General features: G+C 39.6%; 2 protein-coding genes across 12 annotated transcripts; both read left to right on the top strand.

The window, feature by feature from the left end:
- The first annotated feature begins 7,447 nt into the window (after positions 1-7,447).
- On the top strand, positions 7,448-133,183 carry MAP3K20 (mitogen-activated protein kinase kinase kinase 20). Of its 10 annotated transcripts, XM_081314633.1 has the most exons (20): positions 7,448-7,679; positions 21,733-21,922; positions 48,417-48,504; positions 51,888-51,989; positions 52,507-52,572; positions 53,853-53,881; positions 53,981-54,118; positions 58,303-58,389; positions 64,562-64,636; positions 71,875-71,981; positions 77,962-78,097; positions 93,690-93,734; positions 96,284-96,314; positions 97,180-97,319; positions 98,701-98,763; positions 99,910-100,002; positions 110,106-110,222; positions 121,492-121,566; positions 123,281-123,431; positions 131,482-133,183. In XM_081314633.1, the coding sequence occupies exons 2-20, from the start codon at positions 21,764-21,766 to the stop codon at positions 132,171-132,173; spliced, it is 2,394 nt and encodes a 797-aa protein (XP_081170759.1). In that variant the 5' UTR covers positions 7,448-7,679; positions 21,733-21,763; the 3' UTR covers positions 132,174-133,183. The 10 variants fall into 10 exon arrangements, 8 of the variants coding, with proteins under 8 accessions (XP_081170759.1, XP_081170761.1, XP_081170765.1 ...); XM_081314635.1 differs by lacking the exons at positions 110,106-110,222; positions 121,492-121,566; positions 123,281-123,431; positions 131,482-133,183 and adding an exon at positions 102,086-103,284; XR_014024716.1 differs by lacking the exons at positions 99,910-100,002; positions 110,106-110,222; positions 121,492-121,566; positions 123,281-123,431; positions 131,482-133,183 and adding an exon at positions 96,837-96,885 and having other exon boundaries at positions 98,701-98,717.
- Positions 133,184-144,482: 11,299 nt separating this feature from the next.
- On the top strand, positions 144,483-160,620 carry CDCA7 (cell division cycle associated 7). Of its 2 annotated transcripts, none has more exons than XM_081314456.1 (10): positions 144,483-144,969; positions 149,096-149,218; positions 149,633-149,743; positions 151,460-151,702; positions 152,175-152,252; positions 153,388-153,576; positions 154,519-154,659; positions 157,423-157,572; positions 158,416-158,552; positions 158,686-160,620. In XM_081314456.1, the coding sequence occupies exons 1-10, from the start codon at positions 144,949-144,951 to the stop codon at positions 158,714-158,716; spliced, it is 1,224 nt and encodes a 407-aa protein (XP_081170582.1). In that variant the 5' UTR covers positions 144,483-144,948; the 3' UTR covers positions 158,717-160,620. The 2 variants fall into 2 exon arrangements, with proteins under 2 accessions (XP_081170582.1, XP_081170583.1); XM_081314457.1 differs by lacking the exon at positions 144,483-144,969 and adding an exon at positions 145,179-145,218 and having other exon boundaries at positions 149,075-149,218.
- Positions 160,621-227,825: the final 67,205 nt, after the last annotated feature.

Below are 227,825 nucleotides of genomic sequence, written 5' to 3' on the forward strand. Positions count from 1 at the left end.
GGGTGTAAACGGTCCAGCTTGGTGATGAGACGCTGTCCCCATCGAAGTTCTGCTGGGCTCTTGCATGGTGTAGTGTGTTGGGCAAGTAGAACTTTCGCCAGTCTGTGATGCCAGTCCCCGCTGATGATGCACCGGAGTGCGTCCTTGGTCGTCCTTACCATCCGTTCAGCTTGCCCGTTAGTCGATGGATGAAAGGGTGCGGAGGTGGCGTGCCTAATACAATTCGCCTTCAAGAACGCCTGGAAATCAGTAGTGGTAAACTGAGGCCCGTTATCAGACACAATTACGTCGGGGAGACCGTGTGTGGCAAAGAGGGCTCTGAGCACCTGGATTGTCCTTGCTGAGGTCATGTTGGGGACAGGGACTACCTCCAACCAATTTGAGTGGCTGTCCACTACCACTAAGAACAGTTGGCCCTGGAATGGCCCCGCATAGTCGATGTGAATGCGGGACCCGGGTGTGTGTGTGGCTTCCCACCTGTACACTGGGGCGTGAGGCATCTCTGGCCTGGATCTCTGGCATGTATAACAGGCCTTGACCCATTCCTCAATGTCCTTGTCCAGCCCTGGCCACCAGAGGTAGCTTCTGGCCAGTGCCTTCATCCTGACCACTCCCGGATGTCCCTCGTGTAAGGATTCCAATACCCTGCCCCTGACTGCGGTGGGAATGATGACCCTGCTTCCCCAAAGGAGACAACCCCGGTGCATGAAGAGCTCGTGTCGCCTGGTGAAATAGGCCTGGAAATCAGGCCCCAGAGACTTGTCCTGCCACCCCGTGCAAACCCATGAGAGTACCCTGCTCATGATGTTGTCAGCAGCTGTGCTGGTTGCAATGTCCTTGACATGTACTGGGCATTCTGATAGTTCCTGCAGGGCTAGGATTTGTGTTGCTGGTGCTGGGTCTGGCTCAGTGGTGTCTATGGGTAGCCTACTTAGGCCGTCTGCGTGGCCCATCTCCTTCCCTGGCTTGTGCACCAGCTTGCAATTGTAAGCTGCAAGGAAGATGGACCACCGGAGCATTCTGGGAGACAGTATTTGGGGGGTCTGCTTGTCCGTGGTGAATAGGCCTAGCAGGGGCTTGTGGTCTGTGTAGACAGTGAACTCCCTGCCATACAGATAATCGTGGAACTTCTTGATTCCGGCCACGATTGCCAGGGCTTCCCTGTCAATTTGGGCGTAGTTCCTCTCTGCTCCAGACAGCGTCCTGGAATAGTAGGCTATGGGGATTTGAGCCCCATTAGGCTCGAGGTGGCTGAGTACTGCGCCCACACCATAAGGGGATGCATCACATGCGACGCAAATGGGCTTTGTCTCGATGAAGTGGGTTACTGTGGACTTATCCGACAGTAGTGCTTTTAAAGCCCTGAAGCTTTGGTCATGGACGGAAGTCCAGACCCATGCTGCCTGCTTGTCCAGTAACCTGTGAAGTGGCTCTGCAATGGCTGCCTTGTGTGGAAGGAATGTGTGATAGAAGTTAAGCAGGCCCAGGAATGCCTGTAGCTCCGCCTTGTTCTTGGGTGTGGGTGCCAGTTTGATTGCCCTCACCTTGGACTCTGTGGGGTGGATTCCCTTGGCATCTACCCTCAATCCCAGAAATTCTGTGGACTGGACCCCTATGCTGCACTTCTCCCTCTTCAATTTGAGCCCAGCAGTGCGCAGCCTGGTTAGTACCTTCCTCAGCCTACCTGCCAGTTCCTCCATTGATGCTCCTGTGATCAGGACGTCATCAAAATAGGGACAAATCCCCGGGATGCCCCTGAGCGTCTTCTCCACGATCTCCTGGAAAATGCCAGGAGCTACGCTGATCCCAAACTGCAGCCTATTCACCCTGAACGCTCCCCTGTGAGTCACTATCGTCTGGGCATCAGCCATTGCCTGGGTAACCGTGAGTTGCTGGTACGCCTGCGCAAGATCGAGCCTTGCAAATATGGCACCGCCTTGGAGAGAAGCGAGAACGTGGCTGACCGTGGGGACCGGTTAAGCGTGCGGGTGTAGGGCACGGTTCACCGAGCATTTGTAGTCGGCGCAGATCCTTACCTCCCTGTTGGGTTTGAGTGGGGTGACTATCGGGGTCTCCCATTCCCCCCCTCTATGGGCTCTAAGATTCCCTGGGCCACCAGCTTATCCAGTTCGCACTCAATCTTGTGCTTGAGTGCGAAGGGAACTCGCCGTGGCCTGACCCTAATGGGGGGAATGTTTGGGTTTAGTTTGAATGAGATGGGGGCCCTGTGTACCTGCCCAGCGTCCCATCAAAGACGTCTGCGAACTCTTTGCAGACGGCCTCGATGGATTCTCCCTGGATCCAGTGGATCCCGGAGACGGCGATTCTCAGGGCCTTAAACCAGTCTAGGCCGACTAGGCTGGCTCTCCGGCCGTCTACCACTACTACCTCCAGGTGCTCTTCGCGACTCTTAAACCCCACGGAAACGATGGCCTCCCCCTTTACCTTGACCGGTGAGTTCTGGAAGTCGGTCAGGGCTAAATTTGAAGGCTGTAATTTAATCTGCTGCTTGCTCCGGCCATTAATGTAGTTAAGGGTCTCGTCCAAAATGATGGAGACCGTGGATCCGGAGTCAAGATCCATACTGCAAGGAACGCCTTGCAAGCGGATTGTTAATCTAATTTTGGGTTTGAGCAGCCGGCGGCTACCTGTGTGGTAGATGGCCAGCTGGCTCTCAACATAGCCAATTCGCGTTTTGGTCGGGGCCCCAGTACCTCCGGTTGCAGCTCGTGGATCTCCTCTCGGGGGTGGCGGCTACGACAGACCGTGGCTATGTGGCCTGTTTTCTTGCAGGCCTGACACATGGCCGACCGGAACTTGCAGAGGCTGCACACGTGGTTTCCACCACACCCTGCACACTTCTGCAGGTTGGTAGCGTTGCTAGAGGGCCTGGGCTTGTCTGGGTGTCCGCCTCGATGGTCGGGGGTCGACTTCCGCTGGAGGAGGTCGATGCTCTGTCCGCCCTCGTCTGAGGTGACCTGCTGGTGGATGCTGGCTGCCAGGCTGCTGGGGTTGGCTTCCTGGACGGCCTGGATGGCCCCACAGGCTGCCTTGTGGGCCAGGATGGCGTCCTGGGCTTCCTGGAGCGAATCCTCCTCCCTCTCGAACAGGCGCTCCTGCAGCCTCGTGTCGTGTAGGCCACAAACCAGCCTGTCTCGTAGACGCTCCTCCAAATTTGAGAACTTGCAGGCGATGGTGGCTTCTCGTAAGGCGGCGATGAAATTGGCCCTGGACTCGTCGGGCCACTGGTTCCTCCTCTCGAACTGGGCTCGGGCAGCCAGCTTGGATCTGCGGGGCCAGAAATTGGCATTCAGCTTAGCTACAAGGTCCCGGTACGAGACGGTATCGATGGCCTCTGGAGCGAACACGTTTGCGGCGACCTCGAGGAATGGTGGTAAGCCTAGGCAGAGCAGGGCTGCCGTTTTCGAGCCGTCTTCCGAGATTTGGTTAAATCTCATGTACAGCTCGACTTGCGACAGGTACCGGGCCCATTTCTCTGGGTGGCGGGTGTCGAACTTGCAGGGTTGCCCAGCTCGTGCCATTGTCCCGTCGGTCGTTGTGGTGTGTGGGTGGCCGGTGGTGGTGGCTGGTGGTCGCGTTGGGAGGAAGGGAAGATTCCTCCTTCCTTCAGTGTGCGGTGCGCTCCCCAAGTGACTTCAGCTCCTTGTCGGCAGCAAATCCCATCCTCGTCGCCACTGTAATGTTGTGGGTCCGACGCAAGGAAGAGACGCCAGCCGGAGTACGTGTTCAGCTCTTTATTGGGGGGGGTAGCGTACTGGCAGAACAAGGGCTACCTGGCCTCCTTAAATACCCAGCCAGGTAGGCGACCAGCCAATGGGGTTGGCCCTAGGTTTCCCACCGAAACTAGGTTTTCCGCCAAAACCGTCCAGGCCAACGCCCCCTGGTGGCTGTTGCTATGCAGATGACTTGGATACATAACAGTGACTTATGACCATTTTTCATAGTTACGACCTTTGCTGCATCCCCATGCTCATGAGATCAACATTCAGATGCTTGGGAACTGATTCATATTTATGACCTTTGCTGTGTCCCACGGTCATGTGATCATCTTTTATGACCTTTTGACCAGCAAAGTCAATTGGGAAGCCAGATTCACTTAACAACTGTGTGGCTAACTTATCAACTGCAGTGATTCGCTTAATAACTGTGGCAAGAAAAGTCATAAAATGGGGCAAAACTCACTTAACAAATGTCTCACTTAACAGCAGAAATTTGGGGCTCCGTAAGTCGAGGACTACTTATGTAAAATGAGGTTTACATGCAAAAAAATGAACTTGTATCACCATATCCTGATATGGTTTCAAATCCTGTGATTCATATCCTGCAGTATACACATTTTCATCTTTCAATGGGACACAGGTAGAAAGAATGGGGATTGTGTTGTGATGCTCCCACATGCCTTGCCATTTCTTCATCATCACAGTTGACAGCAGACGACAACAATGCTACATTTTGATGTTCACAGGATACTATTGGATGGACCTGATTAAGGAATTCTGCCCGGTCTTGGAAAGACAATTATATTATAAAGGAACACTGAAAGCGAGAGTTAGTTAGAAGTTAGAGTGTTCTATTTAAATATCTCCTCAAGTAATTTGAATAATTCATACTCAGGGACGAGACAATCTAATTAGTCATTGATAATCACATAGCATCTCCCATCTGCAAGAATATGCATACTATGTGACATGCACAGGTGAGTCAAAGGGATACAGCTCGTAATAAAATTAGCACCACTCAAAAATAACTAACAGTGGGATGGGGGTGGGGGGAGATACATATATAATGGAAAGTCTCTGAATGCTACATTAGCTTATCTTGCCATGTTCTCTCAATGTAAGGATCTGGTCTTTTACCTTTCTCAAAATCCAAGCACGAGTCCTCAGTGGTATCCCTCACGCCACAGAAAGACACCTGATGGCATTCCAGATGTTCAGCCTTCATCTCAAAAAAATTCCCCAGTTAAAATGACCACTGTTGAGGACTGAAAAAATGGAAGACCACTAACTTGGAGGGCACTGACATTAGAAAGGTCCGCTTTAAAGAGTACAGCCAACTCCATCAAAGGAGACGATGCAAACAAGAAGATATTTATCTCATGTGCTCCTGTTTCCTGAGATTCCTTTGGATAATATTTTGCTGGAAGAGATTGCTGTGTGAGATAACTACCACTGCCCTCCAAATAACGCAATCCTCCAAATTTGGAGAAATCGAAAGGGTTTTAAAGAGGCCACCCTGGGATGTTTTTGCAATTCTCCAGTCTAGTGTGTAACCTTGAGATTTCTGGTAGTCTCTTTTCCAAGTACCAAACAGATTTGACTTGCTTGACTATCTAGGTTAGCTAAGCTTAGTTGAAAGGGCTTTCCTCAACACTAAAAATATATTAAAATACACACTGTATACTATCTGTTTGTAGATGCCGAACATCTTTTCATGGAATCTCATGAAGAGGGATTGAGGTAGCAGTTTTGAGAGTTTAACTCTTTATATGCTCCAGCCATGAAGAACCTTAAAAATCAAACCATCATTCTAGCAATAGCCTTGGAACCAATAAAAATGATAAAGTCTGTTCATAAAACCCAGTTAATAATGTTTTCATCATAAACTGGTCCAGTTTCCAGAGAAGTATGAGACTGACCCACTTACAAGGCAGAGCAGGAATCTGAGTGTGTGAATGTGTCCTGGAAACAAGACTTGCCTGTTCAGATAGGTAAGCTTGCAACTAGCAGTCAGGATGCATCAATTAGCACACAAGAGTCTTATCTTTAGGATGAACATCTAGTAAAACAATGAGTTTACTTTGGTGAGGATTAAAAATTTTTTGGGAGGGGGGAACCAGAGATTGTTTGTAACTTCTGGGATGTTCTACCAGGTTGTGATTCAGGTTTTGTGGGTTACACCCCAACCTACATAATGATTATATGGTGTGGAAGAAGACAGAAGCAGCAGCTGCCTTTTTGCTTCTCAGAGCAGGAGGCCAGCAGAGGAAACTCTGGGTCCCGATTGTGCCTCTGAGGATATATTTTCTTCCAACTAAAAATCACCAATGGTAATGCTCCTAAAAAAAAATTAGACATTAGGGGTGGTTTTTTTGTTGTTGTCAAAATGCTAAGTTTATTAACAAGCTAAGAAAAATATTGTGTGGTTGTATGTTTTTTTAAAAAAATTGTATATATATGTTTCTTGTATTTTGCTTGGTTTTTATATAGTTTTAATTGCTGTGACTGACCCTGAGTCAAACATCTGAGATGTAAAGTTCTTTTTTTTATTTCAATTATATATTGAAATAAAAAAAAGAATAAAGCCTTTTAAAAATCAAATCCCTACTAACACAACTAAAATGACATTGTTAGGTATCGGGAATTGCTCTTGTTGAAAAAGTTATTGATAAAATAGTTTACAGTGGGGTGCATCACATTTTTATCAGGAAGGTAGACAGAAGATACACAATACATATACATAAATGTATGTACACATACACATACAAACATACAGATACACACATATACACATACAGAATTTTGGAACTAAGAATTTAAATTATATACAATTTAAGATTAAATATATAGTATATAATAAAAACAGCACAATCTTGTGATTATGTATGAATTTGGATGGATGTTGTTGTTGGATGTAAAAGTATCTTAAAAAAATTAAAAACAAGACACCCGGTAGTTCTATAAATTAATATGAACAGAATTTTAGCTGTGGCGTAATGTGCATTTACAATAAATCCTGCTGCCTTCTGATGCTTGAGTCTTGTAAATGTGTCTCGAATGGAAGCTTTACAAACTTTCTTAGGTCGATTTTGAACTCAACCCCCCTTTCTCATTAACAAAAGTAATGTTATATATATTTTATATATACATATATATATATATACATATATACATACATACATACATATATGTGTGTGTGTGTGTGTGTGTGTGTGTGTGTAAATTTTAATTTTATATTAAATTTTAATATATATTAATATGTGCCCGTGGGTTCACAGAAAAAAGGTGCCAATAAACCGTACAGAAAACCCAAAATCCAAAGACTTGGCCAGCGTCAACCAAGTTTGCTATTTATTTGGGAACCCAATCTGACCGTTTCGGGTGGTGTTAAAAAAAACAACCCATCAAAAGTGACGGTGATGTACATCCAAAGTCCCTAAAAAAACACTCTTGGCTTCGAGCCCGATTGCCGATCGCCAGATCTTTGCGGGAGGGAGAAGGAAGCAAAGGGTCGGCCGGGGTCAGCCACCGCCAGGCCCTTCCAAAGCGACCGGGGGAGTTTCCGAAGAGGCAGCCGAGCGGGGCTCTCTCGGCGAGGCGAGGCGAAGCGCCGGGTCGCCCTGGGGGAAATCTCTCTCCCACAACCGCCTGACAGCCGGCCAAGTGGGCGGGTCAGGACTTGCCCCTCTGTTCCCGGCTGGGCTATGCGCGGGGTGGTGCTCTTTTTTCCCAGCTCCGGAGGCACCGAGAGGCTGCTGGCTCGGCTCCTTTTGACGTTCGCCCGAAACGAGGGAGAAGCCGGCCGCCCGGACAACCGCGCCTGCCCCCGCCAGTCGGCCAGCAAAAGCCTCGCTCTTCCAAAGCGCCTCGGGGCAAGCGGTTTTGAGGGCACCGGCGGCGGGTGGGGGGGCGCCGCCAATTGGGTGTCCCCATAGGAAGGTAAGGAGGCTGGCTGGCTGGCTGTGGAAAGCGGAGGGCGCGCTTTTAGGGGTGGAGATTAGCCGGGTACTCTTGGCGGGAATGGGCGGCGGGGGTGGGGGTGCGGGTAGGGAGCGACGTGCAGAGGAGACCCGAGGGACTCTTTGCTTTCCCGGCATGGCGGGCGGGCGAGCGCGCGCGCGCGCGCTCTCCCTCCCTCCCTTGCTTTGGTCGGCTGGGTGAGGGAGGAGATGGCGTATTCGGCTCTTCCCTTCTTGACCCGGTCGAGCGGCAAATGGCCGGAAACTCGTTAAGCCTAGTAGTTAAAAAAATAAAATAAATCTTAATAAATAAATAAATAAATTGCGCGAGAGAAAGCACTTTGCGCAAACCGGGTGACCGGTTTGTGGGGGGGCTTCGGCGATGGGAAAGCAAGCTTCTGTGGAGCTCCTTGAAACGGGGACGTTGAAATTCGCCGCCCCTGTGCTCGTTCGGTGCATGGGATATAAGCTGTATTTTTTTTTCTCCCCCAGCGTTGAAAGAATAATTTTCTCTCTTGCTTTCGGCGCACTTTTTGCACCTCACCACCTTCCGTCCGTCCCTCCCTCGCTGTCTCCCTATAAACATAACAGTCAGCCATAATGCGCTGCTGCTATGTTTTGCAAAATTGGACTTAAAGTGTACTTGAATAACCTCACCGCTGTAGTGAACCTCGGGGTGACTAAGTGCATCTGTCATATCCTGTGGTTTAGGCATTTCCTATCCTCCTGACAGTTTCACTGAAAGTCCTTTGAAGTGCTACTGTTTTATCACTCCCCCCCTTTCCCCCTGGGAAATCCAGCCAAGTTTCTTTTTTTAAAAAAACTTAATAAAACTTTTGCTTTCAGTTTGAAGAGGAAAAAAAAATCCAGTGCTTTCTTCATTTCCCCCTCCCCTTTACTTAACGTTGTAAAAGGATGTCAGGTGCTCTTTTATGCAACGTTTTGGAATGTCTTTATTAGACTAAGTGGGGGAGTAGCGTAAATCTGGCAGTCAGGTGTTTGATGTGTTTACTCAGAAGTAAGGTTGGTTGAATTTAAGCTGTGGCATGAGGACTAGTGACATTAGTTGGTAACATTAAAATGCAAACATTCCAACGAAGAGAACCATGCTTTGATGTGGAAAATTAAAAGAGCTGCTTGCTGCTACTGCCCTTAAGTGTAGGGGGGAGCTAGGGGCTATTCCTGCCAGGGTGACTTTAAATGCCTTGTTTCTGGATCACAGTTTATAGCCTTGTGCAACGTGATGTCTCTGTATAGGATAAATGGCATTTCCTGGCATAGTCATATTGACTAGAAATTTATCTATCTATTTTTAGAGCTCATGTGAAAAGGCTGCAATAAGGCACAAACTGAATGGTGTCATTGTGACCTTATATTGAAATGCATAATCAGTGTAATTGTACTTTGGAGTACTTCATTAAAAAGCATGAACCGTTTTAATTATAGGTATTGTTTTTAGAGGACAATATCATTTTATGGGGATAACGATAAATATTGGCCTATAATATGTCTGTTCTTTATCTTTGAGTTATAGGATAGACCATACAGTTATCTTGAAATGCAAGTGCTTGTAATCTTTCTTCAATGTTCACTTTGGGGCTGGATGTTCATGTAGAGGTTCAGAAGCTAAACAAGGCGAGCCTATTTAGTACTTGGGTTGGAGGCAGAATTATAATTATAATTAATTATAATTTTATTTGTATACCGCCCTTCTCCCGAAGGACTCAGGGCGGTGAACAGGGCAAACATAAAAGTACAAAAATACAAAAATTAAGAAAGAATTGTAGACTTAGACTGGAAAATTGAAAAAACATCCCTGATGAAGACAGTAACACATGTTTTCCATACTGCTCTGAAGAAAACAACATGTTACATTCCTAAAGTCATCCCAAATCAAACTTGACTAGAACAAGACTTCACTTTTTAAAGCAATTCTTAGGGTGCAGTCAAGCATAGGGGTGCTATAAATAGTGCAATTGGATGATACTATATGTGTTAAATTTCTGTTTTAGTGCCTTTTTACTTTTTCTTTCTTTGAAGGAGGGAGGCCAAAATGCCATAATTCTTTTTTTCTAATGCCTATCCAATGAAGTAGATTATGGAGAGAAATAGTGAATTTCTTAACATCACACAGTGAACTTACTACAATCTCTATGGTCAAAGTCTAGTATTCCGATAACATAATTACTACGCGAGGCCGTACAGAGGTTATTCTAAGACTGTTGGAGATTATCTGGTCTTCCACCAATTCCCCCGGTACAAACTACCGACAGTTTATTTTGTACACAAATATCTTGAACCAAAGAAAAGAGACTTCTACACATTTATTTATTGATTGATTGATTGATTGATTGATTGATTGATTGATTGAATTTATATACCGCACTATTCCCGAAGGACTCAGGGCAGTTCACAGGGCAAGTTAAAAACAATACAAAAAGAGAGAATAAAATACAATTAAATTAATACAAACCCACAAAATTAAGATAACATTAAAATTGAAATTTAAAATTAATTTAATTTAGTTTAATTTAATTTAATTTAAAATCCCTCAGTCGAGGCCAGACAATTCAAACAACCAAGTTTGAATTGTTGGCAGCATTAGATACAGCAGTTATAGCAACACCTCTAGGGATTAACTTTTTTTTTATATTATGTAACAACCGTGTAAAATGCAGTAATATGCAGTGACAAAAGGGAAGACCTCTGATTTCCTCTTCTTTCCTGCACTTTCTCCTCCTCTATACAATGCTGGGCCTGACAGGCTTCCCAGCAGCCTTTTGCTCTTGTCAAGTGATTGCATAAAAATCATGTGGCAGATCTAGAAACTTTGGTGTTAGGGAGGCTATCGTAGCATTACAGATTTCTCTTCAAGAGAGTGTGGAAAAATATGGTCCGATTGCTCCATATAAGTAGTCCTCGACTTACGACCACATCTGAGCCCAACATTTCTGTTGCTAAGTGAGACATTTGTTAAGTGAGCTTTGCCCCATTTTACAACCTTCCTTGCCACAGTTGTTAAATGAATCACTGCAGTCGTTAAGTTAGTAACCCTGTTGTTAAGTGAATCTGGCTTCCCCATTGACTTTGCTTGTCAGAAGGTCACAAAAGATGATCACATGAGCCTGGGACACTGCAACAGTCGTAAATATGAGTCAGTTGCCAAGCCTCTGAATGTAAATCATGTGACCACGGGGATGCTGCAACGGTCATAAGTGTGAAAAGGATCATATGTCACTTTTTTCAGTAACGTCGTAACTTCAAAACGGTAACTAAATGAATTGTAAGCCGAGGACTACCTGCATTAACAGAGTGCCTTTAAAACTTTTGAGCATTGCTTTAGGGAGATTATCCAAAGGTGCAGGGCTGGATATGCTGCAGTACTTTGGAAGAATAAGCTGATGAGAGATCCAGCGATTATGAGATCATGTCCTTCTCCTGTACGTGCAGAGCTTCTTTCTTCCTCTTCCTGAATATCCTTGTCTATAAGCCTCTTCTGGACTAGAATTTCCCCTGCCTGATCATAACCCGTTCCTATCAGCCTTTGGGGAGCAAGCTTTTGAAGTATTTTTTTGTTGTTGTTGCATATCCAGCTTCCATCATATATCAAAGAGATCGTCAGCATAAAAGGGGTGAAAAATTCAATTTTCTCCCAAAGTTAAGTATCCTATCCGTGCTCTAATCTGCCTCTACTGTAAATAAAATGGAGAGTAGGGATTGCAACACATCACTTGAAAGCTTGGTTTGAAATAAGAGGTTTCTCCTTTCTAAAGCCAAATTCCTCTCCGTAGAGCAGACATGTCAAACACAAGGCCAGGGGGCCAGATCAGGCCCGTGAAGTGGTTTCATGTGGCCCACGAAGCCACCCTGGAAACAGTGAGGGAACGGCCCCCACTGCCTTGGCCCTGGCCCAGAGACCCTCCTTCTGTCAGAGACCCTCAGATCTGTCCCACTCCTGCCCCAGCCCCCATAGGCACCCTTGATGCGAACGATGTAGAGCTGGCCATGCCCACCCAGTAGGCCATACACACTCTAGCCACGCCCACCCAGTAGGCCATGCCCACCCTGGCCATACCCACCTGGCCCCCTGAGGGCAACCGCAATGCTGATGCGGCCCTCAGTGAAATTGAGTTTGACACCCCTGCCGTAGAGGAATTGCACGCTGGGTGATAGCCACAAAAGGATGATAGCAATTACATTCACCTTATGTAGGAGAGAAGAAAAAAAAAGACTACCCTACAGTGCTTGTTTGTGTCTTCTGGATGTCACAGATGCTAGAATCCGTATGTAGTGCCAAAAGATTCTCTCTCTTCCTTCTCTGAAAGCTTTCAGGAGCTTTTGTAAGCTAATTCAGTGGCTAAATATGAAAGATGCCTGAATCTCAAAATGGAGAATAAATACCCTGTGAGTCAGGGGTGGATCATGATGCATTGCTTTATTGCAAAATCAGTTTTCATTGCTGAAACCCTGTTCTGTGAAATTTAAGTCTTCATAAAGCAAAACATCAAAGTAAAGAATTCCCTAACCAGTTTCCAGTTGAAGAGATTATTTCTCTTGATTAGGACTCGGCATGATAGGGTGTCTTAGGTGACTCATAGTGGCTTGGTTTTAGATTCTGGATTTAAAGTAAGTTGGGAAATTAAAAGGGATTTTTTTTTTTGGTCTCCATCTCTCTCTTTGAAGAGTTGGAGCTGCTAATTCTTGTCCCGGGTACCTCTGTGAAGAAAATTGGTGGAGTTTTCTGGCATAGACTTAGGGAAGGGAAAACTTTGATTCTTTCTATTGTTCAGCAACTACTGAAGAGACTGGAGGAAAAGGAGAGGAAATATGGCACTAAAAAGGTAAAGGTAAAGGTTCCCCCGCACATGCGTGCTAGTCGTTTCCGACTCTAGGGGCCGGTGCTCATCTCCGTTTCAAAGCCGAAGAGCCAGTGCTTGTCCAAGGACGTCTCCGTGGTCATGTGGCTGGCACGACTAGACGCCAAAGGCACACGGAACGCTGTTACCTTCCCACCATAGTGGTCCCTATTTTTCTACTTGCATTTTTACGTGCTTTCGAACTGCTAGGTTGGCAGAAGCTGGGACGAGTAACAGGCGCTCACTCTGTTACGCAGCACTCGGGATTCGACCCGCCAAACTGCCGACCATCTGATCGACAAGCTTAGCGTCCTAACCCACTGAGCCACCACGTCCCTATATGGCGCTACTACAATACTAATGCTTACATCTGCATTCATTTGGTTTCAGGTTATTTGAAAGAGGATGATCTAGAAGCCAAGTGCAATATGTATACATAGTTGCCACTCTAAAAATGGTTGGTCAAAGTCCTTGAAAGTCACAGAACTGTATTTTTTCCCCAAATAAGGAAACTTGGCACATCCTGCTGTGTTTTAAGCTAGTAGAAATGTAGTGCTTGCTTTATTGGCAATACATTGGCCTGCTGCTTTTCCATAGAAGTGCTGAAAGCTATTTTATCTCTTCTATTTTATTTTTATTTATTTTAAATTCCAAGTTGAAAGAGAGATAGTGAAGAATGATTGAGTTCTAGGATATGTTGCAAATTTAGTGGCTAACAGTTGCAAATAACAATATTATGTTATAGGTGTGTGAGTGTGCTGCTCTGTATAGTTACATGACTTGTTCAATTTTTGGAAACAGATGCTTTGCTCATTTTAGGCTAAATCCTTTTACCTATTTTAAGCAATAAAAACTCTTAACAGGTTTTTCATACTAGAAGGAATTAAGGCTCAGTTTGCGGTCACACTGAATCTAGAAATATTAAAATTACTGATAATACATAACAAATGGCAAATTCTGTACAGTCTAAGATTTGAGCAGCATAACAAAAAGTAAGCAAGTGCTTAGGATAACTTAAAATGTAGGAGGGATAGGCTAAAGTTCTCAGTGATGGACATTCATTTATGATTGGTTGATTTCTAACCTCTCTTTTCTCAGAAAAAGAGCAAAGATGATTTGCTGGAATCCTTCATTAGACAATCAGTGTTGGAATTATTAGTATTTAAAAGTGACACTGAGTTTTGCTCATAACCTGAAGCCATATTTAAAAGCATCAATCTAGTTTTAAAACATGTTGGAATCAATAAGTCTGTTAAAAAATGGATGAGATCTTTATGTACATCCCTTTGTATGCTGCCTGTTCTTATGATTCTAGACAGCTTACAGTTTATTAAACTAAAAAAACCCACACAATACTGAGAAAAGCAAGAAACAATTATTGTTCATGGGAGAATGATTTTATCAGCCTCAGAATAAACCTTGTGGGGTTTTTTTGAATGACTGTTTTAATAGAACAAAAGAAGAGGATTGGGAAGAAATACTCCTTTGGATAGGAATTAAGATCGATGTATGGGGGATTCTTGAATCCTTAACTTTGATCCTTAACTTTATTGGGAGAGAAAAAAAGGCAAACATCTTCAAGAGCCTTGGTGGAGCAGTGGGCTAATGCCTCCTTAAGTAACACCAGCTGCCTGCAATTAGTGCAGGTTCGAGTCCCACCAGGCTCAAGGTTGACTCAGCCTTCCATCCTTCCAAGGTAGGTAAAATGAGGACCTAGATTGTTGGGGGCAATAAGCTGACTTTGTAAAAATGCCACTGGGGGGGCGAAAGCCCTAATAAGCAGGCATATACATAGAACAGACATGTCAAACACAAGGCCTGGGGTGCAGATCCGGCCCGCGAAGTGGTTTCATGTGGCCCCCGAAGCCATCCTGGAAACAGTGAGGGAACGGCTCCCACTGCCTTGTCCCTGGCCCAGAGACCCTTCTTCTGCCAGAGACCCCCAGATCTGTCCCACTCCTGCCCAGGTCCTCATTGGTACCCTTGATGCGAACGATGTAGAGCTGGCCATGCCCACCCGGTAGGCCATATGCACTCTAGCCACGCCCACCCAGTAGGCCACGCCCACCCTGGCCATACCCCCCCCAGGGCAACCACAATGCTGATGTGGCCCTCAATGAAGTTGAGTTTGACACCCCTGACATAGAATGAAGGCTATTGCTAAGCACATTGATTTGTGCTTCTTAGATTGTAAGCCTCCCTGAGTCTTCGGAGAAGGGCGGGATATAAATGGGATTTTAAAAAAAAAGTTAGAAGCCCAGCTTTGCAAACAAACTCAGTGTTTTTTTGGTTTATGACCATATGTTTCTTAATTAATTAAAGTCCTCAAAGTTAGCTAGCTAACCGTCCTTGTTTAAAATATAATTTTTACTAAAGTTTTTTTTTACAAAGTTAAAAGATAAACCCTAACAGTGAGAAAGAAAGCTTTAAAAAGGTGGCAAAGGTAATAAAGAGCATAGAGAAGGAAAAAGAAAATGAGAAATTCCCAATGTTCTTCATAGCTGTTATAGACATACTTGAAAACTTTTCCTCCTTCAAAATTACAAAACACCGTTTCCTTTCTGCCCATATTAACTGATACATCCAGATAACAATATTTTATTTTTATCCATTTTCAGCACAAGCCCAGTCTTTTATAAAAATATTGTTCCCTCCTAATCAAACACATTTCTAAAAACCCTTTCTTGTGAGCAAACTTTAAGCTATTTGTAGCCCGTGCCTAATCTCAAAGTGAAGAGAGAACCACTCCTCTTAGTATTAGCTTTCCTAAATAGCTTATCTAATGACAATTACTGCTTTCTAAAGGATTTAATCTAATCCAGGCCCGTCCATGCAAATCTATAGAGCCAGGAGTTAAACTGTAATTTTTCTACAGGAGGAAGAAGAGGAAACCCATAAGCTGCTTTAGCACACCTGACAGTCATGTGCAAAAGGCTATTTCTTTTCCCTAAGTTGCCTTAATGCTCACTTTGGAACAAGCAAAGTCTGTTGCTAATGATGAGCAAAAAGGCAAGCTGCCAAATAACAGGGACTCAGCGAGGATCTATTTAACTATATTGAACTGAACACACTGCTGTTAAAAAGGTAGATATCCAAAGCACGAGCCACAATAGACAGAACTACAAAATACAACAAAGCGTCTCTTAGATTTTGTTCTCCTTGGTGTAGAAGATGACTCTTTCGAAGCTATAAAAATAATTGCCAGCCAGTGAAGAGCTCCTTTTCCAACCTCAACGAATCTACAGAATATAAGTCACTTCTTTTTTGTTGTTGGGTTTTTCTTTCTTTTGGTAAACTCTCAAGGCACATTAACTTATTTAGATCAAAACCGAAGTTCAGTCCATCTTATAGATCTATTTCTAAAGTTACTTTCACCTTATGGAAACAAAGTGCTTCCTTTTCGTAAGGTGAGTGTTACTTTAGAATCGTCTCTGTTTGATGGATAATGACCAAATGATTCCTTCACAGGCACATCATGTGTTACTAATATGCTTGCACACCACAAAGCCAATCCTCCTAACCTTCCCCATGGCTATCCTACAGTAGTAGCTAGGAGCTCCTGATGGTGTTTCTGCAAATGGTACGACCAGGGGGTTGAGCTAATACTTCTCTCGTTCCCTTGAAGCAGCAGTTTATATCTAATGAAACTTAAATATTCAGTTCTTAGGAAAGGATGAGAGAAATTCTTGGCTTGTAAAGATACAGCAGAACTTTTAGTTTGACCTTTCTTGAAAACAACTTTCCTTGATTACATAGTTTAGAATCACAAAGATTAATCTTGTGTGACATTACATGGGATATGTAATATTAAATATATATGTAGTTGTGCATATAATGTATTAAATTTATCAATCTAATGGATGTGTCAATATAATCCTATATCTATCTATCTATCTATCTATCTATCTATCTATCTATCTATCTATCTATCTATCTATCATCTATCTGTCTGTACCTACTTACGGTGCCTATCTATGCATTTACATATAATTTATATTCTGGATCTTGAAAAGATTTGCTAATGGATGATAATGTAGTTACAATATTTTGTAGATTGTTAGCACTAATGCAATGTAGTTGCCATGTTGAAGCAGCCTCTAGCAGTTTCATTTCAAACTGCTTGAGTTATGTAGATTACATGACCTCCATCCAGGATGCCTGTTGATTTAGGCAGATTATGTTTTAAATCATTTACTGTATGTGTCTGCTTTTTAAGAATTGCCTTCTTGGGAGCTAATCCAATACAAGTGAGTGATTCAGAATGTTGAATCAGTTTGGGGTTTTTCTTCCCCGCTATATAAACAGCAAAGAAATAAGAAAGTAAAAGTTAAAAGTTATATAATTTATATTCTGGATCTTGAAAAGATTTGCTAATGGATGATAATGTAGTTACAATATTTTGTAGATTGTTAGCACTAATGCAATGTAGTTGCCATGTTGAAGCAGCCTCTAGCAGTTTCATTTCAAACTGCTTGAGTTATATAGATTGCATGACCTCCATCCAGGATGCCTGTTGATTTAGGCAGATTATGTTTTAAATCATTTACTGTATGTCTCTGCTTATAAGAATTGCCTTCTTGGGAGCTAATCCAATACAAGTGAGTGATTCAGAATGTTGAATCAGTTTGGGGTTTTTCTTCCCCGCTATATAAACAGCAAAGAAATAAAGTAAAAGTTAAAAGTTGCAGCCATTTTTTGTTATAGCCACCTGTAGAAAGTTTAGGGTTTTTTTGTAATGGGCAGAAAGGTTCAGTGTTAGAGAACACTGAAGAAGGAAAGAGTAATTTTTTCCAGTTATATCTAAGTTTCCAGTAAAGATATTGGAAAAGAGGATTGGAGATCCAGGTTGAAATTTGCCTTTAGCTGTGGAAACTCAGTAACTTTTGGTCAGTCAATTCCCAGTCTGACCTACCCTATTGGACTGTTAAAAGAAAGTTGAAAGACACTGTGCTGGGTATATTTTGATATTTTGGAGAAGAGCAGAGTTTAAGTCTAATCAGTCAATCATTCCAACTTATCCTTACCTCTTTCTCATCTGCATATAGGTAATCCTTGTCCTATGACCATTCTTTTAACAACTATTTGAAGTGACAGAATGGAGGAGCTGAGGCTATGAGACATGATATCTGTGGAGATTCTCAATCATCCAGGGCATGGTTGTCTCAAAGGAGTTTTTTTTCAAAAGGCAACTGGACTTTGTTTTTTCTTGAAGACTTTTTGCTTCTCATCCAAGAAGCTGAACTGAATAAGCTTCTTGGATGAGAAGCAAAATGTCTTCAAGGAGAACCAAAGCCCAGTTGCCTTATGAGACATGATGTTGAGACTGAAAGAGAAGGAAACTATATACTTCCCTTACAAGCAAGGGCAGACATGTCAAAACACAAGGCCCGGGGGCCAGATCCGGCCCACGAAGTGGTTTCATGCGGCCCGCAAAGCCATCCTGGAAACAGTGTGGGAATGGCCCCCACTGTCCTGGCCCTGGCCCAGAGACCCTCCTTCTGCCAGAGACCCTCAGAACCGTCCCACTCTTGCCCAGGCCCCCATAGGCCCCCTTGATGAGAAGATGTAGAGCTGGCCATGCCCACCCAGTAGGCCATATGCACTCTAGCCAGGCCCACCCAGTAGGCCACACCCACCCAGGCCACACCCAACCAGCCCCCTGAGGGCAACCACAATGCTGATGAGGCCCTCAATGAAATTGAGTTTGACACCCCTGAGCAAGAGCATTTGTATATAAGAGTACCGGTATTTTTAGATAAAAGTAACCAGCAAATATGAACAGTTGTTGTATAGGCCATTCAGAGAAGCATGTTCTTAGACAGCCTTGCAAAAAGCATGGGAAAAAGAAATTAAACAACTCTAAAGAGACCCCATCTTCATGAACTCACTAATATAGGTTGTTCTCGACTTACAACACTTCATTTAGTGTCTGTTCAAAGTTACAATGGCCCTGAAAAAATTGACTTATGACCATTTTTCACACAACTGTTGCAGCATCGCTGTGGTCATGGGATCAAAATTTGGATGCTGGGCAACTGGTTCATATTTATGACCGTTGCAGTGTCCCGGGGTGATGTGAACAGCTTTTGCGACCTTCTGACAAGCAAAGTCAATGCGGAAGCCAGATTCACTTAACCCACCATGTTACTAACTTAAGAATTGCAATCATTCACTTAACAATTGTGCCCAGAAAGGTCCTAAAATGGGGCAAAACTCACTTAACAAATGCCTAACTTAACATCATAAATTTTGGGCTGAATTGTGGTAGTTGAGGACTACCTGTAAAACAAGGCTAGAGTATTCCAGTCTCAGTTCTCATGATTTTGTACTCTGCTCCCATATTTTTGGCAGTCATTAAAATAGATACTCTGAATTTAGGCAGTTTGGCTGCCGAAAATCTCCAGGTTCCGGAAACTGAAGAACTCTGAGGTGATGGGAGGATCACCAAACATGGAGGATGGTCGTGTTTTAATGGAACTTTTGTACCTAATCAGAGAAGATCCAAAAAAGATCTAAGAAGATCATTGTTTTGCTAGTTGTGTAAGATTGATAACCAAGCATAATTAAAGCCCTAAATTAACCGGGGAAGGAGTTAGTAATACATAACTAACTGTAAACATTTTGATACAGTATATATTAAAAGGTAAAGGTTCCCCCGCACATGCGTGCTAGTCCTTTCCAACTCTAGGGGCCGGTGCTCATCTCCGTTTCAAAGCCAAAGAGCCAGTGCTTGTCCGAGGACGTCTCCATGGTCATGACTAGACGCCAAAGGCGCATGGAATGCTGTTACCTTCCCACCGTAGTGGTCCCTATTTTTCTACTTGCATTTTTACGTGCTTTCGAACTGCTAGGTTGGCAGAAGCTGGGACGAGTAACAGGTGCTCACTCTGTTACGCGGCACTCGGGATTCGACCCACCAAACTGCCGACCTTCTGATCGACAAGTTCAGCGTCCTAACCCACTGAGCCACCACGTCCCTACAGTATATATTAGGCACACACTAATAGAGCAGCAGTAGTGCTACTTTATATGGAGCAAATTAATCATTGGAGGAAAGAAGGAAGTAAATCATAACTCCTTTACTGCATACCAAATTTCTTTGAAAGCAAATATAGGAAGAGACGGAGGGAATATTATCTGTTTCTCTGTTTAAATTAAATGTGGTTTAATGATTTATCTTTAGATCTGAAAGAGAAACTATGACTTTACTATCTCTTGAATTATGCCACAAAGACAAATTTTGTTTACAAGAATCTCTTTTTCATACTGGAATTTTTATGGTTGGATCCTGAGGGCCTAACTGTCCCACCCCCCCGCCCACCCCCCAGACAAATTATAATGGCTTAAATATTCATATGACAAAATGAGCCAAGGGTTATGAATAAGTGCAACAAAATGTGTTACAGAGCCTTACAAATGATGTTACTTTTCATTTTGTGAATGAATGTGGAATCAGCTCTTTTTTTCAGTAGAGCAGTTAGTTCTGCATTAGTATATTAGATAAGGCCAAACAAAGGTGCATAGAACTTAATCTGATTATTTGCTCCTGCCTCTTTCCTGTAGCACAGCTCTTGGTGGTTTCCCAAAAATGAGGGAATTGAGGGATTTCACAGGGTATGTTTGCAAGTGAATTGGGTGGGATCAGGCAACAAAGAATTAAAAAGAATTTGCCAGAACAATCTTATCAATGTGCTTTTCTACTTAAGCAAGACATTTGTAGATCCAGCCCACTATGGATTGCTTCAAAGCATCATAGCCTCTATTAAGACAGTAGGAGTGCGAGGGATACAATATTTATGTATTTGCTTATGGATAAATGCCACTTGCATTGCACCATTTATAAAAATTACAAGGCAACGTAAAGCAATCATTAATAAACCTTAATTAAAAAGCCATGAAAAGCACCCCTCAAGTATACCATGCATTTCATAGAAGCTACAGATAATTTACAAATTCTTGGCAGAACACTAGGTTCTAGATGGGATAAAAAAAAAAATAAAGGTGCATGTCTTCGGGTTACCAATTCCATATTTAGAATTACCTATCACCATCTCATATAGTTTCTACGATGGGTCTTTGTCCTCCAGAATTAAAAACCCAGATGTATTATTAGAACTGACCCAGGCATGACCTTTGCATTATTTATTTTAACCATCTTCATCCTGGCTGGTGAGAATTTTCTGCTTAAATTCAGCACTCAGTTCTGTGCACAACTGTGCAGAAATACATTTAGAAAACGATCTAAGGTACTTTATTATATATATCATTGTAATGCAGATTGTGAATCGGTTTTTAAATCTTATTTTAAGGAATGGTCACATTTACTCAGTGATCCAGTCTCAAACTATGTCAGAATTATTATTATTATTATTTTAAAAAGGGGGGGGGGAGCTGATCTTGTAATTTATGATTTTAATGAGTAATTAAGACCTATTGGTGAACAAGACGATATGATCCAGCTTAAGTATAAAACAAAACTCAGGGGTATACACACACACACACACACACACACACACACACACACAAGAGAGAGAGAGAGAGAGAGAGAGAGAGAGAGAGAGAGAGAGAGAGAGACTGTACACTAAATTATTGCTCCCTTTTTTCTGGAAGTACAATTAAGCCATGAATGAAGGGAAAAAATGTATTTTGACCAGATACACTTAAAACTCCAAATCAAGTATTTATTATTTAGCAAAGATTTGCAGACAGGGTTCTGGGTCTGGAAAAGATGAGTGTTGTGCCAGATTGTTCAGGGACTTAGGTTGTGTATATTTCTTCAAGTGATTCAACAAAGATTCATGGCATAGCCTAGATTCCAAAACTCCTAGGCAAGCTGACGGTTGCAAATATCCTTTCCTTTTGACAGCATATGTCGCTGTAAGGGAACTGGTCTCTCTTTCGATATGTGCAGGCACACATATACGGTAAGAACCTTTTCCAGTAGTTCTCTAGGATCTGAACATAGGAGGAAATGTGCTCTACGTTCTAGTTGTTCCTTTACAAAAAACAGTTTCGGGACTTTGGACTGAAGGTATGCAAAGTGAGTGTCATTTAGCTTTTTGTGTCAATAAGAACTTATTTGCCTTCTCGTGTAAAGGAAAGTTAAGAATTCAGTGACTTGTGATATCAGAAATCTAATTGATTGATTTATTTTTTTGCCATCTTTTTCTTAAACAGATTTTTTGGTGGTATATATTGTCATTATGAGATGTCGTCTCTCGGCGCTTCACTTGTGCAAATTAAATTCGATGATCTGCAGTTCTTTGAAAACTGCGGTGGCGGAAGTTTTGGGAGTGTATATCGAGCCCGATGGGTATCTCAGGACAAGGAGGTGGCTGTGAAGAAGCTGCTTAAAATAGAAAAAGAGGTAAGGCCCTGAGCATTACATTTACATTTTGAACTGGAAGTTATAGCCCCAGCTCTTTGTTTTTCATGTTTCTGAATTCTGTGATGTTTGTTTCCTTCAATTGTCAAAGCACATAATACTGGAAAACTCTACTATTAACAAAAATCAGAAAACCATTTTACAACTGGACAGCCAAATACGGTACTTTTGATAGAATAAATTAATTAAACGTCAAATAATATAGTGAGCGTGTAATAAACTGTAAACAATATGTTAATGAGTCAAATTGTTTTTACTTCCTGATTTTTTTAAGCAAATGTGCCATGTAAACAAGATGCTCTATCTTTTGCTAAAATAGTGCTGTTCCGGGATTGGATTTTTGTACTTGGATATAAAGTTACTTGTCATGTATTAATATTGCTTGTAGTTATCTTATATGAGCTAGAGGGCGATAGAATTAATAGTTTATTGTTGTTAGCATATGGATGTTTATGATTGTTCTTTGTTTTTATACCTTGTACTTAGCTCTGGGAAGTCGGGGGGGGGGGAGGGGGGAATGGGGGGAGGGACAGGGAGGGCTAGGTAGGGGTGGGGGGAGGGGGGATTGTTAAAGATAAAATGTACTGTAAAACTTTTCAATAAAAAAAAAGTTACTTGTCATGTTGGTTTTCCTGGGAATCACATGCTTTTTTAAGATTGAAGACTTGGTGTGCAACATCGTATTTCAGTCAGACTTGTATTTTTGGAAATGTGTTGTAATACTAATAGGCATTTCCAATAAGAATCTGTCCTTCCATTCTAAAGCAAGGCAGTGCTGTTCACGCTCGTGAAGCACCTGTCCAAGGAAATTGTAGTAATGAATATTTTTTGAGTTGGATGAGGGTGGTGATGGGGCTCTGTGCATAAAGGGGTATCAAAGTTCCTCCTTAGCAATAATATATGTAGGGCTAATTCCTGATATAGAGATAATACTTCCACACTATAAAGAAAGTGGGTTTAGTAGGAAGAATATAAACGTTACAGTACTTTTAACATCTTGGTCTTTCTATATTTATTTCATTGCAGGGAAATAGGAGTAATAGTAATAGTCTTGACAGAAAACAGTTGCATGTTATGGGCAGTATTAAATTCACATTACCAATGATTAGCCAGAGTAGTAGGCCCCAACTCTATATGGATTAACTACTAGACAGTAAACCAAATTGATTAGTTCAAAGAGAGTAAACCTTTTGTTTAGTTCTAAGTTACAACAGCACTGGAAAAAGTGACTTAGGACTGTTTTTCACACTCATGACTGTTGCAGCATCCCCACAGTCACGTGATTAAAATTTAGGTGCCTGGCAACTGGCAAGTTTTTATGACAGTTGCACGGTTCCAGGGTCATGTGTTCACCATTTGTAACCTTCCCAGCCAGCTTCCAACAAGCAAAGTAAATGGGGGAACAATCACATGATTCCCTTAACAACTGTGGCAAAAAGGCTGTAAAATGGGGCAAAAGTCAGTTAACAACTGTTGCTTAGCAACAGAAATTTTGGGCTTGATTGTGGTCATAAATTGAGCACTACTTGCAGCAAACCAGATTAAAGAGTTCTTACTAAATGTTCTCATTAAACCAACATTCCCTTGATTGTCTTGGAGAATTGTTTTTAAAAAATCAACGAAGTAGTAAACACAGTAAAACAGATAAAATACAACACAACCAAGTTTTAAGTAGTCTTAATATCTGTTTTGCAACATGTGTAGCAGCCAGTACAAGACTCATCTTCTTAATATCATTTATTTGTTATTAAAAAATTGATATGTTTGAAACTGAGAACTGAACAAATATTTGAAATGTGAACTGTTATGCTGAAGAAAATTCATTTAAAGTTTATATCAGCAAACTACTTCAGTTTTTATGAAACAGTTGTTATACTATAATATAAAATAGTTATAAAAATCATAATAATAGTTATGATTATTTGTATTTCTTAGGATCAAAGGACCACTTTGCTTGATATTTTGTTTTTATTATTCATTATAAATTTATCTCCTGACTTTCTATCTATATGGCATTTTAAGTCAGCTTAAACAATTAAAAATGCAAATTCCAAGCATTAAGAACAAAAACAGTACAGTTAAATTTAAAGTGGCATTGGTAAATCCAATTTAATTGTCTACTGTCAAAAATTGCTTCTGTAGAGGTCTACTCCAAAGTAGGTTTACTTGAGTTCAGTGGAGCTTCCTGAGTGGAATAGAAATGCACCCCCCAAAATTAAAGGAGCTTATCTGATATTTCAGATTTTTTTTTTAACGACCCTGCAGTCCCTTGCATTGGAGGGAGAGTTGAGGGAGCTGAGTGTTTACTGGCTGGATGCCCTCCCTGACGCCTATGCAGAGTTTGTAGCAGATATTTTCTCTTTGTGCCCAGATAGAGAAATATCTGCCGCTACTTAGGATCAAACTCATAGCCTCCTGATTGTGAGGTGAGAGCTTTACCTCTCGGCCACCACACCGCTCACCTGATATTCCTAAATTAATTAAACCAAAATTTTTGTGCTCTATTGCAGCAGTCTCCAACCTTGCCAGCTTGGTGACCCAGCCTAGCCCAGCCCGGCGCAGTGTGGGTGTGTATGAGTGTTAGGCACACGTGCGCTCACAGCTTCATTTGTCCAAGAGGTGCGTGTGCGTGCCCTCCACTCATGCGAATGGAGCTTCGGACGCAAGCTTGCACTGGCCTGCGAAGCTCCCCTCACACAAGTGGCAGGCAGTTGCACTTGTGGGAGTGGAGCTTTGCGCATGAGCACATGTGCCCTTCGCTCACGTGAGTGGAGCTTCACACGCACTTGCTTACTTCTCCCGCAGCCTGGTTTCAAACAGGTTGCGGCCTGGGGTTGGGGACCCCTGCTGTATTCGGTTATGCAAGTAGACATCTGTTTGCACATTGTGGCTTCTTTTTACTTTGCTTTCTCCTCTCCTTCCAAAATCTGCTTTAAGGTGGTCCCACACTCAATTGAAGGAGTCATGCTGCCTAGCACAAAGACAGCTATTCTTCACTTTGAAGCATGTTTCTAAAAATATCTCTAAATGAAGCAGAACTATAATTTTCATTGCTTAGAGTAGGCAATTCAGTCATGTCACCTGTGTTCCTCTCTAATTCATAAATTAAAGGGCTCCACCTAGCTTCTTCTTCCTAATCTCAACAAAGCTGAACAGAGTCCTATTTGAATAGAAGACCACCAGGAAATTTGAAGATTGTAAGTTAGATAGGGAAGCTGAAAAATAAATAAATAAAAAGAAGTACTAACAAACTGTGGCTATGTTGCTGCTAAGAAATGTACACGAATATGCTCATTAGGTGTCAAGACCAACCCAAGGAAATTCTTAGCGTTCCCTTTTTAATTTAATTCAGATTGCAAATCTCTATGCCCCTTGCAGACCTAAAAATCCTCAAATTACTTGTGAAATTCAGCCTTAATATTATTAGCTGAAGGTTAACAATTTCGTTTATGATTGGTTGTGACTTTTTACTTTAAAATCATTGAGAAGCAACTGCAGTTTCTTTCCATAAATACACTTTTGGCAGTCAGTTTGGAGCCTGTTTCATTCTTGGAAAAATTTAATTAAAATGCTCTGCTTGTTGTTGTTTGTTACCAGCAAATATAAGACTATATGGGTCATGGGAATTTCATGAGCTAATAGAAAAAATATATATTTTTAGGTAAATTGAGCAGTTTTGTAATCTGAGAGTAGGGTGGTTGTATATATTGTCTGGGTTCATGGAAGTGTTAGAATTATGTGTATCTGGCATGTTTAATTTAATTTATAGCACATTGTCAAGAGATCCACACTAGCAGCTTATCCTGTTTATACAGTAGATTTACAACAAGAAATTACAGCCTCGGTATCCCACTGTAGGAGGGATGTCTTGGTCTATGGTGGCCAAAAAAAAGGAATCTGGCAGTACTTTTTCCAAATAATTAATTAAAATGTATAAGCTTTTGTGAGTTGCAGCTAACTTCATCACATACACAGAGTGACTAGATTGATGAGGGCAAGAAAAAAATAAGAGGAAAAATGTGTGGAGGAAAGATCAGGGAAGAGAGGTTGGTTATATAGAAACATGCTATATGTATCACATATTACAATTACGCTGTCAGTTAACAATTTGAATATGTTTAATATGTTAAAAACTCACTGTATATAACAATGGCTTGCTTGATGGTGCTGTTAAAGTCCAGCTTTCTCTAAACAGTAACTTTTAAGTTACTTTTCTGTAACTTTTAAGTGTTCTGGGGGGTTCAACTGCTTTGATATTACTTCATTGTCGCTTGATTACTGATGTCAGACTTGTGTCCTGTCTATGCAAAGTTTGTCTATTTTTCCCGTATAGAATCCATATGGGCATTGCTGCAGACAATGACTTACATCACTGTGGAGGAAAAGCTAATCGTGTGGGTCCATTAATTGTGGTTTGTCATGGGGCTGTTGGTGGGAGCACAGTAGACATGTACGTTTGTGGGAGAGGGAGAGTGGATCTTATGGTTGGAAATATCTGAGGTAACTTTCAACTACATACACTAAGAGATGGAAAGAGCGATGGCAAGTACTAATGATAGCTGAATGAATACAGGATGAAACGTATGAGTAAAAATGCAGAATTGTAAGGACACAGTTGGAAAGCCATTGGGTTCCCAAGTGCTCCTCCTATTTCTTCTTCCTTGATTATGTCTTCTCTGTTGGGTTGTGTCAGGTCAAGAATACTGTATCTCATTCTCTTAAACCCTTTTCCACTCACCAAAGGAGGAAATTACTGGAAAGGCAACGGAGGAATTTTTTAGAGGCACAATGCTTGCCAATGTTTGCCTCCCACCAAATGCTGGAATAATTGAAGTCCCCACCAATACTATATCATGTCTTGGTCAAAGATTTACAAGTTTATTTTTGGAAGCATTTTCTCCATAGTTTTGTGGAAATAAGTAAATAGCAACAATAGCAGTGTTTCTGCATCCTTCCATTCATTTAATCCACAATTTTTAGCACAGTGAAGTTAATTCATTCGCAAGTAACGTAGACTTCCTTCTTTTATTACTTCTGGGTTGTTGTGTTTTTGTGTGTGTGTGTGTGTGTGTGTGTGTTTTGAACAAATCTGCTTTATTCCATTTTGGGGTGTCATTCCACCAAGTCTCCATAATACCTTTTAATATTTGCTTTTCTATATTGAAAAGTCATTTTCATCTTCTTTATTTTCTATATTCTGGGCACTGGTACTATATATAGATAGTGAAGCAATGAAGCTTATGAGCTAAAGTTTCTTCCTTACTGATTTTTCTTTTGTTTTACTAAACCCCATTACCACAATATTCCACTTTTCTTTTGTAGTTCACAAAGAATTTCTAAAGAATTTAGTTTAAATCCCTCCTATTCAAGTTTTCCCATATTTCAGTGAAATATGTGTTTGCGATTCTTGTGAGCTGAGGAAGTCCATTACTGTACAGGTAGTTCTCAAGTTACAACCATTTTCATTTCGCTTGCCTCCAGAAATCGTGGGCACTCCATCACTGGAGATTTTTAAGAAGAGACTAGACAGTCACTTGTTTGAAATGGTATAGGTTCTCCTGCTCGAGCAGGGGGGGCTGGACTAGAAGATCTCCAAGGTCCCTTCCAGCTCTATTCTATTCAAATCATAATGCTTGTAAAACAGGTAAGTTAGATGACCAGCCCGATTTTATGATGTTTTTGGCGGCAGTTGGTAAGCCAATGTGGCAGTTGTAAGTATGAACCCATTGTTTCTTATCAGCATGGTTTTGCTGAAAACTAGAAGTAAGTGCCAGTTTTCTGCAAAACCATTGTAAATGCAGCCATGTTGTTCAGTGCTTGAAGTTTGGACATCAGGCTGGGGGCTCTTGCCCATTGGAACTTCAGATCTTGGTCATAAGTCCTCTTTCTCAGGTAATTTGTAACTTTGAACAGTTGCTAAATGACCAGTCATAAGTTGAGGACTATATCTGAAGGAAATAAGAGAGGAGGAAGACAGCAGTCAGAAGACAGCCTGGCCCAAGAAATTAATTTGACTAAATGTCTTGGACATGCCCCTGCAGAGTTCCCAAAAGATAACATGAGGGGTGGGGGAGGCAAATTCAGGCTTGCAACCTGAATAGGTTGCATATACTTAAGTTTATACTTAAGTTTCTTAGTCTTGACTTCCTTGTTGGGCTGACAGTCATTCAGATCCAGAAACCAAACCTATGGATACCTCTGATTCATATAATACAAGTTGTGTTCCTACAGTCCAAAAGGAATATATTTTAAAAGCAAGTATAAGCTGGAACAATTTGACTCAATAAAAAATTAGACGAAGATCCTATACTTTCAAAGGTGGATGCTGGTTATAGAAAGAGATAAGGTCTTGAAATACAGGTAGTCCTCCACTTACAGCAGTTCACTTAGTGACCGTTCAAAGTTACAACATCACTGAAAAAAAGTGACTTAGGACCTAATTTCAGACTTATGACCGTTGCAGCATCCCCATGGTCACGTGATTAACATTCACATGCTTGACAAACCGACTCACATTTATGACGGTTGCAGTGTCCCGGGGTCATGTGACCATCTTTTGCCACATTCTGACAAGCAAAGTCAATGGGGAAGCCAGATACACTTAACAACCAGTTTACTAATTTAACAACTGAAGCGATTCACTTAACAAATGTGGCAAGAAAAGTTGTAAAAGGGGGCAAAACTCACTTAACAAATTTCTCACTTAGCAATATAAATTTTGGGCTCCATTGTGGTCATAAGTTGAGGACTACCTGTAATGGATAGCTAGTAAGATTTTTTTTTTAAAAGAGAAGGTAAAAAAGAGTTTGCAGCTTAGGCTGATCCTTGGAGAACACTTCACAACAGCAGAGGTTCTGGTGATGCCTCGTACAAGTAGAGACTTCTGAGCTATTGGTGGGTCGTAGAGCATTCAGGCTTGGCTAAACTCCAGAGGATTTTAGGATTTAAGTGGCTAAGAAATAAGTGCTTATAACCATTAGTATGAATGGAGCAATCTGTGTTAGCCAGAGAAGATTGCTGGGTCTGAGTGACATGCAGCCTAATAGGCCTTTGGGGGAGAAGAGAAATTATGTCAAATGTACCCAATTCCCTTCCCGCCTCCCCCGCTTACTTTGTCTTTTTCATAAAGACAGTAAGCTGCCAGATAAATTGACGCAGTCACAAAACATCTGTTTACAGCGTTTGAGGTTGAGAAATATAGCTACGTGAGTAAATGGCTGAAGTTGCTGAAGCTTCTCCCCCAAAAGTTTAAGTTTAAGTTTAAGTTTTATTTAATTTGTATACCGCCCTTCTCCTTGGTAGGGACTCAGGGCGGTTCACAGGGCATATATAAAAAAGACAATACAAAAATTAAAAAAGATTAAACCCATGCCCGATTAAAACAGTAATACAAATCTAAAACAACAAATTAAAACCCATAATCCCCCGTCAGGCCAGACCAGCCATTTCAAATAGGTGGGTCTTCAGGCCACGACGGAAAGTTCGGAGGTCTGATGCCGTCCGGAGCTCTACCGGCAGTTGGTTCCATAATGCCGGAGCGCCCACAGAGAAGGCCCTCCCCCTGGGGGCCACCAGTCGGCATTCCTTGACTGGCGGCACCCTGAGGAGGCCCTCTCTGTGGGAACGCACAGGGCGGAGGGGAGTTGATGCCGGCAGCAGGTGGTCCCTGAGGTATCCCGGACCCATGCCAAAATTATTCCAGGCTAGAGCAATAAAGGATATTCGAATGGTCAGTCTTTGTAAATGTTTAAGTAAAGGTAAAGGTTCCCCCGCACATGCATGCTAGTCGTTTCCGACTCTAGGGGCCGGTGCTCATCTCCGTTTCAAAGCTGAAGAGCCAGCGCTTGTCCGAGGACGTCTCCGTGGTCATGTGGCCGGCATGACTAGATGCCAAAGGCGCACGGAACGCTGTTACCTTCCCACCGCAGTGGTCCCTATTTTTCTACTTGCATTTTTACGTGCTTTCGAACTGCTAGGTTGGCAGAAGCTGGGACGAGTAACAGGCGCTCACTCTGCTACACGGCACTCGGGATTCGACCCGCCAAACTGCCGACCTTCCGATCGACAAGCTCAGCATCCTAACCCACTGAGCCACCGCGTCCCTTATTGTAAATGTTTAGAAAGTGATTATTCTTTTCTAATAAGAGCTAGGAACTAGACAAAATATTTGTTGTCTTGAGCAAAATGTGTAGGGAAAAATTAAATGGAATAATAACGTAATGCAGTTGCGCACTCATAAAGTCCCTCTGTGCTTACACTTTCTGTCATGTAAGATGTGTCTGAAGAAAGTTACCTTTTTAAGAGGGCAGCATAAACAGTTGTAAGGAAACATTGCGCACCTGTTTACATTAACTGGGCGGTGAACAGATACAGAAAAGGCTACCACTCCGCCCACTCTTGTACAAATATATAATCACAGGAACTGCTTCATAGGAACACGAATCTGTAGGAACGCTATAATGCCGTTCTATGTATGATTACTGAAGTGAGATTATTATATGTATAGAGATGCAAAAATTTGATGATACCACTATGAAGGAATGGTTGTTGAAAATGACAGATAAAATAACACATATTGTTAGGGGGGGGGGAAACAATATTTACATTGATTGGTGACTGGAAAATTCTTATGGACATTTTGCGTAAAGATGAAAAAAAATGAACTTGTGTCATAGCTTTGATGATTACTTAGGATAGATTATAGTAAGATTATAGTAAGGAGAGTATTATAGACAAACAGGTGAAAATATAATTTTTATAACTTCTGTGAAGAATATTGGGAGCCATTTTTTCATATCTTTTTGTATCTTATTTTTCTTTAACTTTTTTCTTTTTTTGCATTTTATGCTTTCTATTTGACTTATTTCTTTTCCTTTTTTTCCTCTTACTCTACATTAGTTTGCCCTAGTTTTTATTGTCTCTTTTTTGAAAGTTTTAATAGGAATGATATAGAATAAATTAAAGAAGGAATGATCTAATGCAGGAATAGCCACACACTAGTGTAGATTAGTGTAAATATGATGCTAATTGTTTTTGAAGAAACGTTATAAAACTTGGGTAGGATAATTACACTGATAGAGGCAGATTCTCTGCCAACTTTTCAGTTTATTCTACTTTCTGTGGATTCATTTCTGCCATTCCTTCATAGTTGCTGTTCTTACAGTGAAAATGTTGTATCATCCATTTCTTTAAGAATTTAGATTAATTCAAGATTAATTCAAAAATTTAGATTAATTAATTCAGACACTCCAGATACAATTATTCTAAAGAGAGTAGTGGAACTCAACTTGAGATGGATGCTGGAGCAGCAAGACTTTAGTTTCAGCCAAACATATTGCCAAATAACTATGATGAATGTGTATGTTAACATAATAGTGCATATTCAACATCAAAGAAAGGAAGAGCAATGGACAGGAAAATGAGAAGCATAAGACTGCCTCAGGAATTAGTAAAGTCCATTTATTTTCATATAGTACATGCATTTTCATTAAAAAAATCAAAGCAGTGTACTGTACAGCAACAGAATATGAATTATAGTACAGATTTTGCTACCATCTTGAATTAAGTTCAGCAGCGTATGAACAAAATACCGAAACATGAATAACTGCATTTCCTACATCAGATAAGATATGACATTAAATTGTTACTTTTTTATTAATGTGATTGACAATCTAATAATCTAAATTATTTAAACGTACACATCCAATTTTTGTCATTACAATACTGCCATTATATTAATTTTTATCTTTAATGACCTTATATATTATCAAACTGCTGCATCATTTTATAACCACATTTGCACCCATCTTTCGGAGTGAGATAATGTGCGAAGGCTATAAAAATATGTATTCGTATATCAGATTATGTTGAGAACTTAATGTTTCACTATGTACAGGTGTCCCTCATTTAACAACCACTCTTTCAGCAACTATTCAAACTTACAATGACACTGAATGAGTGTAGTTACAACCAGCCTTCACACTTACAGCCATTGCAATGTCCCCGTGATCATTTGTTAGCAATTTGCGATTTTTCTCGTCAGCTCTGGCAAGAAAAGTCAATGGGGAAGCTGGCAGGAAGTTGCAAGTCCCAATCGTATGAGGTCCTTACTTAATGACCCGTGAAGTTCGCACTTAACAAAATCAGTCAGGAGCGCCAGAACTGCTGTGAGTAAGCAGCTCACACGCCCCCTTGGTTTTGACTCCTGCTCCTGCCCGTGCCTTGCCTTTGCCTTGTGGACCTGCCTTTTGCCTCATGGGCTTGCTTTGCCTTGTGGATTTGCCTTTGGCCTTGTGAACTTGCCTAACCCTGTGGACTTGCCTTGCCCTTTGTACCTAGACTCTGGACCTCTCCCTGTGAGCTTCCACCTTCTCTTCGGACTTTCTTTGTTGTTTGCTGGCTTTTGTTTGGGGCACTGAGGATGGCTGCCTTCAGGCTAGTGTGGAGTGGAGCCTTACGAGCCGAGCCGTTGTAGGGGCATTTGTTGTGCCTTTTAATCAGAGCAATAAAGGACTCTTTATCAATGCCTGCCTCTGTCTAGGTCAGCATAGCCGGCTCAGGAATTCTGGGAGTTGAAGTCCACGAGTCATAAAAGAGCCAAGGTTGCCTACCCCTGGCCTAGGTGACCTAACTGATCTGGTGAAATTGTTTGTTGATTATAACCTAGGACCTTACATTCCTGCCTATGCAAGGTTTTTCTGGCTTTCGGGTTGGTGTCCAAAGATATTGATGAGGAAAATCGCAGTTTCCTTCATTTTCCTTCCTTCTCTGTGGATCTATACAGTTGCACATTCTAGGCCTTGCAGATCTCTTATTCTTCACTATGGGATAAATTTAATTAATACGGTAAGAACAAAAACCTGATTTTGGACATAATGCAGGTCAGGAAAGGTTACTTAGAAACTTGTCCCATGTATTGCTTACTTTCTATGCATCCCAGTGAGAAGGAGGGACAGAGGAGAAACTTAATAGCAATACATTGCCTGTACCAGGCTTAACTGATGGTAAAAAAATAGTTGTTCAATGTTCTAGTTGTTTTAAATTTAGGATGATAAAATTCAAAAGGAAAGGTTGAAATATGATGTTCAAAAATTGGTTCCTTGTAATCCAATGAACCCCTTCATGGATTACTGCCTTGTCGTGGCGAAGGGGCTTGCGTATTTCAATGAAGCTATGAGCTATACCGTGCAGGGCCACCCAAGACGGAAAGGTCATAGCAGAGAGTTCTGACAAAACGTGATCCACTGGAGAAGGAAATGGCAACCCACTCCAGTATCTTTGCCATGAAAACCCCATGGACAGTACCAAAAGGCAAAATGATATGACGCTGGAAGATGAGCCCCTCAGGTCGGAAGGCGTCCAATATGCTACTGGGGAAGAGCAGAGGGCTAGTACTAGTAGCGCCAGAAAGAATGAAGCAACTGGGCCAAAGCCGAAAGGACGCTCAGCTGTGGATGTGTCTGGTGGTGAAAGGAAAGTCCGATGCTGTAAAGATTTTTTCTCCATAGGAACCTGGAATGTTTAAGTTTATTGAATTCATATACCACCCTTTTCCCGTAGGAAGATCCATGAATCAAGGAAAGCTGGACGTGGTCAAACAAGAGATGACAAGACTGAACATCGACATCTTAGGTATTAGCGAATTAAAATGGACAGGAATGGGTGAATATTCAGATGACCATCAGGTATACTACTGTGGGCAAGAATCCCTCAGAAGAATCCCTCAGAAGAAATAGTCAATAAAAGAGTAGGAAAAGCAATACTGGGATACAATCCTCAAAATGACAGAATGATCTCAGTTCGAATCCAAGGCAAACCATTCAATATCACAGTAGTCCAAGTCTATGCCCCAACCACCAGCGCTGAAGAGGATGAAATTGACCGGTTCTATGAAGCCCTACAGCACCTTATAGAACTAACACCAAAAAATGATGTCCTTATCATCATGGGGGATTGGAATGCTAAAGTAGGAAGCCAAAAGATAACCGGAGTAAAAGGCTTGTTTGGCCTTGGAGTACAAAATGAAGCAGGGCACAGGCTGATAGAATTTTGTCAAGAGAATACGATGGTCATAGCAAACACTCTTTTCCAACAACCCAAGAGACGGCTCTACACATGGACATCACCAGACGGTCAACACAGAAATCAGATTGACTATATGCTCTGCAGCCAAAGATGGAGAAGCTCTATACAGTCAGTAAAAAGACCAGGAGCTGACTGTGGCTCAGACCATGAGCTTCTCATTGCAAAGTTTAGGCTTAAACTGAAGAAAGTAGGGAAAAGCACTAGGCCACTCAGGTATGAATTAAATCATATCCCTGTTGAATATACAGTAGAGGTGACAAATAGATTTAAGGAATTAGATCTGATAGACAGAGTGCCTGAAGAACTATGGACAGAGGTTCGCAACATTGTACAAGAGGTAGCAACTAAAACCATCCCAAAGAAAAAGACATGCAAGAAAGCAAAATGGCTGTCTGAGGAAGCTTTGCAAATAGCTGAGGAAAGGAGGGAAGCAAAAGGCAAGGGAGAAAAAGAAAGATACGCCCAATTAAATGCAGAATTCCAGAGAATAGCTAGAAGAGATAAGAATGCCTTCTTAAATGAACAGTGCAAAGAAATAGAAGAAAACAATAGAATAGGGAGGACCAGAGATCTTTTCAAGAAAATTGGAGAGATGAAGGGAACGTTTCATACAAAAATGGGCATGATAAAGGACCAAAATGGCAGGGACCTAACAGAGGCAGAAGAGATTAAGAAGAGATGGCAAAATTACACAGAAGAACTATACAAGAATGAGCTTAACGTCCCTGATAATCACGATGAGGTGGTCACTGACCTCGAGCCAGACATCCTAGAACGTGAAGTGAAGTTGGCCTTAGAAAAACTGAGTAACAACAAAGCTAGTGGAGGTGACAGTATTCCAGCTGAGCTATTCAAAATCTTAAAAGACGATGCAGTAAAAGTGCTACACTCAATTTGCCAGCAAATTTGGAAAACTCAACAGTGGCCACAGGATTGGAAAAGATCAGTTTACATTCCAATTCCAAAGAAAGGCAGTGCCAAAGAATGTTCAAAGTATTGCACCATTGCACTCATTTCACATGCTAGTAAAGTTATGCTTAAAATCCTACAAGCTAGACTCCAGCAGTATGTGGATCGAGAACTATCAGAAGTGCAGGCAGGATTTCGAAGAGGCAGAGGAACTAGAGATCAAATTGCCAACATACGCTGGATCATGGAGAAAGCTAGAGAGTTCCAGAAAAACATCTACTTCTGCTTCATTGACTATGCTAAAGCATTTGATTGTGTGGATCATAACAAACTCTGGCAAGTTCTTAAAGAGATGGGCGTACCAGACCATCTTATTTGTCTCTTGAGAAACCTATATGTGGGCCAAGAAGCAACAGTGAGAACTGGACACGGAACCACTGATTGGTTCAAAATTGGGAAAGGAGTCTGGCAAGGCTGTATACTGTCACCCTGCCTATTTAACTTATATGCAGAGCACATCATGAGAAAGGCAGGGCTAGATGAATCAAAAGTTGGAATTAAGATTGCCGGAAGAAATATCAACAACCTAAGATACGCAGATGATACCACTCTAATGGCAAAAAGTGAAGAAGAACTAAAGAGCCTCGTGTTGCGGGTGAAGAAGGAGAGTGCAAAACTTGGGTTGAAACTTAACATTAAGAAAACCAAGATCATGGCATCCGGCCCTCTCAATTCCTGGCAAATAGATGGGGAAGAAATGGAGGTAGTGACAGATTTTATTTTCCTGGGCTCCAAGATCACTGCAGATGGGGACTGTAGCCAAGAAATTAAAAGACGCTTGCTCCTATGGAGGAAAACTATGGCAAATCTAGACAGCACACTAAAAAGCAGAGACATCACCCTGTCAACAAAAGTGCGTATAGTCATGGCTATGGTCTTCCCAGTTGCAATGTATGGCAGTGAAAGCTGGACCATAAGAAAGGCTGAGCGCCAAAGAATTGAGGCCTTTGAACTATGGTGCTGGAGAAGACTCCTGCGAGTCCCTTGGACTGCAAGGCGATCAAACCGGTCAGTCCTAGAGGAGATCAACCCTGACTGCTCTTTAGAAGGCCAGATCCTGAAGCTAAAACTCAAATACTTTGGCCACCTAATGAGAAGGAAAGACTCACTGGAGAAGAGCCTAATGCTGGGAAAGATTGAGGGCAAGAGAAGAAGACAGAGAATGTGGTGGCTGGCTGGAGTCACTGAAGCAGTAGGCGTGAGCTTAAATGGACTCCAGTAGATGGTAGAGGACAGGAAGGCCTGGAGGAACGTTGTCCATAGGGTCGCGATGGGTCGGACACGACTTCGCAGCTAACAACAACAAGAACAACAACAAATCCAAGGAATTTTACAGTACAAGTAGGCAAACTGTATTCTTTAGTACAATTACTCTTTGGCTTGATCATCTGATTCAGGATTAACCCTGGGTATTCTACACATCATTTCAAGAAAAAAAAGTTTATATTCTTTCGGGTGGCAAAAAGGAATTTGCATATAATAAAAATGTACATCATAGGATTGCCCAGTAGTCCCAGGGCTATATTTTGCACTGCCTTGGTTTATGTATGAAGGAAATACAGCAACAGTTCTCAAAAGTATTTGTTCCCGTATTTGTGCTAAAATGACAGAATCCAAGAAAAAGTTTAAGTCAGTTTCAGGATAGTCACTTGCTTCACCAGGTGTCTCCATAATTCCCTACAACCTGGAAAGAGTTTGCAGTCTCTTGGCAGAGGTGATGGGCTGGGGAAGGCTGAAGTATGGTGAGTTTACCTTGGATGATAGCCAAGGAGGAGGAAAGATGCCTGAGAGCTTAAATTGTTTTACACATTACGTGGATGGTCTGTGCAATCATTTTTATTTTTAATTGTAAGAGAGATGCTATGGAAAGAGGATCTGCTCTGCAAATAAGAGAGGCTGGTTGGAGGGAGAAAGCCTTTTGGAATAAAAGCCACTTCACCTGATCACACCTTTAACATTCATTTTTAAACACAGTGACTCCCACCCCCCCAGTTAATTAATCCCCCTTTAAAAAGAGAGAGAGAGAGAGTTACTGGAGGCAAGGCTAATATTATCCTTTATCATCTTTTACAGATCTGGATTCCCCCCCCCCTTTTTTTGGCTCAATCAGTGTTTAGAACTGATTGACATCAGGGTAGAGAGGGCAACACATTGCCGTTTCTTCCCCTTTTCAATTATACATTCATCCCCAAAAGTACAAAGCAAAAATACAATTCCATTCTTTATGAATCATAAACTAGGTTTCTTTTGCCCTTAAACTGGCATTTTAAGCTATGTTCATTCATGGTGCAAAAGAGACCTTGAGGGTAAAGGAAGGAACCAAAGGACGGGGGGGGGGGGGGGAGGGAAGGTAGCTCTCAAACAAGTAATCTTCTGAATAGCCCAAATTTAATCCTAAAACAAAAACTGTTGTATATGTGTGTGTATGTGTGTGTGCGCGCACACACACACACAGACACACTAATGTCCTCCACAGCCACCTCTTAGCCTGGAAAACTTGAAAGAGGAAGTAAAAGAGGTGATCCAAATCGCAGTTCTTTTGACAGAAGAAATTCAGCTGTTTTGAACACTTACAATCAAAGGAAGTGGTTTCCCTAATTATATGAACTATGGGAAAGCTCTCAGAATAGCTTTTCCGCCCCAGGATTCCTTGCACTTTAGAAGTTTGCATAAAAGCTCACGTGGAGACTTGGATGCAAAGTGTTTGATTCAATTTTGTTAGGCAGAAGTGTACCTACCTTCGGCTTAACAGTTGGTTAAATTTGGACCACAATCAGATTTAGATGATATATTTCTGTCCCTTTTAAACATTTCAGCACTTTGCTTTATTTCCAAATAACTCTTTGAAATGAGCTGTGGAGAAAGGGCCTTAAGCGCTTTTTGTCAGCTTTTCAGTGAAGTTTCCATCCTTTTGGGTTGATTTGATAATAGGGAATTCTGTGAAATAAAATTTGTTATTTCCACTGCTCTTAAGAGAAGAAGAAAAATGATTTTTTTTTCAGGGTGAAAAAGAAGCAACAACTTGTGATAATTATACATTGTAAATTTATAGGATTTGAACATGGCAATTTATTTGTTTGAAAATGCTGAAAATCTTGAGCCTTTTCACAAAGACACGACTAATTTATTTGTTCTCTTTTTTTATTCATAGACATTCTTTTTTCTGTACATGAAAAATACTTTGGGAAAGAACACCAAAGGATCAGAACATTTTTGAAAATCACACCCTAACATAAAATAACAAAAGCTATCATCCTGATTAAAACTGATGTATTCATTCTATCCTTATGTATTTATTTGCTCCATTTTTATTCTACGTTCTTTTCAAATTTCACTGTAGCTGATTACACTGTCAGCTACTTTATTTAAAGGTTCTGGAAGAGTGATCAGTAAAAATATTTTTTCCTCTTAAAACTATACTGATAATGAGACTGTATGAATCTTACTTACTCTGCAATCCTCTTTCCATTTACCTGAGTATAAACAGGACCTTCCTTCTTTTTTTGGCTGTAAAGCAGTAGTGGGATTCAAATATGTGAACAACCGGTTCTCTGTGTGGATGCCGCTTCCGGAAGTCCATTCTGGGCCTGGGCAACAAAAAAATTAGCTACCGCTTCTGCCGAACTGGGCCGAACTGGCTAAATCCCACCACTGCTTTAAAGCGAATTGAGACTTGCATGATATGAGATAGACCGGACAGGGAATGCAAACAGATGAACTAATTCTACTTTATTGTAAGGTTACATTAATAAAATCTCACACATCTGATAGTATTATCTCCAGTAAGCCTTGTGATCATAAACCATAGCACGTAACTATAAACAGATCTTGATTTACCTTAGAATATTTTGAGCACTTTATACAATATAAACCCCCGCTACTTAAGCTACCCGTGCTTCTTAAAATTCCTTGCTAGTGAGATTTTATCAGTGTCAGGAATGATTGATTGACCCTTTATGAATGGATTGTCAAAAATAATTTTTGCACCTGGTTTGCAGCCATGTTGCCGTTTGACAACAACAACAACAAAAAGACTTTTGAGTTACTTTGTGATACATACTTCAAGACATATTTACATTTTCCCATATTTTACACAGTTTTTTTATACTTTTAATTCAAAGGTGATTGTTAATATTATATTACATTAAATATGTATTTAATAATTATATCTCCCATTGTTATATTGCTATAAGTATTTCAATGAAATAGAAATATCAGATATAAAAATGGAATGAATTGTTTTGTACCTTGCTAATGAAGCCTACAGATATTTTGCACACGTACTAAGGGCCTTAAGTCATGAATACATTGCATTGTGTCAAAGAATGAGAGGAAGCCACACTCACAGAATTAAGATACCTAAATTATATGTGAACCAATAGTTCATGTTATTGGTAAAAGGTTTACCAGTAAGGTAGCCCTTATGGAGGAGAAAATCTGAAAGAAGCCCAAATGATGTCCATAGTATTTTACTAATAGAGAGAATTTTGACCGAAACTATTGCTAATAACCACAGGATCTATAAACCTCTACCAAAAATATAAATCTCAGACCAAGATGAGCAGAATGGATCTAAAACATTGCACTGTCTGTTTTCCACATATCAAGTGAAAACTGTAGTAAGCTGAATCAGTTGCATAATCAAACTCTGATTTTTGAACATCTTAATCCCCTTTTCGTAATCCTTCTGGGTAATACATTTCATACACATGCAAGATCCCAGTGTGTGCACTGGCTGTACAATATGGAAAAATATGTATATACTTAATCACCCTTCCCCCCCAATAGAATGTATTAGTGGTCTATGTATTTTTTTTGAAACAATATAATAAATTCCAAACTGCCCCCCAACCTTTAAACATTGACAAATTACTTTCACATTACTGCCCAATAAGTTCTGTGGCCATGTCTGCAAAATCATTTTGCAAAATTACTTGGCTTCGGCAGATAGCTGATCTGGTTGACCGCCTCTGAACTAACATGGGATGGGCCTGTTTGATACTTGAGTGGGAGACCATCTGAACATACCAGGGCTGTAGTTTAGTCTGGGTACATGAAAACATCATGGAAGCCTTTTCATTAACTGTTGTCAGAAAACAACATGGATTTGTCCATTAAGTCACTTTAAAGCATAACTTGAAGGAAATATCTTTTTATATACAATTGGGGTGGTGGCGGCGGCTGAGTGATAGGATGTGGGTATTGGACTTAAGCTAACAATTAGTGTATAGGAATTACATGTTTCTTTGTTAGCATATGTCTGGTTGATTGTATTATGCAATTAAAAAAACTAAAGGAAGAAGCACTTTTTGTAAAACATTGCAGGAGAACAACTGTTGTGTTACAACTTTCCCAGGATTTTACTTCAGTAGAATTTTAAAATACTGTAGAACACTTGGGTGATTTTTCTTCATCTGTCTGCAGTCATTTCTAAACAATACTGCTATTCTTGAGGAGTCCTTGGTGCTCTCTGAGCTTGGTTGCTTGCTGGTGCTCCATTACCCGATTAGGTAAGATCTTCAGTGCTGGTGGGTGTGGGATTTTCTCCCTGTTTATACTGTATACAATAGCTTGCCCTGTTAGTATTAGTGAAGTGTGGTTTTCTCTTTGCTAATCCTTGAAGGGTATTGTTTTCTGTTTGACTGTTTGTCAGCTTGATTATGTGTTTCCTTCGTAGTTCTTTGATTAGGATATTGTTTTCTCCTTCGTTGTTTGTCTGCTGTTAATCCCTGCTTCTCTGGGTATATAGGCTTTGAAGAAGATGTGTTCTGGGGTGTTTTTTTGTTTCCTTCTTAATTTTTTTATTGTCTCTTTTGAATGGTGTGTAAGTGTGGTTTATCTCTACATGTCTATTGATGGCTGATGTGTCTGAGTGCCAGATTTCCAGGAATTCTCTAGTGTTTTTGGATTTAGCTTGGTCTAGGATGCTCACAGTTGCCCAGTTTAAACTATGTTTAAGTCTGTCCGTGTGCTGTAAGATTAAGGTGCTTTCATTGTGCCTTCTTACTGTATTCATGGATGTGCTCTGCTAGGTTTCTGCTTGATGATGCTACATAGTAGCTGTTGCAGTCCTTATATTGTATGTTTAGATGACTGCTGTTTTTTCTTCTTAGGTATTTTGGTTTACTTAGAAAGTTTTGAAGGATTTTAGTTGGTTTGCACACTATAATGATATCATGTGGTTGTAATAGTCTGTTGGTTGTTTCTGCGAGGTTTCTGATGCCTGGTAGTATTATCATTTTCATAGTTTGTGTTGGCTGTGCTGTAGTGTGTTGAATGGGCAGCCACTTTTTGATAAAGTTGAGAGGGTATCCATTTTGTTGGAAGACGTTGTATAGGCAATCTGTTTCCTTTTTTAATGTTCTGGGTTGCTACAGTGCATTTCTGCTTGTCTTAGTAATGTTCCTACACAGCTCCTCTTGTGGGAGGTTGGGTTATTACTTTGGTAATGGAGCACTTGATTAATGTGGCTTTTATTAATCCTATAATAAGACATGGTAAATATTCTTGCCATAATAACACTAATGAACTCTCGTGAAATGGTGATAAATATTAGTAATCATTTAGTGATGTTCTGCAACTCAGAATGCTACAGTAGTTAAGCACATCTAACCCTGTAATTTTGTCTCATGAAAGAGTATCTCATGCTGGGAAATATCTTAAATATGGTGTGAATTAGTTGCTCTAATAGCAAATGGAATTTATTTTCTAGATGTGATCTTGAGAATTAATCTCAACTTGGAAAAAATGCACCCTACCTATGTTGTAAAAAACAGATGAGCAAACTTTTAAAATAAATTGTTAACACGTTGATCTTTAAGAAAAATTCATAACTGGTCTTATCTTTATTTGGGCCAACCAGTGAAGCTTTTATTCGGTGGTTGGTCCCAATGAAACTTTTATTCAGCTATGGATTTGGGATTTAAATTAATTTTTTTTTCTTGGGATGTTCTTGAAATGGGGTTAGAACAAACTAGGGTTTGTTTGTTTGTTTGCCTTTGGATGGATTTGTGACATTCATAACCTGCTGGGTTTGATAGAAAAAAAAAGGATTTGCATCAAGGTAAGATTTTGAAGTAGTGACAAATGTTTTTTCTCAATGAATAAATTTCTTAAAAATCAATACATAAATAAAAACTAGACATTCCAATATACTCAGTTCCTGACTCATTCAATTTTCTTTTTTGGAAACTACTCAAAAATTCGTTACTTGCTACAGGCACAGTACAGGCATAGATAAATATTTAACAAAGTTTTCTCCAAAGTATTCTTGTTGTTGTTGTTGTTGTTAGCTGCGAAGTCGTGTCCGACCCATCGCGACCCTATGGACAACATTCCTCCAGGCCTTCCTGTCCTCTACCATCTTCTGGAGTCCATTTAAGCTCACGCCTACTGCTTCAGTGACTCCATCCAGCCACCTCATTCTCTGTCGTCCCCTTCTTCTATTGCCCTCGATCTTTCCCAGCATTAGGCTTTTCTCCAGTGAGTCCTTCCTTCTCATTAGGTGGCCAAAGTATTTGAGTTTTAGCTTCAGGATCTGGCCTTCTAAAGAGCAGTCAGGATTGATCTCCTCTAGGACTGACCGGTTTGATCGCCTTGCAGTCCAAGGGACTCGCAGGAGTCTTCTCCAGCACCATAGTTCAAAGGCCTCAATTCTTTGGCGCTCAGCCTTTCTTATGGTCCAACTTTCACTGCCATACATTGCAACTGGGAAGACCATAGCCTTGACTATACGCACTTTTGTTGACAGGGTGATGTCTCTGCTTTTTAGTGTGCTGTCTAGATTTGCCATGGCTTTCCTCCCCAGGAGCAAGCGTCTTTTAATTTCTTGGCTACAGTCCCCATCTGCAGTGATCTTGGAGCCCAGGAAAATAAAATCTGTCACTACCTCCATTTCTTCCCCATCTATTTGCCAGGAATTGAGAGGGCCAGATGCCATGATCTTGGTTTTCTTAATGTTAAGTTTCAACCCAAGTTTTGCACTCTCCTTCTTCACCCGTAACAAGAGGCTCTTTAGTTCTTCTTCACTTTCTGCCATTAGAGTGGTATCATCTGCGTATCTTAGGTTGTTGATATTTCTTCCGGCAATCTTAATTCCAACTTTTGATTCATCTAGCCCTGCCTTTCTCATGATGTGCTCTGCATATAAGTTAAATAGGCAGGGCGACAGTATACAGCCTTGCCGGACTCCTTTCCCAATTTTGAACCAATCAGTGGTTCCGTGTCCAGTTCTCACTGTTGCTTCTTGACCCGCATATAGGTTTCTCAAGAGACAAATAAGATGGTCTGGTACTCCCATCTCTTTAAGAACTTGCCACAGTTTGTTATGATCCACACAATCAAAGGCTTTAGCATAGTCAATGAAGCAGAAGTAGATGTTTTTCTGGAACTCCCTAGCTTTCTCCATGATCCAGCGTATGTTGGCAATTTGATCTCTAGTTCCTCTGCCTCTTCGAAATCCTGCCTGTACTTCTGGTAGTTCTCGATCCACATACTGCTGAAGTCTAGCTTGTAGGATTTTAAGCATGACTTTACTAGCATGAGAAATGAGTGCAATGGTGCGATAGTTTGAACATTCTTTGGCACTGCCTTTCTTTGGAATTGGAATGTAAACTGATCTTTTCCAATCCTGTGGCCACTGTTGAGTTTTCCAAATTTGCTGGCAAATTGAGTGTAGCACTTTTACTGCACTGTCTTTTAAGATTTTGAATAGCTCAGCTGGAATACTGTCACCTCCACTAGCTTTGTTGTTGCTCAGCTTTTCTAAGGCCCACTTCACTTCACATTCTAGGATGTCTGGCTCGAGGTCAGTGACCACCTCATTGTGATTATCAGGGACATTAAGCTCATTCTTGTATAGTTCTTCTGTGTAATTTTGCCACCTCTTCTTAATCTCTTCTGCCTCTGTTAGGTCCCTGCCATTTTGGTCCTTTATCATGCCCATTTTTGCATTAAACGTTCCCTTCATCTCTCCAATTTTCTTGAAAAGATCTCTGGTCCTCCCTATTCTATTGTTTTCTTCTATTTCTTTGCACTGTTCATTTAAGAAGGCATTCTTATCTCTTCTAGCTATTCTCTGGAATTCTGCATTCAATTGGGCATATCTATGTTTTTCTCCCTTGCCTTTCGCTTCCCTCCTTTCCTTAGCTATTTGCAAAGCTTCCTCAGACAGCCATTTTGCTTTCTTGCATTTCTTTTTCTTTGGGATGGTTTTGGTTGCTACCTGTTGTACAATGTCGCGAACCTCTGTCCATAGTTCTTCAGGCACTCTGTCTATCAGATCTAATTCCTTAAATCTATTTGTCACCTCTACTGTATATTCAACAGGGATATGATTTAATTCATACCTGAGTGGCCTAGTGCTTTTCCCTACTTTCTTCAGTTTAAGCTTAAACTTTGCAAGGAGAAGCTCATGGTCTGAGCCACAGTCAGCTCCTGGTCTTGTTTTTACTGACTGTATAGAGCTTCTCCATCTTTGGCTGCAGAGCATATAGTCAATCTGATTTCTGTGATGACCGTCTGGTGATGTCCATGTGTAGAGCCGTCTCTTGGGTTGTTGGAAAAGAGTGTTTGCTATGACCATCGTATTCTCTTGACAAAATTCTATCAGCCTGTGCCCTGCTTCATTTTGTACTCCAAGGCCAAACTTGCCTGTTATTCCAGTTATCTTTTGGCTTCCTACTTTAGCATTCCAATCCCCCATGATGATAAGGACATCATTTTTGGGTGTTAGTTCTATAAGGTGCTGTAGGGCTTCATAGAACCGGTCAATTTCATCCTCTTCAGCACTGGTGGTTGGGGCATAGACTTGGACTACTGTGATATTGAATGGTTTGCCTTGGATTCGAACTGAGATCATTCTGTCATTTTGAGGATTGTATCCCAGTATTGCTTTTCCTACTCTTTTATTGACTATGAAGGCTACTCCATTTCTTCTGAGGGATTCTTGCCCGCAGTAGTATACCTGATGGTCATCTGAATTAAATTCACCCATTCCTGTCCATTTTAGTTCGCTGATACCTAAGATGTCGATGTTCAGTCTTGTCATCTCTTGTTTGACCACGGCCAGCTTTCCTTGATTCATGGATCTTACATTCCAGGTTCCTATGGAGAAAAAATCTTTACAGCATCGGACTTTCCTTTCACCACCAGACACATCCACAGCTGAGCGTCCTTTCGGCTTTGGCCCAGTCGCTTCATTCTTTCTGGCGCTACTAGTACTAGCCCTCTGCTCTTCCCCAGTAGCATATTGGACGCCTTCCGACCTAATAAAGTACCTAATAAAGTATTCTAGGATTAGCCATTTCCTGTAAATCTCTCCTTAATCATATCACTCTTCCTTTTTTCCTCCTGTCCTCAGGCTTTACTTCAGGTTAAAGCCATTCCGTCTGCTGTAGATTCCTCTAGCTTTATTGACAGTGATAATGAGTGACAAAAGATAAACGTTTCTATGTCTTTAGAGAACCAGAAAGCTGTAGCAAAACATGAGGCAGCAAAGTAGTTAAATGTAAATAGCCTGTCCTGTCCTTGTTTGATTGTGGCCAGTGATGGAAGTTAAATTTATGATTAATGTTAGGAATTAAAGTCCTAACCTGGTTTGGGTGAAATACATATAATATGGTTGTGTACCTTTAAGAAGAGAAATGGCCTAAGGGTGTAATTAACTAATTAACTAATTCTATTCAGCATAAATGAATTTCAGATGTTAGACTTACTCTGGCTCTCTCTAGTGTTTTTTTCTCTGACTGACTTGTTACTGTGTGTATTGATATTTGACTTTTAACTGGTAAGGATTTTTGACTTTGAGTTTGTTTATTCCTGAACTGTTATTCAACCGTGATTCTTCGTTACTGACCTTGGATTGAAAACTGGACTATATGTAATTGTGTTTTTTTTGTTTTGTGTTATGTTGTCTGAGTAAAAATATTGTTATGATACAACTCAAGTTAGTTTGCCTTTTACTGTTTGCTTCTTAAAGGTCCCAGTACACTTTCTTTTGTGCATTGCAAGCCTTGTATAAGGCATTCTGCACATTCTAATTTTGTTTCTTATTAACAATTAACATAAGGGTAAAAGAGTTATCCCGATCCTGAAGTTGAAACTCAAATACTTTGGCCACCTAATGAGAAGGAAGGACTCACTGGAGAAGAGCCTAATGCTGGGAAAGGTTGAGGGCAAGAGAAGAAGGGGACTACACAGAACGAGGTGGCTGGATGGAGTCACTGAAGCAGTAGGCGTGAGCTTAAATGGACTCCAGAAGATGGTAGAGGACAGGAAGGCCTGGAGGAATGTTGTCCATAGGGTCGCGATGGGTCAGACACGACTTCGCAGCTAACAACAACAAAAGACTTATCTGTTCATAATTTATGGGAAATAGGAAAAGGTTAAAGTGACCGCGTGTTCTGTGAATGAACTTTCTGGTTGTTGTTGTTGTTGTTGTTTCCTTTTTAAAAAGACATGTGAGAACATCCATTGGAAGAAAAACAGAGAAGTCTTAGGAACCCAAAAATGTGATAAGCCTTATTTTTTCATTTGGCTACAATTCCAGGCTTTTCAGTTAATCGTCTTAACTGTTCTGGGATGAATGAGGAATCCATTCTTTCCCTTTGTTCCTTCAACCATAATTACAAAAGACAGAAGAATGCAATCAAACTTATATCAGTCATTTAATGGGCTCCTCACTTCCATGGGATCTCCAGATACGATGAGAAAATCAAGTTTTGAGGGCCTTCCAGAAGACCAGCAGGGTTGGGGCCAAACTCACCGTTGATGCTTAATTGATAAAATAAAGCCTATGCCTCTGATAGTTCTAATGTTAACATTTTCTAAATTTTGGGTGCAATTGTTCTAGAATTGCTAAATTAGAAAGCCATTGATTTGTGCCATTCCTATCCTTTCTCAAAGATACCTTTGAAAGATTGAAGACAATTGCTAACATGTAGAAGCTTCTGCCTTGTCTTCATAGTATGGACTGGTGAACTTGCAGTGTACTGTAGCTTCATTTTCAGTGGTTGCGATCTTTTTAAAAAAATGTTATCATAAGCTAGAAGCATTGCATTTATCATTGCATTTATTTATCTGATTTCTTTGCCTGAACATACTTCAGGATTAAAGCTGTTTTGTGAGCAAGCCTCCGCTTTCCTCAATTGGCTGTCTTTGTCAACATTTTATTGGTGGCCAGGAGCACATTTGGAAATATCATATCTAATCATATATCTTCATTATTTATTACCTTTTTAAGATTTATATCCTAGCATTCGTCTAGGAAATCTGTGGCTTATATCGGAATCTCCCTCTTGGTATTATTAGATTGCTGCTCAGTGGTTAAAGACACTGAGTTTGTCAGCTGGAAAGCTGACAGCCTGAGTTTGAAACCCGAACACTGCACAACAGGGTGAGCTCCTGTTCCTGCCTCAGTTCTTGCAGATACAAGTAAATTAATAGGTACCACTTTGGTGGGAAGGTAACAGCATTCTGTGCACCTTTGGCATATAGCCATGGCGGCCACATGACCACAGAAAATGTCTTTGGACAAGGATTGTTCCCTTGGCCAAGAAATGGAGATGAGCACCTTGCCCTAGAGTTGACATGAATGGACAGGGGAAATCTTTACCTTTATCATATATGGTAATGCCTTAGGAGGAACCAGATTTCTGTAGTTAAGGATAGATGTGAATCTAGTTCAGGACATTTATTAGTACATCACCCAGGTCTCCATTCCAACTTTTGATTAATACCATATACTTAGCCAGTGTTTGAAGTATGTTCAGAAACTTCAGGTAATCTAAGATGCCCCAGGAAAAGTTTCAGAGAGCATATGTCCTCCATTTTGAACAACCTAATGTAGTGTGTCTCTAAACTTGTATAGGATTTCAAACTAGGCTATATAAAAAAAAATCTCTTTCTCCCATACAAATCTTCCCAAACTTTGAGATAACTTCAGGAATTGCTCTTCTTTTGAACCCACCATTACTGGAAACAACTTTTTAGTAGCTGCTTTTCCAATGTTCAAAGGAGTGTTGTGTACCTTCCAAATAATAATAGTTACCATTGTGTCAGCAAATATAAACATGTTTATTTTAGCAGGGTTTTGATAAGGAAGCTCTAAACCGGTTTGTCTGTCAAGGTGAGTTTTTGAGGAATTGTTTGATGTTATTTGTTTCACTGTCTTTAACATTTGTTTTTAAGCCATTAGCTGTTTTTTATAAATATTTGTTTTTAAATATGCTTTAATTGCTTTAATTAGACAAAGGTTAGCCTGTATAATCTGTAGGTTTAATGGTGATTTTTGAATTTCTGTTCTTGCTAGCTACCTTGAGCACAACTATTGATACAGATAATGATTCAAAGAGGGTTTTGTGTTAATTATAGAATTATGAACGTTTTGTATTCACATCTGGTGCTTTTGTTGCATTTTGAACAGGCAGAAATACTCAGCGTGTTGAGCCACAGAAATATCATTCAGTTTTATGGCGCCGTTATTGAACCCCCAAACTATGGCATAGTTACAGGTAAGCTACAGATGCTCCTCCTTTTGTGATGTGTGGGGGATGTTTCTGAAACACTGAATTTTTTTCAGTAGTTGGCTATATACTTGTGGTTTTGTTTTTGTTTTTTTTTTAAAATAACCTTTCTTTCTTTTCATATTGAACTATATGTTAATGTAATTTGGAAAAAACCAAATTCCTTTACTCCTGCAAATATTATTTAATTGTAGGGTTTGGAGTGTTTTCTGTGAAACCAAATTTGGCACATTGCAGGGACGGTATTTGCTTTAATTAAATGGTGCCAATGGACAGAGAACAATATATAGATTATTCTTATGTAGTCTGCTGTCAATGTGGAGAAAATAAAAGTGATATAAGAAACAGCTATTTTGCCATTATATTCTACTGACAGAAAGACAACTTGGGGGCAAATCCTACAGTTTAGTTTTCAATTGGCTGTAAGGCATACTTATAGAGCCAAGACAGATCTGCTATACCAGCACCCCTTTTCTGAGGGAGCGGGGATATGCCTCTATACGAATCTTGAGCCAATATTACAGAAATCTAGGCCTATTACAGATATAGGCAAGTGAGCTATTTTCATGAACTGAGAACATACTGCAATCTCAATTCTTCTATCAATAGACTAGACCAGGTGTAGGCAACCTCGGCTCTTTTATGACTCATGGACTTCAACTCCCAGAATTCCTGAGCCAGGTTGGTTCAGGAATTCTGGGAGTTGAAGTCTATGAGTCATAAAAGAGCCGAGGTTGCCTACCCCTGGACTAGACTTACAAATTGACCTGAGCCTAGTAGGGTCTATAAACTTTCCCACTGTGGGAACCACTAAAAAACTGAGCTTTCCCCCCCCCTCCATATTCTTTAGCCTTTATGAAGCAGCTGGAAATTCTTTTTTTGTTTAATTGAACAGTAATGCTGGTGGAGGCAAAAATATTTAAGTCTTCTTTTTTTTCTTCTGGCATGCATCCTCCCATTCCTGATTCTACTAGTCTTCTCTTATTAGAAAGTACAGTGATTGGTATTGTTTGGTTACAACAATGCAACAAATACGGTATATTCTATATAAGATTCTGTTTCAGATCACGTGTCTCTGTGTTGAGGTATTAACTTGAACATATTTCACATTTTTAAATGTGCTTATTGTTGTGTTCTGAATGCTTGCCTTTCTATTTCCAAGTGAGCTATGGTATGTAGCTTAAGAGGGAGCTTGGTGTGGTGGCTAAGGCACCAGGATACTAGAAACCAGGAAAATGGGAGTTCTTAGGCATGAAGTTAGCTTGGAGACCTTGCCAGTCCCCCTCTCTCAGACCTAGGAAAAAGGTTATGGTAAGCCACTTTGAAAATTTTGCTAAGGCAGTTGCCAAGAGTCAAGATTTACTTGAAGTCTGTCTGTCTATCTTGAAGAAGCATAGTATTTTCAAGGCCTCCCTCTTATTTGATAACTTGAAGGATTTGCTAAATTTAGTAAATTTAAAGCAGATGCAAATTTCTTCTAGCAAAGGATTCCCCCCCCCACAAACACACACACCAAATAGGTGAGTTTTGGATAAAGTGTGAATGAAATTACACTTTCATAAAATGAAATGCCTTGGTGGAGCAGTGGGCTAATGCCTCCTTAAGTAACACCAGCTGCCTGCAATTAGTGCAGGTTCGAGTCCCACCAGGCTCAAGGTTGACTCAGCCTTCCATCCTTCTGAGGTAGGTAAAATGAGGACCCAGATTGTTGGGGGCAATTAAGCTGACTTTGTAATAATGCCGCTTGGGGTGTGTGTGAAAGCCCTAATAAGCAGGCATATACATAGAATGAAGGCTACTGCTAAGCTTGTAAGCCGCCCTGAGTCTTCGGAGAAGGGCGGGATATAAATGGAATTAAAATTAATTAAATTAAAAAAATGAAATTAATGGTAGTTAATATGGGTTAATGCTCAGGGATGTGCTTTATGCCATACTTTTGTCACACTGAAAAAAGTTTTTGTTTTGTGTTTGTTCACTTGAATACATTTTAGTTGTATTAGATTTAATTAATATATTGGTTAACGGACTCCAGAAGATGGTAGAGGACAGGAAGGCCTGGAGGAACGTTGTCCATGGGGTCGCGATGGGTTGGACACGACTTCACAGCTAAGAACAACAACAACATCAACAATTGGTTAATGCAAGATATTTTTGCTAATACCATGTTGTTCTACTAAAAGCTTTTTTTTTCTATGCTACGCTTTTAAGTTTATGTCTCCACGTGAAAAAAACGTATCATTTTTATTTTTATTATTTTATTTATTTGTATCCTACCTTTATTATTTTTATAAATAACTCAAGGCAGCAAACATGCGTAATACTCCTTCCTTCTCCTATTTTCCCCAGAAAAGTCACCCAGCTGGCTTTCATGGCTAAGGTGGGGCTTGAACTCACAGTCTCCCCTTTTCTAGCCTGGTGCCTTAACCAGTAGACAAAACTGGTACATGCATGCAAATGAGAATGATGAGGGTGATGTAATTTCTAGTTGTTGTTCCCAGAGGTATTAAGAATAGTGTTTATGTGTATGAATTCGTGAAACCCATCTTTTAATAATATGCAGGGCAAAACTATAGGCTGCATAATTATGATTTAGATTAGTTTCATCAAATTTATTTATGAATTTCTTTACATTTAATGGGATTAGTATTATTTTCATGGTACACACAATCTGACCCCAGAATGTCAAGACTGATTATTTAACCCAAGAGTAGTCATCTTTACATCCATTTCATAATGTTATGCAGTCTCTTAATTTTTGCTGGCTAGTTCTTTTGCTGTTTAATGAGACATATGTATCAATGTGTTTATTTAATATATATTTAAATGTTATTTCATTTAAGTGTTTATTTAAATTTATTATTTTAAAACTCCTTATATCAATCCCATCAGATCTTACTAATATTTTGTATCTATGTTTTATTCCCAAATTAATACAATTTGCCTAATATTTGAGAACCAGCATGTTATAATGGTTAAGGTGCTGGATTGGGAGTGGATAGACCCAGGTTCTAGTCTACTTTAGGCACTGAAGCCAGCTGGGTGACTTTGAGTCTGTCACTTTCTCTAAGGCTAAACTGGAAAGAAAAAAAACAACAACCTAGAAGTTGTCATTGACCAATGAAATTGACACACCCAGAGACAATATTGACACAAAAACACAAAACAATTCTCACAAACTTTTATTCATAAATCATAGTGTACCTTTTTAAAGTTAATGAATTTGAATGATACCTTGTTCAAACTATTTGCTATTGCAACATGGTAGGTAATATCAAATTTGCTAATTTTTAAAATCAAAGATGGCTAATTATTGTGCCTCCATGTGTTATTAAATGTGCCAATTTAAGCATATTTTTGCTCTTTTGTAACAGAATATGCTTCTGCTGGGTCATTGTATGACTATATTAATAGCAACAGAAGTGAAGAAATGGATATGGATCATATAATGACCTGGGCAATGGATATAGCTAAAGGTAAGTGAGTTCAATAAGGTCAATAATTCATAAAAGATTAGAACTCCTTGCTACTTCCATTTCCTATTCAGTCAAGATCTATTCTTACTCATTAATCTAAATGACTCAGAGTGCCTAAAGATAGTGCCTTAATTATCTGTCCTAAGAAATCTTCAAAAACCTATTTGACTTACTAAATAGTTAGCATGAGCTTTCCAAAGGTGCTTTCTTTCAAAAGGCAAGTGGACTTTCTTGTTTTGCTTGAAGAGGTTTTGCTTCTCATCCAAGAAGCTTCTTCAGTTCAGTTCAGTGAATACGAACTGACCACACCTGAAGCCTTTATTAACAGAACACTGACATCTCCTAAACTCCGCTGAAGATGTCACCTACCCTGGTAACAAAATGTTTGAAAATCAACCCACAAGCTAGGAGAACGAACCTTCACCCTCACCATCTTACTTGTTTTGGGAACAAGCTACTGCTGGTCCTGATGTAGCAAAATAATTTTAAAAACTTTTTTTTTCATTTTTACTTTTAGGAATGCATTATTTGCATATGGAAGCTCCAGTCAAAGTAATCCATAGAGATCTGAAGTCCCGGAATGGTAATTCAGCATAAATTTACAATTTTGTTTATTTTTCCTGCAAATATAACATTTTAGGGCTGATACTGAAAAGAGCAGAATTCAATGCGCAAGCCACTTTGATATATGGATATGGATATATGGGAATATAAAAGTGCTGCACAGGATTTTAAAGAATATATCTTGCCCACAATATCAAGGACAGGGTACATGATATTACAGTAGCTGCTGTATCAAATTAGTATGTGATGAATATTGCTGATTGAGAGTTGAATCCAATATTTTCCTTTCGGCATTGTCATTTTTTTTTAAATCTACTCGTTTGAGGTTTTACTTGCAGGATGATATTCCAATTGCTTGATTACTTCTGATTAAGTTCAGCTATTCCTCTTGTAACCTTGCGATTAGAGATGGGATTAGAAAGCTCAAATAAAAATGATACCTTTCTTTATTTCCCTTTTCCTATTAGAAAAATAAAAAAGAATTTTGAAATATTTTCTAATAGTTTTACTTTTTAAATGGCACCTAAAATGGTTAACAGTGAAAGAAATTGGCCCAAATTTGGAAGTATACAGAATCAAAAAATAACTTAAGTAATAAAAGAATTTCAATATCTGTTTGAAATGTTGGTGGGCAGAGTCTAGAATACAATTTGAAATGTTCCTTCTCTTTTCAGGTTCATGTTTGACCTGCCTGCTTAATCTAGTTAGGAAAAAAAAATGAAGAGATGCACTGGGAAATTAGGAAATAATATCATATCATATATCATCATATCATATCATCTTTATACTGACTAAATGTGCTAAAAATAACTTGCATAAATTTCAGTTTTTCCTAAACTATGTATTTTCCTATTTATTTATTACATTTATATGCCTCCATTCTCACTGATAAGGGAATTTCCTTTGGGTTTTTTTTATTATTCCTTTGGTTTCAAAAAAATTGGGAAATTTTACAATTGTCTGTGATATTTTTTGCATATTTTAAAGATATATGCGGCTGCATTATAAAGCGTGACAACTTTAGTTTTAAATTATTTCCCAGTAACTGTTAATAATACATTTTTCAGCGGCATTGCTGTAACTCGTTAACTTGACGTTAATGGTGATTTATCTTCCATGATCCTGCAATCGAGTCAATAATAAAGTCATCTGGTTTTAGATTAATATCAGCCAGAGAATTTAAATGGTCTTGCCAATATACTGTCTATAAGCCTATAAGGAGTGATTTTTTTTTCTAAAGAAATGCCTATGGTTTCCTCATAGTATTAATATAATTTTCTCTTTTTAAAAAAATTTCAGTGGTTATAGCTGGTGATGGAGTATTGAAGGTAAGAATATTTCAGTCTTTTTATAAAAATATTTGTTGTGCTGAATTGGGCAACTTATTTTTTTATTTTAAAAAAATCTCTATTCCCCCCCACCCCTAGATTTGTGATTTTGGGGCTTCAAGGTTTCATTCCCATACAACACACATGTCTCTCGTTGGTACTTTTCCTTGGATGGCTCCAGAAGTAATACAAAGTCTCCCAATATCGGAAACATGTGATACATATTCATACGGTGTGGTGAGTAAACCTATTTCTGTCCACGCTTCTGAATGCGTTATATAAATCTATCTTTAGACAACTGGATATAATTCATGATCATGTACCATACACATGTGAAGGCACAAAAACAAAGTTCTATTTCTGAGGCACTCACTGTGGCTTGTATATCTCCCACCCACCCACAGTATTTTGGATTTCATCGTTCTCTAATTTTATGGTAAAATTTTTCGCCCCAAAAAAGCTATCCATGCCAACAGGCTTATAATCAGCAAACAGCTGGAGAACATCTGATTATCTGTTACTTCCAAGATCCACAGTTCTGCCACAGAAGTCATACTTTAGATTGTTTCTTTAAAAAAAAACATTTTTTACTCTTGCTCATGAAACTTATATTAATTAAAAATCAATGTTTAAAGCAGCTAAGAATGACTTGAATCTTCCTGATTTCAAGGAGAACTAGTTATTGCCTACTTACAGCCAAACCTGTAAGCATCCATTCAGGAGAAAACTAAAGGAAGTTTAATGGGACTGACTGCCAGACAAGCATATCTAGTATTGCAGCTTGAATCCAGCTCAGGTTTTTTGGAAAAAGTTAACTTCAGTAAAAGGAAGCAGTTCAGGAATCAGCTTCTGAATAAAAAATTGATCACTGGTGAAAGCAGATATGTCCAATCTTTAGACTTGCCTGGAATGCATTGAGTGAAGAGGAATTGTCTTGGGCCACATGTAAAACGTGGTTAATGTACCGGTATATCTATATGTAAATAATGTTAAAAGTTTACTCTCTCGGGGGTGGCATTACTAGCTGTCCAGGACCACGTATGCCGCAGGTTAGACACACCTGGGTTAAAGTAAAGGAGTTGAATAATAGTTATATTTTTCAGGCACATACAGACAGTTTCAAACCCTGTAAAATCCTTTTTTCCCCTCAGCTTAGTGTTCTGCATCTTAAATAGTGAAAAGAGCTTGAAACATTTAGAGAGAGAATGAAATTCAGAAATAATTGCAGTTTGGCTCAGAGTTAAATGTTTATAGATAAATAATAATTAATTAAGTTGTTCCCTTGCTACTGTCAATGGGGCAGAAAAGAGTGAATTCCCAGGCTTTTGTGCAATCTCAAAATCTGTTCCTTCTAAAGCCCAATTTTTAGAAGGGGAGGGTAGATCCAGAGGGAATTTAGGAGGAGAAAGTGCTGTCAGACGTGGTTTTAATTCTGTACATTTTAAATTCTACTCTAGAAATTGGTTCAAGTAAACCTATTAGTATTGATTCTCCTCACTGTTGATTTCTATCAGAATTTTTTTCCCCTGTAGGCTTTCAACTTCTAATCAAGCAGACTAACAATGTGCTCCAGAGATAATGAATCCATGAAAAATGTGGCAGTTTTTGATTTAAAACAATCTCATCCGTGAATAAAAGTTTTGTATGGTCAAGTAACACAATCTAGAGCACTAACAAATGGCTTTTGTAGTGCACAGACATCTGCTTTTCATCATTTGAAGCACAGCTGAAATTGTGATAACAAAGAGCAGAATCCTTTTCAAATGTAAACTACTACTATGTTGAGAAATACTGTTCTATTGGCAGAATCTGTAGCATTTCTTTTATTTATTATTTTCTCTGCCAGAATGGATTGTATTCATTAAACTATTACACTGCTTACAATGTACAGTGAAGCATTTTTCCACTTTAGTATGCTGCCCACCTAAAGGTCCAGGTTTTCTTGGTCAGGCTGAATTTGTCTTTTGCAAATAAGTCACAAGAACACGAGGAAAGGTGATTGTTGTACCCATTTATAGTTTTCTGACTTTTACAAATTATTTCATGAAGCTGGAATAGAGGGTCTCAAGTTCGGTATCTCTTTATTTGGAAGTAAGCCACAATCTCCTGAAATAAATTGTGTTTTAAAAAGTAAACATGCTTTTAGTCGGAATCTTCTGTTATATGAAAATGACCCAAAGCTGAATTCAGATTTAAGATTTATAATCTATCCAGTTATAAATATCTGTTGCCTGCCAAATAATGTTTAATATCATCTAACTTACTGTTTTATTGTCCTAGACATGGAACTTTGTAGTAGAAGAAAGGTAACGTGGTCTTTTACCTGATATGAGAGTTATACAATTCAAATATAACCCCAGTAAAATTTCCACCAGCACATATATCTGTTCCAGAGTCCATTGGAGTTCGGTGACCAATAAATTTAAATAAATAAATATAATGTGTACAGTATATGTTTAATATAGCAGACTTCAAGTTTGGAAATAACAATCAACTGAAAATGTGTCATGACACTGAGTAATAATGTACATATGTCACCTTTGGTGTGATGAAAACGTCTTTAACATCTTCCTTTAAACCCAAGTGTCAGGTTTGTTGTTTAGTTTTGCAAAGTGCCTATATTTCTTAATGAATTATAGTTAGCAGCTGTGATTGAGAGCGACAGTAAGGTTTAGGAAACTCCAGCTATGCTGACCAAAAATTTTGAGAAACATATTTTTGTGAACGTACAGTATCTGTCTGTCTGCCTGTCTGTTTATCTATCAACTATCTATCTATACACACGTGTGTATTTATGTGTGCGTGCGTGTGTGTGTCAGCAACTTACTCTACATATTTCTGGGCTCTTGTTGGCTTCAACCACTTTGTATGTCATCACAGATTTTTTAAATGACTTTTTACTGTGCCTGAATTTGAAGCAGGTGCACACTTGTAGTTTTCTTTATTCGATTTGTCATAGCTGACCTTTTAGGAAAGATGTCATCATCCTACCGCAATTGCATTCCCATATTATTATTTATGTAATTGTAAAACTGCTCCCTCCGTCCCATAACAACAAAATATGCAGCTGTGAGTTAGCCGTATAAAATCAAGACAGGATATACATTTAAACCTAACAAATAAATAATAGCTACTTGGTCAATCTGGATATTTTTATATGTGAGTGACAGAAGAAAAAGGATAAAGCTAAATGAAGAGGAAGGCCTGGCCAGATAATCCCCACAGAGAAAAATGTTTTTGTTTCCTTTCACCACCCATAATTCCTTAAAACAGGATACAGTAGTCCCTGTCTCCATTGTTATGTCCTCAGCACAGTGGTTTTTCAGTAATAAACTTTTATAGTTTTATAACTATTTAATCTCTAAGATGCTGTGGGAAATCCTGTGATTGAAAGCCTGGCTGAATGTCAAGGATTTTTTCTCTCATAGAAATGGGCAACATCTGGCAATAAGTTATTAATTACCTTTTTTTAAAAGGTAGTTGGCCCAACTAAACCCAAATTTGAACCATAAATTAAGAATTTTAAATACTTAATGGAGAATATTGATCTCTGGAATTCTTAGCCAGGTCATTACCTTGTTAGAAAATATCATTAGGATATCAATCAATATCAATAGCAAATAGAAAATATCGATATTTACTTTAGCTAAATAACATATTTTCCAACTCAGATCAACAGAAATATGTCTGCTTTGTGAAGTGAAGAGAGGCAGTTACTTCTGTAAATATAACTGCTTCCCTGGAAAAAAGAGATTATTGCTCTCTTTGACATAACCAGTTATATTACCCTTTTAGTATAATGGTGGAATATCATCCAAATAAAATCAGCTGAGGTCATATTGTACTGTAAAGTAAATTTATATGTCTGTTATTTGGCTAAGTATGAAATATAATTAAGTATAAAATATTTCTGTAAAGTTGGTATTAACACCGAAATATGTGAAAGATAGAAGTTATTTCATTGCTTACAAATCTCTTGTGCTATAGTAACTATTTTTAAAATTTTAGACATAACTCTAGAAAGAACTATCCCAAATGGATAGAGAAAGTCTCTGGTTTAAAATACAAGAAGGAATAGGTTCCGGAAACATTTTTCTAGTTTTTCTAGCTGAAAACAAAAAATCTGTTTCTTGACTATCCCAACTATTGAACAGTGGAGGTACAACAGGGTATTCACAAAATCTAGTGCCCAGCTCTCTCTCAGTAATTGGGAGAGAGGGTTCTTATTAAAAATAAGAAATATTCAACATTGACGTGGTGTAACTGCCTTAAGCACAAACATATATCCAGGTTTTTGCCAATAGACTTTGAGTGCCTGGTAATTGGATACAGACCACAATGTATCACGGTTTAATAATATATTTAAAATACAAAGTACAGTAATAAAAAAAATCCTTTGTCTTTTCTTTTTTCCATTCCAGGTTCTCTGGGAGATGCTAACAAGGGAAGTCCCCTTTAAAGGCTTGGAAGGATTACAAGTAGCTTGGCTTGTAGTGGAAAAAAATGAGGTAAGACTACGTTTCTACATTCAGGTACATAGATCAGAAAACAGTGTTGGGTTTTGCAAAAGACTTTTTCATCTTCCTCAAATTGAAAGTAAGTTCACGCGTATGGAAAGATTAGCAGTAGGAGCTAACACAAAGGGTCAAAGTGATGTTATTCCTCATGAATGGACCCTTTACATCTAATTGTTGCAGCTTCACGTCGTGATGCTGTAGATCAAAAATTATACAAGTACTGTACTAGCTTCTCAGTCTCAATTGTAAAACCTGGGGGTTTGTTCTTAGGGATGAAAGAAGCCATTGCGTCCAAGGTAGGAGAACAGTTTAACTCCATCTCCTGCATTTAGGACATCTTTATACTGGCCGGGAGTTGATCTATCTGTAAGAGACCTTCAGCTACTTCAACTTAACTCTCCCAGCAGGAGTCACTATAATACAAGAAACTGCCACTTAGATGAGGATTTCAAAAATAAAAGAAGATAAAAATAGTTTAAAAAGAAGACAATTACAGTTTTGCCACCCACGTTCCTCAGTCCATTGAAGATGAGCTCCTCACTGCAACTGGTAAGGCTATGCCATAGTTGCAAGCCTCCTCATGCCGTGTCTTTCCACTTCAAAAGGACTTCAGTGGCGTAAACACCCTTTGTACGTGTCCCCAGTGTTGCTTTTCTTCTGGCTACAAATTGAGGCTTTCAGGTAGTTGAACATGTGAGTGCATATTTGAACACATGATCTCTTTAGTATCAAAGATAGGAAGTGTCGTTTTAAAGAAGAAATGTAGCTTGGCGGCTTTATTGCATGCAGATAAGATGTGGGATTCCTCCTCTGTCTAAGTTGGCTGGAAGGTTGGGTACCATTAAAGAACAACTTAGGCAATTTCTGTAGTATGACTTCTTGGTTTCTTTGTTTTATTGCTGGCTCTGTAAATTATTGTTAACGTCTTTACATATAATAAATTTATTTATCATGTTTAAAAAAACAGGAAGGAATTCATGTAAAACATGACATTCTCACTTTTAAATGTTCTTTCTGAACTATAGGAGGCCTGTGATATCTGTGAATCATTGTGGAATAACCAATTTAGTTGGGATGTTCTGTCACTCGCTATAAATTTATATCTGTGATTCTTACAAATTTAATCTTGAAATAATAAGATGTAGCAAATGTCATTCTTATTTTTTAAGCATGACGAAAGTTTTATTTGATCTCATCAAAGTAGCCTCATCCCATCCTATAGACAAACATTAAGCAAGAAACTTCTCCATCTAGATCAATGCTCTGATCTTATAGTTGGATACAAGATTTTGGTAGGAATAGTAGTGGCTACAATTGAAGTGCTCATAGGTTCAATAGACTAATACAATAAATATATAAATAATACCCATAACAAAAAGTTATACTTTTTTAAAAAAACATGATTTCAGGTTCTTCCTAATGCAAAAAACCTGAAATATCTACAGTATATATTCTTTGTGACATTAAAATAACCCCTAATAAAGTGGCTGAATATCTGAGACACTAGCCTCCCAGTGAATTGTCACTCTGCATAGTGTTTGTTCAATTCAAAATAAGTTAGTCCTGCTTTAGTCCCATTGAGATCAATGGGACCTAAATTAACTATAATTAACCTGTCACACTGATTTTAATGGGCCTAAAACATGACTTATAACATGACATATTGACTCTAGCACCTTATAATTATTGCGCTGAGTTTACACTGTCAGGAAAAACAATGAATCTCATATTTGGTCCTTGGGAGAATTCTATTCTTTGGAAAGTTAGAGCAGATGGTAACCCAAAAGACACCTAAAGACAATGGAAGTCCACCCTTATTCCAAAAAAGTGCAGAAGAATTTGAAAGATACATAGCACTGCTTGCATAGGTTTCTGTTCTGTTGAACACTTATTTAGAGTCCAGATGAAACTCATAGTCAAGAGATTTGAACAAAGAGTTCTGGTTCAGTATGTGTCCATTAAAATTAAAAGAGTGGTCAGTGAGAGATTCTTTAAGTCTGCAGGTGCTACTCATATATACAGTCATGGCCGAAATTGTTGGCACCCCAGAAATTTTTCCAGAAAATCAAGTATTTCTCGCAGAAAAGTATTGCAGGAACACATGTTTTGCTATACACAGGTTTATTCCCTTTGTGTGTATTGGAACACAACAAAAAAGGGAGGAAAAAAAGCAAATTGGACATAATGTCAAACAAAACTCCAAAAATGGGCCGGACAAAATTATTGGCACCCTTAATATTTGGTTGCACACCCTTTGGAAAAAATAACTGAAATCAGTCGCTTCCTATAACCATCAATAAGCTTCTTACACCTCTCACCCGGAATTTTGCACCACTCTTCCTTTGCAAACTGCTCCAGGTCTCTCTTATTGGAAGGGCACCTTTTCCCAACAACAATTTTAAGATCTCTCCACAGGTGTTCAATGGGATTTAGATCTGGACTCATTGCTGGCCACTTCAGAACTCTCCAGCGCTTTCTTGCCATCCATTTCTGGGTGCTTTTTGACGTATGTTTGGGGTCATTGTCCTGCTTGAAGACCCAAGATCTCAGACGCAAACCCAGCTTTCTGACACTGGGCTCTACAGTGCGACCCAAAATCCTTTGGTAATCCTCAGATTTCATGATGCCTTGCACACATTCAAGGCACCCAGTGCCAGAGGCAGCAAAACAACCCCAAAACATCATTGAACCTCCACCATATTTCACTGTAGGTACTGTGTTCTTTTCTTTGTAGGCCTCATTTCATTTTCGGTAAACAGTAGAATGATGTGCTTTCCCAAAAAGCTCTATCTTGGTCTCATCTGTCCACAAGACGTTTTCCCAGAAGGATTTTGGCTTACTCAAGTACATTTTAGCAAACTGTAATCTTGCTTTTTTATGTCTCTGTGTCAGCAGTGGGGTCCTCCTGGGTCTCCTGCCATAGCGTTTCATTTCATTTAAATGTCGACGGATAGTTTGCGCCGACACTGATGCTCCCTGAGCCTGCAGGACAGCTTGCATTCCTTTGGAACTTGTTTGGGGCTGCTTATCCACCATCCGGACTATCCTGCGTTGCAACCTTTCATCAATTTTTCTCTTCTGTCCACGACCAGGGAGATTCGCTACAGTGCCATGGGTTGCAAACTTCTTGATAATGTTGCACACTGTGGACAAAGGCAAATCTAGATTTCTGGAGATGGACTTGTAACCTTGAGATTGTTGATATTTGTCCACAATTTTGGTTCTCAAGTCCTCAGACAGTTCTCTTCTCCTCTTTCTGTTGTCCATGCTTAGCGTGGCACACACAGACACACAATGCAAAGACTAAGTGAACTTCTCTCCTTTTTATCTGCTTTCAGGTGTGATTTTTATATTGCCCACACCTGTTACTTGCCCCAGGTGAGTTTAAAGGAGCATCACATGGTTGAAACAATCTTGTTTACCCACAATTTTGAAAGGGTGCCAATAATTTTGTCCGGCCCATTTTTGGAGTTTTGTTTGACATTATGTCCAATTTGCTTTTTCCCCTCCCTTTTTTTGTTGTGTTCCAATACACACAAAGGGAATAAACCTGTGTATAGCAAAACATGTGTTCCTGCAATACTTTTCTGTGAGAAATACTTGATTTTCTGGAAAAATTTCTGGGGTGCCAACAATTTTGGCCATGACTGTAAGTCACATGGTGTATATAGTACTCAGTAAGAGGTATACCTGAGTAGAGAATTACATCTTCTATACCATGTCCATATCTTTTATTATTGTTTCCTTGATAATTTGCATGCTCTTTATTAGAGGTGTAAATTCTGTTAAAGGAGATTTTAATATCAAATGAAATTAATATAGTATTAAGACATGTCACTTTTATTGGAATATAACTTCTTTGAGAATAGACTAACCTTCTATTTCAGCGAGATATTTGTAAGTAATCATTTTCCATCCCTGGAACTGTGAGGGTGAGACAAATGCCATGGCTAGATTGTCAGATGTATTTTTAGGGAAATGACCTACTTGAATATCAAGTGTCAATGCTACTTTGTTTATGCCAAAAGATTTCTTGGATTGACTTCTGATATCACTTTTTTTTGCATTTATAATATTCATGATTTAAGGATTTCCAATTGGGTTACATGACTACTGTGTACATTTCTTCTTTCCTGTTTTCCATTTTCTTAACGTATCTTCTTGGTTTTGGTTTTGTAAAATAACACCTGTTTGGAGCATAACAGCTATAAGATTTTGCAAGTCCTAGTACACTCATACAGTGACCTATTTTATTTAACTTTCTCTATATGCCTCTTTGAAAACTGTCGTTTTAAACACTAAGCAGAGTTGTGAGAAACTCAGCTATAACTACTTTTTATAATTATATCCTTCTGTTAATCTACAGAATTTTCTCTAATTTTTTCTGTCTTGCTATGAGGATGAGGATATTAACAGTTATTTCTTTCTATCAGCAACAGTGATACCGGTTTTTTTTTACTATCAGTAGCATAGTAACAAACTATATGCAGACATTCTAGTTATCAGAAAACTGTAATTAACACACTAATATATTCTTGTTAAGGTTTAGTTTTAAATAACAAGTTGCATCTCTCCTTACTCTAATAGAAATTGAGTAGATAATTACTATTAAATATTTTAGATTTAGATTTTTATTTTTAATAGAATGTCTAGCATCTTCAATATATTAAAAGTTTGTCTGAATATTTTTGAAGTATGAATGATAAAATATGTCACTTGTAAATACCTTTTTGCAGCAGGCTGGATAGGGTTCTGTTAGTGACTTGGGAGTTATTATCCCCAAGAAACAGATTCTGTTATTTTGTTATTTACCATTCATTTTTGCTTACTACTTGCCTTTTTTCATCACAGTCTTTCTTAACCTTATATTCTAGTGTCCAATATAAACTGGATTTTTATTACATTTACTCATCATTATAATGCTAGACTGCTTTATGGTTAACTTGACGTGATAATAACTACATATTTAAATTTGAATGATTATTTTAAGAACGATGTAGATCACAAGACCTTTTAACATTATTTAACACTTATTTTAAATAACTAATAGGGCTATGCATTCTTTGAAAATGATTCAGAGAAGCTCTTTATAACATATGTGAACATGGCATCTTACTAGTCTTCATTAAAGCAGGCTGCTGCTTTCAGTCTTCTGTGGAAACCAGAAAAAAGATGCTGCTACTTTAAGGAGCTGGCTCATTGTACTCTCAAAGCATCTGCATCTTTTTTCAGGCTTGTGTGGAGGCATGACAAACTGTAGGCTGCTTTTTTTGAATAGCAGAGACACACTCTGGCTTTGTATTGTATAGTCCAAAGCACACCATCTCATTCATTTTCAAAGCAGTGTAGAAAATAACCAATGAAGAAGTGCATTTAATGTATATTTAATGTGTCCAACAAAACAAAGATGGATTTAATGTGAATGAAAGTAAACAACATTTCAGGAGGGATTCAGAAATTTAGATTCTTTAAAACCTTGGGAAAAAATACCTATACATACTTCATGCTATATTGGGTATGAAAGCAAGAGAAATGTAATATAATTTTAAAAGATTTGTAGATATTACAGGAATATAATTCTAAAAACTTTTCCCTCCAAAAAAGTTACACAGTATTATTTTTCCCACAATGGTAATTTAGGAAAGTTTTTTCCCCATAATATAGCTGTAGGACCAAGTTTTTTGGAATGCATCCATGTTTTCAACATTTCAAAATTGAGTCTTACAAAGACCGAAATTGCTGTTTATTTATTCATTCAATTTATATCCCCCTTCTCATAACTAGAAAAAATACTTTGCATTAACGGTGCGGTTAAACTTGGCTATGTACATATGTCATTTCATAAAACCCAAAGTGTATCATTCAGCACGTGCAGCATTTGTCTCAGCAGCAGTAATCTTTTGCATCTGGCTACTGAAGCTTCATTATTGCTTCTCAACTTCTTGGGAAAATAATAGTTTAGTTTACTGTCACCATCTCCTTCCAGGCATAGGCATTTTGGTGTGATGTCCTCTGCTCTGTTCTGTTTTTATGGCAAGCTCTGATCTATTTTTAGCTCTGTTGCACACCGAAGATCTTCACATTTTAGATCTAAAATTTGAAAGGCTATGGGTTGGTGTTAGGTTCTTTCTTTATGTTCACTACTTTCCTCCTTCTATTTCAGAGACTGACCATTCCAAGCAGCTGCCCTGGAAGCTTTGCAGAATTGATGCTCCAATGTTGGGAAGCAGACCCAAAGGTATTTTTTTAGACTGATATACCATTGTATTAACTTTATCATTGTTTATTTTTTTAAAGGCACTGTCAGGAAATAGGTTGATGCTGAACATTGGAGAGTTAGAGACCCTTAGCTTGCATATGATTTAAACATGCTGATTGTTGGCTTGTCTGATACAGAATTATTTAAGAAAGGAAGCAGGTCAAAGAATGTAATAATCCTGCCTTCTACTAATGAACGGAACTTCTTGAATATAATTTATATTTTGTTACAAAATTATTTTGATTGTATTTATTTATTTATTTATTTATTTATTTATTTATTTATTTATTTATTTATTTATTACCTCGGCTTAAGGACTACTCCATTTCTAAATATTTTGTACAATACAGTGAATTAACAGCTAACCAACATTAATGAAAATTAATGTTCATTACTCTTGATAATCCCCAGTTGCCTATTTTTTGTTTTACCATGATGTATATGAAGTACTCACAAGGAAGTGGTTGGATGTATTATAGCACAACACAATTGGAGGGCAACAGACTGAAAAAAGCTGTGGGCTGAAAAATCCAGTTGTGACATTCATTCTTCATGTGCACAATATTGCACAAGAGTTGTGTGTATATCATGAGCACAACAATCCTCTTCAGTCCTTGAAGTGAAGACTGTGACATCATAGAATCATATGATATAAACATCAGACAGAATCTTGGTGATCACTATATATATAATAAAAGTGCAGATAAAAGAAAGGGGATCAAATTAGGTCCTTTTGCAAGCTCAGAAATTAGTGGGCAATAGTTTGTGTTTCCTCCTGGATTAGTGTATGTACAAGTAAACTCAGCACCCTTAACAGAATCAGTGATAGGCCAAGGAAAACTGAGAGTTGGATTTTTGCATTCCACTTTTTTTTTTGCATTTTTTAAAAAAAACTTTACATTATTCAGTATTTATGAGTGTTAAAACACATTATTAGTATCTGGCAAGTTTGAATTTAGGATAATCCAGAGTGTAATGAACACCAATGAAATATATTCTATTGTGGCATTTCTTGTGTCTGTTACTGTGATGGTTTAGTTCAGATGTGTGAGTGGTGTCAAACGTTACTAGGCAAAGACATTTTTGCGGAGGAAATTTTGAGAGCTATTTAGCTGCTATAAATTTTTTTTATTAAATTTATATAAACCCCACCCCTAACCTGGCCCAAAGTCTGAAAATTTGTTCTCTGCCAAATACTGCTAGTTGTTCTGAACTCTTACACTCCTGCTACATCCAGTCCTTACCCATGTCCGATTTGAAGGAATATATGATGCATAATGAAGAAGCACACTCACCGCTGTGTATCTGCATCTAGATTATGCTTCTACTGTTCCTAAAAGCATTAAACACTAAAGTAGTCTTCCCCAATCTGTGTTCTCCCGTGCAACTTGACTGGCAAAAACCAGGTTGCTTCATTTAGGTCCTACTGCAAAGATTTGGGTAAAATATTGTGTGTGAACCTGTCATGTGGGGTGAAATGAACAGAACAGCCACTGTTTAGCTTTAAAAACAGCTGGGTTATAATCCATGCAGATTGACCAAAAATGACAAGACAGAACAGAAAAACAGAAAAAGAAATACCTTCACTTAAACATTGAATAGGCAGTTCTTACAGAGAAGAACACTTGTCTCTTTTTGTTACACACACACACACACACACACACACACACACACACACACACATATATATATATATATATATATATATATATATATATATATATATATATATATATATGAATAATGTTGTTTGACATTTGAAATAAAGAAATTGTCTCTCTTTTATAATGTGAAAATCACTTGGAGAGACACCTCAGCATTGTTCCTAATTGTTTTTGTGCACCCAAATTAAAATGCACGTTTTAATTGCCGCATCTGTAATTTTAGCAGAAATGGTATAATTACAGGCATGATGCAGAGAGAGTGTGCATCATCCCTTTATTATGTCTCCACATTTTGGTTTCCACCTTTTGTCTTAACCTTGTCTGGGGTCTGTCAAACAGACTACTGGAGGCAATGCACTCTTGAGAAGCATTTTACTAAGACTTTTTCAGTTTTCAACAATTATCCCACTTTTTGCACTATAACAAAAGAAGCTTTAAATTCAGAAGAGAATGCGGGGAAATTTATGACTGCTTTGTCTGAGTCCATTCAGATAGGCTTGGGCTGTGCATAGCCCCATCTTCCTCTGCTTTGTCACTGGACTTCAGGATGATTTGACTTCCCAGGTTACAAAATGCTAAAATTGGTACCCTCTCTCCTACTGAAAAAGTATAAAAAATTAATATATTAGCACTGTTATTTAATTCTTATGATTACACCAGGTTCTCCCAGATTTTTAAAGAATTTGATGTAAAGGTACATTTTACTATCAAAGTATAATTGGAAATTTCACACACTTTTGGAAAATGTCTGTATAGATCAGTATGTTGTGCCTGGTGTAGACTAAAAATCTCACATTGCAGAAATAAAACATGGGCATTGATATCATGTTCAAAATATCATGATTCTGCTAACTCTTCCCAAATTTTAACATTTAATTGGTTATGATCTTTAAGTCCTTACATGGCATGGGTCCGGGATACCTCGAGGACCACCTGCTGCCGGCGTCAACTCCCCTCCGCCCTGTGCGTGCCCACAGAGAGGGCCTCCTCAGGGTGCCTCCGGTCAGGGAATGTCGACTGGTGGCCCCCAGGGGAAGGGCCTTCTCTGTGGGTGCTCCGGCATTATGGAACCAACTGCCGGTTGAGCTCCGGATGGCATCGGACCTTCGATCCTTCCGTCGCGGGTTGAAGACCCACCTATTTGATTTAGCTGGTCTGGCCTGATGGGGGAATATGGGTTTTTTAATTGGTTTTTTATCATTCTATTGTTATTGTATTTTAATTGGGCATTGGTTTAATTTCTTTTTAATTTTTGTACTGCTATTTATATATGCCCTGTGAACCGCCCTGAGTCCCTCGGGAGAAGGGCGGTATAGAAATCAAATAAACTTAAACTTAAACTTAATTGGGTTAGACTCAGACTTTAGGAAAATTATCTTCCTTCCTTCCTTCCTTCCTTCCTTCCTTCCTTCCTTCCTTCCTTCCTTCCTTCCTTCCTTCCTTCCTTCCTTCCTCCCTCCCTCCCTCCCTCCCTCTTTCTTTCTTTCTTTCTTTCTTTCTTTCTTTCTTTCTTTCTTTCTTTCTTTCTTTCTTTCTTTCTTTCTAATTGCAGGTTTCAGTCACTTTTATACTTTCTCCTTTAATGATATTTTTTAGGAAAAAAGAGTTTCACTTTTCCAAGTTGATCCAGGATTTTCATTCTGGCCTCTGTATTAGAAAAATAGAGGAGTAATTACTAACAGAAGAGGCATATAAGCCTCCAGTTGTGTGAATGCCTACAGTGAATCAAAATTGCATTAAGGCAAAACAAGCTCAGAAGCCTCATAAAAGTTATCAGGAGTCAAATGTTTTTGACTTATAGGTAATTTTATGTTTTACTATGACACTCTTCCTGCTAAACCCAATCAGAACAGTTTGTAACAAACATCAAATCATATGTCATTATAAAAGGTGCAGTACCATTAACTATCAGTTTATAAAACACTAACAAAGGGTTTCTAATATTTTAAACCAATACTAACTCCAAAGCCAGAATGGCCAAAAACAGTTTGTTAAAAATTGAAGCATTAAAACTAGGGACTATATATGAAAAATTGCCAAAATAGTAATTTCTGGTAAAAGTTTTTCTGGTAAAAATGGAAATTACAAGAATGTTTCATCAACTTTTCCACATGGGAAATTCCTACTAGTCAGTAATTGCTGTTTTTTCCATTATAAGCTGCAGATGGAATTATAATGTACTTTTTGGGGTATATATTCTGTGAAGCTCTATCCATCTTCCTGAATCGATGTAGCTGTGTAGTCAGAGCCTTATTCTTTCTCCTCCTTGTTCCCCAAAATTGGAATTACCATTATTAGCTGCTTTAATGAATTGCTTTGTGTTTTAGTTTCTTTCCACCACACAATCAATGCCTTCACCAACAGCCAGAGCTTTTTTTGTCATAGAACGCTCAGAATGGAGTTCCGGCACCTTTTTTGGATGGAACCTTGTAGGGTAGGCAAGGCGGGCTGTATGACATGTGTGAGTTCCGGCACCTTTTTCTTTTACAAAAAAAGCACTGCCAACAGCCATTTAATTTTGCAATTTATGTTGCAGGTTTAAACATTTTTTTTTAAAAAAACACACACAAACAAAATAATAGCAGATTTCTAATAAAAATATAGAAAAATTGTAAGAAAATGTGAAAACATTCGTTTATTGCTTATTTTAACAGATAAGGAGAATTCTCCTCATAACCTGCCTTCCACTTCACAAAATTCAGTAGATTGAGATGCTGATATGGATTGAATAGAGCAGGGGTGTCAAACTCAATTTCATTGAGGGCCGCATCAGCATTGCGGTTGCCCTCAGGGGGGCGGGTGGGTGTGGCCAGGGTGGGCGTGGCCTACTGGGTGGGCGTGGCCAGCTCTACATCGTTCACATCAAGGGTGCCTATGGGGGCCTGGGCAGGCGTGGGACAGATCTGGGGGTCTCTGGCAGGAGGAGGGTCTCTGGGCCAGGGCCAAGGCAGTGGGGGCCATTCCCTCACTGTTTCCAGGATGGCTTCGTGGGCCGCATGAAACCACTTTGCGGGCCGGATCCGGTCCCCGGGCCTTGTGTTTGACATGTCTGGAATAGAGAGTGCTCACTTCTGAGCCTGTTCTTGCTGTGGGGAATGAACTTCTTAATTTATTTTGCAGGATAGTTCTTTTATTTACCTGCTGACTCCAACATCAAAGTGAACTTGATTTTAAGAAAACTGTAATTTAAAGGAGCCACAAAGTCAAGGAGATTTAGGAGTTTATTGCTGCTGCCGTTTCAGGAGAGGCTTCAGTCTTTTCTGATGCTTCCAATAATATACCTTAATACAGCTGAAAATGGTTTCCCCTCTCTTAAAATAAGATGTTTCGTGCTTTGAGTTGATAGTGAAAAGAAACCTGAGCCCTCTATGCTTTTTCATTTTGTACAGTTCTTGCATAATTTCGCTTTATCAGAGTTACGCTCCTAAAAGTCTACCAGAAAATAAACACGACAGCAAAACAAGAGTTAAGTTCAGTGGCTGAACATTGATGGAGGAGGATGCATTCCAGTAGCGAACTAGTAAGGGAAGTAATTGAGTTGCTTGTAACATCATTTCAGCGACTTAGGAGGAAACCTTATCTACGGAGTGTGTGTTAAAAAGATTAAGGTACTAAGATTAAAAGCAAAGGGTACAGAACAAAAAATCAAGAAGTGCTAGCAACACAGAACTTGACATTACCTTCAACCTTCCATCTTCATTCCCCTAAGGCAGTACTTCCTAAACCTGGGTTAATTACCCCAAATTTGGTAAAAGTGTTTTTTCTTTGGGTATCGATACCCAATTATAACAGGAACATTTAAATTGACTTAAAGTGTTTTGCCTAGATTGGGTAAAAAAGGACTTTCTGATAAGCAGTTTGGGGTAACGAAGGGAAACGTTTGGAAAGCCCTGCTATATGATATCCTCTGCACTGCAACTCCCTTCTCTGTTTTCTGTAATACTCCAGAGCAATGTTTCTCAACCTGGGCAACTTTAAGATGGGTGGAATTCAAGCCCCAGAATTTCCCAGTCCAGCATGATGGCTGGAGAATTCGAGGAGTTGAAGTCCATCCATTTTAAAGTTGTCCAGGCTGAGAAACATACCTTCAGAAAGATTGTGCTGGCATTTTTCTCCTTAATAGATTTTCTGGGTCAAGAAAAAGAGCAGGATAATCACTGGAAAAACATGAGATGATAACCACGTAATAACTAACATTATGTGGACCTCCAATAAAAGGGGAACCTTTTCAGTTAACAATCTGGAAACTAGCAGTGTCAAGGACTGATCAAGTCGTTCAGGCTTCCTTACAAATATCCTCAGATAGCAACAGCTGCAAAGCCAGCCTATAGGGGGAAGCAACTCCTAAAGCCAACTACCTATAGCTAGACTAGAACTAGCATTTGGAGTTGAGCATGAAGCCAATACCGAACCCTGGAACGGACATAAATACTAACCTATGTATACCAGGGAGGCAAAAAATATTTAGATAATCACCTTTATGGGATATAGGAAACTACAGCTCATAAAATTAAATGTCTTTCCCCCCCTCTCTTTAAATTATGGGGTTCTCTGGTTCACCTTGATTTAGGAACGTTGTTTCCCATAACAGGGTTGCATAATTTTCATTGAGGGCTACAGATCCAACTTATAACTTGTGGAATGTTGATTACGGACCCTGGGCCAGCTGCTGGCATGATCAAGCCTGGATAGTAGTCAAGTAATCTTTGTTCCAGATGTTCCACCACACCCATACAGTTGAATTGATGGACAAGGAAAGATCATACTGCTTGATGTGGAAACTATGGGAAAAGGTGTCATAAATGAAAAACAGGGTACAGTTTTCTACCATACACCTATCCAAAGTGCAAGAGATCCTAGAGGAGACAACAGAGGACAGAGAAATCTGGCATGGTCCAAGGGGTTGTGAAGAATCAGACACAACTTAGTGACTGAACAACAACAATCTTAGACAAACTGAACCAAGATATCCTTCTGTTTACATTTGTGTTGCACCCCTGGCAAGGAAAACAGAATATTGTCTACAGATCCATTTCCTGCATGTGCGGTACAGCCATACTAAGATCAATAAGTTCAGGCAGATATGCAGCGTATTTCTACTGCATATCTGGTGGAAAGATTACAACCTTTCCAGGGAGATCACTGAGAACAGAAAACGAGCATAGAGTTTTGGTTCTATCCAGTTGATAAAAATTACAAAGTAGATTAAGGATACCGTAACTCTTTTATTGTATTATTTTACATGAGTAATCTGGAAGGTCCATTCAGGTCAGCGTCTTGTTATATTACAAATTTTAAGATACCATTTTTGTATTGAAATTTAAAAGCAGCAAGTTCTGCATTTATAGCTATAATAATTTACAGCTCTGTGTTGTTTACCTAATAATTATCTAGTCAGAGTCCCAGTATGAGTTCCATTGCAGTTTTAGACTTGCTGCTTTCATTGGAAAATGTTATTAATTCTGCAAATAGTGTAATATTAAAATGTAGGTTTACAGAATGTAAATGTCACAATGGACATAATGATGTACATCTTGCTTTGTGTGTCTTCAGAAGAGACCCTCTTTCAAGCAGATCATTTCGATTTTGGACTCCATGTCAAATGATAGCAACCTTCCAGACCAATGCAATTCATTCCTGCATAACAAGGCAGAATGGCGGTGAGTCCTTTTAGTTCCCACCAATAATTATGACATTATCTGTGGGGAGAAATTAAGTATTTTCCAGAAAAAAATACATGGCTAAAATTAAATATCAAGTGTTTGAATTTTCAAAATGTTAAGTGCAGGCCCCAGCGATCATTGTTTTGCTATCAGATGGGAAAAATTGTGTTTCCCACTACGTGTTCACATTGGTACTTTTTCTGCATAATGATGATCAGAAACAAGTTTGTGTTTGGTATATTTAGAAGCAATGAGTTGGTTTCAATCAGATATACATCAAAATGGCCAAATCAGACCACAAAATTAAATTTGTAAGCATTAAGAATGATAGAGATACAAACAAACAGCTATGAATCAAGGGACCAGAACTAAATTGTAAAATTTGGGATGAAAATATTCTTGTCCATAATTTATTTCGTCATCCAGGGCTAGAAAAGCAGGATAATCAGCACGGAGTAAGCAGATGTAATATTTGCCATCTCAAAAATTTGCAGTCATTATTTGGTCATTTTCATATATATGTTATTGCAAGACTCTTCTGCTTTTCACTGATCCTTCAAAAGTTCCCCAGCAAATTGTCTAGGCTGGATTTATGAAGCGGTATCAGCGATGGGATTCAGCCAGTTCGCACCACTTTGGCAGAACCGGTAGCTAATTTTTTGTTGCCCAGGCCCGGAATGGATTTCCGGAAGCAGCATCCACAGAGAACCAGTTGTTCACATATTTGAATCCCACCACTGAGCAGTATGTATCCTGACTACCTGTTTATGGTATCTCTTGTTCTTGTTATTTCCCAGGTTACACAGCTATAAGATTATGTGTATAAGTAGTTACTAAATTGAACGAGATTGGGTGAGATTCAACTTTAGTCATTTGTACTTAAATTAGTCTTGACTTTATTGTTTCCATTGATCTAGGTGAGTCTTCCCTAACTATGTCAGACTTTCCATCCACTATTAATATCCTTCATTTGTGGTACCTTCTGTGCTAAAAGTCTTTCTTTACTGGGTAGATTTGAGCATGCTTTTTCAGACATAAACCCTATGGTATTTACCTGGACTTATTCCAGAGAAATATTTTTATGTCCAATTTTTACAGTATTTGTAAAGCACTCTAATCAGATGTGTGCATAAAATAGAAATAAAATATATGGATACATTTAAAACAGCTCTGCTTAGCGTACTGTGGAGGCCGATGAAAAGGGATCTATCTGTACAAGAAGAGGATAATACAACGAATCTTGCTGTAATCTAAATTAAGAAACCTTGGCCATTCTCCAGGTATTGCAGAGCACAATTTAGTAATCCACTTGATGGTTATATGCCTGCTTCCTTTGGAGACTGGCAAAGAAAACCATGCAAGAAAGATTAGAGAGTTCTTAGCATGTAAATAATATTTAAAATCCCAGGATGAATTGAAAATGGATTTGTCAACACAAAACATCCTAAACTTAAGGGGGGAAATAATGGTGAACTGATAACAAGCAAGAGAATTTTACTGCAGGGATGGAAAATGTGAGCAGATGGGAGGTTTGAGCCAAGTCACATGATGCAAGTATAAATAGCTTGTTTTAGAACTGACATTCTTCTTGCACTGACTCAGCAGTGTGTGGCAATAATCGACTCTAGCACAGCCCTCTGAAGACCAGGATGCATTGTGCCATCTACTGGTGCAAACTGCAAACTGCACCGGAGATAAAGCTTCAAGCTTTCTATAATTCTATGGGTCGTGATGAATCCTTCCCATAGAGCAGGGTTGTCAAACTGCTGGCCCGTGGGCCGGTTGCATCATACGGAGGCTGCACCCATCCCAGCTCCAGCAATGCAAAAAAAGTCACGATATGTCGCGACACATCATGTGACGCAGCGAATTTGACACCCGTGCCATAGAGTATTAAACGTGTACTCGAGAGCAAGTCCCACTTATTTTCTACAATGTGTGTTTAAGATTACAGAATTTCCAGATATGTTTAGGTTATCCAGTTGAAGCCAGGCAACCAGTATGGCTTTTTACAGGTTGCTAAAGTGGGAAATGGTTGCTAATGTTATTAAGAACTTGAAGTAGCTAGGATCTGCCTTTTGTTTATAAAAAAGGATGATTATTTAGATTTCTGAGGGAACAATATAATATAAAGCTATTGCATAGATCAATGCAAGTATATAAGTATATTTTTAAAACTACAGATTTGATAACAATTTTTGAGATCTCTAGGAATCATACCCAAGTATTTCTGGAGGATATATGTACCCCTGGATCTCAACGTATGCATATCTGTTCTAGAGAGAATTAAATCGTATTGTATTTATAAACTTAGGTGAAAATAATGAAGGGGACGAGACATAAAATAAAACTTGGGCAAAATAGGAACTGTGCCATATTCTATTAGTTATGTTTGGGCTGCCTGTCCTGTTTCATAAAACAATTCAGCTGTCAAAAATTAGTACATTGTAATGAGCTTCCTAATCTTGGAAGTAACACGTTAAAAACCAAGGCCCAAGTCACTTTCATGGACATTGTTAAAAACAGTATTGACCATAGGTACAATATATTTAGGAAACTAGAATTTTCGCCTAGTTTATTTTTGATTAAAAATGTTACCAAAATGGAGAAATTGGCTCCAGTAATTATAGGAAGCCTCCTGAACATTATAAAATGTAGCACAGGGATAATTGGTGAAAATCCCTCCACCCTTCTCAGCATGGCTGCCTGAGGAATTCTGGGAGTTGAAGTCCACACTTCTTAAAGTTCCAAAGATGGACACCCCTGGTTTAAATCAACTGGCTCCTTCTGTTTGCAGAAGGGCACAGATAGTTACTATCAATTTTTGAATTGTTAATTGAATTTAAAATAATTTTCCTGAAATTATCGATGAAACTATTACTGCACTTTATTTGTTTTTTATTTCATGTAACACTAAGACAGCAGGCAATGTTAATTTGTAAAAGTACTAAAATAAATGGAACATACATGATCACCAATGCTCAGCATAAATTAATAAATTTGTAGAATAAGATATATTAATTAAGCAATATAAAGAAGCGTTCTGTTTAATTACACTGTTTTATTATATATTTTAAAGAATGCAGCCTTTTAGAGAATCATTGTAACCTTTCTCTATAAAGTGCTTTCTGTCTAATGAAGAGAGATAATTATAGCACATATACAGTGTAATTTTGGCATTTAGAAAGTGTTGTTATTAAGGACAAAGACTTTAAAAGTTGGATAGCAGTTTGTTACATGTTTAAAATAGATGTAGTGCACATGAAGATAACTCAGTATTTTTATTTAAGATTCTCTCTTTGTCAGTGCATCTGGTGGCCTTCAGGTTTGAATCAAAACAAATATGGTTTAATGTGATATCTGAAGCAATCAATCAGTAAGATACATCCTTAGATTATACAGATTTTCATTGGCATAGTGGCTTGAGGAGTTTTCCATATATTGTCAAAACAAGTGACAAAGAAATGCAAAATATCAATTTTATGTTTCTCATTATGGCTGGCTAAATTTGAATAACTGGATTTGGATCAAGGCTGCACCACCAATTATTAAATTAATGATTTTATTTGGCAAAACTGGGTCTTGTTCCTAGGGCCCTGTTGTATTTGAAGCATCTGTGACAATTCTTTGCCTTAGGCCACACTAGTTGACAGTTAGGGGTCATTTTGGGGTCAGGCATGCAATTTAGGCAAAAGAATTAGTGATAAGTTTCACAGGGACCCTTGGCTCACAGTTCCAAAGATCTTTTCTAACCAGACAATAGCAAGCATGGCAAAAAAAAATTCTGGTGTCTTGAACCCTGAAGGGTTTTAAGAGAGAGGAAAACCATGCTTAAAATCAGAAATAGAAACCTTTTTGATTAATTTAAGGAAAACCTAGTAAAAGAGCTTAGCTACCAAACAGTAAATCTGAATGATAGAAATAATATAAAACAAAATAGGATAGAATATTCTATATTGGCCAAGTGTTATTGGATACACAAGGAATTTGTCTCTGGTGCATAAGCTCTCAGTATACATACAAGCAACAAAATGATAAATCATAAGATACAACCATAAGTAAGATACAACCAACAAAGTGATAGTCATAAGATACTAATAGGAGTAGGTAATAGGAAAATTGAGAAAAATAATAGTAATACAATCCTGCTGCGTGGTTAGATATCCTTAGGCACATAGACAGTGCTGTAGGAATTAGGTGATGGCATGAGGAGAAAAATTGTTCCTGTGTCTAGTTGTTTTGGCATGCGTATGCCCTAGAGTGGTGTCCTGAGGGGAGGAGTTCAAACAGTTTATGTCCAGGATGTAAGGGGTCTGTAAATAAAATATGAAGCTTACACTCCATCCTTCATATTTTAGAAGAGATCAATGATTCCCCAAATAGAATTTTCTTTTGTACCTTCAGGTTTATTCCTCTCAATAAAACAATTCTAAAGTGCGACTCTACATTTATTTAGTTAGTTTTTAAAATCACCCAATCAAAAGCCACTCTGGGCAACCTTGAAAAATAACACCATGATCCATAAGACTCACTTTTACTGAAGTGAGTCGATATGTTTGGGACTGACTTCTAAATATACTTGTGTACCATTCTACTGTAAAACTTCCTCAGTTCATCTTAAAAGTTACCTTGATCATCATGCATGCACTTTTCTGGGATGTTAACATTTTATGGCTAATTAAAACGTTAATTACTACCGTTTCAAGTACAGTAGGAATTCTGGTTTTTTTAAACCGAAATTTTAATAGATGATCTAAACTAGGTTTAATAGATCTATTAGTGGATATTATTAATAGATTAATACTGTTAATAGATCTAGGATCTATTATTCGGTTATTCTGTGTTCTGCTATCGAAAGTAATTTAAGTCATCTTATACATCGTAGGCTTGGAAAAATTTTGCCATTCTTGCAGCAAAATGCAGTGGGACTGAGATGTATACATTTGTAAGCTCGGCAAATGGATCATCACGCTTCCAACTTCTGGGGTGGAGCAGTGCTTTTCCTAATGGAAAAAAGAAAAGAAAAGTACCCAATAGGAAAACAGCCAGGGATGAACCATTTTTCTCTGATATGCTATTAATTTTATATAGAGGCAAAAAATATTGTGTTAGTGGTAACCACCGGCAAGTGTACTTCAAAGCAGTGGAAAAGTCTAGCATTCACTTTCAGCTCATCTTCACATCCTGCTGACTGACACGGGGTTGCATCACCAATTATTTTTAAAGGGCATTTCTACGTGATTCATAAGTACACGTAAATAAGTTGCACAATAAAAAAAATCAACCTTGGTCCAAGCCTATAGGGAAGTATCTTAAATCCATATTTTCTTGCTTCGGTTTTAAAGTAGAATTTCCTGTTTTCCTTTTTTCAACAAAAAGTCTTGCTGTGGACATGGTCTGTGACACTTTATTGGATTGCATGAAGATTTCTAAAATACTGGGGCATTTCCAAATGTTATTCTCAAATGACACACTTAATTGTATTTATACGTGGACTCAATTTTCTTATTTCGTAGCAAAATTATGAAGAGGGGAAAAAAGGACAAATTCAAGGACTTACTTGTTCAGAATGAAGTTCCTCTGTGTTTGAAGAAGGGGGTCCTCCATGCTTGGTTCACTTTCAGAAACACCAGTGTTTGACTCTTTCCCTTTCCCCTTCCTTGATGGGTCGATGACTGGGATATAGTGGGTGGAAAAGGGGGCTTGGGAAGGTCTCCGAGCTGGATGATTGAGGTAGCGAAGGGTTCAGGAAGCAAGACATGCAGCCTGGCAAGCCTCAGCTTGCATCAGGCTTCAAAAAGAGGGCCTCTTATTTTTGTTTAGGGTTCAAACAAATCTGTACTCCGCTAATTAAGAGTCCTACTTGAAACAGCACTATACTTTTCACTCTTTCATTAACTTTCGAATGGAAAATATTTGTGAGCAATTCGTTCCTGCCAAGGGAAGGCACAAATTTAACAAATTTCTTTCTGTTTAGATGTGAAATCGAGGCCACCTTAGAAAGACTGAAGAGATTGGAACGCGATCTGAGCTTTAAAGAACAGGAACTAAAAGAAAGGGAAAAACGCTTGAGAATGTGGGAGCAGAAGCTAACTGAACAATCCAACACACCGGTAAGTACTGTGACAGATGTTGTTTCAGTGTTCATCGCAGTGGAATTAGAAAATCCAACGAAAACTTGAATCTGAGAAATGTCTTGAGCTACACTTGGATTCCTATGGTTGAACTCTCATTATTTTCCTGCTTTGAATTGCAAGTGGCCATGTTTTGTTAGACATGTCTTTTGAAATTGACTTCATTTCAAACTGTTGGGAAGTATAGGTGAAGACTTAGAGAAATGAAGCAACCTTAGTTGCTTTATTATAATGATTTATTAAAGCCCAAGTAAATTATTCTTAAATTTGCATGAAAATAAGGTATCATCCATCTAAATTAATTGGTATATGGTTAATTTCAACACAATAATCTGGAGTTTATTCTCAGATAAGACGATGTTGGATTGCAATCTACAGTAAATGCCATTATACTCTGGGCCTTGTCTTGCAGCTAGCTGTATATATTTTTAGGGCTACACAGAGACCCATTTATAAAATTATGTGGAACTATTCACAAAGAAATACAGGCAAGAGCAACAGGAATGCCCACATAACTCCAAAGATATTTCCCCTTTTGAATTTGTATTGCTATACATATTGATGGAATTTTAGCATAATTGTTTATCTCTTAGCTAACCGATTGGGGAAAAAAAGACTTAAGTGAATCATAGATAAAATCTACAAAATTCAGTGGACTTAATCTAATAGGTCTTAGATCCAATCTAATTTCCGATTCCCTGTGTCAAAATACAATTGAAGTTCTTGCCAAAGTTAAAAAGCAGAAATCCCCTGCAATCCTGTGGGGAAAAAAATGACATGATCTAGTCAGTTTCATCTCCATTGATACCTCTGTTATGGAGGCATATTGGATCTCTTAACCCTGTAGATTAATTCTGAATCACTGTATTGTGAAACTGTCATAATATTAAGAATTTGGGTCAGTTGAGATGTTTTTTAAAAATAGTTATTACACTGATGTTCCACTTTTCCTTCGAGAAGTACAGAGCATCTGATTGGGGGAGAATCTGGGATCTCCATGTAAGAAACTGAACAGAGTGTGACCTGCTTTGCTTTAACAATATGTGCCATCAGGCTGCTTCGTGAAAATGGATATGTTTCAGGCATTGGATTCTGTTATGGAAATGACAAGTTTTGTTCTTGTAAGATATATTGGGACTAGAGCATGGCCATATAATTAGTGCAACACAGGAAGGAGGTTCAGATTCTCCCCCCCAAAAAATTAATGTAATGTAATCCATAAAAGTAGTGATTTTAGAAGGAATCAGGTGGGAGAGGTATAGAAATTGCACTGGGAATCATTTGTATTCAGGTCTCATTGCCTGTTTTCCTGTATAAAGGGCAAAACATAAGTAACATTTTCTATCTAAATCTGAATCTTGTTTCCTAAAGGAGTCATCAACGCTTAATTCCATATGCAGTGAAATGATATATATGCCCAAGAATATATATATAAAAGTAGCTTTCAAGCAAAACACGATTACCTTAACATCTTTTGACATCTGTTGGTAGTAACAGCCAAGCTTCTGTTTGCATTATTTAATTACTGTATGTTGCATTTTACTTCTGCCCAAACTGATGAGCTAATAGTCTTCATCCATCATTGCCTCTTGATCCAGCATTCATTTGCAATGTTTATCAAACCTGCAGATGTTGCAGAGCGCTGTCCTTCTGTGCTTTACTTTGCAGAGTGCATTGTACTTACTATTTAATCTGAGTTGGGATTTTGGCCTGTTCACTCTTCCTGCACCTTCTTTCTAAGGCACAGCTTAATGGCATCTGTATGAATGACACCGCATGTGTATTCCAGCTGTGAACACGGAGTAGCCTATAATGATGAAGCATGAGTGTTTCCTAGAAGCAAGGCGTTCTCTGTTCTCTCTAGGTAGCCTGTAGGCTTCCTTTAATGTCTGCCAAGATTGAGTAGCTAAGATATAGGCCATCACCTATGTGGTTCACAGCATGAAACATAGCCATAATGAGCTGATCTTTCCATGAGTGAGGCTAAGGGATTTTTATCCTGCACCGTTGCTTTTTGCTGCGACTTTTTTACTGGCTGGCTTTGCTGAGGGAAAGTGTTGTGCTCACGTCTATTGTGCTCAGTGTAAACTTCTTTTCTATAGGATATTAATACAAGCCTTCTATGGCAAGCAAAATGCCATTCCTGGAAAGGGAATGCTAAAATGATATTGAAAGTGAAGTACTTTTAAGCCTCAGGACCTATAGCTGAAAGGGCTTCTGTCAGATTTTTGAATAATAAAAAATCTTGCTGTTTCCAAACCTCCTTTTCCCTCCCCATTTTCCTTCACCTCTTAAGAAATTAACCTCAGAATTCATCTACATATAAAAACAAATTGCAGATGTTTTTGCCAGTCTTGTCAGGTAGTGGCCTATATTGGAGAGAGTGGAAGCAGGAGCAAATACATATCTGGATAAAAGAGGAATAAAGAACTGAACTGATGTGCATATTTTTCTTCTTTTTCGGAGAATTCAAATCCCAGTGAATAAAGGCTCATGATTTGGTTCCATAAAGGACGGTTTGAAATGAGAGCTGTATAGATTTGAAAAGGATATTATATTGCTGGCCCTTCATGTCTTTAAAATGTTTCTGTTAAAAAAAGAAGAAGAAGAAGAGCTGACCTGTGGGAGTCATTAGCATTTGTAAACCATTTCAAGCCTTTGGCCTCTTCAAGGAGGCTTGAAGGAGCAGAAATGGGACATTGGCCCCATAGTTACACACTGAGGCAATAGATGCCATTAAAGGCTGCACCTCCGTAGGCTGTCAGCAAAGGCTCATATGACTGGAAGCTCATCTTTGCAGCTTTTAAAAATACATTTCTCACATGTAAAGTGGCATGCCTAATAAAAGGCCAGTGGTAGGATTAGGTGCACTGAATCACCTTAGATTAGCCCCCAGTTAAGCACCTTGTCAAAGAGACCTTGCTCTCCCTTGATCAAGAAACAGAGCTCTGGACCGTTAAAAATCGAAAGCTACAGATTTGTGCGGTGAGTTGTATAAGCCAGAACAAAATCATCTGTGGTCCAAGATAGATGGGTAATGAAAAATTGAAACTCTGTTTTACAAGGTGAAAAACAAAGAGTAGCGTGTTTTGTTTTGTTTTGTTTTAAAAAATTACAATAGGGCCGTATTGTTCGGGCTTGTTTCACCTCATTGATTTGAAATGGTTTCTCCTGCAGGAATTTTATGTAAAGTAAACCGTAGCATTCAAGAAACAGTGAGAAAACCTCCAACCCATTGCTAGGGAAACTAACCGAAAGACACAGTGACAGTATGGGTTGTGATATTGTAGAGTTATTTCAAAGCATGCTCCAGCTTTATAGCAGAGTTATGCTATGATCAAGGTCAAAAACGGGCAAGAGGTTAGCTCCTTCAATCTAGTTAATGCGCCCATTTTGTTATGTAGATAGCTGCTTGACTCTTTCTTTCCCCTTGCTAGCTCCTGACAAGAGGTGCCCTTTCAGAAGCTGCTATTTTCATCTCAAGGCGAGCTTCAAGCTCAGCAGAGTGAAGGGTTGTCTCGATATACAAATAACAACTTGCAACAGGCAGGGCAAGCAAGTCCTCTTCTCTGCCCTCCGTAGTCTAAAGGCAGCTCAGGGTTTACATAATCGAAATGTAATCCCCTTCGTGCGTTTCGGGTTGCACCACTTCTTTATTTATTTATTGCCTCAAAGGCAAAATTGTAATCTGGGATTACTGCTTTTGAAAAATTTGACTTCAAATGGGGCAATAGGTGAATCAATCCTGACCTACAGTTCCTTTAATGCCGAGTACCCTTCTTTAATGCCGAGTACCCTTGGCCCTATTGCTGCAAGGAATTAGGAAAAATCAGGGAGGAGCTTAAAGGCAAGGTTTAAGTTGCATGCCTTTTTTCTTTTGTTAAAGTAAACATTCTTTGTTCATGTCAAGGCTGCATTTCTAATAGCTCAAGTTTAACATGAGATGGTAAAAAAAAACAACATATACCGGTAAAAAGGCAAGTTGTGAACTTGTTGTTCCCCCCCCCACACACACTGTTCCAGTAAAAACAGGAACTACTTACAGTCCTTCACCAGGGACATCCTTGACTGCCAAAGCGATTCAATCTTTTTAGCTGGGAAGCTCAGCTCATTGTCAGTTTGGGGAAAGAAATTCTCGGTTTTATTTATTTATTTATTTATTTAAAAAAGAAAAGCTTAATTAATATGCAAGAATTAGCGTATAGAACTTATGTCAGGAATTGGAAGCAGATGGAGACACATGCTAAGCGGAGAGTTTTCAAGTTTAGGGACTAAGCAGCAGCTGCTCAGCACCTGCTCTGTCATTGTCAAACATCGTGGTGACATTGACATGGAATTGAAAGGAGGACAAATTGAGCAGTTTTGTGGATATATTATGGAAACTCATCCCTCTTAGTCCTGATTTACACATCCAAATACTGGCTACTTGTAATGTAACTCAAGAGTGTTCAGCGTAGCAAGCCATCAGTATGAAACAGCCTTATTATTTATTTGGGGGTATTTTTTTTAACGCACTGATGAAAATACACACCAATCTTTCCCCCCCCCCACAATATGCAATTTGGAGCCGTAGAGGCAAGTGATAATAACTTGAATGAAATAGGAAGGTGTTTCAAACAAACGGCTAGTTGTAGGGCTCAAGTTGCATCTGCTGCAGCGTAAGGCGATTTTCTGCTGCTCTTTGTAAAAATCAACTAGGATTAGGATTCTACTCTTCATTCAAGAACATTTATACTAAAATCAGTACAGTAGGGTTATTCCGGGTTTAGTGTGTTTAGCTTTCCAGGTTCTTAAAGCTCCATAATATACTAAGCTCTCCATTTTCCACATGACATGAACAAACCATAGTTTGCCCTCCACTGAGCTTTGCTTCTTGATCCCATCTCTTTTGGAAAACACAGCAAAGACTGTGTCAAATTTTCAAAATGTACTTGTAGGAGAATCAGAACATCTATAGTAGATTTTCCAGGTGATCTTGGCTGCTTTTGGAATCTCTAGAGCAAGGGTAGGCAACATTGGCTGTTTTATGACTCGTGGACTTCAACTCCCAGAATTCCTGAGCCAGAATTCTGGGATTTGAAGTCCACGAGTCATAAAAGAGCCAACGTTGCCTACCCTTGCTCTAGACAAAAGACCCAACATATCAACTTTGTCTCATTTTGGACTTTTCTAAAGAACTTCTTTACTTAGAAATAGTTTGTATACTTTTACAGGCTAGACAGGGATGTTGAAAAAATATCCCAAGAGAAGATAGTGGCAAGCATTTTCATATTTCCTTAGAAAACTACATGGAGGTGTCTGCAAAGCAGAGGTGGGGAACTATGGCCCCTTTATGACTAGTGGATTTTAACTTCCAGAATTCCTGAGCCAGCATGGAATTCTGGGAGTTGAAGTCCACGAGTCATAAAAGGGCCATGGTTCCCCACCCCTGCTGTAAAAGAATCAGGCACCGAGCTAAAATTGAAATAGATTATTATTTTATTTATCTAAAAGGAGTTGTGTGTGACAAATGCTTTAAATAAGCATTCTTCCATGGGAAACCTTTTATTCATTCAAAGGTATGTCCTGTTTGCATAGCTCACTTAATTCTTTTCCTTATCCCAAATGGATTGGAATGTACTTGCATTGATTCTCCACTTAACCAATATGTTGTTGTTTGGGTTTTTTTTGCAACAAATTAATAGGATACATAATAATGAGCCAGAATGATTAATTCAAGAATACTACAGCTGGTGTTTTGAGATTTGGATCCTGTGATTCTACTCCAGCTTCTTACAGCTCTATCATGCTAGCCTTCAAAACTACAAAGTATATTAAAGCATTCTCCTGGCCAGAGTTTGAACATGCATTTCTTTGTATGATTAGGCCGAGAAGAAAGAAATTATATGAAGAAAGAAACAGCTTAGCCCAATCACTGAGAATGGCTGCAATTTTAAGCTTCACATCAAATACATTATCAGGAACCTTAAAAAGCCAGAAAGCTCTATCAGAATGGTCATGTAATATCTGCCCTATTAGTTGTTGCAAAAACACAGCTGGTGGGTGCAGTATCCATGCATTAATGCAGAGTGTTTCACTTTTTTCCCCCCCGGAACTAGGTTGTCAAGGGGACAGCCAAAAAGTCTTATTCAGGCAGTAGCTAATAGTTTGTATAGACAAAAGAAATGTCCAGCAATTGCCAATGAAGTGGAAAGGAATAAAATATAACAGAATACATTTTTTTACCCCCACAGATGCCTCTGCTTGGTTAGATAACAACTTGCACATTTTCCTCTATGCATAGCCATATAGCAGAATAGATATACAGGTTGTCCTTACGTATGACCACAACTGACCCCAGAATTTATGTTGCTAAGTGAGAAATTTGCTAAGTGAGTTTTGCCTCATTTTACGGCTTTTTTTTGCCACATTTGTTAAGTGAACCATTGCGGTTGTAACATTAGCAACACGGTTGTTAAGTGAATCTGGCTTCCCCATTGACTTTGCTTGTCAGAAGGTCGCAAAAGATGATCACCTGACCCTGGGACACTGCAAGCGTCATAAATATGAAGCATCCAAATGTAAATCATATGACTATGGGAATGCTCTGATGGCCATAAGTGTGAAAAATGGTCGTAAGTCACTTTCAGTGCTGTTGTAACTTCAAACGATCACTAAATGAACTGTTGTAAGTCGAGGACTTCCTGTAGACTTCTGTTCGCCTTGATAGAAAGTCCCTCCTTATCTCCAGGCAGATCCCCAAAACATTTGAACAAGCAAGCATAAGAAGGTAGCAGAGAGTAGGAATAAAATCATTCCCTGACAGAAAGGGCTCCATCAGCAAAAGGGATCAAATGAATGAAGCTTTTGAGTTCCTTAGGATTCTCTCAGTATAAGTATTTGTCTTGTCTTCTGAAATCTTTTCAAGTAGTGTAACCTACAGGTGGGGATTTATGTGTCATACAGCTGTGACGTACAGACTGGTTTATTTATTTATTTTTAAATCTCTGTGTGGCAACAAGCCACTTCTACTTATTCTTGGCAGCAACTGACCAGGAGATGGAGACTCTGTGTCCATCTTAATTTGTGGCATGAAATATTATCTTATAGGAAATAATGGGAAATTATTTTTATATTAAGGAGCTGAAATCCTGTATCTATTACTTGCTAATTTCCAGCAAAAAAAAGTGTGAATTGCTTATTAATAGAGTCAGGATTCGTTTCTGCTTTCTCCAGAATTAATTTGATTGTCAACCAGTGGTGGCTTTTGATTACAAAGCAAACATAAGCCATATACAGTTCTGCAGAGGCATACTTTTTGTCAGTCCTGTATGAGACACTGAAATATTTAAATATATATGCATATAAAAAATCAAATTAATTTAGAAAACAAAATTTATTTTGATTTTTTCCCCTTTTTGCTTTGTTAAAATTATTCTCAGACTGGACTGCACTACCAAAAAGAAACAACCCCCCCACACACACACAATCTTCTAACGATACACAAAATGTATATGTTATGATGCCTTATATATGCTTTAGGTTTCTGATATTTTTATGGAGTTACAATAACCAAGTCTTTAAAAAAATAAAAAAAATGCTGACTTGGCACTTTGTATTAAAGGTCACTAATCATTTTACTTTCTGTTTACTGCTAACTAATCTGGTGGTTGGTGTCTTTTGCTGGGATTTTAATTGGTTTCTAATTTTCCTTTCCCCTCCCCCTCTGTCTTTCCTTTCCCTTTTTCATTAGTTTTGCTTCCCTTTTGCTGCCAGAATGTCTGAGGCATCTTACTTTGAATCTAAAACAGAGGAATCAAACAGTGCAGAGATGTCATGTCAGATTACTGCCACGAGTAATGGGGAGGTAGCTGGCATGAACCAGAGTCTGAAGGCCTTGATGATGCAAGGTTTTGGGGATGTCTTCTCTGTGAAGGAGGCAGGATCCGGCCTGCATTCTGGAATGCAGATCAATATGCAAGCCAAAAAGAATTCTTCCAAAACCACTTCTATGAGAAAAGGGAAGAAGGTCGACCTGGTGCTGGGGTTCCATGAATTCGACTTATCTGATGATGATGATGATGATGATACCGATGATGAGGCCAATTTTAAGGATGACAGTGATTAGCAGTAAAGGAAAAGCTGTGAGAACTCTAGTCTTGGCATCTATAACAAAAGGGAGAAGAACACTGAGGAAAAAGTATCCTATTTTTTTTCATTTTTGAGTAAGAACAGAGCACCATTTTGTTGCACAGAACCATTTTGTTTTCTTATTCATGTTCCTTATGTTTATACCCTCTATGTGGTTTCTTTTTTTTTCTTTCAATTTTAAAATTAAATTAAACAATTTTGGGTTGTTTGTTTATTTAAGTTTTTTGTTGTTGTTTATGTTGACCTATTGTCGACACAGTTATGGCTCAATACTACGCTAATGCTGAAACTGCTGGAGTTTTCTTTTAAGTATACATCTATTATTGTTCCTCCTGTAGGTCTCTTGAGCAGGTTAACGGATAAAAATGTGTAATTCCATTTGGGGTTTTCCTGCATATTTTATAGTTGTAATTCCAAAGATTCATGCATACAGCAGTGGGCTGTATACTAGAATCAGTTTGGTATAGTGTAGGCCCTAGGGGTAGGCAACCTTGGCTCTTTCATGACTCATGGACTTCAACTCCCAGAATTCCTGAGCCAGTATGGCTCAGTTTGGAAACTTTCCCTTTCCCCTCAGCATGGCTGGCTCAGGAGTTCTGGGAGTTGAAGTCCACGAGTCATAAAAGAGCCAAGGTTGCCTATCCCTGGTATAGTGATTAAGGCATCAGGCTAGAAACCAGAACATTATGAGTTCTAGTCCCATCTTGGCTACAAAGCTGGGTGAGTGACCTTGGCCCAGTCACTTTCCCTCAGCCCTAAGGAAGAGGAAGAGCAAAATCACTTCTGAAAAACCTGGCCAAGAAAAATGCAGGGATTAGTCCAGATGGTCACCAGGAATCAACACTGACTAGAAGGCACACACAGACAAACATACCATATATTAAGATTGATAGGAAGCAAACATTTTCAAATGCTCACTTTTATCTGGCAGTACAGTTCACCTACTTGGGCATGGTGAGAGAATGGAATCAGTTTTACCGATTCTAATATAGATTTCCTGCCATACAGGTAACATGCCGTTAGCATTATTGTAAAATAACTAAGGAAAATCCAATCTGGACAAAGACTTCTCGAATAGCTGGATTGTTCTTGTGCGATAAATATGTCTTTTTCACATTGTTACTTACTTATTGCCATTTCTGTCTTTTTTCGGTTGATAAAAATCTTAGTAAAAACGAAAAAAGGAACACAATGCAATGATATTTAAATCCATCAACTTCTTGAGTCAAAGCAAACATAAAATTCATATTTCCACAAAGTATGGTTATATGTCAAACATAACTGCATAGAAACAACCAAGGATCCAGGTTAGGGCTCCACATCTAACTAATTGCTTTGATTAATTTAAACAGAAAATTTGACTGAATAGGACTTTCCACTTAATCAGGCAACATATTTCTAAGAATGTTCATTTTTTAAGAATTTAGGAATCTATAAAAGAACTTTATTTCTTGCACATTTTTTTTCTTTCCTGGAGCTACTTTTTATTTTACATGTTTTATCATTCTGAAATAATTGAAAGGGAATTCATTGTGTTGATTCTCAAACCCTTCTAGCACACCCCTTCCCTAGTCTGCTTGGAAGACATCAAGTTCAAATCATTCTATCCTTAAAAATGATAGTTTGATTAATTCTATAGCCTCTAGGATATTCCTAGGGATTATAGTCTGTGGTGGGATTCAAATATGTGAACAACCGGTTCTCTGTGTGGATGCTGCTTCCGAAAGTCCATTCTGAGCCTGGGCAACAAAAAAATTAGCTACTGCTTCTGCTGAAGTGGTGCAAACCAGCTGAATCCCACCACTGCTTCTAGTCTTAAATTGCAATCCTTTACTGATGGTAAAAGCCAATCTCATGAAGCTTCTTTTTTAGCAAATAATTTTGCCTTGTAAATTATCTTGAATGATAGTTTTCTATGTCCATTGGGCTACAGACACACAGATCTGAGGAAGATATTGATTGCTTGTAGAAACAGGCTTTGAAAGTAGCTCCTTCACACATATTTCCAACTGATTTAACTTCCAAAGTTTTACTGTAGTGCTGAATATTCTGGATTAACTATTAGGACATTACTAAAGCTTCATTTTGGATGCTGCGTTACAGAGTACAATTGTGCTGCTGCATATTGCAGTCAGAACTTAAGATTTCTAAATTTGGGTATATGAGCAGTTTTATTTTGATAACACTAAAAGCCCTAATCTAGTGTATGGAGTACAATAGTTTATTGTTGTCTGAGAAAGCATGGCAGTCACACTTTAAAATAGTTAAACAGAACTTAGTGAGTTTTAGAGAACTATGAAAAGCCTATTAGATCTGAAATATCTTTCCTCACTCTGGATGTATTGGCATTATTATCTTCAGCATTCCCGGGCAACATAGCCAATGTGAATTTTGGAAGCAAAAGTCACAATACATCCGGAGAGAAACAGTGTGTAAATTGTGTCATATAGAAGTTCCATGGATACATTCTAAGGAAAATCTGAACCTGATATGAGTACTGAGTACATAGTAAAAGCTACCTAGTGAAGAGAGGAGCCTATCTCATGTGAAAAGTAGCCACTTGGGCAAGTATTCTCCTTTCCACCAAATCAAAATATGGATTTTGCAGAAGACTAAGGATGAGCCCAAGTAGTCCAGTGGGGGCCCACAGTGTTTTTAAAGGGGTCAATGAAGGCTTGAAGAATTGTTATGATTTAAATCTTGAGTTAAGTCTTGGTGGTCTGTGGCTCTGGTCCATGTTCACAAAAGGTATTTGAAAAGGGTCCGTGATGAAGAAAAGGTTGAGAACCATTGAAGTAGACTATAATCTACTTTGGCATAATGCATTTAGTAGTTTCTTTGGAGCTATTCTATTTTTCCCTTTTTCATAGATTTTTTTTTACCTAAAAGAAAAGATCAATAGTGTCATATAAAATAAAGGTTAATAATAGAATACAGTGTCATTTTCACTTTATGTAATATCCATTGATCACCTAGGGTTATCAAATGCTCTCCCCTGGTGTATTAAGTTGTGACATATTAGTAGAATAATGCATTAATAGGGACAGTGAAATCTGCTGTTTTAGTGTCACAATGTCTTATGTACAGTTTAATAAAATCTGTTGCTTGAGCCACATTTGGTTTGGTAATTCCCCTGAAATCATTGCATTTGTTTCCATTTTTGTTTTAATAAAATAGCATGAAAAGCAGTAACAGCTTACAGTCCTGAATATCTGCTCTACTTTTAGCAACTAGTAAAAAGGCCATCCTTATTTTCTTTTCAAAACTTGAATTTTAAAACTATTTTTATGGAAAAGCCTGCCTAAAGCTTACTTGATAGGTAAAGGATAATTCCAGAAACATTACAGAGGGAAACTAGGTTATTTCAGAAATTTGTAATTTGTAAATCTGTTGAAATCTGATTGAGCATATTACCATTTGGGGGTGGGGTGGGGTTGGTTTTTTGCTTTTTACACTTTTGAAATGTTTTATATTGATTAATAAGGAGATAATGTTATTTGTATTCAGATTTGTATGAAAATGTAAATGGAAAGTATTTCAACCATGTTTAGAAAAGTTGAGACTTGTTTTCTGCTGTGCTGTGATAACTCTGTGCCAAAACTACTACAATGTGTGAACGGAATATAAAATTTGTATGGAATGTGAAATGTTCCACTTCTGCATGGCAAGACTTTTTTTTTGTAGTTACTTTTTTCATTATAGTATTTAATTATGTGTTGTCTTGCTTCATTCATTTAATGGTTTGCATTTTTAATTATTCACAGGACACCAAAATGTAATCAGCTTTTTTTTTTTACAAATTGGTGTCATAAATCCTAATTTGTTGTGAGCTGTTTTTCTTTGCTTCTCTTTGTTTCATTTTTGACTTTACAATAAACGTGATGACACTGAAAAAAGTATACATAAAAAGCCTGTAGTCCTGATTAAAAACGTGATGTTTACATGGGGTACCTAATGATACATCTGTACCAACTTTTAATCTGAGCTTTGTCACCAAATGCATCACAAATGTCCCTTATTAGTGTTATTTCCCTTCAGTGTCAATTCATGCATAAGAAGGGTGTCATAATCATTCCTACATTAAAACAATTTAGAAACAATTCAAATACATATATACAGACATATGCATTGCACAAAAAGCTGAAGAAGCTAAAACAATATCAATGCATTAGGCGGAGATGCCATGGTTATATAGGTAATTCATTTATGACCGTTCAAAGTTACAATGAACTTCACTTAATTACTGTGTGATTTGCATAACAACCACATAATTTGCTTAATGACTACAGTGACTTGTTTTATGACTGTAATAAAAATAGATGTAAAATCAAGTCCATTCACATGGTGCCTTGACTTATGACAACAACTTTTAATTAAAATTCCCATCCAAATTGTGATCTTAAGATCTATCTATTTTATTTATTTTATTTTTTTATTTTATTAAATTTATATACCGCCCTATTCCCGTAGGACTCAGGGCGGTTTACAGGGAGAGTTAAAAACAAACATACAAAAGTTAAAATCAGATTAAAATTAATTAAATCAAGTCCCCAATTTAAACTAAAACCCAATAAAATTAAAACCCCTCAGCCTGGGCCAGACAGCTCAAAGAGCCAAGTTTTCAGGTCCCGGCGAAATGAGCGAAGGTCGGAGGCAGTCCTAAGTTCCATTGGGAGTTGGTTCCATAGGGCCGGTGCGCCCACAGAGAACGCTCTTCCTCTGGGAATAACCTGTCGGCATTCCTTAACCGGCGGTATCCTGAGAAGGCCCTCCCTGTGGGAGCGCACAGGACGAAGGGAGCTTGATGCTGGCAGCAGGTGTTCCCTCAGATAACCCGGACCCAAGCCATTTAGGGCTTTATAGGTCATCACCAGCACCTTGAATCTCACCCAAAGGGCAACCGGAAGCCAATGCAGCTCGCGGAGTAGAGGTGTTACATGGGAGTATTGGGAAACCCCCATCACAACTCGCGCGGCCGCATTCTGCACCAGTTGAAGCCTCCGAGTGGGCCTCAAGAGCAGCCCCATGTAGAGAGCGTTGCAGTAGTCTAAACGGGAGGTCATGAGCGCATGAGTGACTGTGCGTAGGGCATCTCGGTCCAGATAGGGTTGCAACTGGCGCACCAGGCAAACCTGGGCAACCCCCCCCGGTCACGGCTCCTATGTGGTCTTCAAAATTGAGCCGTGAATCCAGGAGGACGCCCAGGTTGCGAGCCCTATCAACAGGGGGTAACACCTCACCCATCGTTAAAGATGGAATAGTCTGGTTGACCCGAGATGCCGGTATGCACAGCCACTCAGTCTTGGCAGGATTGAGACGAAGCCTGTTTCTCCCCATCCAAACCCGGACCGCCTCCAGGCAATGGGACATCACGGTGAGGGCATCACTGGGTTGGTTCGGGGTGGTTCCCAGGCATCCACCAAGGCGTCGACCGGGCTGTGAGTGAGGGGGGTAGGTATAGACCCAAGCGCCGTCTGGAACCGTTCCGGGTCCATTAGGCGCCTGGGGCGGAACCACCTGGTCGGTTCCGCAGCCCAGCAGCAGGGGGTGGCATAGCGGAAGACCAACCGCAGGAGGTGATGATCGGACCATGACAGGGGGACAATAGTTGGCGAGCCCCCTCCCAGATCATCAAGCCACTGCCCAGATAAGAAAACTAGGTCGAGAGTGTGTCCCCCCCCCATAGGTCGGACCCTGAATTACTTGGGTCAGGTCCATGGCCGTCATGGAGGCCAAGAACTCCAGGGCTAACTTTATTTTCTATATTGAAAATAATTCTCAACAGTTTCATCCAGTATGGCCAATAGTAAAAGATGCCAGGAATTGCAGTTCTGCAATATGTACAGGGTTATAGGTGTCTTATCCCTGAATACTCTGAGGTAACCACTGAATTTGTACGAAATAGATATAGGGCAATGTATTTTTGTAACCATGTTACACTGCTCATCTAGTCTCTAATCAGTCAACTAATGTCTATAATTGAGATGGAAAGGCATACAAATCATGATTTGGGCCTACTGCTTCTGACAGGCAACCATTTGCTACATATAGACTGGAAGACATCTTCTAAACATGTTATAGATTTTTTACACACATAAGAGGTTTATTGTCACTTCAACAATATACAGTACAGTACACAGTGAAACGAAACAACCATATGATATAGTGGTTAAGATACTGAAGCTGTTTAAATCACCATTCGATTCTAACTTGACTATGAAAATGATTTGATAATTTTGGATCAATCATGAACCCTTTTCTCAATTTTTAAATCTTTGCATACCTTACTAATTATACTTCTAAATACCAAATCCACTAACAATGAAGAAATCACTACATTAATAGTAATCCCATTTGATTCAAGCTAATAAGCAGCACCCCCGGTTGGGAACCCCTGGTATAGGGTCTCCTGCTTGAGCGGAGGGCTGGACTAGAAGACCTCCAAGATCCTTTCCAGTTCTACTCTGATTCAAGATTCAAGACTGTTTCCCCCATGCCCCAGGTAGTGCTGGTTTGCCTATCAAATTCACTATGGGATACATACTGTACTCTATATGTGCACATTTGTATACCACGCTAAACTATAATTTCTGGACATTTATATTATTACATTTACCATGGATTAGTTTATATCCAGGAAACCAGTGTAAAATCAGTAAAAGCCAAAGGTCTTACTCATAATCTTACATCGTACTCACAATCCTACTCAGATGATCTTAACTCAATTTTTCCCTGTGGATTCAGTCTCACCTTACCTAATAACCTGTTGTAATCTGCCCAGAGTCACTTAGGTGAGATGGGCAGGGTAGACATTTAATAAATAAAAATAAGTTAATAACTCAGTGACACATTCTTTCTGTTCCCCGCCATATCACTAGTGTGCAGTAGTCTTCAGAACCGAGTCTCAACTCTTAAGTGTTCATTTCTTTTGAATGACATTCTCCATCATTGCAGGATGTTTAACAGGCAATCAACTAACCATTCATTACAATTTACATAACTCACACAAAATTGAAAAGCGAATCTCAAACAGCCTCCTCAATACTAAGTTTGTAAACCTAAATTAGAATTTGACTTAAGTTTAAAGTTCAAATTAGAACTTGACATATTAATTAAAAGCTAACTTAGGATAATTTGGTTTACTCTACTCTGAGGTTCTTGTACACATAGAATAGCATACACTGAAGTTCTGATCTGGCAAATAAATGTAAAAAAATAAAACAAACAAAAGCACAGTCTTGTTAATATCGTAAATCATCCAATATGAGTTAGAATACAAATAACTTGACTGAATGGGAAAGAAAAGGGGACATGTCGTCTTTTTATCAGTAACATATTTCAATCTTCAAAATTTGCAAAGAAAAAAACATATGCTAAGAGAAGATGAAGAAATAGAGACAAAAAAAGAAACTGCACTTTTAAATTCATATTTCTTACACAGTTGCTGCCATCATTTGATATCGGTGCATGGACTGAAGAAGATGTGGTAAGCAGCCTTTATTAATTAAATCAATATTTTTCAATTTAGCTAAGACATCTTTCGTTAAGCAAAGGCCACCCTAAGCCATGATGGGAAATCTGTCACTCCCTTAATACTGATTTTTTTTTATTTTTTTATTTTAATTCCATTTATATCCCGCCCTTCTCCGAAGACTCAGAGCGGCTTACAAGCTTAGCAGTAGCCTTCATTCTATGTACCATATATGCCTGCTTATTAGGGCTTTCACACACACACCCCAAGTGGCATTATTACAAAGTCAGCTTAATTGCCCCCAACAATCTGGGTCCTCATTTTACCTACCTTGGAAGGATGGAAGGCTGAGTCAACCTTGAGCCTGGTGGGATGCGAACCTGCACTAATTGCAGGCAGCTGGTGTTACTTAAGGAGGCATTAGCCCACTGCTCCACCAAGGCTCTACAAGTCTGCTTTTTTCTTATCAAGAGTGTTGGCTATGAATAACAGGGTTTGCAGTCTAACCACATATGACCACAGACTCCCCCCATCCTTGGGCTAAAACTTTACTTTTGTTTTTTGAAACATTGGTTTGTGGCACCTTCTTTCCTGCAGTTTAATCTTAAGATGAACAATGAGGAATGGACTGTGAACTTATTTTTTCTATAAATGTCCTCCATCAGGTTCACAATGATAGATGTTCAAGTCTATGAGATACATGGAGGTTCAGGCTACTGGCAAGGAGAAAACAATGTAAAGGGAGTCTTAGAAGAAAAGAAGATGGCCCAGAAAAACTGTTTTCATGGCATCACTGGAAAAGAGATGTTGAGAAAGTCAGATGCAAAGTCCTATCTAATTTAATTGATATTACTTATTATGTAACCTTATTTGATATCTATGGACTCTAGACAGCTTGCAATCTATAAAATAAAGTACAAATTATGATAGAATATTAGTAGTTCAGAGTTGAACTGTGGGCTCCTTGTTGTTCTCTGAGCTTGGTTGTGCTTTTGCAGATCTTTCATTACCAAGTTAGGTAACATCATCAGTGCTAGAAGGGGCTGGTCTTGTAGGTTCCTTGATTGGTCTGGTGTTTACTGTCAGCTGTTATCAACTCAGACAAACACACTAACAGTAAATAGCCAATCAAGGAACCATCGAGACTGTTCCCACCAACTTTGACAGGGCAAGCCACTAACATATAAAATAAGAGTAAACCCCACTCCCTATTAGCACTGGTGGTGTTATCTAGTTTGGTAATGAAACATCTGCAATAAAATAACCAAGCGTGCAGAGCACCAAGGACCCTGCAAAGTGCAAACTAAAAATGTATAATAAATATCATTTCAACTCTGGACAATCAGCTCCTTCGGGTTAGGTGACATGCCCTGCATCAAAATTCTTTGCAATGGCACAGCTATAACACATTCCCATAATGAAAATTGGAAGGAACCAACGTGAACTTAGGGACACGCTATTCCAGAGCAATGGGACTACAATCAAGGAGGCCTGCTTTCATGTCCATGTTATATTCTGAAAAGGGATGATCTACATCCTGGCATCTCACATGGAATATACATAGTAGATGGGAAGAGTTTAGCTTGAACACGTAGTCCTGAAGTTAACAAAGGTCCAAGCAGTGAAGTAGGCCATAACAGCACCTTGGATAAGATCTAGAAGGCTACAGGCAGGTTCTGCAGCTCCAGTAGTAATGGTGCTACCCTGGTAAATTGGTTCTTCCCCATCAGCATTTAGGATGCGGCATTTGGTGTTGGCTGAAGCTTCTGAATATGGACAGCCTTGTGTACAGCAAATTGCATTAATCTAAATTATCCTCTGCAGTCTAACTAAGGATCTTAGTAATATGTCCATTGGTAGTAATTTAGAAGTTAGCATTTTAGTTTTTCTTATATTTATGATCCTACATGGTGGGACTGTTTTGCCTTCAGGCCTACCATTAATACCTTGATGGAAGTTTAAACGTATACTTCATAAACACATCTCTGCACAGGAAACATTCTTAAATTACAAATGACTGTGCATAAACATATTTATTTCAAAGAAGAAATATATGTTTGGTAATTTCTACCTTACATTATAATTCTAGAGCTTTTTGTTGATTTTTTTTTTAAAAAAATGATAATGAGGGCTGAAAACCTCAAGCATATTAAAATGGAGATGTTCTATGGAGAGTGTAAGAAGTAATTGTCTTACGGTGGGTGCCCTGGCCAACAAATAGGTTTACTCAAGGATCATCTTGGAGGCAGAATGTGGACTCATGGGCAGAATCTGATCCATCTCTCATGTTAGATTGCCAATTCATCTTTCTGCTTTAGTCACCATCAGTCTACATCTTCCTTTGAATTGGCAACTGATGAGAGGAGCTGGATTTGGCCCTGGTTGCAAATTTTTAATCTCAGATGTAAGATTAAAGTATGTTATTGTGTTTTTTTACACAATCCCTATTCATTTAAACAGCTTTCAGGACCACGTTTTTTCCCTCTCAACATGTTTTCTGATTAGATGTGCCGTACAAAGCTTTTCATGCCTCAGATCATAAAATCAATGTCCTTTCTTCACAGTATTTTTGGATGCAACAGCTCGTTAGACAAGGTAAGGCTCTATATATGTCTAGCTCACAAGAGCTAAATGAATAAATGTATTGTGGTGATAGACTAAGCAAGGTTAAAAGCTCTAATACAACTAGGAAAAGCATAAAAAAAAACCTTTGAGTTGTCTTAAGATTCAAAGGAACTTAGCTAACTTTCTCAGTAAAGCGAAAAGAACAAATCCCTCAACAAGAATATGGGAATATTAAGAAATCTTTCACTGATAGATATTACTCAATTTACATCCTCATTGAGTTGACAGCATGAAATAAATGAAGCCAATAAACGTTTCCGTTAATATTTTCAGCATAAATTTTGAGAGAAACAAGGATTCCAACGGAAATTCTGTATAAAATGAATTCTGCTTCCCTGAATCTGCTTCCCTGAATTCTGCTTCCCTTGTTCATTTAATGGGATTTTGTTCAAGCAGCACACTGGCAAAGCAGGGGGCAAAAAATTAAAGCAAGAATAAATTTGTATACTAGTTTTCTAAATAATTGGTGTTTATAATTTTTTTAATTTAAAGGATTACTGAAGGCTGGAACAGAACAAGGCTTGCCTGTTGCTGTAGTCAGGTTGGAAATCTAAGGCACTAGCTCACAGAGAATGGAGTCTTCTTTAGGGTACAGCAAGACCCAAACCCAATAAAGGAGAATATTTGTAGTTTACAAATATTTATGTTTGTAAATGAGGGGTCCTTCTTGGTGCTCTCTGGGCTTGGCTGTTTTTTGCAGATGTTTCATTACCCAAATTAGGTAATATCATCAGTGCTAGTAGAAACAAAAAAAAAACGCCTTGAAAGAGAACTGCACTCACAAAACTTGATCCTTCTATGTCTAGATTTCTGAACAATGTCTTATGATCTTAAGGTGATACATCTGGCGACATGAGTATGTATGCTAGCTTGTTTAAAGAGCATCACATCACAGGAAAACGTCTACTTCTTCTGGAAGAAGAAGATTTGAAGGACATGGGAATTTTTTCCAAAGGACACATCATTCATTTGAAGGTATCTAAATTGCAAACTTTGGGTGATCATCAAGCTATTAAATTCTAAAGCTGACAATCTATGACAAAAATAACTCCAGATTTACTAAAATAAAAATGATTACATACAGTACATATTATTTCATGAGATGCTGAGATTTCAGGTGTGTATTCATGACCATTAATAAATATATCCATAAATCTTTTTCTTATATTGTTTTGCACAACACATGTGCAACTTGTCACGAACTTCTGGTTATGGACATTGATGTGCTTAGTATAGATATGAATAGGTAAGGATGAGATAGAATGGGAGGTAAGTGCAGCTCTTTACTCTTGCAAAAAAAAGAGGGGAGGAGGAATCAAAAAAATTGCTCTCACACTCCTATAGATAAGGAAAGAATTGCAAATATATGCAAAAAAAGTGTGTGTGCAAACAGTATTCTTGATCAGAAACGTTTTAAAAGCTGAGGGGAAGCAAAGTGATGGTAAATCAGAGCTTAGACGCCAACCAATGTGGGCAGTGCTATAAAATATCTGTAGACACTGTCCAACAAAGCTGGAATTGGGTATGTCTACTTTAATGAAAAGACTAGGGGCACCATGATAGCAGTGTTCCAATATCTCAGGGGCTGCCACAAAGAAGAGGGAGTCAAGCTATTCTCCAAAGCGCCCCAAGGCAGGACAAGAAGCAACGGATGGAAATTAATCAAGGAGAGAAGCAACCTAGCACTAAGGAGAAACTTCCTGACAGTTAGAACAATTAACCAGTGGAACAACCTGTCTCCAGAAGTGGTGAATGCTCCAACACTGGAAGTTTTTAAGAAGAGACCAGACAGCCATTTGTCTGAAATGGTATAGGGTTTCCTGCCTGAACAGGGGGTTGGACTAGATGACCTCCAAGGTCCCTTCCAACTACTACTACTACATTATTATTATTATTATTATTATTATTATTATTATTATTATTATTATTAATTATTATGCCATAGCTTAGTAGATAATGCCCATCATCAGCATCAGCCATTTTATTTAACCAGGAGACTTGCCATTTTATAGTCTCCGTATAAAACTGCTTTCACTCAGAATCGGTACCACTCTGGTCCAGTCGGGCCATTTCTAAGATATTTGCATTTTGAGAAGACCCAATCAGGTTTGGATGCTTGACTGACAGGTAGTTTGCATTTCAGTCACCACTCCAATACTTCACCCACCACTTAAGGCTGATCATGCATCTGCTCTCCAGCAGATTGGTGAGCAACAGAAAGAAGAAAACGGTGCTCTATGACTGACCAAAAAGTGCCTTCTTGCCCCACAGAGTTGAATATTTTATGAGATCGCTACATGAAAAATTGTTTGCAGTCATGTCCTGTGTTTAACTTTCTATGTTCTTTCCTTCTCAGACTGCCATTGAGAAGCTATATCAGGATTTCTTCAATATGTTTCATTTTCCACCTCTGATTAAGGTAAGTATGGTGTGTCCTTGTTGCATTCTATTTGATTAAACAAGAGAGATATGTGAAAAAATTGTACTAATATTTGCTATTACTATCAGCCAAATCTAAAAGCATATCCAGGCTTAACTATCTTGAGAAGAGTCTATATTTGGTTGCAGCTATTGAAGAACTCTAAATAATCTATGCTCTTGTTTTATTGGAAAGAAAATTTCAATACTGGCAGAAAAATGAACAATTGATCCAGCTAGGTCAGAGAGTGCCAAGCTATTACCCATCAATTAGACTGGGACCCGATATCAGAGCAATTTATTATTAAATTTTCTTATAACTTTCAGCAATGCTGTATCATTTACCAATTAAACAATCAGCATTCATGCCCAAAATTCTGCATGGCTCTCTATCACCTACAGTTCCTCCAGGATTTGCTAGGTTCTTGTATAACACTAAGCCATAATACAGTCAATTTGATTCTGGCTGAATGCAGTGTGCGAACCCATCCATTCCACTTTAGCATTCACTGTGAACCATGTAATTTGCCTTGTTGAATAAACATAAAAATCCAAAACCAGTATTGTGAATTTTGATGACCACTATTGTTGCGTGATAGAAAAGCAAAATCACGCAACAGGTCTCCTTCTTTCTTGCCATATGACTGGAAGTTTGGAGTCAATTGCAGTACTTTATGAATTCTAACACGTTGACTTTAGAGAGGAATTGCTTGAATCAAATGAGGGAATCTTGCATTGCTAGCTTATAGTTCCAGGTTTGAACAATTTGGTTCAACTGCTACCCACCTGATAAGGGTGCAGGTGCAGTACCCAATGTTTTGCAGAACTTCTCAATTTCTTAAGGTTCTTTTATGGGATGCATAAAAAATTCCCCGAGAGGAAAAAGGGGAAGACCAAGACCTGATCCCTTTTGGCCCTGCTGCATAGGAAATATCTGACGCCTCCCTTAGAGGTTTACAGATTTGCTTTTAAAGCCTGAATAACACAATGTTCTTTCTTACATTCAAGATTTAAATTGAGCCAGACTGCTTCAGTCATGTGCAAAATGGTGAAATACTCAACTCAAATGATAGCATTGTCTTGAACTTAAAACAATAACAGAAGTCTGAGGTGAACCAAAGTGACTAATTGTTCTTTTTTGTGGCAGGATTCTGCCAGTGAAAATGAGGCCAGTGAGGTGAAAGTGCTGAATCTGGAACTTGTTTTTGGCTACCATTTAAAACCTGGAAAGGGTCCTCAGGTAAATAAATGAAGATTTCCTTTTATTTGCTTCTGAAGCAGAATTAATCTGTCCTTAAAATCTTCACAAGATACTTCTTCGCTGTAACACGGAAAGCAGCCATAGTTTCACTTAGCAATTGCCTCGCTTAGCAACCACAATTGTTGGTCCCAATTGGGGTTGTTAAATTAGGACTGCCTGTTCTGGTATTCTGAACTGCAAAAATGTATTTTGGCATGTTTGCTCATTGAGCTTGAAATTTTGTGTTTGGTTACATAATTAGTCCTGATGATGCCAGTTTTACTATTTCTGATTGTCTGGTGATGAGCAATTTGAGATCAAATTTATCAAGATAGATAGACCTCACCAGATATTTGCATCAGGAGGCCTGGGATACGTTCAATATATGCCGATCTATGACTAAAATTCTAAACAGATGGATGTTGAAAACTTAATCCAGGTACAGGCACTTTAAGCTAAAGCAAAACTCTTAACTTGAGTTAATTTTGAAGTCTCAGATTTGCTGTTTGGATTATTCCTGGAATAAGCCTTAAATCTGAATATTTAAGTTACAGTGGCGATAAGAAGAATGTCTGCAAAGGGAAGAGTATCATACAAGCTCTATCCGTTCCTGAATATGTCAGATTTGACCCTGGTGATGAAGCTCTTAATATATTTTATGTAAGACTAACTTGTTTCAGGAAAGCTCAGTTCATCCACTTAATGAACAAAGAAGGTTTTATGAGGCTGGTGTATGTTATTCCCTTTTTAGTGCATTTCCACTGATGGCTGTTTGTATTTCTGGGCAAAATTCAAGGTATGAAAGTGAATTTGGTGTAGTGATTAAGGTGTTGGCCTTGAATTCGGGAAAATGTGAAGTCTACTGCTCCTTTAGGCATGAAAGCTGATGGGTCACTTTGTGGCAGTCACTGTCTCACAGTTCAAGATTTGTCGTAGGAGGGGAAAGAGAGGGCAGGAACCTTGTACACACTATCCTGAATTGTTCAATATTAGGGTGAATATGGATCTATAAATCAATGAATAAATCAATGATGAAACACAGATAGTAACTAAGTCTGCTTGAGCCCAATCTGTTTGAAAGACTGTGCAAGACTGAAGATTTAGTTCCAAAAAAAGTAGGCAGGGGCAGAAACACAGCAACTGTTTGCAACTTTTTAAACAAGTTGCATCTTTTTCCAGCATCACATAGATTCACGTGGCTTCTTTAAAGTGTCACAGACAATGTTTAAAATGTTTGCTATGTTTTCACGTGGTCTAAAGAATCGTTTTGGAATTGAATTCAAAGAATTGCACAGTCCTATCTTTTACGATAGATTTTTCATTATTCCACGTTTAATTTATGATTTTGTAGGTTATATTTACTTGTATGATTGTTAGGCTCATTTTATACTGCTTTGAAGAGAGATTCACGAAATAAATCCAATAAACTGTTCCTGGATTTATTCCCCTGGCTTCCCTTCAATTCTGCGTTCTGCTGTACAAGCAATATAGAAAATAACATAACTTTGGAACTAGGTTCTTTAAATAATTTCTGAGCAGTTGCATGATTTATTGCTTTAGTTCCTAGATTTATGGAGAGAGAAAGAGGGAGGGAGAGGGAGGGAGGGAAAGAGAACGAGAACTTATGTTTCAGCTTCCTTCCTGTACAATCAGGCCATCTTCTTCTACATGAGGGGATATAATGATGTAGAATGGTACTAGCTTAAACATTATTCAAGTTCAAGTTCCTGTTTATTCACTACTGTCTCAAACCCTGATTGGAAAACATTTTGGGAAAACACCTCTGCTAGTAACTTTAGTCTAATTCCCAATAAAATAAGAAGATTCAGATTGAGAACTAAAACACGTTTACCTAGAGCTAGAGCAAAAAAAATATTATTCATTGAATCTACTGAAAGAGCAATAATTGTTCATTTCAGCCAATTATTGGGAATTCTGCGATAGGAGTCCAGTTTTGTTCACCAGAATCTTTTCATTTGTAGGGGGAACTAAGATTCAAGAGAGGCTGTCTTCTTTGGGGTGGATGGGAGTGGGGCTTGAGACAACAATTGGCATACATTCTTCCCACTCTTTGCAACTTTAGGGTTGGTTCCCTTGATCAACAGTAGAGACTCTTCAAGGCAGAGAAAGGAGGAGGAATCAATGAAAATTTCTGTTGCATGACCTTCTACCAGCTCCACTGGAAGTCCCTTGAGAATAATGGAGAATACTGGATCCCACTCAAGTCATTCTAACTGTAAAATCTACTCTAATGTAGAAGAACCTGCCTAGAGAAACTTTATGAAAATGTCTACCATGACAACTTTACAAAGGAAAAAAGAATAATTTTTTAGAAGAGCACAGACCACTCTATTCTCCAGCAAATAGTTGAAACTATATTATTTCTGGATTGTTCACATTAGATAATTTTAGGAGGAAGGCTAAAAAAAAATAATGAAGAAAAATAAAGAGATTTTTTTTAAAAAAAGTAAGTATTTAGAACATTCTACATGATGAATTTATAGAGATCTCTGCAAAGACAAATCTTTGGCAAGTTGAAAAATGCATCCTTTAAAGCCTTGAGATGGTATCTCAAATATCTTTAAAAAAATAAAACGGGTCGATCATCTTAAATTAAGCACTCAGATTGACAGCATCCCTATACAGAATAGCATCGTCCTAACCTTCTGACCTTTGCTATCCTTCACAGAAGCTGCATCCGTGCAAGCATTAAGATGCTATAGAAGCAGCCTGTGAGATTTTTAAATATATCTTCTTGCAGTCACTTAGGCGATGAAAAATCCTGAAACTCATGGGTGTTTCTTTTTAAACAATAATTTTCCTTCCTAGAATTTCTCCATCTAACCCACTGAAACCTGCTGTTTTAAAAGGGCTAGAGACACACAGCTATTCCTAGCACCTAAACAAAGTCATTATTATGCATAAATTCCACCTTACAATACTCAAAATAAAGAGAACAGCAAGCAAAGCATTTTTCTTTTATTTTTTTTAAAAATACAGCCTGTTTTAATTACATTCAAGGACCTAATTCTGCCATTCTCAGCCAAAATTGCATTAGAATTGGGATGCTTTCCCACATCTGGTGAAACTGCCTGTAGTACAGAAACCCCACAACTTAAACATACTGATGCCTCACTCTTATTTGCTTATTACCTTTAATGAAAATCTTTCCCCTAATACTATTTAAAAAATGGGAATCAATAACAACAACAACCTGCTGTTTAGCAACCTTTTCCTGCAGTGGTGCCTGCTTGGCAGCAGTCTCCCTCGACCCAAGACAGAGGCCATTGTTAAGGCTATAACACATTTACATATTTTGCAATAAAACATCAGTTATTTGCATTACTGTGTCAAGTTTTATTTGATTCTTTCACCTAAAAATGACTCATTTTCCTTTCTTGTGTTTTTTTTTTAAAAAAAGCCAAACTACTCTAAGCTTGTTTGAGAATAATCAAAAATTGCCCATTTAGCTAGAAGTCATTTTCTTTTCAAAAGGCAAATGTTATTTAATCTTTCAGCTGCTCATTGTGCCATCATAAATACTTTCTTTTCAGCACAGTTGTGGGGACTGAAATGAGCCCACTAATTGCCTCCCATTTCGACTGACATGTGGTGGTTTAGTGGAAAGGGAACACAGCAGGGAGAAGGAAATAGGAGCCTGAGAAAATGAGAGCTAATTATTTTCCCTGCCTCGTGTCAGGCTCTGTGTCAGCCTTGTTTTTACAAACTGGAAGGTTTAGCACTAAATAAAACAAACTGGCGTCATGTTTTTATGTACTGGCAGTGTCATGGAAGCAGCTGCACATCTCAAAAGACAATATAATGCCTGCGTGTTCGCATGGACACCATCTGACAGCCACCGTGAGCCACGGCTAATGAGGATATCGCAGTGGTGCCAAGTGAAAGGTGCTGAATTATGTATGATTCTTCATCAGGACGGCAAGCGTCCTGTACATCATTACGAGACATTGTTTTGCTGAAAGAGATTAAAACATTCTTAGTGCCAGACCCTGCAACCTAAACAGGCGCTGAGAGGTTATTAATGGAATTTTGAGGGAGAGTTTCTTACAGATTTCTTTTGAGTTGTGGTGGGTTTTTTTTTTTGTTTTTGTTTTTAATCTCTTCTCTCTTCTCTCTCTCTCCCTCTATTCCCCCCCCCCCTCTCGTGGGACAAAGCAGTGGTGGGTCATGACACTATATATAAAGAAGAGAAGCAAATTAAGCATACTTGTGTTCTCCCTTTTTTTTTTTGAATCTGGCATATAAAATGTAGCGTAGCAGCGTTCGCTTTAATGATAAATAACCCAGGTGCTAAGACTATAGATGCTCCTGTTCTTATTGCCTTTAAAACAGCAGCCTTCGGCAACTGAGGTAGCTCATCACAAAGAATGCAAGGAATAACTGGGGGCCCAAATTATTAACGTGCTAATACCATGACCGGGCCTCCTTTTTTTTAAGGCTGTACACTTCTGAGGTTGTATTTTGCAATGCCCATTTGCCAACAGTTCAATTCCTGGCCCCGTGTATTTTTTTTTTTAGTTTACCATAATATAAATCTGAATTATGCTATCATACTTTCTCAGTAAAAGCTCCTGAAAGAACTCATTCCTCTTTCAAGTTATAAATGTGCTGAAACACAAACTAATTCGGTGACCCTCGACCACATTCATACCGTAGAGTTCAGCGTCTAGGTGACCGCCTTGTTAAAAAACAACAACCCAGCTTTTTTTTAAAAAAAGGTTGTCACTATTTGATAAAGGCAAGGTTAGTACAGAGGCTACTCATAATCACCTGAGGAACAATGGAAAATCCATAGGCTCCACTCAAAAGGTCATTTCTGGGAACCTGAAAGAGAACTCCTCTCAAAAAAGTTTCTTCCCCTGGCAATGAAAATAAGATATTGCGGTAAGGATAATAATAATCCAAATAAGTAATAATTTGCTGGCCTTTCTTGCCTCTACAATTAGCTGCTGGAGTTGGGCATCTCGCTCTGCTTATAGATCAGGTTTGTTTTGCCTTGCCGTGAAGCTTTGTTTCCTCCTTGCCTCCAAGAGCCATTTGCAAAGGATTGGATTCGCTTCATGTGATTCAAAGCTTTGTGGTGCTTTTCAGTGGGAGTACACTTGTCTCACTTCTATAGGGTCTATCCAGTTCCTTTGTATTTTAAAGAGCATCCTTCTTACCCCCAGTGCTGTGAGCTGCTCTTCAGAGCACTAAATCACAGGATCAGGATTGGCGATTGCAATTAGAGCTGTGCACCCCTCCAAAATGATTCAGAAGTACCTCCAATCGTGCATGAGCTATTCATTAAAGCAGCTTTGTCTTCTGAGTGAGCCCAATAATAGATGCCACTGCTTTAAGTACTCCTCAAATGAGTTGATTCCCACCAGAGAGGTTCGTGCTCATGTAAGGTCCAAGGCCCTTCTTCCCAATATTTGCAAAGCATGTACAGTTCTACTTCCACTAAATTCCTGAAATACAATTTACAGTGAATTCCTAAATATTAATGCATTTTCTCAGTAATGTTTAAATATATGATATCACTATCATCTTCATCGGGGTTACTTTGCCTTTTCTATTTTGTGACTTATGGGGAAAGTCATGATGGATGAAAGATTGTTTAAAATGGGAAGATGGAACAGTCTCGGGCCAGTAGACAATTTCTGTATTTCCAGAAGAAAAGCGTACTTCTTCCAGGGCAGTATTAATAGGATGTGATTGACATCAGTGACCATAATGACCAGAGTCACCAGATTCAGTGAATTATGGAAGACTGGAACTCCCTGAAATGCAATTTAGTTATCAACATGCTAGTAATGAAATGTTATTTGTAGTTATTTTTGTTAACCTAAATTAGCAAACCGAGGGGGGAGGGGGAGGAGAAAGAGAGGGAGGAAGAGAGTTTGGTCTAGTGATTAAGGCACCAGGCTAGAAAGCAAGACACTCTAGAGCAGGGGTGTCAAACTCAATTTCATTGAGGGCCGCATCAGCATTGCGGTTGCCCTCAGGGGGCCGGGTGGGTATGGCCTGGGTGGGCGTGGCCTACTGGGTAGGCGTGGCTAGAGTGCGTATGGCCTACTGGGTGGGCGTGGCCAGCTCTACATCATTTGCATCAAGGGTGCCTATGGGGGCCTGGGCAGGAGTGGGACAGATCTGAGGGTCTCTGGCAGAAGGAGGGTCTCTGGGCCAGGGCCAAGGCAGTGGGGGCCGTTCCCTCACTGTTTCCAGGATGGCTTCGCGGGCCACATGAAACCACTTCACGGGCCGGATCTGGCCCCCGGGCCTTGTGTTTGACATGTCTGCTCTAGAGACTATGAGTTCAAGTCCTGCCTTAGCTAAGAAAGCCAGCTGGCTGACTTTGGGCCATTAACTCTCTCAACCCAACCCGCTTCACAGGGTTGTTGTTGAGGAAAAATAGGAAGAGGAAAGTGTGTTGGATATGTTCACCTCCTTGAGTTATTTGTAAAAATAATAAAGGCAGGATACAAGTAAACAAATAAATAAAAAAATATATAAATTAGGGATGGGTAATCTTTATAAGCTACTCTCCCTTTACGTAAAGTAGCAGTGTTTCCCATGGGCTCATTATGTTTCAACTGCCAGAAGCTATTGCTGGATTTAAAAAAAAAATCTGGACTTATCCACATTTATCATTTCTGTGTTTGCATTTTTTTAAATCTCTGACAATATGCAGAAATGAGTACATGGAAGTTGATGTTCTTTGGCCTATTAGAACTAGAATTACGGACCAGCATAATTAGAAAATCAAGAGAGCTCATTGAAATCCAATCTTACACATTCTTAAATAGGAGTAAATTTCAGTGAAATTGGAAGACTTGGCTTTTGAGATTGTATTGCAGTACCTCCACAGTCCATTTCTGTGCTTTGACTTATGAGGACTTGCCAATTTCTCTTGTCACATATTCAAGAAATCTACATTCATCCCCCATATTTTAACTTATCTTCAGTAGTTCCATGCAAAAGATACCCTTTCTTCCTATCCAAGAAGTTTGTCATGGTGATGCCATTTGATCCCACAACAAAACATCAGCTGTAGTGTCGGTACAACATCCATCACCTGTTAGCAATAGCATGTAGCGTAAAGGTACATTTACTATTTAAAATGTGCTTTTTTCTCCACTGTATTCTACAGACCACTTTTTAAGTTTATACCACCGAGTCAGACAGCCATAACCTTTCATTTTTATACCTGAGGAAAACGAACAGAGAAACATTTCTGTATTCGTAAGTTAAAAATAGGCAAGTCTAAAATGCATATAGTTAAATCGAATACCTGTATTATACAGTTGGTCCTATCAGGCAACATACTGAAAAGCCATGAACACTGAAAAGGCCTGCTTTACACTGGCAGGATATTTTCATTTCATATCCTTGGAATATTTGTCCTTGGACTGACTCCATAAGAGGTAATGGGGCATTGCTAACTGGGGTCTAAGAGCTTTCTTTTGAGGGGAAATGGAATACCAAATCCCTTGGGTTGGGAGTTTTTTTTTCCCAAGCAGGTCTGCAGCAATGCCTGAATAATTAACCTGACTATAGCAATCCATGTTAAGATGGAATGCAGGCTGGAAGACAGGCATTAAGACGAACAAAAAATGGTGGTGGGGGGGGGAAGAAGAGGCTGTATGTATATATTTGTGAAATTTTACATGATTAGCCTAGTTCAGTTGCGAACAAAAAATGTGAATCTGTGGAAGCAGAGTAGTTGACTTGCACATGGAATGTCCACTCTAGAAGCTCGGGGGAATTACATCCAAATTAACTGAATAACAAAATGGGATTACAGGTAATCTTCACTGAACAAACGATACCTGTGCCCAGTCCCCAAGGTTACAGCCACTTGGTTGCTAGGCAGGCTGGTTACAGTTATGACCACGATGTTCTCATAATGCTTTGGAAGGCCTCAAATTTGATTTATAAGGGTTTACTGTATAAAGGCTTTCCAAAGGTTTTCCAAAGCACTGCGAGAATGGCACGGTCATAAGTGCCTAGAATGGCATAAGCAATCTAGAGAATGACCCAAATGGCCTCGTGAAGGCCTGGTTAGCCAGCCGTTGCCTTGCATAGGGGTAAGACTGGGCACACCTCATCAGCAGGGGAGGAGAATAGTGAAAGGCAGCTGGGGACAGCAGAATTGGGAGAAAGGAGGGTGGTGAAAGCGACTGGGGCTTTGAGCTGTGGCACTGGGGTGGCTGGCTGTGGCACGGGGCTTGAGGCATAACTCTTTGGTGACAGTGGCAACACGAGGAGAAAGCAGAGCTTGGGGATGGTGGCAGCTGGCTGAGACTGCTGAAGGCCCCAGGCCTCTTCCTCAGCCCCAGTACTGCCCCCCCCCACACTGCTGGCAAGGAGCGCTGTGATGTAGCACGGGCAAAAGGGCAAAGAGACAGATTGAGACAGGGATTTAAATTGAGAATTCATTAGCAAATGTTAGCTAGAATAGACTAGAGGTCTCCAAGCTTTTGGACACCAGGGACTGGTTCCACGGAGAGAGGTTTTCTGCAGACTGTAGGGGGCGTGGTTTCATGTACTGCCTGCATCCCGTGGATGGGGCTTTGCTTGTTTGTGCGGCCTGGTTTCTGACATGCTGTGACCCAATGCCGGTCCACGGACTGGGGGTTGGGGACCCCTGAGCTAGAATATATAATGCAAGAAGGAGTATACATCTGAAATTTAATACATCAAAGACCAGATAGTGTTTGAGACTGAAAGTAACGTGAATAACTGTTAGTCATACATAAATGCAAACTCCACCCCCCAAAAGCAAGTACCTGTTTTGTGACCTTGATGGAACCTTACTAAAGATGGGGAAATGGATGAGAAGATTTAAGAGATGCATATTCTGGTAGAAAAATGGTGAGCAGGGTGCAACTGTTAGCAGAGATAGAATGTGTCAAAACAAATCAGAAATGGTTATGTATAGTATAATACCATGCCTCTAGTCACATTCTTACATGGAACTGGGTGCGAGAAGAAACATAAAGGTATCTTGAATGCAGTGGGAATGGAGTACTTTCAAGATGTGGGGAACAAAGAAGAAATAACATGGTGATTTGTTTAACAATTGTGAATAATTTAAAACCTAGAAAAACAGATCTCATCATATAGGTGCCTCAACTTACAACCACAATGACTTACAACTGGGTTTTCAGTCCCAACTCTGGTCAATATATTCTTTTTGGGCACTTTGTATAACATAATAGCATGAAGATGTATATATGTTTGTAAAAAAACAACACCTATTATTTCAGAAATGCCAAAATATAGATTGTTCTCAATCTCTAGGGAAGTGCATTTCCAATATAAAGATTTGGTGCTTAAAACTTGTTTTTCGGAGAATTGCTTCTTCCATTTTTCTTCCTGCCTCACAGCACCGGGATTTTAGAAGGGAATCTAAATTCCATCCCTCAGTTATTTATAAATCAAATTTGTATAGCGTTCCATCCCACAAAAAGTGACTCTGGGTGGCATGGAACAAGTAACAAAATAAAAAATAATCATTATTAAATTATTAAAAAGAAGAGAGTGGATGTTAACTACAATACTTGCCTTCAGAAGTTGTGGGTGCTCCAACACTGGAGGTTTTTAAGAGAGTGGACAACCATTTGTCTGAAATGCTATTGGGTTTCCTATTTGAGCAGGAGGTTGGACTAGAAAATCTCCAAGGTCCTTTCCAATTCTGTTATTCTGCTAATAATGGAGATATTTTGTAATGTTACCAGCCCTCTGGGACCCCCCAGATCTGATGACATTGCTGCATTTTGGGTTTTGTACCTTTCACTGGAAGAGAAACGCACTTGGGAAATGGTGATGTAGCCACTTATGCTATTCCAGAGACCAGCCAATGGTGGTTTAGCTTAAACAATTCTTAAGCCTCTTCTCATGTGACAGAAACTCAAATAACTTTTGCTTTTCAGGCTACTTTTTATTGTTTCATCATCAAAGTTCAGTTCTATATACTTATTCATAAAAACATGTGTAATTACTAATGTGGAGGTGATGGCTGGAAAGAAGGGAGAAGCTTTCTATTCATAGCAGAGCCCATTGCAATTTAATATTTTGTATTTTCTTTCCAAAACTAGGATTGCAAATGGAAAATGTATATGGAGATGGATGGGGACGAAATTGCAATAACTTATATAAAAGATGTGACATTTAACACTAATCTACCTGATGTCGAGATTTTAAAAATGACAAAGGTAAGTTTGTAGTTATGGTGATGTTTTTATGATTGTCTTTGGGTCCACCAAAAGTATTAAAATACCAGAGCAGCAGACTCTCTTTATCCATAGCCCTTGTTTCCTCATCCAGCCCTATCCTTGCACCTCCTGAGAGTCTTGGAACAAATTAGCCATTGTTTGAAATTCTTTCTGAGCTTCCAGGCCCATCTTCCCTGAGCTTGCTGACATACTCACTGAATTGGGAGGATAAAGTTGCTCTTTCTGCTTCTAGGTTCCACTACCTCCAGGAAAGTTTCCCCTGGACTATTACTGTTTTTTCCCCAAAGTAAGACCTACCCCCAAAATAAGCCATAGCTTGATTTTTGAGGGTGGACCTAATATAAGCCCTACCCCAAAATAAGCCCTACTTTTCAGGCAAGGAACACATTTAAAAATGAAGCTAGGGTGGGGGTGGGGGTGGATCTGCCCCATTCGCCTTGCACCCATTTACCTTGCAGCCATGTCTCTCCTCGCCGGCCTACTTCTTCTGCGGCGTCTTCTGCCGCCAGGCCTGCATTTCTCAGTCACAGGCCTTTCCAGAAAGCCTCTGCAGCCAAGGACTGAGCTATGGATTCACTCCATAGCTTGGTATTCAACTGCACAGGCCTTCCGGAAAGGCCTGACTGCGAAATGCAGGCTGGAATGCAGCTGCAGAATGAAGCTGCTCCTTCGGCCCCAGAAGAAGTGGACCAGCTGGGCAGTGCTGGAGGTGCCAGAGGTGAGTATAAAAGACGCACCCTGAAAATAAGACCTGGTGCCTCTTTTGGAGGCCAAAAAAAAAATAAAATCAGACCCGGTCTTATTTTCGGGGAAACATGGTATCTGTTTAGATTTAGAAGAAATACAAAATCTAAGCTATAAACACCAAACTAAGTTAAGAAACACAGTTAAATGGAACACTGCTTAAATGTTTTTTTAAAAAAAAAGAAAAAGAAAAAAGGGAAAAACCCAAACCCCCAAATAGAAATAAAAATTAAAAATTTACCTTATATATTAAGCTGATCAATTATCATTTGTTTAGTAATCAATAGTATAATATAAACAAATGAAAATGTAGTGTAAAATATAAAATTTCTGACAAAGTAATACATATTGCGTCATCCATTGATGCCTTTTCCAAGATGGATAAAATATACATTTTCAAAAGCAATTCCTTAACATCTGGAATAATATCATTTCCCCAATTTCTCAGTATAATTTTGTTAGCCATCTCCTTAGGCCTGATACAGCCATGTGTCCTAATAAGCAGATTCCCACATTTTATTTTATTTTATTTATTTATTTATTTATTTATTGATGGGATTTATATCCCGCCCTATCTCCCGAAGGACTCAGGGCGGCTAACAACAAAACATATAATAAGTACAGAAATCAAGATAAAAATAAAATTGAGAACATCTGTGCAATAAATTAAAATTAGAGAATTTAAAAAATAAATTAAAAATACTAAATATAAATTAATTAAAATGCCTGTCAGTCTAGGTCAGCCTGGTGGAACAGGAGTGTTTTGAGGCCGCGGCGAAAGGATTGGAGGTTTTGGGCCATCCGAAGCTCAGGGGGGAGCTGATTCCATAGGGCTGGCGCTCCCACAGAGAAGGCCCTCCCCCTGGGGGTCGCCAGCCGACATTGCCTAGCTGACGGTACCCTGAGGAGGCCTTCTCTGTGTGAGCGTACTGGACGATGGGAATTTGTTCCCGGCAGCAGATGGTCCTGCAAGTATCCCGGACCTAAGCCATGTAGGGCTTTAAAGGTAAGTACCAGCACCTTAAATCTCACCCGGAGGGCAACTGGTAGCCAATGCAGCTCACGCAGGAGGGGTGTAATATGGGAGTATCGGGGAGCTCCCATCACAACCCGTGCAGCTGCATTCTGCACCAGCTGAAGCCTCCGGGTGGTCTTCAAGGGCAGCCCCATGTACAGAGCATTACAGTAATCAATATGGGAGGTAACGAGTGCGTGGGTGACTGTACGTAGGGCATCTCGGTCCAAAAAGGGGCGCAATTGGTATATTAGACGAATCTGTGCAAATGCCCCCCTAGCCACGGCTCCAATATGATCTTCAAAACTGAGTCGTGAATCTAGGAGGACGCCCAGATTGCGTGCTCTATCAATGGGAGGTAACATCTCTCCTCCAATAGTCAGAGATGGAACCTCTTGGACTAAACGAGATGACGGTATGTACAGCCACTCAGTCTTGGCCGGGTTGAGTCGAAGCCTGTTTTCTCCCATCCAAATCTGTACCGCTTCCAGGCAACGGGACATCACATCGAGGGCATCACTGGGTTGGTTCGGGGTGGAGATGAATAGCTGGGTATCATCAGCATATTGATGATATTTCACCCCGAAGCTACGGATGATCTCTCCCAGCGGCTTCATATAGATGTTGAACAGGAGGGGCGAGAGCACCGAACCCTGAGGCACTCCACAATTAAGAGGCCTAGGGCTTGACCTCTGCCCTCCTGCCAACACCGTCTGCAAACGGTCCGAGAGGTAGGAGGAGAACCACCGCAGAACGGTGCCTCCCACTCCCAGCCCCTCAAGACGACGCAGTAAGATACCATGGTCGATGGTATCAAAAGCCGCTGATAGATCTAATAGGACCAGGACAGAGGAATAACCTCTATCTCGGGCCCGCCAGAGATCATTCACCAGCGCGACCAATGCCATCTCTGTGCTGTGCCCGGGTCTGAAACCCGATTGGTACGGATCTAGATATTCAGCTTCCTCCAGGTTCAAAGGGAGCTGTCGTGCCACCACGGTCTCAACGACCTTCGCAAGGAAGCGAAGGTTGGAGACAGGACGGAAGTTGTTTAAAACAGCTGGGTCCAGTGCCGGTTTCTTGAGGAGGGGCCTTACCACCGCCTCTTTCAAGGCAGCAGGGAAGTACCCTTCACTCAGTGAGGCATTGATAACTGCTAGGAGCCAGCCTCGTGTAACCTCCCGAGATGCATAGACTAGCCAGGAGGGACACGGGTCCAACAAACATGTGGCGGCACTTAGTTTCCCCATGATCTTGTCCACTTCATCCGGAGTCACAGGATCAAACTCTTCCCAAATGTACTCGGCCAACTTCATCGTTTTCCATTTTGGTATCATGTAAACATATTTAATATTTGCACATTTCCTCATCAATCTAGCTATATACATTAAAATCCCAGTCTAAAAAAGTATCAAATGACAACAGGATCATATCATATGGGTCAGTGCATTCTCATTTTTTTTTGTATTTCCAACAAAGAAAATCTGAAGCACATCCTTTGAAGTACATTCTTCAGGGAGTTCAATACACTGAAAATACAATGTTTTATGAAGCAATTTTAATATCAAATCTGAGGTTGATCAGCTGATACATTTTAATGTTTTAAAATGTTGGTCCCCTGGACCAACCTGTACACCTATGTGATGTTTAGTGCTTTGTCCTTGGTCCTCAGTGACAAAACCACTGAAAATGACTTGGAGGGCTTTGAATCTGAGACCAGCGATAGATGTTCCTGTTGTGAATTAGATTGTGGATTTCACTTTACTGTGTGATCCCAACAGTTCCTAACACTCTCCTTGTTTAGCAACTGCATTCTGTTCCAATAACTTGGTCATTAAATGAAATGGTCACTAAGTGAATACATGTTAGAGAGAGGGAGAGAGAGAGAGAAAATCACTGGCTGATGCTATCTTATAAAGTTTTCTTGCAGTGTCTGGCATCCAGCCAATTTTTTCCCCTTTTGTTGCCCCCTCACAGAGCTGAGAGATTGCTCAAACAAGCTATCTTTTCCGGAGTTGCGCTGTGCATCCCTAAAAAGTGCTAACTACAAGCTCAGCTCTGTGACCTTAATTAGTTCATTAGAACCCTCTGGCCAGCTGGTGCTGCTGCCTGACTAGACCTTAATCAGTTTCACACTGAGAACTTTTGTCGTCAGGTGCATGAAATTTGGTCATAAATGCACTCACTGGTCAGAAAAAGAAATACCATTTATTACTGTCATATTTGGGAATGGTTACTAACCAAGGTGGTCTCTGAAAGAAAAGTAGCTGAATTGTGTCACTGCAGGGATGTTCTGGAAGCTGGTGACCACAGAGGTACATGTCTGCCAAGCCTGTGGAGTAGGAGGGTGGAATTTGGCTATGTATTCCCTGGTGATGGTTGATGTGACTGAAGAAATTAATTCTCCATTTGTGACCTGATGGGACAATTTATTTATTTTTTAAAATTAAAATCATTCAGCTTTTAAAAAGACAGCCACAGCCATAATTTTGCCATGAATAACATTATAAAAACAGTTTGAAGCTTTTTAAAAATAAAGTTAGAGAATGTTAATGCTAAATGTCCCTTTAAATAATCACAAATAATCACAAGCTTTTGCTACCTTCTGACTCAGATTAAAATTCTAGTTACTGAAAGAAACTGTGGCTTCAGAAACATTCCACCAGTTATTAGCTGTAAATGATAACAAGGGAAAATATCTTATTAAAAATTGCCCCAGAAAAAAGTGTATAAATTACAAGGGACAAATACATACACATACACAGTAACCAATTTGATGAAGCTAGCTAAGAAGGTATTTCACATTCTACTCCAATATTTTGTGTTTAAGAGGTAAGAAGAATGTGGTATGGTTGCAGCTGGAGTAGTATTTAATTATTTAGTTATTCAGTTATTTGCCTAAAGCTAAGGCCTAAGGCTTTCTTCAAAATGGCAGAAGAAATTTGTATACAAGATATGTGGAGAGAAATAAATCTTAAGATATCCCAATACACATTTTATTCAAGCCACAAATAATGATCTAGAATTGATATGATGTGGATATCCCCTTAATTAAGAAGGGATATACAAGAAATCGAGATAGAAACTAACATATGGACGGACCATAATCCGATAAAGATAACCTGGAGAGGAACAAAGAAAAAAGCATGATGGACCTTAAACCAATTCTTATTGAAAGAGAAAGAATTTATACAAAAAGCTGTAAGGGAAATGGATTTTTTCTTCAAATAAAATAAGAAAGAAGATATATCAATCCAAAATGTCTGGCTTACAGCTAAAGCATATTTTAGAGGAGTAGCCATAACCTATATGGCAAAAAAGATGAAAGACAACAACAAATTAAGCTTAAAGAAGAACTTACAAAACTAGAATTAGAACTACAAAGAGACCCACAAAAGAAAACCTAAAAAACAAATGGAGATAATAAAACACAAATTAAATCTAATAGAAGCTGAAGAAATGGCTCAACAAATTAAAAAAGTAAAACAAAACTTTTTTGAAAATGCCAATAAGCAGGGAGATGGTTGGCTTATAAACCGAAAAAAGAAAGAGAGAAGAAATTAATAAACTACAAGATGTAAGAGGCTATGTCAAAATGATGCAGTAAAAATAATTAAACAATTTTATGAAACACTTTATAATACAGAAGAAATTCCTCAGGAAAAAAATAAGGTAATATTTAGAAAATGCTGTTACCAAAAAATCTCAGAGAATTTCAAAAATATGCTATATGGAAAAATAACAGTGATGGAGTTGACAGAAGCTATAAAAAGATAAAACAATTATAAGACACCAGGCCCAGATGGGCTACCGGCAGAATTTTACAAATGTTTACAACATACATTAATTTTACCAATGCAAGAAGTGTGCAATTAGGTATTACTAAAAGCCAAATTACCAAATACATGGATAGATGCCAATATTACGCTAATACCCAAAGAAGATACAGACTTGACCCTGATAAAGAACTACAGACCCAGTGGTGGGATTCAGCCAGTTTGCACCACTTCGGCAGAACCGGTAGCTAATTTTTTGTTGACCAGGCCCAGACCGGAAGCGGCATCCACACAGAGAACTGGTTGCTCACATATTTGAATCACACCACTGTAGAGACCAATATCTCTACTAAATGTGGATTATAAAATCTTTGCTTCAATAATAGAAAGACTAAAGAGATTTTTGATTGAATTTATACATTCAGACCAAAATGGATTTTTACCAAAGAGACAAATAAAGAACAATTTAAGAATAATTCTAGACACAATGGAATATTATGAAATGCACCCAGGGAAACCAATGGCTTTCATTTTTTTAGATACATAGAAAGCCTTTGATAATGTCAATTGGCAATTTATGGTTCAACAACTAAACCATATGGACTTTAGAGAAAATTTTACGAATATAATTCAAACAATTTATCATAGACAAACAGCTAAAATAATTGTGAATGGAGATTGCACGGAGAGTTTCAATATCAAAAAAGGCACAAGACAAGGATGTTCATTATCCCCACTATTATTTATCTTAACTTTGGAAGAGTTGAACAGGAATGTTAAACAGGATCCAGAAATCAAAGGAATGGAGATAAAAGATGAAAAGTACAAACTACAAGCATTCGCAGATGACCTGGTATTTATATTGGAGGATCTGTTAGAGCAGGGGTGTCAAATTGCTGGTCCATGGGCCGCATTCATCATAGCAAAACTGCGCCCACCCCATTGCCAGCAATGGCAAAAAAGTCACAATACGTCGCAACATGTCACGTGACATTGCAAGTTTGACACCCCTGCGTTAAAGACAAGTCCTAAATTATTAACAAAGATTGAAGAATTTGGAGAAGTAGCCGGACTGAAAATTAATAGAGAAAAGACTAAAGTTATAGCTAAAAATCTCAGAGATAAACAAAAAAACCAACTATCAGTAAAAACAGACCTTTAAGTAGTTAAGAAAGTTAAATACTTGGGGATATATTTAACAGCAATATGTGCAACATAAAATAAGGTAATTATGTAAAATTATTAAAACAAATAAAACTAGACTTGGAAAAATGGAAAAATCTACAACTATCAATCCTGGGAAGAATAGCGACAGTGAAGATGAATATTTTACCAAAACTACTCTTTTTATTTCAAACAATACTGATAAAAATTGACAATTTTCCCCCCGATGAATTAAATATATCGATATTGAAATTTATCTGGCAAGGGAAAAAAGTTAGAATCAGACTGAAAATGTTACAAGAAGCAAAAGAAAAAGGAGGCTTTCGCCTACCAGACTGGGTCTTGTACTATCAAGCAGCCGCACTAACATGGTTAAAAGAATGCACTAACATGGTTAAAAGAATGGATAACTCTTAGAAATAAAAGCCTATTATACCTAGAAGGGCATGACCTACAACTTGGATGGCATGCTTTCCTATGGTATGGGAAGAACAAAATTCATAAATACTTTCAAAACCACTATGTAAGAAATGCACTGCTTTTGACATGGGAAAAGGTAAAATCAAGAAGTTACATGAAAATACCAGGATGGATTTCGACAATGGAGGCGTTTGTACACCCAAACTTAATCAACTATGAGAAACGTGTGACTTATAAAGATATTTTGAATACTGATGGGAAACTACAAACCAAACAAGAACTGGAAGAACAAGGCATTGAGCTATCATGGTGGCCACAGCTGCAAATGCAAATGAGATATGAGAAAGATGCAAAAATATATTTATTTATTTATTTATTTATTTATTTATTTATTTATTTATTTATTTATTAATTAATTAATTAAATTTGTATACCGCCCTTCTCCCGAAGGACTCAGGGCGGTGAACAGGGCAATACATATCAAAAACAAGATACAAAAATTAAAAACGATTAAACAAAATGCCCACGAATAAGTTAAAACACATTAAAAGTAGGTTAAAACACATTAATAAAACTCAACCCCATCCCATATGGCTTTAAGATGCTATTTTCATTAGATGATAAATTGATTAAGAAACTGTATAGCTTTCTGTTATATTTTTAAATATGTAAGATGAACAAGTTAAAGAAACAATGATAACTTGGGCAAAAAACTGGGCACAATGTAGAGCTAGAAAAATGACAAAACCTATGGGAAACAAACTACAAAATAACAAGGGCAGCTACTTACAAAGAAAATTTATATAAAATGTTCTGTAGATGGCACTTACCACGTGCAAGATTAGCAAAATATTTTAAAATGTGTCTATCAATTTTTGGAAATGCAGACAAAATCCAGGCACGTATTATCATCTTTAGTGGACATACCCTAAAGCAGGGGTGTCAAACTCAATTTCATTGAGGGCCACATCAGCATTGTGGTTGCCCTCGGGGGGCTGGGTGGGTATGGCCAGGGTGGGCGTGGCCAGAGTGCGTATGGCCTACTGGGTGGGCATGGCCAGCTCTACATCATTGGCATCAAGGGTGCCTATGGGGGCCTGGGCAGGAGTGGGACAGATCTGGGGGTCTCTGGCAGAAGGAGGGTCTCTGGGCCAGGGCCAGGGCCAAGGCAGCGGGGACTGTTCCCTCACTGTTTCCAGGATGGCTTCGCAGGCCACATGAAACCACTTCGCGAGCCGGATCTGGCCCCCGGGCCTTGTGTTTGACATGTCTGCTCTAAAGCACAGGTGTCAAACTCGTCACGTCACGTGATGTGTCATGACGTATCATGACTTTTTTTGCATTGCCGGAGCTGGGGTGGGCATGGCCTCTGTATGATGCAACCAGCTCATGGGCCAGCAATTTGACACCCCTGCCCTAAAGCAAAGAACTATTGGTCAAAAATACATAGGTGGCTAGAAAAGATGATAGAAGCACACGTAAACTATAAACTAGAATTATTTCTTTTAGGCATGATTTCAGAAAATTATGATAAGAAATGTGTATACTTAATATTACATATATTAACAGCAGTGAGAATTATATTTGCTCAGTTCTGCAAAAATGAACAAATATCATCTGAAGAAGACATAATTAAGAAAATTTTGGACTGTGCAGAAATGGATAGGCTTACATTGAAAATGAAGGGGAAGTAAGATTCAGAATACTTTCAAACATGGGAATTTTTTTATAAATGGTTAGAAAAATGGAATAAAGGATAGGAATGGAAATTGTACTACTATTAATGTTAAACACAGAAACTCAGACGTGTTGCTTATTAAATACTAAAGATTGTTATCATAAAAAATTAATAAAATATACATAAAAAAGAAACATTCCACCAGTTATTAGCTGTAAACAGGGCTTTTTTTCTCATAGAACGCTCAGAACGGAGTTCCGGCACCTTTTTTGGATGGAACCTTGTAGAGTAGGCAAGGTGGGTTGTATGACATGTGTGAGTTCCGGCACCTTTTTCTTTTACAAAAAAAGCACTGGCTGTAAATAATAACAAGGAAAAATAACTGATTAAAAAACTGCCCCCCCAAAAAAGTGTACAAATTACAAAGGACAAACACACACACACACATACAGTAACCAATTTGGTGAAGCTAACTAAGAAGGTATTTCACATTCTACTCCAATATTTTGTCTTTAAGATGTAAGAAGAATGTGGTATGGTTGCAGGTGGAGTAATATTTATTCAATTAATCATGATAGTTTTTCCCAATAAACCCCAGATGGAATCTAGAGATGAGATAAATTGTATTCATGCACTGGGTCTTTCCTGATTCTTCATTCACAACCCCTCTACAGCTAGCTACCTATGTCTCCCCTAAAAGCTGCATCTGAAAATCCAAAGATTCCCCGTGAATGGCACAGGCTGCCTTACATGCAAGTCATACCTGACTCAAGCCTTTGTATTATCTGGAAACATCTGAAAGTGTCATGACTTTTATGACACCAGATATATATGGATTCAAAACTTGTCACAATCTTCCTGTCAGATCTGGCCTTCAAAGGAGATCATGGGATCTGTCAATCAGCGATATTAAAGTCAAGGGGAAAGTCTTATGGAAGAACAACATCAGCTTAAGGCACAGTAACAGCTACAAAGCTAACCAGCAAAACCGTTTCATGACAAATAATTTTGGAGGAGCTACTTAATTCTGTTGCTACAATTTAAACATCATTACATAAAATGCCTGTGCATTGCTGTTATCTTAACTTAGACTATCTGCAGAATTGAGCAGACGAGTGATTGAATTGAAAATGAGCCCTAAATTTAAGAAACCCTTTTTTTTTGCTTCCAGACAAGGGTGTAGATGCACATTCATGTAAATTCAGGACTGTGAATGTGTGTGTGAGAGACTATGTACTTGTCACAAGTGTCTCCAGGATTAGGGGTGAACAACTAAGCCATTATTTCAAAATTGTCTTTAGAGCTTGCTGTCTCCCAGTCATGCAGAGAAAAGAGATGGTGGAAAAAAAAAGATCTTCCTATTGACTTTAAGTTCTGACCCCATAGATTGCTTGCTTCAGGTCTGGGCATCATTTGACTCCAACAGGGTACTTTTATGGCTATCCATTCCTCTAGAGTTAAAAGGCTCCCCATCTCAGCTCTGTCTGATCCTGCTCAGAGGTTTTTTTTTCTGGCTCATGCAGTGATGCTGAGCAGGCAGGAGTCTGAGAGAAAGATCCATGATCTAAAGCCAAAGCAGGAGCAACAGCCTAATTAATAGGATGGGACATGGCTCAAAAATGAATTGCAAGAGGTGTTTCAGAGCATACAGGGATATCAGTACAGCATCTCTTTAAAGCAGCTACATCTGTCTTTGGATTTCTGTAGGATGTGGCTAGAGTTGATTTCTCTTTCTTTTAAAGACATGGCCGTTTTAAAGAGGTGATATGCTTGTTCTCTGGCATGTTTGGAACCTTCTCTTTCAAATCATGTTTGAAGCATTCAAAGCTGTACTAATTAATAGAAATTGCCTTCTGAATATTCATAACCCTTCAGAATGAGAAATTGGAAGGAGATTCTCCTTGGCCAAATTTAGATTCAAACATTTCTTTTATATACTGAAATTACAGGCCAACAGCAATGGTAGATTAGATCAGAGTTCCCCAACCTTTCTGACTTGGCGGCCCGGAATGAAAGGGAACAGCAGGGAAATGTGAGTGCGCATAGCCCCACGCATGGATGCACAAACAGGCACGCGCACGACGGCAGTGCTAGCGTGCATATGCATGTGCAAGTGGGCTATGCGCCCCCGTGGCATACGTGCTGGTGCTCGCGCTCATGGGCAAATGGGCAGCGCACACTCTTGTGACACTGGCAGTGGTGCATGAGCAAATGGGGCCACTAGTGCCCGGACGATGGTGCTATCACGAGTGGGGCGGGGCTTACCAGCTATTCCTGGCGCCCAGTAGATTAGATCACAACCTTTGTAGACATTTTCCACTTTTTAAATGTATATTTTTTTAAACAGAGGTCAGACATGGAAAAGTCCTCAGGTAAATAAAACAACAGCCCCTCCGAAGTGGGAGGAGCAAGGCAAAGGATACCAGTAAATGATGTTTTTTTTTCTTGCAGCCTCCATTTGTGATGGAGAAGTGGATTGTGGGGATAGGAAAAGATCAGAATGTCGAGTGCATAGTGACTTACGAGGTTAGTGTTTGAAGAAAAATAAAAGTGAGTCATTCTGCCAGCATTATTGCACAACGAGGAACCTGCCTTTCTAAATTTTAGGGCTCACTTTTGTAAAGGTCTGTAATTAGCTTTAAATGACCAATCACCTACAAATCTGAATGCTATAAACCACACTGAGGCTGCTCACTTGGAAAACTTGATCGCGTAAATTTTAAAAAGTTCCTTCTCTCTCTTTTTTCTTTGAGTATCAGTTGGGTAGGTAACATTTGCTGATGGGATCATCTTTCTCATCTTTCTGACACATTGCTAATTAGCAGACTAGAGATACAACAGGTGAAAGGAAGGGGCAAGAAGGAAAATATAAAATAAAAAATGGGACCAATTTAGCAACATATAATAGGATGGGAACTGGTCTTTGTACGAGTAGAGTTTTGGATATTTACAAAAAAAAAATGTGTTTCATAAAGACCAATGGGATAATTCACGCTGAGGCTAATAATTGAAATCCCAGCTCTATCTGTCACAAGGATTCAAGCAGTGAGAGAGGCTGACAGTGAAATTCTGGCCTTGTGTGCCTCAGAAGTGGAGGAGAGCCGCTCTCGGGGAACTGGGAAAACAAAACACACACACACACACACACACACACACACACAGGCTCCTTTCAGACTGCAGCTCCTTACAAGTATTAGAGACTGGCAGCAAGTTTAAAGGGACCTTTCCACAAGCAGATCCCAGCAACCAGAAATCCTGGGACACATCCTTAGTGACTTCTTCCTCACCATAACTACAAAATGATTCTATTAAAACTCAATAGTTAAAAGAGTGTCCATCACTGTTGACGTGGGAAGGCACAAAAAAACAACAACTTTAATTTGCTATTGGATTCCTTGCATAAAGAAACAATTTTTTTCTAGATGGGGGGGTTGATATTACAGGTAGTCCTCAACTTGTAACTTCATTTAGTGACCATTCAAAGATACAACGGCACTGAAAAAGTGACCTTTGGCCATTTTTCACACTTACAACCTTTGTGGCATCATCGTGATTGTTATGTATTGAATATATATAAAGTTGTGTTAAGCCCTGCTAAAGTGAAACTAACTTAACTCCAACTGCTTGTGAAGCTAAAATGAAACTAACCTTTAGATGACCCTGGCTGTTAACTCCAACTGTTTTGGAGGGAAACTTTGAACATTCATATTTGGGTGTACTTTTTCCAGTATTATGATTGGTTAAGGCCCTGTGGGCTCAGAGTATAAATTACAGGCAATTGCCTGCAGTTCTCCAGTTCTAGTTTGAGTCAATAAATGATGTTGTAACTATGCTGGTCTGCTCCTTGCCTACTGAATAATAATGATCATGTGATCAAAATTCAGTGCTTGGCAACTGGTTCATACTTATGACCGTTGCTGTGTCCCAAGATCATGTGATCACCATTTGTGAACTTTTGGCAAACAAAGTCAATGGGGAAGCCAGATTCACTTAACAACCGTCTTAGTAACTTATCAACTGCAATGATTCACTTAACAACTGTGGCAAGAAAAGTCGTAAAATGGGCCAAAACTCACTTAACAAATATCTCACTTAACAACAGAAATTTTGGACTTAATTGTGGTTGTAAGTTGAGGACTACCTGTACTATCTGTTTCAGAATAAGAAATTAAAACTTGGGACAAATTGGGCTTGTTCTTGTGGGGTTTTGAAGAAAGACCTTGTTCTCTCTCTTGGATAGGCTGATGTCCACACTCCCAAATCTACTAAACACATCCAGCAAGTGCAATGGAGTCAGATGAAACAGCAGGATGAAGTGAAATCAGTACAGCTGAAAATACAGACGTCTCTCCCAAATGTGGAAGGCAACCCTCGGAGCAGATCCAATTCCAGTAAGTCAACTGAGGCAAGGTTTAAGAAAGAGCATATGCCAGAGAAACAAAACCTTTTCAAAAATCGGCACGTTCCACAAAGCCAGACTTGCAAAGAGGGAAAATGTCTCCCTAAAGCAGCATTTCTCAACCTAGGCAATGTTAAGATGCTGGCTGTGGAATTCTGGGAGAAGTCCACATTTCTTAAAGTTGCTGAGGTTGAGAAAACAGTGATCTCTCAAGTAACTCAATGGCCTCTAGGTGGGGACTGGGAGGTCTAAGGAAAGCCTAGGACTTCACTCTAATGTTGAAGACTGCTTTAAATCAGAAAAGCTACATTTCTGAACGTAAAAGGTTGGCCTGAAATCTCCATCCATTTTGTAGCCTCAAACTGTGGAAGCAAAATTTGGGGGTCTCTGTTTCGTCGTAAGGAGATGGGAATTTTTTAAAGGAACGAATAGGGTGTAGATGAGGGGCAGTGGTGGGATTCAGCCAGTTTGCACCACTTCGGCAGAACCAGTAGCTAATTTTTTGTTGTCCAGGCACACTGGCTGAGGAATTTCCTTACCTGCCCCACTTGTTCCAAGGCTGCTTTCTGCTCAGATGCTTTGCTCTTGCCAATGGCCTGACCATCTACTTCAGTGCCCTCCCTCCTTGAGCTTCGGGCGCTCCACCTGCTGCTTTGGTTGGCCTGCTGGCTTCCGCCTCGACACCCTGCCCATCGCCGCCCAGCACGGCCGCCCCGGGGCTGCACGGGCTGGCCTGGCATGGGAAGGGCACGCATCCCATCCTCCCGCCACTACGCAGGGTAAGGTTGCCACGCCCACCCGACCAGATGCCCTCACCTCCCCCAAGCATTTTTTTTTTACTAACCTGCCTTTCAGCTGCATTCCGTTTCTCCGTTTGCTTCAGAGCCTTTGCCGCATATTTGTGGGACTATTGGTAAAAAAAAGAAAATTCCATCAGACTTTCTAACTTCCTGAGATCTCGTGAGGTTAGAAAGTCTGATGGAACTTTTTTTTTTTACCGATAGTCCCACAAACACACGGCAAAGGCTGAGAAGCAAATGGAGAAACGGAATGCAGCTGAAAGGCAGGTTAGTAAAAAAAACCGCTTGGGGGGACAAGCGCGGGAACTGTTGTGATTCAGGGTCAGCCTGTGGGTTCGGCAGTTGGGTCGGATGACTCAGAGGAGGAGGAGGAGGGGGGTGTTGAAGAGCTTGATGAGAGTCCTCAGCCAGGCCCCTCTCATTTTGTCATGACGCAGGCCCAGCTGTGTGAGCCTGACAGCGTGGATGAAGATGACCCACAGCTGGAGCTTTTAAGCGCATTCCAAGTCATGCTAGATTGCCTAAATCTTTTTTTGAAATGAAGGATGACCTGGAATTGAGAGATATTTGGCGTGAGAGGCATTTGCAGGAGAAGGATTATACTTTTTATTCTGACAGACACCAATCTTTTTCGAGGATTGATTTTATTTTGTTGACTAATGATTTTTTTTGAGAACTAAAAAGGTGAAGATTTGTGCAAGAACTATTTCTGACCACAGTCCAGTTTGGTTGGAGATTGATAAGGAGAAAAGAGACAGGCGCTCATGGCGTGTAAATGAGAATTTGTTTAGAAATCAGAGAAATGTGGAAGAATGCAAACAGCGGATGAAGGATTTTTTTGAGATTAATATGAATAAGGGTACCTCTATGGATATGGTTTGGGATGCTAGCAAGGCCTATATGAGAGGGGTGTTGATATATATGAATAATAGATATAGACGTGCAGTGGAAACTAGAAGGAAAGAACTGGAGAATGAAATAAAGGAAAAAGAAAAGGCTTTGATTCTGAATCCAGAGGATGTGAAGGTCAAGGAGGCTATTAGACTGCTAAGAGGACAATTTGATAAATTAATGGCAGATCAAGTGGCAACCAATCTGCGGTTTGCTAAGCACAATACTTTTTGCAACGCTAATAAGCCAGGCAGATGGTTAGCTTATAGACTGAGGAAAAAACAAAGGGCCTCTAATATAGATAAGATCGAGTATAAAGGAAGGGTTGTGTTTCAACAGAATCTTATTAAGGATGCTTTTGTGGATTTTTATTCGAAATTATATACTAAAGAGGAAATTAATGTAAAAGATATTGACATATATTTGGAGAATGCTAGCATCCCAGTTCTTACGCAAGTACAAAAAGAGGGGATTAATCAACTGATTACAGAAGAAGAAATTCTTACAGCAATTAAGGAATTGAAGTTGGATAAAGCGCCAGGTACGGATGGCTTGACTGCAGCCTATTATAAAAATTTACAATTTGAGATGATAAAGCCGTTAAAGGAACTGTTTCAGACAATTCAGAGGGGGGGAAAGGTGCCACCGTCTTGGAGAACAGCTTTTATCTCTTTGATTCCGAAGGAAGACCAGGATGCTACTCAAGTTAAAAATTACAGACCGATATCGCTTTTGAACACAGATTATAAGATATTTGCTAAGGTTTTGGCTAATAGACTGATGAGGGTTCTGCAACAGGTGATTCATGGGGATCAAACGGGGTTTATTAGTGGTAGACAAATGAAAAATAATGTGAGACATATAGTTGATGTTTTAGAGTTTTTGGAAAGGCACAACCAGATCTCTGCAGCGCTAATTTTTTTAGATGCTGAAAAGGCCTTTGATCAATTGAATTGGCAATTTTTGTTTAAAGTTTTAGATAAAATGGATTTTGGGGAAAATTTTTTACAGCCAATTAGGGCATTATATCAAAAACAAACTGCCCGAATCATAGTTAACAATAGCCTGACAGCAGCATGTAACATTGAGAAGGGCACAAGGCAGGGGTGTCCGTTATCGCCCTTGTTATTTGTGTTAACATTAGAGATATTATTGGTTAAGATTCGGAGTTCGGAAAAAATTAAGGGGATACAAGTTGGAGATCAGGACTATAGATTGAGAGCATTTGCAGATGATCTGGTTGTTACAGTGACCCAGCCAGAGAACTCTGTTGTGGACCTGATGGAGATAATAACACAATATGGGAAGGTTTCTGGATTTAAGGTAAATATACAGAAAACTAAAATTTTGGCTAGAAATATGACAGTTTCACAGAAGGCTCTCTTAGAAGGATTAACTGGATTTGAGATTGTTAAGAGGGTTAAATATTTGGGGGTGATTTTGTCGCCCTCTAATACAAAGCTATATAAAAATAATTATGAAAAACTATGGGGGAAAATTCAAAAAGAATTGGAGAGTTGGCAAAAATTGCAATTGTCTTTGTTGGGACGGATTGCAGCAGTGAAAATGAATGTCCTGCCCAAATTTTTATTTTTGTTTCAAATGATACCGATCCTTAAGAAAGATTCTAATTTGGAGGAATGGCAGCGTGGTATCAATAAATTTGTGTGGGCAGGGAAAAAACCACGAGTTAAACTTAAGATTATGCAGGATACTCGTGAGAGAGGTGGTCTTAAATTGTCTAATTTTAAATTATATTATGAAGCTGCTGCATTAGCAGGAATAAGTGATTGGATTAATTTGACGCAAGGGAGGTTATTAAATCTTGAGGGCCATGATTTGTGGTTTGGCTGGCATGCATATTTGTTGTATGATAAGAAGGTAGACAATGTGTTTAGGGTGCATATTTTAAGACAGGCATTGCTGAGAGTTTGGAAGAAGTATAGACATAAGTTGAGTTGCAAGATACCATTGTGGGCAATTCCAAAACACGCAATAGAAAATATACATGCTGGCTTCAAACATGATGTGACTACGTACAAGGAGATTCTAACTTTGGAAAGAAATGTCTGGTGTTTGAAGTCATATAGCCTCTTGCGAGAAGAGAAGGTTGTTCAAAACTGGTTTCAATATATTCAGCTACGGGCCAGGTGGAAAGAAGACCAGAAAAATGGTTTTATAATGACTGATGAAAATTTGATAAAGCAAGTTAGAAATCAGGGACCAGCACATATCAAACGGATATATCTTGCATTGATAGAGATTGATTCAGAGACAGAGCTTGTTAAGGATTGTATGATAAAATGGGCCCAAAACATCCAGGAAGTTATCACAATGGACATGTGGGAAAAGATTTGGGTGAGGAACGTAAAATTTACTCAAGCTCAAAATCTAAGAGAGAATTTTTACAAAATGTTTTATAGATGGCATTTAGATCCTAAAAAGCTTGCAAGTATGTATCCGAATTACCAGCCTAAATGTTGGAGGTGTGGTGATGAAGATGCAACATATTTTCACATATGGTGGACATGTAAGAAGGTCAAGGCTTTTTGGATAAAAGTCTGGTGGAATATGCAGAAGATTTTTAAACAGAGGATAAAGTTTTGTCCGCAACTTTTTTTGTTGGGAATAATTGCAGACGCTACAGTTGTGGACACTAAGTTGATGTTGAACCTAATTACGGCAGCAAGACTTTTGATAGGCCAATATTGGAAGAAAGAGGAATTGCCGACCATAGAAGAGTAGACTTTAAAGGTTTCCGACCTGGCAGAGATGGCGAAGATTTCGGCCTATTTGAAAGATCATTCGCAAGAACGCTATATTATGGAATGGAGAAAATGGATTGAGTTTATCCAGAACAAGTATAGGGTTAAGAAGTTTTATGTAGCATTCGAATAAGTCTTCTTTCGTTTTTTTTTCCCCTCTTTTTTATTCTAGTTTTTTATATATAGTTAATATTGTTAAGGTGTGTCTTATCCTATATAAGCTAGAGAGTAATGGATTTTAGATTTTATAGTGGGTAGTATATGGTTGTTTATGATTGCCTTTTTATAGATATATACCTTGTATTTAGCTCTGGGAAGTCGGGGGGGGAGGGGGGATGGAGGGAGGGGAGGAGGGAGGGAGGTTGGGGGGAGGTGGGGGGGGAGCAGGGAGGGGGAAGGTGGGTTTTTTAAAGGAAAATTGTATTTTAAAACTTTTCAATAAAAAAAAAAAAGAAGATGACCCACAGCTGGCCCTGTTCAAGGACGCCCGACGCAGGAGGCAGTCAATCAGGAGTAAACAGAGGAAGGCAATGGGGCTCCTCGGAAGGAGGCAGAGAGAAGCCACGCCCTGAACTGTATTTAAGGGGGAATGCGTGGGAGGGCTGGTTTGCTGAAGGCAACTGCTTGAAAAGCTCCTGTTTCTTGGTTTGTGTCTTGTTCTATTTGTTTTTGTAGCAATAAATTTGGCAGGCGTAATTCCAGCCTCTTGCCTTCTTGTAAAAGGGGTTGTCCCTGCCTTTTCTACAGGGCCGGTAGCAGGCTGGTACAGAACAGGAACCTTACCCTGCGCGAGTATTGATGCAGATTGCTCATGGACGGGACTGAAGGTTTAGGACTGGGGCGATGGTGCGTGTGTCCACAGGGCTCTGTGTGCTGCCTGTGGCATGCGTGCCATAGGTTCACCACCACGGGGCCAGGCTGAGCCAACTTTTGAAGTTAGCATCTTGTCATGCTGCACATAGCCTGGAACAGGCCTTGAACAAAACAGAATTTGCACATTGCTCTTCTAGAATCCCTGGCTGAGGATACTGTTGTGTATTCACACTTACATCTAAACCCCCCTCTCTCTTTTTGTGTTTAATCATCCATAGTTTAGTCATGATCTTAAACTGGAACATCGTATATTTTTATTTCCTGAATTTGCATTTTGTATTGCACCTAAAACTCTCATCTTCCAAGCTGCTGTACTTCCATTTGAAGAAAGAATAATCAATACAACTAATATATTTGTAGCAATCAAAGGATCCGAGTCTAATGCAGTGCTTTTTTAACCTTTACCTATCTTAAGTTCCACCTATCGCTCATTCAAAGGGTCTGCCGTTCATCAGGAGAGAAACAAAAACCCTGCTTTTGCAGGGGACATTTAATATTTATTAAGTTTCTATGTCACTTTTATTTTTTTACAGCTGAAGAGACATGCCTAATATTCCTTCCTCATCCTATTTTCTCCACAACAGCAACCCTGTGAGATGGGTTGAGAGAAAGGGACTGGCCCCAAGTCACCCAGACATCTCTCATGCCTAACAGAGGCCCAGAAGTCATAGTCTTCTTGTGTATAACACCTTAATGTTTTTGGCTGTCATTTATACAGAAAGAGACATTCAGTTAATTATGTCTTATTATTTCCAGTAAGTTTCAAAGATGCAATTAAAGTTGTAATGACTTGTGTCCCACTTGGAGTACTTTTGAATTGCACCTGTATCATCAGTTTTGAACCAAAGGATACTGATGAAAGATGTTAGTGCTCTAAAGATCTGTGATGTGCTGTTTGGGGGGGGGGGGGGGAAATGCTAGGGCGTATGTGTAGTTAACAGAAAATCTGTCTAATCAGTGAGGTGGTTAAAGTTACATTGCAAATCTCTGCAATTAAAATCATCATAACAGTATCTGAAGAACAGAGTTCAACTGTAGAAACGTTACACCTGAAGATACGCTTTCAAATATGTATATGTATATGTATGTGTGTGTGTGTGTGTGTGTGTGTGTATGTATGTATGTATATATATATATATATATATTTAATAAATATATATTTATATTAATATACATATATATATATATATATATATATATATATATATATATATATATATATATACATACATACATACATACATACATACATACATACATACATACATACATACATATATATATATATATATATATATATATATATATATATATATATATATATACACATATATATATATTAATGGGATTTATATCCTGCCCTATCTCCCAAAGGACTCAAGGCGGCTAACAACAAAACATATAATAAGTACAGAAATTAAGATAAAAATAAAATTAAAATCATCTGTGCAATAAATTAAAATTAAAAACTAAAAATAAATTAAAATATATAATAATTTTATTTGTATACCGCCCTTCTCCCGAAGGACTCAGGGCGGTGAACAGGGCAATACATGTTAAAAGACAAAATACAAAAATTAAAAGAGATTAAACAAAGTGCCCCAAACTATAACAATAGGTTAAAATACATAAAACCCGACCCTATCCCATCAGGCCAGGCCAGCTTGTTCGAACAGATAAGTCTTTAGATCGCGCCGGAAGGAGCGGAGGTCGGGCGCCATCCGAAGCTCAACCGGAAGATGGTTCCATAAATCCGGCGCGTCCACAGAGAACGCCCTCCCCCTGGGGGCCACCAGTCGGCATTCTTTGACCGGTGGCACCCTGAGGAGGCCCTCTCTGTGGGAGCGTACTGGGCGAAGGGAAGTTGATGCCGGCCGCAGGTGCTCCCTAAGGTATTCCGGACCCATGCCATGTAGGGCTTTGTAGGTCATCACCAGCACCTTGAATATATATATATTGCTTTCCAGTCAGTCTTGAATCTCAGCAATTGCCTGCACAAGCCTCTGCAAATATACTTGGCAAGATTTTTTGGAAGTGGTTTGCTTCTGCCTTTTTCTTAGGTCAGGGGGAGAGTGACCGGTTCAAAGGCATCCAGCCAGCTTCATGCCTAAAGTGGGAATGGAACTCACCATCTTCCCACTTCTAGCTCTGGTGCCTTTAAATACTACACTTTATTGGAGACTGCAAGGAAGCATCAACCCATTATGGCTCCTTAAGCAAATTAGTGACTCCAGTAGCTACAGCTATCAAACGGGCTAATATCAGAATCTTATCAGATCTCTTGTGACTACTTGGGACAGTGATGGCGAACCTTTTAGAGACCGAGTGCCCAAACGGCAACCCCAAACCCACTTATATATCGTTGGGTGCTGGGTGGGTGTGGCCCATTGGGTGGGTGTGGCTGCGGTGGTAACAGCAGACTGGGTGGGACTAAAAAGTTCAATCAATCAATTCCAACTTTGCGAGATCTTTTTTTTTCCTGCGAGAAGCTGAAATTGGATTGATTGAACCTTTTTTCTTTTTTCTTTTTTGCACACGGCGGCGGAGGCCTAAAGCGAAAAGATTTTAAAAAACCCAGCTGAAGGCCCAGGACTGGGGCAACGGTGCGCGTGCCCACAGAGAGGGCTCTGCGTGCCACCTGTGGCACGCGTGGCATAGGTTCGCCACCACGGATTTGGGATTAAAGCTGATAGTTCCTTTTGTTTCATTCCAGGTATTGACTGCCAGTGGATGAATGCACTGAAAATGCACCGTGTGACAAGCAGTCCTTCTCTCCAACATTCCCGTCCCCACAGTCCCAACAACTTAACCCATTTTTTACCCTACCTTCACAATCAGGACACTTACGCTGCTGCTGTGAGGCGGACTTCAGTGCCTACTACCTTTCATATTACTCCACTCATTCATTCAAGAAGCTCATCGCCAACAACCTATTTATCATCTTTACATCTGAATTCCAAGGGAAGCAGCAGCTCCAGCGCGACTTCAACTTCGGATAGTCCATCTGAAAGGGGCAGCTCCAAAAGCAGAAACAGAAATAACCATCATAGCAGCGTCTCTCCTGGAGGAGTGGCAGCTGGGAAGCGTTTTGTAAGAAACCCAACTGCTCCAGGGACACTGAGAAATGCTGGGAAATATCCTAGATCTTCCCAGGCAACCTTCAATCAATATCAACATCTGCCAAGGACGCATGAGAGAAAACACACTCATTACCCCCAGCAATTCAAATCAATACCAGGGATGCCCTTGAAAACGGAAGCAGAAGAAGAAGAGGAAGAAAGCAAAGTCAGTGAAGGCGGATGGGTGAAAGTCAACTATTCAAAGAAATCTTACCGACAAACTCTTGGCAAACAGAACAAAGAGAAATCGAAAGGCACTGGAGCACTTCAGAGGAAATCCCGTTGATGCTTTTTCAGAAATAGGTTTTTTTTATTGCACAGAATACTGACTTTCCACGGAGAAGGTTTCAAATTCTTCTTGAAATAACTGACAACGAATGTGAGAATGGGGAGCCTGGGAGGAATGACATTAGTGCAGCCTTGGGTTCTGCTGGAGGCTGTTTTAGCACATTAGAAGCCTGATATAGTCTTCTCCCTCAATCAAAGCACAAGATGGCAATTCTCCCTTTCCTGTAAAACAACATTAAAGCATCTGACAGCTGCTGGGCAGTGTTCTTGGGGCCGAATCACGATCAGTTAGGGGCCAAGGGGAATACAGAGGCACTACAGGCCCCGCCCACAAGACTGGTGTCTGAGACTCCACCAAAATGGTAGAGCTGAGCAGGCATAAAAGGCTCTGTTTTTTTTAGTTTGTCTACTTTTAATCAGGTACTTTTTACGTAAGTCTGATATTTCCATTAGCATGAGATTCTACTTCGCTGTGCTTTATTTCTGACACTCTGATCCGGTATTGATACACTGACAAAAAAAGTGCTGCTTAAACCAGGGGTAGGTAACCTCGGCTCTTTTATGACTCATGGACTTCAACTCCCAGAATTCCTGAGTCAGTATGCTGACTCAGGAATTCTGGGAGTTGAAGTCCATGAGTCATAAAAGAGCCGAGGTTGCCTACCCCTGGCTTAAACATATGAATGAAAAAAAAATGACTGCAAAAGTTATCCTTCCCATATTTTTTGCTTTCGGGGTTGTCGAATGGATTATTTTTTTCTTGATTTTGTAGCAACACCTTCAAGCTACTACATCAATCCTCCATTTAGCAATAAGCTCCATCTACTTCCATTGGAATTATTCTTACGGGTAGGGAAAAATGTAATAGCTTCTACAAAGAAGCAAAATAGTATAAGAAAAAAGGCCTAATTATTTTTGGTACAACTATTTATTAACGTAAGGTTAAAAATCTCATTCATGATATTTAACTATACTCTGCGTGTTGTCTTTAAGTAATAAAAAGAAACATTATACTTACTAGTATACAGTATTTTTCAATTCCATTGAAATCGAATATTTCTTTGTTTTCCTGGGCATATCTACAAGAAAGCAAATTCCTGTGGGATTTTCTTTGAAATAAAGAATTGGGTGATATAAAATTAACTCATTTCTCCAACTGCAATTATCAGGAAAAAAATGACATTATGTTAGATTCTATTTATAAATAAAACCTAACTCCTAACTTAACATATCCTTCCCCTTTTGAATTATAAGGAAAGGAAAAGGTTTTGAAAAGTATTGTTTAAAGTAATTTGATACTCAGCTGAGGAAATAAGGAATGAATGTATCTTATTTAGCATATATTTTCCAATCCTTCATGTAGTCACAAATTTTTAACAATAGCAAAGTAAACCATTTCAGCCAGCTGTAAAACTAGAGTTCTTTTCTTATTCAAGGAGCTATTTCATTGATTGGCTGAGGTCTCTCCTGTTTCTAGGAAGAAGAGTGGTTTCCTAGGGATAGTGCAGGTGCTCTCTATTTGTTCAGCAAATAATTGGAGGAGAGATTTATGGATATATTTGTTTACTTGATGTATATGGCCATTCCCTCTCACATAAGCAACTCTAGGCAGCTAACTCAATAAAAATATCAATACAATAAGGATAAATAAATTATACAAAGCAAAAAAAGGATGTCCATCAAATGCAAAGCAGTCAATAACCAAGAGATTCCACTGACAAGCTGAACCCCCTCCCAACCCCCACACTTGAGGGGAAAAAAAGCTGGGTCTTAAGGGTTTTATGAAAGGCTAACGGAGTTGGGGACAATCTAATCAACACCGTATAAAAGGTCTCCTGGTATGGCTGGAGGAGCTGTGAGATCAGGAGGATCCCACAGATTTTGACAGAGTAGTGCAACTCCATCCAGAACTAAAGATGGAAAATCACCAGATCCAGCAGGCCTTAAAAACCTGGATAGAGTTGAAGCCTGTTCTTCCCCATCCAATCGTCCAAAGTCTCCAGCTACAAAGACAGAACCTTCGCGACATTACTTGGGTGATCCGAAACAAAGATATTGTTCTGAACCAGCCCTCTTCTCGCACCCCTAATCAAAAGAAGAGTCTGGAAAGCGTCCAAGGCTAAAAGGCTTCTGCCAAGATTTAATTACGCAGTTAACAAAAACACAAGAGCTTGTCTTCTCAAGCGGAAAAGGTTGCTTTCAGCAACCAGCCCCTCCCCAAACACTTCTTTTATAGAGAGCTCAGGGCGTGGTCTCCCTGTGCCTCCTCCCGAGGAGTCCCATAGTCTTTCTTTGTTTGTCCCTGCTCGTCTGCCTCCTGCGTCGGGCGTCCTTGAACAGGGCCAGCTGTGGGTCATCATCCTCCGCACTCTCAGGCTCACACAGCTGAGAAGAGGTCCCCGGCTGAGGGCTCTGCAAAGCCTCCAAATCATCATCATCAGCCGGTTCGTTTCCCTCCTCCCCCACATCTGAGTCCTCCGATACATCGGAGCCGGCTGTCGGACCCACAGGCTGGCCCTGAGTCACAACAGATATACAACTGAGTATCACAGCCTATTGATGTTACTTCACCCCATATCTCTGAATGACCTCATCCAGAAAGTTCATGTAGATCAGGGGTGTCAACTCGCAACGTCACGTGACGTGTCGTGACGTATCACAACTTTTTTTCCATTGCCAGCAATGGGGTGGGCGCGGTTTTGGCGTGACACATCTGGCCCGCAGGCCGGCAGTTTAACACCCCTGATGTAGATGTTCAAGAGGTGCAGGGAGAATCAAGCCCTGAAGAACCCTTCAAAAACAGGGCATGGACGTGACCTCTCCCCAACCCATTAATACTGACTGGAACTAATTCCAGAGGAAGGGAATAAAACCTGCAAGGCCATGTCCCCTGAAGGATATCATTACTAATAGTACTGAAAGCTGCAGAGAGAACAAGGAGAGTCAGGATGGATACGCTAACCCAGGGGCAGGCAACCTCGGCTCTTTTATGACTCATGGACTTCAACTCCCAGAAGTCCATGAGTCCTAAAAGAGCCGAGGTTGCCTACCCCTGCACTAACCCCACTTATTATTTATCACATTTCTACACTGCCCATCTCACCTAAGTGACTCTTAGCCCTTGCAAATTCTATTTGTTGTCTTTGAATTCATGAAGCTTCGAACTCATGAAAAAAACAGGTTTGGTATTGAAAGAAAAGAGAGGGAGAGAAATTATAAATAATTGAACTATAGCTAGGTATTTGAAAGATGTTGTGTTTATATGTTGGGGAAGCTACCTTCAACTAGGGTTGATTATCAAGATGTCCAAACCAACTCCAGGCCTCCAGGTCACAAAGAACACATTTCACTCCCTGTGGGTTAAGCTCAAATTCCTAAAACACTTCAGCTTTACTACACTCACTACTTCAAGTCCAGCAATATGGTGGTGCTTGGCTCATGCAGTTGACCAATGACAAAGAGAGAGGTTCCCTCTCAAAGCTCTAGATGTATTTGTGTGAAGGGATGAGAATAAGGTAAGCTTTTGACAACCCTCATTTGCAGCCTTTTCCTCACCTATGCAACATCTAGTCTGCAATCAATGCTAAAAGAAGGACGAACAGTGAAATTAATGTATGCTGCGGTGGGTTAAGTGGGTGGATGTTTGCAGCATCTTAATTAGTGAACAGGCATGCGTTACTCGGTTGCTTTCACTCAGGAATCTAAATATGGATAAAAGGGGCAGAAAGAACATGTCTAGCTTAGCACAAATATGAAGTCCCTCCACCATTGTATTGCCAAAATGATCAACACTGCCTCTGGCTGGCAGTTACCTTAAGCACTACAACATTCTGTAACCAAAGATCAAACTATTTTAAATTTCATACCAAACATAAACGGTTGTGGTTTCATTTAATCTACAGCAAAAAGATTAGAATTCCTGATATCTGTAACCCACCTTCTTTGCTGGCTTAGTGTGATGTGTGCACCTTTGTATTTTAAGAAAACCTCCCTATTTCATTATTTTGTTCTTTTACTGTTATAGCTTAAAAGAGCAGCCTCTCACTGCCTGGAAATTGATGCCTTGTACGCTAGCTCTGTCAAGCTAATTTATATGCAGACTATTATGTCAATAAATCCACCTTCTTCTTCCCTGCAAGAGAGTGGTTGCATTAATTTCCATTCCCAGAAACTTCCTCCAATATACCTGACCATATTTGGTGATCAGGACTGTGATCAAGTAGCCTGCTTGGGCGAGAGATCAAAACCTCCATCCAATGACCATTATCTGGCAACTTGCTGAGCTGATTTAATGAGGTGAAGTTGCTCAGAAAGACTTTGTTCTTCCATTTCCTCCTGTGAGAAATCACTCAAAACAATGACCTCTGCAGGTTGCTCTTCATAGAACAATTGTCCTTTCTAACTCCACAGAAGCTGCAGAGAATGAAATTACATCTCTATGTGTTCTAGGAACACTGAATTTAGACTTAAGAAGATAGAGGACTTTTATTTTTATTTTTTTATTTTTAAAACCTCTTTGCAATATGACCTTTGAAGTAATTATTTTTAGATAAGTAAAGGTGCAGTGCTTTTTTTGTAAAAGAAAAAGGTGCCGGAACTCACACATGTCATACCACCCGCCTTGCCTACCCTACAAGGTTCCATCCAAAAAAGGTGCCGGAACTCCATTCTGAGCGTTCTATGAGAAAAAAAGCCCTGTAAAGGTGTATTTAGTTTTATAATTATGAGGGGGGGGGAAATCATAGGAGGATTTTACAAGAATCTTTTTTGAAATCTGACTTAATTTTCTATGCAAGTATATTGTCTTCTTTTCCCTTTCTTGATGATCTATATCAGGGGTGTCAAACTGCCGGCCTGAGGGCCGATTGCATCATTCGGAGGCCACGCCTACCCCAGATCTGGCAATGCAAAAAAAAAAAAGCCACTATACGTCGCGACACGTCATGTGACACGCCGATTTTGACACCCGTGATCTGTACAAAATCCGAGAAACAAATAGTTCAAATCAATTTGTTACGAGACACTGACATGTGATGTTAGGGAAATAAAATAAAGTTATGTGGCAGGTCTTGGGAGTTAGAAAAACTCTCTCACACTTGGAGAGTTAATATGAGGGAGAAACTACTTGGTTACTTAAGACTTAATTCTTCTTGCATATAACTTGCTACTCTGAAAACTCTAAGGATGTCATGATCCTATAGTTTAGTAGCCAGGCACTTGTTCCAACAGCTACAACCATAGTTGTAATTTGCAGTGATGCACTTTTATGCCTGAGAGGGAGAAAAAGAGTAATGATGTTGGGGATTCAGTCTGAAGAAAGAGCACAACACCGAGGAGAAGAATCATATCTCTTGCAATGATCCTTGGGTGCCCACTTTATGAAATTGATGGGGGATTTAGTCCAGGACAAGGAAAGTCAATTTGGTTCCGATAGGATTCAACAAAGAGAAAAACTGGGTTTGACCCTGGTCATTTTCAAAAAATGGGAGAGGGGTAGAAAAGGGTGCAATCTCTATTTTGCTTGTAAGATTTATTTTCTCGATCACAATGGTTCACTTGAGCTTAGAGGCTGGGAAGTGAGATATGGCTTGAGCTGTGCCATGCCACAATTAAGCCAGAGAAAATCAGCTGAGTTCTCCAAGGAATAAGATGTAGGCAAGGGCAGAGAGCCCCCCAAAATAAACTAATCAGGTGGTAATTAACTGTAATTGGTGAAATGATAACCACAGAGCCACACAATCATGTCTTTTAGGCTAAGAGAAGCTCACTTACAATATTTATTTTGATTTTCCAAAGATCCCTTTTACACAAAGCTTGACATTTCTCTTTCCAGTGCACCTTTACAGATATTCAAATATTTTCATAGAGGTTGGGATTTGGGAAGAGCATGTCGCATTGTTAACTTCACCACTTACTTGTGCTTGAAGCTCTGAGATGCAGTTACAAGAAGTTGGAGCATGCATTGTGATGTCCTGTTTGTGTAACATTGTTAGGAATAAACACCTTTGTGTATAGTATTTCTCTGTTAATATTTTTAAATTGGTAATTGAAGATAAGCCATTGAGTTTTGGAGAAACTAATCAAATTGTTGCTGTCTAAAAACTGAATTTAAAAAATTATAAATAAAATTACATCATGTTGCAATTTGTAAAAATGCTCTGGGTAAAGCTTTCATTTCCTTGAATGAATCAAAGCACTAACTATATTTTTTTAAATTAAACCTGAAACTATAAAGTTTCATAAAAATCTAAATACAAATAACCTTTAAAAACACAAATTGAATATTATCTACACTAAGACTTCCTAGCATATTTTTGCTATTCAATTAGTTAATGGTTTCTCTGTTCACTGGTCTACTTGGCAGATGGAACCAAAATGGCAGCACAGTAGCAGCTTTTGAAATAGTAAGCTCCCAGCATGCAACAGGCCTTATCACTTCTAGCTTAAACAGACACCCCCAAAATGTGACCCAAGTCAAGAAATGAGCCTGGACCAATCCCAGCAAAATTACTGGAATGCACTGGTCTTCACTAGCACTATGCTAGTATATCATAGCACTATGCTCTTGATTTATCAAGCCTATACCTTCTATTTCTTCCATTTAATGGAAGATTATTACTTTGGCCACAGATATTAACAAGCGGTATAATAGCCAGGAGGTGAGAATCTAAGTTCACTGTCTCTGCCTGATTCATTCTCTACCACTAAACCACAATGTGGTTTTTTAGCTTAGAAAGATGTATAAATCTAGCCATGAATTTAAGGCAGGAGACAGTATTTGAAGCTCCCAGCACCCCACAGTTGTGCTGCCCAAATTCAGTCCCATGACTGGATTTTATGGAATTTTATTTTTAAAAAAAATCAAAGATGTGAAAACAGGATGACATGGGGGGAGGTGTACCTTATCCCATTTTACCCTTTAACTCCATCAAAATGTCTGAACCTTCAAACATTTTTATACTTCACTGGGTTGCATAAGAAAATTATTACCTTCTTTGTAGGGGCATTGGGAGATTCATATTTCTGTATTTATTTAAAGGTTTATGCCAATGTCAATAAAACTGATTAACTTTAAAAGTTTTGGCATGATATGCTACACTTTGGGCACGATTTGCCTTTCTGGCATGTTATGATTATGGTCAACCCAATATGCTTAGAATTCCAGAACTACAGTACAATAATTAAATGAAAATCATAGTTATTTCTCATCTAAATCACTACCAGTTATCTGAAGCTTTCTTCATTTCAGCAGTACATTTAAGAAATAGGGAGAAGTAATTATTGCTGCTAAAATACTGGGATCAATGTACTATAAGGATAACTAGAATTACCCTTTAAAATCCCATTGTAAGATAGCTAAATGCCAAGAAAAAATTCCCTGATGAGGTATCATTTAGCCGCGATATCTGGACTGCAAAAATTTAAACAAACATTGGATGATAGCAAAGTAGTTTCTGCCTCTTTTTTGCTGCTGTTGAGTGATCATTCACCTACACAGGTGAAAAAATATGACAACTCGGTATATTTTAAGCTGACTATTGGTAACACACAAATTGGGGTAGCAAATGGATACATGTAAAGGATTATAAAGTATTTTGAGTCTTGATTTTTCCTGACCGAAAACCAGGGGTGAATGGACAAATTACAACAGCAATGGGTGCACTGTCGGAAAACCTGAAAGGGTGAGGATCAATCATTTTGGACAAAATCTACAAGGCCAATTAAGAGTTAATAATTTTGGAGGCTTCCGGTTTGCCATGCAGCCACTGTGGACGGCTGGGAGACTTGCTCTCTCTCCTCCGTCCAGTTTTGCATCACTGGGGGGCCCTGAAAAGGGTTGAAAGTTGCCCCGAAGAGGCGACCAGCAAGGAGGGGCGCTCGCTGGATCATGGGAGAGCTGCAACTCTCCCGTTAGACCTGGTGATCCCTCCAAACCAGCAGACGAAAGGACCATTATGGCTCGTCCCTAGGCTGTGAACAGTCTAAGTCACATTTTCCACCAGGCAACTCTTAAAGCAGCGCGGAAGAGACTGGGTGAGATCTACCTCGTTTACACCCTAATTACTTTCTGTACCTCCTTAAGCTGCTAAGCATTCTCCCCCCTGCAGTGAGGGAAGGGGGATTTCAGCCCTCCCTCCAGAAAGAGCAGAGACTAAATACCCAAGGGCATTTTAAACGTTAAAAAGGTAACTGAATCCCAATTGGAATCTTACTTCTCAAAGCATGTGGACTGAAAGATTTTTCATTTTTTATTTTTCATTATTTACTTCTGTTGGGAATCTGGGTTTCTTCTTATGAAAAAAAAAGAACTGAAAAGATTAAGATAACTTTGGGACTCAAAGGGAAACTTTAAAAGGGGGCTGGCTGACAGCCCAGGGAAATAGATAAGATACATAACCTTGAGAGCTCTGAAACAACAGCTGTGACAGGCTCTGTGTTCCCTAACTAGAAAAAAAATCTCTCTAATGTAAGCCATTAGTTTAAAATATCAATATGGAAAAAGGCCAGGAACAAAATTTCTTTAGAGATGAAGATCAACAAACTCTCGCTATGTTGAAAACACTAATTCAAACTTTTATCACTACCAATGAAATACTAAGAGGCTATGTGAAGGAACAAGAAGACAGCCCAGATATGAAAGCCCAAACTTTGGTCACAACTAAAGAACCATCTATACAAAATACAATAGAAAAAATGAAACATTCAAATACTATGACAGAAGAATCTACAGTTCAACAAATATTGATATTTGAAAATCCAGAAAAAATATCGACAACTTGGAAAAAGGAAAAGGTTTCTTATACAACACAGAAGGAACTAGAGGATCTAGAAAAAGAACAATTGAATGAGAAGACAAACAATTCAGAACAACCACGTCGATATGGAAGAATAAAGAGACGACCCACTAGACCTACAAGTCCTCTCAAAAAAATGGCAACCGGATGGTTTTGCCAACATCAAATAATATACATGATATTACAAGGAGATTGGTTCAATGACCCAAAAACAAGGATATGGAAGATGATTTGGCAAAGGAAAAAAGCGAGAATAAGACCCAAGAAGAATGGAGTTTTGACCATCTTATTGAAATTTAAAACAGAATGTACTTAAATAGATAAGATGTGCATGTTGAACACAAGACATTGTTATGAACTGAGATAAAGAAAATTTTTTGGTCATTAAAATTTAGCAGTATAAATACTAATAGCTAATTTGAATATTGATTTGTGCATAAAGGTCATGTAAAGGTAAATAATATAGATAAGCTAAAAACGTATTGTTGAAAGTAATAAATAGATCTATATGGACCGTTAAAAACGAAAATTATCAGTTTAAGCAAGAGATAGCAGATACAAAGAAGAAGAGAGGAAGTATTAAATACTGAAATAAAAAAAGAAATTTTGATTACTACTTAAAAAAACAAAACTGAAAATTAGCAAAAAGAAAGGATATCATATTGTATCCTTAATTTGTTGACATAGAGGGTGAGAAATTAAGTAAATGGGATGTGTATTTTGAATATTAGATTTTGTGAGGAATGCTGATAGATGAATTTGGAGTATATTAAAAATTTTGGGAATGATAAATATCAAACGTTAAATCTAAATGTTAATGGAAATTAAAATTGAAAAATTTATTAGGTCATTGATTGTGTAAAAGACTGTATGTTAAAACAACTAGAATATGTGTAAACTAAAAACTAGGGATATATGTAAGAAAGTTATTTTATGTGATTGATAGGATAAAACTTGTCTTTAAATTCACAAATAGACAGTACATATGAAGGGAAAAAGAGGAAATGTTTATGGTAGCAATCTGAAATCTGTACTAATGATATTTGTATGTAATTGAATTACTACTACCCAGCTACCATGCTGCTTTTCAAATATCTAAATGTAATTTTAGAAAATCAATAAAATTTGTAAAAAAAAGATTTTTTATTTCTTATTTTTCATTGTCTACTTCTGTTGGAAATCTGGATTCTTTCTTATGAAAAAAAAGAAAAACTGAAAAGATTAAAACAACTTTGGGACTCAAAGGGAAACTTTAAAAGGGCCCTGGCTGACTGCCCAGGGAAATAGATAAGATATATAACCTTGAGAACTTTGAAACAGCAGCTGTGAAAGGCTTTGTGTTCCCTAGCTAGAAAAAAAATTCTCTCTTTTGGATTTTCTAAGTGTAAATTAGCTTAAAATACCAATATGGAAGAAGACCAGGAACAAAATTTATTTATGGATGAAGATCAACAAACTCTCACTATGTTGAAAACACTAATGCAAATTCTTACCACAACCAATGAAATACTAAGAGGCTATGGGAAGTAACAAGACGATAGCCCAGTTATGGAAGCCCAAACTTTGACCACAACTAAAGAACCATTTATAAAAAATACAATAGAAAAAATGAAACATTCAAATACTATGACAGAAGAATCTACAATTCAACAAATATTGATATTTGAAAATCCAGGAAAGACATTGACAACTTGAAAAAAGGAAAAGGTTTCTTATACAACACAGAAGGAACTAGAGGATCTAGAAAAAGAACAGTTGGATGAGAAGACAAACAATTCAGAACAACCACGTCGATATGGAAGAATAAAGAGACAACCCACTAGACCTACAAGTCCTCTCACAAAAATGGCAACCGGATGGTTTTGCCAATATCAATTAATATACATGATATTACAAGGAGATTGGTTCAATGACCCAAAAACAAGGATATGGAAGATGATTTGGCAAAGGAAAAGAAGCCAGAATAAGACTTAAGAAGAATGGAGTTTCGACCATCTTATTGAAATCTGAAACAGAATGTAGATAAGATGTGTATGTTGAATACAAGACATTGTTATGAACTGAGATAAGAGTTAATAATTTTTTAAAAATCCACAAGATGTTATTTGCCATGGCTACTTTTGCTTAATAGCCATGTAATTGCCTGGCTAGCCCAGATTAAAGTGGAATTATTATCTGCATCAGGAGAAAAAGAGCAGATCATGCACACAACTCTTTTGCACAGGCCCAGGTGGTCAGTGAAGTACCCCTGGGTACCAGCTGAGTAGAAAGAAACCTGTATGCAGTTCATATCTGGTCTGGCCCCAAAGTTCTTTTTATGGCTCTGTAGGACATACCTGTGATGTATTTTAACTCCATTTTGATAGAAATAGATGGAGTTCATTGTCAGTTCCAGCAATTATTTGCACTTGGTTGTATACTTCTACAAACAATTTTGATAGGATTCCTGGAAGAGAAATTGTCTGGAAAATCTAAAGGTATAGTTACTTGTAAGGTATAGTTGCTTGTATGTGTGCGCAAAGGGGCAATCCCTTTCTCTGCTAGTTGAAAAGCACTGGTGAACTAAAGCTGATTTAAGAGACTCAAGTGTGGTCTAGTCTCCAGAGAACAGATTGTTTGCTTTTGTGTGCACTGTGAGAAGCCAATGGTGCAGGTAAGTATGTAATTAAAGGCTTATTTAAAATTGAGATTCTTTTACACCAGTCTGCTGCATGCTCACAAGGAATAATAACCTACAGTTTACACACCCCTTATACTGTGTTTTGGCCTCTGTAAGTACTCTACTTTCCAGATTATTCTTGGTTCATGTTACCAATTATTTGGGTGCCACACGCGTGGAGTTTGGTCCTAGGAAACATTACAGGAAACACGAAACAAATATATCAATCTGCTCGAACTACATTTAAATTGGTTTTATCCAGTGCTTTTTTTTGTAAAAGAAAAAGGTGCCGGAACTCACACATGTCATACAACCCGCCTTGCCTACCCTACAAGGTTCTATCCAAAAAAGGTGCCGGAACTCCGTTCTGAGTGTTCTATGAGGAAAAAAAGGCCTGGTTTTATCACTCTGAAAATATTTCAGTACAAATATACTTCATATATTTCAGTACATTACTATACTCTTTATGCTGTATTTTTTAAACTGAGCAGAATCTGGTTTAACATTACTGAAGGTGGCACATCCGAAGCCTGTCATAAAGGTTTGTGAGGTACTCTCGATTGTTGTTCTTTAGAAAACTTCATATTTAGCCCCTATTCATTTTAGTGGGGGGAAAAATCACAAGCATTTGCTCATTTTATAATGTTGCAGAAAGTTAATTGCAATGTAATCAGCTCTTTCTGGAAGCAAATAAAAGAAAGTTCCTTCATTAAAAGTAGCCATTCCCATATATACAGTCCAAGAATTGCTTTCCATGTTTTGTAATCGCGCAAAGGACATCTGGCATGTGTTTTTGAGGCGAACTTGTAACTTGTTTCCACTAGTCACAAAAGCAACGCATCTTAACCACAGCACTTCCTTCCAAGGCAAGTTAGGACGTGATGTGCCCCCATTTCTTTCCTAGTGTCCCCTCCCTTTTCTTCTATGCAAATACTTCGTTACTATTTCGCGCCACAGATCTAGGTCCTTGAAGAACGATAGACGCCTATGCTAAACCTGAAAAGAAAAAAAAGAAAAAAGCCCTGGCCAGTTTTCACAACATCTTCTACTTTTACTACACATCGTCTTCACGACTTTTCGAAAACCGTGTCTTATACGATCCAGTGGCGTAACGAAAAGCAACGTCGGCGAAAAGCAAAGGGGGGGGGGGTCGTACCTTCCAGGACCACAGCACTTTCGCGGGAAAAAAAACCGTATCTAAAAATCTCCGCCTCCGGCGAATTCTAAGCAGCTTTGGCGCGAGTCTGAGGCGTGCGGTTCCTTCGGCTGACCCGGGTTAGGCTTCGGGTGCCGAACGCGTGGGCAAATCTGCAGCTAGTATGGACCCCTTCGGCTTGCAGGTGAGCGCCTTGGTCGCAGCCTAGGACTAATCCTGTAACATTTTATTTATTTATTTATTTATTTACTTACTTACTTACTTACTTCGGAGTAAGTTCTGGTCAACTCGTGAGGTCGGGTTGCTGGGGAAGTCGGGCGGTGAAGTTAACTCCTCTGTTTAAGAGTTTACAAAGATGCGAGGTTAGATTTATGACGGGACCGGTGAGGAAAAGCCTCACAGATGTTGCAACGGGAACGAATTTGGAACGGGGGTGGGGCGGTGTGTGTGTGTGTGTGAGGGAGTAAACGTAAGCTTTTGCCATACGGTACCTTGTCGCTTTTTAGCGTTCCTTGGGCCTCAAGCCGGTAAGTCGGGCAAACGGCGTTTGAAGAATTGCCGCCAATGCAGTCGTCGCTCTGCATATTAGTGCGCGGTTTTAAACGCCGTTTGTACCGAGCGAGCGGTTTTTCCCGAGGAGCGAACCGCGTGCAACGCAGCCTTTTAAGGTACGACGCGAACCGGTTTGGGTTTAAAATTCCTGGAAGAGTCAGCCGCGTTTGGAAAACGGGCTGCTGTGTAAAAGTGGGCTTTTCGCCCCCCCCCGTTCCCCCCCCCCACGCGGCTTTTTAACCTAAGTAGTAAGAGTTTTTTTTTTAAGGGGAGCGCTGCTGAAGTCCAGGAGGAACTTCTAAAAAAAGGCAAAAGTAACGCTTCATTCCAGGAACGACTTTCCACGATTCCTTTTAGAATCTGGAAATAAGGAGTAAAGCGCGCGGGGGGGCCGGGGGCTTAGTTTTTATATCCTGTAGTAAGAGAGTGAGTGAGTCGGGACAGGCTCAGCTCGGGGCGATTTACACACCCACGGGGCTTCCTGCCTGTATCTCGTCTTTGTGTCTGTGTGTCTGTGTGTGTGTGTGTGTGTGTGTGTGTGTTCAGCTCGGGGCGATTTACACACCCACGGGGCTTCCTGCCTGTATCGTGTGTGTGTGTGTGTGTGTGTGTTCAGCTCGGGGCGATTTACACACCCACGGGGCTTCCTGCCTGTATCTCTCGTGTGTGTGTGTGTGTGTGTGTGTGTGTGTGTGTGTGTGTGTGTTCGTTCCCCAGATCGGCGTGCGCTAGCTAGGCGGTAATCCTTTGTTTCACCGCCAGGCTCCCCCAAGTTTTTTTTTCCCCCTTCTCAAAACTTGCTCCTCTATTTGACTTGGTTTTTTTTTTCCTTCCCCCCCCCTCCCCCTCCAAGAAATAAACTTCATTGCAAATAAACTTTTTTTTGTCTCCTCGGGCAATTTTCTCTTGCTCTCGGTGGGGGGAGAGCCAGAAAGAAGCTGGAGGGGCGGCCGGGGGTGGGTCCTCGCTTATCCCGCGCTTATCGATCTCTTCGAGTTTGGTTTCCCCCCCCTCCCTTCCTCTGGCTTGCCATCGAGTTGAGTTTTCGTTTTGGGGGTGGCTTCAGCGCCGAGGGGTGTGTGTGTGTGTGTGATGGGTTTCCTTTGAGCATGCCGCGGAAAGAGGGTGGAGGGAAACCTGAGTCCTCCTTCCTTTGAGAAGGGACGCAAGAACGCGCGGTAGACTCGCCCATTTCCTCCGAGTCGCTGTAGGAAGGGAACAGCAGGAGGGTTTACCAGCTCCTAGATAGAAGATGAAAGCTGGGGTAGAAATCCGATAAATAATCAGACAAATAGGTTGGCTGATGTTCTTATATGGAATGCTCTGTCGCCTTCTTTAATCCCAGATTGATGTTTGTGGGACATAATTTTGCCAGAAGTAGAACCCAGATTGTTGGGGGCAATAAGCTGACTTTGTAATAATACCGCTTGCCCCCCCCCAAAGCCCCAATAAGCAGGCATGTACATAGAATGAAAGCTATCGCTAAGCACATTGATTTGTGCTTCTTAGATTGTAAGCCGCCCTGAGTCTTCGGAGAAGGGCGGGATATAAATGGGATTTAAAAAAAAACCTGAGAGGGTTTTTTTGTTTTTGTATTCTCTGGTCGTGGGAAAAAGACAAGGATGAAAAAGAAGCAGAAATGCCCTAGGCCTGAAGTTCAGTATGGGAAAAAAATATGTTGATATGTGTTTGAATATTATTATTATGGAGAAATATGTAGTTTTTAGTCTGCCGATTGATAGCATTACTGATAGGTAGCATTACGGGTACAATACTGTAGTCGCAAATTGTGATTACACCTATTAATGATGCTTGCCTGTCTTTACATGCAATAAACCACTTAACAGATACCCTTCTCCAGGTTTGAATTAATTGTTTCTGAAAAACGTGTTTAGATTCATTGTTTTCTTAGCCCATTTGGCTTTGTTTACCCTTCCATGTTCTCAGGGCTGTGTAAATGGTGACCACCTGGTGATTTTCTTCTCAAATCAATCTGAAGTAGACTAGCCTGAGTTGCTGGTTCAAAGTCATCCCTGAAACGTGATTTAATGGCACTCTGTTGTTTTAATCTGATACATTAGCACTTTTTTCATCTGGTTACCCTGTACATAATCGTCAGCTTACTTATTCACAGGACTCAGGGAATGAGACAGATTTTCAGGGAGGTGTGCTATGGTGACAGGATTATACCATAATTTAGTTGCCACATTACCTTTTTGGCATTATTGTTACCTTAAAAGTATGTGTTGTGGATTCTACCAGTCCTATAGCAATTTGACAGTTCCCACATTTTTAAGCTGAGTGTTTCCTTCCTCCTCCATATTTTTCTCCTGTTTTCAAATATTAGTATATTGCCTAATGGCTCAGTACAATATCTGTGACATTTACTGATTAAACAAATGCTCCATTTTGAAAAAACAATTCTGCACTTATAAAGCCTTTTCATTTTTAACAGCTATCTAATACAGCAGATGCTTCCAGTTAACTTTTATTTGTCCTTTACGTACATATTTTTTTAGAAGCAAGATCCAATGGGACTTGCTGGTTCTTGGGGAGGATAAATCTATATATTTACAGTTGGAATAGAGTGATGAAACGGCTTTATATGGGTGAAAAGGTATTCAAGGCAGAAGATTTATTTATTTATTTATTTAATTAGATTTTGTATACCGCCCTATTCCCAAAGGACTCAGGGCGGTTTACAGGGCAGAATAAAGTACAATATAAAAGATAATATAAAATTAAAATAAATTAAATTAATTAAGCCCAACAATTAAAACAATATTTAAAAAGCTAAAACCCCTTCAGTCCAGGCCTGATAAATCGAAAAGCCAGGTTTTCAGGTCCCGGTGAAATGAACGCAGATTGGGGGCGGTCCGGAGTTCCACAGGTAAATCATTCCAAAGGGCAGGTGTGCCCACAGAGAATGCCCTCCCTCTGGGGATCACCCACCGGCACTCCCTAACCGGCGGCACCCTAAGGAGGGCCTCTCTGGGAGCGCACAGGACGATGGGAAGTTGATGCTGGCAGCAGGTGCTCCCTAAGATAATCTGGACCCATGCCATGTAGGGCTTTATAGGTCATTTTTTTATTTTTTTTTGCAGAAAGACTTTAACATATCTTAAGTTTACCTACTCATGGGGCATTTTTTAAAATTTCATCTTAATAATGGGATTTTACTTCTGACTGACAAATCTTTAGTTTGCCATCCTAAACCAAGAGTCAACAAGTTAGATACACGATTATGGAATCCCAAGCTGCATTTTGCTTTTGGGAGATCATGGCTAAATCTGAATTATTTATGCTTGTAATGTACCCACAAGAATGGCTGAATTGAGCTGATGAAGAATGCATGGCTGCCCTATGAGTTGTCTGTAGCCAAAGTAGGGCTAACAATTTTGCCATGCTGTCTTAATTGTAAACTGATGGTATAACAGAATGTTAATTTTTAACTGGAACTATTCCCTTACTATATGTTGTAGATGAGTAAAAGTCCCATGAAAGGGCAGTATGTGTCTCGAGAGTTGTATTGCTTCCAAAGTGTGTATAATGTTGCTATTAAATTGTCCCCTGTTTAATAGATTGTGCTTGTTTTACCAGAGTGGCACAAAATATGATAGAAGTCTCATTTTTTAAAAACAAACAAACAAACTAATGTGAACTTCAGTCTAGTCTGTAGCCAAACTAGATAGCTTAGCTTTATTAGGCCAGCCTACAAGTTACAGTAATTAATTGAGTTGTCATTGTCCATTTTACAGGGCAACCTTTCAGGAAAGAGAGAATCCACAGCATTCCGTAATACTAGGCTAATCCCTATGGAAACGTCTTCATCCTCTGATGATAGCTGTGACAGTTTTGGCTCTGATAATTTTGCAAACACAGTAAGTGAAAAGTGCAAGAATAAACAGAAATTGTATGTGTGGTGTTCAGAAATACCCCATTTGTGATTAAAATGCTTTGCTTACATTTCTGTACAGCAGTTATACGAATATACAGTGTGAACTCTAATTTCATTTCACTTCTTCCCTTGTGCTCCTAGGTGGTAATTGTTGGAGGTAGATTAGCCACTTAGTCTATCCTTTTGAAATGTCGCCTAACCTAACATGCCTGATGATTTGCCATAAAAGCTCTGAAACCATTTGTAAACCTGAACCATTTTTTCTTTGTTACAAAAGCTATTCTCTTGTAGTGCACTTGCACATTGTGATTTGCTCTCAGAACAGCTTATGGAAAATAGCTTCTCATTAAAAAAAGAGAGAAAGAAAGAAACACATAGTGTACTTATTCTCTTTAAGAAACCAACCTTCAAGGCAGAAGTTGCAGAAGAAATGGCTAAAATATTTTATGAGGATTCAGATGAAGAATCTTTCTGTGGTTTTTCAGAAAGTGAAATTCAAGATGTGCTGGTGAGTTGAGCATTTGAAGTTCCTAATTACTATTGTCCTTATTTTGCACATGGAAATAGGCCAGGTTCCTTCCATAGTCTGAGAAATAGTTGTTTTGATTGAGATTTATCAGTCTTGCAAATGAGGATTGAATCTTAGTCTTCTTGTGTAAGATTGGAGCTTCTTTTCCATACTGTAGTAAATTGTTTTATCAAAAAGGGATAATCTTGATAGTGATGAAGTAGCTCTTGCTCATGTGTAAGCTGGCAAATGAAGCTCAAATAATGTAAACTTATCAGCTGTATCTTCATTGAAAAAGTGCTATGAAATACAAAGCTAGAAAAGAAAGCTCATTAAAAATAAAATGGTAGAATAACATCATGACTAGCATATACGTTCTGAAGTAATTATTACCTTAGGGAAAATACATATTTTAATAAGCTCTCCAAATGTGAGCAGTGAGGTGCCTTGCTGGCTTTTAACAGAAGATAGCAGAAAAAATGGGAAGAAAAGATGAAGAAGGCCCAGTTTCTAATGTCTGCTAAAAATACCTATAAAGAAAAGCTCTTCTAAGATTAACTTAACCCTGACTTTGCCCTTCTCAGGATCTATGCTTGGAATAATAACTTCAGACTTGAAAAGCTGAAAGACATTTAAATGTCCTTCAGTGACTAAGGCCAGATGTGAATGGTTGCTATAAGTATTCCTTGGTCTATGTCAGGGGTAGGCAACCTTGGCTCTTTTATGACTCATGGACTTCAACTCCCAGAATTCCTGAGTCAGCCTAGCTGACTCAGGAATTCTGGGAGTTGAAGTCCATGAGTCATAAAAGAGCCAAGGTTGCCTACCCCTGGTCTATATGGTCTCTTTCAGGTGTCATTTTTTCCTTGTTTCCCCTCTTTTCAGTGTTTATAGGCTTTCCCTTCTCCATCTTTTTAGACAAGAACTTAACAGTCAGCAGTACATTTAGTAGAACTGTGAAGACACTTCCTAATGATTTTCTTGGCATGACAAAGCTTTGAAGAGTGGGGCCTGGCAATTTGGTAGACCTTGTAAGAAGCACCTGCTTGATGTATTTAGCCCCATATAAGGCAGGAAACTCCTTACTATATTGTTTTAGAAAAATAGTGCTATTTTATGTGCAAGGTAGTTAAGCATTCCAGTAGGGCCTGCAGCAGGAGAACAACATAATCTGACATCGGAATGGAACAACTTGCCACAGCCAACTTGCTGCGGGACAACTCACCATGGCCAACTTGCTTTGTCATTCGCATTTCATTTTGTCCCTCCTTTTTTAATCCTTTCTTTAATGATTCTACCCTATCATTTCTTTGATATCAGTGTAACTCTTGTGCCGCAGCAAGTTGGCCGTGGCGAGTTGTCAGTATCTTTCAGTGTAATTTTTTCTCTTAATTCTTCCAAGTCAAGAACAAAGGTCAACAACTGAATGTAAAAGGAAGAGGAAGTGGTTTAACTAAGGTAATCTATAACATCTGTGCTCTTAATGGTGACTCTAAATTACCGATATAGAACCTGTAACCGTATAGATGATGTTGAGCTACAGCTTTCAGCAATTCTGGTTAGCAAGAGCATTGAGAAAGAGTTGTAGTTTAAGAATGTGGAGTGAGCCACAGGTTTCCCAGACTTTGATGTGATAATAAGCTCATGAAGTTTTGAGACTGTCTAACTGTACAAGTGGCTTACTATATTTTTTTATGATTTGAATTTGTTTAATAGAAACTGGGAACAGATTCTGAAGATGAAGCAGAGAAATGTTCACGTAAATGGCCTAAGAAAAGTTCTGCCCCCCTTAAAGTTGCTCTGAAGTTCCCACCGCGAAGGTCTAAGAGGGGAAAGAGTGAAACAGTTGCAGCTTCGCAACCTTCTTGTAAATTGGACTCGGAGGCAGAGTCTGATGAAGAAAGTGGACCCAAATTCTTGGAGAGAAGAGCTTTAAATATAAAGGAGAACAAAGCCATGGTAAACATAAAAAAAGTCCTCGAGAATCGTTTTTTTCTGAGAATTAATTTTGTGGCTTCTGTTTCATTGTTGAAACGCATTCAATTTCTTGATGCTGCTTCACTAAATATTTTAAATGTTGCTTAATTATCAACTTCAGGCAGCTTAAACAGTATTCAAAATTATAATTATGCAGGCATTTCAAATCTCATTCCTTCAATGTTGTCCGTCTTTCCCATTTGAATAAAGTCTACATTCTGAAACAATCAGAATAGTAGGTCCAGTAGATCATTGCTATGTACTTGTCTCCATATTCATGGAGATGACCAAGGGTTTTGATCACTGCAGGTTTATTTTTTGTATGCTTCTTAAGTAATCTGATCAGTTCTATAAATAGTCTTTGTATATGTGGTATTTCTGAATAAATGCAGTTTCTTTCATATACAATCTGTCTGAATCTCTGAGATTCCACTACTTATTTCCTTCATTACAGCTTGCAAAGCTAATGGAAGAGTTAAAAAGCGTGTCTGGAATTTTTACTAAGAGAGGCCCACTTGTAACTCCTACTCCGGTAAATCACCCTTATCTACTTTATTAGCTTTTGTTTTATAATTATCTGAAAACTATTCCATTACTGTTTTTTTCAAGCCTGTTTATGGATGAATTTAGAGCAAATAAATTAAAGTCCAGTTCTTTGCTGTACTATAAAATAATTGCCATCTGTCGTAGTTACTTTTTGATCTATAAAACTTCAGTGCTCAGTTAGACATACCAGGAATTTTTTAAACCTAAAACCAATAAATCAAAAATCTTTTTAAATAAAGACATACACTTCTATATCTCAGAGTTCAGATCTGGATCTTGCGTAACCAAGCCCATGATTAGCAAACCACCCTAAGCGAGGTGCAGGTGGGATGCTTCACAGCCAACCCACATCTTGTAAGAAAAACATGCCAGCACTATCTGAGCAGAGTCAGTGCTATCATATTTTTCATTTCCTGCAAAGTCATATTGTGATTTAATATTTTGATGGTTTCACTGGGCCATAAAGGTAAAGGTTCCCCCGCACATGCGTGCTAGTCGTTTCCAACTCTAGGGGCTGGTGCTCATCTCCGTTTCAAAGCCGAAGTGTCAGCTTTTGTCTGAGGACGTCTCCATGGTCATGTGGCCGGCATGACTAGACGCCAAAGGCGCACGGAACGCTGTTACCTTCCCTCCGTAGTGGTCCCTATTTTTCTACTTGCATTTTTACGTGCTTTCGAACAGCTAGGTTGGCAGAAGCTGGGACGAGTAACAGGCGCTCACTCTGTTACTCGGGATTTGACCCGCCAAACTGCCGACCATCTGATCGACAAGTTCAGCATCCATACTAAAGTTTTAATAGTTTTTATTTTTTATAGTGTATAAATGGATGGCCAATAAATACAGTTGCAGTCTTCTAGAAGTAGTTACATCAAAAAAAGTATTGAGTAGATGAAAACAATTGCACTGTGTTTCCCTTCTGTTAATTTGGCTAGACTGTATTATGATTCATTACAACCGCAGGTGACTATCCTATGAGCCTTTATCTAAGAGTAAATTTGCTACAGTTTAAATTTGGAGAGGAGTAAATCTCCGTAAAGTTGAGGGAATGCACTGTAGCTTATAAATGATTTTAGGTTACATATCTGTCTGACAATGCCACATTACCTTTATCCTCATTCAAGAAAGCCCAGCGTTGTCCAAGGAAATTGGTTCCCAGAAGTGCCCCAAGGAGGAATCCAGAAAGAAGTTCTAGGCCTCACACAAGATCCAGATCCCTCATTGAAGGTCCTCCAAATCCCATGTCTATGGAGGAAGAAGAAGAGGACCCCTATGTGTTAGTGAGAAGGAAAATGTCTGATGATTTTTCTGAGGTACGTTGGTGATTTTATTTCAGGCAACCAAGTAAATTGATCCTTAAATAGCCTAGGTGAATTTAGATAAATGTTTTCATATGGAATAAACATATCTAGTCATAATTAAGCTAACCCAGTAGGCTCTTTTCATCTTTTACATGGTGGACAACTGTAGTTATGGCCTTTTTTCTTGGCTTGCTTGCCAAGATAATTCAGTAGTAAGATTTGCCATTGTTCCTGGCCATATTTTTTTAGAGCCCTACGAAAATATAAGGCTGAGCACAGTCCTTGGCCTGAAAAGCTGGCTTGTCCTGATTGAAACTGTATTTCAGAGAAAAGCATCAGAATTGAAAATGATGGAGAAATTATATACTTAATTGAGCTGAAACCAACAAGCCATCTTGATGCAGTAATATGATTCAAGACGTTGGTTAGGCAATGCTTGGGTCCGGGATATCTGAGGGAACACCTGCTGCCGGCATCAAGCTCCCTTCGCCCAGTGCGCTCCCACAGGGAGGGCGTCCTCAGGGTGCCACCAGTAAGAGATTGCCGGCGGACGACACCCAGGGATAGGGCCTTCTCAGTGGGGGCGCCTGCCCTTTGGAACCAGCTGCCAGTGGAGCTGAGGACTGCCCCCGACCTCCGTTCATTCCGCCGGGACCTGAAGACCTGGCTCTTCGAGCTCTCTGGCCCAGGCTGAGGATTAATCTTATTTTAACTGGGGTTTTATTTATACAGGGACAAATATATATTTTTTTAAAATTTGTTTTTAACTTTTGTATCTTGGTTTTTTTAATTACCCTGTAAACCCCCCTGAGTCCTTCGGGAAAGGGCGGTATATAAATGTAATAAAATAAATAAAATAAAATAAATAAATAATGCAGTGGCATCTCTGCGTAAATTATGGAACTCTTCAATGATTTGCCTTAACCCAACACTACCATTTTCTTCTGGATTCAGGATGAAAGGGACACCCCCAGAAGAAGGCGCACTAGTGCTTTGACTCTTCCCCATATCATCCGTCCAGTGGAAGAAATAACCAAGGAAGAGTTGGATAACATTTGTGAGACTGTGAAAGAAAAAGTCTACAACCGTGCCACAGTAAGCATTCAGCCCTTTGGTTTGCTTTGTCCAAGTGCATCCTTCTTGTTTTGATTCTCTCCCCCTCACTAGGAGCCTGATCCTATACTCTGATGGTTGTATTTTAATCCTGAGGTTCCCAGTGTTAGAGCCAAAGACATTTTTGATCCTTTGTCCTACCTCTGACTGCATAATTGCAGAAACTCCAATACCAGAAAGTTTCTTAAGTTGATTCTGTGCAGTTACGAGGTCAAGCAGAGTAGACAAGAGTTTAGATACTTAACCAAAGAGTGCTTTAAAGAGGAGGATCTTTCTCACTTCATGTAGACTTCACTGAAATCTTTGATGCATGACAATAATAGTCGAAGATTTGAATTGGGGAGATCCAACTTCAAGTTCCTCTTTGATCAGGGAGTTCACTGGGTAACTTCAGGCCAATAACATTCCCACTTCAACCTATTTTTCAATATTGTTGCTATGGAAATAAAAAGTCCTATTTAAGCAGTAAAGTAACTTTCAAAGAGGAAAAAAAAAGTGGAGTAAGGAAGTCTTGGGTCTAATGCTTTTCTTTTGCCTACCATTACCTGTACATGTTGGCTAGAACTTTAAATGTAACACATTTCTGCTTCCTCTTCCAGATTAAATGTGATAGTTCGTATATAGTGGTAAAATGGAGGTTCACATGTAGTGGCTTCATTGATAAATTGTAAAAATATTAGTTTACCTAGTTTAGATATAAAGGCATCTTTTGGCTTGCCACTATGTAAATTTGATTAATTTATAAAATAAAGGGCTGAAGCAACTGGTACTTAGATTAAACTTCAAATATATAAAATCTGGGGTGTTTTTCAGAGAAGTATTCAGTGCCCATAATTCTAAGTCATAAGGAGGTTGTTTTGGCTTGGTGCAATGTATAGAGAGCCAGTTTAGTCTAGTGCAGTCGTGTCAAACTCGTGACGTCACGTGACATTGTGCGACGTCTCGGAGCTTTTTCCCCATTGCCGGCAACAGGTTGGGTGTAGTTTCTTCATGACGCGTCTGGCCTGCGGGCAGGCAGTTTTGACACCCCTGGTCTAGTGGTTAAGAAACCAGGCCAGAAACAAGCATATTGTGTGTTCTAATCCCACTTTAGGCATGAAAGCCAGCTGGTGACTTTGGATCTGCCCTTTTCTCTTAGCCCAACTCACTTCACAGGATTGTTGTGGGGAAAATAAGAGGAAAGAGTATTAAGTATGTTTGCCACCTTGAGTTATTTATAAAAATAATACAAGTGGGGTAAAAAAAATTAAAAATATTAAAAAAATGTGTGAACATATGCATTATAGCAGGGGTGTCAAACTCAATTTCATTGAGGGCCGCATCAGCATTGCCGTTGCCCTCAGGGGCCAGGTGGGTGTGGCTGGAATGCGTGTGGCCTACTGGGTGGGCATAGCCAGCTCTACATCGTTTGCGTCAAGGGTGCCTATGGGGGCTGGGTAGGAGTGGGACAGATCTGAGGGTCTGGCAGAAGGAAATGGGACCGGGACAAGTGCCAAAGCATGGTCCACTGGAGGAGACTCACTATTCCTCTCAGGATATGCGGGGGGCTGGATGGTGGCACAGAGGTCAAATGCCCAGCCCAGCCCAGCCCTGAAGCACCCACGGCACTAAGCCCAGCCCCACTTCCCCAAGGGGGCGCCCAGTTGCACTTACCTCCTCCTCAAGGCTGCTGCTGCTGTGCTTGGTCTCCTTAGCCAGGTTGTTCTTGATGGGTACGAGGGCAAAGTCAAGAAGGAGGCCCACTCCCTCTCCATGTGAGGAGACCTGGCTTTGTATCCAAAGCTTCCTTAGCAATAGGATGGGAGACCCCCCCCAGGATAGGCCAGGGGGAAGGGGCAAGGGGATGCTGAAAGGACATTAGGGCAGAACTAAGGCAGGACTTCCCTCAGACCCTCCCTCTCCTTCCTTCCTTCCTCCCTCCCTCCCTCCCTCCCTTCCTAAGAACAGAGTGGTGGGAAAATATTTGAGATGAGGGAGAGAATAAAACAGGCAAGAAACGCAGCTGGGGAAGTGTCATCCTTTGTGAGGAATGAAGAAATGCACCATTGCCTGGAAGTGGCCAGCACATGGCCCTTGCCTACTTCACATATGGGCTCTGGGGGAGGGGATGCCATGAGCAGTGTGAGAGTTGATGTTATCTGGGCAATGCAACCCAGCCCCCAGTCTTCCTGATTTTGGCAGGCAGCGGGGCGCTCTCCTCACAGTGCCGAGAGGCTGACCCGGGTGGCACGAATCTGAAGAGAAGTGCAACGCTGCCCAGCCTCTAGCCTGCCCGAAGTAGGCAGGGCCATGTGCTGATCACTTCCAGGTGATGGTGCATTTCTTCATTCCTCACAAAGGATGATACCTCCCCAGGGTGTACCCAGAGGGCAGTGCCGACGCGGCAGAGGCCGGTCCCTTGCTGTTTCCAGATGGCCTTGTGGAGCTAAGCCCAAATGTATTTCAGCGTAGATGACCACCATGAAATTTTACACTAGCTCCTGGCCAGCCTGGGCCGGGGCCAAGGCAGCGGGGGCCGTTCCCTCACTGTTTCCAGGGTGGCTTCGCGGGCCACAACAAACCACTTTGCGGGCCTGATCCGGCCCCCGGGCCTTGTGTTTGACATGTCTGCATTATAACTTACAGCATGTGTAAACTAAACCAATGGGTCCACATGACAAACATACTTAAGGCTGGACAAATGTGCAATGTCTTCAAAGCAACAATCAACCTGGTATGTTTTGTCTTTGCTGTTCTCTTTAACAGGGTTCTACCTGTCACCAGTGTCGTCAGAAAACGACAGATACTAAGACAAATTGCCGGAACCCAGAGTGTCTTGGAGTACGTGGCCAATTCTGTGGGCCTTGTCTTCGTAATCGTTATGGAGAAGAAGTCAGGGCTGCCTTGTTGGATCCAGTAATTATTTTATTTTCATGTTTGCTTGAATGCATGCTCAAGTTCATAAAAAAGTAGACATACAGTAGTCCTCATTTAGCGACTACAGTTGGGACTTGCAATTCTGTTGCTAAGTGATGCAGGCTAAAGGGAAAATCAAATGACCATTAAGTTTTTCTTTTTCCCCAATCTCCTGTCTTTGGAACAGTCATCTTGGTACTGGGATAATTCCGCAAGAATGGAATTAATGTTTGTATTTACCTTAATTGGAGAGGAAGGGATTACAAGAGAATAAGTGAGCACACTAAGCTCTAGCTCATCTTGGTCATGATTATTTTTTTTCAGCAGTCGTAACTTTGAACCATTAATTGCACGAGGCATTTGGTAAATGAAGTTTATCTGTATTTTTTCAATTTTCTATTTAAAATGTAATCTGTTTATGATGTTCTAGCTGCATCATAGCCTAATAAATAAAATAAATAAAATAATAGCTAAAAGAATTAAGTTGGAGCTACCTATAGTCCTAGAGGAGATCAATCCTGACTGCTCTTTAGAAGGCCAGATCCTGAAGCTAAAACTCAAGTACTTTGGCCACCTAATGAGAAGGAAGGACTCACTGGAGAAGAGCCTAATGCTGGGAAAGATCGAGGGCAATAGAAGAAGGGGACGACAGAGAATGAGGTGGCTGGATGGAGTCACTGAAGCAGTAGGCGTGAGCTTAAATGGACTCCAGAAGATGGTAGGGGACAGGAAGGCCTGGAGGAATGTTGTCCATAGGGTCGCGATGGGTCGGACACGACTTCGCAGCTAACAACAACAACAACCTATAGTTCATTCTCAACTCTCCTTTTTTCCCCCCTTTAGAACTGGTATTGCCCACCTTGCCGTGGGATCTGCAATTGTAGCTTCTGCCGGCAGCGAGAAGGAAGATGTGCTACTGGTGTCTTGGTTTACTTAGCTAAGTACCATGGGTATGATAATGTCCATGCTTACTTGAAAAGGTAAATTTCATTTTTCTTCATGAATCAGATACAAATTACTGGCATCTAGTTCAAAGTGTCATTTCATGTTTAGAACAATATTAAGTAACTTGTTGGTTGCCTTAGTTTCACTTTGTTTTTTTCCCCCTTACAGTCTGAAACAAGAACTTGAAATGCAAGAATGAACTTCTGAAGCAATTACAGAATAATCTTCAGCGCATATGCTTAGATTGTCTGATTTGAGAATTCACTTTTATTAATGGTTGGCATTTTTTTTTAAAAAAAGAACAGAAATTGTGACTTTTGACTGAAGTTCAAAGTTGCAGGATAGTGGTTTGTAATATTGTTAAAGCTTTCTAGTCCTGTTTCATGATGAATGCTTACGGATCTTATTAGCATACCACAGAGCAGGTAGAGGTCTCATTCAATCCATTGGGTAGCAGCGGCTTCATACAAAGACTTTAACCAACCAAAAGCAGTACTTGCCATTATAGTTCTCCTGAATCTCACTGTGTGAGATTTTTCTGGTGGCAGTTTGCATAGGTATTTTCCCCATGCAACTCTTGAGTTTATGTTCATGTTGAAACTGCCGCTGTCACATTATCCTAACTATTGTTAGTGTTAGCTGAGTCCAATTTTTGTTTCCCCTTTGTTGGAAAGAAAGTCTTGGGGGGGTGGCCTTCATTGTATCTACATTTGCAGTTGTCCTGTATAGTAGATTCAGTAATGAATCAAATGCTAGCTTTTAAAGCTATTGTAAATAGCAGTGATTATCTAATTGCAAAGCAACTTAAATTTGTGATAACTTTTTTTTAAATAAACAGTGATAACTCAATACCTCGGTTCAAAATTTTGATAGTAATTGAAATGGTTTAAATCAATAAGTGTAAAGTGTACTTGACCAATCAAGCTTAGGAGCATGTTTTGTTGTGTTTAAAATAGTACTTACGATGAAAGCTTGACTAAAAAGGGACTTGAGAAGATTCAGACTTACGAAAAATTAGTGAACTGTTTGATCCTAAAGCTAAAGATCTTGGTAAGGGATATTTAAAGGGAACCATTAGAGTTTGGGAAAGCAGTTCCATTGTTGTTGCAAAAATCATCAGCTGGAAACCAGTTGTTAAAGAAAACTCTCTTTGCAGTTAATCCAGATTTTTGCAGACCAGTTCAGTTGTATTATTGTATTGTATTATTGTGTTGTTGACCAAATAATTTCACTCGCCTAATGCCTAAAACATCATGCATTACAATTTCTCAAAAATTGTGTATCATAGATAAGAGATTCACAAGTCTTTCATCATAGTTTATGCTGGAGCCAGTCTTGCATCATTTGCATATTGGATTGAAAATGTAAGGGTTTCAGGTGGCAATTTGATATAAACTGTGCTTGTCTAAAGAAGTGACCATGAACAATACAGTTTCATGAATTGTAATGTAGAGAGGATCCTAATTGGTGATATTTCAAACTGTGTTGGTTAATAAGGCATAGAGCTTGTGCATCAATCACAGGTGGAGGTTGTAGCTTTCATTTACTAACTGCTTAGTGTATCTGCTTAAATGCTGTGCTAACTGGATAAAAGACTACTCATCCAAAATTCATTGGATATAAAATTCATCAGTTTTGAATAAACTGCAAGAGGGGAAGTGAACAGATCTCTTGAGTGGCTGAGGCCCTTTTAAGAAGGAATCGCTTTTGCCACTTTCCCATATATATTACTCATACTTGGTACCATTTGTAAGCAATTCAATACAATATAAAATCTTAAATAAGTATCATCTCTCCTACAAAGAGTTTGGGTTTAATTTCCATAGTGTACATTTCAGGGAAGAATCATCGGTTGTTTTGCTTTGCCTCTAAAATTGTTCTGTTTTTTTTTTTTTTTGTATTTGATGAACAAGTGTTAATGCTTAGACACATACGTGGCTGTTATTTTCTGCAGACAGTAACACTACTCAAGTCTTCTCCCTAGAGTAGTTTGAACAATACTGTAACCTGATACTTTTATGTATGAGATGTAATTTTGATATTAAAGTTTGCTTAGCAGTGGGCTGAATAGGCCATGTTTCTGTGCTTCTGTGTGTGCCAAAGTCCCAGTTCATTTCAACAGAGAATGCCGGTATTTTATATACAGGATAAAACGTGCATGACACCGATGCTATAAGAAAAATGCTTCCAGATAGGGACAGGTGTATTTGGATTTTCCATATTTAATTGTAATCAGAGCAGGATATTAACAGCAAGGGAAAAACACAATTGTAGCACAGAAATAGATTTAAAGTAAATATTCTTTCCCTCCCTTGCCCCATCCTTTAAGCAGCAAAGTTGCCTTTAATCTCAGCTATGATCTTTGTCTTGTAGTGTTCTGCAGGTGATCTTCCCCATCCAGAGTATGACCACAGTTAAATCTAATCCAGACATGTCAAAGTCGCGACGTCAAGTGACGTTGGGCAACGTATCGGAGCTTTTTCCCCATTGCCGGCAATGGGGTGGGCGTGGTTTCTTTGTGATGCGTCCAACCTGCAGGCCGGCAGTTTGACACCCCTGATCTAAACTACCTATATGGCATCATATGTAGAGAGCTGTGTTAGATGGATAAAAGTTATAAATTGTTCTAAACTACCGAAAGGGGGAGGGAGTTATGTTAGTCTACAGTAGCCAACACTCAGGAGTCCACCTGAGTTTACCACCTCGTCAGATTAAAACATTTAATAAGACATAAGCTTTCTTGAGAAACAGCTATATATATAAAAATCCAGAACAGAATGCAAAGTTTTGTGTGTGTGTGTATATATATATATATATATATATATATATATATATATATATATATATATATATATATATATATATATATATATATATATATATATATATATATATATATATATATATATGCGTGCTATTCGTTTCCGACTAGGGGCTGTCAAAGCCGAAGAGCCAGCGCTTGTCCAAGGACGTCTCCGTGGTCATGTGGCTGGCATGACTGGATGCCAAAGGTGCACGGAACGCTGTTACCTTCCCACCGTAGTGTTCCCTATTTTTCTACTTGCATTTTTACGTGCTTTCGAACTGCTAGGTTGGCAGAAGCTGGGACAAGTAACAGGCGCTCACTCTGTTATGCGGCACTCGGGATTCGACCTGCCAAACTGCTGACCTTCTGATCGACAAGCTCAGCGTCCTAACCCACTGAGCCACCGCGTCCCATATACATACATACATACATACATATGTACATATATACATACATATACATACACATACACACACAAACACACATGATCAGAATGGAAAGTTTTGTTATGCACACTAGCTTTTTCTCTCCTAGACAAGATTTTTTTTTCTTAGTTAAAGTGAGCCTGTGGTTCTCCTATTCTGAACTGAGAAACCTAGTTGGATCTTCACTTTCAAAAGCAGGTTCTGTTGAATGAGTTATGTTTTATATCCTGCACTTGGGATAATCCCTAAATTGAAAAACTCATACTGGTGAGAGATGCCAGGAAATCCGCCAGCATATCTGTGAAGGCTGTACTATTTGCATCACAAAGCAAACTCCAGTCATTGTGAATGAGGCTTGCTTTAATCCAGAAAGATCTATATCCATAACTTCACCCCATTTCCTAGGAACATGTAATTAATAATTTGCACCTTATTTTTCATAGCGGCTTTCAATCCAAAGCAATGGTATTGCCTTTATTATAAAATAAGTCTTTTTCCCCCCCATAGTGTTGCACTGCTGAAAGGGAGAAGGGAATTAAATTTGCTGATCTGCCTGCTCAAATCCTCAGGCTGAATTAAGGTAGCTTTTTAGATCCCTGCCTATATAAGCAACATCAAAATTCATTTTTCCCTGTTATATTAAACGTAACATTGTTATTATGGTTATTCATGGTTTTACTGGTTTTTTTCTTTTTCATTTGCTATCTTATCTTTATATCAAGGCATATTGATGGCCTTGTAACCCTTGACACCTGACATTAAGTCCTGAAATTAAAAAAAAAATCAGTAGTAGCTGGCACTGTGTATAGAAGAAAATAATTGTTTATGGCACACAGCTTAAGCTGTGCTGGTAATCACACTGAAAATACAATATTTATTCATTAGATCAAATTTAATGAAGCCTCCTGGCAGTAATTATAAAAATTACTGTAGCAGTAAATTACTAATGAGTTGTGATGTGCTTCCTACCTGCGAGGAAGGACTGGCTGTGGAAAAAGCCTGATATCCAGACAGCTCTCGGGAGGATTTGCTCTTGGGTGTAGGAATCAACTTCACGGCAGTCCTGGAGAGGACGCAGGAGCATAAATGCAGAATGGGAAGGCTTGAAAGACGGATTGCGATGGTGGTTGAAATTGATAAAACTGATAGGTGGAAATAATTGGAGGTAAATACTGCTTACATCTGTTAAGGATTGGGATAGGTTTATTGGAGAAAGCTTCAATAAAGCAAAAAGTGAAGCTTAAGATACTCCTTGTTGCTGAAGTCATACCTACGCACCACCCTTTTATGTTAGCAGGCTGTGCAAATGGCAATCTTAAAATCCTAACCATGAAGGAGCACGCATCTCTATGGCAAGGAAAGGTAGGAGTGAAAGCAGGACAGCTTGTTGGCATCCAGGGTTGCCCTTGTGCAGAATTCCATTTAGCGCCCTCCAAGACAATTTTTCAATATTTAGAATATTGCATCTCTTTTGCGGGTACTCTCCGTGTGACCAAATTGTACAGCTTTTGAATTTGAAGCAGATTAAACCCCACCCCTCCGTTTGCGCACCGGCTTGCGATGGACCTGCGTCCAGCCTAGCAGTCCTATTTCCCTTCTTACAATTGACCAGGGAAATAGGATTGTGCTGGAAAGAAAGAATTCAGGTGCTAGCACTCTGTGCATGGTCTCGAGATGTGGGCCTTGCAGTGGAGAAGACCCCTGCATACTTCACTGCCACAATGCTGAAGTCCTATGATTAGAAAGCCTGCTGGCCAATTTGTTTACAACGCTTTTCAACTTATTTTCTGAGCGTGTGCTGTGGTTGTAACTGCATCCTTTATTTTTTGGGCGGATGGGCATTGATGGGCTGAGTGAATGCTGGGTGATACTAGCGCAGGTCAGTACTTCCTTAGTCCATCCAGAAGGTTCATCCGAAATGAACAAGCTAACACGGAAGCAGAATTTAAAAAACTTATTTGCCAGGTTATTTTGCCATTCTGCATCTCTGGAGCAGGTGACTCCGTTTCTCCAGTCTGTGGAGCTGGACCCAGGGAAGAAGCCAACTCCACCTGGGCGAAAATGCTGGCATTTTGGATTACAAAAATTTCCTCAAATTCTAATTTTGGTAAAGTGTACATAGCAGATAAACAGTTTTTTTAAAAATAAAATTCCTGTTCATTTGGGGCTGGTGAATGCATTGAAAAACTAAATATGAATGGATTTCCTCATTCCTGCAAGGTGATTACTGAAGGTGGGTGGTTGTTTTTCTTTCCATTCACAAAAGGACTGCCATGGGAATATAACTGGTGCTGCAGCCCCAATTTCTCAAAATGCAGTCTTGCCGGATGCTTCCTCATTCATATCTGTTCACCTTTCCTGGGCAAGTGGGCACAGTTGCAAGCAAAGCACTTGGGCCTGGCGGATCGTGCTTAATTTTAAAGCAAGCTTCTATTTGGAGCCAAGGGGCATGGAGCTGGTTGGGCACTTGGAAGGGTTCACTCAGCTGCTGTCTGCAAATCAGAATATTGTCAAGGGATGATCAAGCGGCCGCTTGGTATGATTAGAAAGAGAATAATACCTTTCTAACCTTTTTTCAGATGTATCCATCAAGAGTGTACGGTAGTAGCCAATTTTTTTTCCCCCGGGGAAGAATTCGATCCAAGAAGCAGCTTATGGGCCGAGAGTTGTTAATTGTAGTGGCCTTGTGGAGATCATATTCCTACATCTGCGAATAGCTTGCCTTGATATGATCTCTACATCCGGTCTCTGCATTTAGCATGTTACCTGGGAGTCTGCAGAGCATCAAGGTGGGAGAAAAGAGAAGAGGGAGGGGAACGTGGTAATTTTTAACTGGCTCAATCTATCCATGAACTAGCCTCTGGCTCAACAGGTCATTAGCAATATCTTTTAATGAGGATTATACATACCCTCCCTCCATCCCATACAACACAGTACATATTGACTGCCTTTCTACCCCAAAGCACTGCCTCAAGTACTTTGTAGTGTAGAACTGTACATCACACAGATGTTAACATAAAAGTAACTGTTGAAACTCGGATCATCAAAGTTGTTTCAGGCAGGACTTTCATAGGGACGACAGTTGCTGGAGGACCTGGTTACCTATGCTAATTGGCAAGTTAAAAAAAATATCACTCAATTTTGCCATGGTGCTCTGATATGGTGCTGCCACAATAGGTTTTCAATTAAGAGATCATCATTTTAAGCAAAGAAATATGGGTTCTACAGTCAAAAATCTTCAGCTGCCTGGTACTTGTTCAACCATATTTTAGAACTAAACAGCTATGTAAGATTCCTGCAAGTATAGTAAGTTTCAATTATTAGCACTTCCTGTCAAGAATCCCTTTTAGTAATACAAGCCTATCTAAGTATAGATTGATAATCAGGGATTGTTTTAACACGTTGTAAAAATGGCATCCTTGTATAGGTACTTTTCTAAAATATTTCTCCATAACATGGTCTCTCCTCATATAAAATCCTGCTCAGCGGGATAGTAGGTTGCAGAAAACTAGTAATCAGCCCAAGAAAGACAGCTTTGTTTTTGTTTCAAAGCACAACATCCTCTTTTAGTAGAAGATCCAATCTTCTAGCAAACCTGCATCCAATTTCTGAAAATCTGTTCCTTGCAGGCAGAAGAGGGAGGATGGGGGGGGGGGAGCAGCCATACTACTAAATGACAAGAGCAGAGCTGCTTTGATTGGGGAAGAGTTTCCTCCTTTTTCCTGCTTTGGAAGCATGGATGGATGCTGAGCTGCAGTCATATTGCTTACTGAGTGAATGCTAGCTAGCTTCTAAAACAGGGGTCTTCAGACTTGGTTCTTTTGTGATTTGTGGACTTCAACTCCCAGAATTCCTTAGCCAGGCACACTGGCTGAGGAATTCTGGGAGTTGAAGTCCACCAGTCATAAAAGGGCCAAGTTTGAAGACCCCTGCTCTAAAATGTCCCTTGAACATATTTATTTAAGGCTATCGGCTCCCTGGAGTTGGTTAAAACACACATTTGGTTACATTTTTGCCTCTTATTTATACTTTTCCTGTTTAACTTGGACATCTCTTCCCAGCCCAGATTTTGAAGGGTTCCACCCTGTTGGTATTTCAAAAGGCTTTGAAAATCTGGCTCTCTGCCTAGGCCCTAGACCAGGGGTCAGCAACCTGAAACAGTGAAAGAGCCACTCGGAACCAGTTCCCTCACAAAAGGAAAAACTGGGAGCCGCAAAAAATGTGTTCACATGTGCGTACATCGTGCATGCGCAGAACAGGGTTTGACTGAAGAGTGGAGCCAAGGCGAGATATGCACCTACCCTGCATATTTGAATTGATTGGTTGAACTTTTTTAGTCCCACTTTTTTTTTTGGACTGCACATGGACTGGGAGCCGCAGGAGACGGCTTAAAGAGCCGCATGCGGCCCCGGAGCCGCGGGTTGCAGACCTGTGCCCTAGATCATTGGTAGGATGGTCAATGCCTCTCCCTTCCTTACCCTTATTCCTGTCTGGTTTTTTCTCTCTCCCCTCTGTTCCTTTGTTTTGTGTTGTTTTTGTGTTTTTGTAATTTGTATTTCTTGTTTTTAAATGTTTTTAACCATTTGTAACCCAAGTTACAAATTAAGGAGAAATTTCCTAACAGGACAATTAACCAGTGGAACAGCTTGCTTTCAGAAATTGTGGATGCTCCATCACTGGAGGTTTTTAAGAAGAGACTAGTCACTAGACAGTGACTTGTCTGAAATGGTAGAGGTTCTCCTGCCTGAGCAGGGGGCTGGACTAGAAGACCTCCAAGGTCCATTCCAGATTCTATTCTATTCTATTCTATTCTATTCTATTCTATTCTATTCTATTCTATTCTATTCTATTCTATTCTATTCTATTCTATTCTATTCTATTCTATTCTATTCTATTCCTGGTAGCTGGTTAGCATATAGATCTAATAATTGGTCATTTGTAAAGAGAATCAATTTATTTATATTCTACCTTTATTATTTTTATAAATAAGGCAGCAAACATATCCAACACTCCTTCCTCATATTTTCCTCACAACAACAACCCTGTGATGTGAGTTGGGCTGACAGAGAGTGATTGGCCCACGATCACCCAGCTGTTTTTTATGGCTAAGGCAGGACTAGAACTCCCGGTCTCCAGCTTTCTAGCCTGATGATCTTACCACTAAACCAAACTGGCTCATAATATACCTCAGGTGATCACTGATCTGCCAAAGATCCATATTATTTTTCAAACCAATAGTTCTACAAGAGAACATCTTGTGCATACGAGAGTATCTGCCCATTCAAAATGTTCAGCAGTAGTTTGCTTTCTTCACTTAAATGCCTGCATTTGTGTTTTATTCAAATGGAAACATCTCCTTGTAGATATACGGCAGAAAAGAGATGGAGCTTGGACTAAAGATATAAAAATTACTTTCGATAAAGTTTCATTCTTTTCAGAGAAATGTTGACAAGAACTTTACCAGACAATCCTCAGGCAGCAAGAATCAGCAGGCTGGATAAACTCAGTTTACAGTGGCATATAAATACCTTAAGTCGAGAACATAACATAAAAAGGTGTGAGCTTTCTAAAATGTTTCCAAGTTAACTGGATAAAATGTTCCTTAGCTATCAAGGGGAAAGTCCTAACAATCAGCTGAAAAGGAAAACAGACTGAGTGATCAGGAAGAGAAACTGATAACTGGAAAGAATAGGAGTGGAATGCTGAGGCTGGCAAGAGGAGGAAGGGAATGAGGGCCATGTAAATCAGACATGTCAAACACAAGGCCCGGGGCCTGGATCCGGCCTGCGAAGTGGTTTCATGTGGCCCGCAAAGCCATCCTGGAAACAGTGAGGGAACAGCCCCCACTGCCTTGGCCCTGGCCCAGAGACCCTCCTTCTGCCAGAGACCCTCAGATCTGTCCCACTCCTGCCCGGGCCCCCATAGGCACCCTTGATGCGAACGATGTAGAGCTGGCCACGCCCACCCAGTAGGCCATACGCACTCTAGCCACGCCCACCCAGTAGGCCACGCCCACCCTGGCCACACCCACTTGGCCCCCTGAGGGCAACCGCAATGCTGATGTGGCCCTCAATGAAATTGAGTTTGACACCCCTGATGTAAATAATGAGATTTTCTAAATAAGGCTGAGGAGTTATTTTAGACGCTCCCTAAAAATTAAAGATGGGATTGCTCATCAGTATAAATGGATGTTTTAAACCAATGAAAATCACAAAACCTAAGCAGCTAATACAACTCCTTTGTACTGTTTTACTTTGGCCTTGATTAGCGCCAAAAAGTGTATCCAATCAACCCAGGAGGGGCTATCAGCTGATTTAAGGAAAACAAACCCAAGGGGGCAAACCCCATAAAAATTCCATGACACAGAACAGTGAATGGGTGGGTACATGTTGAAAAAAAAGCTTTACACTTTTAGGGAATTGAATGTAGGAGCCAGAATGGAGATATATGGACCTAAAAAAGATGATGCAAGCTGACTAACTGCATGGAGATCTTGTATTCTCAGGAATTATTTCAGTGGAAAACTGCGTTCTAAACACAATCTGAAATCTTGGTGAGCTGAAATGTAATTGTTTGTAATTCCACCAAACAAATTCCAGCATCAGGCAATGGTTAAATATTAACATGTTATGAATCCTGTGTATCTTTGTCTTTATCCACTTCTGGAACACTGAAGAATATCTCATTTTCGTTTGATGCTAATCAAAGATTTTTGAAATTATTCACTGAAATGTGGTTGGGCAGAAAAAGTACCTATCCCCTGTTATTTTCAATTGTTTTTTTTTTAAAAAACAACCCTCTAACAGAGGAACTGGTGAAGTCAATAGATAAGGAATACTGACAGAAAGATCCGGGGGTAAATTTTTTAAAAAGACCATAGAGGAATGGAATTCCATAGAATGATATTGTACACCCTACTTTTATTCACTTAAAATCAAAACAGCCCGGAGTTCCAGCAAGAAGAAATATTTATTTAAAAGATTTGTGTGGCTGCCCATCTTACAGCACCACCCTGGGCTCCCATTATATCAAAGTTAACTCTTATATTTCAGATAGAATGGCAAAAATATATATTTTTTATCATTACACACACGTACCAAGTTACAGTAATATACAATAACAAAAGAGTAAAATAGGATTGCAGCAGATTCTATGAATTCAGCCTATGAGAGCTTTGGGTATTGTGGTTAAAGAAAACGCCACGGATTTGTTTTCCTTTTGAAAGAGAGGCTGCCTAAGTGAATCTCCTCTTTTTCCAGAAAAAGAGACTTCCCAGTGGAGCTTCTAAGGGAGACCTGTCTTGTTCCATGATGCACTCCCAGGCAATAGAGCTCCATCTCAGAGCAGTAGAGAGCTATCTAGTTAAAACAGACGCTACTGAGCAATCCCTGGAGTGATAACAAACAATATCGGAAGCAGGTAAAATACAACAAATGAATTCCTGGGATTTCCTGCCTTGTTTATGGAAATCCAGACTCTCAATAAACGCTGGCCTCAAATGCTAACCAACTGCCTCTTCCCTGCTTCAGCTTCCTTTCATTATCACCGCTAGTCCTGTGGCTATGGGCAGAACCTGTGTAGATATGACATTTTAACTGAACCTATTGCTTGCCGGGGTCATCGGAAAGTGCATTCTGGCATTTATTATTAAACCAAGGGGGGACTTGTGTCAAGGTAAAATCTGAGAGCCTAGTATGCTCTCCCTGACGTATTTGCTAGCCTTATGAAGCTCAGAATAAGATTTTTCTTTAGCTACACCACCCCGCTTCTGTTGTCTAGATCCCTTTGAAAGATCTGAGGCGCTAATGGAGGGTGGATGATATTACACGACCAAGGAAGATAATGCTTGTTTTTTTTTTCTTAACTGAGCAAGTGACTGTATAGAAGTGACTGTACAGACTGCCTGAAGGCAGAGTTTTAGCATTTCATTTCATTTCATATTGGAATTTCAGGAGAAGGCAAAGGCTCCCTTAAGATGAGATACAATAGATACATTACATTTTTTTTTTCATTTTTATGATCCTTTAATCCCATGTTTCGGGGTGGAATCGGGACGACTGAGCTGAGCATTTATTGGCCAGATGCCCTTCCTGATGCCTACACGGAGTTTGCAGCAGATATTTTTCTCTTTGCGCTTGATAGAAACATCCAGCACTGCCTAGGATTGAACTCTCAACCTTCCAAGTGGGAGGCGAGCGTCTTCACCTGTAAGCCACTGCACCGCTCAATAGCTACATTACAGTATTCTTGATGAAAAGAAAACTTTCCTCATGCTTGCTATGCAGGCGCAGACAGAGAGGTATGTAACCATTAAAAGTTAAGGACAAGAGGAAAGAAGTCACAGAATTAAGAGATTGGTCCATCTAGACCAACCTTCTGTTTACAGATGCATCTGAGAAGCCCACATATATACAATAATTCATTTCAATGACACCCTGCTACAATTGGCCTGCTACTTCAATTATAGGGAATTCATAATCATCATCAACCTCCACGCTATCTATTTCAGAAAAAAGGAGAAATGTAATTTGAGGTAATCAGGGGAAGGACCCCTGGGTTCCATTATAGGTTTTCTATTTTTCTCCTCTGCAGCTGAAATATTGATCCTCCAAGAGTCAGAGGAACTGATCCTCTGATTCGCGGTGATTCCCAGTAATGGGTCCCCAAGGTCTTATTCCCACCAACTCTGTTCCCCTGAATGAGGAGAGTGATGAGGAAGGCTTGACAATAATTCTCTTCCTCCATGGGAAGTATCTCATGAACAGAATTCTGCCTCCATAAATTAAACTATGGATCCAATCCTAATCTGGATCTTAGAATATATTTATGATATTTAAGTAAAGTAGAGCTCTATTTTTTACCATGTTATGAATGTCAGGAGATATAAAACTCTACCTTATTTCAAGGAACTGTATTTACTGAACAAAGATTGTTTTTTGCAGAATTCTGAATTCCTCACTCTATCTTTTGCTTTTGATGATGAAGGAAGAAGTTGAATTGATCTTTGGATATACAGTATAACTTATCTCTGAGAAAAGTTGAATGCTGTGGACAAGTCAGTTCCATTTAACTGTCAGGAAGTTTATATTAAAAAAAGAGCTGTCTGCAGTTGCTTTATCTCGGCAGAGATTGTCAACTCATCCCAACAATGTAAAACATTAATGCACAGTTGGTGTCTGACTATGAGATGGTGATGTTGACAGATGATGGGATGCCCTTTCTTCCTACAGTAAAAATGCACAAGTTATTTGAATAAAAAACATGTTGGCACTTGAAAATGTGGTGATGCTATTATTAATAAGGGTAAAATGATCAGGCAAGCAGGATCACCAATTTTAATTTCCAAACTATTTCTTAAAGTACTGCCAGAGCTAAAGAAAATTCTACTCTGTAATTATGTAATAAAATATTCAGAAGGCCAAATAATCAACATAATATTTCCTGAGTATAACTGTGAATAATTGAGTTAGCAAACAAGCCTATTAACTTGTGCTGCTTGTAAATCCCCAGTAGATTTTGTCGATTATTAAAGTTACTAATAATGCATATTGAGCTGACCTTGATTGGTATCAACAAAAGCTGATTAGTATTTGGATGAGAGACTACCAGAAAATCTCAGCACTGTAGGCTAGATGGAGAAGTCAAAAATATCATCCCAGAAGATGACAATGGCAAACCACTTTTCTACTGATAATAAAGGCCCAATTTGGATACCCACAGGTCTTATTAAATCAGCATCTGGATCCAACAAAAGGATGGCAGACAGATCTGAGACTCAGAGCCAACGGAAGAAGCTGGTCATTCCTTGCACAACCAGATTATCTGAGAAGCTACTGTAAAATGGATATTTGGAAAATACCACATACCTGTGTTCTTCAAACCCACCAAATACACTGAGACAGAGGCTTGTCTACCTTAAAGATCAGACACAAAATAATAATAAACCTTTATTGTCAAAATACAACATGTGTACATTGAGATTAGCTGAGCCTCCCCCCGTGCTGTCTCCCCCGAACACACAGTGACAACAAACCCTCCATCCTACTACCACCATGTGAACCAACTACACCACACACCGGCCTCCCAAGTCAATTCTGCATAAGTTCACAGAGATTATGTCCCATTTAAAAGCCTAACAGCCCACGGATAAAAGCTATTTTTCAGCCTGTTGGTACGGCTGGCTATATTCCTATATCTCCTACCGGATGTTAGGAGAGTAAAGAGATACCGTCCAGGGTGTGAGTCATCCCTGAGAATTTTCCTCACTCTTCCAAGGCAGCGAGCCCTGGCGATGTCATCCAGTGGTGTTAGGGAACAGCCCACAATGTCTTGTGCTGTGCTCACCACCCTCTGTAATACTTTCCTGTCCGCGGCTGTCAGACCAGCATACCAAACCACAATACCATACGAGAGGACGCTCTCTATAGTAGACCGGTAAAAGAGGGTCATTAGCCGTTGTTCTACCCTGTTCTTCCGCAAGACCCTGAGAAAGTGAAGCATAAGAAGAGTAATGAAGTATACGCAGTTCAGTGCAACGAGGAGTGTTTAGAGCTCTACATTGGAGAAAACAAGCAGCCTTTACACAAGAGAATGGCCCAGCACAGAAGAAGCAATACCTCAGAAGCAGAATCAGCGGTATACCTTCATTTAAAAGAAAAAGGACACTCTTTTGAGGACAATAACGTTCACATTTTGGACAGGAGAGGTAGATGGCTTAAGATAGGAGTGAAGGAGTCCATTTATCCTTATGTGGAAAATCCTTCCCTCAGTAGAGGTATAAGGCCTCAAACACAACCTATCCCCCATTTTTTTATGCTGCTCTTGCATCAGTCCTCAGGAAGATCAAGGCCACTTCACAGGTTCACCAGACTTAAGGACTCACCTAGGAGAAAGGATTTAGGAGCTGACTCTTCTCAGCCTACTCACCTAACAAGCCTATTCGGATTGGGCGAGAAATGAAACCTTGATGAAAAGGAACCTGAAGTTCCCCTAAGGCTAAGCCAACTTACTCAGACCCAAGAAGCCACTTGGATAAGCAGTGAAATGTTTCAAACCAAAACAGAAAAGAAGTCCAGTTGCCATGACTCAACTTTCAGACAAGTCTACCTGGATGACTGACAATCTTCACTGAGGTATTGCTTACTGTGCAGAAAGAGAAAAAGATAGTTGAAAAGAATTAAGTGAAACAGCAGACAGAAGGGTTAACATTAAAAGGGGCAGAAAAATGACGAAGCCGTATATGATGGCTGCTTCCCCTCCCCCCCCCCCCAAGGAAGCTAATGAAGTTAGATAAACAAGGAGTTTCCAGCAGAGTGAACAGAGTCATTGGGTTTCATTCCGGAGACAGGAATGAGCCACTTAGATAATGCAAGAATTTCAGAGAAATAATGTTTATTTAAGGAAGTCAGAAGCCATAAGCCAACAATAAAAACCGCTGTGGTTCAAGAACAAGCCCTATACGGTGAAACGGTGTTCAAATCATCTTGCATTTTGATTTCCTCCCTGCCCTAAGTAAAGGATTGCTTGGCTTCCTGTTTTGAGTGTGAGGGCTTGTTTCTATCGATCCTCTGTTTTTTTGCAGTGTTTGAAGACTGCATCTGTTCCTGATGACTGGAAGAATACTGATTTTGCTGGAAAAGTAGTAAGACTGAACGCAAAAGCAACAGGGAATCAATTTGTTAAGTGTGCTTGGGAAAGCCATAGAGATGGCCTTGAGGGAAACATTCAGAAAGTGTTGCAAAAAGGGGCAGAAGCGTTTCTTGAGGACAGATTCATTCGTTCATTCATTCATTCGTTCATTCATTCATTCATTCATTCATTCTTTCTTTCATAGAATTTATATGGTCATCCACTCACTTTCAGTGACTCTAGGTGGCTTACAAAAAACAAACAAACAAAAAATATAAAAGAGTAAAAGCTCCATCCCACTCTGGGTTCCCCAGGCCCATTGGCAAAAACAGGTCTTCAGGGTCTTGCGAAAGGGTGTCAAAGTGGGGGTCACTCTAAGCTCCAAGGGGGATGATATTCCAAAGGGAGGGAACCACCACAGAGAAGGCCCTTCTTCTGGGTCCTGCCAGATATCAATTCTTAAGAGAGGGATTTTAGGGAGAGACCTAGGTGGCTCTTCCCTGTCTTACTCAAATTTCATCAGGCTTTCAGGATTCTGTTAGCATCTCAGTAAAGTGTAGTTCTAATCTTCTGGTGGAATTTGTTTTCTGATCTGAAGGATTGACAGATTCTGATCAAAAACATAATGCAGGTAACATGGGGAAATGTGGTTCAGCTTTATGTCAAGCAGTGACATGCTGATCAGATCTTTGCTGCATGGCAGATCGTTGAGAAATGTATGAATGTGAGAAAACAAGTTTATTTTAAGTTTGTTGATTTAAAAAAAGCATATGATAAAGCAAATAAGCTTGTGATGTAGAACATTTTGCAGCAATCTGAAAGTTGTTTATTGAATGCAATAAGAGTGACAATAAATGGAATGTTTAGCAATAGTTTCAACAATGAATAGGGCATGTGACAAGGATGTGTGTTGTCCCCTTGATTGTTTAATGCATTTTTGGATAAATATCCAAAAAATACCAGAGGTGACTTACTAGGGTCTTACTGCATAACAAAAGACATGTTTTGTCCTTTTGTATCAGGCAGTGCCATGTTGTTGACTGCCATAATTATGACAAATATTAGATAAATTGTGATACGTTTACAGGGAAACTATGGCAAACAATGAAAAACTAGACCATGTAAATGAATGTGTGCACCTTAATTCAGAGGTCCCAGGGACCGGTTTTGTGGAGAGAGGTATTTCTGTGGACCGGAGGGGGCGTGGTTTCATGTATGTACTGTCTGCATCCCACGGATGGGGTTTTGCTTGTTTGCGTGGACCAGTTTCTGGCATGCTGCAGCCTGGTGCCAGTCCATGGACTCGGGGTTGGGACCCCTGCCTTAGTTGATTAAAAATGGAAAAAAAAACAAATGGAGAAATAATAAGATGTGCAAATGCTGGCGGAAAGGCAGTGGCTACTAGGTGGTGTATTACAAAGAGTTTGTGTTTGTTAAGCTGAGTGAAAATGGCTGTGTACAAGAGGATGTTTCTGCTCACTTTGCTTTATAAGTTGAGAGCTGGGGATGTCCAGAGAAAGATAAAGTAAATTGAAAGCAATGGGCATGGAGTGCTTAAGAAGTGTGTCTGGTGAAACAAGAAGAGAGGGGGTCAGGAATGAATGGACCCTCAATGAATGTGGACTGAATATAAAGGCGAGTGACTACAACAAAAGAAGCCTCTTGAAGTGGTTTGGTCCTATAGAGAGAATGAATAACCATCAAGCTGCAGAACAAATCTATGAAGGAATAGTGAATGGGCTGAGAGGAAGGGGTTAACTGAGAAAGCTATTGTAGGATAGAAGTGATGAGATCCTCACTAATAAAGAAATGTGAGAAGTTCAAAGAATAAGAGGCAATGCGTGTATAGAAATAGTAACAGATAGTTTACAAGGACTGAAAGGTATTGCAAGTTGTAGTGAATTATGTTGGTGTAAGGAAATGGGCCTGAGAAACACAAGACGCTACTGAAGATTTGCTGTTATTTCCTCAGCAAAACTGCACAAACTTGGAAAAGTCCTGGAAGAAGTGAATTTCAAATCACCACTAGCAATTCCATCCACAGGCACATCGACCTACAATCAGCCTATGAACCCCTCAGTATCCAAATCAACTGCACATCCAACCAAAGACGGCATCGAACCTCAACCAACTCACGCAATCCCCCTTCCCATCAGCAGTTCCCCTCCCAATGACCCCGACCTAATGTAAGCCTCCCCATCACAAGAGCCATCACAAGCCTCTCACTGATGATTCACACGTGACCCATCACAAAACCCATCACAAGACCCTCACTTGACACACCACACCTGAAACCCTTATAGACAGAAGAACACTGACACTGACATCTCCTAAACTCTGCTGAAGATGTTATCTAGCCCGGTAATGAAACGTTCAGAAAGCAACTCACAAGCTTGGAGAATGAGTTTTCACCCTCATCCTACAGCAAGCTACAGATATTCACCACTATTGGAGAAGAATGGGTTTCTACTGTGTAGGACAGACCCAGACTTAGGCCCACTTAAGGAGGAAATGAAATTAAGGAAGCAGTGATTTGAGTCAGTCATTAGTAACTTAGGTCTGGTTTATTTCAGTGGCTTTCTTCCTACTCTTGAGTAGGATACTCCAGTTCTATCCTAAATTCCACACATAATATATCCATTTCTCTCAGGACTCTCCACAATTAAAGGTGCAATATACACTGACTTTAAGATCTAGATCAAATTCCTCTCTCACATTTTAGCACATTCATTCACTGACATCCCTAACATGTACCCTGGCTAAAAGAAAAGGTGGTATTTTAAGTATTCCCATAATAAGTTGATTGAAAAAAAAATAAAGAATTGCTTCCCATTTTTTTCCAGTTTTTCAAACACAGGTATCAGATAATCAATTTTCAAAACGAAATCTCATAGAAGACATCCAGCTTGATCAGATGAAACAAGCCACGCTATCTAGAAAATACTCCATTTTCCCTGAAAGAATCCAGTTCAGAGAAATAAAAGTGATGCAATTTTGATCAGTCTTTAGAAAGAAGCAACCTGATATACCAATTTGTATCAATGCCAATGCGCTGGGATTTATTCCTTACTTTTCAACTTCAAGCATTTTATTCATGGAAGAGCAGACATTCCGTACATGATGGAATGGACTAAACTAAAAAAGCCTAGACTTAAATTCCAATTATGGAATTTTGGACTGTGGAAGAGGGGAGGGAGGAGCAGGATGGTTCCATTGTGTGAGAGGAAATCCTTCAGTAAAATATTGGATTCCATTCTGTAATGGAAGAGCTCCAGTGGCGCAGTGGTTAGAATGCAGTATTTCAGGCTAACTCTGCATTCCACTGCCAGGAGTTCGATCCTGACTGGCTCAGACATGACTCAGCTTTCCAACCTTCTGAGGTCGGTAAAATGAAGACCCAGATTGTTGGGGGAATATGCTGACTCTGTAAACCGCTTAGAAGGGGCTGTTGTGAAGCATTGTGAAACGGTACATAAGTGCTCTTGCTATAATCTTTGTTAAAGAGTGAACATGTCCAGAACTCTCTTCAGCCAGAGGAGTTGATTGAAAATTACGTGAGATCTTTTCAAACTTCTGAGTTGTATTTTTAGCTTGTATTCTAGATGTGGCTATGCCTTTAGATTCGTGCCTTCTGCACAGTGGAAGCTTCTCCCGTGCACTTCAGTAAGCACCTGTTCAATTCCGTATACATACCCATGGGATCGTCAAGGACAGAACATGTTACAGTTATGAAACTGTAAAGCAGTAACCATAGTAACCCATGCCAGTGTTAAAGCAAACAAGATTAAGGTTAGTTTCACATTCTGCAAAACACAGCACTATAAATAAGCCCAGTTGAGGGCAGTAGTTACCCAACCTTAGCTGCTCTCAAAAAGCTAATCCAGGCTGGATTTGGTTAATTCTTGAATAGGCAATTCACAGAAAATCCCAGAGTTATAGGCTAGCCTAGGAAATTGGAGTACAAATCCAGAAGAAGGCAAATGTACTGCTTTGAAGAAAACTACCTGTTCATGTCCATGAAGTGTGCAAGACACAAGCTCAAACTCAAAGAAGAATTCTTTATAGCTTGCCATTGGGTTAGGCTTCTGGCTCTCCAAAGAAGAACCATTCCTGGAAAAACATTGGTTGTTCTGCAGTCATTATTTTCTGAATGAATACCATTTATTCTAAGCTGACCATAGAACCGAAATGTGAGAGAGCAAACAAATGTCATTGAATCAATTAATCAACGAAAATATTCACCCTGTATCGGAGATGAACCTAAGAACCTTTTATGATGGAGGCAAAACTTGTAAGGGTTGGGAGGAAAAGCTTTCATTGGAAACATAGGCCTGTTAGTCATGTCTCCTTTCTGCCTTCTGAATGGAGTTCCAGTGCAGTGAATAGTTATGATTTCAAATTGTGCAACTCTATGAATAGCTTGTGAAACTATTTGTCTTATTTTTGTGCAAACCAAAAATAACTCAACGGATGTTGATATCGCTGATAGCTTCCTAGTTGCATGATCTGCAGTTGAAAGATCATCTCCTTACTTTGAGCAAAGTACCCTTCCTTTCCTCCCCCCCTAGATCTTTAAAAAATTGATGTCCCTATCATACAGAACAATACATACTTCCTAAAAAACATTGATGACTTCATTTGAGATAATTATAGAGCAGGCAAGCCATAAGATGAAACTGGCATTTCATAAATAGAGGCAGAACAGGTGATAATTCTGGGTTATTCTCACTTCAGTGTCAGACTCCTCTTTATAGCGATCTGGGGAGATGGGAGTCACAAAACAGAAGGGAGAAGGAGCTCACAATGAGTTTGAACAGAACAGAATAACAACGTTGGAAGTGGCCTTGGAGGTCTTCTAGTCCAACCCCCTGCCCAAGAAGGAGACCCTATACAATTCCAGACTGTCCGGTCTCTTCTTAAAAACCTCCAGTAATGGAGCACCCACCACTCCATAGACTTGAATGTTCTAGGCTGATGACTTATTACTCTAAGGAGGAGATGTCCCTGTCAACAAAACCCTAATTAGAATCTAGTTTTATGACAAGGCTATGAATAATGATGCTTACCATACCTATTCCCCCACACTTGTCCTGAAACATTTCTTAAAAGAGGAGTCTGATAAGTCATTCTTTAAAACTCACCCTTTTCCTATCATTTCCTTATTATTCTTGGGACTACAGCTGAGATACTGTACAGGAAAAAATAAAAATCACTGTCAGGGATTCAACCTTTCCATTGCATCAGATTTGGGAAAGGACATTTCCTTAATATACTTTTGATCCCTTTGAGAATCCAGGTTTGAAGGAACCCCAAGATTAGGAACAGGGATGAATCTGTCATCCAAGTATGCCACCATTTTTTTAAAAAAAGACTTACAATTGGAAATCCCCAATTTATGACTCTCAGCTATTAAGAATCCAGGGTTGACATAGATATAAATCAAACTGCTCTGTTTATGGAATCATTTGAAGGAATGACATGACTTTAAAAAACATTTTATACCTACAAATGAATACTGATCTCATTTGCTCGTTATTTTAATTAGCTCTTTTATATTTTGCAATTCCTGTCTTGATTCCAGTGTGTTGAAGCATAGGTTATTCTTCTGTTAGCAAATAACAGAAAGGTAATTTTCATTTATGGGTAAAGAAATGGATTAAAAAAAAGAAAAGAAAGAAAAATGTTATTTCTCTCAAATTACAAAGTGCTGCTCTCTGGCATAACATTATTATTCTATGTGGCAATTTTGCTAAATGAAGCCATTTACAGTAGCATCTCAGAAAAATGCCATCTTTTATTGAAATGAAAGTAAAGCAATTGATGTAGGGATTTTAAAATAAAACAGGCAAGATTTCTTCCTTTATGCTATTACCAAAATACAGGCATTGCCTCTTTAACAATCAAATACGGTCGGATAAAATAAAACTCAACTGCCGTTTCATAATCATGATTCTTATTTGAAACAGCTTGCTGAAAGCCAAACAGGGTGTTTTCCAGAATGCCATGGCATTTATTAAATGCACCGCTGTAGCTTTGCAAGTTGTACTTCAGCTGCATTTCAGAATCTGCTAAGCAAATATTTCTCCCCAATTCAGGTTTAAAAGGAGGCATGCGAGAGGGTATTGATGTTCACAAAGCTCTTTGATCATTTTGAAGTGGTGCCGTGTGATGTTAAATTACCGCTGAGTTCCAACAATTCTAAAACACCGATCAACCTGCCAAAACAACACAACAATCAGGCTAATAATAACAATAATAACAACAGCAGTAATCATAACAATAGCCGTGGTAAATGCTGGAACCATAAAATAATGGGAGCTCGCTGCTGAAAGCTAAATACTATTTTCTCTAACCTTTGTTTTATGATTCAGCATTTCAAATGGAATCTACCTAAAAGCCACAAAATGAGGCAGTTTCAGCTTTATGTGGGATGAAACTAATGTTGGCTGCTTAACAACAGGCATACTAATTAGACAAGCCTGACACCCACATGGTATGCATGAAGGGAGCAGTTCCTGGTGTCGGTTGTTGAGGATGAAAACAACAGAGCTGTGTTGTTGGTTGGTGCAGTATTCATGGGACAGGGAAGGGCACATGAAAACCACGGTAACACTGGAAGAAGGATTCTGTCTTCCCCATCTTAAACTCCAGATCAGGAACACACAATGTGAACTCGGCTCCAGAGTCCTCATCCAAACCGTGAGTGTGGCCCCTGGAGCTATTCTAAAAAAGGGGCTGATGAATGGGAATTGTTAATTGGCCAGGAGGGAAAAGCTATCACCCACATAGAGAGACCTGAACTGTGTTAAATTCAATTAGATTCCATTAACTTAAATCAATTTTGTTTTGGCCATGTCTTCATCCTGGTCTGTGGACTTCTACAAGGCATGGAACGAAAGCCTCTATAGCTCACTTTTTTTTTAAAAAGCTGCCCTGGGATGTGTGATTTGCATAAAACCTTGGAGAATCATGGCATGTAGGTTATAAATACCATTAGAGGACCCAGCCCTAGTTTTGATCACATAATTGAACTATTTGCTGTATGGACGCACAATGGAAGATAAACTTGAGTTATAGTTATAGTGAGGACAAAGTGAGTAGTCTGGCATAATACAGAGCTGTTTCCATGATTTTTGTAATGCTTTAAAAACAAATAAGTAAGAATCATGACTTCTTCCACCTTAGTGTATGCCACTAGTGCTACTAATAATGTTCACGTCAGGCCAGTTTTAATTGAATGTCTACGACCATAGTCTACCACAATAGACCAGCTGCCTTTCTTAAGTAAACTTGGTCCCACCCTTGCAGTAGCAAACCAACAATGAAGAGTCTTTGGCTAGAACTGAAGGATTATTATGGACCACAGAGAACAAAAGAAGAGACAAAACACATTAGTATAATACTTTGTGCCGGTTCAGTGCATACCCGAAAGAGAAAGATGCGGTCACAGAGCCTACAAAGAAACATACAATTGGTGCGTTACAGCTTTAAAATAACAATCCACACATTATCAGTATTAAAGTTGATCTGAAGGAAGAATGGCTCCTACCTAACCAATCCATGGACTAGTTAAGCTAGGAAGAAAATATTATAGATAGCACTAGAAAATGATCTGTGAGCTATGGTTCCTATATCTGCAACATTATTCATCACCCTTCCATTTCCTCATTGTACTCCCAGAAGCTGCAGAGGGGAAGTACTGATCTGGACTGGAGAGAGGCTTAATAAACAAAAGGCCAAGGTGAGTCTCATGGGGTTTCGTCCACTAGAGAAAATTAGAGGAGGCTGATACTGAGGGATTCTCTCCCCTGCCTCCAAGTCATCCCTCTCCATGCCCTCACTTTTAACAAGTAGCAACAACTATGTCAGAAACACTTGTGCCACTAAAGTCAAATCTGGGCTTAAAGGAAAAATGCAATCCTTTTGCAATTTAATGTGAACTTTCCTGAATATATATTTGTATCCATTATACGGTGATAGGAAAAGCCTGCTTGAGATTTGCAAGGCAGTTGGCAACTCAGGAAAAGAATGCTTGTAAAAGAGTGCTTGTAAAAAAAAAAACCCTGCCACATACGATGAGCAAAATGGCATGCCAAAAAGTGCGTACAAGAAAATACTGCATATTAATTGTGAATGAGAAAGAATCACAGTCCAATATGAACGTGGTAAAAGTGAGCAGCAGCATGAAATCCAGACTGATCTCCACTTGGTCAAATCTGGTTTGACTTTCAAACTCTCAAACCAGAAATTGACCGTATTTGATTATGGGGTTATGATTATGGGGTTCTATAACTAGTGGGCAGTTGTGAAGATCCAAATATCTTCTGGCTATGGGCTGACAAATTGTTAGGCGAATATAAACAAATGGGTCACTCGATTGCTCTAGAAGTGTAATTGTTTTTATGAAACAATTTCACGGTTTTGGCATGGTAAGGTTGTTCCTTGCCTGAGTAATGTATTTATGCTGATGCAAGTTATGAATGAGCAGCAAATATTTTATAGCATCATGAAATAAGCAGTAAGAGTCAGATGATCTAATGGGGCTTGCTCCACTAAAGAAGGTTAGAAAAGACACATACTGATTGAATACCTCACTGAGCAGCCTTGCACATTATAGCCAGCAGTGAAGTACATGAATTCTGGAATAAGTCCATGAACCTCTCTCTCTTTCTCCCTCCCTCCCTCCCTCCCTCTCTTTCTCACACACACAGTCTTTTGATATATTATTTGTGTGTGTGTGTGTGTGTATACGAAAAAGGTGCCGGAACTCACACGTCATACTATATATATATATATATATATATATATATATATATATATATATATATATATATATATATATATATATATATATATATATATATATATATATATATATATATATATATATATATATATATATATATATATATATATATATATATATATATATATATATATATATATATATATATATATATATATATATATATATATATATCAGAACTTTTTGTTTGTAAGAAGTAAAACATGTTATATACTAAAATAAAAATATCCCTATTTTTGGGGGGGGGTGGAAAGGCACCGATTCCTCGGAACTTCAATTTTTACCCGTTCTCCGTGACTCAATGTAAGGAAACAACTGTCCTTCTGTAAACCACCTTTTATTATAAGCAACTGTGGATAAAAATGAGGGTGCTAATTTGAAGACACGTCTGATTCTAAGAACTTCTAGCGAAATAATTGATTTTCTTTTTTTGAGCTTTAGAGCAACGATCTTTTGATTCTGAGTTTCAAGCTAAGAACTAATTCATATGATCAGTTGAGATGATAATTAATAATGATAGTATCACTTCATATCCTGCTTCGGCATAATGAAATAATGTGTTTCTGCGTTCACTACCAAACTATTAGCCTATCGTTGCAGGTGGGTATTAAAGTAATAGGGACGAAATAGGTGCATCGGCTTCTTATGCCATCGTGGGAGCAGTGGGGGGGGGTCTCCGGAGGCGGATGTAAAGTTTTTATCCATTGAGAACCTATTAAAGATATGGTCTCCTATGCAAAGCTACTGCAGAAAGACGCAGCATGTGTGAAAATCATGCCATTTGTTGCATACTAATATGAAAGCAAACAGTATTAGAGAATTATTTTATCTCTATGCTAATATAAACGCCAGCTATTTTCAGGGTGCACACACCATCATCTTCACGTGTTCACCGTCATAAATTGTAAGGAAAGCTTCGACATAAATAACAAAGGCTTCCAGTAGGGGGAGCTCTAACTCAGGGAACACACCATAAACTTGGTGAAGCTGTTTAATAGCTGACTGAGTTGGATATACGTACAGTACAGTAATATTTTCCAAGGGAGCATGGCAAAATCTCCTATATTAACCCTCTGCAAAAGGACTACCGTTCCTAATCTCAACAAATAAGGGACAAAGATCTTCGCAGGTATCTGAGATCCACAAATTTATTAAAACAAAAACAACCCTTCCCCTCCCCCAATTCCCTAGGATATTTTACATACATTTATGGGCATATAGCAAAACTGTATAGAAAAAAAAGGTATCTTTCCTGCTGAAGTCTGAGATTGCTTTTCTCTGCCGTAACATTCAGAACAATATTCCTAGCATGGGTAGGTCCTGCCTATGCCGTACAAAATCATCTTTGAGTCGCGGTGCTAACTGCCTTTAAAAATGATGCTATGACTTAAGACGAACTGGATCCCATTACAGGAAAAAGACAAGACAGCTCAATAAAAGCACATTGGCTACAAGTGGCATCGACAGGCGTAGAAATAGGTACAACATGCCAACTTACCTGTGACCTTGATCCCAGATAACCCTAAAGAATGGTGACTGACCTGGTAAAGCCCCCGGTTCTGCACAGATGCTTCCGGCTCCAGAAGTCTTGTTTTTCATCATTCAGCCACACCAGGCACAGAAACAGCTGGGTGAATAACAGCCTGAAATTCCTATTCCTAAATACACTGATCTTAGATATTCCAATGAAAGAAAATCCCACCTCCATTTCATCTTCTGAGATCAGTCTTCCGTTAACATTTAGTCAATGTATTTTTACGATCAAAGGCAAGGAAGAACCTAAGCAGAACACAAGGGTGGCATTACTTGTCATCTGTACATCATTTATTGTCTGGCATTCTCTCCCTCGCATTCTTCATACAGGCAGCAACGCTTTTAAGCGAGCTTTAAGGAAGAGAGGACAAAGCACATAAAAAAATTGCTTTCCGCCTGTAACTCATAATAATAATAATAATAATAATAATAATAATAATAATAATAATAATAATAATAATAATAAGTCAATAAAAACAGCAATTGCTAAAATTATAACAAAAAGTTTAGTCAGTTCTTCCAAGCGAACATTATGAATTAAAAGCTGTTGAACCAGTAATAACTATGAGAGTGTAAGTGGCATCGTTGCCTTGTATGTTGGAGCAATAGGAAGTTTCTTTGAATGATTTTCTCAGAAATGGGGAGCCTAGAATGTTGAACATGTGAAGATTTTCATATTCACACTGTTTTTATGATTAAATACTATGAACAAGATTTTTACTGCTAATTATAAAGAAATCAAAGCAGTGTCAAATTTTGCCTTTGTGAATAGAATAGAATAGAATAGAATAGAATAGAATAGAATAGAATAGAATAGAATAGAATAGAATAGAATAGAATAGAATAGAATAGAATCTTTATTGTCACTTTAAATGTATACATTAAAATGAAATTTCGTTGCATTCAGCTCTCAAAGAGTCACCGCCTCCAATATACACTACATAAATATTACCAAAAAAATTGCATATACGCACATCCCCACATATAATCTATGACACAGAGAAACAAGACACTCTAGTTTGGATGTATACATGTACATAGCGAGAAAAACAAATCTTGCGAGTTTACCGGATGAATGGCAGAGGGAACAAAGCTGTTACAGAATCTGGTAGTCCTACTAAAAATACTTCAAAACCTCCTCCCAGAGGGGAGCAACAGACACAGATTGTGAAGTGGGTGTGTGGGGTCTCTAATGATGCTTCGAGCTCTAAGTGCATAGTGCTTATAAGCAGTATCCTGAATACCGGGGAGAGAGCTTCCTATGATCTTCTCGGCTGTCCTTACCACTTTCTGCATGGACCATCTATCTAAGGCTCTGCTACCACCAAACCAAACAGTGATGCATTTTGTTAAAACACTCTCAATTGTGCCTCTGTAAAAAGTGACCAAGACAGAAGGAGAAAGATGTACATATGCCTGTATTTTGCAAACAATCTTGACCCTCCCTATCCCTTTACAAAGCATTGTTTTCCAAAAAGAGTGAACTCACCTCAGGCCAATGAGAACAATTAATTCCGTAATACAGCCTGTCTCTATTATCACCACAGTCAAACTATGCACGCATTTAGTAGACATAAAAGTATTTTGCAATAGTGTCAGATATTTGCCCAACTGCAATTTGCAACATTATGAATGAAGCATTCCAGTTCTTGTCAGCCCATTTAATAACCTGTGATTGCTCAGATAAAATGAAATTATTTAGTGTTAATGACCTTATTTTTATAGCTGATCTTTCCAAGCAATTGTTTACTTTCCCCGGTCAAAATTACCCATTGCAGTAAAGATATTAGCCAGCTTCCCTGTTGTTGACTCAGTGGCTATTTTAATAGCATGCTAGGGTTAGAAACATTCATAAAAGCTGATGGGCTCAGTAATGTGGTTCTTCAGTAATGTCTTTAACACGATAAGCCCCTTGGCAAAATGAGGAATACAGATTTCTAAACCGGAGGAGAAAAATAGGCATCCTAGTGAGCTATTGATCTGAAATATTTTATTTATATGAGTCAAAGGAAGCTGTTTGATGTTGCACAATATTTGAAAGGGAGAAGGAAATCACACACGCACACACAAATCTGTTTAGCACAATGTCTCACATAATGATAGCTTTTTGTATCTATTCATCTGATCATAAAGAGTCACAATACTTTCTCCGGTTTGCTGACGGAGGTTTTTTTTTTAAATGTAATCAATTGATTTACCGGAGAGCAAGTGTTTCAGGACGGATTTCAATGAACCTCTCTGCCATAGGAAGCAGTGGCGGTAAAGTAAAATTGCACGCAGGGCTACAGAACTGGAGATGAAGTTAAATGCCTCCATCTCTTTCTTTTGGGGAAGTCCCCACTAGAAAAGGGATCATCTGTGCACGGCACACATTAAACTATTATGACCAGCATGAAATTGCTGTAATAAAATGATCGACGCTTACTTGCTATAAAATATAATGTCTTTCTTTGGCTCCGACCTTCCCTACAGCTTTTTGCTCTTGCCCAAAAATATGTTGGGACGTTTCCCTGAATGAGTGAAAAAAGCCAAATAGGCTTCCCAAAGCAAACAACCCAAGCCTAAAGAAGGAGTGTCTCTGGAGTAAAAGTAAACTGTGAAATGAAACAAACCCAGTATCACATCTCATTTGCTGGGCAAGATCATGGAAGCAAGAGCACCACAGATTTCTGTAACACATACCGTACTATAAACAATATTAGAAGCTAAGAATTTCCCAGCTGTGTATAGAAGTAAGTTCGTGAAGGTGAAGTCAACTTGAAATAGAGCAGGGGTGTCAAACTCAATTTCATTGTGGGCCACATCAGCACTGTGGTTGCCCTTGGGGGGCTGGGTGGGTGTGGCTGGGATGGGTGTGGCCTACCGGGTGGGCATGGCCAACTCGACATCACTCGCTTCAGGGGTGCCTGGGTAGAACTGGGGCAGATCTGAGGGTCTCCGGCGGAGGAGGATGGGCCTGGTGCGAGCGCCGGGACATGGTCTCTCCCACCCTCCCTCCCTTCCTTCTTCTGTTCCTTCCTTCCTCCCTCCCACCCTCCATTCCTCCCTCCCTCTGTTCCTTCCTTCCTTTGTTCCTTCCTTCCTCCCTCCCACCCTCCATTCCTTCCTCCCTCTGTTCCTTCCTCCCTGTTCCTTCCTTCCTCCCTCCCTTTTCCCTCCCTCCCACTCTCCCTTCCTTCCTCCCTCTGTTCTTTCCTTCCTTCCTCCATTTGCCCTCCCACCCTCCCTTCCTTCCTCCCTCCGTTCCTTCCTTTGCCTTCTCATCTCTCCTTCCCCGGCACTTAGGAAGGGGTGATGGGAGGGGGAGGGATTGCCAGCACTAATATGCTGCTGCTGGCCATTCCTATACCATGTGGGTGGGCGGGGGCAGTCCCGTTGGAAGGGATGCCTCGTGGCTGCCAGGCTGGAGGTGCTGGTGGGGGAGTGGCGCTGATCTACAACCTGGCTGTGTCCACCAAAGCCAGAACTCACGCAGCCTAAGACCCACTGGAACCAGCAAGGAGCTGCCCCGCCACCTCTGTCCTGCCCCCCCGTGTGTGCGCACAGGAGACGGCCAGTGCTGGCATCCTGGCTGAAGTCAGCCAGCAGGGCAAGACAGCCAGCAGGGAAGCCAGACTCTACTTGCGCGTGCATCCAGGGGGTGGGGTAGGGCCGCCCCGTGGATTTAACGCTGAGCGCATTCTGGCTTTGATGGATGCAACCAGGTTGTAGATCAGCGCCTGGTCGGCCTGGGCCGGGCCGAGATGCGGTGGGCTGGTCCTTTGCTCTTTCCAGAGCAGGTCCCCGGGCCAGACCACATGTCGGGCCATATCTGGCCCACGAGCCTTGTATTTGACATGTCTGAAATAGAGGACTTGACAGTGTCTTCCTGGGTTTCTTGCCTCCTTGGCTGAGTTGCCCTTTAAGAGGTCAGTTGCCAATAGAATTGCCTTCCAGCTCTTATAGAATAGAATATGGAATATGGAATATTGTTCATTGGCCAAGTGTGATTGGACACACAAGGAATTTGGCTCCAGTGCATAAGCTCTCAGTAGACATACAAGCAACAAAGTGATAAATCATAAATCCTAATATACAACCATAAGTCCTAAGATAAAACCAACAAGTGATAGTCATAAGACACCAATAGGAGTGGGTAATAGGAAAGGTGAGAAGGATGATAGCAATATGGTCCTACTACATGTTAGCTATCCTTAGGCATAAGACTCTTCAGTGTTGACCCCCTAATCTTCCTTTCATTCCTCAGACTCCACAATTTCTCACCAACCCCTCTGTCCATTCTGCAACATCTGTTTCATTACAGAAGCATGATACAATGCATACATTTTAGCCACAACACAGACAGACTAAAATTTGCTGGAGTAGCCCACTTGTGTTCCATAGGCAGTAAATTGTGTCTATTCTTGTTATGTAACATTTGTCAAGGAAAACTTCAAGTCCTAATTTTAGATGTCAGAGGGCTCAGCCCCTTGCTTACCATTAGGCAGCGCAAACTGACATGCCAATTTAGGCAAAGATATCTTCTTAACTTCATTTTTAAAAATTGTTATTGAGCATTTTTACAAGGGCAGGTCTTGCACAGTGAGCATAGCTTTTCTTATGAAGAAAAGCTCAGGATTGCTTCCTGAGTTCCAAAGCATATTATGAAAAGAACAGCTCTGCTCACTATGGAATGCTTGGTCTATTAGCAATAGCAGCACTTAGCACTTAGACTTATCAACCGCTTCACACTGCTTTAAGGTCCTCTCTAAGTGGTTTACAGAGTCAGCATATTTTCCCCAACAATCTGGGTCCTCATTTTACTGACCTAGGAAGGGTGGAAGGCTGAGTCAACCTTGGCAGTGAGCAATGAGTTAGCCTGCAGTGCTGCATTCTAACCACTGCACCACCACTGCTCCTGACCTCCACCTTCTGATTTAATCATCTCACATGTCATGTGGCATCTTTTAAAGTCTATTTTTATGGAACAGGAGGTCCAACTGTACATAACTGAGCCTAAGCTGGGGAATTGAGACAAGCTGTATAAATTAAACAATGGGCACTTCCACACACGGGCACTTGGGTCACCTTCAGATCAGCCCTGTGCCCTTCTGAACTTTTGCTGTTGTCTCTGCTGATATGGGAAAAGGAGTGGTAGAACCTGGGGGCAGGGTGAAAAGAGGCATCAGCCCAGAATCCCTACATAGCTACAAGCAAACTAAGTCCAACTGACTTTGAATGTTGCTGATCATTATCTAACTCTAAGCAAGTACAGTCTGTTAGTTGAAACAATACTTGTGCTGTTGTTGTTGTTAGTTGCGAAGTCGTGTCCGACCCATCGTGACCCCATAGACAACGTTCCTCTAGGCCTTCCTATCCTCTACCATCTTCTGGAGTCCATTTAAGCTCACGCCTACTGCTTCAGTGACTCCATCCAGCTACCTCATTCTCTGTCGTCCCCTTCTTCTCTTGCCCTCAACTGTTCCCAGCATGAGGCTCTTCTCCAGTGAGTCCTTCCTTCTCATTAGGTGGCCAAAGTATTTGAGTTTCAACTTCAGGATCTGGCCTTCTAAAGAACAGTCAGGGTTGATCTCCTCTAGGACTGACCAGTTTGAATGCCTTGGAGTTCAAAGGCGTCAATTCTTTGGCACTCAGTCTTTCTTATGGTTCAACTTTCACTGCCATACATTGCAACTGGGAAGACCATAGCCTTGACTATATGCACTTTTGTTGGCAGGATGATGTCTCTGCTTTTTAGTGTGCTGTCTACATTTGCCATGGCTTTCCTCCCCAGGAGCAAGCATCTTTTAGTTTTTTGGCTGCAGTCCCCATCTGCGGTGATCTTGGAGCCCAGGAAAATAAAATCTGTTACTACCTCCATTTCTTCCCCATCTATTTGCCAGGAATTGAGAGGGCCAGATGCCATGATCTTGGTTTTCTTAATGTTAAGTTTTAAGCCAACTTTTGCACTCTCCTTCTTCACCCACAACAAGAGGCTCTTGTGCCTAGGCTATAGCAATAAATCAGTTTAACTGGACCTTCACATGTGGACCTGTTTTTTTGCATCTGACAGTTTGGTGGAAATAGTAAATAATTTATGGAATAAAGGAAACTTCTCTGAAGTCTGCTTACAACCACAAGGTCTGGAAAGCTTGGGAAAGAGCATTTTTCTTAGCATTTCAAAGTCAGCCTTGGTGAGAAAAACACAGAGTAGTTTCAAACTGTTTCTGAAGGCTTGGAGACAGGAAGAAGTACCCACAAAGTATTGCATCAATTTCAAGTGATATTGTCTAGGGGAAAATGATCAAAATGTGACATAGCACTGGGGAGACCCAGATTCTTAGTCACAGAAGTTCACTTTGGCTCAACCCAACCTCCCTCACAGGGTGATTGTTGGAGGAAAAAGGAAAAGAGATTGGCATGCATATCATCTTGTTCGTAAATAGGATATAAATCTAAATAGCAAGAGCAAGAGCACTTAGACTTATGTACCACCTCATAGTGGTTTACAGCCCTTTCTAAGTGGTTTACAGAGTCAGCATATTTTCCCCCCAACCATCTGGATCCTCATTTTACCAACTTCAGAAGGATGGAAGACTGAGCCAACCTTGAACTGGTAAGAATCAAACTGCTGGCTGGCGGCAGAGTTGGCCTGCAATACTGCTTTCTAACTAATGTGCCACCACGGCTCTAAATAAATATAGAGGGGTTCTATGTGTATACTAAAGGTTCAAATAAATAAAGAGTACTGTATATTTAAAAGCAAACCTAGGCTAGGTGCAAAAATACACCCTATTGAAAAAAACATTGACCTATAGACCACTGCATCTAGAATGACGTGGCAATTTACAATACAAACTGTGCCTTACTCAGTTACAGTAGCGGTGAGTGCACTGTTGGAAGAGCTGAAGAACCAAGTAAGGGACAGATCATCATGGAGGAAATCTATTTATGTAGTCACTTGGGGCCAATAATGAGTTGATGGCAAGTTATCAATCACGATTGGATGGGACAAGAAAACATCTTTAATGATGTAAAAAGAAGTTTAGGGAAGGAAGATCCACAACAAATTGATACTTGACTCTACAGCATTTTGCAGATGGATATACCCACAGCATCTACTCACAACTGTGCCTAGTTTTGTTGATTTCAGGGCAGTCTTCAATTCAATTACCAGAGCCCTTTTAGGGAATAAGCTTAAAAACTTTACCTGTGACAAATGTTTGCTGTTCTTAGCATACATTTTGTCTATTTTTTTAAAATCAGTTTTAGAGTTAGATGGAATTGTGTCAGTCATCTGTAGAATCCAATGACAGCTGCGTGTGGCAAGGAGGTAGCCTTGTCCTTTTTTGTTCAACATTCCTACCAGCTCCTTGATGAAATGACTGCTGGAGTTGAATCTACACACTCAGACATTTTCGCAGATTGAACTGCCAATATGGAGGCATCTGAGTCAAAACAAGTTTGACCAATTTTACCCTCAAAGTGTCTCACAAAGGTATCCTAGCCAGCTACCGACAACTCTATTGCCTCTCTTCCTGAGTGAGAACCAAAGAGGCTCTGAACCATTTGGAAAAACTTTGTAAAGCTAAAGAGAGATCGTACCCCATATGCTCTGTAGTGCAGGTAGCTAGTGCATTACTATTTGTGTGGCTATTGTAAGGAAAGCCCATGCTTGAAGGTTCAAAAATAACAGTGAATTGGGAGGGAAAAGGAGCCAGGGCTTTGCAATTAAACCACAATCAATTCATTTGCTACATTGCTGGAAACTGTCACTTGGCCAATCATATGATCTTTGCTGGATCAGAATCAGCAGGTAGTAGTACCGCTCTATTCAGTGAAAGGCATCACATCCCAAGCAATTATGCCTGGCTGGCCACAGCTATAGTCTACAAATGACAAAGACCAAGATAAAAACTGCTCAAACAATCCTCCTCTTTCTCCTGCTGGATGACTCCTTATTGCCATGAACCCCAAACTCTTACAGCCGAAAGCCGTTCTGTATCCCCTGGTCAGATATAGATAGTGTAGTTCCCAAAATTTTGCATTGCAGCCATTACAGCTATCAAATACAGGCTGGGCCTGAAGTGTGAGTAGCGGTGAACATCAGAGAATATTTGTAATGAAGGCTTTATTTGTATTTCCTTGTTTGTTTGGCATGCCGCAGCGTTAACTAAACAGTATCAGCTGACAACATGATAGAGTTGTTCAGAAAGGGGAAGGGGGATTGCTGTTCAGACAGCCAAATTGCCACCCCAGAGTTTCATCTTTGCTGGAAAACTCAGAAATTGCAGTGGTGAAAACATTTTGCCTTTTTTTCCTCCTCCATCACCACCATAAACAGGGTCAATGATTAACTCTGAATACCGTCGTTCTTAAAATAGATCTACTGAAACGAATGAGATGCAGGTTAGACGTAATTTTAGCGATGTGGATATTTGTATAAATATAAATGTCGGTATCTAGATCTTATTCAGATAGTGGAATTTGCCAGAGTCAAAGAGAAAGTGAGTGAAACAGAAGAAGCAGGTCTTTTGAGATAATAAACTGATTCCCAGACCTTTCTTGGATGGCCAAAGGGAAGATATATTTCTATAGTTTCAGCATTCAAAGGCCCAGTAACCCTCCAGCAGAGGAAAAGGGTAAAAACAACATACAGGTATAAATAGGAACACTGATCCCAGTGTCAGGGAGAACAAGTGTACCTGATAAGAAATACACACTTTATATATACATGAAAAATATAGTTAATAACTATCTTTATACAGAGACCCAAGTCTACATATCTGGATATAAATATAAATCATAGATAGATTGATACTATCTATATGGAAGGGACGTGGTGGCTCAGTGGGTTAGGACGCTGAGCTTGTCGATCAGAAGGTCGGCAGTTTGGCGGGTCGAATCCCGAGTGCTGCATAGCAAAGTGAGCGCCTGTTACTTGTCCCAGCTTCTGCCAACCTAGCAGTTCGAAAGCACGTAAAAATGCAAGTAGAAAAATAGGGAGCACTACGGTGGGAAGGTAACAGCGTTCCGTGCGCCTTTGGCGTCTAGTCATGCCGGCCACATGACCACGGAGACGTCCTCGGACAAGCGCTGGCTCTTTGGCTTTGAAACGGAGATGAGCACCGGCCCCTAGAGTCGGAAACGACTAGCACGCATGTGCAGGGGAACCTTTACCTTTACCTTTATCTATATGGAGGAATCCCACATTTCAAATTTCAACTGAGTGCTTTAATTTTTTATTTATCTTCTATTCTGCCTTTATTATTTTTTATAAATAACTCAAGGTGGAGAACATCCATAATACTGCTTTGTCCTCCTATTTTCCTCACAACAACCATCCTCTGAGGACTGAGCGACAGTGACTGGCCCAAGGTCACCCAACCAGCTTTTATTTCTAAGGTGGGACTAGAACTCACGTCTCCTGGCTTCTAGCCTGGTGCCTTAATAATTTGTATAGATACCACTTAAAGAAACACCCACTGGAATGTTTGACAAGAATTGAGGTTTTCCCCCTTTCTCTCTAGAAAGATTAGGTCATTAAGCATCATTGATGTTTTTTGTGTCATCTCCATCTGGGACTTGGTAAATAGGGCAAGAACATGGCATGGACATGGGAAATGCCATTTCTTAACATGTGCTTGCATGTGCTTGGAAGGAACATTTGAAGAGAGAGGGAGAGAAGGACTGAGAAAAAAAATGAGAAATGCCAAGTACACATTTTTGATGAGCAGGAAACACTCAATATCTGAACAGATTAAAAGTTTTCAAATAATTATTTTTCCAGTTTTAATCTGCTTATGAAAAGAATCACCTGAGAGAGATAAATGAGATCATCTATCCGTCCATCCATCCATCCATCCATCCATCCATCCATCCATCCAGATAACCATCCATCCATCCATCCATCCATCCATCCATCCAGATAACCATCTAAAGGCAGCTGAAGGAGTGTGTGGGGGGGAAGAATGGAACAACTTACTTGCCCTGGGACAATTCAATTCAATTTCATTACTTAAAATAATTTAAAAATATCTTAATTTTTGTCATTCACAGTTCATTCTGTCCCTCCTTTGGCATCCTTTCTTCAATGATTCTGTTCCACCTTTTCTTCAATATTAGTGTGACTCTTGTCCCACGCTGAGTTGGCCATGGCGAGTTGGCTGCAACAAGTTGACCGAGGCGAGTTGTCTCATAGCAAGTTGGTTGTGGCGAGTTGTGCACAAGCATATGGAAGGTTGGGCTCTTGAGCATCTTACATCTCTTTATGGGCTTGTTCTCATGTTCTCATGTCTCTCCTTTTGCAGCCAAACATCATCCAGTAAACGTTCTTCTAGGACAAATCCTCATCATGTGGCATTGATGTCATCCCAAGCCCACAAGTGAGGCAGCTTCATCTTTCCTTTTCTTAAGTCGTGTTTTCGCACTTTTCTCCAACATGCGCAAACATATATATTAGCAAGACAGATAACATTATAAATATTAGCAATGTGATGTCTTTCTTTCTTTTTTCTAAGTGCCTGTCCATATTTGTTGCAGCACACTGAACTTGAGTTTTGAGAGATTTAAAACCATCAAACTTCATTTGCCAAGCTTCCAACATATAAAGATATTCCTCGACTCACAACCGCAATTGAGTCCAAAATTTCATTTGTTAAGTGAGGCATTTGTTAGGTGAGTTTCTTTGCCCCATGTTACAACTTTTCTTGCCACAGCTGCTAAGTGAATCCCTGCAGTTGATATGTTAGTAACCTGGTTGTTAAGAGAATCCGGCTTCCCGTTGACTTTGCTTGTCGGAAGGTCACAAAATAGGATCACATGACCCCGGGGACACTGCAATGGTCATAAATATGAACTAGTTGCTAAACTTCTGAATTTTGATCACATGATCATGGGAATGCTGCAAAGATGCTGCAAAGATCGTAACTATGAAAAATGGTCACTCTTTTCAGTGTTGTTGTCATTTTGAATGGTCACTAAATGAGCCGTTGTAAGTTGTAGACTTACTATGCACTCAGCGTTGATTGTTATCCTGCTTTTACCTGATTTGTTAAGCCTTTGAATGGTGAGATACAGTTGTGTGTGTGTGTGTGTGTGTATGTATATGTATGTGTGTGTGTGTGTGTGTGTGTGTGTATATATATATATATATATATATATATATATATATATATATATATATATATATATATATATATATACAGTATATATAGCCACAAGTCTACAAAAATGAACTACTTTTCATGGGCCTTTGTACCACGATGCTGTGTAATTCCAACAGTAGAATGCTACCACTGCTTCAGCTCAATTATCTGGGAATATAAAGTAATACTAATGATGATGATAATACAGTAAAACCTTGATTTAATGGGCCATTTGGGAGAAAGGGGTGTCTGTTAAATCTGAATGTACGTAAGTGATGTAATTTGTATCATTTGCCTAATTACATAATTGACATGTTAATGTCATTTGTGTCAATTTATCTTATTCGCCCAATTACATAATTATGCAATGATGTAAATTACATCAATTGTCCAGGCTGCTTTAGAAACAATGGGTTTTGTCCATTGTTTGGGGTGAAATCCAAAATAAAATGTTGCCTGTGGCATACAAGGTCCACTGAACGGAGACCCAAACTGTTATAACATTAGCTAATTTACACTTCCTCTTTATACTATATGTAAAGTGTGACATTCTATAAATGCTATAAAAATAGAAATGTACTATTATTTGGAAATACTCCTAATTAACTTTTAAATTAAGTTAGTCAAAAGTTAGCTTTAAATCATAATCCCCAAGTCAGATATTTAACTAAAATGGAATTGAAACACTTCCAAACTCTCTCTCTCTCTCTCTCCCTCCCTCCCTCCCTCCCTCCCTCCCTCTCTCTCTCTCTCTCTCTCAATCTCTCTCTCTCTCTCTCAATCTCTCTCTCTCTCTCTCTCATTAGCACGAGAGACTATCAGAATAATACGTTTACAACAAGCTAATTCTAGTTTTAAAATTATGCCCTAATGCAACTGGAACAACTATACTTCAGTTTTGGCTTGATCTGAATTTTGTGCCTCCCTGTTTCCTTTCTCTAAACTAATATAGGTAAATATCTATCAAAAAGTTTGATGAGGATGTCTTCTTTCTTAAGAGCTTCATATATTTAATTTTATTAATCTCATTGTTATTTTACCTCCCTCTGTGCCCATTACTACATTAGTAATTTCTAGTTTTGCTTGTTTTTTTTTAAGTGCAGTTTCCTCAGATGACTTGATGGGGCTAAAAAGTTGATGAATGAACACAGAGCAACTGTGACTTGATAGGACTAAGTTTGCCAGATGAGAAGATCTCATTAGATCACAGGCAGATTGCTGGGTAAAGTGAAAACTTACAGCACATTTTTAACATTAGTGTAATTTTCCAGGTTGTCCCACATCTCCAAAAAAAAAAAAAAAAGAGAGAGAGAGACATAGGATCCTAAGAGATCCTATGTCTCTTAGGATCATATGTGAGGATCATATAGGGCAAGTCCTAAAGCCCAATCAGCTTCTGCCCTTACAGGCGAACTTCGAAAGATCGTAATAACATTGCAACTGTTAGGTGTCTGTGTCCATTAAACTATTACAAGTAGTTCTCGGTTTACGACCATAATTGAACCCAAAATTTTCATTGCTAAGCAAGGTAGTTAAGTGAGTTGTGCCCCATTTTATGAGCTTTTTTTGCCCCGGTTGTTAAGTGAATCATTTCAGTTGTTAAGTAAATCATGAGACAGTTATATGAATCTGGTTTCCCCCATTGGCTTTGCTTGTTGGAAACCAAATGGCGATCACATGATCCTGGGACAATGCAACCGTCATAAATACATGCCAGTTGCCAAGTGCCTAATTCTGATCATGTGACCATGGGGATGTTGCAGCGGTAGTAAGTGTGAAAAACGATCATCAGTCACTTTTTTCAGTGCTATTGCAACTTTGAACAGCCACTAAATGAATGGTTGTAACTGGAAGACTGCAGGTAGTCCTCAGCTTACAACAGTTTGTTTAGTGGCCATTCAAAGTTACAACAGGACTGAAAAATGTGACTTGTGACCATTTTTCACAGTTATGACCTTTGCAGCTTCCCCGTAATCATCTGATCAAAATTCAGACGTTTGGCAACTGGTTCATGTTTATAACCGTTGCTGTGTCCCAAGGTCATGGGATCAGCTTTTGTGACCTTCTGACAGGCAAAGTCAATGGGGAAGTCAGATTCGCTTAACAACCAGGTTACTAACTCAGCAGCTGCAGTGATTCATTTAACACCTGTTGAAAGAAAAGTTGTAAAGTGGGGCAAAACTCACTTAAGAAATATTTCACTTAAAAACAGAAAATTTGGACTCAATTGTAGTCATAAGTCAAGGACTACCTGTATTTATACTATTACGTGCTCTCTCTCTCTTTCTTCATACATACATACATATATACAACTTGGGTTTGGCTAGTCCAGGGGTAGGTAACCTTGGCTCTTGTGGATGGCTGAGCATGGCTGGCTCAGGAATTCTGGGAGTTGAAGTCCACGAGTCATAAAAGAGCCAAGGTTGCCTAGCCCTGGGCTAGTCTAAAGAAAAGAAGAAACAGGGGTGACTTGATAGAAGTATTCCAGTATTTGAGGGGCTGCCACAAAGAAGAGGGAGTCAAACTATTCTCCAAAGCACCAGAGTGCAGGACAAGAAACAATGGTTGGAAACTGACCAAAGAGAGAAGCAACCTGGAATTAAGAAGAAACTTTCTAACAGTGAGGACAATTAACCAGTGGAACAGCTTGCCTTCAGAAATCGTGGGTGCTCCATCACTGGAGGTTTTTAAGAAGAGGCTGGACAGTCACTTGTCTGAGATGGTATAGGTTCTCCTGCTTGAGCAGGGGCTGGACTAGAAGACCTCCAAGGTCCCTTCCAGCTCTATTCTATTCTGTTCTGTTCTGTTCTGTTCCGTTCTGTTCTGTTCCATATGTCTATCTCTCTCTATCTCTCTCTATCTCTATCCTGGTGTGATAATGAAATATCTGCAAGAAAAAAATACAAGCTAAAGTGGAAGTGAAAGGAGATCAGTTTTAAGCAAGGAACTGGGTGCTGGTTGGGGTGGAAAGGAGAAGGAGAAAAAAGAAAAGCAGCTGGCTTCAGGGTGATGCAAAAATTCCTGCCAATATGAACCTGGCCTATACACAAGGGCTGCAGTAATAGAGCAACACAGCAAAGAAAACACATGCTTTGTTGTGGTTTTTAATAATTAGAGCAAAGTTGGGAAGAAAAGTTTGTAAAGCCGCCTGTTCTGTACCAGCCTACTACCGGCCTTGCAGAAAGGCAACCCCTGTACAAACGGTAGAGACTGGAAAACAACTGAGGCTGGAAGGCGTCTGCCAAGTTTAATTCACAAGCAAAACAACAGAACATGAAACAAGATACCGGAACTTTGATCCTCAAACGGAGCGGTTGCTTTCAGCAACCAGCCCTTCCCCAAACACTCCCTTTATTAGAGTTCAGGGCGTGGCCTCCCTGTGCCTCCTTCCGAGGAGTCCCACAGCCTTTCTCTGCTTGCTTCTACTGGTCTGCCTCCTGCGTCGGGCGTCCTTGAACAGGGCCAGCTGTGGGTCCTCTTCATCCGCACTGTCGGGCTCGCGCAGCTGAGAAGAGGGGCCTGGCTGAGGGCTCTGCAAAGCCTCCAAGCCATCATCAGCACGTTCGTCTTCAACACCCTCCTCCTCCCCCTCGTCTGAGTCATCCGAGTCATCCGAGCCGGCTGCCGGACCCACAGGCTGACCCTGAGTCACAACACCGCCCTGAGTCTTCAGAGAAGGGCGGGATATAAATGGAATTAAAATAAAAATAAAAAAATAAAAAAAATGATGAAACCACAGTCCGCCAGGTCTACAGCCAATCCCAAACTCATGCAAAATGCTGGTTAACTACATAACGATGCCCAGGACGGTGTTAGCATCGTCTCCTTCAAGCATAAAGAGCCAGCATGGGGCAGTTGAATGGAGCAGCGAGATCCAGATTCTAGTTGTCCTTTGGGCACAGAAGCCAGCTGGGTGACCTTGGGCCCATCACTCCTTGTCAGGTCAAATCAGCATCTGGGTCTGTGACAAACTGGCTGGAAAAGAGAACTTTTCGTTGTATCACGCACTGACAGCTCTGCTCTCAGTCCCCCAGTGAGCACAGTGCAAAACAAGCAGACTCTGCAAATAAGCAGGACAAACATTTAGGAACAACATCTCTCCAGTACAAGCAAGTATACAATTAGAGCTGTGCTATTTACTTTGCCTGGATAATTATTCTGTTGGGTTCTTCAGCCAAATCATTTAACTTTTGCCAGAGCCTTTAAGCTGCAAATGGAAGATAATACATTGTAAAGAATGAAGGTTAATTGATTTATATTCCAAAATGTATTGACCCTTATAAATGAAAACGCCATATGGAGGGCATTCTGTTTCTAGAGCTAACTCACGGTGCCTTATATTCACTGAAAACAAGCATTGTTGAGTCTGCGTGTTCGTATATGGTAAGAGATGTACTGGTGATGTAAAATATGAAACATAATTAACAGTGGTTATCATTTTTTTTCAAGATGCTACTCATTTTTCCAAGCAATATCTAACTACTCAAAGGCATCTTTCACCAATGGACAAGAATGCCAGAAATTATTTGCAAAAATAGTGAGGCAGAGTTGCTTTTTCACCGTGCTTCAGTTTGCACCATATTATTTCTCCCCACGTTACCAAGATAACTTAAGCTATCTAGTTCTTCTCCCATTTTGGGTTGGACACCAAAGTTATGATCTAAGAATAGTAAACATGCAATTTTTGTGCATATAGTTTGAAAAAAAAAGGAAAAAAGATAATTATTTTTAAAAATACAAAAATGTGATGTGAAAAGAATAGCAACTTGCCCTCTCATCTTGAATTATCCTAATTTTAAAACTGTTACTCTTTGAATACAAGCAGTCCTCGACTTACAACAGTTCGTTTAGTGACTGTTCGAAGTTAGGACGACACTGAAAAAAGTGACCTATGACCGTTTTTCACACTTAACAACAGTTGCAGCAGCCCCATGGGTCACGTGATCAAAATTCAGACACTTGGCAACCGGCTCATATTTATGACAGTCGCCATGTCCCCGGGGTCACGTGATCCCCTTTTGCGACCTTCTGATAAGCAAAGTCAATGTGGAAGCCAGATTCACTTAACAACTGTGTTACTAACTTAACAACTGCAGTGATTCACTTAACAACTGTGGTTAATAAAGGTCATAAAGTGGGGCAACATTTATTTAACAATTGTTAAATATTGGGCTCAATTGTTTGAGGACTACCTATACATTAAAAAATTCTCTAACTATAGCACATTTATTTGGACATGATCAAAACCAACTTGTGTATTATTTAGGGCAAATAATGATTACCATCTACATAATATAGCACAATTTTGGCAAAAGTATATTTTCATTAAATTCTGATGGATAACCCCAACATTTATATTCATTAATCAACAAAGGAAGAATGGGTTTAATGAGAAGCAAAAATGATTTCTTTTCTTGTTGCTGGAGGTCTATGTTTTTCATATTGATAATTTAGCTTTTTTTTTATGTCTGTCGCTGTGTGTTTTCTTGTTTCTACCCTCTCAGCCTGAAAAATATTCCCAAGGAAATAATTCTTGGCAGCTGAAAGGCGTTTCAGTAATTCATCTTCAGGCATTTTCAACTCAAGTTTTAAAATAATTTTGCCGCTTTGTGAGCTCAGACTGAAATGAAAATGGTAAGGTTGCAAACCTATAATTCAGGCGCCATTAATATAGGAAGTACGCATCACTGAACTTCAAAACTTGCATTTCTCCCAAGACTTCATTATAGGCCTTGTTTTAAGGTTTAATAATTAAGCAACACATGAATGTAGAAAGGTTTAAAATGTTACCTTTGTTTTTTTTACCGACTATTTAACACCAGGTAGGAATTAGTTAAATATCAGGTATGTTAGGGACACAATCTTCTATCCATCTCATTAAATGTGAACCAAACATTTAGATTTTTCTCTTACACTTTTAGATAATGCATCTTTGGGTGGGGTTTGGTCTGAGCAAATTAAGATTGAGAGGAAAGTAGATGACTATCCCTGTCTCCCTATGTAAATCTACAAATCACTATAACAGACTAACAGAGTTGGAAGGGATCTTAGAGATCTACTAGTTCAGTCCCCTGTTCAAGTAGCAGACCTTATACCATTTCAGACAAATGGTGGTCCAATCTCTTCTTAAAAACTTCCAGTGTTGAAACATTCACACTTCTGGAGGCAGGTTGTTCCATTGATTTAATTGTTCTGTCAGGAAATTTCTCCTTAGTTCTAGGTTGCTTCTCTCTTTGATTCGTTTCCATCCATTGATTCTTGTCCTGGCTTCAGGTGCTTCGGAGAATAGGTTGATCACCTCTTCTCTGTGGCAGCACCTTTTAGGATGGAAACTCAGGGATACAAATGAAACGAGTGGCAGCATTTTTGTTTGTTTTCTAAAAAGTGAATAAAAGGTAACATTTCTGTACTGGAACATATAGCAATAGCAATAGCACTTACATTTATATACCGCTTTACAGCCCGCTCTAAGCATTTTACAGAGTCAGCGTATTGCCCCCAACAATCTGGGTCCTCATTTTACTGACCTCGGAAGGGTGGAAGGCTGAGTCAACCCTGAGCCAGTGAAAATCAAACTGCCAAGCTGCTGGCAGCTGGCAGTCAGCAGAAGTAGCCTGCAGTACTGCATTCTAACTACTGCGCCACCATGGCTCATTGTAGAAAAATGCATAAATACCCATACTCACAAGGTATCAATCAATCACAATATATCAGTTAAAATGCTCCAGATGTGGCCTTCCCATATCAACCACAAAAAATCTGATCTGCTAAATGTCAAATCACGTCCTTCGTAGGATGCAAGCAGGAGTCTCCAAACAAGAACTGTGAGGTGTTCTCACGAGTGAATCGTTAAAGGAGCTTCCAAGCAAAGGCATCACGCAGAGATGCAATCATGTTAGCTTTATTCATGATAGATCAAAGAGAAAGAAATACTTGGCATGAAAGCATTCATGCCTGCATGTGAGAGAGAAATAAAATAAAACAAAACAAGCTAGCATTACATGACTAAAATAGAGGTTAGGAGTAGAGATAGAACTGGAGAATAGAACTGGAACAAGAGTTAGAAATAGAATTAGAACAAAGAGCAACCCCTCGTGCAGAGGTATTTATGGGGGGTCTTGGCCCCTCCTTGACCATAAAACTCTCTCGCCAATGGGGCTGTGGGTCCGAGACCCTTGGCTCATCAGTGGAAGCAAAGAAGCCTCTTTGCCTCCATCTGATGACCTTTTTGGGGAACTGCCAATGGCTGGCACTAAACATCTAACAAGAACGTGTGACAAACAAAAGAGGCTTTATTCAGCTCAAAAGCACAAAAGCAAAGTCAGCGTTGGGAGTTAATTGCTCCCAACGCTTACATAGCCGGTCAGAAACAGGGCCCCGCTCCCAGGTCACAAACTAGCATCCGCCCACAACCCATTATAATCCCTCCTTCCCCTTGCAGTCCCCTTTGCTGCTCTATTCTACTCACCACCCTCCGGGTGTCCACCAGTCCTTCCCCCCATGTCCAACAGTCCACTGGAATTCAGGTAAGCAGTCCATGCAAACACCACCCATAAGCCCAGATGATCAGCCCTGCCGTATTCGGCTCCATGAGGGGCGGTGCTGCTACATCTGGCCCCAGGCCTCTGCTGAGGCAATCCAAGTCCTGGAAGCCCGCTATGGCGACGGCGGCCCTCCCGAGCATCGTGCTGCCAGCTGGAAAGCGGTGGGGCCGGCAGGGAGTCCGAGGCGACCAGCTGCATCAGCGGTGGCGTGCAAGGAGGCGGCAGCACTATCGATGGCTCAGCGGCACCCGCCGGTGTTTCCTGGGCCAACTGGCAGGCGGTAGAACCAGCAGGGAGTTCCAGCGGCTCAGCAGGAGGCTTGCTGTGGCCGGTGGTGGCAGCGGCAAAATCCACCGACATCTCCAAAGACAGCTGACGGTTGGTGGGGCCTGCGGAGAGCTCGGTGGCATTGGCGGTGCTGGGCAGGGAGGCGGCAACATGGTTAGTGGCCCAGCGACGCCCTCTGATGCATCGAGAACCCCGGTCAAACTGGAGGTAGGGAAAGGAGCCGACACAAGGCTCTTCCTCCCCCCTCACTGAATGTCAGGCCCACGGGGCTCGACACTAAACCAACTTCTATTATAGTAATCTAGGGCCAAGCCTTAGATCTCTAGTTTCTCAATGGGGATTGGCAACTTTGATCTGGACATTGAGCTGGAATTTGAGATCAACTTATTTTCATATTACTCTAAAAAACACGGAGCAGATCAGATGCTACTCAGTTTCATAAATCCTTGTGCGTGAGAAAGCTTTTCACACAAGACAACTATATGAAGGATTGCAGCCATTGCATATGAGAACTAGGTGCAAAGAAGCAAAAGAAACAGTAGATAAGATATTCAGTTCATGCAAGGAGATCGCACAAACTAATTATAAACAATGAAATAGCAGTTGCTAAAGTGATTCACTGGAATGCCTGTAAAAAATGTCACGTGCCATAATGAAACATTTGTGGGAACATACATTAAAAATGGTAAAAAAAATGAGCAAGCTAAAATATTCTGGGATTTCTGAACCCAAACTGACACACCAAATTTATCTGTCCTGAAAAGAAGAAATTGTGGGTAATTATGGTGGAAATACTAGGGGACAGCAGAATAGAAGACAAAGAATTGGAGAAGATCACAAAGTAACAAGATCTGAAAATTGAAGTTGACAGATTATGGCATGAACTGGCAGTCATGGTCCCAGTGGTGATCAGCACTTGAGTGCCACACTAAAAAAAACTTGGAGGGAAGTTAGAAAATCTGCACATTGACAAAATTTCCACCACAAAAGGCCACACTGCTTGGATCTGCGCATATACTATGCTGGTATGTTATGACATTTTAAGCTTTGGGACAAACCCGATGCAAAGGAACTGGCCAATGCCAGCTAAAGAACTGGCAACTGTGATTTCACATTTTTGATTATGTAATTATAATAATTGTTGATAAGGAAGACAAAAAAAATTCTGGATAGTGGATGGTGCAGCACCTGGACACAGCAGAACATAAGAGAAAGAACTGAAGAAAATTTAAAAAAATACAAGGACCTGCAAATAGAAGTAGAATGTCTGTGACAAAAGAAAGCAAAGACAGAGTCAGTTGTGATGGGCAGCAATCAAAATTAATCCAACAAATAAATAAAGATGCTACCAATAAGAAGAGGTGCAATCCCAAAACATCTGGAGCACCATTTGAACACCATTGGCATTGACAAAATCACCACCAGTCAATTGCAAAAGGCAGCTTTACTTCAAAAAGTTTACATCTTGCAATGATACCTCCCAAACCATCAAACATCTGCCTAATCCCAGATTCTTGGGAAGGACACAATAAATTGATTAAAATGTCAAATCCAGTCTAAACCTTTGGCTGACTGTGTGACCAGCCATAATCATAACTTATTAAATTTATAGGACACCTTATTCAAACTGGGCGGTTTACAAATTGTTAAAAGCATTTTAAAATAAGTAACAACACAAGAAGCACAATGTGTGGAAACAGGAGATGAAAAAGCAACCCAGGGTTTCTACTTCATTAAGACATGGAAAAGCCTCAAGAATTTGTTACAGCTCCAGTCATAAAGATGTCAAGCATTTATTCACATGCAGAATTGTAACTAAAGTATAATAAATCTCAGCTGGCCATGACTCCTATCTCCAAACATCAAATGCTCTCAAGAAAACAAGACATTAAAAGATAGTATTTTTCATTCCATGTTTGTGCTGAACAGCCGGTCGATAACCAGAACACAAAGAGTTCAGCTGATAGGAAGATGTCATTGAGACGAGATGGACCCAGCAGGCAGGCAAACTCACAAACAGGATTTAGGCTTTGGAGAAAATTAAGGCCACACAGTGTGAAAACAACTTGGAAAAAGGATGATTGGAACTGTGGGCAACTCCATTTAAGTAAATGCTGTTTCTTGGTTGAGGCATCCAAAGCCTTCAAAGTCACTTGCAATAATTATAGCCAGCATTTAGAGTTAAGAAAGACAGCATTACTATCATTTCCAATTTGATTCTCACAATCAATAGTTATGAAAAGAAAAAACTAATGCCCTCAAATATTTGATTTAAATGCTTTTTAGTCTCTCTGGCAAGGGTATCTAGCAATTCAAGAAACCTTTCAAAGTTCCCATGATTGTTATACAAATTTATAGAATTATTAAACCTATATGTAACTTTCTCCCATTCTGGATTAAACGTGCTAAAATTTGACATAAAGAAACTTTGCACTCTATGTTATATAGTCTGTCTCTGAAGGGTCAGGTTTTTGTAAATAGGGCCAACTGCCCGTCAGAAGTTATTTTTGTTCAGAAGATCTTTAGCTTATGATAGCTGCTTATAGTTAAAATATAGAGCCCTCTGATACCACGTACTTAGTTTAGTTATTCCCCCCCCCATAAGATATATATGTCTATTCATTCTGAAAACTAAGGACACCCTGTCTCTCTTTTTTAACAATTATATATTACACACAAACCAATTTGTAATAAATAGTGAGCCACTTAGATTCAGGAATAGGGCCACCAGTTCTGTCCAGATGACCACTAGAAGTCAGTAAATATAATTTTCTGAATGTATTTGCTACCATTTAATACAGGGGTGTCAAACTCAATTTCATTGAGGGCCGCATCAGCATTGTGGTTGCCCTTAGGGGGCCGGTGGGTATGGCCAGGGTGGGTGTGGCCTACTGGGTGGGCGTGGCCAGCTCTACATCGTTCGCATCAAGGGTGCCTATGGGGGCCTGGGCAGGAGTGGGACAGATCTGAGGGTCTCTGGCAGAAGGAGGGTCTCTGGGCCAGGGCCAAGGCAGTGGGGGCCGTTCCCTCACTGTTTCCAGGATGGCTTCGCAGGCCACATGAAACCACTTCGCGGGCTGAATCCGGCCCCCGGGCCTTGTGTTTGACATGTCTGATCTAATAGGATCTCCCAGTTTTTAAATCCTGTATCTGGCAACCCTCTAGAAGAATCCATTCTTAGCAGGGGTCACCCAGACTGCAGAAAAGTAACAAGACTGAAACTATTTCCAAATGCTTTCCAAACTATTTCCCACCTATAAAGTTTTAAAGATGTAGAGAGAAACGTTTAAATACAAGGAGATAGAGGGATTTGTCAGAAAGTTTAAATGCTGATAAGACATTTCTTTGTATCTGTTCACCCTTATTAAAGGTTGTTTGGTACATCTCAATCTGTCACATAATCTAAAATTTCAGGAAGTTTGCACAATCACCTGGAATATTGTGCGTGTACAGTTCTGGATGCCTCTTTATAAAAACGATTTAGAGTGCTGATTAGCTAGCTTTAAAAAAGGGATCGAACAAATTCTTGGCAGCTAAAGTTACTAATAGCTACTGGTAATGGGGAACATGAAGGTTGGGACAGTATTTCTTTCAGAACACAAATATAAATATAATCATTAGAACTGCTAACTTTATAGTCAGGACTATTCAGCTCAAGGAACTTCCAGGCAAATTGAAGACAGCTCTGCTGAAAGGAAAGCTGACAACCGTGGTGGAATGAAGAGCTGGAGAGTAAACTGGTTCTTTGTAATTTCTCTCTGAACAAGGAGAATACTTGAGATCACCCACAAGTGCTCCAGACCATTGTTTCTTGCAAGAGACCACAAGACAGTAGACTCCAGTGGGTTTAAGAGCTCTGGGAGACAAAGGAATAACCATCTTGCTGAAACTGTGGTGGGTAACTTCAAAAAGGACACATGCTTCACATGCTTCCTTTTGGATATTGTTTGTTAACTGCTTTTCAGCTGTTAAAAACCTTTGGATCAACAAGTTTGACATCACGGTGTGAGTTTCCTTCTATCCTTAGCAAAAGAAGTTTTGAAAGCGAGGTTAAGGATTCTTTGAAATAAACAGCCATAGAATGATTAGAACTTTGATTCTGAAAAGTTACAAACAGACTAAGAGGCCAGATGGATTTGAAATAAGATTTTGGAATTTTATGAGAATCCTTCCCATGGGAAAATGCTTTGGTTTAGAATTTTCATTAAAAAATGAACTGATAGGATGGGACTTGGAAAGGTGGACACTAGACGGAACCAAAAAGAACAAGATTACAATTTAAGGAGAAGAATACTTAAGTTTGACTTATGGAATAAAGCAAAACATTTTAATATTGCACATACTGAAGTATATTTTTGAAGAATTTTAAGAGTGTCTGCCTTGATAGGTAGATCTGGAGAAATTATATCTGAAAAGACTGATGCTGACTGAAGGTGGACTTAAAAATAACAAACAGGCTACAAGAATGATATGAAAAAAGTTGCCACCTGGGCATTTAAAATAAGCCAGCAGAGGTCTTAATAATGAAAAAGTATCTACAAATAACAAACCAAGAGAGTGACTTTGATAATTTTTCTAGGTTGGATTTACAAAAGAGACTCATTAAAGTTTGAAGGGACATGGTGGCTCAGTGGGTTAGGATGCTGAGCTTGTCGATCAGAAGGTCGGCAGTTTGGCGGGTCAAATCCCGAGTGCCACGTAGCAGAGTGAGAGCCTGTTACTCGTCCCAGCTTCTGCCAACCTAGCAGTTCGAAAGCACGTAAAAATGCAAGTAGAAAAATAGGGACCATTGCCTTTGGCGTCTAGTCATGCCGGCCACATGACCACGGAGACGTCCTCGGAAAAGTGCTGGCTCTTTGGCTTTGAAACAGAGATGAGCCCCTAGAATTGGAAACGACTAGCACGCATGTGCGGGGGAACCTTTACCTTTACTTTAAAGTTTGAAGAATTTTGTGATAAGGATTCTAAGTTCTAAGACATTGTTTGAATTATTTGATTAAGACTAACATATTTTTTTTATCTCTTTTATTAACCCTTAATGAACTTTTGCCGATCAGGACTGAAATGACAAAGCTTTAAGGATTTGTTTATAGATAAGAGATGTGATATGGGAAAAAAGTTTTGTTTTAATTTAAGAGATGGTGATAAGTTAAAATTGTTTATACCAATTGCGATGAAGAAGACATTTCTTTATACATCTCTTTTTTTGCTTTTCTGTATCATTATGTTTTATTTCTTCTCTATTTCTTCTATTTTTTTCTTTTCTGCACTTTCTATTTTTTCTTTTACATTTTAGAATATATTTTATATTTTCCCTTCCCTTCCCTTCCCTTCCCTTCCCTAACTTTATCTCACTCTTATCTTTTGTTGTTCTATTTTAATCTCGTCTTACTTCATTTTACCTTATTTAATCCTATTTTATTATTGCCAACGCTCATTGTTCCTTGATATGGTCAATTGACTAATCAATAAAGTTATATATGACTACAAGATCACACATCGACAACTCAGTGGTTTCAAACGTTCATGTGCAATCAGCTGCAGAAGCTCATTCTGACCCCCACTCTACCAAATCCTTGGTTATAATGTAGAACAGACATGTCAAACTCGTGACATCACATGACGTCATGCAACGTATCGGGACTGTTTTGCCATTGCCGGCAATGGGGTGGGTACAGCTTCTGCGTGAGGCGTCCGGCCCGCAGGTTGGCAGTTTGACACCCCTGGTGTAGAAGAAAGAGTATAAAGCCAACTCTGCCCCCATACTGTTATCACCCGAGCCAATGCAGTTTTTTTAAAGGAGCTTGATGAAGTAGGTTTAGAACTGAGTTGAGAATGAAGAGTACAAAGATTGGATAGAAAAAAATTAAGTACAGAATGGAAACATATTTTTTTTTACAGAGAAGCAGAAACCTTTTTATTACTTTCCATTTGTTGTTCTCAGCTGGATAAAAAAAAAACCCGAATCAGTAATTTGTTTCTTTAGCAATGGAACACAGTAGGCTTGGTGCCAAGGTCTACTAAGATGTGTTGATCATTAGTGAACCCATTCAAGAAAAATCTCTCTTTACTCACTCTGTGTTTTTCCCAGTAGCTTTCCTAGAATTCTGAAGAGTGCTTTTCTTTCAAACATTAACCTTGGGTTACTATCATGCATTTGGGCAAACATCTTTATCAATTTAGGAGAAATGAGAGAGTTCTCTCAAAACAGAATCAATGTTAAGATTAAGTTATTTACAACTAAAAACACATTATTTTCCTCTTTTCAACTGCTGCAGACTGAAAAAAGGCCCAAGAACAAGACTGATCTTTGCAAAACCAGGACTTAAGGAATAAAACCAGCAGGTGATCTTGCTCAGTCTTCTCTGCATTCATTTGAATCATTCCTTCAAGTTTTGGGTTAAAATAGAATCTCCAGCACCAATACCTTCTTGATGACCTCAACATACTTTCAGAAACCTAACAATGCAATTTTACACATGACTGCTCAAAAGTAAGCTGTGCTAACCTTCATGAGCTCATCTCAAGTAAGCATTTTCAAGACTGCAATTTAAGAAAGGCAGAAGAATTATTTATTTTATTTTATTTTAATTCTATTTATATCCCGCCCTTCTCCGAAGACTCAGGGCGGCTTACAAGCTTAGCAGTAGCCTTCATTCTATGTATATGCCTGCTTATTAGGGCTTTCACACACACCCCAAGCGGCATTATTACAAAGTCAGCTTATTGCCCCCAACAATCTGGGTCCTCATTTTACCTACCTCGGAAGGATGGAAGGCTGAGTCAACCTTGAGCCTGGTGGGATGCGAACCTGCACTAATTGCAGGCAGCTGGTGTTACTTAAGGAGGCATTAGCCCACTGCTCCACCAAGGCTTATAATTAGGAAAATGATATAGGATGGGCAGGAAATCCCCAACATGTATGTATCTATTTTGATCAAATTTGTTTTCTAGACTAGAAAGAAAGCAAACTACCACTGGGAGTAAAAACTAGAGTGTGTAACTTCATCAACTCCTAGGCACCTGAGGACAGGACAAAACATAATGGATGGAAGCTGTATTAGAGATCCAATCTAGAACTAAGAAGAAATTTCTTGACAGTGAGAACAATTAGTGAAATGGCTTTCCTCCAGAAGTCGTGGGTGCTCCAACACTGAAGGTTTTTTTAAGAAGAGATGGATAGTCAGTTGTCCAGAATGGCATAGGATCTTCTGCTTAAGCAGGGGGTTGGACTAGAACAGGGGTCCCCAACCCCTGGTCCCTGGACCAGCACCAGTCCACAGCATGCCAGAAACCGGCCCTGCAAACCAGCGAAGCCCAATCCACGGGATGCAGGCAGCACATGAAACCACATCCCCTCCAGTCCACGAAAAATCTCTCTCCATGGAACTGGTCCTTGGTGTCCAAAAGGTTGGGGGGCCAAGAAGACATCTAAGGTTATCTTCCACTCTATTATTCTGTTAATTCTAGGCATATATGTTTTTACGCCTCTTCATAGCTTTAACTGCTGATGAGTGCTTATCTCTTCTGACTCAAATGTATGATTTTTCAAATCTGAGCTAGCTTTTTATCCATTTGACCCCAAGCCTCAGGGATCAATCAATAGAAGCCAGTATTCACAGTTTGCAAGAATAGTGGTCTTTTGTGTAGACGTGATTATCACTAGGCGATCCTTCACTGTCCCATTTAGCAATTGTTGCATCATCCGTCAGTAAAGAGATTGGATCAAGACCTTTGATCACTAGAACAGGAATCTTAAAATAATAAAGGTTAACTTAGAAATGACTGGTTTCAGTGATTCATCCTTGTGACAATATATCACCACTCATAGCTGTAACATGGGAAGCAGGGATATAGTAACAATTTGTGCAATGATTTCACGGATTTTTTCAAGGGTAAGACAGCACAACAGTTTATAGAAATGGTTTACAGACAGAATCTAAAGAGCTTGATTACGCTGATGCTTCCACGACACCATTTGGTACAAATGAAAACAGAGGCTGAAATTCATATAGCCCTGGGTTTTTTGTTTTTTTTTTTAAAAAATATAAGCCCTTAGATGTGAAGATCCCATTTTCAATCCCATCAACCTATGTGCTAGTGAATACTTGCTATATCCAGATTGTATGATGGAATATAAATTACTCACAAAAATAATATCCTTAGATGCCTTATTTCCCTATCATTATTACATTGCATGATTTTACTGCCATTTAGGATTACATTTTCTCATTACATCACTTCCCTAAACACTCCTTAATGCCAACCCTGGTTGTTAAAAATAAGCCATAAATTAGCCCAAGGCTAAGATAAATCACAGTCTTATGTTTCAATGATCCAAGCTCTTTCAAATTCAAAATGGAAGCAAGATCTTCTAGGCCAGGGGTGTCAAACTGCCAGCCCGTGGGCCGGATGCGTCATGCCAAAACTGCACCCACCCCATTGCCGGCAAAGGGAAAAAAAAGTTGCAATACGTGACGTGAGTTTGACACCCCTGATTTAAGCTATGGTGGCCAGGGAACTCTGAGAGTTGAAGTCCACACACCTTAAATCTGCTAAGGTTAAGAAACACTGTTCTAGTCTAGGCTGTTTATACTGGTAGCTGCACTGGTGAAAAGCTTTAAGTAATACAGTTAGTCCTAAATTTACAGCCATTTGTTAAGTAACTGTTCAAAGTTACAGTGGCATTGAAAAAGGTGAGTTATAGCTGGTGTTCACATTTATGAAGGTTGCAACATCCCCACGGGGAGTTGATCAAAATTCAGGCGCTTGGCAACCAGCAAATAATTACTGTAGTTGCAGCGTGATCCCCATTTGCAACCTTCTGAGCTGGTTTCTGACAAGCAAAGTCAATGTTGGAAGCTGGATTCATTTAACAACTCAGTGATTCACTTAGCAACCATAGTGATTCACTTAACAAATATAGAAAAAAGGTCATAAAATTGGGTTGACTCCCTTAACAACCACCTTGTTTAACAACATAAATTTTGGTCCAATTCTGGTCGTTAAGTCAAGGACCACTTGTACCTACCTGGCCCATGGCTGCCCTGTTGCAAACTACTCTTTATCAAGCCTGTGGTGCCAATAGGTAAAATAACTACAGGTTGTCCTCAACGTATGACCACAATGGAGCCCATGATGTCTTGTGTCTATTCATGCTTGTAAAATCATCTTTCATTCTTATTTTCTAGTTTTTCATCCTGTTTGCTCAAAATAAGCCTGGTGAATTTGATAATTTTCTATCACAGGAATGGACAGTGGGCAAACTGAGATCCTTCCTGTAGGTTTCTATGTGATTTACAGTAGATTTCCCAGGGTTTCTGACTAATAATACTTTAACGAGAGGGAATAAAATTGCAAGGAAACTTTATCTGCTGTAGCTCATTTTTTCTTAATTGCTTGTATCTCAGCCTCAGTGTCCCTCATCTGTAAAACATGAGCACTAATTGGATGCTTTTGATCAGATCTTTGTTCAGTTTTGCCGGGCAATTTTAAAGCAATATGTTAGAAATTCTGATCGATGCTAATTTGCATGTAGATTTGTATATATCCTGGCGTACGATTCATGCAGCAAAGTAGATAATTGTCTCTATTCCCCTACTCTTGTTGTTCCTAGTTTTGGTTGGTAGCTCTCATTGTTCCAGGAAAAAACAACAACATCTGTCCTGTAAGCCTGATGTTGGCACATCTGTGTTCCTGAATATTAGCTAAGATCAAAGAATAGATCCCCTCAAGCACAACAAGGCTGCCACCATGCTGAAATGTAAAATTCCATTGGTACTTGAAAATATACCAAACAGTTGGCAAGAATAAAACATTTTTGTATTGCTACAATTCAGTTTCCACCTGCTTAGAAATTATTTCTCTTCTATACGGGTATTTTTTCTCTCTCCCTATATCGATTTCCTATTTAATTAGAGTGGCATTTTTTTTTAAAAAATGGAAATATTCACATGAAATTTCATCTAGTTTAATGTTTAATTCCCAAAACCCATCTTGGAAAACATCTCAGCTGAAGATAATATTTTTTTATGCAATACCTTTTTGGCCTCTCAGCCAGAGGTCTTAAACTAGTCCATGCTATTTGTTAGATACTGGGTTCGTTGCTTCAATGACGAGCTTTCCTGCTTGAGCAACCTTCCAGCAATTAAGCCACGTGATATTCCTTTACCAAGACAAAGCCCAATACATTACACTATTGTTGTTTTTTCAAATGGCTACATGTAGGAAAATCCAAGCTGGTGTTGGAAGGACTTCTCCATGGAGTGCCTTCTTTTGTTCAATGAACTGCAGTATTGACTGAACCCTGGACATCTTCACTGTCTAAAACACAAAGATCAGAGGGGAATTCACAACATGGCTTGTTGGAAGGTAGCTTGGCTGATGCCTCAAGTTGTTAGATCCTTTCCCTCTGAGATGTTGAGCCTAGCTTAAGAATTCAGTGGATTTGTTTGTTTGTTTTTAAAAAATCAGTATTTATCTCTCAGTTTATAATAACCAATAAAATAAGAATGACATAAAATTAATAATTTAAATTGGAATGAAAATGGGAAGGTATTTGGCACCTAGGATTTCTTGAACTGTGAGAAGGGCGGCACATAAATTAAGTAAAGAAACTTTAAAATAAAGGAGAAATTCTAATATAAAGAATTAAGCTGATGAAGGAGAGAATTCTTAAAGATGTAGTGAACACCCTGCACTTCTTGACCTTCAATGTCCCATACAGCCATTTTCAAAATTCATGGACTCCAGATCATTCCATTGACATTTGGTGGCAAAATGATAGTCTTCAATGACACAATTTTATTTCTTTTTTTGTGATAAATTTAACTTGAAGATAGAATTATGTCAAAAAACTCCAACCTTCTTTCCTTAAAATATTTTAGAGTCCAGCTGTCCAACATTCCAAATTGAGCCTGCAAAGACTCTAATGGAATGGAGCTTAAAACAGAGAGAATGTGGTGTGTTTATCTCTGACAATAGTCCTTGTGACATGTTTCTGAACTAGTGGGAGGTTCCAAGATGTTCTCAAGTTGTGCTTCATGAAGATGCCAGGCATTTCTAAATATCTACTCTTTGGAAGGAAAAAAAAACAATGAAAGAAGAAAACTATTGCCTGGGCCTATATAAACTTCAGTGAATAAAACAGAGTGGTAAAGAATCTCTTTTGGAAGCAATCCTACCTTCTGAAGCTGTGTAGCATGGACTTCCTTTATTGCAATGAATTGAACTCAAAAGATTACTTACTTGCAACTGGAATCCAACTGATTGAAACTGAAAGTCCTTCAATCCAATGGAAGCTCACATAAGTAGAAAATAAATAAAAAAATATTTAATTGTTCCTGTCCTTCTACAATCTGTTGCATGAGGGAACTGCTGAAAATCAAATTCCTGTCTGTTTCATTCAAGGGAGCCAAGAATAGGCAACATACAAATTTATAAATATCAAGCATGGACCCAAGGTTAAAAAAATATATATAATAAAAATATATAGAGAAATAAACATCAAGGAGGGGAATACGAAAGATAAAATACATTGGCCAACTCACAACATGACTTCTGTTGGACCTGAACAGTACAGATTATTTAACACTTTCATCTGTATCATAATTCCAACCAAGGAATTATAATTAGTAACAGATCAATAAAGGTAAAGGTAAAGGTTCCCCCGCACATGCGTGCTAGTCGTTTCCGACTCTAGGGGCCGGTGCTCATCTCCGTTTCAAAGCCGAAGAGCCAGCGCTTGTCCGAGGACGTCTCCGTGGTCATGTGGCCGGCATGACTAGATGCCAAAGGCACACGGAACGCTGTTACCTTCCCACCGGAGTGGTCCCTATTTTTCTACTTGCATTTTTACGTGCTTTCGAACTGCTAGGTTGGCAGAAGCTGGGACGAGTAACAGGCGCTCACTCTGCTACGCGGCACTCGGGATTTGACCCGCCAAACAGCCGACCTTCCGATCGACAAGTTCAGCATCCTAACCCACTGAGCCACCGCGTCCCTTAACAGATCAATAGAAGAATTTAATGGCACACAAGGCAATCAAAGAATCACTTGGCATTCAATAGTTAATAGTTAACTATTTGAAGGCTAATACAGAGATCTTAAGCAATGATCTTAAACCTACAATGAATTTAATGCAGGAAAGATGAAGAGGCATCACCAAACAAGTAAGGCAAGAGATTAACGGATGACTAGTTAACAAAGAGCACTTCAATCATGAACAGTCTTGTGGTCAATACAAAAAACTAGGCCTGCAACACTCAACATCCTGGAGAAATAGGAAGACAAGGGGATACTTCAACTTAACAAGAAGTTATTTAGCTTCTGAATCAGTTAGGAAAGGGAAAGAAAAAGAGTTACCTGTCCTTGTCTTGTGTGCAGGGAACCAGGCTTGGCTTCTTTTTGATAAAAAGGGGGGGGGGATAGAGAGAAAGAAATCCTTGTTTTTCCTCTGGATCAAAACAAAAGAGAGACAAGTGGGGGAGGTGCTCGGTTGAGCAGGAATTGTTCTCTCTGTGATGGAAGTTGGCTTAGCTCCTTTTGAATAAAAACCGCAAGAAGAGATGGGGGAGAGAAAATAACGGGCTCACTTGAGCAGGAATCTGCTCTCTGGATTGAGGGGCCATTTTTAAAAAAAAATATCCTCAGAGAAGTTAGTAAATTCAATAAAAGCAAATCCATTCTCATTTCAGGATTTGGACAGGCATCATCGAATGTCAGACTGAAAAGACAAAAAATTGACTTGTGCGATTTCTTTTTCTTCTCTTTCTTGAGCCGGAAAGGAAAAACAAGGAGGTTTTGAACATAAGAATCTTTGCTAAATCTGTGCTCTACTTAAGGGCTCAGATCATCGAAACCTAATGGAATTATGGATTATTCAGTGCCCCAAGATTCAATGTTTTTTATATGTTACATACAACATGTGATTTTTTTAAAAAAAGAAATAAATACATAGACATGATATTGTACATATAATATATGTATTACCTAGCCTGTTCATTGGGTGGAGGAGACCTTTGTAATGGACGTTCTGCCCACTTTTTGCAAGTATTGGATGAACACAAAAGAGATGGGCTTCAATTATAGGGCTGTTCTCTTGACCTTTTTGACTCCTCCACTCCCTTCTCAGTCTTCCCTGACTACTTTTATGGCTCCTGTTATTAGAGGTGTTTTTTTATGTCTTCAAGTCAGTCTCGACTCCCGGTGACTGCTTGGACAACTTCCTGCAGTTTTCTTGGTCAGCTTTTTTGGAAGTGGTTTGTTCTTGCCTTCTTCCTAGGGCTGAGAGAGAGGGCCTGGCCTAAGGTCACCCTGCTGACTTTCTGCTTAAAATGGGATTATAACTCACACAATCTCCTGGTTTTTTAACCACTACACCATACTGCCTGTCTTGCCCTGACTGGCTCATTTACCCTTAAGCAATACTTACAATTTTACAAGTTTTAACAGTGTTGAGGTTTATGTGATTTTGGGGTGTGCGTAAGTCATTAGAAGGTCTTGCCTGAAATTTAGTAACAAAGAGGCTTCTCCTATGCTTTCATTAACTGGAATGGAGCCTCTCCTTTCAACTGCAGGCTACCATATCCAATTTATCTGACAGCTTCTCAACAATTCCCCTTGTTGTTTGGGAGATAGAAATCACCCAGTAACCTCCAGCAGGTCAAAGTTCTCTAGCAGGCAATGATGGGGTAAAGTGAAAGTTTATAAGTCAGGCTGCAATCAGGAATATTTAGTGCCCAACGAGAGAATCTAGGGATAGTTTTCACTTGGGCTGAATTGATTAGTATTTGATGGACATGATAAGTTTCTAGCATTGCCTTACTTTCCAATTTATCTAATTAATGATCTACTTAATCTACTTTAAATAGCTCTTGCTAGAAGATGAAAAAGATACTTAAAAATATTTGTTTCAACTGTATTTTAAAAAACCTAAATAAAATAAGTAATACAAAAGAGATTGTCAATATACATAGTGACAGTACATGAAATGAACAAACATTTAAGCAGAGTATTCTATAATTCTGAAGAATTTTATCCTTATTTTTATACACACACACATGTACCTTTATAAGGATTATACACACACATACACCCCTCTGTCTCTGTGTTTGTGTGTGTGTGTGTGTGTGTATGTGTAATCATTCTTGATTGAAGCATTTGTCAAATGATGGAGAAGAGGGGGAATCTTATTAAGAATCCAAGTCAGAGTAAACCACAAACCCCAACAATTGTAACATCCTGAAATGAGAGGGGGGGAAAAGATACCATATCTTAGTATAAAACATCTATAAAGAAAAGCATAAATTATAACATCATATTATAAAAAGAGAAAAGGCATATGTAGTACAGTTCAGCATGATTTAGTCAGCGGTTTTCCTGCAAGAAATAACAAAAGGATTGCCAGAGCATAATGATATTTGCTTATTTATTATTTATTTTTCTACCTGTCAGATAAACCTAATGCAAACAGCCTTACACTAAATCTTCCATCATCCAACAATCACCACTGAAATGGGGAAACTGAGAGGAAACTTTCCCAATTTAGTCAGGTCTGCTTGGAATGAGCATCTTTGTGTCCATTTTAATATCATTTAATGGCCTGTTAGAACTTCACTGGTGGTGGTTCTCTGCCAAGAATCACCATGTGTTGAGATGGTGGCAAACAGATTTAATAAACAAAATAAAATAAATCTGTAAAGTGTACAAACTCTGACTTCCCAGAAACCAGCTAAACATACTGTATACCCCAGCTTTCTACTGTCTCATAAGAAGCTAGTTTTATTATAAGAGCACTTTTGGCAGTAAAAAGTGTTTGTGGCTCCAGCTATGATTTTGTATACAGTATTTGAATTTTGCACAAGGATTGAGTACCGTTTAGATGGTGGGAGATCAAATCAAATATCAGTGACTTAAAGAATCCCATATCTTCTTTAAGATTAAAAATTGGATTCAGAGCAGGTTTTTAAACATTGGGGTATTTGATGACATTTGATTTCAGCATCTGCCTCTTTTTTTTAACAATTTATTTTATTATTGGATTTTGGAAGTTATCATTATGTATCCTTCGTCTTAATATATGCATGGTACATCCTTGAGAAAGCAATTAGAGAATTTTCATGCAACTTAAGTTACATGCATGAATCATATTGTGCTTCCCCTAATCTAACTGCCGGTGGTTATCACCATATGAAATGTTCAACTATTTCCGGAAGATCCATAAAGAAGAAGAAGGAAGAAGGAAGAAGGAAGAAGGAGGAGGAGGAGGAGGAGGAGGAGGAGGAGGAGGAGGAGGAGGAGGAGGAGGAGGAAGAGGAGGAGGAGGAGGAGGAGAAGGAGAAGGAGAAGGAGAAGAAGAAGGAGAAGAAGAAGGCTAATGTCAACACCAAAGGTTTGCCATTGTTCTTCTTTGAAATATTCTTGGCTATGTTAGTTAGTAAGTAATTTTGCAGTTAATATAAGCAGCAGCAAAGCAAAATGTAAAGGTCAAAAACATGTTTCCTTTATGAAAAAAACCCCCACACTGAATGAATGATAATGACACAATTTTTTTCAGCTCATCAGGTTCTTTGCTAAGTGCCTCTGTTATTGTCAGATCACTTGTGTCTAACAAAGGCAGACTGCTTCATTAGCCTGCTCTGTAGGACCTCACCTCCGAACCTTTCACTAATCTGTTGGCCCGCTCAATAGTCTTGTTAGTAGAATTGGCTTCTTCCCGTTAGCGGATTTTCTCAGCTCTAGCCATCTCAAAGGCGATGGGGAAGGCAGCCAGGTTTGTGTTTAGCTCCTTCAAACAGAAACAATAAGAAACAAGTCTAGACATTCCAAGGATGTGGAAGGAAATGTCAGTGCTTCTTTATTATATCGGAAAGTAAATCAACCCCCCCACCCCACCCCTGGAGAAAACAAAGCTGTAAACATGATTATTTTTACAAGTGTGCAAATATTTACAATAAACACTTTGTTAAAGTCACTATTAAAAAAAACCCTCCAAATGTGCAAGTATTTGATTTGCACCATTTGGACATGAAATATCGGCTTAGTCCCAGGTTAATACCTCCATGTTTTGCTAAAGTATATTGTTAACTCTGGGGCCAATAAAAGCCCCAAAGGGTAGCACAGGCTCACATCCTAATTTATACTTGTTTTCAACTACCTCTTATGTACCTGGTTTGAATGAACTAGATATATAGCCAGAAGAAAATCAACACTCCAGCAGTCCCTGTTGACACAAAATAAAAGAAAAAAAATGTTGATATTGAACACCCTCCCAATTTAAATCAAACCCAAAGGTATCCAGTACAAGTAGCTCTCAACTTAGAATAGAATAGAATATCAGAGTTGGAAGGGACATTCCAGCTCAGGCAGGAAACCCTACACCATTTCAGACAAATGGCTGTCCAGTCTCTTAAAAACTTTCAGTGTTGGAGCATTCACAGCTTCTGGAGGCAGGATGTAAGTGATTAATTGTTCTAACTGTCAGGAAATTTCTCCTTAGTTCTAGGTTGCTTCTCTCTTTGATTAGTTTCCATCCATTGCTTCTTGTCCTGCCTTCAGGCGCTTTGGAGAATAGCTTGGCTCCCTCTTCTTTGTGGCAGCCCCTGAGATATTGGAACACTGTTATCATGTCACCCCTCGTTGTTCTCTTCATTAAACTTGAATACCCAATGCCAGCAACCATTCTTTATATGTTTTAGCCTCCAGTCCCACTTACATCCATTTGTTTAGCAACTGTTTGACTATGGCACTGAAACTCAAAAGTGAATTAAAAATATTCTTGCACTTACAACCATTGTAGCATCCCCATGTCACACAATCAAAGTTTGAGTGCTTGGCAGCTGGCATGTATTCATGATGGTTGCTGCGTCCCAGGGTCATGTGATTGCCATTTGCAACCTTCCCAGTTGGCTTCCAACAAGCAAAGTTGAGATTTGCATAACGACTGCATGATTCACTTAATAACTGCTGTGATTTGCTTAATAATCATGGCAACAAAGGTCATAAAATTGGGCACCTGTCACTTAATGTTCTGTCCCAACCCCTCTTCCAAGAAACAGGCAGGAACCGCAAGAAAAAACCAACCCCTTTTATTCTTACAAACCTGAGTCAATGTCCAAAGCAAACAAACATAGTCCACAGAAACTCAACCCTCAACACAAATGGTTGCCTTTGGCAACCAGAACCTCCCACAACTTCCCTTTTATAATGCAGCCAAGGCACGGCTTCCTAATGCCTTCTCCTTTGCCTTAGGAGCTACCCCATTGCATTCCTCTGTCCTACTGGTTTCTCTTGCCGGTGCTTTCATGCATTCTGGATTTGTCACAACTGTTCTTTATCACTGTCCAGCTCAGGCTCCCAGCACAGCTGTGTCTCAGTCTGAGTGCAAGTAGAGGGGCCAGGCTCCTTGTCAGACTGTAAGTCTTGGAGATCCTCAGAGCCTTCCTCTGACTCTTAATGTCACTCCAGGCCCTTCCTCTTCATCTGATTCCTCAGACTCAGCTGTCGGATCCGCTGGCTGGCGAGGAATCACAACACTTAACCACTTTGCTTAACAATGGAAATTCTGGCCTCAATTGTGGTTGTAGGTCAAGGACAATCTGTACTGATTATTTATAGATTAACATGCATTTGAAGATTATGTTTAATACACACAGGAAATGCAGACCAGATTCCACTGGTTCAAACGCAATGGTTATATACAGTAATGGAGAATATCTTTTTCTCATGAGCACTAGAAGATTGTTTTGAGTTCCTCCTTGTAGACATGCTTAGGTAAGTCAGGGAAACTCTTGATAAGCAGGAAACTCTTGATAATATTGAATACAGAAAAACAATTCTGAATTGTCTGAGACCAGAAATAAAAAATGGAGAGGAGATTTTGGAGCCTCCTCTGACAGTTTTGGGACTTTTCTGTATTAGTTTTATAAAGTGCAGGTATAGGCACAGTCTTTTTCCTTAACCATGGAAAAACCACATAGCAATATACAAGCACTGCAGCAATTGATTTTATAATGTTTAAATAAGCACAAGGATACACGTGCTTGATATGGTTAGTATGAGATCAGTCCCTGTCAGAGAGGATCATGCAAATACGGTAGGATCAGTGATTTTGCTCTAGTAATATTCTAGAACTTTTGACTGGGTTGTAATTCTACATTTTCTAGTTTGGAACATCGGCACAATGCAACAACAGCAATGGACAATTTTTTAAAAACAAAAATTTAAAAGAGATGTAAAATATATTGTCAGGGAGGAAGAGTTCTGAATTAATCCAAGGGTTGTTGTTTTTTTTTAAAAAAAGGAGAAACAAAGAAAGATGCATGGAAAGCTGCCAGAAATAAAACTCCGGGGGGGCTTTTGGGAGAGTTTTTTTGGGAACTTCACCTGGGGGATAAATAATTTACGCAAGTGATTTCCTAAAGTGAAATATCAGCACAAAATATCAGCACACACAAAAAAGGAGATAAATAAAAAAAGCATCTTCATCTTGAAGACAGTTTAACTTCATTCTTTTTGAGAGCTCAATGCAGATTTTACTTCATTTTGATTTCTATTGCATAAGGTGATAAGTTAGATGGAGAGACTTAATTTGAAGTGAGATAAGCTGGAGATCAAAAGATGCATGATGCTCAATGAGTCAATGACATAAAGAAGGAATTATTCCCCATTGTGCTTTGTTCTTAAGTACACCTAGTTCTCGACATACAACAATTCATTTAGCGATCGTTTGTAGTTACAACGGCACTGAAAAAAGTGACTTTTGACATTTTTCAGACTTGCAGCATCCCCATGATCATGTAATCAAAATTCGGATGCTTGGCAACTGTCCCATATTTATGACAGTTACAGTGTCCCAGGATCACATGTTCACATTTTGCGAGCTTCTGACAAGCAAAGTCAATGGGGTAGCCAGATTCACTTAACAACCGTGTCACTAACTTAACTGTGATTTATTTAACAACTGTGACAAGAAAAGTTATAAAATGGGGAAAAATTCAACAAATGTCTCACGTAGCCACAGAAAGTTTGGGCTCAATTTTTATTTTTATTTTATTTTTAATCCCATTTATATCCCGCCCTTCTCCGAAGACTCAGGGCGGCTTACAATCTAAAGCACAAATCAATGTGCTTAGCAATATCCTTCATTCTATGTATATGCCTGCTTATTAGGGCTTTCGCCCCCCCCCAGCGGCATTATTACAAAGTCAGCTTATTGCCCCCAACAATCTGGGTCCTCATTTGTGGTCCTTACAATTGTGATTGTAAGTTGAGGACTACCTGTATACAGTAATGCCATCTTGATGGGAGGAGTAAATAAATCAAGATGAAAATCACAGATCCACAATCAAAGCCCCACCCATTTATATGTGTACATGACATTAATAGGGGTACAAAAGGAGCTGGGCTTCTATTGTGTAGTTGTAAATCATCCTTCACCTTTTTGGCCTTCTCCAGCAAATGCATTTGCCTATATATTAAAGATACTATGATCTATTGATAGAAGAGAATATTTGTAGCTCAGGGTTGAACTGTGAGGTCTTCGGTGCTCTCTGAGCTTGTTGGTTTTCTTACAGACATTTCATTACACAACTGCACCAGTGCATTGATAATGTTACCTAGTTTGGTAATGAAACATCTGCAAGAAAACCCACAAGCTCAGAAAGCACCAAGCACCCCATAATATAATGCCTTGGTAAGAGAACTCTTAGAATATTGCATCCAGGTTTTGGTTGCCATGATATAAAAAAGATGTTGAGACTCTAGAAAGAGTGCAGAGAAGAGCAACAAAGATGTTCAGGGGACTGAAAACTAAAACATATGAAGAACGATTGCAGGAATTGGGTATCTCTAGTTTAATGAAGAGAAGGACGAGGGGTGACATGATAGCAGTGTTCCAATATCTCAGGGGCTGTCACAAAGAAGAGGGAATCAAGCTATTCTCCAAAGCACCTGAAGGCAGGACAAGAAGCAACGGATGGAAACTAATCAAAGAGAGACACAACTTAGAACTAAGGAGAAATTTCCTGACAGTTAGAACAATTAATCAGTGGAATGACTTGCCTCCAGATGTTGTGAGTGCTCCAACACTGGAGGTTTTTAAGAAGAGATTGGACAACTATTTGTGTGAAATAGTATAGGTTTCCTGCTTGGGCCTCCAAGGTTCCTTCCGATTCTGTTGTTCTGTTATCTTTGATGTCTTTGATGTCAAAGATATTCTCTGAATGGTATATACAGGCCACTTTCTCTCAAGCCTTCAGACCAGAGCAATATACATATATATATATATATATATATATATATGTCTCCATGTATGAATTTACTCTCCTCAAAAGTGGGTGGAGATTCCTCTATTTTATCTGTATGGTATTCTTCAGTTACACTGACCAGTGGAAAGCGCCACATTGTAGTTATCCTAGACTTCCAAAGACCTTTTTGCCTTCTATATTGAAAGTTATAAAGTTCTGCATTCCTGTCTCTAGTGATAAACCTCTGCCTCCTCCATTTACAATTGTAAAGTTCTGCATTCCTGTCTCTAGTGATAAACCTCTGCCTCCTCCATTTACAATTGTAAAGTTCTGCATTCCTGTCTCTAGTGATAAACCTCTGCCTCCTCCATTTACAATTGTATACAACAAATACCTCTGCCTCCTCCATTTACAATTGTATATAACAAGACTTGTCTCCTGTAATTGCCCTTGCCTCAAGATATGGCTTCCTGTCTCCTGTAATTGTCCTTGCCTCAAGTTATGCCTTCCTGTGATAACCCTTGTCTTCTCTGTTAGCATTTGTATACGATAAGTTATGCTTTATTGTTTCCTGTGATGACCTTTGCCCTCTTCATTAGCAGTTGTATGCAATGAGCTATGTTTTCCTATGACCTTCCATATGTTACTTCCTCATGTGTGTACTTCCCCCTCCCTGGTGAAACTGCTCAATAAAAGAGTGCTGTGCAAAGCTGTTCGGGGGGCAACACCATCCACCCCGGGCACTCTGTGCTCTCTCACCTTGAACAAACTTGTGTTGGTGCCTCAGTTTGTCCTAGGATTCTGTTCCTGCGCTATCGCAGTTCCCAAGTGTGACCGTCGGAACGTCCGGCACACTGGGTCGGTGGCAAAGGGCAAAATCCTTCCATGTTCAAGGTGTTCACCCTTGTGAGGGTCCCTCTAAATTCTCACCCCTGTTACGGGGCTCTAAGAGTTGAGGCCAGAACCCTGATCGGTCGCTCGACGCGACACCACATGAGCAGTTTTATCCTTTAGTGGGACTCTTCGGACATGAGTAACCAGATGTCATCCTCTATGGAGAACTGATCACATGAACTTTCAGATGCTATTTTAAGAGTTTGAGGATGGATTTTTTAAATTCCTAGTGAAGACAAATGGAATAATTCACAGTTCTGTGACAAAGCATTTATCTTCTGGATTTTCTGAATATTTACATATTTGAACGCATCACATACAGGTCGGTCTGCAATGTGAAAGTTTGCCTTTGAATCCTAAAGTGCTGGGGAACCCAAGCAGGAAGTCAGCCTTTTGCTATGTTGCCTATCAAAATATTTTCCAGGCATCTGCACCGACAGTGAGGGAGAAATGCTAGGCTAGGCAACTTAAAGCCAAACCTCACTGTATTCAATAGAAGGTGTTCCACTGAAGGAAAGGGCAGGATATGGTTCCAGTTGTTACCATTCAATATCCCATTCACCTCCTATGTACCTGAAACAGCGCATGGGTGTATACACACCCATATACACACACACAATCAGAAATATAGGAGCCCTGCTGCCACAGTGGTTAGAATGCGGTATTGCAGGCTAACTCTGCCCACAGTTTCGAGTTTGATCCTGACAGGGTTCAAGATTGATTCAGTCTTCCATCCTTCTGAGGTTAGTAAAATGAGGACCCAGTTTGTTGGGCGCAATATGCCTGATATTGTAACCCACCCAGAGAGTGATGTATCCTGCACTTTGGGGCAGGATATATAAACCGATTTAGATATAAACACTAAATGCTATTGCTTAAAGCCCAATATCTCTCTTGCGTAGATTGCCTACATTTTAGTACTTTAAAAAAAAACTTTCTACTAAGATAATTAATCTTCTTCATTGGGTATAAACCCTATTGAGCACAACAGGATTTATTTCTAAGCAGATATGTACTGTGGAGTATAGGATTTCTATTAGTTAACCTACTGGAGCATTTTTTTCCTTCCTTTCCCAAATAACCAATAAGACGTGTCTCTTTCCTTACAGTCTGTGCATATCAATATGATTAATTTTTTAAGTGCCAAAATCTCTCTCTCTCACTTTTAAAGCATTGCCCTTTTCAAAACAAGGGGAAATTCTGTATAGTTTCAGTGCCACCATGATCAAACAGTGTCACATCACTATGGCAATTGGTGCCCAGGCCAAGAATACAGATCAGCTTTAATTGTGCAATGCCTTATTGCTGGTGCATGTCAATCAGAACCTATGAATTGAGAAAAATTTGCTCTGTTCATTCTGTTAAATGATGTATCCAATTAAACCTGTTAGAATTCATGATCTTCAGTCAAGGTTAAATGAAAGTAGTTACTCCTGTCAGCTAGGTGATTAAATGCTGCCTACATCAGGCACATTTATGTGCAAAATTAAAATTTTGGTATAAAGCATGAATCTTTATGCATGCCAGTTAATTATCTTGTAGCTCCTTCCACTTATTAAATGTCCACTGCATTTCTTCTTAATCATTAGCTTCCTTTCAAAACTTGTTCCACACTCTATGTTGGACCAAATTTCAGTGTTTAAATGAAATGTTGTATAAATGAAAACTTCTTTTCAGAGATTTGGCTGTTGCTATGTTACTGGAAGACAATCATCATTAAGAGTGTGTGAATTCCCCCCCCCCAGTCATTATGCAAAAGATCTATTTGTGTTGCACACAGGATTCTGAGCCACTGTGATAGGAATCCCTTGCGCTAAAGCTGCCTTGGTGGTCATTTCTGCTCTCTTTAAACCTACCTGGGGTTTTTACTTACCAGCCAAGAACCAAGGTAGTAACGTTCAGTGCTACAATACAACAATCAGCCTGGTAACAATAGTTAAAATGCTCTCTACCCACGCTGTCTGCAAATAGAATGGATGAAATAACAGCCCAGTTTTTCATTTCGCAAAGGAAGGAAAAGGGTCAGGGTTTGCAAAAACGGTGTGTTGGTGTGAACTGTTTTGTGGGATTTCACAGTCAAATTTAATTGGTTTTAACATTTTAAATTTCAAATTGCCTTGAAGGCCCTTTTCTGGGCCAAAAGGCAGTTCGTTATTTATCAGAACACCATCAGAGGAACAACTAGGGAAGTTATCTTCCTTTGAAACAGGATTATTTCTGGAATTTAAAGCTCTGGCGATGATGTCTTCTTGCATTCCTCTTGGAACAGTGGTTAAGAAAAGTAATAGAAATGATCATCCTCAGTATAATATACATTAATAGTTTTCTACATATTAAATACATGGATACATATTTAGCTCTATAAAACCGCCTGTATCCAATAGACGACAAAATCACTTTCCATTCGGACTAACAGAAATGAGACTAAAATCCCAATTCAAGACAAAGCATTTGATGACAAGAAGACCATCATCCAGAATTGGTATTAAGAAAGGTAGTGTCAACCCTACAGGATAGAGCAGACTAAGAAATCTATGCCATGTACTACTGGTGGCACAGTGGTTAGAATGTAGTATTGCAGGCTGACTCTGCCACTGCCAGGAGTTTGAATCTGACTGGCTGAAGGTTGACCCGGCTTTCCATCCTTCTGCGGTTGGTAAAATGAGATATTTTTTTTTATTGGGGGCAATATGCTGACTCTGTAAATTTCCCGGAGAGGGCTGTAAAGCACTGTGGAGTGGTATATAAGTCTAAGTGCTATTGCTATCGCTACCTTATTTTTGTAATAAGTAGAGTAACAGTCTCTTGTAAGTCTGAAGGTGCCTTCCCCTCCCTTCCTTTATCTTCATGTGAACTAGGAAGGGGTTTGTCTGAGATGTTATTTTCTTAGGTTATTTTCTTAGCTTGGTTAAGGCCACTCTTATCAGACCATTGTCCTGGTAGTGGCTCTTGCTTCTTTCAAGGCCATTTTGTTGCTCCTCTACATGTAGCCATAGTGCAGTGTCTTGTCATTCAACTGAAACACATTATGTTAATATTAAGAACAACAAAGAAACATGTTAGCAGGCATGTGTTTGTCCTCTGTTTCTTCTCAATGCAGAAGTCCTGTTATTGGTATTCTGGTTAATAGTTATTTTTGTAAACATACTTCCATGAATAAGTCTAGCCTCCATGTGCACTGAACAACTGAATTTCTTCCGTTGTGTTTTGCCGCCCCAAATAACAAGATGGTGCTTCTGACATTCTGTGCACAAAGTCAACTAGACTGACAATAGACATTCCTGCAGAACTCGGGTCAGGATATGACATTGCAATACTAAGAAGAGGCAACCTAAAAAGTCCAATCTCGATTACCTATTGCAAACAGGTCCAAAAGTAGAAGGCTCAGTAAAGAACATAAGAGCAATTTTGATTTTCACTATTGTATCAGAACCATGTGGGTTGGCCATTACTTCATTTCATCTAGCGACAAAGATTGGGGAAAAGCAGAGTGTTCCCAAATTTTTGGTGGACTTTCGTCTACTCTATTCCCTTCAACTTCAACATAATTTTTCTCTTTATCTCAATTATTGAAAAATAGACATCTTAAAAATGGGGATGTGGCAGGTTCAGCAGGTGTGGAGGGGGTGATAAGTTCACAAATTAATAAATGATTATTGAGAAGTTCACTTAACTATAGCCCCTTTAATTACTCACTTCCTTTCCAATAGGGCTTGATGAGTATAAAGACGTTTGATTGAAATCCTCAAGCCCAAAAAAGAAAAGTGGTGAGGAAAAAGGGGAGGGTAGAAAAAAGGGAGAAAAAGAGCTAAAAATAGTGTTAATAATCAGACAATGAAATATGAATTCCTATGGTCTGGAATTGTCTTCACTTTTTACTTATCTTTAGGATTGTTTATTAAATCCAGGATCAATTGCGGCTTGTAAAAGATGCATATGAACTTGACTGTATGTCTAGAATGACTACATTTTTTTAAATTGATGTGTTCACATATTAACTGTATACATATTT

Source organism: Vipera berus (assembly GCF_964194415.1).
Source record: "Vipera berus genome assembly, chromosome: 1".
In the NCBI taxonomy this organism is placed as follows: Eukaryota; Metazoa; Chordata; class Lepidosauria; order Squamata; family Viperidae; genus Vipera; species Vipera berus.

What these genes read in the sequence shown, in the direction of transcription:
- MAP3K20 (XM_081314633.1), top strand. Translation starts at nt 21,764, where the DNA reads ATGTCGTCTCTCGGCGCTTCACTTGTGCAAATTAAATTCGATGATCTG. An exon ending in AGATCTGAAGTCCCGGAATG is followed by an intron (nt 52,573 to 53,852) that starts GTAATTCAGCAT and finishes AAAAAATTTCAG; the next exon opens with TGGTTATAGCTGGTGATGGA. An exon ending in CTGAACAATCCAACACACCG is followed by an intron (nt 78,098 to 93,689) that starts GTAAGTACTGTG and finishes TTTCTTACACAG; the next exon opens with TTGCTGCCATCATTTGATAT.
- CDCA7 (XM_081314456.1), top strand. Translation starts at nt 144,949, where the DNA reads ATGGACCCCTTCGGCTTGCAG. An exon ending in CTGATAATTTTGCAAACACA is followed by an intron (nt 149,219 to 149,632) that starts GTAAGTGAAAAG and finishes ATTCTCTTTAAG; the next exon opens with AAACCAACCTTCAAGGCAGA. An exon ending in GGGCTGCCTTGTTGGATCCA is followed by an intron (nt 157,573 to 158,415) that starts GTAATTATTTTA and finishes TCCCCCCTTTAG; the next exon opens with AACTGGTATTGCCCACCTTG.